This window comes from Columba livia, chromosome 5 (assembly GCF_036013475.1).
Source record: "Columba livia isolate bColLiv1 breed racing homer chromosome 5, bColLiv1.pat.W.v2, whole genome shotgun sequence".
Classification (NCBI taxonomy): domain Eukaryota; kingdom Metazoa; phylum Chordata; class Aves; order Columbiformes; family Columbidae; genus Columba; species Columba livia.
Window position 1 is genome coordinate 6,988,406 of NC_088606.1, and position 288,358 is coordinate 7,276,763.

At 43.1% G+C, this 288,358-nt stretch overlaps 3 protein-coding genes and 1 long non-coding RNA gene across 20 annotated transcripts in view; all 4 read left to right on the plus strand.

Moving 5' to 3' along the window:
• LOC110361602 (uncharacterized) overlaps positions 1-13,579 on the plus strand; it is a 13,970-nt gene extending 391 nt beyond the window's left edge. Inside the window, exons 1-5 of the long non-coding RNA XR_010473238.1 lie at positions 1-7,682; positions 8,118-8,253; positions 8,594-10,628; positions 11,275-11,341; positions 12,018-13,579. The exon at positions 1-7,682 is cut by the window's left edge and continues 391 nt beyond it. This is a non-coding gene — a long non-coding RNA (uncharacterized LOC110361602). The remainder of the gene's footprint in view (positions 7,683-8,117; positions 8,254-8,593; positions 10,629-11,274; positions 11,342-12,017) is intronic.
• Positions 13,580-20,423: 6,844 nt separating this feature from the next.
• On the plus strand, positions 20,424-54,712 carry HIF1A (hypoxia inducible factor 1 subunit alpha). 6 transcript variants are annotated; one of them, XM_065065837.1, is made up of 15 exons: positions 20,424-20,668; positions 35,327-35,517; positions 36,469-36,614; positions 36,716-36,800; positions 39,483-39,595; positions 40,473-40,675; positions 42,071-42,177; positions 42,334-42,481; positions 43,357-43,577; positions 43,763-44,043; positions 44,573-44,695; positions 44,926-45,320; positions 46,153-46,261; positions 49,030-49,156; positions 49,319-54,712. In XM_065065837.1, exons 1-15 carry the CDS (start codon positions 20,634-20,636, stop codon positions 49,468-49,470), a joined length of 2,436 nt encoding a protein of 811 aa, XP_064921909.1. In that variant the 5' UTR covers positions 20,424-20,633; the 3' UTR covers positions 49,471-54,712. The 6 variants fall into 6 exon arrangements, 4 of the variants coding, with proteins under 4 accessions (XP_064921909.1, XP_064921911.1, XP_064921910.1 ...); XM_065065839.1 differs by lacking the exon at positions 20,424-20,668 and adding an exon at positions 20,943-21,067; XM_065065838.1 differs by lacking the exon at positions 20,424-20,668 and adding an exon at positions 21,206-21,284.
• A 3,604-nt stretch (positions 54,713-58,316) lies between these two features.
• On the plus strand, positions 58,317-70,464 carry SNAPC1 (small nuclear RNA activating complex polypeptide 1). Of its 2 annotated transcripts, none has more exons than XM_065065853.1 (10): positions 58,317-58,504; positions 59,125-59,284; positions 60,743-60,883; positions 61,341-61,445; positions 62,442-62,600; positions 63,044-63,118; positions 63,780-63,842; positions 64,801-64,936; positions 68,049-68,132; positions 69,951-70,464. In XM_065065853.1, the coding sequence occupies exons 1-10, from the start codon at positions 58,377-58,379 to the stop codon at positions 69,983-69,985; spliced, it is 1,086 nt and encodes a 361-aa protein (XP_064921925.1). In that variant the 5' UTR covers positions 58,317-58,376; the 3' UTR covers positions 69,986-70,464. The 2 variants fall into 2 exon arrangements, with proteins under 2 accessions (XP_064921925.1, XP_064921926.1); XM_065065854.1 differs by having other exon boundaries at positions 64,801-64,918.
• A 4,945-nt stretch (positions 70,465-75,409) lies between these two features.
• Positions 75,410-213,315, plus strand: SYT16 (synaptotagmin 16). Of its 11 annotated transcripts, XM_065065843.1 has the most exons (12): positions 75,487-75,553; positions 83,461-83,593; positions 132,921-133,100; positions 144,492-144,534; positions 144,784-145,410; positions 168,056-168,291; positions 172,232-172,675; positions 173,752-173,941; positions 185,637-201,283; positions 202,538-202,660; positions 207,983-208,099; positions 208,188-213,315. In XM_065065843.1, exons 5-9 carry the CDS (start codon positions 144,855-144,857, stop codon positions 185,948-185,950), a joined length of 1,740 nt encoding a protein of 579 aa, XP_064921915.1. In that variant the 5' UTR covers positions 75,487-75,553; positions 83,461-83,593; positions 132,921-133,100; positions 144,492-144,534; positions 144,784-144,854; the 3' UTR covers positions 185,951-201,283; positions 202,538-202,660; positions 207,983-208,099; positions 208,188-213,315. The 11 variants fall into 11 exon arrangements, with proteins under 11 accessions (XP_064921920.1, XP_064921921.1, XP_064921917.1 ...); XM_065065845.1 differs by lacking the exon at positions 83,461-83,593 and having other exon boundaries at positions 75,484-75,553; XM_065065842.1 differs by lacking the exons at positions 75,487-75,553; positions 83,461-83,593 and adding an exon at positions 120,103-120,327.
• The last annotated feature ends 75,043 nt before the right edge of the window (positions 213,316-288,358 follow it).

A 288,358-nucleotide genomic window follows, 5' to 3' on the forward strand; every position in this document is an offset into this window, starting at 1 on the left:
TTCTCAACATTTACAGCAGAAACATTTCCCTGGGATGTATGACTAGATTCACATGTGTGCACCTACTTCTACAGGACTTCTATGCATAACAGCAGAGGTAGATGAATTCAGGGGCACCCTTGTGCATAAGGAAAAGCCCCAAGCAGTGTGGTACATATTCATGCCAAATGAAGGATTTTGGGGGGTGGGTGGGAGGTGAGCTGGGGGCTATGAGAGGGAGGAGGTGGGAGCCCCATTGCAGGCAGGACCAGCCAGCCCTGGGAGCCACCCCTACAGAGATGTGAGCAAGAGATGGGGGAATCTGAATAAGGAACGGAGGGCACACTCCTGAGGAGGGGAGCAGCAAGGAAAAGTCTTTGAGCCACTGATTTTGGATCCTCTTCTAATTCAGGAACTGTAGCTTGGATTTATTGGATCAAACATGGGGGCAAGCAGCTCAGTTTCCCAGCTGAAAAGCAGGTTTCTCAGCTGAGTAAACAGCTGAGTTAACTACCTAATTTAACAATAATTTTAGCAGGTGATTAAAAGCTTTAACTCAGCCTTTACTATTGGCATCAAATGAATGAAAGGTTCTTCTCCAACCCATGATTCCCTAGTGCTGTAGCTGGGAGCCCCAATACAGGCAGGGGGGTGAGGTAGAGCTGCTGTGGTGGTGGAACCCAAGGTATGGCTCATGGTGGGGGGGTTGTCCTACAAAAAAAGGCTTTTGTGAGACATCAGGTTGGAAAAAGAAGAGGAAAACCCCATCTACCCTGGCCATGAGCTATGTGGCGGGCAAAACACAGAAATGGTTGTTTCAGATGCTGAGTGACTTTTCTCCAAGCAACAATTTCCATCTTCTTCTCAGCAGCCACAGCACAAAGCACTGAAAGTCGGGACTGGAGAGGCGCTTCAGAGGTGAGAACTGCCTGAAATCCAGCTCATCTAGAGCTTGTCGCTTCCTATCAGGGCACTGCACAAACAAATCCTATCTGATGTGACTGACCCCTCTCACCTCCGCTCGCTGCCACTCCAGCCTGCCAGGTGGTCAGGCACAGTTTTTCTGTGGTTTGCAAGAAAACTTTTTCCATTTGACAAAAATGAGCCCTGTGGTATTGTTCAGACGCATCTAGCAGTCAGCACAGGAACTGCCTGAGACCACAGGCTAATTAAGGAGCCTTTAAATAGTTTCCGCCACTGATATGATAAAGCGCTGACTCTTGAGATGAGGAAACCTGGAGAAAGGTGACAGGGTTTTCCATGCCACCACCCTCTCCTCTCCTACAACCAGCTGTTGGTGACTGCCTTCCCAGGAAAGCCACTTAATGCTGAGGCATTGCTGGAATATGCTCCTTCCCTATTCTAGAATCATAGAACAGTTTGGGTTGGAAGGGACCTTCAAACCCCACCCAGTGCCACCCCTGCCATGAGCAGGGACATCTTCACCAGCTCAGGTTGCTCAGAGCCCCGTCCAGCCTGGCCTGGGATGTCTCCAGGAATGGTTCATCCACCACCTCTCTGGCCAACCTGGGCCAGGCTCTCACTACCCTCAATGTAAAAATTTCTTCCTCATGTCTGGCCTGAATCTTCCCTCCTTTAGTTTAAAACTGTCACCCCTTGTCCTATGGTAACAGGCTCTGCTAAAAGTCTGTCCCCATCTTTCTTATCAGCCCCTTTTAAGTACAGAAAGGCCACAATAAGGTCTCCCTGGAGCCTTCTCCAGGCTGAACAACCCCTACTCTCTCAGCTTGTTCTCATAGGACAACTGTCCTATTCCTCTGATCATTTCTGTGGCCTCCTCTGGCCCCTCTCCAGTAGGTCCATGTCTTTCCTTGTGTTTTTCTCAATGGGGTTTATTCACATCTGACCTATGCCCGGCCAGCACAGACATCTCCAGGCTGCTCCCCTCCCTCCTGCCAGGTCTCAGCAGGCTGAGCCAGCTTGGACACCAACTCACTCTACACAGAAAGCCGAGGAAAGAGCTGGAGTTCGCAGATATCCTTAAAAACCCAGACCGTCCCTGGGCTGCAGTAGGGGGCCCAGCACTGAAATCGATTTTGGTTTGATCCTGATTAGAAGAAGGCGGGAGCCTGAGCCAGCGCAGCCCCCATTGCTCTTAACCTCAGATGACCCCATGTAAACGCTGAGCACTAAAGCTCTGCCAGCCGCAGGGACTGGCGGCTGCTGGCAGCGTTCCGCTGTACCGACCTGTATAAAACTCCTCTGCAAAGAGTCTGGGATCCCAGTGAGTAGTTTTCACGCCTGAGGATGGGAGTCTTTTTAAATAAGTCTTTTGCTGTAAAGCGAGACTTCATCTTTGCAGGTCCTTCGTCATCTTTCAGGCATCTGCTGAAGAACCGCCACCTAGATACCAATGCTGGGTCCTTTTGAAAGCAACACAGGTGTTGTATTTCCTATATAAAGTATATAGCCCTTAGAAAGCATTTAGTCTATACTGTTTTACATTAGCTAAAACCTGTGAGATAAATGTCTTTTGAATGGAGAACTTGAGCTGAATTCCAACATGGAATAAGCAGACTGAAATCCCCAAAACTTGTTTTTTACACAGTTTGAAATGTGTGATAAAAGGCGCATATTTCTGTGGCTGAGTCACCTCTTCAAACAGAGTGTCACATTAATGTTTGCCTAGAAACACCTTCCCTCAGAGTGGCCAGCCTTGACCCTTTCAGACAGCACAAAAACTTATATATATATATATAACTTCAGTAGCTTCTCATACTGTCTGACCAGCTGCCAGAAGCCGCTCAGGAGTTGCCTTCCTTTCGAGGCAAGGACACAAACAGGAATTTGAATTATGTCCTCAATTTCCTCTTAAAAGGTAAAATTGACTTTTTAACAAATTAGAGAGGTTGGCTGAACATGGCCTGTTCTGTGATGGATGCTGTGTACCTGCTGACTGATGAAGGCTGTAAATCTGTGGTTCACCCGATGGAGTAACACCGATTTACATGGGCTGGGGATTGAGACCATAGGATTTATGTTAGACAGCGTGACTTTTGACTCCTGGTTGTGTCCTGGGGAGTGAGGGAAAGGAAAAACTCACCCGAGCGAAGACGGCCACTTGCCTCCATGTCTGGGGAAGCACAATATTGGCCTCTTAATTTCCTACTGATTAAACTGTAGGAAAACAAAATCTGCTTTGCCTGGAGCAATTTGGCTTCTGCTCAAAAGCTTTCTCATCAAAATGAAATATCATTTGCTGTGAAACCGTTAGCAGGAGCATAAATGTAGTTGTAAAAGCTGCTGTTTGTAAAAAAACAAATGGGGAGAAGCAAAATGCTGTGATTTAGGGGGAAATCTCTGCAGGACATCTGGATGGCAAAACTTCTTACAAAGCCCGTGTCTCATCAGAATTGTCTGTTTACTGGTTTATTCAGATGCTGGTGTCTGTATGTGGACCATACAGGTACAGAAACCTTTGCTTTGCCAACATTTCTTGTCTAAGGGATGAGCTGGTTTGCCTGGGGCTGGTGGGACCTCCAGTTTAACACTGGTGTCCCCAAGCCCCGAGGTGAGGTTGGTGGCATCTCGTCGGGAAGCACAAGGCAAGAAAAGGTGGTGTAGCCTCTCCAACACCCACAAACTATCAGCAGCAGGACTTCAGGCTGGAAAACAAAGTGTTACAGAAAGAAGCAACCTAAATAATCCTTTATAATGACGAGTAAATAACAGGTTGTTTTAGTCCTGGGAAGTAGCCACAAGAGGGAGATGTGATTGGATACACCCAGTCTGTGTCTTTAATAGGCAGAAATATCGAGCAATTTAGTATTAATTCAGAGATCACTAGAAGCTCAGGAAGGAATTTCGTCACAGGACTCTGCAGTTTTGCAGTGACCAAGTAGCTGCGCTGAATTTAGGAAGTACTTTTACAATGGCAAAAATACGGTTATTTTTCTTCCCCTAAAATCTCCTTAGTCCTCATGAAAAATAGTGTTTTCTCGAATATTGCCTGAATTACATGAATCATTTTGAGTGAAAACAGGGGGAAAATGTTGACTTCCCCAAAACCCTATGAAAATGAGGAGTGAAATTTTCATTTCAAGTTGATTTAAAATAAGTGTTTGATCAGTGAACCAAAAAATCCCTCATTCAGACAGCACAGCATAATTATCTCACCCTCAAGGGCAGACTGACCAAGTGATGTTGAGGCATTTGGAGCGTGTTATGGAGATGACTTGAATCTGCTTCCTGCATTCTGTGCTTTATGTTTAAACAAAATGTTTCCCGAAAGCTATCAGTCTATCACCTTTCCCCTGTCTGAGAGTCACTCCTACTAAAAATAAATGTCCTTATTTCTCCTCTGTCTCTTTTTTTCCCCTCTATCCCCTACAAACCGAGAATCTAACATCAGGAGCTTTGCAGGGCTGAAGATTTAGGAAAGGACTTGTAAGCACAGCCAGTGCTGTGGATTCTCCCTTTAAAATCATCGCCATGTCCTTTAGATCGTCCAGCTCTGGACTCGTTGTAACAATGGGGAAAAAACAGCATTTTTTTTCCTCCTCTTAGTGCTGCTTCTGTTACGTAACTGCTAATACAGTATCTGGCTCATCCAGCCCGTCGGTCCTTGGGGCTTTTAGACCTATTTACACACAAACAGACTAACATCCATCTGAAAGTCATCTCAGGCACAGAGAAGCGATCCCTTTGCCTCCCTGAAATAACAATCCTTTCTTCTTTTTTGCGGGGCACTGAATAACTGTTTGGCAAAGCAAGTGCCATGTTGGTGCTTAGATTAATCTGCTTAGATCGACTAACACAGTTGTGCAAGAGTAGAAAATACCCAGTCAAGTAAATTACATCATCCAGGGAAAAGCTATTCTAAAGAAAGAACATTTTATAAGCCTGAGCAAAATCCTGTTCCGTTAAACATTTACATATATTTACAAGCAAGAGCAGAAGCTCATTCTTTTTCTTGTGGGAAAAAAGAAAATTAAAAAGATCTTTGAAGTTTTGGCTAATGAAAAATCATCTGACTAAATAAACCACTGGACAAGATCCAGAATGAATTAAAACCCCATTATAGTTTTTCTCACATGAGTAGTACCAAGGTGTTACATAGCGCCCTGTGTAAGAAATGGCAATTCCCTGGCTAAAATTGGGGCTGTCTTTGAAATGTCACGTTCTTCCTCCTGTCAGGTCATCTTGATGTTTCATTAAATTCTGTTGTTCTCTTTGCATTCTGAAATATGAGAGGAAAATAAAATGAACTTTGAGGGGATGAGGGAATTTAGAGGCCATGACCACATCTGGATTCAAATGCTTAACTCCTGCTGACTTGGTTTTTAGCGTCCCCACACAGAAATGTTTTTAGTGGAAGATCTGCTGTCGATGGTGAGACCTGAAAAAGGCTGATGCTGCAACGCCTGGCTGCGAGCAGCTCTCTGGTTCAGCTTTCTAGGCTGGTCCCTGAAAACATTTGCTAGAGGAACTCTTTAGGTTTTAGCAAAAAGAAAGATGGGATCAAAACTTAAAGTCTCTTCTTGCGATGGGGCCTGGGCTGTTGCCATCATACCCAGGTGCAGGACAGACGTGAGCTCTCGCTCACAACGTCCCACTCTGGTGTGCCCTCAGGAATTACAACCACAATTACAAGCACCTCAATGATCCCCAAAAAAAAGAGGAAAAAATGCCACCACGAATGTGTTGGAAGGGCGGCAGAGGGCACAGACCAGATCTTGGGGTTTCCATTACATTCCCTGGACCAGAGTCCATTCCAGCCACCTTACACCCCTTGCTGGCAAAACCCCATCAAAATAAAACATCATGCTGGAATGAAGCGGCGGTTGTGCAAAAACAGCTGAACACGACACAGCCAGGTCCACAGGGGTCACACTCCGTGCACAGGCCCCTGAACCCAGCCTTAGGTCGCACTGTGCCTCTGTTTTGGTTTTGCTTTTGCAGAAAGCTCTGTGTCGTACCAGGAGCTCTGCTTCAGCTTTCTGACGTTTTCCTGAAAGTTCTCTAGCAAAGCTCCTTGCCGTGGTTTGAGCCTAAGACAACACTTTGGGCCCAAATATGTAACTGTATCACATAGGAAATTCCCACAGAATGGAATAGATGTGTATAATGTGGTTGGACTAAGACCATATTTCAACTTTGTGTTGTTTTTTTTTTTCAAGCCCTGGTTGAACTTTGGCTTGGTAGAAAATAAGATATAAGTTCAAATTATTTTTTTTCTCTCTTCCTCCTAAATTCATCTTATCGAGCTCTCTTCAATTTTAGGACCTACATATTCAATTTATATTCATCTTATTTCGGAATGACCTTTGCTTGCTACCTTTCCCTCCCATCTCTTTTCATCTGCTTTCTCCTGTGCTCTTGATTCACTTTTGCTTGAACTCATATCACAGAGAATCACAAAATCGACTGGATTGGAAAAGACCTCAGAGATCATCGAGTCCAACCCTTGAAATAAGGGGTACAAGGAAATATGAAATAAGAACAGCCATATTAGTAACAAAAAAGGATCAAATCTCTGCAAGTGTAATTTAGCCTTGTAGGATTTTCTCTGCCCAATCATGTTAGCAGACTATTCAGCTAATGTGAATTTTAAAACCAGCTATTGTATATTATATATTAGCGTCTACAGTGTGTGCACGCGATCAGCTGGGAGCTGGGTGATTCATCTCTATAAGACTGAATATTGCTCAAGAGTTGGACTGAGCAGCATTAATCAGGTTCTTCGCCCTGATCACCTTGCCCTGGCCTGTGTCTCTCCAGCTTTCCTCCATCTCCTCCTTTCACCAGGTCGATCCCGCAGGTACTCTCAGTTGTAATTTCATACCAGCACTGCAGATAACCACATGTATGCAACGTGTAAATACAACCATACATATAGGTCTTTGCAGCGTCAGAGTCGTAATATCACATGCATTTTTATTATATGTATTACACAGAGTCTTTCTGTTCATAAGAATGAGGAAAGTCCTTAATAAGCATTATTACTATTATCAGTATTTAGCGACGGTCTTGCCACTGGCATAAGTGTTCCTATGTAAGCATATATTAAATGCATACGTAAAATCCCCAGACTATTTTTTTTAATGCTGCAAATGAGCTGATAAATGATTGCAGCCTGTTGGGATTATAATATGAATTGACATTCAGAAGAAAAAAATCTGACTCCATCTGTTTGGGTTACATAATTCGTGATCTCAAGCAATCTCAGAGGCAGGATTTTCTGCATAAATAGTACAATTTCCAGTAAGGAGATTAAAGCAGCTTTGCTGGAAAAGGAAAAAATTACCAGAAAAGCTGACGTTTCAATGAACACAAATCATGTTCCAAAATACACAGGAAGACAAATTCATGTCATTGAGTCCCTCTCCCCCAGATGCTCCTTCCCCACCTGTCACAGAGAGCAGTATTTTGCCACAAAATGCCATTCATCCTCCAAACAGTCATGAAATGGGGTCAGCTGTATTTTCTACGTACGTCGACTCTTTTAAAAACTAGCGCTGCTATTAATATTGTGCATTTATTACAGTTTTAATCCCAGTGAGTTTTTCTTTCTTAATATCCGGTGGCTTTCTGGAAGTGCCAGACTTCAGTAAATCCACGTATATTCCACGAGTGTAAGCAGAGGCACTCAGAGCAGCCTGGCAGCAGAACCCACTGCAAGTGATGGAGGGAAACTCTCCCTCAGCAGCTGACGGCGCCGTGTCCACGCTCTGCAAAACCATGTGAGTTTTTAAGTTAAAATACACCTTTTTTTTTTTTCTTTTTTGGTGTGTGAATGAGGAGAAAACTCCATGTTTGGCCTGTTTCTGCAGACAGACGGGCAAGTGTTTCTGCAGACAGACTGTTACCACACGTCACATCCTCCAGAGGCAAAAGATCCCATTAAAAAGCTGCTGGCAGAAAGTGTTTATTAAAGCAACCCACACCGCCAGCTCTCCTGATGGCAGCGCTGCTCCAAACCCAGCAGCTCCCAGAGCAGCTCCCGATACCTGCCCCGATGTAAATTCTCGTTCCTAGAGAGGAAAAACAAGTGCAGCCCACCTGGGAAAGCCCCAGCTCAGGCTCAGGTTCTGAGCAGGATTGGCCCCCAGCGCTGCCTGAACCTCTACCAGGCTGCCCACTTCTGCCCCCCATTTATTTTTTATTGCCTACTGCAGGTCTCGTGTGTACCCACGGGAGTTTCTCCTCTTTTACATCTAGAGTAACATTTTGGCACGGACTGAGACATGGCTCCTCAGCAGATGCTTCCTTCCTCTCTCTGCTGTCTTCTCCTCGGAAAGCCGAGCGAGTCTGGTATGTGGTTAGCAAGAAATGTTGTGCTGTTAGCTCCCATTTTATTGCTTGTGCATGACCAGCCCTCTGCTGAAACCACTTCATGCCTGAGTCATGTCTTTACTATCCCTGTGCTCTCCAACCACCTCCATCCTTTTACCCATCCCCTGTGTGGTTTAGGGGCCCAGAGACCTCCAAGCACAGCTCAGCGGGATGCCCTGGGAAAGCCTCCTTCTTCCCAGGATCACCTCTTTGCTTTTCTGCCTAAACAGTGTGTAAACAAGCGAGAAGGCCCTCACTCTGCTCTCACAGGAGTCTCCAGGACTTTAAAATAACTCTTTATCTCCTCATTTCACCACAGGGGAAATGAACTTGGCCATGCTGATATGCAGAAGAAATGGCTCAGCAAAGGGGAACAGCTTCCCTGGAAGCGTGCACCCAGCAGCATCGGCGAACAGTCAAACTCAACGTGCTTTGGCGAAGTGTCCCATTTGGTACCTGGGAAACTGCTGCTTATGACCTGCTACAGCAAAACGTCACAGAGGTGACCTGAGAGAGTGGAAATTATTTGTGGATGGGAGGGATTACAGAGTTGGCATCTTCTCGCTGCCCATCCTCCCTTCTTCCATGTGCATCCCTGCACCTTGGCAGTCCTTGCTATTTGTGGGATATCACACCTGGTATGTCCCCCCTGGGCACCACAGTCAAAGCTTTCTCATCAAAACCCCTGTGTCTCGGCTTCACAAAAACCCCACTCCAACATGCTGCCCACGGAGGTAAACACAGGTTTCCACAGCTGGGGATCTGTATTCCTGGAAATAAGCTGAATATTTAAGGGGAAAACCCTGGGTTTCCCTGCCTCACCAGGTTCTGCAGGCAGCATATTTAGAGTCTGCATGGGTGCCATAGCGAGTACTAACCCGAGAATTGCGATATGTCATCGCACGTATGATGGACTACAAATGCTTCCTCCCATCTGAAAGGAGAAAGGACAACTTCTGGCCTGGCCAAGCAGAGAAGCAGGGGGTAGCTGGGGCTGAAGGAAATGGAGACAGTCCCCTCAACCCAGGCCCATGTAACCCCACATGCCCCAAGAGTCTGCAGTCACTTTGTAAAGGTCAAAATCACATTATAACGGGACATGAACTCTGATGTCGTTTTGGAGTGACCGATCAATATTCCTGGCATGGGAGAGCGGCCAGTGATGAGGCAGAGTCCCACTGTCACGGCCAGGCTCGGCAGCACCGTGTGGCTTGACAGCGAGTTTATAATACAGAGTTGTTAATGTATTTACGCTTTAATTGCTATTTAGCAACGAGGCACTTGGGAGGAGTCACCTAGGCAGGAGAGATTACAGAGGGCCAACAGAAGAAGAGATATTAATCAATAGATTGACTTTCTCTGGTCAGATGTGTTAGCTAACTCCAGGAAATTATACTTTCCTCATACCCCTCCTATGAGCCTGCAAGAGCTTGGCCTGATTTCACTGACACCCAGGACTTCAAAGCTGGCCACATCCAGTCTCAGGAAGGACGCCTGGGTCTGACACAGGCCATAACCCTGTGACCAGCAGCTGCCTCTGCCTAGCAGCATTTTTAGGTGAGCGTGCATATGCACCAATTAAGTACTTGCACCTAGATGTGCAGTTCTATAATATATTTTAAAAAATAAACTGTTTTTTCTGTCTCAGACATGATAGATGGAACTTTACTACTCTTTCCGCAGGGCTGCAGTTGCAGTTTCTTTGCCATCGTATGCGGCAGAGGCTGCAGGACACTCACACATTCTACAGAAACTCTGAGGTCATACGGAAACTTTTCAAATTAATGAGGGCTCCTGGACATGAGATAACTGTTTTGCAAAATAAACATTGCTCCTGAGTAGTTTTCAGCTCGTTTAAGTCATTTTCAGCCCATTTTTTAAAGACAAGTTTGCTTTGCGGGGAAAAATAATAAAAGTTGTATGATGCAAGTTACTTGTCTTTTCTTGACGGGGTAAAAACATGTGAGGGACTTTTTGTCTGTAAAAAAGTCCCTGCCAGGAGGATTGGTGGTTACCGTGCAGGTCTGTGAATTTGGAAAGTTGGGATGTGTCCCTGAGGAGCTCACTGGCTGCCTACGTGATCTTGAAGAAGTCAGTGGACTGGCAACGAGCTGACCTTTGTGTTGAGCCAAGCCTGCGTGTCTGCACTTTGAGGGAGGAGAGGGTGTTTTCTCTTGGGTTTTATTATTGTGGCTACGTTTCTACGTTTCCAGTTTTCCACCGAGGAGCCGCACAGTCGGAGCAGCCCGTCTGTCCCTGCCTGTCCCTGCGGCCTGGGGCACCTGGCACGGGCTCTCCTCTGCCCCCTCCTCTGCACACACCTGCGGGGAAGCAAGATCACGCCAAGATGACACGTAAGAGCCATTGCTGGGTCAGCGAGGCTGGTTGCGGAGGAGCCTGAGATGTCATGGAGGTGTTTCTTTCCTAACTCTACCACTAGCAGGCCTTTTTTTTTTGTCTGAGCCTTAGGGATGGTTGGCAGATGGGTGAGGGTGTGGTGCTCTGGACATGTCAGACTCCGCGTTCCTGCCCAATAAATCAGTTATAGTGATACATATGCCTCTAACAAGCTATTGAGACTCTTTGGCTTGTGAATTCCTGGCCCACTTCACCTCGATGACTCCTCCTATGGATCTTGGTGCCTAATGGGTTGATTTTTGTCTGTTTGCTTTCAAGCTTAAATCAATTTTAAACCCTGCAAAAGCATTTTGGTTACACCAGAATGGATTCTTCCTTCTCCAGAAACCATGCTCTACTCTACCAACCAGATTTAATTTGCTGCTTCTTTAGGAGAAGGTGGTTTAATATTCAGCTGCTAGTCCTATCAATAATCCACAAGCTGCTGTACTCAGGCCTATGCTTGTTTTTCCCTGGGGGAGATTGTAGGCAGTACTGTCTTCTCTATTTTGTGTAACCATTCTAGTAATATAAATGAGTAGTAGAGATGCTATTGTTATACTCCTCTTGCATTATTCTTTTTATTTTTTTTTTTTAACAAAGGCAACAGCCATGAAATAATGATGAAATTAAACCAGTTTCTGACCTTGCTGTCTACTCTTTTGATGAGGTATGTTATTCATGATGAACTGAAGGCTTCTCAGCTGCCCAAAACCGAAAATCACATCCATGAAATAACTTTTTTTTCTCCTTTCCAAGACAATAGCAAAAAGAAAACTTGATTAGCTTGTGTGTGTATCTCGGTCTGTTGAATGCATGAATATGTATATGCACTAAAGGCTTGCACTGAGCAAAAGCTGTCAGCATAAACACATTTTCATTTGGTTCTGAAAGTGGTGAGGTCTGTGGCCATTCTTATCTAGATCCAGTTCCTATGAGATCTTTGTTTCCCACGCTCATGAGTTGCCTCTTATTGATAAACAGTTTCGTCACTTAACGTGATCTCAGATAGCAAAGAGAGGTTTGATGCACCAACTTTGTCATTATGGTTCTGAATTGTGCTTACTCAGTTCCTTGGCAAACTCCTTCCATCCTGTGTGGACATCTTTTGACATACAAACCCCTGGTTTTCCTGGTGTCTGAAATGCTGTGCTCTTACCACAACCTGCCAGGGCTACTGAATTCTTCATTCAAAATATAAGAATGCCCCCAGCCCATTCTATGCTCAACTAGGTGTTGGTTTTGTTTTGTTGTGCCTTTTTTTTTTTTGCCTTTTGTTCGGGTTTTTTTGGTGTGTGTTTTGTGTTTTGTTTTGGTTTGTTTTTTAATTTTCTCACCTCCCAAAGGGCCCTGACAACCCAGCACTGATGGTCCTTGTTTCACTGCCCCATACTTCACCCCTGCTGCACTCCATGGTGTCTCCAGCTAAAGTCCTTGTGGATGAAGAATTTGAATGAAGAAACAGCTGGAAGACGATCACAGGGATGTTGGCCTCTGCTGCTGCTGGCCGAGTTGGGCAGCACTAAGGAGGAGACATGGGACAGAGGGCTCAGATGTTGCTTTGGAGTCAAATACCCGGAGCTGTTCAGTCACTGCTCTTCCTTGGCCTTTTTTTGTCTTCCATAACAGGAGTTGCTGCAGTTCTGCTGGAAAGTACCTGTTATCCCACTCTTAAGTGGAGAACTCAGTCTCTCTTCCAAAGGACCAGATCCACAAACTAGTTATGCGTCTAAGTCCAACTGATTTCTGTCTCAGTTGCCTGAGTATCTTTGCGTATCTGGACCTAAGTGTTTCATCTGTGGTCATTCAGGAAGTCTATGGTAAGCAGAGAAGTGAAAATACATCCCAAGCTAAAGCTCTAACTACTGTGCCACTCTTCACTGGGATTTTTTGGGGGCAGGAGGAGATCTCAATTTGCTGTGAATAACAGCAGTATTTTGCATCTGCATTTTGACATCTGGCTTTAAAATAAAAACCTGTATCATTGCTGCAAATGGATTGATTAGCCTTTCATAAACTGGAGAACTCACTTCATCTGGCATTGCCATGGCTGAAAGCCAATACTGCAATTGATCATCTAATTAACTGGAAGAAAATTAAAGGAACTGTAATCTGTGTCTCAGCTCTGTTGTTATCAAGCTGGCAAAGTCCTTATTTCTGCCTAGAGCAACAATTGGTTCCTTGACCCTGCAATTTAGAAATGCTGGTTTAGGCATCCCCCCCCTCACCTACCCACCTGGCTTTCTGCAAAGCAGGAAGAAACGCGACCTGATCCTTCCTTCATCAGCTTGTGGATCCCAGACTTTGGGGTACCCGATACCTCTCACAGCTGGCTGGATCAGCTAAATTCGCATCTTCTCACCACATCTGGGAAGGCTGTGGTTCTAGCTTCATAAAACTGAACCCGGAAGAGAAATGGATATACTATAAAAGTCATTTTTTAGAGGCTGAAATGAGAACATGGGAGATTTTTAGTTTATTTGAACACCAAAGTCTCCTTAAAGGGATTGCAATACTGATTTTCATATTGCTACTTCAAATACATAAGAGAGAACAATGCGTTTGAGAGAGAAATTACCAGTCCTGAAAACTTGGTGAGCCCTTAAAGCTTTAACTTAAACAAGCAACTTGAGTGGTCTGTGAACAGAGAGAGAGAAAAAAAAATGAGGTAAGAAGCCATTGTTTTAATGATTGTGTTGCCATATCAAGAGAAGAAAGACAGCTGCTTCTAACTTGTCTTTGCATGCCTAAGTAATTTATTAATTACCTCATTCCCCCATAAATGCCTACAGTCCTCCAAAAGGCATGCTAAAACAGACATAGTCATTAAAGCTTGCACTGCATTTTCTAATGTGTTGTGGGAAAACAAACAAACAAATAAAACCTCAAGCCCTTTGTGTTTTAGCTAGATCCAAGTTGGGGAAATGTTAAATAGAAACACTTAAGAAACTGTACCATCATTGAAAAGAAAGCGTGTTTTAATGCCAAAGCAGGGAAAAAGACTGAATGTTAAACAGTTCCCAGTTTTGGATAATATTAAATAGTTTGGTCCCCTTTACATTTTAATTACAATTGAAGCCCGTTTAACTTCATTTTTCGATTTATTTCCAAATCTTTTTTCCTCTGTGTGAGAAACTTGTGGTCCAGGCTGTAAAGTAACAAAGGGCTTTGTAGAAGGGATGAAAAGGATCAAAAAAAGGAAAAAGAGACCTCTTTCAGAACGTTCCTGTGGATGATAACTAGCTGTAGGAGTCAGAAATCTGCATGAAATTGAAACCACGTCTCCTGAGAAATGCATTTTCCCTCTGCTCTAGGTTGGAACTTATGCAAAGATTGTCACACAGTTCTTGCTGCATCTGCTGACTGCTCGTCTTGTTTCCCTTGTGCATCCTCAAAGCATTTCGCTTGTGTTTATGGTACCTTCAAAAGGGAAGCTGGGCAAAGAAGAAAGTAAAACTTGCCTGGTAGGTATGAGGTGTTACAGGCTTATTGGCATATTGGGAGTGTCTTCCTGGCTCTGGAGATGTAGGTTAAGAACATTTTGTTGGTCACGAGGAAAACCAGCCGGTGCTCTGCTCACCGGTGTGATGACAGACCGGGCTGGGCTGGTCACCGCAGCCTCGCGAGAAAGTTGTGCTGGGAATGTCGTATGAGAAGAGGCGAGGGGACTATGAGGGGTTTGTGTCTCCATCTTACATAGTAAGACCGATGGCCATGAAAATGTGCTCCAGAGTACTCAGGACCGAGCTGAGGAACACCAAACCCGCTGTCTAAGCACACCTGCACCCTTCAAATACCAACTGGGTGAACTTGTGCTCAAATCTCTGTTTTGCCTGGTTTGGAGCAAAGATTTAAACCCAGCTCCACATGTCTCCAAGTGCCTTTCTGTAAAAAATCAGTTTAGGGGCCAAAGTGAAACAGGTTCCAGAGAGGAGAAGAAGCGAGGCTTTACCCATGTGGGTACCAAACCCTGTGTGAGCTGAACAGGACAGAGATTGAATCACATAATCACAGAGAATCACCGAATGTCAGGACTGGAAGGGACCTCGAAAGATCATCCAGTGCAATCCCCCCATGGAGCAGGAACACCCAGATGAGGTTACACAGGAAGGTGTCCAGGTGGGTTTGAACGTCTGCAGAGAAGGAGACTCCACAGCCTCCCTGGGCAGCCTGGTCCAGTGTCTGTTACCCTCACTGAGAAGACGTTTCTTCTCATGTTTAAGTGGAACTTCTTGTGTTCCAGTTTGAACCCATTACTCCTTGTCCTACCATTGGTTGTCACCGAGAAGAGCCTGGCTCCATCCTCCTGACACTCACCCTTTACATATTTATAAACATTAATGAGGCCACCCCTCAGTCTCCTCTTCTCCAGGCTAAAGAGCCCCAGCTCCCTCAGCCTTTCCTCACATGGGAGATGCTCCACTCCATCATCTTCGTTGCTCTGCGCTGGCCTCTCTCCAGCAGTTCCCCGTCTTTCTTGAACTGAGGGGCCCAGAACTGGACACAATGTCCAGTGTGGTGTCACCTGGGCTGAGTAGAGGGGAAGGAGAACCTCCCTCGACCTAGCAAGCATCTCTGACCTCCAAGAGAGTGCTTTACCTCCCAGACTTTGGTTAATCTTTCCAAGTCACATTGCTGTGCCCAGCTGCGGGGCAGAGTTACCAGCTGAGGATGTGGAGCAGACAGAAGTATCTTGAAGGCCAAAAACTGGACCTGGCCTTGGCAAGGCCGTAGGTGCAAGCAGCACTCCTTTTTACAATGTTCCCACTGTGGATTCCTCAGTCGTTCCCTCCTCAGCTGGTTTCTGAGGCTCCTGCTCAGGTCCCCACGTCTGCTGGTGCACCCGGCATGCAGGGAACTTGCTGCCCAGCACTGTGCCAAAAGACTGCGGCACTGAAATCCAAAATCCTTTCTCTAAGTGATTTGTGTAACATCCCACAGGAAGCCCGGAACCAAACCTCGGCTCCCTGAGTCTTTGTTCGGGGCTTCGACCACAAACCCATCTTTTCTGTAAGGATGATTTTAAAATTCCATCATGCTTTTTGTCCACATCAGGAAAACCACCGTACAATTGGCAATATCTGCTCATGGTGGCCTGGGGTTGGCAGGGTCCAGGCAACTAGTAAAACTGTATGGCATTGCCTGCTGAGTGCCTGCTTGCCTTATGCTTTCATCTGGTAAATTCCTTTCATGGGTAGAAAAAGTTTCCCCTAAGCTAATTACACTGAATTGGACATAGAACTTCTGTTATACTGCAGAATTTTTAAACCACATTGGTGTACGTCTCTGTGCAGGAATCACAATCAAGAAAGTATTTCCAAATGCCTAAATGTGCGCTGAGTCAAGCAGGCTCTAAGAGGTGGTCATAGTTTAAAGAATGTGGATTGTGAAAATGCAAAAAGAAAAATAAATAAGGTCCTGGCACAAGAAGGAGAGGAGAAGCACTGAGGTTAGAAAAGACCAGTGGAAATAACAGTTGCCAAAGAGAGATTGTGTCTCCCATCACGTACTCTTGTTTTAGACAATATTTTGTCTTTGAGAAACAGCAGCATTAGGCTTGCACTACCTATGGTTTGGCTTGAATTTGATTTGAATTTCAATTCACTTTTCTACTGTGGAATGAGTTGGCCACGAGAGATCTCAGATTCTTGCACTGTTAGGCACAGTAAGTCATAGTAACAAGCATTAGATCATTGGCAGCCTGTGTAGCAGAGCCACAGGGCTGCACAGCCTCAGAGACCTTGTGGCACTTCTGGAAATACTTGCAGAGCAGTGCTGTGGATAAGGGAAGTTTTCTAGTCACATATCCATAGACTAGTATGTGCCATTCCTTATAGGATGGTGCCTATTAATACCATTAGTATTCATTCCCTATACCATTAATTCCCTATATGTAGGGGACTGTACTACAAAGCAAAAGCCCAGGAAAGCCAGTGTTGCAGACGGGTTGTTACAGTGAAAGCCCATGTGATGTGAGTTATCAACTCAAGTGAGATAAATACAGTCCTTACTTCTCTTTACCACCACCTAGTAAGTCCATGCTCAGGAATTATAAGTGTTCTTCGGAGAGAAGATGCCTAAGAAAATTAAACCCCTGTTCTTCTTTGCACTGAAGTCAGTGTAGGTTTTGCCAGTCGTTATCAACAGGGATGCGTTAATGCAGGCAGAGCCCACTGACTGAGATTTGAGCCATCAGCAGACAGACCTGAAGCCACAGACAGGAGTGTATCTCCCATCTTCACGTTGATTTGTCCTGCTGCTGAATCCCTGCTGCTGTCCTCACCATGCCGTTTGCTGACTCATCAGCTTGTGCATTTGCCCTAATTAGTCATATGCAAACACTGTTTTATTCAGGAAGTTCTCTTAACGTAAGTCGGAGTATGAACTTAGCACAGCAATAAAGGTCAAGAAAAGTGACTGAGGCATTATGTACTGTAACAAGTTTCTCTTATCAGCCACTAGCAAAGTGGGAAAGAACATGTATATGCAGAATTTTAGTGGAGTGACACGAAAGTTTAATAAAGGGGGGGATGTGAAGGGGAGAGCATTTGCTTAACATCTCTCTAGAGCTGCTACAGTATGAAATGCTTAATTGTTGAACAAGTTTCCACTAACATCCTCCTGAAACACAGTCGGTTTTTGATGCAGTATTCTTTATTATGAGCTTGTGGTAAGCATGTTTGGCATGAGAGAAATGTGTCTGGTAAAGAGACCACAACACTTACTCACAGTTCCTCAGCCAGTTCATGCTGGGAAGTCTGACATCTTTCAACAATTAACTTGAGCAGTGTTAGTAATTTGTATACTGAGATTTTTCTACAGTGTCTTTTACTCAGGGATTTCTAACATATCTCGAGCCCTTGTGCCTGAACGATTTAAAAAGATCAGAACGTAGCAAGAGAACTCTCAATGAGGAACCATTTTGATGTGTTGCACAGTATGTGAATTTGGATAATGCTAATAAAGGTGCCCAAGTGGCTCCTAAGGTTTCAAAGCTTATGGGCACCAAAACTGTCATTGAAAGGACTGACAGCTGTAGGATGGAAAATAAGAGCCCGCTGGGAAGGGTAAGGTGGGTTCTATAACATTACAGCTAGGCAGTACCTGGTCTTGAACACATTGGTGCTACTTGGTCTTTAAAGGGGGTGTGAGCATCAAAATTGCTGTTGAAATGAGGCTTTCAGTTCTGAGTGTGGCAAGCTCACCAGGAACCACTTAATCCCCACACTCAGATTAGAGAAGCTGCAATGGCTGCTTCGAGTTGCACCCGCCTCCTCCAAGGCACGGGAAATACCTCTGGTAGCACCACTTCGCTATCGAAACTCCCCTGACGCATTCCCTGTGGTGGGAGCTCTGATGGAGAAGGTGGCACTGAGCTCCGTATGTCATTTCTGCACCTGCCAGGAGATCCCCCCATTTCACTGGGGAAATTCCTTAGGGGCTGTTAGGGTGAACCTGTGACTTTATTGAAATAATGCATGGCTGCCACACATGAGTGAATTTGTTCCTATGTTTAAACTGCCTGTACCTCATTTTGAAAGACGAAGTTGTCCGCAAGCTCTTGTGTGGGGTTTCTTGGGACTTATGCAAGAGACCTGAGTTTGAGTCTTGCTTTGATTATTTCTTTTCTTGAGGCTCCAGTGAGGACAGAACAACTGAAATATCAGTAATCCACAGCCATGGGCTATCGTGTTGTCACATCTCATAAGCTAAGTAAAGCTGGGCTTTGTCAGCATTTGGATGAAAAACCTTAAAGCGATAAAAGGAGTCTACAGCACCTCTGCCTCTTCTGCATATCTGACTGTTGTGAGCAGATGCAGTTCATGTCATACAGAAACTCCTCGTGGTTTCTATTGAATGTCATGGTCACTGATTTTCTTCAAAATTTAAAAACACGACACCCACCGTTGTATGCAAAAATGACTGTTGATACTTGGAAGTTCTGAACCCACCGCAGAAGTGTCAGGAAGGTGCAGTACTGAAACGACATCCATTTGCCCCGCAGGTGTTACTTACAACATCACGTGCACACAGCAGCACAAGGATGTTACTTCTGCCTGTCAAAGATGCTTTTTTTTTAAGGGTATCATTACCTCTGAGCTGTGAATCGAGTAGTCTCGTGAGGTTCAGCTCCATATGATCACTTCAAGTCCTTGCTGGATGAAGCCTACAAGACGTAAAGGAACCTCTGAGCTCTGTGGGGTCCCACCACCTGGAGCTGTATCCCACAGCACTCAGACATGCACGACTAAGGGTACATAGATAGGCCACTGTGGAGCCTTTAATTTTAAATGCGTGGGCTTTGCACCCGATTTTCCTTCCTCTCTGACTCCACAGCTGTGGCCTGACTTCTGATAAGGAAGACCTTATTGTGGCCTTTCTGTACTTAAAAGGGGCCGATAAGAAAGACGGGGACAGACTTTTTAGCACGGCCTGTTGCAATAGGACAAGGGGTGATGGTTTTAAAGTAAAGAAGGGGAGATTCAGGCTGGAAATGAGGAAGAAATTTTTGACACTGAGGGTGGTGAAATCCTGGCCCAGGTTGGCCAGAGAGGTGGTGGATGAGCCATCCCTGGAGACATCCCAGGCCAGGCTGGATGGGGCTTTGAGCAACCTGAGCTGAGTGAAGATGTCCCTGCTCATGGCAGGGGTGGGACTGTATGAGCTTTGAAGGTCCCTTCCAATCCAAACCATTCTGTGATCCAAGGGACCACTCGTGAGCATCTGCATGACCATGCCTATGCCAGGCCTGCTGGTTAGGCCTGGGCCAGCACAGATCTTGTCATTTGTACAGCTGTTCATGATGAACCTCCCAGGGCCAGCCGAGGTTTGTAGGAGACCCCGGGACCTCCAGGTGACCCCGGTCACGCTGGGAGAGGACCGGACTCCCCCGCCCCTGGGGCGGCTGCTCTATGGCGCCCCCTGGCAGCGGCGGGTGGCGATGGGGCAGCGCGGGGCAACACCGCCGCGGGGCCGCGCCGGTCCTAGCGCCGCCCGCCGCCCCCGGAGCACGGCAAGAGACCGGGACGTTGCCCCCCCCGCGCCCCGGTGGAGACCGCAGGGCTGCGGTAGAGACCCCGCGTCCCGCCGGCCCGAACAGGGGCTGGACAGGCGGGGTTCGGGCCTGCCCGGATGGGAGGGAAGGCAGCGGGAGAGCGGTGCCTCCGCGCAGCCCCCATCCAGGCTCCTGGCTCTGCCTTTAGGCGTCGGGGTTTTCGAAGTTGTAAGACTTGCTCGAAATGGGCTTAATTATCTGTGCGTTATCCTTCTGGCCCGCCCGGCGATGCAGTTGCCTGTTTCCTTTAATTAATGTGAGGTTTTGAACTCTTTAACTGGAAATGTCCTGGCTTTAGGACTACGAAACCTTTGGGAAAGAGGAGTCGAGAATCGGGGAAAAAAAAGTTCCTTAGGAAAAAGATAGTAATAAAAATACGCGATATGTTCATAAATGTGAGGGCTCTAGGGGGCGGCGGTCTCATTTTTGGCGATTTTTTAACTATCAGCCCCGGCGCTGCTTGGCGTGATACCAGGGCACCCCGGCTCCGGCGAGCCCCCCGCCGCTGCCCGCTCCCCGGGGTGCCCGGTTCGGGGCCCGGTGCCGGCGGTCCCGCCCCGCACACAGCGCCACACGTGAGGCGCCGGCCCCCTCCCAGCTGAGCGCTCAGCTGACCCCGCCGGCCGAGGGGCTGGGCCGCGCCGCCGCTCCTCACTGGCGCAGCGCGGGGCCCGGGCCGGCCGCGCCCGCCCCCGCCTCCTCCTCCGCGCCCAGCCCCGCGCCGCCCACCGCCGCCGCTGTGCCCTTCGCCGCCCGCACCTCCCCGCAGCCTGCCCTGATGCTCTGAGCCCGCGCGGCCCCAGACCCGGCCCCTTCCCGGCCGCGCCGCCATCTCCCCGCGCCGGCCATTGGAACCGCCCGCCTCGCATCCAGGGAGCCGGCGGGAGGAGTGAGCCAGCCCGCCGCCATGGAGAGCCCCGGCGGCGTCACCGACAAGAAGAGGTACCGCCGGCCGGCACCGCGCCCTCCCGAGCTGCCCGCCCGCGGCACGGGGGCTCGGCCCGCGCCGGCAGCGCGCTGCCCGCCCCCCCGCTCACCGCCCGGCCTGGGGACCGCCTCCCCACAACGCCGGAGCTGCCGTCCCCCGGGCACCCCCCGCGCTTTGTTACCGCCGCCCTCTCCCTGTCCTCCGTGTCCCCGCTTCCCTCCCCGCGCTCTCCCAGCCCGCGGAGCGCTTCGCTCTTTCATTCCGCCTCCTCCTCCCCGCCGTCCACGTCGCCATTTTGTCGGCGGGGGGAGCGGGCGGGCGCTCCGCCGCTGGGGGCCTCCGTGTGGCGCGGCGCCTCTCTCTGCCGCGGCGGGAGCTGTCCCGCCGGTCCGGCGCGGCTCTCGGGTCCGCGGGTGGGAGCTCCCAGCGTGTTTTCCCCCCTTGGGGTCTGTGTGGGCCCTCAGCCGGGGCGCCGGGGCGGCCTGCGCGCCGAAAGCGAGACAAGCGGGGCGGGCCGCGGGGTGTCCGTGAGGGGAGCCCGGGCCGGGGGAAGCGGTGCCGGGGTGAGCCCTGCGCGGCCGCGGGCGGGGAGCGACCTGGGGGCTGCCTTTTGCTTCTGAAAATGAGCGGGTAGGAATTGATTGTGCGTTATTCCAGGCGGCCACCGAGCCTGTGGTGTTCAGGGTTTTTTTTTTTTTTGTGCTGAAAAGGGCCGTTTTGGAATCTGGAAATATTAAGCTTAAAAAAACCCAACCCAAACAAACACCAAACCCACACGAGATGGGGTGCGGTGGGGGGGCGGCTGGACAATGTGAGTTGAGGAGTATGAATAATTTACTCAGGGATTGTTGGCTCAAATTAGGAGGGGGAAATAAAAGCCTTAAAAGCCTTTGTTACCCGGTGAAGTTAGGGAATTTGAGTATTCGGGTGACCAGATTTCTGCGTTTGTGCCCCACCGGCGCGCTTTGTGGAGGGATTAATTGCCGTAATCGACATGTCTAGAAGACGCCGTTTGTTTATATTGATATCGATACCTTTTTCTTATTGTTTTTTTTTTTTTTTTTTGATATGGGTTTTCTCTGCTCTCGTATCAAAGGGTCATCTGAGCAGGTTAAACGCAATAAGTATTAAAGCTCGTAAGTCGCGTTGGAAAGGAGACTGGCCCGCTTTTAAAATGGATGGTGAGCTTTGTGCTGAGCTGGGAGCGCAGTGCTGGGCTTGTGAACAGGGAGCCCTTCTCCTCTAGGACAGTCTCACCTCGGGGATGATTTGGCGTTGTTATGGGGCAGGAGGTGAGGTGGGAGAGAAGCAGCTCTTAGTCTAATGAAATCCGTACAGTGGGGCCACCTGAGAGTGGCACTGATTCCCTCACCTTTGTTTTTTCTCCTCAAAGATAAGAGCTATTGAGAAGCCTGGGAGAAAATGTTGCAGCAGAAATGATTGTTCTGAGCTTTGCTCTGCTGCCTTAATTTAATAGCAGGTCTGGAAAGGGGTTTTGAGACTTGAGTTGTTCTCTTGCCTTTTTTTGTTTGTTTTAAATTTGTATTACCCTTTGTTATTTTTTACTTACCATTCTGTCCCACTTGGGTACTTATTTTTTTTGCAATTTCCTTATCCTGGATGTAATCTACTTTCTTCAGAATGTAAGAATCAGTATGCAAAGCTTATCCTTCCTTCCTAAAGGCAGGGCTTAAGAAAGAGAATTTGTTGGTTTTTTGTTTCCTGTAGACAGAGTTCAAAGTTAGGAATGTTTCCTATAAAAACAGTGAGGAATATTCAGATTACTTCTGTTGTAGGGCACATTTTAATGGAAAACATAAAGCTGTATCTGGGGGCTGTCAATGTGCAGTTGAGTAAAGATGGCTAAGCAAAAAGGGAAGGATATGAACTCACCGGAGAACTTATTGAAAATCTCAAGTGTTTCTCAAGAGCCTGCATTGTTTTAGAAAGGTTTAGGTTTGATGGTGTCCATGTTCAGAATAACTTTAAGGGAGGAGACTTTCCAGTCCTGTTCTTTGATGATAAAAGTTTGGCTGATTGTATAAATAGTGCACCTCAATTTTGGCATGTGTTAAGGTCCTTTTATTCCTTGTCCCTCCCTGTGCTTGAATTTGGGTAATGCTTAGCGCTTGGTAGTTAAAGTGAAACTTGTTTTGCTTAATTATGTGCTGTGAGATGCAGAAATTATGGAATTTGACTGTGTATCTCAGTCTCACATAAGTGAAATTAAGTTGTAATAGTAACTGGAAGTGTGGATTTATTTACTGGTTTGTTGAATCCATTCTTTGATGTAGTCCTGAGCTGCTCCTACACATACAGGGGTCATGATTCCGTATGAAACCAAGTACCAGCAACATGATTAGGTATGGAGTTTGGGTTTTAGCTGTTCTTTGGTAGTTGTACCATTTTCATGTACTCCTGGGTTTTCCCCCCTGTGGTACAAGGAGCAAGTTTATCTCAGTGCATCCAGTGGGTAAAGCACTGTTTTTGGGAGCTTTGTCTGCTTATTGACTTAAACTGCATTCAAATTTAAGGCTTTTGTTGAGAAGTACGCTGATTTTTCTCCATATTCTTTTAACAGCAGATGGCTGATGCTGTGAAAACTTTACCTTGGCCTGTGGTGTGACACTGCGCTATTAGCAGAGTTATTCTTGCACCATTTTAAGTAAATGAGACATTTAGGGTTACTGGTTACTTTAGTAGTGGCTTGCAGCTGGTAGAAGCACTAAAAAAAATGAATCTTGCATTGTTTTAAGACATTACTTGTAGCATAAAATATGTGTATTTTAATGGTATGGGTGCTGAAAAAAAAAAAGAGAAGTGGAAGGATTTTAAAAAAGTGATTTCTGGAGTTGTCAGTCTGAGTCTTAAGATGGTATAACCGGTGGAATTTAACATCCTGACATGCGTGCCTTGGAGAAAAACTGAAGCTTTTCAGTTTTTCAGAGTTGGGACTTGAAACTTAACATCTAGTGTCTAAGGGGATGATCTGAAAGATCCGGGTTTTGCTCCTGGTTCTCAGCCACTGAGATCCAGCCTCAAAACCTGTTGGAGAAGCCCAGGTCCTGTGTGAGGTCTTTAGGACTGTATGTGCCATCGCTTTTTGTCTGTGAATTTCTTTCAACGCTGGTGGAACTGAGCCACCATTACTAGAGTTGAAAGTGAGTACAAAACCCTTTTGTATATGCTCGAACTGTACTTCCCTGCATGTTGTAAGACAAGGAGAAATCTTTCAGTAAATCTCTGTAGTCTCCCCACAGGTGTGGGGAGGGCAGAGTGGTTTCTGGCTTATAGAAAAGTGGTTTTATTGCTTTCTGGATTTTTCTGGATTGTTTGCTTTGCCATAGGGCTTACCTTCTGGTAGTGCCTGTGTTGTCTGTTCTTTGCTATTTCCTCAAACATAAACCAGTTTTGAATTCCTTCAGTAAAAGTGATCAGAAACTACTTGCCAGTGCACACAAAAAATGAAGGCAACAGCATCATGCTACCACCCTTCCTCGTTGTTATCAAGGCCCTGAAAATAAGGGAAGAATAGCTGTGGAGGATTTGCCTACTGCAGATATTTTGCATAATTTTGCTCTGCTGGTGCTTTGGTTTCCTTTTATCGGTGAAGGGCTGAGTGTTTGGCAGTATGTTGACAGAAGCAGCAGGAGAGTTTTCTGGTTTATGTTTACAGTCATGTTTGCTTTGCCCTTTTAAAACAGTGTCTTTCTTCCCTCTGCAGTCAGGGTCTCTTGGTTGGTGTGCTTGGAATGCCAGCAACTGGCCCACACATAGTGGGGAGAAGTCTAGTGTAGATGTGATCAGATGGTCCAGGTTGTCAGGTGGTCTCTAAGTTTTTCTTTCAAGTACTTTCGAGCTTTTATAGCAACTGTGCCTTCTGAATGCTTCTCCTTTCTGTGGTCTCTGGAGGCACATCCTGGACCATTTTTGTGAGGAGGAAAATGAATGTAGCTTCATACAGTTTTCTGCAACTTAAATCTGGCAATTAAGTCAACTATTGGTTTAAAGGGGGAGGTGTGGATAATCCATTTTATTCCCTCTTTTAATTGCCAGCCTCGTTTTCTGGTTAGTTTCTCTTTTCTCAGAAATGTCCATCAAGGGCTTATTTAGGTTCATCTAAGGTCACACTAAAGTATGTCCTGTGTAAGCCTGGAGAAGCTGAGCAGCGTGGTTGTATGCTGTGTTTTTACTGCCACTAGAAGAGAGGCCAGAGAAGACCATCCTGCTATCATGTGTAAGGCGATGCAACAGCAAGTATTGACGTATAGGCACTTGCTTTCCCCTCTGCACATCGTGAAAGCAACGTAGACCTTTGTTCCTCCCTATCATTGAACTATAATGCATGGAGTTTATAAGACTGTTTCCAGGACTCTGATTGCTGATGGTGAAGGGAGGAAAGAAAGAAAAAAAAATCAATAAATGATAATAACACTAGCAAATGTCAGCAGCGTTGTGGTATAAGCCCAAACTCTTCTGAGGTTCCGAAGAGTGCACGTTTGCTTTGGTGGCTTCTGACCTGAAAGCCTTGAAGACTCTTGCTGAGCCTATGTAACACAATGGATTCTTGTCTGTATTCATGCTGTTCAACAGTAGTATCGCACCGATTTATGTTAGAAGGCTGGATTTCAAGTAGGATTGTGTGAAATTTTTGGTATTAAATGACAGAAACTGCTGAGTTTGAGATTATTTTTTTTTTTTGTACTGCAAGAAGAGAATTTGGCAGTATTTCTCCACTTATTCTTGAAAAGCTTGGTGTTACAATATGCCAACAGAATAATTCTAGTGTGATTGTAGAGTACACATTGTTAAGTAAACCCGGGGGGAAGTCCCATGGTGGTTTATGAGAGAATCTTGATTTTCCTGATGATACTGCTCTTTCAAGGAGATGCAAATACTGATCCGATTACAATATGTGTTCTTTAAGAAAACAAACAGCTTCAAAACAAAAACAAATCTCAAAAGAACCCTAGCAAGGAGGTGCAGTAACCCATTTCTAGCAAGGTGATGTCCAAAAGGAAGGAATGTTCCAGATTACAAGTCATCAGCTCAAATGCTGCTTTTATCTTCATATACACAGTTATACAGGCAGGTGTTTACATGTCTCAAAAAAACCACCTCGGTAATGCATGTAAAGAACTTGGACCTTAATCATCTTTTCATGTTATAACAGCCCTTTCTCTTTTGAATTCGAGAAAGTTTGAGCGTTTTCCTCCTCTCTTGAGAAACCTCCTTTGTATTAGAGCAAGTAGAAGAGTATGCAGGAGATTCTGAGTTTTCCACTGAGAACTGCCCCAAAATGGGAGACGCTTGGGGGTTTTATGACATTGGGAACTACAGAAATGACCCAGGAGGGAAGGTGAGCCTTTTTACTTTAGCTAATGACTGAAAATTCAGGAAGATACAGGTTTCCAAATTACCATTGGATATGATGGCTGCTAAGGTCTTCCTCTATTGAGATTTCTGTTTAGCTCAGAATAGAAGTCTCTGAAAATTAAGTTCCTAAATTATTAGAAACATGAAATCAGGTGAATACCTGCCAGCATATATATATATATATATATATATATTTTTTTTTTTAAATACAGTTTATGTAGGTGACGAACACTTCAGGGTTCTTTGATGTGGAGCCATAGCCTCAGTTGATGTAAATTAGCACAGGTTCATTGAAGCTGCGCCTGTTTGTACCAGCCTGGGGGTTTGGTCTGGGGTCTCAGAGTAATTGCATCAATAAAGAGGAGCTTCATCATATGCATAATCTGTCATTTCTTTCTGCTGAAGCCCAATAATAGTGGGGCTTGTACAAAAATGTAGCCTTTTAAAACGCTGATATATTTTAGTGGCAAGACGTTTGAAATGGCTCTGCTGGCCCTGAAGAACTGGTGCTTCAAGAAGATCCATTAGCAGTTCCTTAAAGATATTCAGTACATAATAAACTTTGTGTGTGTTAGGAGAGACACTGTGCAGCTTCTGTTTAATTTGGTGTGGTGTGAATGAATGCTTGTTAAGCATTTCGAGGAAAAATGTTACAGCATTGAGGAAACTGAAATGGCATCACTGAACTGTGGTATCATATTTACAACAGTGAAAGGTTTTACCAAGTAACTTACTTAATATCCTTTTCAACTCAATTTGTAATAATTCTTGGAAGTGTTACCTGGAAAAGATGACCGATTTTATTTACCAGAATGAGTCGTTTCACCGTCGTCAATCCTAAACCAAAACCAGATTGGTGTTACTTTGTGAAAATTCCTGCATTTCAAGAAGCAAAAGAATTTTATGCTAGTGCTCCCATTTTTGTGAAGTTATTTCACGCTGCTCAGAAGTGAGAATAATAAATGTTACACTAGAGAGTTACTAGAGGTTTCCCTCAAGTTTGCCTTGTGCTCAAACCCATTGGAAGAGATGGGAATACGCTCCAAGGAACAGAAAACTTGAAGTAATACACATCAGATATAAAAACTGCATCCTCTACTAGCTAAGCTAAAGAAATGAGAATATTTTTGTGATTTAGCTGGTGGTGGGAGTCTTCAGTACTCAGTCCTTTCGAAAGGACTTTGTCCTTGCATCCTATTGGATCTACTGGATGTTGAGCTGACATTGGTGCAAGTTTTTTGTCTGTTATAAGCATTTTTCTTGGCTCCAGTCAGGGAATGTGAAGCGAAGGGATGAGAACTTGAATGGCAGCAGTGAGGGCAAAATGCACCATCTCCAGTCTAGAAAACCTGAATGCAATGACATAAAAGAAATGGCGTATTTTAAAGCCATTTAGACTAAAATCAGTTACATTATGAAGAGTCTGCATCTGTTTGAAGATAGACCAGTTAATAGCTAAAGTGTTACCTGAGAGACTGACTTTTTGGCATCTTTCTTTGTGAGCCTGGTAGAAGCAAAAGCAGGAGGGCTGAAGGGAGGGAGCACTTAGTGGCTACTTCTGTCAAACCCATGTCCAGATATCTCTTGAATAGCTGTGTTTTTTCAGTAATAATAAACACATTTTAACTACCATGTCTCTTTCATCCTGAAGGGCACAGCACAGCTAATTAAAAGGAAAAAAAAAAAAAAAGAAATAGCTGTATTCTAGGAAAAATCCAAATAACCAATTTGAAAAAAAAAATACCATTTTTGTTACAACCAACCACTGTGTGCCATGGGGTAATTTTAAAACAGTAAATTACTATGTAAAGGTGAAATATCAGTGGGTTGTGTTGTAGTAAGACACAGTAAGATCACTTCACTGTGTTCTGAATTAGAAATACTAATTTTGGAAGCTTTTACCTTCTTACTCACGCTTTCTAAGTGGGGAGGTAGTTGGGGTTTCAGGTCAGCTCAAGGCCGAATCCAGATGACGGATAATCTCGGCGGTGTGGTCCTGTGCTGGCTTCGGGAGTTTCAGGCTTGGCTGCCGGGTCTTTATGTGCCATAATTTGCTTGTTTGTAAAATACCTGTTTATATAGACTTCATGGTCTTGAAAGTAAGACTTTGTAAGTTAAGGCACAGCCCAGCACAGGGGCTCTTCTCACTATTTCTCCCCACTATCATTTTGCAAACAGCAACGGGTTTTGGTTTTTTGCTCCGAATGTTTGCGCTGCTGTAGGTGATTCAGTCTGAACTGCTTGTTTGCTCTCTTAATCTGTGAGGGTTTTCTTTCAGTTAGGGGTTATTTTTGTTGTTGATCAAGTTTCGGTAAATGTCAGTAACTATTCTCACGTGAAGAAAATAGTTTTAAATTTTCATAGTTTACATACAGAGGTATTTTCTTTGTGCTTGTTTATTATGCTAGTTTCTCCAGTTAAATCTCTCTTTAAATCATTGTTACTGTAAGGAATTTCTGATTTCTTTTCCTGCATTGAATTACTGGGCTGTAATGTTCATTAATTCATAATGAGCAAGACTTTCTTCTAGCAGATCACATGCTTGTGATTACACATGAGATTCTTGTGTGTAGGCTTTTTGTTTGGTTGGGTTTTTCCTCACAAAATCTTTCTACACAGACTGTAAAATAAGGGTAATTGGTAAATAAAATTGGCCATAATGGTAAAAGCAATATTACTTAAAAAGAAAATTATGTCAAAGGAAGAAGAGGGGAAAGCTGTAGCCCAGAGCTCGTTGTGAATTGGTAGCTAAGATAGATTGCACTAATTCTGTCATGCAGCGATAGGAGGAAGATGTACCCCCTTCATGGATTTGGAAAAAGTAAAATTTGTGGAGAATTTGCAGATAACTGCAGTTCCCAGAAGGCCTGCCTGCTGAACTGAGAATTGAGGCTTTGCAGTAGGCGTTCGAGTGCAGTCTGAAGTGCTTTTTTCCTTCCATCAGGACCGCCTGGTCACCTCCAATGCGTAGCCTGGGAAGCCGGCACATGAGGTGAAGCTGCTCCTCTGGCCCCTTTCCTCCTCACCACATTGCCTGCCTTTTCGGGTGTTTAAACAGCAAAGATTGGGGCTCCCTCGCAAAACCAGCTCTAGTGCACCCAGGTGCCCCTGCCCTTCGCTCACAACCTGCTTTATCGTTTGCCTGCTGAGGGATGAACAGCCTGAGCTGCTGTGTCTCGGCTGCTGCTCAGACGAGATCAGTACGTTACTGCAGGGCTGGGAAGCGAGAGGGAATGGGGCTTTTGGGGCTGTCTGCAGCGCTGGGTGATGTTTTGTGCTGATCTGTCCCAGGGCTTCGTAGCATTAACACTGCGGCTCTGTGACTCCCAGCTGAAGTTGATCAACTCAAATTAAAAAGTATTTTTGAAGACATAAGCGAACTAATTGGCATATTCTCTGTCTATGCCAGGTGGACAACGAGGAGATTTTGATTTTGCAGCGTTTATTTTTTTAAGAATACTTGCATCATTAACTCACCATATATTTAAATAACTGGATTATAATTATAAACTCATTTTTTTGTATAAAGTAGTCTTTAGGGAGTTGAGCTATACTGTTTTAGTTTCTCTGTGGTAAGGGCTGGGCTCGCCTGGGACTTCTTTCCATGGAAGAATAATTTAGTAAGTATTGCGGCTAGCAGCTCTGGATAAAATAAAGATCTAACAAGCAGTGGAGAAAATTGAACGGCTGCATATTCAGCACAGTAGAGCTGTTGTAATATGCTCTTTGGCATCTGCATCTTTTAAGTGAGTTTGTGTCTAGCTGGTGATTTACTGGCTGGGATGTGCTGTTGTGTCGTAGGCGAGAGCGGTCGGCATGGACCTGCCCGGGGTTGAGCTCTTGAGATGGTCTCGGTGAACACAACTGGTTGCACTGGTGTAGCGATACCTGCCTTGGGCTGTTCTGCTGGGCTACGGCTGCAAAGCGTAGGAAGAGATTGCGTCTCTGTCCTGTCCAGCTGTGCTGGCAGAGGCAGCTGGTTTAGCTGTGCAGGAAGAGATGACCAAGTTTTGTACCAGCTGCAAGAATTAATTCAAACTTAAAAGCTAAATATGAGGCCACTTGCAGGTCTACTTTTAAGTTTTAGTACCATCATGATGACATATACTGCTAGTGTATTATTTTGTTGTAACAGCTGGATCTTGTCCTTTTGGTTTTGCGTATTGAAGAAAACTTGAAGCTGTGTTTTAGCAGATACAGTCTGTGTGACTCCATTTCCAAGCCAGGTATTTCCAGTACTAGTTTTACAGTCTCGAGAGAGGTTATATCTAACATGGAGGTATTGTGTATGCAGTCTTGAACTGGCAAATGATGGGAATTGGTGTCCAAGATAAACTATTTAAAGTTCAATAATGAGATGTTATCAGATTTGAGGCTCGGTATTCATTTGGATAGTATTGCTTACACATGGTGTGCTTCTGTGAAACTGTTTAAGAACAGATACTGTGATAAATACAAAGCAAATTGATTGTAGGAAACAATTATAAAGAGAAAAATGTGAATTGCTGTAAGAAGATGCTTATTTTCTTAAAATTTGCTCAAAACCTGGATAAAGAAAGATGAGCCTCGATTAGTGAATACATGCACAATAGCTGTTTTTCATGGGAATTGAAAACATGTCAAGGGAGAAATCTACCTGATTAGAGAAACATTAAGTTAGAATGCGAGTAAGGCTAGAAAATAGATAACAGCAGTAAAGCAACATACAGGAGAAAACCCACCCTGATTACTTGTGTTAATATAATACTGTGTACACAATGTAAAATTTTCCTCGACACTGGGTGGTGATTTAAGAAACAAAGAGATGAAGTTGGAATGCTACATATCTTAAGATCTGTCCATTGACCATTTTTAATCTAGTTAGTAATTTTTAATTGAAATGTATCAGTTACAGATGGCATTTTCTGGGGTTCTTTTTGGTCTTGTTTTTGCTTATTTACCACCAGTAACTAAGTCGGGTTTACATGTGACCACTGGTCAGTGTTACACTTGAGGAGGTGAAAACTGTGGGCTGAATGTTGGATGGAGAATCACTTGTAGAAATGTTGTGTGGCGAACGGAGGGGTCTCTGGGGTGGCGGGGGAACAATTCCTTGTCTGGGAGACGTTCTGACCCATAATGACAGGAATTGCACCTTCCAGTACAGAGGCCATGTTAACATCTGTAACTGGTGCACATGGGACTGCTGGTGGGGTGTTCTGGTCTGAAGGGCTGTTGGGCCAATTTTTGCTGTAAAACTTTGCTTATATTTACCTTGCAATATTTTAAAGGCCTTTTTGCTTTGAGGCAGTGAGTGAGAGCCTGGGTAGTATCCTCCAGCTGAGCTCTTGGTTCAGCTGCAGTGAATCCTGGTTGTAAAATGCCTCTTTTGCTCTGGGTTTCTAGCTCAGATGTCTTTTGGAACTCAGATGTTTATTGAGCTATTGCGTGTGAACCTCTTTTAGATATAAAATGTGCTAGGTGTTGGGCTTAAAACTCATTTAAGCACTGCTTTCTGTGAGCTGCGGTGTGTAACCTGCTTTGGATTGCTCTTTGCTTCTGTGTTCCGGTGGCAGAAAAACAAAATGGAAATGAATGTCTGGGACTGAAGTTGTTCAGGAAACACCAGACCTGAAAACACATGCAATTTCCCGTCCTGCACCGGCATTTCTGGTATTTTCATTGCACATATAATCCCCTCTCCAGCTGAGATATTCTTCGGGGTCTTCAGGTGTTTTTCTGTCATGCGAGACTGAGAGCAGAAGGTTGCAATACAGCTCTTGAGTCTGGTGGTTATTTTAAATGCAGCTCAGGTTCCTCTTGTCTCTGTAGAATAGGTATTTCTGTTGTGAAGACCATGACTTTTACACATGGCAACTTCTGAAAATTGCTCTTAAATTATATGGCTTATTTAAACTGATTTTGTGCCAGTTGCCATTTCAGTGTTTAAAGTCCTCTTCCTTGAGCTCACCTTTTTTTTTTTTTTTTTCCCTATCCTGTTTCCCTGAAAATAAGACCTACCCTGAAAATAAGCCCTAGCATGATTTTTCAGGAATTTTAAGGATGCTCAAAATATAAGCCCTACTCCAAAAATAAGCCCTAGCTACAGTTAATTAAAAAAAAGCCAATGTAAAGGTACGTGTAAAAAGTTAAGCCGGTTTTGGAGAAAAAAATTGTATAAGACCCTATCTTACTTTGGGGAACCAGGGTAGTTGAGAGCTCACTTAAGAAATACATTTTCTTTATAGGAGTTGAACATCCTTTAATTGACTACAAATAAATTTGTGGGCACGCAGTGATTGTGTCCTTTTCCATTTATTGTGTGCACCTGAAGTAACAAAGCTTAGACTAGTTGCAACAGCAAAGGACTTTTTGTTTTTCTTTTTTTTTTTTTTTATTATTTGGTGACATCCCTTGTTGAGGCAACTCTGACTTCATAATTAAACCTCATTTGTGAAAGATGTTTTCGCTATTAATTTGATCTATTAAAGAAACACTCTTTGAAGCTGGTGGTTAATCTTCCTATTTAAATGGCTGGGTTTTACTCAGATTGGTTACAGCTTAGTTTTAAACAGCTCCTAAAAATAGCAAACTGTTGTGCTGTACAGTTTAAATATCTATCTATAGTAGGAACCTCTCTAGAAAGGAAACTCGTAGTAAGAGGCAGAGGAGACTTAGCCGCTGGTACTGTTGGTACCACCGTTGCACTTGGGTTTTGCCCATCACAAAGCCAGGCAGCACTTGCTTCTCTTACTCCAGGATTAATTTTTAACAGAAGCTCTATGAGCTTGATTTGAGCAGCATTTCAGTCGGTAATTAATAATTCAGTGGTTGTGGGAAGGTTTGGCTGTGTTGAAGTCTGCTGCTAAGCATGCTAAAACCAGGCAAAAATCTAGAAAGTGGCTGGGGTATTTTCATGAACATTAAAAGCTTTCAGAAAGGAAATACAGGGGAGAGGGCTGAAATCGCAACTTGTATGGTTAGCGTCTGTTTTAATCTCTTGCTTGAAGACTTGAAGGGCACACAGCATTAGTGCCAAAGCTTGGGGTTTTTAACTGGAGTGTCTGTAGTTGAAAAGGAATCTGTGACAAAACTGCAGGCATTTGGGCAGATGGAAACCAATTATTTCCAGTAATCCCCCCTTTGAGTTTCTGTAAGAGCAAATTTCTGCAAGTGAAGGGATCTTGAATGAGTAGCTAACAAAGAAAAATCAAAGGTATAAAGGTGAATATGTCTAAGGCAATGTAATTCCTTGCTTTACCTTTGCCAGTGAAATCTGTGGTCCAAGGAAGACAAAGGGAATCCAGATGGTTTTCCACCTTCTCTTGGTTTTCCACCAAGAGAAAAGGTACTTGAGGCCTGTCTTCAGCAAGAAATGTTTAATCAATCAGATTATATAGGTAAAGGTTGTTGTTAAAGGTCAGACATGTCGTAATGGCTATTTTGGATATACCTGGATGTCAGGAGCCTCACACTTCCCGCACCAAGTTATCCATGACTAGATCAGGAACATCTGTTGTCACAGGGAAACCATCATATATTTTAGGCTACCCTTGTAAGGAACACGAGCTTATATTCACAGAAACCAATAGAACTATTGCATGCACAGAAATTTTTACTACTGTAATACCCATACGTTAGTTTTCAGAATATCTCTGTTATGTTGATTTATTAATGTTTCTCATTACATAGAAATAGTATTTCTGTGATCTAGTAGCCTGATTTTGCCACCAAAGGAGAAAACGTAATCCTATTCTTAGCTCTTATAAAATGATTCTGATAATCAAGCTTCTAGTGCTTCCTTCTGCAGGCAGTGGCAGAGGGTGGGAGGGGGATGGATGGGGATGCTGCAGTTTCATTAAGTTGGAAAAACTGAAGGTGATCAGAGTTCTGATGGCTTACCTCATCTTTATCAGAGCTTATTAAACATATTTTGTGCTTCAAGTCTTCCAAAAGTCAGTCATAATAGTATTGTTGCTTGCATGTTTCTACACAAACTAGGTGTTTGGCTATTGTGGGTATGGGTAAAGAACTGAAAAATGCGTTCGCTTGGGTGTGTGTTTGTCGGTGTACTTTCCATTTGGTTGGTTATTTCCCAGGCAATATCAGCTTGTGAACAGCTTTCCTCTGTTATGTGTGATACCTCTCACAAGATGTGGGCTCATTAAAAAGTGGTTTTGCACAGATCCACAGACTTAGCAATGTGAATTTGGCAGGAGTAGTACTTAACTTTTAAGTCGAGTGAAGTTTGAAAAAAATAATTCTTAAACAGGTGGTGGTAAATAATGCAGTAGTTTACTTTCTGTCTTTTTCAACTAGTGACACTAAACATCTTTATGATAACATTAAAAGGCATGGAACTTTGAATTACAAAAAGTGTTTATAGGCATATGCTTATCTTGCAATTTTCCCCAAAGTCAATGGAAGGGGATCTTACAGATTATGCAGCTGCTTTTTTACCTCAGGTGTATGCAAAATGAAGATAGGGTGCCTTTAGGAGACCTAAATGTATATAAAGAAAAATGGACAGTAATACTTCGGTATTGTGTGTCTAAAAATAAAAACAGATTTAACTGCAGTGGCATAATTTCCTCGGGGACCACAGCAACACTGAGTTCTTGTTCAAATGTAAGATTGACTTGGAGCTCCCACCTCAAAATACGTAGTTTACAACTCATGTGACAGATGTATGAGACAAACATGAACTGCTGTGGGTACTGTCAAAGGGAGAATTATCTGCGTTGCTGACTGGTGGAGAGTTTCGGTTGTTTCGGTGTTTGCTTTTTGTGAGCTGACCTTTAATTCTTGTGTCCTGTGGGGGGGAGAGTCTGACAGAGGTGACGGAAGGAGAATGGGGCAACTTCTTTACAGCTGGAGTTTTCCATCATTGGGGAGGCTACTCTGGAGAAAGAGCTGCGAAAAGGGACTTTTTGAATCGCTTGAAAATCAGGATGCCTCATACTATATCAATAGCCTTGCTTATCTGACCTATTAAGTGGGTTCTGAAAGGACGGTAAAAGGGAAGAACTTGGAGAGTATATATGATACTACTGGATGGAACATCGAGATGGACTGAAGGGGTTAGGAAAGAGGAAGGAAACAGGATTTGGAGGCTAGAGAGGCAGCAGTCAAGGTATGAGATAAGGATATCGGGAGCGATTCTGAGTACGTAGATGTCTGTTTGAAGAAATAATCTTGTTGGAAGACTTTGTGGGTTTGAATTTAGTCCTGGCAGAGCCCAACCACAGCAGAACTCTATAACAGAATTTCACTTACACTTTCAATTTTCTATATTAACCCAAACTTTGTTTGTATAGGATTAGCTCAGAACGTAGAAAAGAGAAGTCAAGAGATGCAGCGCGGTGCCGCCGGAGCAAGGAATCGGAAGTGTTCTACGAGCTTGCTCATCAGCTGCCCCTGCCCCACACCGTGAGCGCACACCTGGACAAGGCGTCCATCATGAGACTGACCATCAGCTACTTGCGCATGAGGAAGCTCCTAGATGCTGGTAAGCGAATAACGTAGCAGACTCTGGAAAAGAGGCTGGAGGTATACTGAGGAAGAAGCTATCTCATGAACCTATCAGCAGTTAAAAATAAAGACATTCATAATTGCATCCTTTCTATGGAAAGGCCTTACAGTAGAAATAGGCTGTTCCCAATGGCACGGGGAAAATGGTCACTGTTCAATAGACTTGTTTTTCCCTTTCTGTTCTGATGATTCTGGTTGGTTTATCCCAGCCGTGCTGCCATTTTCAGTCTCAATTATTTGATACTTGTCCCAAAGTTAATTTCTGTCGTTCAGCCCTCTTTTTTTCCCCCCAGAGTTGGTTGCTCCAGCTGTACTTTGCTAAACTGTAGGTGGTTGGTGTAAGTCTGGCTTACCTAAATATAGATGTTTCTCCTTAATAAACTGCAAGAAATTGTTTTGTAGTTGTACTCCACTGAACGTGAAGTTAGCTGAGGATATATCCATTTCTTTGCAGCTACAACTACACATAAAATTACAGGAGTATCTGACTTAGCTTATGAACCAGTATGTGTATAGCATGACATAGGTGCTGTACTGGTTGTCTGTACTCGTGCATGCCTGCCTAGGCTGTATGGAGGAGTAACTTTGATAGCCATACTCTGAAATGTTCCCTAGGAAGCCCGTGAGAAAAGCTTATAATGCCTTTTTGAGATAAATGGTAATATTTTTGCCATGTAGACTTTTTCCTGAAGGTGGAAAGTCTGTTTATGCATAAAAGCACAGAGGTTTAACCCCACTCTGATTTTCTGTGGTTTGTAATACCATTGCTTGAGCTTGAAGAATTCAATTGATCACTTACCTCAGTGAATTACACTGGTTTTGAACAGTCCTGCAAGATTGGCTCCTGTCACACTGGTGCCAGAATTCATTCCTGATGGTGAAGTGAAGAATGATGTTTCCTTGAACTAAAATGTGTGGCTGCTTGTAGGTGAGCTGGAGACAGAAGCCAAAATGGAGAAGGAACTCAACTGTTTCTACTTGAAAGCTCTTGATGGATTTGTCATGGTTCTGTCTGAAGATGGGGACATGATTTACATGTCTGAAAACGTGAACAAGTGTATGGGACTCACTCAGGTGAAATACTGACGTTTCCTAAGACTGTTTAAAATCTGTAAGATTTGTTACGTTTTTCTATATGTAAGGTTAGACACCTATATGCCCCTTATTTTTTGCAGTTTGAGCTGACGGGGCACAGCGTATTTGATTTCACTCATCCATGTGACCATGAGGAGCTGAGAGAAATGCTTACACACAGAAATGGTGAGAAGAAATTAAAAATTGATTTAATTTACTGATGGATAATTCCTGTTGGCATTAGTACAGTTGGCTGTCTGCCAGAAAAAGAGAACAAACTAATATGTTTTTCTGCTTAAATCTCAAAATAAACCTTGTTCAGAGATACTAACAACAGAAATAACCAGAATGTTCTGGCAATAGCCTAACTGCAGGAGAGATTCATTAGTACTTCATTAGTACTCTTTTATCTGAAACAAAATTAATGACTAAAATGGAGTTATTGAGGGTGGAAAGAATTAGCGTGCCTACAGTAATAAAATTAGAGGTAGGCTGAATGAGAATGATCTTAAGCAATTGCCGTAGAAGGATACAGAGAAGTTAAGTCGGTGCATTTGTCTTGGTCTGGGCTTGCCTTTAAGCAACAACATAAAAGCAAATGCTTTCTTCAGAAATCTGTAGTGGTATACTTAAGACAAGAAAGATACTATATTTAGGATGGCATAAACTTAATCAGGGAGTACTTGGACAGTCCCAAAAAGTGCTTTAGGATGGATGCTTCTCTGCACCTTTTAACTGGTGCATGAAATTGGTATCTTTTCAAATTTCTGACTGTTCTTCGTCCGATGGAGTAGAACACTGTGTTAACCTGTTCTCTATGCTTTCCAATTTAACAAATGCCCATGAATTACTGCTTTTATGCCTTCTAAAGTTTTGCTAATGACTATAAAGACTTGGCAGTCTTTGTGCCTCGAAACAAATCTGCTTTACTCAGCTGTTAGAAGTCTAAAATCCAGCCTCTCTTAATTCCTGTTCCAGCAAACAAGGGTTATATGGACTCTGAATCTAGATAGTGATAAATTACCAAGCCTGACCTCGGCTTCCCTGTAGCACTGTAAATCAGAAGTCTAATGTGGTTCTACTTAATTCAGTGGGAGAGACCTGATAAAATATCTTAGTGCTAAGGGCCCGACTTTGATTTTGTAAGCGTTTTCTAGACTTGTCTGCCCTTAGTAATGATGTACATTTCCAAGGCTAGATTAGACCCTCCTGGCTTTGGAATAAAGCATCATGGGGGGTGTGGGGAAACAACTGCAATAAGGCAGTGTAAAAAATGGTCTTGTTGCAAAAGCTTATTCTTAAAAATGTCATATTTACTGTGTTTCATGCAAACCAACTCTGGTGTGTCTAAATTGACCAGACTGGAGGAAGATGTCTGAAAAGCATTATTACAAAATCTGTTTCGCAAATGAAGTTGGCAGACAAAATTCTAAATTACAGTAATAATAGCACTTTTTTACATTTATTAGGATTCCCAGGTTGCATTCTACTGCAGTTCTTACATCAGTGGAATTATTTCGCTTTTGAATTGAGTATTAAGCACTCCCCTTTGGGATTATACAGGTGCAAACAAATACAAATGTGACTGGCAGAAGCTGAACTGCATTCTGTGTTGACGAAGTTGCTTTTTAAGCTTTGAAAGCTGGCAATTTTAAAAATAATATCCAGTGCTGAATCAGCCATGAGAAGGTTGCTCCATCTCTTACGGCCGCTTCTCAAGGCAGAGCCTTAAGCATCAGGAGTTGGTACCAATAATGCTATGTGATCTTCAACTATGAATTTCTAGACTGGCTGCTTCTCTGAACCCTGCTGTGTTTTTTATTTTGTTTTTTATTTTTCCCACCCTCCTCCTTTATTGAGGATATTTTGATGTGACATAAAGCAGGCTTGTCCCTGTTAGTCTGTGCCTCTTCTAGAAGCGCTAGACAAGGTGGCATAGGGGCCATAACATATTTCTAATGAGTTTTGTCAAGCTAATAGCTGCAGCACAAGCCATTTTGTAGCTGTGATTTGGTCCTCGCTCCTTTGTGTGTCCTGGCAAACTGGCTCTTCCAGTGCTCCTTGTCCGAGGTGCTTTTATTTCCTCCCTCCGTGCCCAGCGAGCCGCTCGCAGCTCTCCCCATAGGATCAGTTTGCACCTTCTCTGCCCAGAATAGCCTCGCTAGCAATCGACTCGGAAAGTTCTCCCCTCTAAAGGCAAAACTTAACTAAAAGCTTGTGGTTAGCAAATAAGGCTAAAAAGTTAGTGCTGTTAATATCAATTTGTATTAGGATTTCTTGAGTTTTTTTCCCAAGAATGCTAATAATATGTTTAAACGCTTGGTCCCTGGTTGCTCTAAGAAAACAAGTCACTGTGGGAATATTTGGATGCATGTAAACAGCAGAGCTGTTAATTCTGAATTTAAAACCTGAAAATATTGCTGTCCTGAAGAGCTACAAGCCCCAAATGTATGTGATTTGAACCTCTCTGCAGTGAGTTACCGATGCATTTCGGTGGAAACCAACTCAACAGTAATTCTCACTCAGCATAGGCTTTTGTTGTCCTCTGACACAATATTTATACATATTAAATTTTCAATCAGTGTTTTTCTCTCCACCCCTTTTTCCTGAAATTCATGAGTGTAGAGTTGGCTGCAAATACAATACTGATTGTAAGACACTGAAATATCATTTTTTGCCTACCTCACAGTAAAACTTATTCTGAAAAGTGTTACTGTTGAAAGCACTGTTAGCTTTATCAATCTTTTTAACTTATTTTGGGGGTTTTCCCCTAGTCTTAGGAGTTCAGTAAGGTGTTGGGTTTTTCTAAATGCCTTTGGAAGATGATCCAAGAGCTTAAGAATTGGTTTTACTGTTTGCTTTTGCTAGGTCCTGTGAAAAAGGGCAAAGAGCAAAACACGGAGCGCAGCTTTTTTCTCAGAATGAAGTGTACACTGACTAGCAGGGGACGAACAGTGAATATAAAGTCTGCTACGTGGAAGGTAACTAATGCCAAGGAATATTTATGTAGGTTGGCAGCTGCTTCTTCAGATGTCATAACTCACCATATTTCAACATTTTTACTTCATGTACCGAGCTTGATTTTTCATTAAGTACTTAGCTAATTTAATGATTGTGCTTCAATATGCTGAATTTTAATGCTGAACACATCACAGGGGTAACTGAAACAATGTTTTTAAATTAGCTTTTCAAAAGTCTTTTAATGAATTCTCCATTTTAAATTAGAGGTCATTTACATATTGGAAATGAAAATTACTGAAGATGTTTGCGTAAAGCCGCCTCCTCTGGGAAAAAATACTCAACACCACTTATACCTGATTCCTTTTGATTTGACCCTGTAAATGTGACAGTCGAGGTCTCTCCGAAGGACTTCAATACTGTTCTTTCTGCAGCCGCTGGCTGTCCCTTTTGTAAGAGTTGGAACAAAAAGAGCCCACTAACTTTCTGCAGCGAATGCATTTTCTCCTCTGGACAATAAGTAACCTTTTACTGTAGCAAGTGGTGTTCCAGCTCACAGTTCTCTTTTATAACTTAAATTTAGTTACTCTGGATCAAACGACTTTTCTTCTTTGCTGCTGTCTCTGAACAATTTCTACTTCAGAATGGTTAAAAAAAAAAAAAAAAAAAACAACAAAAGGAAACCACAAAATGCAAAACTTGTGTTTTGAAGAATACATTTGATCTCTAAGATCTCTTCTGCAGCAGATCTGAAATGGAGGTTGCTACTGTTACCATAACTTTGAAATTGAAATAGTAAGATACCTCCTGCTGAGGAAATGGAATATGGAAATGGGAATACAGTTGTGTTGTCTGACAGACAAGACCCTGGTCTCTCTTTAAAATATACCTTTCCCATAGGTACTCCACTGCACTGGACATATTCGCGTATACGACACGTGCGGTAATCAAACTCACTGTGGCTACAAAAAGCCTCCCATGACGTGTCTGGTGTTGATCTGTGAACCTATTCCTCATCCGTCAAACATTGAGGTCCCCTTGGACAGTAAAACGTTCCTCAGTCGTCACAGTCTTGATATGAAATTTTCCTATTGTGATGAAAGGTAATATATATATATTCATATATATATATATATATAAATGATTAATTCACTTGAAGGATTTGCAGGGATTGTACACCTTGGCTAATGTTGGCCTTGTACATTTACAGAGTCGTACTTGTTAACTTGATTATTGCGTGGATGCTTTGGCTTTTACGAACTGATCAGCATATCTTATTTGAAAGACAGATTTTTGAATCTGAGGAGGCTGCAGGGTTCTTCCTTTGGAATAAATCCTTTGCCTACAGTTAACTACCTGCTCAAACTGGTCTTTAGTGTAGTGGCAGTGGTTAAATTGATATGAGAAGATTCTTTTAGACACTGAAAAAACAGGAAGGATTTTAGTTTTGTCAAAGCTGGTGGCGCATTTTGGGGACTGCAGAGAGTGGGTGTGTAACACTTGTCAGATGCATTTTATTGTTACCACTTCCCCCCTCTCCCTTCCTCAGTAGATCAGTGTTTGCTTTCTCCAGTCCAAAATAACCTCCAAAACTTCAGCTGTATTTTTGATGCGACCCATCTGCTGTTCCAAATGAAATGTTGTGTTCTGGTACAAATCATGCATATAGTCAAATACATAAGATTGCTCTTGCTATGCTTCAGAAGCTTAGCTTGACAAATTTGAAAAACAAGTGACGGAAATTATTGACCTGAGGTTTTTGGTTTGTGTTCTTTTGTTCAAGTGGGTATTATTTGTTCCTGCCTTCTCGGAGTTTAGTTTTCCTTATCACAGAAATGAACTTCTAATTACTTGCTGCGGTTTAGATGCAAAGACATGTTAGTGCAGGTCACTTTCTGTCCTCTGCAGTAACGTCATATTTCTAGGACTGATGTTGTCCCATAAAAAGTACTTATTTGGTCACATTCTGCAGGTAGAATAGGGCAAAATGAAGGTATTCCGCTGGTTAGCATTGCCCTCTAGGGGCTGAAGAAAATACTGTTGTCTTTAAAAGTTGGTTGTGATTGACAGTGGGAAGAATAAATCTGATTCCTAATTTATTTCAGGTGCAGGTTTAAAACCGTTGAAGCATGTCTCTGTTATTTTATTGAATTCTCATATTTGCCTAAGCTGGATTTTCTAGTCTGTAAGTAGCTGGTCTACCTTTCAGGGAAAAAAAATAACAACTCTGGAAAGCAGGGATTTACATAATCCTGTCCACCACAGGACATGATTTATACATATTCAATGAGAAGTAAAATCCTCTGCCTGCTGATATTTCTCTCTGAAAGAAGCATAAAAAAGTAGTAATTTATTTCTAAATGAAAACTCCAAGTAAACCCAAATTGCTGCTAATGTGTATGGAAGTGAGACCTGGGATGTCCAAGCATCCCAGTGCTCTGGTATTTGCGCTACTCCTTGCCTGCTTTTACCTAACAATTTTTTCCCTTGTTTTAAAGAATTACAGAGTTGATGGGGTATGAGCCAGAGGAACTCCTGGGTCGCTCTATCTACGAGTATTATCATGCATTGGACTCTGATCATCTGACCAAAACACACCATGACAGTAAGTGAGAAACCCTCTGACTACAAGAGATGACGTACAGCAGCAGCACCAGGGCTTGCTTTAAATTGCAGATAGGAATCTGAAGTGAATATTTCTCTTAAATGGTTTCATTTTGTTTCTGCCTGGAATTAAAGCTGGTGTCCTTTCTGCTTTCAGTGTTCACAAAAGGGCAGGTGACAACAGGGCAGTACAGAATGCTTGCGAAACAAGGTGGCTACGTTTGGGTTGAAACTCAAGCGACTGTTATCTACAACACTAAGAATTCTCAGCCGCAGTGCATAGTGTGTGTAAATTATGTGTTGAGGTAAGTTGAGTGGACATCACTATTCTTTGTCATAGTTTTTATTGAATACGAATTCAGATACTGATGGAGCTGTCTATGTCTCTTCAACTGAGAATGTGGTCCTGTGTTGAATACGTTATGTTACTATTTTTCCTACCAGGGAAATTTTTGTTGCCAGTTCTAGGATTAGGAATTGTACTTGAAAACAAACCATTTTTTTGATCTAGTGATGTCAGTGGGAAGGTCTCTTATTGCAAATGAGTGTAGGGCCAACCTCTTCTGGACTGTTGTGATGCAAGCACTTGAGAATTTGTGTGTGTTCTGGACAACTCCTTAACCTTTGTCTGCAGTCTGGAGCAGTTAATTTCACTAATAACTTTTAGTCATGGAGTCAAAGCAGCCATAATGGTGCCTTTCTTAAGCCCATTTATCTTTTTCTTCCTTAAAATTCCTCCTTTAATTGAAAGCTTCAACTGAAGGCAGACTTTATGACTGTTTGTCTGTAGAATAGTCTTGCAGTTTTTTCAGAACTTTGACAAATGTGCCAGTGTCAATCTATCAACATATTGTACATTTGTTTAAAATGAAGAAAAGTGTTTTAGGAAATATCTAACATTTTATCTTTACCTTTGGAAAAGCAAGTGTGGTTTTGTCGCTTTTTTGATGGCACCACAGTTAGTGCTTGCTCTATCTGTTACATTTGAAGAAAGAATGAGGGGGGAGAAAAAGCTTAAATCTCCTATCTTGGTAATTTTGTGGTATGTGTGGTGGTTGTGCTGGGGGTTTTTGTCTGTTGTGGGGTGCGTGTGTGTGTGTTTCTTCCAATTTAGACCATTAAGCCTGAATTTATTCCTTTTAGCTGTTCTTTAACAGTCATTTCCCTCTCTGTCTGACAGTGGAATTGTTCAGAAGGACTTAATTTTTTCCCTGGGACAAACTGAGTGTATGCTGAAACCAGTGGAGTCTCCTGATATGAAAATGACCAAAATATTCAGCAAAGATGACCTGGATGATACCAACAGCCTTTTTGAAAAACTTAAGCAGGAACCAGATGCTTTAACTGTGCTGGCCCCAGCTGCTGGAGACACAATTATCTCTCTAGATTTCAGCAGTAATGGTGGGTGTGTGTTTAATTTGGAGAGCATGCTAATTAGTAAAGTTAGTATTTTACAGTAAACTTTGAAACATCACCTCCCAATATCACTTGCCTGGTGGTATTTCAGGTGCAGTTTAAATGTAGTGAGGTCCGTAGACACGCTCAGTATTGTTACTTAGGTTGATGGTTTCTTTTAATTTTTGTAGAGTCTGATGAACAACAATGTGATGAAGTTCCTTTGTATAATGATGTAATGCTCCCCTCATCCAGTGAGAAATTGCAGAATATAAATATGGCAATGTCCCCACTACCTGCCTCTGAAACTACGAAGCCACTTCGTAGCAACGCTGATCCTGCACTCAATAGAGAAGTTGTATCAAAGCTGGAGCCAAACACAGAGCCGCTCGAACTTTCTTTTACCATACCGCAGGCGCAAGAGCGACCGACCAGCCCTTCTGATGCGAGTACCACCCAAAGTTCACCCGAGGTTAGTTCCGACATTTGGATGTGCTCTTATTAAAATGGATGTGCTGTTGGGGCTTGTGGAGCAAATCTGGTTAAGGATGCAGCCAAGACAGGAATTGAAAATTATTTCCAAGCTGTGACTTTGTCAAGTCACGCCATGTTGAGGAGAAAGATAAATTTTCATACTGAGAATTACCTTTTCTTTAAAGTGAGTCTTGCAAATGCACACGTTACCACCTGATAGAAATAAAAAGAGCTTGGGATTTGTTGTTCTATAAAAGAATGGTTGAGAGAGAACTTCTGTAAACAGCAAATTAGTTGTAATAAATTACTGCAAAGGCTCCTTCCAGGTTCCAACTAATCATGTGCTTCCCAGGTGTGGTAAATTTGAATGTATACTGATAAATGTTTTCCTTTCCCATTTTAATTTTGTGGCGCTATAGCTTGGAATTGGATTTTACATTAGAACATTTTTTTCAGAGGATCTGTAGATTCAATGTGAAATGATGTAATGACAGAAACTTAAAACTGTGCTCAAAATGTTTTCACAGCCCAGTAGTCCCAACGACTACTGCTTTGATGTGGATAATGAGATGGCTAATGAGTTCAAACTGGAATTAGTGGAGAAACTCTTTGCAATAGATACAGAGGCAAAAAATCCATTCTCTACTCAGGTAATGTACATTAACTGAAAGTTCTGTATCATCTTGATACTTAGTGTGCTTCTCTTTCTTTTAGAATGTCTTCAGGAACCTTTTTCCTCTTTTATGTAACATTTTTACTAGAATTAATTACAAAAAGAGTATTGTAAGAATTTGGTAAAAGGAAGAGCCTTAATGAAGCCATGAAGTCATAGCTGAGATGTTCTTACATATTTATAATTTTTACCTCTCGTCTTTCCCAGGAAACTGATTTAGACTTGGAGATGTTGGCTCCTTACATCCCAATGGATGATGACTTCCAGTTGCGCTCCTTTGATCAGCTGTCTCCGCTGGAAAGCAGTTCTTCTGGCTCTCAAAACACGGCCACCATTACCATATTCCAGCAGACTCAAACACCATCAAGTACTGCTGATGAAATAAAACCAGTGACAGAACGTGTGGATGATGTGAAGACGCTAATTGTTCCTTCATCTCCTGTCCACATAATCAGCGAAACGAGTAGTGCCCCAGCATCACCGTACAGTGGGAACAGGAGTCGGACCGCGTCTCCGATCCGAGCGGGAAAGGGAACAGTGGATCAGACGGAAAAATCGTGTCCGGGAGCGCCCAGCTTGCTAACGGTCACGCTGAACAAAAGGTATTTTAAAAGCAAAGCTTGAGCACTAGTATCTGTTCAAGAAATTAGATGGAATCCATTTTTAAATACTGCCAACTGTTGTATGTTGTCTTCGGCATTCTATGTGAAAGCAGAAATTGATATATTTAAATCTGGACATTTACAACAAGTTTCTTTTGTTTGTGTAGCAAGCTTCCCTAAAGCTAATTTCACAGTAGCTTTTACATAAATATCTTGTGTCACAGGCAGCTACTACATGCAAACTCTGTTCATAACTTTGTTCTGCTCTTGTATCTGATATGCAGCCTTTTTAAAAGAATGCAGTAGGCAACATACAAGTAGTTGTACCCACACAGTATTTCTGGTCCACTTTGTTATGAGGTAAGAGGTGACAGCAGTTTGTGTGCTGCATTTATTGCTTTTAAAGCGAGACCTATTTCATAATGATGGACTGTGGCATTTGTAGTAGATATTTATCATGATAGAAAATCCTGCGAACATCAGACCTTCGATACATAGAAGTTTTATCTGTACGTAGAAATATTCAGAATAGACTTTTTCTCATCCTTCCCTCCCTTCTTTCTGTTGAAAGTGAATTGCTGAACTTTTATGCTTTGTTATTTTTCTGCAAAGAATTAAAATTTTGCTATAACTCATTCTGAACTTCAGAGCAAGATTAAAAGCTAACATTTTTCTATGCTCATAGACAATGATTGTTGAAATGAGTCAATTATGAAACAAAGTAGTATAGTTCATGAATTCAGTTCTGTGATATTGTGTATAAGTGACCACAAAAGAAGAATGGCTTGAGGATAGTAGCAACGTCTTAACAGCCTGAATCAATTTTTCTTAGATCTACTGCAATGGATGAAGAACTAAATCCAAAGATGCTAGCTTTGCATAATGCTCAGAGAAAACGAAAAATGGAACATGATGGTTCACTTTTTCAGGCAGTTGGAATTGTGAGTTTTATTTTACCATTTTAAAATATTCACTTTTAACCTTGCAATTTCTGAAATGAGGCATCAGTGCAGACTCCTGAGTTTAGCTGTTGGTGTGTAGTGGAATCTTGGGATCAGAGATAATTATTGTTCTATAGCGAAATGCCCAACATATGCAGATACTCTGATTTCAGTTCTTTTACTGTCAGCCGTTTCAAAAGTGTCCTCTATACCCAAGCACATTTCTTGATTAGAGAGAAGATATTAGATATTCTGTGAAAATACATGTTCTTCAGTTGAATAGGCACAAATGTGTAAGACATCACATGTAAATTTACAATTGCCGTATTTATTTCACTTTTAAATTCAAACTCAATTTTCAGCTATGTCGGTGCTGGAGATAGTGTTCTTATGCTGCTTTCTACGCTTTCATTTTTCCATCGAGTTTGAGATATTTGATCAGATAACAAGACCGTCTGAACCATAAAGGAATAGAATTCGTATAACCTAGCAAATGTATATTACTGCCGCTTTCATTTCATGCACCCTCTCTCTAGTATTAGTGTGTGCGGTTGTGTGTAGCTCATCATCTGTTTTCACTATTTAAAAGAATCTTTTTAGGTATTCTTACATTTGTGTCACTGAAACGGGGCTATCTAGCTTGTTATTTTCTGCAAGAGTGTTCCGTTTCCATGATCTTTGTCTCTTGCTGTCAGTTCTTAATATTTTGAAATCTTGAACTTTGCTATATTACATAGTTCTCTCTCTTCTTGCCTTCATTACAAGTTCTCACTTCTCTCAAGTGTTCGCACAGTTAATTCTTGGTTCCTCTAGTGCAGTGTAACAACTGAGATTCTTTCTCTAGCGGTCCATCTCCTGGGTGCAGTCATCCATCACGTCTCACAGTGCAGGATTATTTTTCTCCTGAACTGGGAATTATTCCTGTATTACTATTCTGGTTTGGGCACGAGACAAATCACTATATACTGTCTTTATCATTCCTTTCTTCTAGAAGAGCAGAGAAAGCTATTACATCCTTTTTTTTTTTCCCCTTTCTCTATGAGGCAAGCAGACTGTATTACAAAAAAAAAATCATACTTATGCCATTGTTTTCACTTGGTAAATGCTTTGCACTTTCATGCATGTTGTTCCGTTGCTTCCAGTAGCTCTGTAAGTATTCACAGCTCTGCAAGAAACTTTATTGCCTTTCATTGCCCCTTTCTCATGTGACGGTGCTGCCGCTGTCATACGGTGTTGGTCGTAAAACATTCAAAATAGCATGGGCTGGCATTAAATACACAGAACACAGCGGTTCTGTATTAACTGCTATAATAGTGTTCAGGCTTCTTATTAATGCTTATAGGTTCAAACTTCATCCTTTGCTAAACTTTTTTCTGTATCTGACAAAAATGTTCTAAATATTTCGATAGTTTCTGTACAGACAGAAGCTGAGTTTTCCATGTAGCTGGGTCTTACTGACGTTATTTCAAGCAAGTGCTTCTCATTTTCAGCTTCTTTCTCCACAATGCATTTCTGAGTGGATGAGCTAGGCCTTGCACACACACACTTATGATAAATCCAGGCTTATAATACATGGTATTCTAGGATTATGCAAAAACTTGCCACAATTTCTTAGCTGTAAGGAAGTGGAACTTTGCAAAGACTGGAAATAAGTGAAGACAAAAGTGAAATACTACTTTAGTTTTCTAGCAAATGGGAGAATGAGACAAGAGCAAGATGTGTTATAGTAAGGTTATGAAACTGATGATCCGAATCATTGTGCTGAAAAGGATGAGCTGTATCTTTTTTAATATGAAGGGCTGTATTGCATTCCTAATAAAAGCAAAAACACCCACCAAATAAACAAAGAAAAATGAGTAACAATGTAGGTGACTGACCTTACTATGAAATGCAGCTTATAAGTCTGAGTTGTTTAGCTGTAACTTCTATTATACAACTGTCCTTTTGACTTGCATGGGTGTTCCAGAACCTGAAAACATACGGTTTTTACAATTCAGGATAATGGCAGCGTTCTGAAATACCTTTTCCTCTCTGTGCAGCAGTCAGTACTACTAACAAGACAAAACTTCGCAGATTCAACTACTTTTGCCATCAGACTTGATACTAGGACGGCGTGTTTTCTTTCCATCCCATCTGTTTCAGTGGCAGCTTCTTACTTATCCTAATTATATGGAGCTCTTAGAAGTTTTCTGATCTCTGTATCTTTTGTACTGCTGTCAACATGCTAAGAGCTGTATCTGCAATGAGTGGCTTAGGACTGCGTTCCCTACGATGGGTCAGGTGGCTGGATGGCAATAACTGGAGTGCCAGCAGAACTTACATCTTAAATTTAGATAGAATTGACCTACTGAGGTTCCTGAATCTCCTGTCTACACTATTAATTCCAGTGCAGAAAACCATTAGGGACTGGAGTGAAAAGCTGATGCTTACTCACACAAGAGCAGTGGTAATTAAATGGGGGGTGGGGGGGGTGTACACGTACATGCTAATCTTGAGCGTGTAACTAAAGATAACCAGCATTTAGTAATTGTTTGCTGTAGGGGAAATAAGGTCTTGAAATCTGATTAGGTTTTCTTGTAAATAATTTTCAAAGCCAGTGTATTTGGAAATATATTCCCCCTGCCCCGAGTTCTGCCTGAAGTGCCCGTTCAATTGTAACAATGTCTACATTAGTAATTAGTGACAGGAGCTGTTAGTTTGGAAGAGGGATGTGGAGGCCTAGAAAGATACAGTATTCAATAAAGCAGATTTATTGTATTTCTTTCTAGGGGTCTTTATTCCAGCAGACAGGTGACCGTGGAGGAAATGCAACACTTGCTTGGAAACGTGTAAAGGGATGTAAAACAAACAGTCATAACGGAGTGGAGCAAAAGACAATCATTCTATTATCAACTGGTTAGTATTGGCTTTTTTTCATGTGTAGAGGAGGGTGGATGGCGGCTGTGTGTGAACTGAGTGACAAAAGCATCCAAACTCGCCTCCTTTGTAAGCAGTTTTGGAGGAAAGGTTAAGCCTGGCGAATAAAGTGCACTGTTTTTCCTTCCCCTCCCTCTATAGACATAGCAAGTAAACTTCTAGGGCAGTCGATGGATGAGAGTGGACTCCCCCAACTCACGAGTTACGACTGCGAGGTAAATGCTCCCATACAAGGCAACAGAAACCTGCTACAGGGGGAAGAACTGCTCAAAGCTCTGGATCAAGTTAATTGAGCTTTCACAATACTTGTTCCTTTTTTGGACACTGGTGAATCATCACCTAAAGCAGTCTATTTATATTTTCTATATCTGATTTTAGAAGCCTGGCTACAGTACTGCACTAATTCAGTTAGTTCAGTTTTGATCCCCTTTCTACTTATTTTGACAGTCTTTTTAATATGTTCTTTATGTAACAATAACTCAAAACTGTAGTGCATTTTTATAATTCTTTGGTACATACACTTTTATGTCCATTACATTTAAAACACACTTGCAATAGCAGCTTTGAAATATGCACCTGATATTAAAAAAAAAAACCTATTTATTTTTTGGCTGGGGAGTTGGTCACCAAAACTTATCATTAGTGAAACGTCAACACAGGTAAAACTGGCAATACTTCCATCCTGCTCTTCACAGGTGGTTGGAAGACTTGTGCTCTCTTACTCTTTATGTTCAAGTAAGTTTTTTTTATTTTAATAGTTTTTATAAGAAACAACAACGCTTTGCAGCAGTGCATTGTAGCCACAATCGCACAATATATTTTCTTAAAAAATACCAGCAGTTCCTCATGCAATATATTCTGCATTTATAAAAACTAGTTTTTAAGAAGAATCTTTTTTTGTTTGCCTACGAAATCATGTTTAAACCAGGATTATGTCATTATTTTAGTCACGTTGTAATATAAATTGTTCTTAAATGCTGTCTGATGCTTTTGACTTAAGTGAGTGTGGTTAGGCAAAGGAAAGGCTTTATCTGGAAAGGGCTAGCAGCATTTTATTTGAATACGTTCTCAATTTAGAGAGAGTTTGATGTTCTTAAAGTAGTCACTTTGCCAGCTTAAAAAAAAATCCCTGCCTGTAGTTGTTGAAGTTAATGCTAATATTGTGTATGATCTTAAATCTAAATGTTCAGCTTACCCTGTGTGGTATAGGTGATATTTCAAGCAGATTGTAAAACATCTTGCATTGTTAGCCAAGTTTTATCTAGTACTTCATTGAGTTGCTCAATATTTTGATGTTTTGGTTTTACGCACCTTGTTGCTATTAACATCCATATGTTTTCATGTAGATTTCAATAACTTGAATATATTTAGAAGCCTTTTTATTTAGAAATATATAGTTGTCACAAACATCTTATTTTCCTATATGTACTGTACAAAACCTCCATTCATTCACTCGTTCTTTTGCTCTTTGTGGTTGGATCTAACACTAACTGTATTATTTTCTTACATCAATAAACTATATGTGGACCAGGCCCCCTTGGGGAGTGTGTTATCTGAGAGAAATGAGATAATTTATATTTTTGTTAGTGGTTATTGTTCATCAATGTTCCCCTTTTAAAACTTAGAGCCGATTGGGAATCACTGCTTCCTTATTTTGATTGTAACATCTCCGCGTTAATTATTGAGCCTATTCAGTACTGAAGTCTCCTAGACAGTGTTGTACTACCGCTCGCCAAAGATGTTAAATTTTGAAATCTGTTATCACACCAGTTAGCAAACTTGAAAGCGAGGAGATGGCATGTTTGGGTTGTGTTACAGTGGGAAGATTTTTCCTAATGAACATCTTAAAGGCTTGTCTCTGGAAGCTCTATCAAGGTAACACTGGAAAGCAGGACAAAGTAAAAATTATGGGAGTGATCAATTAAAGATGGATTTTTATCACAAAACTGCATGATTAAATAGTGAAGCTGGCACTTAATGATAAAGCGTGTTCTGCATTCTTGTGCTGTTCACTCAGTAACTTTGACCAGGTGACTTTTCTCCTTTCCCTGTCTTAAAACACGATGCTACTGATACAACCTTGTAATGTGTAAATAGGGTGAAAACAGTCTGTGTGTTCTTCCAACTATTTTAATGAAACTTAGCTCAGTGTAAGATGTGGAGCGTCATGAGAATTGTTTTGGCTTGTTTTGGAAACTTTGATTTCATTGGACTCTTTTGAAACCAATAGAATAGTAGATTATATTGAGGGTGCTGAGGCATTGGAACAGGTTGGCCAGAGAGGTGGTGGATGAGCCATCCCTGGAGACATCCCAGGCCAGGCTGGACGGGGCTCTGAGCAACCTGAGCTGGTGAAGATGTCCCTGCTCATGGCAGGGGTGGCACTGGGTGAGCTGTGAAGGTCACAGAATCACAGAATCACAGAATCGACTGGGTTGGAAAAGACCTCAGAGATCATCGAGTCCAACCCTTGGTCCAACTCCAGTCCATTTACTAGATCATGGCACTAAGTGCCATGTCCAATCTCAGTTTAAAAACCTCTAGGGACGGCGAGTCCACCACCTCCCTGGGCAGCCATTCCAATGCCCGACCACTCTCTCTGTAAAGAATTTCTTTCTAATATCCAGTCCTTCCAACACAAACTGCATTCTATAATAAGCTTAAGCTGTTTTCTAAAATTACTGTTTCACCGAAAGGAGCACTTCTCAATATGACACAATTGTATTAATTATACTTAATTGGTAGCTAATAGTCTCCATTAAAAAAAGAAGATAAGGCACTAGTAGTGGAGGATAATTGCACATTTCTTATGGTTTGAGTAGAAGTTGCATGAAGAAGTACAGTACCGGCTGTTTAGTCATCCCTTGTGCTCAGCTCTGCATGGAGTGACCTGATGCTTCTGTGAGATGGTGAGGAGAGTCCTGTAGACATGGGGAAGGTACCAGAGGGTTCTGCTTTGCTTCCTGCTCTGGCAAGCTTTGAGCTGCCTGGTGGGTTGTCCTTCTCCCCCAAGAGAAACTCCACACCTTCCTGCTTGGTGGTGGTTTGCTACTCTCTTGACCTCATTTTGGAGGAGCCTGACCTGTTTGGATCTGTCAGTTCCTCTTCAGTATACTTAAATTGAAGAGGGCTGCACTTTTTTTGTAGAGAAAAACCCATTTTAAAAAGAGGAGGAATATTTAAGTGACCTGTGTGATCTATGACCCTGGTGTTAATGACAGCAGCTGTGGATTTCAATGAGCCACGTTTCATGTAAGAATCTTCCCAATTCTCACATGTTTTATTATATGTAATAACACAGAGTAGCATTTTGTTAACTGTCCTGGTAAAAGTGACTGAAAGCAGCATTTAATGGAATGAACTGCAGTAGCTGTGTTGGTTTACTCTAGGAAAAAAAAGAAAATGAACACAATGCCAAACCAAAAAAAGAAGTGAATCTCCTAGAGACACTGAAGAAAAAATGGAAAGTAGCAATTCCTCTGGCATTGTAAGAGCTTTGCTAAATGCAGATGTGAGTTCACAAAATCTGGAAGTGCACCTTTTAGCTGCTTTTTTGTTGTTTTGTTTTTTTGGGGGTGTTTTTAGACTCTAGGAATACACAGCCTGATTATAAACCTACTTTGGAGTACAAACTTCTAGAATACATTCATTTCGAAATTTTTTTTAGCGATTTTGAATAATTTTTGCTGGCTTGTTACCTTTTTAAAATGTTGAGGTGCTAAATTATTGTGTTTATTTTTCACCAGTAGTAAAGAAGAAACTGCAGGTAAATACAGTGTTTCCTTCTGCATAGGAAACATGGTGCATTATGTGGAAATTGATAAACTGGGGAGAATAACAAAGTTACCTCCCACAAAGTTATTGTGACCACAGCAGTCATCAAGCCATGCTTTCTTCATGGCATAGCACAATTATTTTTACAAATGGATTCTTAATTTGTTTTTACCATTAAAAATGCTTGTTAAAAGGTAAAGGAATTTTTAAACTAGTATTGATGATGGTGTCGTATGTTCCTTTACCTGAAAAGGAAGTCCAAGAAGTCACTTCAATCTGCTGTCCAGTAATTCAGAATCATAAGAGTTGTCCTGAGTTGAAAGGGACCCACAAGGATCATTGAGTCCAGCTCCTGTCCCTGCACAGGACACCCCACAGTTCACACCATGTGTCTGAGGGTGTTGTCCAGTCTCTTCTTGAACACTGTCAGGCTTGGGGCTGTGACACCTCCCTGGGGAGCCTGTTCCAGTGTCCAGCACCCTCTGGGTGAAGAACCTTTTGCTGATGTCCAACCTGAACCTCCCCTGGCACATCTTCCTGCCATTCCCTCAGATTCTGTTGGTGGTCACTGAAGAGAAGAGTTCGGCACCTGCCCCTGCTCCTTTTCTTGTGAGGAAGCTGTAACCATGATGAGCTCTCCCCTCAGTCTCCTCCAGGCTCAAGAAACCACCTTGCTCTCAGGTGTAACATACTGAGTAAATTAAGATAGCCTGGAGTCCAAAGTACACCATCCTGACATACCTTCCTGCCCTCGATGGAGACAGGCTTGGACTGTGTGTTGATCTTTGAAAAGCTTGGGCTGAAATGGAAGCATTTAGCTATTAAATTTTCTCTCCTGTTGTGTCTGTGTACACACACTAAACTCCCCCCAAGTAATTACGAGTTACAGATTAAGGCCAGAAAGAACAATTAAAACTTTATATTTAGCATTGGTTGCAATTTCAAGACTTTAAAGCTTATTTTGAATGAATTAGTCAACTTGGCTTCCACTGAAATAAAAGTGTAGGCATTGATAATATCTGATGATTACAGGTTAAAGTGCTGCATATTTAAACACCTCAACAGTGTAGCTAAAGGCAGAAATGTTGGCTGTGTCACCAGTATTGTCCACTGTCACAGTGCTGAATGAACCGTTGTGTGGAAATTGTGAGTAAATGACCCTGGTGAACCAGGGCTGGATGCGCCCCAGGTAACCCATCTGTTCCTGTCCCCTCCCATAGCTGCTACTGCAAACAATATACGTGTTGCTCAAACCTCACTGTGCTTACGTGCATTATTCAGTCTGTAATTGCCCAGCATGAAAACCAACATTTTGCAGGCCAGGAGGACTTTTTAGAAAGACCATTTTCCTAGAAATTCCTGTGAGTTGCCTATCCAGCTTTCATTAAAAATACCATTAGCAATTAGGCACTTGACTCCCTAGAAAGCTCCACTCTGGGGAACTGTTGAGTTTTGATCCAAATTCTAAAAATGAGTTGTCATTTTCCTTCTGCTTCCCTGTTTACCTTGAGCAAGGCTTCCCAAGTTACCAAAAAGTTAAAGAGTTTGCTACTGGATTTATACAGTATGGTAGATTTTGTGAATAATAGCAGTATTCTCTCATGAAGAAGTGGTATATTTTAATGGAATTCTTTTTTTGGAACCAAGTACAACGTCTTGCAATTGATATTTCTCTTGAGACATTTTGACATCCTTGTGACTGTATTTCTTTTTGATTGTGTAACAGTATAAAATTCAATAAAATAGAGGGTTTGTTTCTAATTTGTGACCTCTGTGATCTTTCTGTTCATCTGTTATCCCTGTTCTAAAAGATGAAGGATGGCAAAACTGCTTTTTAAAGTGAACTAATTAATCATTATGCAGTGTAACTAAAAGTCCCTTTGCATGCTGAAGTCAGAAGTTTGACACCAGGCATTCATGCGTCCGATAGCATCTATAAATTGTCTTGCCCTTACAGCTGAATCCTGTTCACCTTCGACACAATAGTTATCCCACCTGTATTAAGACAACTACATGCATGGACAAAAGAGTTTAAGCACACAGTTTACCAAGTTGGACATTAGGGATGGTGTAAACTTCTCTATGGGAAGATGGAGAAGGGAGAAACAACTACAGAGGCAGAGGGACAGAAATTTGATGAAATCTCTCAGTAATCACATCAAGAATGGCCTTAGTAACCAAACAGAAACCAGCTTGATGCCCACATGGCACCTCGAGGTGATTTCAGTTGCTCTCAGTACACACAAGTAACTTGACAAGAATTTGTGACTCTTGCTGTCTTGTTAAATCGATAGCATTTCCTGCTGCACAGATTAAGAATTTCTTGCCATGTTCTTGCTTTGTTGGGAAGTCTGAAAGCAGAAGGCTTGTGCTGCCACAGTAGGATATGAGCTGCTTGTTTGGTATCAGTGATACATTTGTACATACAGAAGTTTTAATACACTATTTAATAAAATATATCCTTCATTTAATTCCATAAAAATCCTTGAAAAGATTATTTATGGATTTATGTTCATATCTTCAATTTGAAAGTGTGTTCTAATACAATTGCACAAGGTTTTAAAACAATTTATGCCATATGCAACTGGAAAAAGACCCCGATATTAATATCTGTGCAGGATAAATGGCTTTCTAACTTGCAATTTGTAAGCTAGAAATTAATAGGGTAAACAGGACCTTCATCTTTTTGTTTAAGAGTTAAGAATACAAAGAAGATACAGTAACCAGCACACTCCTCCTTACTTTTTTCTTTTTTAGTTTGGAAGGCCATCTAATGAAAAATCTGAAGGAGTACTACATTATCAAGAAAAGTAGATTATAATTAACCTAAGACTTGACACTATTTCATTGTATATACCACAGAAAGGGGGATTCTACACAGACGCCTTGTTGCTTTGTTTTATTCCTTTGCATTTTTGTTATTTACACTGTAGCCAAACTTTCTGCAAGGAAAAACTTAACACATGAACACAACAGCTTCATCCTCACTGCATCTTATGTAATCTTAAAGTGTCATGATATGCAGCCCCATTTGCCTTATAAAGAAACAAATCCATGTAGCATTTCTTGAAACACCACCTCTGAGAAATCACAGCACTCACCACTTAGAATATAAAAATCATAAAACACACTTAAGCTCTACAAATTCGGCATCACTCCAGAAACAAACTCCTCCATCCCTTTTAAATGAAGGGATAACTGCTGTAACTCAGGAGGGCTTGGCTTGACCTGTAAGTAATAACGAACTAGCTCCATAATGTGTCAATTATTAACTTGCTTGTGCTTTGAGTGCTTCAGCCCATTGGGGGGAAGTACATTATGACTGATTTCCCAATATCGTTGGCATTCTGTTTCAAAATCAGTGCAATGTGTTGAAGGCAGAAGCACTTACCAGATGAACGGGGTCGCTGCCCTATATCTCTAAACGTGGCTAAAATTACAGATGAAAATGTCTTCTCAAAATCAAAGAAGAAAAGAAAAAAGCGGCAAACCAAACTCAGCAGGTGCAGCTCTTGCCCTGCAGCTGCTAAAACCTGTCCAGTTCACATGTAATAGCTCCGCTAATGGTTCTGTTCTACAATCAATGGAAGCGGCAATCGGTGGTGCTTAAAGCCAACAGCTGTTTGATGGCCATTCATTTCCTGCTCATCTACAAAGGCGGCTGAAGGTTGGATTCCAGCAACCTTTTGGGAAATATAATAAATGATGAAAGATGCTTTTGTGCCTAAAGCAGTGTGCAAGCGATTGTGATGGTAGAAGCTGATAGCCTGAAGTGCCTGGCTATAAGGAGCGACCTTCGGATCAATTAGTTACTGTTAATGGTGAGCTGGAAAACATCACAGCGCCAGAGCCAGCAAATTTAAAATTCATTTTCCAGCACATGATTATTTAACAACGCGAAACGCGAATCTTTAATCTGATCATGGTGCGAGACTCCCACAGGTTTAAATATCCTCCTAAAGAATATTTTAAAGGCACGTAGAGAAATTAGCGAATACACACGGGATGGTAGGTTTAAATATCCTCTTAAAGGACCCATTCTGTGTGTATTCGCCACTTTCTCTACGTGCCTTTTTTCACCCGTTAAGGTTCCCCTCAGAGCAAGGTCAATCTCCCACAAGCCGAGTCCACAACCCACGGGTGCAGCAGCATCCCAGCGCTCTCCTGCCCGGCCCGGGACCTGCCTCCTGCCCAGCGCAGGTGCCTCTGCCCAGCCCCGCTCCCACACACCGCAGCCTGCCCGCAGCCCAGCCCTGGCCACAGAGGCGATTCGGACGACGCCCTGACACCTGAACCCTCCTGGGAGCTACGGAGAGCTGCGCGGCTCCCCGTGGAAGACAGAACCAAACTCGACCCTCCACCAGAAAACACCTAGCGACCGCCCCGAGCCGGCGCTCGCTGCTCGCCCGCCTTCCCCCGCACCGCGGGTCTGTACTCACTGGGGGCACAGGGACTCTCCGGCGCCAGCGCTTCTCTCCCCAGCCGCCTCGGGAGCCGCTCGCCCCTACGTGCGCGGCGGAGCGCGGGGCAGAGGAGCCCCCGCCGCCCGGCGAGGCCGCGCCCACCCACCCTACGTGCGGCTCGGCAGCCGCGGCCCCCTCCCCGCCCGCCCGGCTCGCCCCGGCCGCCTACGTGTGGCCGTGCATGCGGGGAGCGGGCGGCCCACGCCGCGCCTGGGCTCACAGCGGGTGGCCGCCAGGGAAACCCCTGTCCGCCGCGCTCGCTCAGGCGGAAACGGCGCTTCCCGCAGCCGCCGAGCCCCGCGGGCCGGCTCGCTCCGCGCCGCTGGGAGGGGAGCAGCCACCGAAGCGCAACCCAGAGCTGCGGGAGGACCGGCGGGAGCCCTTCGCGGGGCACGTGGCGGCGCGGCACGTCCGCACGGCCGCGGAGCGCGGGCGCAGCCGCGGTGCTGCCTGGTCCCCCTTCCCTCGGCAGACCCCGCCGCTCCCGGGCATGCCAGGTCGGAGGGCTCGCTGTGGGGGCTTCTGCGAGGACAGTGCTGGGGAACGCCGAAGCCCCACGGGCATCCCCAGACTCCCTGGGGCTCTCGTACGAAGGGCACTCCCTCCCTGGCAGAACCTGCTCCTTCCCGCCCAAACCCCCTCCTCCCTCGGGCTGCACCCCGGGGCTGTCCGAGGGGCGCACTGTCTGAAGTGGCCGCTGTGCCTGCGGACCGGGCTCGCCCGTCACGGCGTGCGGCAGCAGGGAGAGCCGCTTCCCCGGTAGACAGAACGAAACCTAGCTACCACATGGGCCGTTCTCTGGCAGGGAGACCAGGTCTACCCCGGTCCCGAACGGAGGAACCCGGGCTGCATCTCCCGGCAGCGAGCAACGCGCATGCGCGGGGAGCCGCGCAGATGCCCCTCGGGCTGCTGCGGGGCAGCTGCGCGTGCGCGCAGCAGAGCGGGACGGGCATGGCGGCGGGATGACCGAGGTGCCGGGCCTGCAGGCGGACTGCGAGGAGCTGCTCGGCGCGTTCCGGGAGGCCGACACCGTCCGCTTCGAGCGCTTCGCCGAGCTGTGGCGGGAGCGCCGCTTCCACACCGTCTTCTAGTGAGTGAGGGGCCCCCGGCCCGCCCGCCTCCGGGCCGCCTCTTCAGCGGCACCGGGTCCGCCCGTCCCTTCGCGCCCCTTCCCCAGTTCTCCGCCTCAGGGAGCCCATCTTCCCCCTTCCAAAGGCCGCAGGTCCCCGGTGCTGAGCTCGCACCGTGGTGGCACAAGGGGAAATCGAAGGGGGTGTCGGTGTGAGCCGGCCTGTGCTACAGGCACAGGCTTGGGGAACGAAAGGTTCGCCTGGCTGGCGTGTAGGTAAATGGCAGTGAAGCATCGGCCCCTGTGTAATGCTGGAAAATAGTGATTCTGTTCAGTTTGTGCGTTAGTAACGCTTGTGATTTGAACACTGACGCCTCAGGGAGCTTGATACAATCCCAGTTAAATAAAAACCATGATTTGTAGGACATCGCATTTTTCACTTTAGATCTGGTTTAATACAGATAATTTAATGCAGTACTGTGAGAACTGAAGGTCTGGCCGTCCTTGAAGACTTCTCAGGACTTGGGCCCTATGATAACATGTTTTAAAATACCTAAAGCTTGTTTCTGCATTACAGATTTTCTAAAGCCTGCATTTTTATATTTACTTGCTTTAATGTTCTTCCTTTCTGTTTACTCTAGTGGTAGAATAAGAGCTTTGGAGAGGAATAAGCTCACAAAGAAGACTTTAGAAGTGGCACAGCAGTACTTCTTGCCCCCGTACACTTTCCAGATTCGAGTTGGTGCTCTGTACCTTTTGTACGGGCTCTATAATACACAGCTTTGCCAGCCAAAACAAAAGGTAATTGTTCTTGAGGTTTAATTCTCAGGAGATACTAGATGTTAGATTTATTTTATATGTCTGTCTATTTTGTCATCATAAATGGGTAGAGCATATCTTCTCACATTTTTAAAATCAAAAGATTTATAACCAGAGGGTCGCTTTGGAAAAGGCATCCTTCTAAACACCTTTGGGTTTGAGAACTTATGTGGTGGTGATGAAAATATTGCTTATGCCTCCTAAAATATTGCTGTGGCCTCAGAAATCTTGTTTGCCAGATAGTAAGCTCTTCTCTGGTCAGAGGTGAAGCAGACTAGCTTTCAAAATGTGATCAGAGAACGTGCTCAGCCGCTGTGTGGAGAACTGCATTACAGCCCCTTGTTAAGCAGAAGTGAAGGTGGAAACTGTAAGTAGGTTGAGAGGCTGAATGCCTACGTGATGTGCCTCCTTGCTGCTTTTGGGATGGGAAACCAGTATATAAAGGAGTGGGAAACTCAGTGTAAGAAGTGGATTACTTGGAAACCCTGTGTTGCTTGCATATATATGCACAGAGTCCAAATTCTTTAAATAAGAACCCGAAGTTTAAGTAGTCTACAATGATGCTATTGCGTCTCTTAACTTCGGAGAAGTCCGTACCTTTTTATGGAGAAGAATTTAGGCAGTTTAAAACCACTGCTCTATAGCAGCTGTTGGAGAGTACAGGAGTTATCAAAGAAGCTAGCTCAGGTAGAGAAAATGAAATGGACAAAGTAAATGTGAGAATAGGGAAAGCAAGAAATAAGGGAGAGATACTTTTATGAGCATTTTGCTGGCAGCAAATCCTGATACAAGCATTGTTTAACTAATCACTTAGTGAATGAGAGTCTCCTAGTGCGTATTGTTTTTCAGACATTTCAGAATGTGAAGAATTAACTTTTTCAAATGTCAAAGAGGACTTGTGCTCCTTCTTACTGTCAAAGAAACCTGCAGTGAGAGTATTAGTAGCATGGAGGGTGTTGATCTCTTCTCACAAGTAGGAAGTGAGGAAATGGCCTCAAGTGGTGCCAGGGGAGGTTTAGATTGGCTATTAGGAAAAAATTCTTCCTAGAAAGGGCTGTCAGGCATTGGAACAGGCTGCCCAGGGAAGTGGTGGAGTCACCATCCCTGGAGGGGTTTAAAAGGCTTTTAGACGAGGTTCTTAGGGACACGGTTTAGTGCTAAAGATAAGTTGTGGTTGGACTCCATGATCCTGAGGGTCTCTTGCAAATGAAACGATTCTATGATTTAACAGTATAATAAACTTATCTGTGTACAATTTTGATAGTAATAACAAATGTTACAGTACGAACCTTTCTGTAGTTCTGTGATGGTATGATATGTTACATCCTAGATATCCAAATATTGTGTATAGTGTAACATGATCCCAGTAGTCAGCTGAATTAATTTTTATTTGTTGAAATATGCAGATTGGTATAGCAATATGTAACTGTTTTTTTGCAGATCAGAGTTGCACTCAAGGATTGGCCTGAAATTCATAAATTTCAACAGGATCTGATAGACTCTCAGCATTATGACGCAGCGTACATCTTTAGGACACTGCGGCTTGCCAGAGCATTCCATTTCACAGCAATGCCAAAGCTTGTGAGTTATTACATTAATGACTTACTGTTTTTAGTAAAATACCTTAAGCTTTCAGTGACTTTCAGTTCAGCAGCACTCGTGTTTACATTTCAACACTGCCTCAAAGCTAAACTATGTCTTGCTTTCTGTAGCTAGGTAGGCGACGTAAAGCTCAGAGGATGTTTGCATGTAGCATGCTTCTCACCTGAAAGTATTTTTTTTCAGTATCTAATGTTCTTATTAGAGTTGAGCTGTGTCTTAATTTATGGAAGTGTCAAACTCTTGAGTCTGGGTGCTGGATTAAATTATTGATTAAGCAATAATTTTTCAGAAGTCCTGACCCTGAGCATTTAACAATAAAGCTGCATGCTATCAGTGATGAGGTGGTTCTGTGCATCTCTTGATTGTTGGATATGCAGCAAGAATTTTCAAAAGGGGAGGTGCTGTTTAAGTTACAAAACATTATCTCTTGCTTTAGTTGAACTACAGAACTAAGAAGAAGTTTCAGGAAAGTGAATGCAAAGAAGAATTTAAGGACCCCAGTAACAGAGTAAACAGCCTCATCACCAACGATGTTTTGGAGGTACAGTAATTTTTAAACTACAAATTGATCGCTAAAGGTTTTTTTGTTTTGTGTTCTTTTTCTTCCTCTGTTGTCCAAGAGCTATAACTTATCTAATTAGCACAAGCTTGTAGTTTGTAAGTCTTCTTATGGAATGCAGACTAGGGTAATAATTGGTAATTTTATTGAACTCAGGAATGCAGAATTTACTTCGGAAGAACCGTTAGTACTTTTTTCAATGCTGAAATATGCTTTAATATTTTGTGGGTTTGTCTCAGTAAGATGTAAAAGGAGAAGAGTATAAATGGCTGTCACTTAGGCAGGGAAAAATGGAAAATATGGGTGAGGGGAAGCATGTTTGTTTTGATGGGTCTGCAGATTACAGCTGGAGGCTTGATACTTATGATAATGTGAAATTACTTGTCTGCAAACTTATGGCCTTCTCTAAGCTTTATTTCTCCTTTTAAATCTCTGTTTTTTTAATATGTAGTATGCTTTATAGAAAATGGAGTAATTTAAGCTGGGTATAGGTCCGTATATGACTCATTATGACTCAATAGTAGATCTTCATTTACAGGTTTTTCCATTTGCTGCTAGCAAATATATATTGTCAGTAAGGTTGACTACAGTGGTACAAAAATTGGTCATCTATGAAACGACAGGGTGAAAAGACTTGCTACCTCAGAAGGAAGAAGTAAAATGCTTCCTCCAAAGAGGTGAAAATAGGCCACTAAATCAGAATGAAACCTCTGCGAACACTGATCTCAGCGTCACTGAGATTTTCTTCTTAGTTTAATGCGAGATACTCTTTCTACTTTTGTTGATTTGGTGGGCTGATGGGACAGTGCTGGGTAGCAGTACTGCTAGGCTCCCCGAAACTGAACTGATCTAAACAGATTCTCTTTCTAACACTCCTCCTAGTTCCATAGTCTCCTTAGAATGGCTTGTATAACCCTGGTTTGTTCGTTAAGGACTAAATTGCTTTACTGCTGGATTTTTTTTTTCCTTTTATTTTAGGAACTAATGAATATTCATGACCACTATCAGAAAATGAAGTGTGTCATTTCAGCTGACAAATCCCAGCCAGACAAGGCGCTGAGCTTGATAAAAGATGATTTTGTAGTTACTCTCAAAGACATAACTTTGGAACATCAGGAATGGCAGCAGAAGAGAATGGTAGGTAATATCAACCTTTGTGCTGTGTGACCATGCAAGAACTGTCTTTCTTGTTGTGATTATCTCCAAACTTTGTAAATCTCAGACTTAAGTAAAAGGATCTGTAACACTAAAGACATGGAATGAATAAAACCTCAGGCAGATTTATAGTGTGAGGAGAAGGACATGGACTTCTGTGTGGTGGTGCCTCTCTGATAATAGAAGTGACTGCTGAGAGGTGGGCCCTGGAGGGTGTGACTTAGAGGCAGTATCAGAATGACCATAAGAAATACATCTGTAACACTTATTTGTAGGTCAAGGAAAGGCTGTAGTGTAAAATCGATGGAGAAAACGTGTATATGTGTAAATGTTGGTTTGTTTTTCACCATTCTTGGATTTTAGCTGCCTTGTATATGGCAGACACTTGAAAAAATTATTTTATGTGGATTTTTTTTTTTTTGCAGAAATTGTTCATAAATGCTAAAGAAACTGATGAAATAACAAACAAAAAGGAAGAAAGGACTTTCTTAGAATCAGAGGTAAGAAAAATGAACTAGTTTTCTATGTTGCACCAGCCAAATCCCATTAGTTTATTGACTTCAGATCACAGGCTAAGCAGCATCGGTCAAGGCTTGATAGTGTCAAAGTAGGTTCCAGGAATAGCTAGTGGGGCTGGTTTGCTTTGTTTGTTTTAGTTTGCTTTGTTTTGGTTTTAAATCACGTTGTTTTCTGTTAAGCTCAGAGCATTCACTGCTGTGATAACTCTTCGATGCTTGTAATAAAAAGTCTCTTTCAGTTAAGGAAGGGAAACAACTGTATTTTCTTGGCCAAACATTTATGGTTCCTCTTTGTGTTCCAACTAAATACAATATTCTTTTTTATACTACAAAACTATTTCATCTTGTACTTATCTGCTTATTTCAACTTTGAATTTGAGTAAGATGTGAGGTTTCCCATTTGATTTTCTCCTCCTGGGCTTTGTGAGAGTGAAGGCAACCAAAATTATGGTCTGACTTTTAAATGAAATTTTCACATCTTTTCTTTATGTAACAGTTTGGCGGCATTCTAATTATAGAACTAATTAAAATTATAGAATTACAGCTGTGTGATATTGCTCAGATGGTTGATGTGATATATCATTTCAGTACTGCTATAATAGGATATGAAAACTGTTTCTGACTGATCTCTGTTTCTTTGCAGGGTTCTGAAAGAGCCAATGCACTGGCTAGAATCAAATACAGGTCTTACTCTGCAGTTGTTGAGGTAGGTATAAAATACGGTGATAGGGATGCATTTATTTTTAAAGAATACTTTTAAGTACCATTTTAATGTAAATGCCAGGTCAGAAAGGAATGAGTTAAAATTGCACTCTATAATTCAACCTTTGCATGGTCTCTGTTTTCTGACACATTGGGGAAACCTGAAGCTCTTATTTTCTTGTTAGATATATGGAAACAGCATACATATGGTCTGTGCTTGCGGGGTTTTAATTTACAAGGTATTTTTGAATGTCTGTGCTCCATTTAAGTAGATGGAATTCTAAGTAGATGGAATAAAAATACTTGTGAGGTTAATTGCTCAAATTCCTTGAAGCTTAGGGATTGGAATCTCTGAGGATGCTTGCAAAAATGGAACTGAGGGGTTTAAAGTTACTTGGAAGATCTTGGAAACACTGTTTCAATAAGTACTACTTTAAAAATACTGTTCATTTATGGCAGGCCTGTGAGTAACATCACAACTTTCCTTGTTTATTAAAATCTCCTATTTGAAAAATGCATTGTTAAATGAAACAGAACCCTGGTATGTCCAACAGTTCAGACTTGTGAATACGCAGTGATATAATTTTCTAGGCACAGAAGCAAAATATGACAGTGAGAAGGCTTTATGGTGCAGCAGTTTTCATAAGTGTTCCTTTTGCTTATGTACCTCAGTGTGCAAGACAGTGTAGGTTGATGCCAACAGAGAATGGTTTGAAAATAAATGAATGTTTCATTACCTGATTTTTATGTGGAACACTTCTTAAATCATACAAGCGCATTGTCCTGTTAAAACTGAAGAGCAGTAACCAGTGGGAATCCTCCTTCCCCTTCCATCCCCTTTCAACTCTGACATGGAAGTTGATGCCAAGGTCTTTGCTCATTTGTGAAGTGCAGGGTGCAGTAATATCTGGCTGTAGAAGTTTAGTTTTTTTGTATCATTTGTATGTATGTTTGGGTTCTAGGCTTCCAAATCCAGAAGGCATCGTCAAGTAAAGTTAGAATCATCTGAATCAGGATCCTGTTATGGGAAATCTCCAAGTAAAAAAAACAGTAGGAGACCACAGCCAGCAAGGAGAAGAGGTTCGTTGGAAAGGAAAGGTATTTCTTCATTGCATTCATGAACCTGGAGATGCTGTAAAAGTTTATCCATTGCTTTGCTAGATGAGGCAGCTGGGTTAAGTTTTACTGTTGATCAGGGGAGGTAGAAGATTCAATAAATGTGTCATAATTTAACCTTTCTGTCTGTTTTCCACTGTCTGGTCAGGTAGAAAGACAACATGAGTGCATACAGTTTATAATAATCTGAAGTCTCATACGCAGTCCTGCTTTTTTCTCTGGAAAGGTGTGACCTTGGAAAAGCACATTCTGGTGGCAGTGTCTTAATTTTTCCTATTGTCATATAGCAAACATACTGGAGATTAAGATATGAGTCTATTTCTTCTTCTGACAGATAGATTCTGCTTTTGGAGCTGTATCTTTCTGATGAAATTCAGCCTGATAATTTTAGTAGTTCGTACTATCTTAATGAGATCCAAAGTAAACCTTGCCTGCTTCTATTCTGGTCCTGAGCTCTTGAAGGAATATCCTCCAGTATTTCTGAAGTGAAAACGCTATGGATATCTTAATGGCAATGATTGCTCTGTAAGACATAGTACCTGCACTATCACATCAGTCACTCTCCTTCCATCTGATATTTGTTATTTATTTTGTGCTTTTGTTATTTAAATTTTTAGTACTTCCGTGTGAATACAAATACGTTGTCAACAACTCAGGTAGTTTCAAAACTCTTTTCAAATTGTTTCCTTAATCTTGGTATTGCTATTATTCCATTATAACAGTTCTAGATTTGTTTAGTTTATAGCTAGACTTTTCCTGTCTTAACAGAAGGGGTTTTTTATACAATTGTGGTTTTTTTTGTGGTTCTGTTCTGTAATTCTGCTTTATTTCTCCTGAGCATTATAAATTTAGCTAGCAATAAAAACAATTTTAAGGAGCAAACTTTTTTAAAGCAGGTACAGAGTACTTATGCCCAGACTTTGGTACCTTTTTTCATACTTTGTAATGCACCCTGGAAGGAAATACCTTTAACTGTTTGTAATTGATATTGTTCTGCTTTATCTACACTGATATAAGAAGCATTGGGATATCCCTGTATGTGCTTTGTGAAGGCCATTGCTTCATGTGGTCAGAAAGAGACATCAAACTTTTAACAAGAAATATCACGGAATATTATATCTCCCTTTGAATGCTGTGGAGAGGATAGAATTTTGTGGGTGATAAAAACAGCTGCCTATAGAGCAAAAATGCATATAGAGAGAACAAGCACAGAACGTAACAGAGTGAGGAGATGGTGAATGTCTTGAAAAGTAAGAAAGTTGAACAGAGAACTCCTTTCTCCCTCAGACCAGAAGTTTTTCCAAAAAATTGACTTACCTGATCCAAAGCTGCTTTTTCACTTCTTTTATTTGTAAAGTTTGCTGAAAGCATGATGCTGAGACCAAGAACTTGAAGGATTAGCCTTTTCTATGGATTCTTGTTGTATGGTGTCATCACTTCTGTTAATATATTCTGAAGGAGATCAAGTCTCAGAACTTGAGGACTGACTCATTTCAGTGTGGGATAAGTGTGAGACCTGGTGTGAGATCAAAAGAGGAGGTGAGGAAGGTGAGGGAGATCAGGCGTTTCATGGCTCTGGAGAGATCCTGTCTGGCCTTGCTGATCTTTGGCATAGTTACTTGGTATAGTTAATTATTTTACTGTCACAGCATTTATGTCCTCTGGCTTGGTGCAGTTTTACTTTCTAGGTATTTGCACATCCCTGCTTATGCATCTTTTTTTTTTTTTTTGTCTTCCAAGACTTTCTTTAGTTCTCTTTGTTTCCCAGTTCTGAAAACATGGGAAATTACTTTGCTGAAGGACATTGTCTTTCTGATATTCAGCTTTTAAACTGATAGGAGTTGCTCTGCCATTTAAGTTTTTTATTTACTAATTATTTCACAGAATCACAGAATCGACTGGGTTGGAAAAGACCTCAGAGATCATCAAGTCCAACCCTTGGTCCAACTCCAGTCCATTTACTAGATCATGGCACTAAGTGCCATGTCCAATCTCAGTTTAAAAACCTCCAGGGATGGCGAGTCCAGCACCTCCCTGGGCAGCCATTCCAATGCCTGATCACTCTCTCTGTAAAGAATTTCTTTCTAATATCCAGCCTAAATTTCCCCTGGCAGAGTTTAAGCCCATGCCCTCTTGTCCTATTGCTGACTGCCTGGGAGAAGAGACCAATCCCCACCTGGCTATAACTTCCCTTCAGGTAGTTATAGAGAGTGATGAGCTCACCTCTAAGCCTCCTCTTCTCTAGACTAAACAACCCCAGCTCCCTCAGCCTCTCCCCATAGGTCTTATGTTCAAGTCCCTTCCCCAGTCGTGTTGCTCTTCTCTGGACCCGCTCCAGCACTTCAATCTCTTTCCTGAACTGAGGGGCCCAGAACTGAACACAATACTCCAGGTGTGGCCTCCCCAATGGGAAGGGGAAGGATCACTTCCCTTGTCCTGCTGACCACGCTGTTTTTGATACAGGACAGGATACCGTTGGCCTTCTTGGCCACCTGGGCACACTGTTGGCTCATGTTGAGCTTCCTGTCAATTAGTACCCCCAGGTCCCTTTCTGTCTGACTGCTCTCCAGCCACTCTGTGCCCAGCCTGGAGCGCTGCAGGGGGTTGTTGTGACTAAAGGTTTACTAAAGGTTAAATGAAATTGATCAGGAAAATAGTTTTGAATGAACTTTGTTTTGAAGACAAGGATTTGTTTCAAAGTTCCAAACTCTGTTTTCTAATTTACTCAGCTGCTGCTGGAAAAAAGCTTACTGAGAAAATTCCTCCCTCTCAAGCGGTGAGCGTGAGGCAATGTTGCTTTTGCTTCACTTAAAAACAGTAGATGAAGAGTTGAAGAGGAATAAGGACATTTTGAATTATCGCTGGACTGAGTTGCTGTTTAGTGCGCTTTAAACTTGCCGTGTTAATTGCTTGTGATTTGAAGGTATCTTTAGTGAGCCGTATGAAGGCACTGTGAAACAGGTGTTTCTACACAGCTTTTGACTAGAAAATGAAGAGCAGGAGATGAATAATCTTTTAACTGATGGACCTGAGATGTAGAAGCAAAAAGAAAAAAAAGCTGACATTTTTTCCTAAAAAAACCATCTATCTGCAGATGAAGTGCAAGTGGCAAGGGAAACTGTTACTCGGCACATCGGTATGCCTGTAATCATGGAAGAAGATAATTCCGATGAAGAAGGTACAGTGTTTGACATTCTAACAAACCGGTGAATTGTTGTTCTGCTATGCTGTGTTTTTCTGAAACTAAAGCTGGTATTTTAGACCATATGTTACTGCCTTGCAAAAGCTGGGTTACTTTATAGCCTGTGAATCCTTGCATGAAAATTGAAGCTTTGCTCTGAGACTTTGTTATGAGCACACACGTGGTGGCAGAATCCTGCGAGTCATGTTTTTTCTACATAGATTTGATTATAGTGTGTTCAGAGTTAAAACTGGTCTAGTGAAAAGGAGACTTAACTCTTCTGTAATACAAATCTGGCTTGAAGAGCTTCAATGTATAGGGAAAAGTGATTTTTTCAGTTATTCTTCTGCTTACAGAAGCTTGTACCTCTGAGAACTTAACGTAACCTGTGCTTGGACAGCCCTTGCTGCCTTCACCTTTGTGGAAGTGAGGGGACACAGAGGTTTCCCTCCAGCCTTAGTTTCAGCTGGGCAGTGCTTCAAGGACTAATTTCCAGTAGATATGGACAGTCATAGTGTCCTCTGCTGTATTAGAAGTTGTCTGGTATAGTTGGGGTAGGATTCTGGGATCCACAGCAGAAGAGCGGATGACTTTGCTATCGCTTATTACTGGAAATAATGTAATTGTAATTTGGAAACAATGGTGAAGCAGGTTTCTCAAATGAAATTGTTCTACAGCAGCATCAAATGTATTAATATATATATATATAGTATGAATATATATATATATAGTAGGAATTGAGATGTTAGATGATATTGAACTGCTCTGCAACTCAGAAGCTTCATGGAACAGGCATTGTACAAAGAAAATTGCATCATTTGAACCTTCTTTAGCTGTGCTCTGAGAGGACCTGCTTTGCTGCCATGTCCCAAACACAGGAGAGTAGTTGGCCAGGTGAAGGTGTGATTGCCACCAGCACTTCCTAGCTGGTCTAATTCCAACAGGTCTGGCTTAAGTAGTGGAAGGCAGACTTGATAAACCAGAGGTCCTGGTTTTTAGCCTGAAAATCAGGATTTAATTAGGTTGCTTAAAAGGAGGAGCAAAGGGTTAAGTGCAACTTCTGGAAAGCTTTAATGACATAGATGTGTGTGAGGAATATATATCTATCTCGGAGTTAATTTACTATCCAAAACTGTATGTAATGGAAGTATATTTCATACAAGGGAGCATAATAACTACTAAAATACACTTGTAGTGAGGTAGCATATTTGCTCTCTTTAAAAGCGAAAGTGCACCTTGTAGTACTGAAATGACATTACATTCTCTGATCACCTTAGTTGTAGACAATGGGAATTCATTTGATTTTAAATAGTTAGATTGAAGCCACAATGGTGCATTTAATATTGTACTTTATTTACTCACTGCAAGCTGTTGTGGACAGAAAAAATTCTTTCTAAATTGGGAACATTCTCCATTTCTCAGAATTTACCAGCAAATTCTGAAGCATTAAAAATACTCCTAAGCAATCTGTTCTTGTATTTTTTGCTTAATTTTGTGAGCATTCCATTTTTCAAATTCACAATAAAATCTTAAAAGTGTTCATGAGAAGCGGAAAGCTCTCGAGATTTAGTAAGTTTTGAAGCACAGTATTTTGATCACCAATGGAATTTTAATTAATATTTTGAATTATAGTGTCTTATAGAATCTAGAAAGGTTTTTTCATATTTTAAACCATGTGGAGAGGGATTGGGAGGGGATCTCAAGAGCTCATCTGATTCATTTCCTTTGCTGGCAGAATTAATTCTACTTTGATCATTCCTATGAGGGAAGATAGATTGAAAAGCTTGTCAGAAAAATCTCTTTATTTCCTTTCAGGAGTATCTCTCCCCAAGAGGAAAAGAAGATGTTAGTGGCTCCAGTTGGAGAAATACTAATGTGAATTTTAAGGACAAAATGTACGTGACAGATGTGACACAAAGTGCTTGTTCTGGATGCCTTTGAACGTACAACAAGAAGTGGCCGGGAGCAGAACTACAGGTGACACTGGGATACTGGTAGTGACTGGTTACCTGACCTGTCGCATGGTGCAGCACCTGCTGCCTTTATTCAGCTGGCGGATGCTTCCTGTGGGACACACAGTTGCTGTGCCCTGTCTGAGATGGAAAGAAGATGGTTGCTTGTTGTGTTTAGTTTGCACAGCGTGAGTTATCACTTGCAACTCATGCTGGTCAGCAACAATGCTTTTAACTGAGACTCTTAAGAGAACAGCTCACAAAATATTTGCCTGTATGAGACACATTTGGAATATTTTACCTCTGAACGTAAAGTAAGGGTTACTAACTGTTTAAAATTAGTACAATAAATTATTTTTCACAGTTTACGTACTCCATTTTCTAGTGTGCAATGTCAGCAGTGTTTATCATGGTTTCATCCCACAGGTGTGGGAAATGAATGTGGTGACAAGCCTTTTATTGTACTCTCGCCAGCAGATCTGGTATCATTGTATATTCAAATGAAGACATATAATGTGCATTAAATTCTCCAGATGACCCTAAGCTGTTCAAGGACAAGACTAGAATTCAAAATGATCCTTATAAACTGGGGAGGTGATGTGGAAGAAGTGGGTGTGGAAATAAATGTGAAGCTCAGCCCTAAGTCCAGGTACAAAATGCAGAAATCATTGCTAGGCAACGGTGCTGCAGGAAAAGCAAACAGAGCGAGAATGTAAGCTGGACTATTTTCTGTAAACAATAACAAGCACCAGAATTGATGTCATTGCTCAGCCCTGTGAGGCTGTAGCCTTGAACAGCCCCTTCTGACCACAACTCCGCAATGAAACTGTGGATAGGATAGTTGTTCTCCTGGGTGTTTTCTCCAGTTGATTGTAGTTGCACTACCAAGAAAGGCCAAAGGAGTGGAGATGTTTTCTCCTACAAACTAGAAATTTGAAAGTTTTTTGAATCCAAAAGGGGCCTAAAGTGAGTGAATTAGTTTGGCAGTGTGACTGTCGAAGGCCAAAGAAATTGAAGTGCCCTTACCTGAAGAAGAAACACTAAGTGGAAATATAAATGATTTGTATATAAAATAGGCCTGTATTAAGCACGTTAGTTGTTAAGTAGGAATGGGCCCAAATGACAAACAGGTAAGTTGTCATTTGCAAAAATTAATAAGCACCAGCGTTTCACTCAAAACCTTGTTAACGGGAAAAGAGGAAACACTATAATGTAGCGTAAACATCATTGTATAGTAGATTGAACAACTGAATATTGTTACCAGCACAAACTCATTCTGCACATTTCTGCTCCTTGTTCTTTGATAAGCTGATACAAGAGACAGAGAGACTGCGTAACGAAAACTTAACCAGAATTTTGGTCAGTATTGTCTGCTCATTTTAATACAGGGAGGATCCTGTTGGTGATACTGCACTTGCCAGTGCTGTCAGTCCCGCTGCTGCTGTGGGTCTGCAGGCTGACACAGCAGCTGTCCCGTGTGGTGGACAGCAGTGCAGGTGCAACAGGGGAGCGATTTGGGGTGCAGTGGAGTACTTCAGTCTCTTCTTGGGAAAGCCCTGGATGGCGAAGAAAGAGATGGAGAGTTCTTTATAGCAGATATTGGGAATACAGCTTCAAAGTAATCATTTCTTATGTGTGCCTGCACTTCAGAATTTGCTTAAGGATGAACTTCACAGCCCCATCCTCTTCTGCTGTTTGCAGGCACCGAAGTTAAGCTACATCTTCCAGTTACATGGTATTGGGTTCTTCTCTTGAAGATAAACTTGAAAGAGATTTCTCTGTTTCTGTTTCTCTCTGACTTGCAGGTATGTTTCTCAAGGAAGTGGAAGATTTAACCCAGCTACAAAAGCTCATTTTTCACCTCTTTGACAGGCTGTTTTCAACTAAATAGTTATTCCATATGTATGGCATAAGTTTAACGTATTTAAGGAGTATGTTTAATACTGTTCCCTGCAGTGGCACTTTTTCATAACGTGATGGTTTTGTTTGCCTCTCCTTGCATCTTGGAACCATCCCACGAGCCGAGTAGGAGAACTTTTCAGAATTTTCAGTATTCAGTGACGTTTTTTCCTGCACACGCTTCTGAAAATTATTTGCAAATCAACATCAGAAGCATGCGAAGGCTTGACTAGGGACAAAGGTGGGTGCATTCAACTAGCAGCTATTTTAGTATTTGAATTATGAAAGCAAGTGTTCTTTGTTTATAAAATTGCATAGATGTGAAATTAAATTTATGCTTAAGCGTAGACTTAGAACTGCTGACTACGTCCAGTGGTAACATTTCAAAGTGGTAATCCTGAGAATTTAGAGGCAGCTGTAAGCAAAGTTTCACAATGCTGGTATAATCTTTATATTTTTTTCAATCTCTTGCTGCAGTCTGATGGGCAATTACAGGCTCTGAAACACAGGACAGGGACTTCCTGAAATGCTTCATTGAAGTAAGCAGCTGTCATAAAACAAAACAAAACCAAACAACAAAATGCAAACCCACCAAAAACCAAAACATACAACCCACCACCCCAACAACGGTAAATTTAAACTTCCAAGAATATTGTTTTCTAGTATCTGACTGGTTATAGCCTTGTCGAGGGTTAAGATTGCGGGGTGACAATAAAACCCTGGCAGATGTATTGTTAACCCCCTCTCTCCCTCCCACACTTCCCCCTCCCTCTCCCCCCTTTTCACTAAGAAGAGGCGATGGGGAGGAAAAGAAGCACAGAGTGAAGAGAGTTGGAAAAAATTAAAGATGTTTTACTAATGCTACTAATAAGAATAGAGAAAATAATACAAAATATACAAAACCAATCTTGAAAGTCTCAGCAACTGCAGAGCTGCCAACCAAAGTCCTGGACTGGACTCTGCAGCCAACCGGAGCTGGATTCAGTCTGTCACTGGCCTCAGTTCGCAGGGGCGACTAGCAAGGTCCTCTTCTAATGTCGGCCATAAGCAGAAGGGAAAAAGGCAAAAGGGGAAAGCAAGCCGAGATCCTCGTGATCTCCCACTTTTATATGAAGTATTCACGTGAATGGAATGTTATACACCATTGGTCAGTTTCTTGGTCTCTTGTTTCTCGTCGCCCCTCTCGCGAGATGTCCATCCATGCTTATCAATAACTTCGCATTCCATTGCTAGGTTTACCAAAACATGTGTCTGGTTCTCCAGGAAAATGCAGTTAATATGAAGGCTTTAGCTGACAGGAAAATTCCCTGAAAGAGATACTTGTTTTTAACAAAACCAGGACAAGCCTCTAATACAGTAGTCAAAGGCTACAAGAAAACTTCATCTCTTTAACTTCCAGCTGGCTGAGGAGTGAGGCAACATGACAGTGTGTATCTGGATTGTCACAGTTTCTGCAGATAAATTAGAGAAACAGAGTTTGGCTGAACTTCTCCAAGATTGGTGTACGACTGACTGAAGAGCAACATTCATCCAATAGTCCTCACCATTTCTTCAGCAAAGCTAAACCTCAAAGCGGACTTTGAACTAGTGCAACGTGATGTTTACCAGTACAGCGTGGGTGATGAGAACCAGAATAAGCTTTAAACACTTAGAGGTAACATCAGTTTAGAAACTGTTTAAGTGGAAGACATTTTCCAGTATAATTTTTATTCTAATAATGGGAGAAATCAACAAGGTGTAATTAAGTGAAGGTAGGTGCAAAAGGCTGTACTTGGAAGAATGAATTAAATGCAAATAGCAGCTTGGAGATGCTGGTCTAAGCAGCTGGTGTCCGTCTGGAGGGATGGAATCAGATGGATCAGCAATGGGGGGGTGATGTGAAAAGATCCCAGTGCCGTGGGTGGCAGTGGTGATCTGTGCTGTGTACAAGATGTAGACATCACTAGAATAATTAAAGAATCCTAAAAAATGGGCAACAAAAGACTGCAGGAGAGTTTAGTTTGGAAAAGAAAGGGTTTGATAATGGTCTTTATGGCTTTGTAATCATGTGTTTACGGAAATGGTGATTAATTGCTCTCCATTGTGACAGAGCTGTACAATTTACAGCAACACAAATTTACTTGGTAAGATTTTGTTTTTCTGTTAAATAAACAGTTTGGCCTTAAACAGCAGAGTCTGTTTCACTGTAGGAGTTCAAAACAGTGTTGGAAAAACATTATCATAGTTGCCTGAGGTGGACCTAATCCTGCTTTGGAGACAGGAGATGGACTAGAGGACACCTTGAGGTTTCTTCTAGTCCCATATGTATCAGGACCCTATATTCTCTCATCACATATGCTCAGCAAGTTCTTCAAATGACACAAATATTTGATCCTGTCTTTTCTGGAATGTTTTTATTTTCAAGTTCATTCTACTTCTGGAGTTGCCTGTTCGTATTTTACAAAGCTTGCTGCGGGGACCTGGCTACCTCACCACATTTTCGTCTTCGTCCTCAAATCTGGGCATCTGATTAAGCCTGGTGATTTCAATACTTCTCCATCTGTATGCAACCCAACACTCGGAAAGCGACTGCAAGAACTTCATGAGCTACAAGGGGTTGAGAAATGTGCTAAACCCGTGTCTTGCTCCTGGCATTGCAGTGCTTGCCTGAGTCTTCTCTGCTGTGCTGTAGTTTGGCTGCAACAGAAACATTCAAACATAATTATATTGCAAGGGCTTGATCCTTCTGTAACAGATACCAAACTGCTTCCTCTGTGTTTAAAAGGCATTTAGATGAGGTTCTTAGGGACAGGGTTTAGTGCTAGAGTTAGGTTATGGTTGGACTTTATGATCCTGAGGGTCTCTTCCAACTGAAAGGATACTATGATTCTCTTCAGTCGTAGAAACGAACACCTGGATGTGGAAAATAATGGAGGACGCAAGGGTTATCAGAGATGGGGAGTAACTTGTTTCTTTAGAAGAGTTTTGTATGTGTGATGAGAAGTGAAGTAGCATTTAAATCTTAGGGATCAGCTCAGTGCAATCTGCTGTGTCTCCAGATCAGTTTTGGCCCAGGGCTGCACGTTGGCAATGTCCATCCAAGTGAGGGTGGAGTTAGCCGATCCATTTTATGCACGCTACTAACAGGCCAGTGCGGTCCTGAGGACCCGTGAAAAGACTCGGCACAAAATTTTGGAAGGTCAGACGAAGCTGCCTACTCTCCCAAGTTGGCTTTTTCTGCAAAAAACCCACGGAGTCCCGCCCGTGCTGTGCACAAACCCGGCTGATGCGGCTGCGAGCCGCGACGTGCCGCCTCGCCCGCTCTCCCCCCGCAGCCCCCGTGCGGCCGGTGCTGCCCCGGGGGCGGCAGCGCTGCTCGTTCCCGCAGCCCCGGGGGATCCCGCCGCCGCGCCCGGCTCCCCCTTCTCTCCCGCCCTCCCCGCGCCGAGGCGGCGCCGTGCGGGTCAGCGCGCCCCCTCCCCGCTGCCGGCGGCGGCCCGGGCCGCCTCCCCCCGCCCGCCGGGCTCCGCCGCCATCGGGCAGCCAGCGCGGGAGGCCGGGCCGGCGCCACGGCCATGGAGACGGACGGTGAGTGCGGGCGGCGCCCGGGGCGGGGGCGGCCTCCCCGGGGAGGCGGCTCAGGCACCTGCCGCGGGGGAGCCGCGGGGAGCGGGCACGGCGGGGTGAAACCGGGCCCCGCTGCGGCGGCCCTGCCCATGGGAGCGGCGGGGAGGATCCGCAGCGGGGCCCGGGGCTGCGGTGACCGGCTGGGCGGGAGAAGGGGGTTTGGGCGCTGTGTGTCCCCTCCCGAAGGAAGCCCGGCGGTGCCCGCTCCTCCCGCCGCCGGGTTCTCCCAGGGGATGATGGTGGTGATGAAGATGGTGATGATGGTGTGTGCGTCTGTGCCTTCCACACGGGAAGCGATGGCAGGTGGATGCACATGGACAGGAATTTTAGTGAGAATAAAGGAACAGGAAAGCCTGCTTTTAAGATACTAATGAAGAACAGGTGTTCTTGTAATTACGGGAGACTTGCCTGTGCCTGAGAGACTGATTTTTTGGGTTGTCTGACCACACTGTAATATGAATAATTTTAGGGATATTCACCTTCTGTTTTTTGATCGATTAGGCTGTTGCTTGATAACATGTATCACCCTGGCTTAGGTCTTGGCTTCAGCATTGATGCTGCTGCATGGAGGGCAGGTATTTCTCTTAATATTTCAGGTCACAGCACCAGCAAGTTAAAAAACCTGAATTGCTACTGTTAGCCACAGCCCTGGCAGTCTTCTTATTTACCGTAGAAACACCAACACCAATGCTTACTGAAAACTGCTAGGTGGATTTCGCTGTATCTTTTGCCAGGTTGGGGGAAAATAATTATGTGAGCCATTAAGAGATGTCAGGATGGCGTGTGGCAGTTTATAAGCTCTCAGGAACAAAAACTTAGGCTTGAGTTTTTCCAAAAGATTTGACTTAATGAGGAGTCTAATTTCTCGCTTCCTTTCGTCACTTGGTGATGTTCACTCGTGTTTGCTGTTCCTTCTTTTCTTTTGAGGCTGTGTTGCTAAGGAAGGGTCATCTTGGGCAAGGCCCAGGCTGATGTGATGTGGAGTTGTTCAGTGCTTCAAGATGGTCTTAGGAGAACTAGAAACTGACCTGGTTTGTTCAGAGTAATAATACACTTTAACCTAGCAGAATCTGTTGTTTTATTAGGTAGATCCTCAAAGCAGAGATCCAAAGGCATTGATAGTGCTCAGTACATAATTATAATTACTTACATGTTATAGCATTTTACAAACTAATAAAAATATCGTGGGATGGTTTTTCAGGTCTGTTCCTGCTGCACAAATACAAAGTGGATAATTGTACAGTATTTAGTTAATTAGACGTCCTTCGACCCAAAAGTCAGGAGAACTATTGCTTTGTTTCTTAAACAAGAGCAACTCTGTCTCCTCCAAATACTTACAAGAGGCATCATTTAGTTAATTAAGGTCTTCTTCTGGTAGTGAGCTCAGTCTTTGGGCTGAGGTGGTTGGTGGGTGACTGGTTAAGGTGTGGGAACAGCTGAGCTCCTGGATCCTGGGCTGTCGGTCTCAGGTGTTCAGGACCATGAGGACAGGCTCTCCCAGCCTGGCATTGTAACAGGGGCGAGAAGAACACCAAGTGATACTTCCTTTTGTAGGTTGTAGCTCTGAGATCAGACCTGAGCACCCAGAAGGTCAGTGTTCTTTCTAGTGAGGGGAAATTAGCGTTTATTTTTTTTTCTAGAATTTTAACTTCATCATGTTATGCTCTTGTTTTATTGTGTGAGAAGATTGAACCTAGAAAGCAGCAAACAGAACATTAAGCAGTTTTATGATGCTGTAAGGTAACTTCTCATAAGCCCAACAAATGCAAGGGATGGGATTCACCATGATCCGTGCATTGATCACTGCGATGGTGAAGAGCTGATACAGTGATTTTAAGTGTAAGAAGGCAGCTTGGAGATGTATGCATCATCTCATGGTTCAGGTGTTGAAGCTCTGGTGTGGATCGTCATTTCCCAACGTGTTTTTAGCTGAGCTTTACTTCAGAAAATTGGGAATGTTGGTGCTGTGTTAGTTGCTGTTTCTTGAGATTCCTTCCATGTGTTGCTGTCCTGGGGCCACCACCTCCTCTTGCTGGTGCCACCACCTCCTCTTGCTGGTGCTGCAGCAAGTCCCAAGCTAATAAGCCCTACTAAACCCGTCTGACTTGGTCCAGAGCCACTCAAGTATCTTCCACTGCCCAATGTTTTGTGTGCCACTCCAGACCTGGTAAACTTAATTTTTTTCCACCCTGCTCTTAGTCGTCCTTTAAACTTGAGATACTTGCTCTGGGGTGTCCTGCTTTCAAGGCTACTCATGTGCTTTGCATTCATTAAGTTACTTGGTGGCTTGCAATGTCTTATCTTGGTAAGCATATCTAACACTTAATTACTCATCTGTTTGAAAATCATTAAATGTTTTGACTGAGAAAGAATAATCTGAAGTAAAAAAGACCAGAGGGAATCCTAGCCTTAACATGAATAATCTGGTGTTCCTTGGACTTGGTGTACTTGTATTAAATTCCACTCAGATATAAACTATGATTTTTATTAAAGTGGGCAAATTTATATCTAACAGATGCCAACCCTGCCTGTTCTTGCCTGCAGCAGTGGCATCATCAGCAGAACTGGGGGTTTTCTTTGGGAGCATCCTGATAGCTCAGCTAGTGTTGACTTCTGTCCTTGTGTCAGAGCTGGTCCTCAGAGAAGGGAATAATAGCCAGAGGGTCTCTATTCTTCTGTGATTCTGCGCTGCCAGAAGAGGTGGTAGTGATGACAACTTGAGGTGATCAGAGATATGTGTTACAGCAGTCTGCTCAGATTTTGATTGTTAAATAATTCATTGTTCCTACTGGCTGAAGGATCAGAAGCGAGGAAGGTTTGTTCTCCAGTAACTTTGGCTGCAACTCAATTTGAGATGAGTATAGCTTGGACACAGTTCAGATCAGTGCTAGAGAAGAATCTGGACAGGGTGGATCTTTGGACTGAGGCCAACTGCATGAAGTTCAACAAGACCAAGTGCTGGGTTCCGCACTTGGGTCACAACAACCCCAGGCAGCGCTGCAGGCTCGGGGAACAGTGGCTGGAAAGTGCCTGGCAGAGAGGGCTCTGGGGATGTTGATTGACAGCAGTTGAATATAAGCCAGCAGTGTGCCCAGGTGGCCGAAAAGGCCAACAGCATCCTGGCTTGTATCAGGAATAGTGTGGCCAGCTGGACCAGGGCAGTGACTGTTCCACTGTACTTGGCACTGGTGAGGGTGCACCTCAAACATTGTGCTCAGTTTTGGGCCCCTCACTATAGGGAAGACATTGAGGTGTTGGAGTGTGTCCGAAGAAGGGTGAAGGGTCTGGAACACAAGTCTGTTGAGGAGCAGCTGAGGGCTGTTCAGCCTGGAGAAGAGGAGGATGAGGAGAGACCTTATCACCGTCTACAACTACCTGAAAGGAGGTTGTAGCATGGAGGGTGTTGGTCTCTTCTCCCTAGTAGCAAGTAACAGGATGAGATGAAATGGCCTCAGGTTGAACCAAGGAAGGCTCAGATTGGACATTAAGAAGAATTTCTTCACAGAAAGGGTTGTGAAGCACTGGAACAAGCTGCCCAGGGCAGTGGTGGAGTCATCATCCCTGGAGGTGTTTAAAAGACATGTAGATATGGTGCTTAGGTTTAGTTGTGGGCTTGGCAGTGCTACATTAATGGTTGGACTTAATGCTCTTAAAGGTCATTTCCAACCTAAATGATTCTATGGTTCTATGGTATCCTCACAGTATTAAGTACATTCTGTACATTTTTAAATTAAAAACATCTTAAGAGAATATATTTAAAAGAAGGGATATACACGTGACTGTTCAGAGTAGTTTTTAATACTGGCAATATATTTGCTTTCATTTGAAAGTTCATGTCATTGCATCTGGGTTTTCTTTTTCCTGGCTTAGGATGTGTGGAGAAACCAGCAGCGTTATGGGGACGCCCAAGTTCTGTACCACAGGTCTGTGGCATTGGGGCTTAACCACATTTCACATTCGCAGCCCTGTTTGTGGTGTCAATGAGTGTGCTGGCTCTGTTTCACCCCAAGTACACTTCACTCTGCTAAAGGTCTGTTGGTCATTTGAACAAGCTCTTAATTAAACAATCTATACCTATGTATTTGTATCATTTCACGTACATGGGTATCACGGTGACATAATGTGGCATTAATTCTTATTAGAGCAGTCGTAAGATCCCAGGCACGGTAACTGAATCCTGAGTGAATTATTCCCCTTAAAGAAGATGCCAGGAAGGGGATGCAGGTCTGGTATTGCAACCCAAGGAGGATACTCTTATTCTTTTGGCTCTTAAAATCTTTGTTAATATGAAAATACAGGCAAGACTGGTGGATGCTTCTCAAAAAAACAAAAATTGCAATCCAGAGTCTTATTGATTAGCTTCTTGTGTCTTTCTGGATGGCATGAAGATGTGGGTCTTGTGAGCTGGTTGCCCTAAGAAATGATAAAACCTCTTGCACCTGTATGCTTGATGCCTGACTGTAAAATCACACGTAAGTGTGGAAGGCTTTCTTGAGTACTGCCACATCAATGCAAATGAAAAACCTGATACTGGAAATTAATAAATAATCAGAGCTGCTAGATTAGTTTTTGTGGTGGTGGGTTTTTGTGTGTGTGGTGGTTTTTTTTTGTTGTTGTTGTGTTACCTGTTTTATTTCATTTTGATGTAGAGTTGCTTAAATTCCTGCTAATCACAACCTACGTCACATCTGGCTGTGTTGAAAGCAAATCTTGCAAAATGCCTGCTTTGTGGAAAATATTGATTGCAATTGTCTGTTCTTTTCTGAATACAGGAAACACAGTTACTTTTATAAAGAGCTTGTATTTGTGCTTATGCACCTGTCCCCATGAGAAAACATTCAAAACCATACCCAGATTTCGAAACAGCTTGCAAAATAAATTGGACAACATTTCAAATCTCTTCCCTTCCTGTTTTGATTCAAGTGGGGTGTGTTCTCCAGGGATGCTGCCTCTGAGAAGAGTTTGTTTTGGGCATTATTATTTGCAAAGATAGGCAACTTTATATGCCTAGGAGGAGAGAATGGGGAGTGCTGCAGCTGCAGAACTGGAATGCAGTTGCAAAATAAAAGCTTAAGGGCCGCTGTGCTTGTGGACCCTAGAGCCAGGCTTTTAAAAAATATTTTTAGAGGTTTGAAGACACAAGCGAGCTACCAAACTGAACATTTTTGAGCATGTGGGACACCTTAAATCAAATCTGGCCCCAGAGCCTTGCTGATAATGGCTGTTGCACTGATTTACTCTGCGTAGGTCACTGTGAGATGGGTCCCATTCAGTGCAGACAAGCAATTCAGGAGGAGTTCTTGCGAGCGTGGTGGTGCGGCTGTGGGTGCCCTGGGAGGTGGCACTGGAAGCTCTGCGGCAGCAGGAGCGCCGTGAGCTGTGCCAGGGCTTGCAAAACAACACGCCGTGGCTCGTCTTTGCTCTAAGTAATGATGCCAGCGCCTCCCCACAGACCCATCTGCAGTAGTCTGAATCATTTATTGCCTGTTACTTTCTCAAAGTGTTGTTTTGGTTACCATGCACGTGGAAAACAAGTGTGTACCATCTGGGTTGGTGGAGTCCTTCCATGGTGCTGCTCAGCTCTGGAGATGATTCTTATGTAAATAGGAGTAGTCATAACTATCAGGGAAAGTTATCCAAATGTATCAGGCGGCTTTACTTTGAAGAACAGCCTCTTATGTGCCTTAGGTTGTCATCATGATTGACGGGGTTAAGTAGTCATTAAGGAGACCTCGTGTTCGCTTTCCATTTGTATGATCTATTGCTGATTGTTCTGATGGTGCAGTGAGAAAGTTTGATCAATTATCCAGCCAGGGCTCAAGTTTAGTCTGTTCTGGGGCTGGGAAGACACCAACTCTACAAACTGGGATTGTTACTTGCTATCTAGGCACTCGGACTTTGCAGTGCCTGTTCTTCATGTGCTTTTGGGAGATGAATTCCCACTCACAGGAGGATGTAGTGATCAACCATTTATCTGATGTGCATGTCTTCAACCTGTTACAGTGGCTGTAAACATAAAATCAGACATACTTTAATGAGTCATGGATGCTATGGACATGGATCTGTAAGTCAGACTGGTTTTGTGTCGACGCATTAAATGAGCGGGTAAACAGTCGGTTAAAACTGCCAACAGCAATGTTGTGTATCAGCAGTGTGACCAGCTGCAGGACGCGGTTAATGCAATGAAAAGTGACCTTTGTGGCAGCCTTCTCAGTGGGTATGAGGAAGACAAGATGCCATTTGTGAAGTCCCAAGAAGATCATCTCACAGGAAGGAAAATGGAAAAGACTAGGGAGCTGAAAGACTATGGTTAGATTGCAAAGAGCATATCCATAAATTGTATAAAAACTAGGATGCTTCCTCTGTGTGAAACCCCAGAGTAAGTTCTGAGACAAGAAAATGTCCTGATTTTAGGCCAAACAAAATTAGGACTGATGCTTTTAGCTATGTTGAAGTTTCAGCTGATTCCCAAGATGTGCAGCAAGAGCACTGAAAGGGCATGCCAAGATCTAGTGTGGACAAAAGGTAAACCTGGAGTGCAGGCAGAGCTGTGGGTGATGAGCAACAAATAGGGACTGAGCCTGGAAGGTGAAAAGGAGCAAAAGAAAGAACAGGAAGCTCCTAGGAAGCTCAGGGAGGTGAGGAAGGTGTAGATGAGGATGGGAAGATGCCACAAAGGAAGAGCTTGAGCTGTGAAAGGAGGGATGCGTGAGCCGAGAGATGATTTGAAGAACTGACAGGTTGAGGAGGATATAGAGTTGGCCAAAGTGAGGGTGTTGGAAGGGCATCACAGAGCCCCTCTTCATATACAAACAAATTACACTTATTCCTTTCTCTGCTTGTGGCATCACAGCTGCATTGCATGTGTGGAACAGCTGCATGGCATATTTTCATTAACACAGTCCTGATTTCTGGCTTGAAATCAATTGTATGATGCTCTCTGGTGAAAGCTCCTAGTGAGAGGAGTGCAGGGGGAAAGGCGAAGATGCAATGGGACTGGTTTATTTTCTTTTGTAGGGTACTCTCACCATTCTGGCCCCTCCATTGGTACCTTTCATACCTCTTTTGCCCCTAGGCAAGAGGTTTGGCTGGGGCTTGTGTTGAGCATCAGTCCTTGTTCTGCTGCCGACTTCTTCAGAGATGGTGGCACTTTGCTTCCCCTCCCTGAACCTGTTTCCATTTGCCGTTTCTGTAGTGTTCTGTAATGAAGTGTGTTATATATAAGCAAGGCATTATTATTACCTGTATTATTATTATTATTGAGGTTTTGTGACTCAAATGTACAAGATACTGGGTGCCTCCAAGGAGTGGGGGTCAGCCTTAATTAGCCCTCATTGGCTTTGAGAGCATCTGGGAACTTGCAGATAGTGCTTATCCCTCAGCTGGCAGACATGCTTTCAGATGGCTGTTATGTTAAAAAAAATACAGTTTTGCAGTTACACAAACTACTTATTTTGGTCAAAAAGAAAAATTTGAAACACTTAAGCATTTCTTGTGAAAATGTGGATGCTGTCCAGAGAACCAGGTGCTTGCACAGCTGAAACAAAAATCTTTGGTGGCTGAACTAAAACCCAGTAGCTTTTAGACAGATCTACTCAGCCCTTTGTGTTCTCTCACTGTGATTGAAGGAAAAGAGCTTTCTAAAAGAATTTAATGCTCTTCGGTGTGGTACTTTATTTCTAAGCATTAGCTCTTCAAGCGGAGGGCACGTTCTACAGACAGAGGGCACCTGCACACTGCAGATTCCTGCTGGTATTGTGAAATTGGTCTGAAGATAAGCATTTGAGCCACTTTTAAAAGGTAATTCTCAGGATCCTGCAGTTGTTACCCGCAGCAAGCAATTTGTAATAGATTTTTCTCTTTTTCAGCATTTAATTTTGCTCTGAAGGAGACAAGGAAGTGAGACTTGCAGCAAAGAGTAAATCTCAGGAGCGGCTAATGGAGGCCACAAGCCCTGCCAACAAACACGGACCTGCGAGGAGGTGGCATCACCCTGGCCTGGTACACAAAGCTCTGTGGCTACCTTGAGGGCGCTCCCTTTCTGCAGCTTTTACCTGGTTTGCTTATTGCAGCCTGTTCCAGCACTTTGTGCTGTTTAAACTGCTAAGGGGAATTATAAATTAACTAATTAACCCACAGCCCTGATTCATAGACAGTCACATGCTAAGATATGGCTATCCTTCCTTTTTAATGGACTATTTAAGGATCAAAAGCATGGTTAAGATACCTTGTTATCTGCCGTGTTGGTGTGTTGGCTGCAGATACGATCTATCTGCTTCCTTAGACCTGTGTCTTGAAGACTTTAGTGGTGCTTTAGTGGTTCTAGACCAGGTGTTTTAGTGGTTTTGCAGCCAGTTGACACTGAAGTTATTTGGTCAGTGTTGCATTCCCCATCTCTTGAGAGCCAACAGTGAACTACACGTGGTCTCTCTCAGTTGTCAGTATAAGTTGGTGGTTGTGCATGGGATGTTCAGATGAGGTGTGCTTGGCAGTGTGGATGAAAGTCAGATATTGATGTTGCTGGTCTGATGGTCAAAGATGAAAGGTTTTTTTTTGCAATAGGTTAACAAAATATCAGTAATTAAGAGCCAGGATGGTCATTGATAGAAGAATGGCTAGTCACGCTCAAGAAACACAGGTTTTAATAAAATTACGTGTGGGCAGAGAGTTCCTCTCTAGGACAGAATTGTAACGGATTTCTCAAGTTCAGCAGTTACAAATTGGAGAAAAGCATGGGAAGGAGTGTGAAGAAAAGATGACAGACACCAAGATTAAGAGAGGCCTTTGGACAAGACAGGTACTTGCTTCTGCTAGCAAAGATCTCCTTCAGTGAAATTAAGGTGAGGGTCCTGCCTATAGGCTGGAGTAAGATATATGTGGTTATAAAAGTGGTTTTCCACAATATGTTTACATGCATCTCCAAACCAAGTAGCTGTGTCGTTTAATGTTTGAGTTGTAGTAGGTGAAAAAATTCACTTGGCCCAGTTTCAGAGAATTATTTCAGATGACTCGCAGTCCTGAGATGTTCTATCCCCAAGGACAGGGCAAGCCTTAAAATTGAGGAGTTGGATTCTCTGCAACATTAAACATCCCAGGAAAATTCAGAAATACCCACATAGTAGCGAAGCCACTGCTTGTGTCAGTGCGAGAGATGTCAATGCAGGACTTCTGTTTGAAGAAGGCTTGTCTTTCTATGAGAAATGCTAGTGGGAGTGTTTTTGGCACTTTTCAGAACTGTGGGTTAGAGTATCTGGATCTCAGGAGTTTCCAATGAATTTCTGAGATGTAGTGGTTTTCCTGTGTTGAGGTTTGTCATTGTTTGGTTGGGTTTGGATGGGGTTTTTTGGTGCTCTTTTGTACTGGACAAAATGCCTAAAACATATTATCAGACAATGGCAGAGAGCAATGAAACACTGCCTATTCTAGAGTGGGTATTTCCTTTCTGTTGTTTCCTAGTGATTGTTTGGAACCAACATTTCCTATCAATAACTTTTTTTGAAAATAAGCAGCTTTGCTGTTAGAAGCCAGTTTTGCATAACATGCTATGGTTATGCTTTATGCTTAAAAACTTTGAGTCAACGCTGAAGCACAACACAATCACCATAAAAATCACACACAAAATGTTTGATGTGTGGGAGGCTTTTGTCCTCTTACTTGTTTTGAGGCAGTTGAAATCCTCTGAGTTTCTTTCCAGAGGAGCAGATGAAAGGAAAGAAGGCAATTTTTCATTGCCACAAGGACTAGGAAGTTATTTGTAATAGCAGCTGAGATTCTCACCTCATCATTTGCTTCAGGATCTATACATTTAGATAAAATACCTATTGATGTTTGATGAAAGCTTAGAGTTTAGGTAGTGAAGTTGTGATAGGTGCATTTAAACAGTCCTTTAAAAAAACCTGTGTGCTCCATGAAGCATGGGTATAGTTACAAGTTATTTTATTTTCCAGTTTCAAAAATGACTTCAGATGTTCTGTAACTTTGACCCTGCAATTATATTCATTAGTCCACATGTGGGTGATACAGCGGAGCGGGAAGCCCTGCTGAGAAATGAGTCCAAGCAGTTCTGTCGCTGCACTTCAAAGTAAATGCTTGTTAAGGCTTTACTGAAGCTGTAATAGATGAGATGTAAAAATGCTCACAGCATTTTGGAGCAATGCTTTGGGTTTTGTTGTGCAGTTTGAGTTACTTGATTTGTTACCCGCATTTCAGTATAAAAATAATAAGCATTCTCCCCCTTAACTGGGATTTTATATGCTTGTATCATAGGCTTTTAAACAGAAGCAGAGTGCATTTCATGATGCAGAAGTCAGAAGACAGCCTGTAAACAAATTAAGGTGTATTTCTATTGCTGTAATTTATGTTGGGAAGTTCTGCCGTGTTTTTAAGGCAGTTCACAATGAGGGAACAGAGAGCCCGAAGGCTTTTTTGTCTGTGTTATTCACGATGCTGTGTATCAAGGGTGGTCAACCTACCTGGCTGCAAGAGCCACATGCCAACACTTTCATGCAGCTGAGGACCATATGATGTGGACCTAATATAATGGAGAACCATAGTAAGTGGTGCTTCATAGGTGGGAAAATGCAGTGATTCCACTGCTCAGTTACAGCATCTTGACTGTATCTGATGATCTTCTCATTTTAGCCTAAATACTGGCAACCTCCCACCTTTTCGATTAACCAGGAACCTTATGGCTGGCCACATGACCTTGTCTGTCCAAATTGACAAAGTGCTCCAAAATGATCAAAGGGTTGTAATATAGTAAAGACAAATGGAAAGTGCCATCCTGAAGGAGGAGTCCCCAAACTGATGGTTGTACTGGCTGCGCTGCTACAACTCAACACGTCCCAGTTTGGTGCTGCTTATGGGTTTTGTCTTCATTACTGGGACATGCTGTAGTGTGTGCTGCCATGGTCAAGAGGGACAGAGGAGGCAAGAGATGTGCTGTTCACTACCACTCTGAACATCGGTTTAGGTGTGTCTCAACAAAATCCCTCAGGACCTGTGAGGAGGTCAAGGTGGGAGTATTGCCACGTTGCTCCAAAATCGTGACCCAGGGCTCTCCAGCCTCCTAGCTAATATTGAAAAATCAGTAGTTTCAAGTCTCAAAAAGAACACACATTCTGTATGACTCTTTGACCTTTAGTCTGCCTACCTCTGGTTTTCAGATATTTTTTCTGCAAACATAGAATCATAGAATCATTTTGGTTGGAAGAGTCCCTTAAGATCATTGAGTCCAACCATAACCTAACTCTAGCATTAAACCATGTCCCTAAGAACCTCATCAATATGTCTCTTTACCACCTCCAGGGATGGTGAACATGTGAACTAGGAAAAAAAAATATAAACCAAAGCTGAATTTCTCTTTTGTAATGACATGATTCCAAGAATTACAGATTTAAGAAAAACAACAGATAACTTAAATTTGATATCAACTCTGCCAACAGAGCTGCAGGTCCCCCTTTTAGGGAAAAAGGAGTGGATTAAAGGTCTGCCAATAAGCCGTATCTTACAAGGGGTGACTGATTCTTGCAAGATGGTCGGTTCTCAGTGCTTCCTCAGCAAGAACCGAGCAGGACATATTTGTGTGCTGAAGGCACAAGGACAGACCTCCAGAGCTATTCTTCTTCTCCTCATTTGCTTTCCTATTGCATTTTTGCCTGTTTCCGGTTCAGTTCTTTCCTCTGAACTTTTCCCATCTCCTGCCTGTCAGAGTTACACCATCAGAGCTTCTGCTGTTGCTTTGGTTTGTGTTTTCTTCTCCCTCGAGACCAGGGGAAGGAGAGTCAAGTAGAGCCGGCCCCTTGGGATGGAGAAGGAGCACTTGCTCACGTGGTGTTGCTCAGCAGCCCTTGTCTGCTGGGAGTCACCGAGCACCATTCCTAAGTGTCCCTTGCTGAAACCACTAGATAAGTCATGGGCAGTCTGGGACTTCTCAAGTTTATTTGAAATATTAAGTCCATGATTAGATGGTTCCAGAGCCAGGGCAATGGAAAATTAGGAGTTGTGCTTGGTGTGCTCACTCATGAATTGGAAACACTGAAGGAATGTTTCCTTTCTAGGCACTGCAGCAAGATCCATGATGAGCTTTTGTGAGGCCAGAAGCAGAATAGTCACACAGATCCAGTGGTCAGCCAGGTGTCTCCATGGGAAACCCTACAGGCAAGAGCCTGAGTGGGATCACTTCCAGTCAGTCAATATGAGACACGGAGCAGCACAGTGTGGAGATGTGTCCCTTTCTGAGACTGGAAAGAGGAGCCTTCAGGCTCCTGAGCTGTTGCCCATGTTCTCAGTGGTTAACACCAGCAACCACTGTAGCGGAAACAAGAAGTTAGGAGTGTCTTGTGCCAGGTAACCCTCTCATTAGTGCACGATGGAGTCACGTTCCTTTGGCATCTCTCTCTTGGGTCCATTGAGCTTTTAAATGGAGCAGCTCCAGCAGGTTTACTGAGAGATCCTGTGCTCCAGGAGGGCTCCACAGGCCAGGGCAGTGTGGCTGCCGGGCTTCAGACCCTTCTAGGCAAACCCAGAACTTCCATGCAGAGCTGTCCTGTGTTCTGACTGTAGCCACGCAGCTGCTGGAGAGAAGGTGCTGCCACTTGATCTCCTACAGTGCTTCATGTCTTTGGTAATAGATGAGCTTATTGGAAAATGTAGGCAGAAGTTTCTGTGTTATGGGTTCAGGGAAGGATTAGGTATGAGCGAGTTCTGCTGATTTGGTTGGTGCTGTCACAGTTTCTGTGAGCAGGTGAGTGCCTGGGGAATTGTAATGCAAAACATGTCAGATCCCCTAGGATTAGGTGTCAACTGATGATTTTGAGTACTGCAGTTTCGAATTTGGCACCTAAAAATAGCGATTGTGTGGGACTTTGCCACTGATTTCCTTCGAGAATAAACCCTTTTCTGAGAACTTTGGGATTTGGCATTCAATTCTAGTATGTAAATATTCATTCACCCGATCTCACTCATTTGCACTCTAACCCTGATGCCTCCCTGTAGCATCTACTGTGTAGCTTCAGCTCATGTGATGACAATAGGTTGCATGATGTGTAGCAGGGTGAGGAGTGTATGGCCTAAACTCTGCTTGGTTAGCAACATGTTTGTACTGTGATCATCACAAGGCAGCAGCTGTCTTGCCCCTTTTTTATTTCGCTTCCCCTTTCCCCTTTTCCCTTTCCTTTTTCCTTCCTACAGCACTTATTTTATAATTACTTGGGCTCATCATGAAGGTAAAAATAGCTTCTCTATTTAAAGAAGACAGATGGTTTTTCTATTATTTTTTTTTAGCATTGAATGAATTATGGTTGAGTCAGAAACTGCCAGGCCAGAAACGTATGTTTTCATTAGAGAAATACTTGATTAGGTTAATTGAGTGTGATTCAATGTGATGTACATTTGGCCAGCCTAAAAGCTTTCCAACTTTCTCTTGGACAGAGATAACAGTATCTCAGTGTTTGCAGTTTGCTCAGCAGTTTCCACAACCATTCCCTAAGGAGTAACAAAACATTGAGCGGACACTACTGAATTAACAAAGGGAATACAAACTTTTATTGAAAAAAAAAAAAGCAAGGTGTGTGTCTTCCCAACATATGTATGTCATTGTGATGGGTCTGAGAACAGAGGTGAGATTCGGTGTGAGAATAAAGCACTGTGAAGGTGTGTGGTGGGCATCTGAGCTCCCATTATGGTTAATGGAGATCTCTGAGCTCGCGAGCTGTGCTGGGTGATGATCCAGTGACAGTGGTGGGAGCTGGGATGCCCAGTGCACACCTACCTGCAGGGCTCTGGGTTTTGGTGCCTTCATTTTGAACGGAGGCTCACCCTCGTTGTTACATCCACATGGCAGCTGCATGCATGTAGCTCCTCATCTGCGGGAAATAAAAGATTGAGAATGTCTAAATATCCCTGAGGACAGAGGATCAGGAGATAGTGTGCAGGTGAAGATGGAAAAAAGAGAATATAACACTTTCAGAAGGATTGGGAAGCATTTTAAACACCAGGACCTGTTCGTCCATTCACATCTTGTTCCTGACAGTGGGGTCTTTGCCATCATTACTGAACAGCGAGTTGCTTCCCTTTTCCACCTGAGACGCTTCAGAAGAATGAGCTGAGATCAAACCCAAACCAAGAGAGAGCCAAAGTCAGTCATGGGGACCCAGCCTGGAGGGAAGGGACAGATTAATTATAGAGTGAATTAATTACAAAGTAAATTACAGATTAATTATAGAGTAAATTATAGGGTAAGTTTGCCTTTGGGAAGTCCCTGTGTCATAAGATGGAGCAGGAATTTGGTTACGCTGAGCCTTGCAAAGCTAAAGACTTCAAGGTTGTGATATCCTGGATGGTGTGTCTTGTATCAGACAAGTCATATTTTCTGTTGCCTTTTCTGTTGAAGTCTGAAGATCCCCTGGGCAGCCCCAGTTGTCATACAAGATTCTTTAGTTAGGCCATGGCCTGAGTTTAACGTGCTGTTGTTTCAATGCAATCTCAAGCCTCATGGGAGAGATGATTTGTAGCTTGGAAAACAGGGAAAAACCTTAAAACCCTCTTTTGTGATGTTTGCTGCAGACTAAAGGATCTTGATATCTCCTGGAGACCTCAGTCCTCTTCCAGACTCTGGCATATAGCCAGAGAAACTCTAAGAGCTATGTTCTATGCCCCTGTCCTCTGTGCCTAGAAATGGCATGCACAATACAGAACCCTCGATGTTCCCACTGCCACCCAGCAGTTGTTCTGGGCAGTGTCCAGGACCAACTTCTAGTGATGCTTCATTTCCCATGGCTGCATAAGTCTTAATATAAACTCCAAGTTCTTTGAGAGGAGTCCTGACAGTCCTGGTTTTGTAATTTGCAGCGTGCCTTTTAGCAACTGGACAGCCTTTCTTTTCCTTTTCCCCAGTGATCCTTACTGCTGCTCCCTTTCTCCCATCTGGTTTCTGAGGCTGAGACCTTCTTCTCCACAGCTGAGTTCGCTATTACTGCTGTGATGCTGAGGAGGTCAGCTGAGGAGGCTGGCTCGGCCGTGTCACTGTGTTCTTTCAAGGGTACTTTGTGTCTGTGTGACTTCAGGTGTGTATCTATTACATATTTGAAATGAATAATCTCTCACAGCATTTGTGCAGTTTGATACAGACAAAGAGAAATCAAACAGAATGAGTTCTGTCCTTATTTCATCCCCTTTTGTTCCTTCATTAGGCTCCAAATGATTTTTAGGGTATAAGATAACTCTTTCTGGGAGCTTATTGAAGAATCCTGAAATAATAGAACCATTTTGGTGGGAAGAGACCCTTAAGATCATCGACTCCAACCATAACCTAAATCTAGCACTAAACCGTGTCCTTAAGAGCCTCATCTATACGTCTTTTAAACACCTCCAGGGATGGTGACTCCACCAATGCCCTGGGCAGCCTGTTCCAGTGCTTCACAACCCTTTCTGTGAAGAAATGCTTCTTAATGTCCAATCTGAACATTCCCTGGTGCAACCTGAGGCCATTTCCTCTCATCCTATCACTTGTTACTTGGGAGAAGAGACCAACACGCTCCATGCTACAACCTCCTTTCAGGTAGTTGTTGAGAGCAAGGTCTCCCCTCACCCTCCTCTTCTTCAGGCTAATCAGCTAAAGCCTGTGAGCACCATTCAAGTACAAGGAATATATTTGTGTATTTGAAAGTAGGAAGGCAGATGTCACCTGTTGGGACAGCATTGGGGCTGCTCAGATGCAGAACTAGTAGGGGTGAAGCAAGAGATCTGAAATGATGTGTAGAAGATGCTCTGCCAATCCCAGTGCAGAGGATGAAATGTCTGTAGACCCCCTCTTGCTCCAGGGGTGATGCGAATGTGCGCATGTGGTTGTTAGGAGGTTGTATCAGTGGAGGATACTTGATGTAGGATTAAGGTATATTTTGTTTTCTCCTTGCCAGCTTATGAATGGAAAAAAAGGATGGTGGTTAGCTGCAGGCAGGTGGGTATGCATGTATAGTAGTGAGCTGTGTTGGGGAATCTTTCGCTACAAATTTGAGAGAAAGGAACTAAAACTAGTTTAAAATCAAAACACAGCTCTCATGGGAGCAATATTGATCTTTCTGTAGCACTGCACAGAGTTTGAATGCAGCAGGTCTGGGTGCAGCAGTTTTCTATTCTGGAAGAAGTCTGGTAGATGCTTTGTCCTATGATCTGAGTTAGTGGAACAGTTGTGGCTTCTGGGAAGGGAGCAAGTAAGAAAAAAATACAATATTTGTTTTTACATTTGTTAGCAGCTTCATTTCTGTAGCATATAGAGATATTGAAAGTGCTTCCTAAAATGCAATGCCTTATTTTATAGATATGCCTTTCTGAATTGAGGTGGGGGAAGGAAGGGTTGGCAGAGGGGGAGTTATTGTCCAAAATAACACTGAGAATCATTTGGAAGAGTCTCAGTCTGAACTTTTGTCTTCATTATTGGCCATGCTTCATATCTGGTAGAAAGCACTCCCCCCTGTGATGTCTTTATAGCCATTTTTTATAGAAACTGCATCCAGATGCTGGAATGAGAAAGTGATGGAGACTCTAGAGGGCAGTGCAGCCTCCCTGCGATGTGAGTATGGCCAGGGTTTTTCATAACAATCTTACTCTGCAGGATGGTTGCTTAAAATAGTTAAAAATTATATAGAATTAAATACAAGATTTTGTTATTAATACTTCACAGAAAATTTTGATTCGTGAAAATTTTTCTACCAAGAAGACATGACTCTTTTTTTAGAGGAGCTTTGAGCATTAGGCAGGCTGTACTAATTTTTAAAAGGTTTTAATTGCTTTAAAGAAATTGTAGGATATTCATGTATGATTTAGGGAGACAAACAAACCAAAACTCATCCTTCCTGTGCATCTAGCAGAGTCCACAGAAGAACTACTTGTTTTCACATTGTTTTCCCCCTCCTCCAGGAGAGCCTCATAATGTAGCATATCCTTTGACTGGAAGTGCTCTCTGTTTTCCTTGTAGACAGATAAATCGATAAATCATCATGTCAGCAGAGCACAGCTTGAAGTGAAGTTTCCTTTTGCTGGAAGGTTTTGAATTAATTTTAGGTGGGAGCTCAGATGTGCCATACACACATGACTACAGATAATATTACAGGGCTGCATCCAGAATGACAGGGTGTTGATTCAGTATGTCAAGTTGCTCTACAGGATGTTGAGCCACAACCTAGAGGCTGCTGATGCTGTCAGAAGGGGTCGGTAGCTTCTTGCTACCCATTAAGCAGTTTGTGTGCAGCTGGCTGATGATCTAGTGAGCTTTTGGCATGGATTTTTGCTTTATGAGAGAGTTCACATCTCCAGCCTGTGACCTTATATGTTTCTGCAAAGTGAACCGAAATCGTGATCTCGCAGCACACGAGAGCTGCGAAGCCTGTTGTCCCCTGAGCAGCTGCTGCGAGTTAAATCATACTCAGATGCCTCCGCTTCTCTTTGCAAAGGTGCACGTGCAGGTGCATCTGTGCACACGTGCGCACACCTCGAAGGATGTTTTGGAGAGCACGCTTGGCTTGCGTGACCCTCTTCTGCTGATAGCTCTGAAGCAAAGAACAGGCGCATACAACAACATCTGCTGCTTTCTAAACCAGCAGTCAGGGTTGTTGCTTTGTCTTTGCTGTATTTCCAGAGGTGCCGCAGGCTGCCTTTTGCTGCAGGGCTGTACAGCACCTGCACAATGCTCACACATGCACGAGGCAGTGCACAGGGTCAGGGCTCGTTCACGTTGCAGGTACTTCCAGTGATGAGCATTGAGGTATCGGGGCTGAAATCCAAAAGGCAGGTGCTTGAGCAGGGATTGTGCTACCAGTGTTGCTCTGTAAGTCAGTGGGATTTTTATTAACTTTCACAGTAGCAATGCTTCTTCCACATTAAAACTGCCTGCCTTTCACAGCAGGAAAGAGAAGAGTATCCCATGTAGTTGCTCTGGGTGTGCACAAAAATCTGTATGTGGACTCAGCATTAAACAACTGACTTTCCTTTGCATATGTTGTTTCTGTTTAGGGACTCTTTCTTCCAATAATGTAATGAAATACAGCTGCTATCTTATATATGTTGTGGAAATTACATAGTGCTTTTCCCTGTGCAAAGTGCTTTTAACTCTCTTTGATACTTTTGAAATACATGTTTGTTTGTTTTCTAAGTAGAGTGCACCTTGTCCATCTGTGCAAATCAGAGATTGTTATAGGAAAAGGAGAGCTGTGGATAACAGAGACAGAACTTTACATGACTGAGCTGAAAAATAAGATGCAATATGCTCTCATTTCAACCTGAGTAGATGAAAATTGTTTATACATACTTCCATAACAATAATTTTGAAAAGTAGTATTTTTCCTCTCACTTCTATCTGCTTTCTTTATTTTCTTTAGTTCTGCCTTTAAAGAAAAGGTCTACGAGACCTACAAATGCCATGCTTCTGCCATGTCTTATTTTTCTTGTTGCAGCAATAATTATTCGCCTTCTTTCCAGTCTTTGGAAACCACTAGTGTCCTAAAGCTGGAGACAATGTCTTGTTGCAGAAGCGGCCTGTCAGAGTGGAGGGATCACAGACTATTTAAGGGGACTGTCCTGCTCATCTGCCCTCCCCAGGGCCATGCAGTGACAACAGTGAGTGGTCAGAGCAGAAGACTCAGCTCCAGCCACTGTGGGCAAGGAATTACTGAGGAGAATCATGTAAAGGGCTACAAAGGTGTTGAGGGGTCTGGAACATCTTTCTTATGAGGAGAGACTGAGAGAGCTGGGGCTGTTCAGCCCGGAGAAGAAAAGCTGAGAGGGGATCTTATTGATGTTTATAAATATCTCAAGGGTGTGTGTGAAGAGGATGGACCAGACTCTTTTCAGTGGTGCCCAACAACAGGATGAGGGACAACGGGCACAGACTGAAGCACAGGAGGTTCCATCTGAACATGAGGAGAAACTTCTTTGCTTGGAGGGTGCCAGAGCCCTCGAACAGGCTGCCCAGAGAGACTGTGGAGTCTCCTTCTCTGGAGACATTCAAACCCACCTGGACACGATCCTGTGCAATCTACTCCAGATGAACCTGCATTAGCAGGTGGGTTGGACTGGATCATCTCCAGAGGTGCTTTCCAACCCAACCACTCTGTGATTCTGTGAGTCAGTGATTTTTCTTCCCCTGAGATGCTGACCTTGGCTTTCTCTGAGCCCAGCGGACTTTCCCTGTTAGGTTTTCTTCCTTCAGGTTCCAGGTCTGCCTGAGCCTGAACCAGGGGCAGGTATTGCAACAGAGCAGTTATTGTGGCAGAGCGTGTATGCATCACTCTGATTGATTTTCCCCTTAGGAAGTGCAGAGCATTTTTCAGGGCTGGTGGTGGGGTGGGTTTGTTCAGCTGGCCAGGTGCATTGAACAAGCTGCCTGTCGGACCACCCTGGTTTTCAGACACTGAAATGTAGCGTTGTCAAGTAGGAGACCTACTGGTAAGAGTCTTTTTGGTTCTGATTGACTGTTGCCTGATGAATGTTACATAGGTATTACACAGAGATCACTGTTAATTTATGTTTGTACCCATTAATTTCACTATGTGTTTTCTAATTAGCTAAGGTGTGACTGTAAGTGGATTAACAGACTAATGCCAAATCCCTGTCTACTCAGTCTCCTTCTGAATGAAGGTTGTTATTTCCTCCGTGGTTTAAAACTGAGCCACATGTGCTGTCTTACTTGATTTAGGTTAAAGAGTATGAATTCAGCTTAATTTTATACTGTTATTGTTTAAGACTGCTTTGATTTTTGAAGAAGAGAGATATCCAAAGGGCTTAATGCCATTGAACTGTTATGCTGCAAGTTCTTGTCTTTAGCATTTCTTTTGTGTGCATGTCTCTGCCAACTCCTTTAATAAAAGGGATCTCTTCTCTGCTCCCGCTTCTACCCTCAGTATCTGCTTGGCATTCTCACATGTTCCTTTGACTGCCTGATGCTCCACGTGTTCAGAAGTGGATCAATAATGGGGGGGGGAGGGAAAATAATTTAAATATTTTTTTCTTAAAATTTGAGATTCAAAGTGCAGTCGTCAGTTTTTAAACACAATAGGGCTTTTTATTGTCCCCCCCTTTTTTTTTTCCTGAGTGATTTGGTCTCCTGTTAATGGGGATGATCTGCAATGAACTTTGCTGAGATCTGACTGTTTTGACAACAAGAGATAAAAACCCCAACTCCCTCTAAGGAAAAGTTAAAAAACTTAAAATAGGTTAAACTTTAAATAGTATAAGCAGTTTGGCTATAAATGAATAAGTCTACAATGCGGTGCCTGGAACTTGTATCTACCAGATACATAAAAAGTTAATTGCTCTACTAGCAAGAAATACTTCTGCCTCCCTCGGCTGGGTCAGTTGGGGTCTGAGAATTAAGCATGGTGACTCTGGGCCCTAAAGCTTCTGCTGGTGTCACTGCTTTTGTAATTCTTGCTCTTGCAACCAGCAGAGAGAATGATGACTGTTGAGTGTTTAATATTCTTTGTCTTTATATGCTTTTATTAAAGGTGTGCTCGTTGTTTACAGGCTCGATCTGATGTAATCAACGTAGCTCCCTGACTTCACTGGAATTAGCCTTCTACACTGGAAGATCTTACCAAGGTTTTAAGATGTAGTTGTAAAGGCTCTTTCTCACCTGTTGGTGCTACAGATGTGTTTCAGCTTTAAGTAAAATCTGGACAGACACCTGAAATGTCAAGGCTAAGCTGACAGCAGTGCTGGGGAAAGTACAGCACTCTTCTGCTTGGTCTTGTTCAACACACTTTTTCCTCAAATACTGCTCCCTGTTTTAGTGCCGAGTGAAACACTTTCCTGCCTAGTGTCAAGTCGTGTGACGGTGGGACACATCCATGTGTCATAGCATGGCAGGAAACCTCCTTTTCATTGCTGAGCTGGTGACATGGGAAAGAGAATATGTGATGCTGAGTCTGGGGAGACGGCACCTCCTGGGAGGTCCTTTAGTGGTGGGTCCTTTCCAGGGAGCGCAGATTCATTGGTGGTTTGCTAGGAAGGTGTGAATTGCTGCTGCAAGAAGAAGAAAGTGCAAGACAGGGACTGGTGGGCGTCATGAACATAAACCACTCAGAGACTTGACAAGTCTGTGGCAGTTTTGCCAAGATAAAAAGGCTGGTTCCTGGCTCATCCCATGAACCTGTCTTGCCAGTAGCATGGAATGGGGGAGCCCTCCAAGCATGCTCTGTATTTTTGTACCCGATGTCCTAGTTGCATCCAGGAAGGATGCAGCATTATTCAAGAGAAGGAAACGAGGGTGGCCAAGCGAAAAGGGATCATGTTGTGCTCTACACCATTACTGTAACAGGAGCTTGCAGCTGCTTCAGTCTGTGTCTGCCCTGGAGTTTAAATATAGTTGTTGCTATAATATAGGAGTGGGAAGAGACAGAAGGACCAGCCTGGCACACTGGCAGAGGATGGATGCCAGGGCTCATCCTTGAAGCACTGGCAAACACGGAGAGATAATAAAGTTTTCCAGCCCACCCCTGGGGCTGTGGAGAGAAGCATGACTGCACTGGTTAGAAGAAAGATCCATCTAGCCAGCATCTTGTGTCTGACAGCGAGCAACGTCTGCTAGAAGCACAGGAGCGGAACTGACATGAGAGCTGCTTCTGCTTTCATGATTTCCCTCAGCTTTCACGGTTTGCAGGTCAGGTACTCCCTGAGCGAGGGACGGTTCTCTCTGCTGCAAGCTCCTGCCGTGTTGCTTCACCGGGTTGCAGAGATGCAAACTCCAGGCGGGCAAGGTCAGGCTGCTTTCCTGTAAATGGCAGGCATGTGCAAAGTGTAATGGATAATTCCATGATGTCAACGACCAAAAGCAAACGTCTCGCAGGGTGTAATTGGTTTTTCTATAGTGTCAAGAGCTTTTATGTGTTCAGCATAAATATCTTTGCATTGATTGGGAGAAGGAGATAAAAATCGATGATTTACAATGCAGAAGTGCTTAGAACATGACATTAAAATGACTCTGGAAGACTTAGTTCATAGGAGACATAGTAAATACTCAAGTAATACAGGAAATGAAGAGACACTTCCCAAGTCCTGAAACCAAGCAATGAATTTAATAGAGTCTGTGTTTCTCTGACTAATGGATTTTAATACTGACTTTCCTTTTGTAGAATTACTCTCTTTTTCATTGCTGAGTTTTGGTTATTTTTAGCTCTCTTCTGTTTGGATGTTATGCTGGTTTTGCTGGGATCGAGTTAATTTTCTTCTTAGTAATTAGAATCTTTTTAGGAACTAGCACAGTCTTTTTTGGATTTAGTATGGGAATAATGTGATAACATGAACTTTCCATGGGAAAGAGTTAATCTTCCCTGGGGAAGAGTTAATTTTTTTCTTTCCAGTAGAAAAAGCTGTGTTTTGGAGTTGGTATGAAAAGACTCTGAGAACTCACTGATGTTTGGCTGTTGCCAAAGAGACCAAGGACTTTTTCAACTTTCCAGCTACACAGGTGCACATAGAAGCTGGGAGGGCGCACAGACAGGACAGCACATAGATTGGCATTCAGTCTGGCCAATGAGATACTCCCTAACATTAGCGTCATGCTCCATATGTAGCTGCAGCCAGCTTTTCTGGCTTGTTAGTTTTTGCCTTTTACCTTTTTCCTCTCTTTTTGTCTGTGATTGGCTGTTTGGCATAATCAATTGTGTTTGAGCATGAGCTGCTGTCTGGATCTTCGTTTTTCTGGGATCAGCTGTATGGGACCAGAGTTTGTGTTTGCTGCTCAGGGACAGGCTGGTTATTGCTCACCAGTTGGCAGGAACAGTTGCATTGAGTATCACTCATTTTGTATACATATATATATATTTTTCTCTTCCTTTGCTGTCTTACTAAACTGTTCTTATCTCAACCCATGAGTTTTTCCCTTTCAAGTCTCTCCTCCATCCCACTTGTGTGGGGAGGATGAGTGAGTGGCTGCGTGGTCCTAGTTGCCCACTGTGGTTAAACTACAACATACATTTAGGACCCGAGGTTAAACAGAGACATTGTTTTGTGAGGAAATTCTCTAGCTTGAACAAAATGGAAACCAATTCCTATTTCGGCTGGCTTTGTACACTAATCGGCAGGAGGTTGTCTTAACCCATGAGTACTGACGAACACAGATAATCATAGAAAATAAAGCTGAAAAGGACCACAGGTCCGTTAGCTTACCCCACAACCAGATGAACCGTATCTAACCCCTAACAGGTTTTCTTGATGCAATTTAAGCATTGTATCTAACAAATACAGAGATTACATGATCCCACTTGTATCCATAGTGATTTTTTACTTATGCCCTCCCTCTTTTCAGCCTAAATGGTCCCCCTTTCTTTTTATCTCTTGATGTGTCATGTTTTCCAGAACCTTCATTTTTTGTATATTATTAATGGGTATGTAAATTGTCCTTTTCTTTATTCCCAGTATACTACCAGACAGTAGATGCAGTATGCAGCAGTAGTGAGAAAAGAGAAAGACCTGCTTCTTGTGCCTCATGCAGGAATGGTCACAGCTCCATACTGCCAAAGACAAAGGCAACTAGCCATGTGAGATGCCCCCATATTAAATTTCACCTCAGTGGAAAAGCAAGAATATGCAGCCCGATGGTGTCAGCTGGAGGTGTTGCTGGTATCTCTTGGCTGTAAATGCACCATAGTTGTAGGGGACCCTTTACAGGTGAAAGGTCTAGATCCCAGAGAAGCTCACAGGCTTTTCTGTGTCTATCCTGCAAACTAATCCTTGGCAAGATTAATTAGCTGTGCATTTCTGCCAGGGCTAGATTGTCTCCACTACTTGTGCAAACTAGCTTGAAGCCAGCTGAGATCTCTGCTGCATCACCTAATGCAATGCCTTGTATGAAGCAGACAGACAGCAAGTCAATCTCTTGGTCATCTTTCGCAGAGGTTGTTCCATGTCAGGCCAGAGGTGTCTTGCTAGAGCTCTGCCACAGCTGAAGGCTTTTACAGAGAACAGCATTTGATTCTTCATCCATCTTCTCCATATCCTGGGTAAATGGGAGACCTGGTTACCCTGGGATGTGGAGAAGGCTGAGATAATCAATGACTTTTTTGCCTTAGCTCTCACCAGCGAGTGCTCTAGCCACTCTGCCAAAGTCACAGAAGTCAAAGTCAGGGACTGGGAGAATGAGGAACCACCCACTTGTAGGAGAAGATCAAGTTCGAGACCAGCTAAGGCACCTGAAAGCACATGAGTCTATGGGACCTGATGAGATGCATCTGTGGATCCTGAGGGAACTGCTGGATGAAGTTGCTAAGCGAACACCCATCGTATTTGAGAAGCCATGGCAGTTGGGTGAAGTTCTTATTGACTGGAAAAGGGCAAACATAATCCCCATTTTTAAAAAGGGAAAAAAGGAAGACCCAGGGAACCACAGCCCCATCAGTCTCAACTCTGTGTCTGGCAAGATCATGGAGCAGGTCCTCTTGGAAACTACGCTAGGGCATGCAGGAAGTAAGGAGGTGACTGATGACAGCCAACATGGCTTCACTAAGGGCATATTGTACCTGACAAATCTGGTGGCCTTCTATGATGAGGTTACAGCATTGGTGGATAAGGGAAGAGCAACTGATGTCATCTACCTGGGCTTGTGCAAAGCATTTGACACTATCCCACATGACGTCCTTGTCTGTACATTGGAGAGACATGGATTTGACAGATGGACCACTTCCTGGATAAGGGACTGTCTGGATGGTCACACTCAAAGAGTTGCAGTCAAAGTCTTGATGTCCAAGTGGAGACCAGTGACGAGTGACATTCCTCAGGGTTCAGCATTGGGACCAGCACTGTTTAACATCTTTTTTGGTGACATGGACACTGAGATCAAGTGCATCCACAGAGAGTTTGCAAATGACACCATGCTGTGTGTTGTGGTTGACACGCTGGAGGGAAGGGATGCCATCCAGAGGGACTTTGACAGGCTGGAGAGGTGGGCCCATGTGAACCTCGTAAAGTTCAACACGGCAAACTTTTATACTGATCAGGAAAATCCTAACTGCCTTTCATTGCCGGCAGCAACTTGTGTGATGAGCTGTTCCCTGGAGAGGATAAATGCTCTGAGCTTCCTGAGGACTTGCAACCTCTTGTCTGAGAATCTCAGCTTGAGTTTGGGCTTTAAAGTAGAATAAAAATTGAAAACTTAGGGATGAAGGATCCTGGATTTGACTGATGCAGGAGCTCATGTGATGAAGTATGTAAGTGAGTTGCTGGTCTGTTTAGCTGAAAGTCAGATGGTGTGCACTTGCATTTATGTGAGGGGTAGAAAGCAGAATGTCCCTGAAGTACTGTGCTGGCGTTGTGCATCAATATTAGCAAAAGACAGCATAAAGCTTTACTCTGTTCTTGAAATATCTGGAAATAACAAGGGCAGGAAATCATCTGAAGAGATTTGTCAATGCGATTTTCACGAGTTTGCACTATGATTCTATGCGGCTACCTGCAGACACAAGGTAAAACATCACCTAGATTTAGTGTCTCTTTTTGTCTTCCTCAGATCTACACTGGGGAAGGAAAAACTGTTTGCTCAGGACTTTTTACCTCTTCACTGCACAGCTCTAGTTTGACTTTGGCTGCCTGCTTTAATTGGTGTTTAATGAAAAAGCTGTAAAAAGCCCTTGGAGCAACCAATAAATCATTAATATACACAGAAAAATAAGAAAGCATGTGTGTTCCCAAAGAGACGCGATAACAACAGGGGATGTGATCTTCTGAGATCTTCTGACCTTTTTTCCCCAAAAAACTCTGCAGGAGCTCTGGTTTTTCCACCTGGCTGTTGTCAGAACTGATGGTTTGTGTCTCACCGTCTCCCCAGCCGCGAGCTGCCTTTGAATCCAGTCCAGCCCAGCTCCTCTGCCAGGCAGACTGGTGTGGGTGGTGCTGACTGTACGCTTTATCTAGCGCTGCCAGGAAACTGCTGCCCTAGGGTGAGGCCAGGAATACTTTTATTGTTAAGTTTTTAAGGAACAAGTCGAGGCTACTGCTGGACTGAGATTAGAAACGTGCTGTGAGCTGAAATAATTAACGCTGCTTTGATCACAGAAATATGGATTGTTTTGTGTACGGCTATGTAAGTATTACAGAGTTTACGGGTAAGAGTCCCAGTCTTGGTTGATATTTTGAAAGTGCTAACGCAATGCAAGTTATCATTTTATCACAGTTGCATTTATTAAAGTATTTATATTAATTTGTCACAGGACTCCAGATAAATGGAGTCTGTCCATGAGAAGGGAGACTGGCTGCTCTGTTCCTGCTCTTTGACTACCTGTTTCTCACCATGGGCTGGCTGTACTGCTGTGGGAGCTCTGGTTTCTCGATTACTCCTGCAGACAAGATGAGTGGATTAGCTATGTTGACTTGTTTATACCTGCAAAACCATGAAAGGTGCGATGTTTCCTTCTATTTAGTTCTTCATCAAAAGCAATTCTGAACAAAGAGTTGATGATGCCTTTTGTTAAGTGATTAAATCTATTTTTCTCCCTCCTTAGTGCTGTTCCTTTTCCTGTGTCTTTCCCATTGCTCTCACTACCTTGTGGTTTGATGAACTGGGTGGAATAAAAGTATGGCAGTTTGAAGCACAGTTTAGGTGGTCCGACCATTTGATTGCAGCTGGTGGAGTAAAATCAGGCAATAGTGCCCTCGTGCTGCATGAACATTTGGTGTGCCGCGTGTTATCCCAGCCTGCTCTGTCTACTCATTGCTTGTTTTCCTCTTGGATTGCCAAATGCCAGCCCAGCTCATGCATCTCTGTGCTGAGTCCTCATGCTAATTATCATGCCAAGGGATGATCAGACAAGTCTATGGAGGGAATAGGTTTGCAGGTATTATCTGAAAGCAGCCAAACCCCCCATACTAGCCAGTTCAAGACTGTGAAGGTGACGGCTGTGCACACAGCTGGAAGGTCACACCGGCTGTTGGAAAGATGTACATGTGTGATGCTGCCGAGGGATGAGCAGACCTTGTACCTACTGTCCAGGCACAGATCCTCAGCAGAAGGAGCGTGGTCTCAGCAGTGCTCCAGGCTGGAGCAGGCTCCTCTGGGAAGGTGCAGGGCTGCTGGTCCTTGTGCAGGGGCTGCTGGTGTTACCAGAGCTGCTGTGTGTGTCACCCTGTCCCCTTGGGAAGCCTCCGCTCCTGGGGAGCAATTCATGCCTGATCAGAGCAGTAACCTGGGCTGTGGCTGCTGCAGCACCTCCTGGGTGCCAGTGGGGAATTGTGTTTTGGACATAATGGTTCCCCCTTCTCTGCCCCTGAAGTGAGCTGGAAGGCCCATTCCTGGTGGATGCTTTGGCCATTTTTTGGAGTGGTACATTGTGTGCGTTGGGTTGGCTTGTGTGTATTTGATTTCCTTTGTAGAGAAGAAGAAATCCTTGTTTATTCTGTACTCCAGTTTTATTCTTGCTTGGCCATTACCGCCTGCTGCCCACTCCTGTCTGTTGGAAGCTGTGCGTGGCCAGGCTAGGACAAACTGCAAGCCCTGTAGTGCTTTCCATTCTCCCTCTCCTGTGTGTCCTTGGAAGAGCCCTAGAGAGGGCAGATTGTTCAGCGAGCACACAGCAGTGACTGAGAACATCTGTTCAAGCCACAGAATACGCAGAAGTAGTAATTTTTGCAAAGCTGGGTGTCATTGCTCCAGGCAGAGCATCCCCAGCAGGCAGGACAGGCAGTGGTCCCTGCCAGGGCAGCTCTCCTGGCTCTTCTTGCAGACCTGTCAGTGGTGAGTGGGAGAGGGGAAACAGAATCGGCATCTGTCCCAGTTGCCTGCCAGCACAGACATCATAGAATCGTAGAATAGTTTGGTTTGGAAGGGACCTTCAAAGTTCATCCAGTGCCACCCCTGCCATGAGCAGGGACATCTTCACCCAGCTCAGGTTGCTCAGAGCCCCGTCCAGCCTGGCCTGGGATGTCTCCAGGGATGAGGCATCCACCACCTCTCTGGGCAACCTGGACCAGTGTTTCAGCACCCTCAGTGTAAGAAATTTCTTCCTCATGTATAAACTAAATCTCCCCTCTTCTAGTTTAAAACCATTACCCCTTGTCCTATCATAAAACACCATTCCAAAAAGTCTGTCCCCATCCTTCTCATGGGCCCCTTTTAAGTCCTGAAAGGCCATGTTAAGGTCTCTCCAGAGCTTTCTTTTCTCCAAGCTGAAGATCCTGCTGGTCCATGGTGTCTGCCTTGGAAGGGCACAGAGATCCTGTGCAGGGAGCCAGCATTCACTGAGCCTGTCTGGAAGGCTTGGCTGCTTGAGTTTAGCAGAAGCAGAAGTTTCTACAGCATGCCTACCAAGTGGCAGCTCAAGTTGGCCCAGGATGCTGGAAACCGCTTTGTAGCCTGGGTATGTCTCCATCTCTATCCAATCTGTGCAGCAGCCAGCCACGATAAAGAGCAGGGATCTGACTCTGCCGGGGCCTGTCTCCTGCAAGATAAAGCACCATATGGAAGCCGATGGCTCAGCCTGTGTCAGGTATCTAAAGAGAGAGAGGAAACCCCGGGCTCACACCTTTAAAGATAAAGAAGGGTGTGTGGGTGCCATTCCTCAGCAAATTAAACCCTTGCAGTGTCTGATCTATCTGTGGTTTAAATCTCTCTTCAATAGCACTTCTGCTAAGGGGACAGTTGGGAAGAACTTTTGCTCCATAATAAACTTTAAGGGGAGATCAGTTTTGAGTTCAGAATATGATTTTTCTTGTTTCATTCATAATTTCTCAGCAAATTGTGGCTTTTTTGGATTTGATACTTTTGTGTATGTCCACGAGATTTCTGCTTTGAACTCTGATGACAGTGTATTTCTGATATATCCTTGTTGGGTTTTATTTGTTTGGTTGCTTTTTTGTTTGTTTTTTTATTTGTAATTTTCATCGCTCTCTCTTATTTTCTGCCTATTGTTGTTTCACAATCCCCCTTCCTATTTTATGTCCCCTCCTTATTCTCTCAGAAGTTAAGCACTGGAATTTTTCACTGCTGAACCCAAGCATCATTTGTGCTACAGTGCCTTTTAAAAATACCCTGGTAGTTGCTTAGTCCCAGATTTCTAGACATCTGTCCTATTTACGGTACCTACTTTTGATGTTCTTTAGACTCAGGTGCTTTACAGGTAGAAACTCATGGAAAGTGTGGGCACTTAAGAGATGGAATACCTTGTGTCTCAGGGTGGACAAGCAGAAATTAAAGTGCTTGCAAGTCTGGAGAACTTTTGGAAAATGTTTCCTCCCTCCCTAACTACTTCTTATTTACAAGATTGTGGTAATTCTGCTGTGGGAGGTAGCTGTGAACATAGTGAATTAGTTGGCCGGTTTATAGGGTGGTCCTTTTTTGTACTCTTGCAATTCAGACTGACAATCCGCATCATTAAAACTCAGTGCATGTGTACTTGATATTAAACAAATTGGATAGCTCTGAGATTGCTTATTTCTTCCAGAGATACAAGGATGAATTGAACCAAGGCGGTTTGCAGCCTGGCGTGTTTCAGCTCAAGGCTGCTAATGACGCATCCTAGAAACACAGAGCATCAGCAAGTCCTTTGTACTTTGCTAATATTTTTCCTGCAGTAACATGAGAGCAATTACAGCTTGGAAGGATGGGAACTGAAAGACTGGAGGAGATGAAAAAATTCAAAGAGTAAAACAGGATTTGATGAAGCGAAGGCAGGGTCTGTGTGTGGGTGGGTGAGGGAGCAAGCATCTGTAAATAGTTGGCACTGACAGCTGCTTTTGAAATATATGGGAATTTGGAAAGAGAGGTGGAACAGCTGCATGTGTGTGTGTTTTAGGGAAAAAGGAGAGCAATGTGCTTGTGAGGGAAGGAGCAAAACAGAAGAGCTAGGCAGGAATCCACAGAAGGGGTGAGAGTAAGTGGAACACTGACAGAGTGAAGTAGGGGAAGAGATTAATTCAATGAGATTTTCAGGAATGGGTATAAACTACAGTGCAGCCAATATAAAATTCACTGTCATGCTAGTGGCTGCCAGGGAGGGGAATATTACTGTTGCCGCCTGCTTGCTGTTCCAGTCTGTCCTCCTTCCCCCTGTTTTATCTTTTGATTTATAGTAATAAGAAATTGGCCTTCCGAAGAGCAGGTCATGGGACTCGGCTGAGGGATTAAAGCCGAGTCTGTGACCTCTGAGCGTACTGTAATGCTTGTGACTCATTGACTCATCCTCTGTATTGGCAGGTTGATGGATTCCTAACGAGGTTGTTAGTGGCATCTCAGCATTGCTGCCCAAGAGGTGCCTTTTGTGTTTCAACTCCAACTTGGAGAAACAAGTTCATTTCAGGCTCTTTGTGTTTCTTTCCTCCTACTTTCCTCTGCTTTTACTTCTTTAAATGTAGACTTCTTTTGACAGATCATCTCCATGGTAACTAACAGGACCGGGCTGCCTACAGAAATTGTAGTAATAAAGTGGCTGGTTTTTACACATGATGAAAAGATGATGAAGCACAATGATAGGTGATAAAGACACAGGTAATTGCTCTAGAATAATATTGCTGCCAAGAAGATGACTGAACTCCCACACAGAAGATGAACAGATGGTATATTTATTGAAATTCATAGGCTGAGAGAAGAAAAATGTAATTGATGGCTGTGTAGGTTTTGTTTCAGTTTACTATATACTGAGCAGAGCCGGGAGAGCAGCGTGCCGGCAGATGGAGCCCGTATGCAGAGCCACCGTATTTCCTCACTGGAGAACTGGCTTTTTGCTTGAGATCAGAATTCTAATCAGGGTCATAAAAGCAGCAGAACCACTAATTGCTCTGATGCATTTTGCATTTTAGATCTGTCACATAGCTCTGTTTTATTTTAGAAAGGGTGTAACGCTTTTGTAAGAACAGTGGTGGTAAATTATGCTAGCAAAGCGGGAACGCCGAAGTAGAAAGTGGAAAAGCGAACACTTGCAAAACTTGTGCTCGATACAGGTTTTCCAAGACCAGGTGTGTGTTTGTGTCAGTAAATGGCAGCTGTAGTTTATTTGCTAACCTGGTTGCTGGAGAGACTTCTCTGGCAGGGCAGCCTGTTGTGCAGAACCCCTGGGAAGGCAAAGGCAGAGTGTTTGGCTGCTCTCCCTGCATTTACAAGTGTAAGATAAAACCCATCACTTTGATGATGAGGCTCTTGTCAAAATGTTGTCTGCCTGTGTGGGGCAGTGCTATGGATCTGGTTGGAATGGCCACATTGCTGCTTTGTGTTGTGGTGCACTGGTCCTAAGAATGCAGTGCTGGGGCATCCGCTGCCACAGGGCTTGGTGCCTTCAGGTTCCCAAAAAGATTACTTCAGCGCAGCCACAAGAAGATGAAGTCTGCGGGAATCATTATCTGAAGAGCCTTTCTTTGAGAGGTGCAACTAACCTTACTTAGGACAGAAGTGCCAGCTCTGGAGCGTAAAGATTTTTTCCCACGTGTAGCAAATACTAACTATTGGGAGAAATACTGTGGGAGGAATGGATTGAGCTGAAGTACTATGGGAGACTGCTGCCTTCCCTGGGGTGCTTGTGGCTCCTCTGTTCTCAGCAGCTTTAGCACCCCTGTTGCGCCTCTGTTAACTCCCATAATATCATGATTTATTGGTGATAATGTTGGGTGCTGTTTAGTATATGGTTCTCTCTTCCTCTACAGTCTGGTGCTACTTTATTGATTGTATAACTCATTTTCTCATTGCGTTCAGTAAGGAAACCACTTCCCACTTGCGTTTACATCCAGCTGCACCTACTCACATATTGACTACATTTGTAGGACTTGCATGCAAGGGGCTTTGAGTAGCATATAAATAAAAGAAGAAACAGGTTATTTGTCTTACAATGATAGTGTCAATGAGAATGAAAATAAATGTGTAGGTAGTACGGAAGAGACTCTCTCCAGGACACTTTGCCCTAGGGAAGAAATGAGAAGTTGTGGGTTAGTCACTTGCAATGTTTGTGTCAAATTCACCCTTCTTCTTATTTCTTCCCTCCAGATTGGCAGAGCCCCCACATCTTCTGTGGCACCTGAAAAATCTGATTTCCATGCAAATTGCTCCCGTTTAGGTTGAAACGTTACTGTCATTTTTTCAAACTTCTTCCCTTTTTCCTGCAGAAAAGGAGGGGGAGAAAAAGTTACTTAAGTGGTACACCTTCTCCATACAAGATTAAAGAGAATTGCGCTGGCAGTGGAAAGATGTGGTTTTTTTGAGACCTGTCAGCCAGCCAACAAGTGGAGCGTTAAGTTAGAGATGCCAAAGAGATGTACTATATTAATAAAAGCAAGAAGAGGAAGGGAGAGGAGAGGGAAGGGAAAGGAAGGGAAGGGAAAGTGTGAATCTGAGCATCACAAGGAGACTGGCCTACCAGCTGTACTTGAGCAGTTATTCAAGTTCATGAAGCATGATTGGAGTCATGTTAATCCAGCTTGATGACTGTCTCATTGTGGTGATCAGTTCCTAATGAGCCTCCTGATGTATTTTCAGCACCAGCCATTCCCCTTGCCAGACCCAGGCACCTGAGGGGCCCTGCAGACCTTACTGGGGGAGCTGGAAGGGTCTGAGGGACCTGGGCAGCCTGGGGGGGTTCTCTGGAGAAGATGATACAAGGCATCCTGTAAAGGATGAGCTTTGCTTGAGATAAAGGGTTGTATGTGTCAGCTTGACTGCAGATTAATCAGATGCTTGGTGGTGTGGGTGCTGCCAGCTTCTCTCCATCAGGCTGGCTTTGTTTGCTGCCCAGCTAATGGCCTCTTTTCTTCTCCCACCCTATTCCTGTTCTGCCCTTCACCACTAATTGAGTGTTTCAGGCAAAGCTGGGCAAAACATCTTTATTCAAAACTTATTTTCCTGGCAGCCAAGCTTGGCAGCATCAAAGAAAGAGGTGAATAAAAAGATACTGTCATTTTTTTCTGGGAGAGCTTCTCATTTTCAAAGTTGGAAGCTGAACCATTTTCATGCAGTTGGGTGGGGACCCTTGCTATTGCTTTTTCCTTTTCTACTTTACTTTCTCTCTCTTCTTCCTTCCATCTCTGTTTCTCCATCCCCATCTCTTTTTTTCCCCTACTTGGCTGTATAAAAACTGCCAGAAAGGTCAAGGGAATCTAACTCGATGTGAAGATTTCCTCTCCAAGCTGAGTATTTTTTATTCAAAAAATAACTGGATGTTTTTCAATCTCCCTTCCCCAAAAAAGGAACAGTTATTCTTGGATATGTTTCTGCCTCAGATGGGCTAAGGCTTCTCTGGTTTCCTTGCTCATCGGGGCAGAGCTGGGCTGATGCTCTGTGCAATGTTCCTGGACCTCTCCATTAGGCAGCAAAGCTCATCTGTGAAACCATCTGTGTCTCTTGAGCATCCCACTGATGCACATGGCTGAGGCTGAAAGAAGATTTTGCCATCGCTGGGATGACATTACCTGACCAAGACAGCTACAGCTTCTAAGTCTTTATCCTTGTGGTAGAGGAGACTCTAGGCTGGAGGATATAATGGCTTGGTAGAAGATTCATTACCAGAGCAGTCACCTTTCCCTGTGCTGCTTGGCATGAATTGAGATCACTTTAGGCAATACGAACATGAATAAAGATAAGGCTCCAGATTAATGCCTTGCCCTAGTTTAGGAGAGATCTTGGATTATGCAATATCTGCAATAATTTTGTGCAATTGGGCTGCAGGACTAGGGGACTGGTATTGACTGGTGTGCCCATAGCACGCCAGTTGGGCTGGAGGGGTGTGCTGTTAGTTGCTGGGTGATTAGCAGCGTGAACTGCTTTTAGATACCATTTCTGCTGGGACTGCTGCCCCTGACCTTAAAGCATATGATCAGAAAGGTTTATTTGACAGGTAAAGCTACTGGAGCAGGTTATTTGTTTGATCTACTGAGTGAAAGCTGCAAACCAAGCACTTAATTTTTCATCTTCTGTTAACAGCTTGCAATCTTATGGGTTCAGATTGTTTTTAAATTTAAACATAATTTAAAAAGTTAAACAAAAAAAGCAAGCTGTGGTGCACTGCCAGAAGAATGGTTGTGCTGTCTCAAAGCAAAGATCCCTCATGCTGGCTGGCCGCAAGTACCTGAGGAGAGCGTTTAAGAACAGAGTTTGGCTTGTGTTCCCAGGTCCTGACAATAAGCAGTTTGGGACTTTCTAACCCATGTTTGATAGCCCATAATGAACTCATACTCCAGTTATCTGTTTGCTTTTTGAAACCATTTATGCCTCCAGCCGCTGCAACATCCTGCAGCCCTGAGTTCCATAGTCTTGTATTGCGTTGAGCGTTATTTTTGTGCATTGTGTTTTGTACCTTATACCTACTGATTTTGTTGTGTGCCCTCTAGTGGTTTTCTAGAAAGGAGTAGTTACCATTTACTCCTCATTTGCCACTTCCATATTACCATTTTATTACCCCTACACCCCTGCCCTGATCCCATAATTACCTTTTTCTCTCTTTGAAAAAGTCAAGCTTTTGCTTGAGAAGCTATCTCAGACCCCTCATTATCCAAGTTGCCTGTCTCACTGTCTCACCTTTTCAAGACTTCTGCACTGTACTGAAGAAAGGGGGTGCAGTATGGATTTGTAGTGGCAATACTGGTTTTGTGGTCTTATTCACTGGTTTTCATAATATTTCTTTATTTGCCTTGTAAATGAACACTGAGCTATTTTCAAAGAATTATTTGGACAGCCACTGAGATTCCTTTCTGAGGAAAATAGCTGAATTACATCCTTTAGCTTCTCTGCAGGTAACACTGGTAGAAAATTTGGCTTTCCCACTCCAGCCCTGTCATCATGAGGGTTCCTTGTACACCTTCACCATCTCTGACCAACCAGCTCTCTGGAAGGCATCCTATTTCTGCAACACTTGAAAAAGAGTTGTAATTAAATTTTTATGCCGCTAGGAAGTTGCTTACCACAGTTATTTTTTTTGGTCTGCCCTTATGTAATTCCACATTTAACTTGCCAGATGTTCATGATCTTTTTTGCTTTTCCTCCTTCTGAATGCGATATTCACATTCTGAGGACTATTATTTTCCCCCTGTTTACTGCCAGTAATTGCCTTATTCTGCTGTTCAGCCCCAAACAACAAATTTATTTTTCTAGTCCTTTTAAAGTATTTTGAATTGATGATACATGTATCCTGATGCTTTCCTGTAGTAGCTGTACATGGTCTCCTGGAAGTATTTCTACCTTTCTGTCTATTTCTTTTTACTGTTACACTAATTTTATGTAGCTCTCCTTTTTCAAATCCAAGTTTATTGCTTAAATTTCTTTGTGCTTTTAGTTTTTTTTCTTAATAGGGTGTTGAAGAATAGCCATTCTCGTATGTTGCTGGAGACTAGCTGCTTTTCTATTACAGGTTTCTAACTAGTTATTTGTAATGTCTAAAAATGTAGTGTTTTCATCACCCTGTCAAGATAGTTTCCCAGTCTGTGTGGGGTAGCTGTAATTTCACATAATTCCTGCCTACATACCCAGTCTTCTGTAGCCCTGTGGACAGTGTCACAATCTGGTTGGTTTTAATATAATCTTAATCTGTGCTTTTTTAACACATCGCACCATTTCCCCACTGGCCTCGCTTACTCTGATGCTCTCCTGCTTCTCGTATTGGGAGAATTACAGCTTCCCACTGGGTTTTGTGTCCTCTCTGGAGCCTTATCTTGCTGTGTCCCCTGGATGTGGGTCGCTCATGGGGCTTGGTCATTGGGAGGTGGGACCATGGTGGATGCAGCCCACCCCTCTGCGATCCTTGGCACAGCGCTTCTTGTCTCTGACGATGGGGAACTGCATCTTGTAAGCAAGCTGTTGTGTAAACCTAGCATTCACCTTGAGGGCTGTGTGAAGTTTTGTCCCCCTTGTTTCCAAGAAGATAGAGCAGAAGTGGAAGAGGTCCTGCACGGGCAGCTGGGTCAACAGTGGGGACATGTCTGGTACTGGGTGTGACTGATGGACTAAGACTCATAAGCTGGGAAAAGAGATTGGGGGGATCATCAGAAAGGATAGAGTAGTTTGGGTTAGAATGGACCTTCAAAGCTCATCCAGTGCCACCCCTGCCATGAGCACATCTTCACCCAGCTCAGGTTGCTCAGAGCGCCGTCCAGCCTGGCCTGGGATGTCTCCAGGGATGGGGCATCCACCACCTCTCTGGGCAACCTGGGCCAGTGTTTCACCACCCCTCCTTTAGTTTAAAACCATCACCCTTTCTCCTGTGGTAACAGGACCTGCTAAAAGTCTGTCCCCATCTTTCCCATAGCGTCTAGGTGTTCCTGCTCCGTCAGGGGGATCAGACTAGATGATCTTTTGAGGTCCCTTCCGATGCCTGACATTCTGTGATTGTGTCCTTTTAAGTACTGAGTACAGACTTAATGTGAGTAGTAATGGAGAGGTGCTCAGAAGGTGCTTGTTCACTGCCTCACAAGACCTGAGGGGCGTCAAAGGGAGCTGGCTTCAGGAGGAGCAGAAGGAGCTGGACCTTCACGCAGTGGGTGGTAGATCTTCAGAGATCTCTGCTCAAGGGTGCGTTGGGTGCAGAAAGTTCACCTGGCTTCAATGTCTGGAAGAAAACAAGCCATGCCAGGCTCAAACCATCCTTACAAATGAACCTGGTTGGAGGTGGGACAGCTACTCAGGAGAAGGTGTCCTGCTCTTGTTCTTTGCTTGGCATCCACTTGTGGCTGTGTTTGGAGAGCAGACTGTCCCGCCAGAGAGAGGTCCTTGCAGGGAAGAAAGGCTGCTGGTATGTTCTCATCTTGAGCTGAAGCTTTTGGTACAGGTTTTGATTTACATCTCTGATCTCCACCAGACCTTCACCTAATTGAGTAGATTGACCTTGGCTCTTACACAGCAGGCAGTTAATCAAAGACTGACTAATCAGCTCTCTCCATGGCTGGCACCATGCAGAAAGGCTGGGAATCACTTATGTGCTACCTCGGCAAACCAGTTTTATGCTGAGATTTATAACCAGTTAATTCTATTGAATTTTGTGGATTTACTGTAAACTTTAATTATTATAAGCTCTGAAACATAATAAAAATTACTTGACTTAGCTACCTTAAGTGGGAATTTAAAAACTAAGCTCTGTAGATGCTGTAACTAATTACACTCAGTAGTTTAAGCACACTATTAAAATTTAGCTGAAATCTGTCATCTCTCCCTGAAATAAAATAACTTGAAAACTGGCTGAGCAATGGAGTCTGAACTTATTCTTTAGGGTTTAAAAGCAGTTTTACTCAAAAGTCTGAATTTTCATCTAGATAACTTCCAAAGTTAGCATTTGACACTGCTGACATCTAGAACTTGACTTTTGAGCTAGGGTTCTCATTTACCGAGCTGCAGGACTTAATAATCACTCAGTGATGTTAACTGCCATCTATTAGGAGTTTTAAATTGAATACGCTCTGTGAAATAAAATAAAATTAAATAAGGCAGAATAAATGTGTACAAACAAGCTCAGCACGGCCAAAATCGTTTATGTTAGTGCAGTCTGTGCCGGGGCTGAAGCAAAGGACTGCGAAAGGATCCAGTTCAAGGCTGTGGCACCATCCGAGGGGAACAAACCACTGTTGACATCCTTGTTATTGTTGTTGTTGTTTTTTGTTTGTGTGTTTTGGGGTTTTTCTTGAGCCAGGCCTATGAACCAGCTCCTGTGTTGTCCTCTGAGCCCCCTTCTGACTTCATTTTTCTGCTGCAAGGCGGTAAGCATACTGTACCTTACTTGTTCTGTCAATGCGAGTTTTGCTATCATGGTCCAGAAAATCACATCTATTCTCTTTCTGGTAACAAATGTTCAAATCTCTGATTTATCAGCATTAACACACTTAATTAAACAAACTGAATTGTAATGAACAATTATATAGGCTGTCTCTTAATGTACCACAACTTTTTTGGTTCAGCACCCTGAACCATGGAGGTCCTACATTGACTTTTTCCATTGCTTTCCACAACGGATTGACAAGTGGAGCCCAGACACCCTCATCTCTGCCATGTCGTTTATGGTCCTTGGTGCCTGTGCTGGAGAAACGGTCTGCTTCACTTGGCTTTCTCGTGATGACTTTTGTGTCCTTTTTCTCACTTCTGTGACCTAAAGTATGTTGCTATCACTGAGAGCACAATATTTTTGTTTTCCCTGGCTGGACTACCCTTGCAAGCATGTCTTTACTGATAGTGAATCACCCCTGTATATTTTGCCTGCACTGTTAGTCTCGTGGTTGTCTTCACTGTTTGATTTTCTTTTCATTGCTGGTAGATAACTATATTGCGTTCAAGTGGAGTTGCACAGACTCTGGAAGCAATAGTTGCTCTGTTTAAATTACGGATTCCCTGTGCATTCCGAGGCGTGGGCATTTCCCCAATGCATTTGAATTTCCCTTCACAGTTACTGGAAGTTTTTAAGGACCATTGTTCTGATATCTGTTGTTAAAGTATTGTTTTTTTCCCTGGTCCTATCTGTATTCAGACAAATCTTTGTGTCAGAGCATGGCTGGGTTGGTGTCCTTTCTCCCATGTGTGATGGAGCACTCCAGGCAGATCCCTGCCTGTCATTCACATCTGCTGAGTATGGACAGATGACAGTGCCACTCTGTGTCAAGTACTGTGAAGGTTTTGCGATAACATTCCTGGTGCTTTGGGCTCCTTTTTGGCCGCCTGCATTTGCTCATGCATGTCCAGATGGTTTTACTGTGTGTCACGAGCAGCTGGTCCTTTTCCTTTAGTCTGATACTGCTGCTTGTCAGTGTCACTGGGATTAGATTGTTGTGTTTGCACATGGTAAGTGTTTGAATTAGCTAAAGCCTCTCTGGAGGCATCTTCCTCTTCTTTGCTAGTGTTCTTCATCAGTGCATGTGTTGCTGTTTGCTGGGTTTTTTTCTTTTTTCTTCTTTTTCCTTCTAGGGTATTCAGTTCTGTCTCCTCCATCCCTGTCAAGATCACTCATAGAGTCAAGCACTGGAACATGCTGCCCACAGAAGTGATTGAGTCACCAGCCCTGGAGCTGTTTAAAAGATATGTGGATGAGGTTCTTAGGGAAATGGTTTAGTGCCAGAGTTAGGGTATGGTTGGATTTGGTCTGGAAGGTCTCTTCCAACCAAAAAGATTCTGTGATTCTATGCTTCTATATTTTCCTCTCTGCCTCCCATATCTTTTTCCATGGTAGACTGGTTCCTGTTTCCTGTTATTCCGGGTCTGTTTGGCTTGTCTGTCCAGCTGCACTGCTGTTGTAGGAGCCTATGTGCTGACTTGGCACTTATGTTCTTGTTTTGGTTCATTCCCTGGACAGAGCTGTTTTTGTGGCTCTTTGCTCATATTTTTTGAGCTTTAGATCTACTCTTCTCCATGCTCTTCCTTGCAAGCTGTACTCATGTAATCTACAAGCTCTGCAATTAGTTTGATGTTTCCAAAGTAGTATGTGGACTCAGTAGCAAGGTGAAGAACCCTGATATCTGTTTCTTGATTTCTGATAAAAACTGCCATTTTTCTGGGGAATTCCATCCTCCCCTTATCTCGCCTGCAACTGTAATGTTTTTGGTTTAATTTCTGGCAATGCTGGAATAGTATTTAAAAGAACCCTCACCTTTAATTAGAAAAAGAAAATTCTTGCTGTTGAGTTTCAAGTCGCTAAATAGACTTGAAACATCTTTGTGTACATGAGCTGCTTCTTTGGAAATCTACTTCTTGTGGAGTTTGAGTTGTCCTGTCTACTTGCTTTGTTTCTAGGTGCTGATTTGTCTGCCAGCTTGTCTTTGCTGGGCATCCCACTAGACTGAGTGCTGCTCCTGGCTTTCCTTCCTCCCACCTTCACTGTCACAGTAGAATAGACGTAGGTTCCAACAGAGAACAGAGACTCTTCAGTTCCCTGGAAACTTCTGCAAATTTCTGTAAATTGGACCACTCAGATCCACTTCATATTAATGGGAATTCCACTTAAATTAATGGGAAGTTTTTTCACTGGAATAAGTGAGCCCTGGACTCCAAGTTTGGGGTAGAAGTCAGGATTGGATCTGAAAACCCATCTGTGCATTGTGTAGGTAGGCGGGATTGTAGCCAGCCCAGCCATCAGGCAGCACGTGCTTGCACAGCCACAGGGAAACTGTTTGATCAAATTACTGCTGATTTAATAATCTAAACAGACACATTTCTCTCTTTGCATACTTCTGTAAACCACGTCAGGTTTCTTTACTACAGTCTCAGTGAGCACGTGGATTTTATTGCTATTTCGGACTATTGGTGAAGCTAACCTTCTTGTTTGTGGGCAATGGCTTATAGTTTCATTTCAGTTAGTTTTCAAGTGTGGTTTCAGGTGAACAAGGTCATGCATTCGGTCTGTGCCACTTCATAGAGATTTTGTGAGGAAATGCCGTGGAGCCAGACTCACGTTTAATTGAACCACTTGTCCTGCTGAGACGGTTTCTTCCTCTTGAGTCTGGGATCTTGTCGTCTATACCTGTTAGCTGACAGGGGTGAACATGACCTAGGCAGAACTATGTTGTGTAAATATTTCTGATTTCACACTTATCTAGCCCAGGCATCTTCCTCCCAGTATACCCAGCTGCTGTACTCTGTTAGCCCGGAGGAGTGGTGTACTAGGTGCTACTGGGTGAGCACAGCAGGATGTGCCATAGATGTTTTACCCCTATATTCATTCCTTAGTGGGAGGAGTGAGAAGTGCACTGACCTGAAGTCCCTTTCATAGGTTTTTCTAGTTTGTGGGCTCTTGACTCAGAGGCCTGGCTCTGTTGTACACAGTTTTCTCTTTTGTGTTATATTTATTTTGAATAAGGCTCGGGGCAGAGGGGGAAGAGTAATTTTACTTTGAGCCCAAGAAGTAGGAGATGTATTTGTTTTTGTAAGCCTAGAGCATGCTGAGGAAGGCTTAATGTAGTGAACAAAGTGAAAGTGTGAGTCACTGCTTGTATGCAGTTTTACTGCTATCCTGCTTTTCCTGCAGATTAATGGCTTGGTTCAGCCAAGTTTATCTCTAGCAAATACTGTGTTCATTGATAATGGTTTTGCAAAGGAATTAAAGAGACAGTGGTGCATGTTGCCGCTATGTTAAATAGTGGTGGAGTGTCATGGCAGGTATCCCATGGCTGCTGCTCTGTCAAGGAATGAACCAGCCACACCAGAGCAAAAACCTCCTTTTCTTGGCATTGGTCTGTGCCAGGGTTGATCCCTCACCCAGGCTTGGGGCATTCATGCTTTTGGGGTCACCCTTAGTCCTCTGCTCTCCAGCAAGGTGTGCAGGGATGTGGGAGCTCAGGGATGGATGAGGGGCCCTGGTGTGGTGGGGGCAGCAGAAATTGCCCACTAGGTTCCCCTATGACCCCCTCCTCTTCCTCCCAGCCTTTGCAGTGCCTCTTCTCTCCCCTTCTCCCACCACTTGATAATGGGTCTGGGTCAGTGCAGGTGTAGCCCTGTGGGGTGGATTTGCCCCAGGTGGGCCTCATTCATTAATTAGAGGAGAACATTCCCTGGTGGGGAGGTGACTGTAGGGAATGTGCTGGTCTAATTTTACTGTAGGTTCATTACAGGGTGATGTGCCTGATTATCCACATCAGGGGAGGTCTAGACCACACTCAGTTCATCTCAGGGTGGGGAGGAAGAGTGCGGTGTGTGAAGACGTCAGGGACTTTGGGTGGCTTTACACTAAAAAGGTGAATTCAGATCAATGAAAAAGCTCAGGTAAAATACCCTCTCTGGTGCACCCTGAAAAAGAAGAATTAGAAATCAATTTATGAGGGGTTTCCTCAGAGGTGTCTGGGCAAATGGCTTTCGTTGGAGGAGCCAGTTTGGTGGCAGATGCCTGAAAAGGATCTCGCTGAGCAGCTGAGCTGGAAACATGTTGCTGGGGGAACCAGCCACGCTGTGGCTACGAGGTGAAAGGATGGTTGATCTTTAAAATAATGGTGTAAAGGCTTACGTGAAATACGTTGTCCGGGTTTTAAAAATACCAGCTTGACATTTAGCGGGACATCAAAAGGAATATTTCTAGAGTTCAGATGGTAGTTGACAAATAATAACAGAAACTGGCTACATCTGAAAATGTATTTGAATTTCTGCTGATTGTTCTCTAGCTCTTTTTTCACAGTGGTTCTGAAAAACAACAACAACAAAAACCAAATAAAAACACAGAAAAAGGTCATTGTTGAGTTGAAAAGGGTGAGAGTTTATTCTCTTAACATTATCGCAGTATTATTTCTGGATTACTTTTTCCATTGCAACTTTACAAGTGATGGATTCAAGAGTAAAGTTTAGGGTAAGAACTTAAAATGTGGGAGAGCAAGGAAAGCAACTGAGTGCATGGGAATCAGAGTGGAAGACTTAAATGGGCTCCCATTTTCTGTCATAAATATTACAGTCCTGATGAGCTCTGGAGAAATTTGAATAAAAGTGAATAAATATCACATTGACATGTCAGGGGCTACAGTGCAAGTCATAGATTTCAAAAGTAAGGGAATGACAGAATAGTCAATGGGAAGAAGTTTGGAGTAAGTGACTTGTTTGGTGCAGCATTAGCTCTGTGGCAGCATGGCTGTCCTGGGTAAGCTGTGTTGAAGCTGAGACCTTCTTCTCTCCTTTTGGTGACCTCATTTCACTTTCTCCCTCTGGAGCTGCTACTCAGACGTTTATTTTTCAATCGTGCAGCTTTGGAGCTAAGCGTGTGTACAGGGAATGTGGCCACCACAGACCTCCATGCTGAACTGGCCTAGCCTGTGTTTGGTAGCCCATCTCTCCAAGTCTCCAAGGGGTTGGTACTTGCTTCTAAATGAGCAGGAAAATTTCCCACTGGTTTGGCAGATGAGGCAAGTCTCCTTGGCAATGGATAGAATTTGCTCAATCAGTTGGCTTTAGTGACTAGTCTGGAATAACCAGACTTTGTTTCCCTTGTTGCTCTGCTGCACTCTTGTGTATTTTTAGCACAGTGCCACAACTGTCACCTCCTGCTCTGAGACCTCATATGGCTGATCAGCCTGATCACCCAGCTGTGCCTGATGTTGGCATCGTGGAGACAGGGGAGAGGCTGGAAAAAGCCTCTGCCCATCCTGTGCGCCTGCAGCCATCACCCAGCCCAGGGACCCAGATGCCCGCTTCAGTTCCTGATCCATGGGGAATCTGGTGCGGCAAGATTCATGTAAGTCAAGGGTCTTGGTGTCTGCTTAATGAGGACTTTTCTTCCCCCTCTTGAGCTCTTTCTGAGCAGCCTTTATTTTGAAGATGCCAGTCTGGACTTCAGGGATCTGCCAGGCAGCAGCTTTTATAAACAAGATCATCAGAATGTCTTTTTGGGAGGGGAAAAAGGAGTTGCATTAGGAGACCCTTCCACGTGTGCAGGTCTCTGCAACCATTTGCCAATCATGTAGAATCATAGAATAGCTTGGGTTGGAATGGACGTTCAAAGCTCATCCAGTCCAAACCCCCTGCAATGAGCAGGGACATCTTCACCCTGCTCAGGTTGCTCAGAGCCTTCCCCACACTCTCCCATGTTTTGAGTCTTCTGAGTTCAGATATGTCATTTTATTTTACAGCCTTTCCATGCTGTTTTTGGGGACCACCAAACATTCTAGAAGTTGGAAGCAAAGTTTTGCACTAATTAGTAAGTTGCTGGGAAGAGTTCCAGTTTCACTGCAGAGAGACCTTTTGCAGGCAGAGACAGTGGGGATGGATTTACGCTGAATCCTGGGGAAAAATAACCCTTCTTCTACCGGGAATCAAGTCTGCATTCAAAACACATATTCAAAGCAGCAGTTGTGTGGATAGAGAAAATAGGATGTGATCTCACAGTAAGTCTTACCGAGCCTTCCTTAAAACAGACAATAAACAACAGGAGTTGAAGTTCATTCTCTACCTTTTTTTTTTTTGGCAGTGAATTGTGACTTTGTAAGAGAGTCCTCAAGATGAAATCTCCAACTACTCATGGGTGTGTAGTAGGTGTATGACCTGGTATATGTTAGAATCAGTGCTGAGCTTCCACCTTTTGCTCTAAGAGCAGTTTTTACCTCGGTGTGTACAAACCCCATCAACAAGTACAGAGCTGCTGGTGTGGCTTTGCTCTTCCAACTGGGGAGCCCCCAAGGATGGAACTGGGTTGGACGGAGGGTGGGCAGGGAAATAATGACAGTCTGAGGGCTGGCAAGTGCAAGGGGTAGGTTGCTCCCTGGGGAGGAAACACTTTGTTTTAGACTGAATACCTGCTGTGATCCTCACTTTACTTTTTTTTCAGTGCAAATCTGTGGGAATCCAGGCTGTAAAATGTACATTTCTAAAGTGGGTCCAAAATATTTGTTTAAGCTGAGTAATAAATTACATCTCTGTACAGGAGAGAAAAATCACTCACAGTTTCATGATAAATGAATGACTTTTTTTTTTTTTAGGGCAAATTTGTCAGCAATTGTTTGAATAAAGACCTCTTAAGAGCAGTAGGAAAGCTACAGGTGAGGTGGTAGTTTTTAAACAAACCCTGTCCAAAAGCTGCATAGGCTGCTTTATCTCTTGTTTCTCTGGCGAGCATTCCTTTGGTACCTGTCACATGTTTACCAACCAGCAGCCTTCCTTCTTCCTTGGGACATTAAGTCAACAAGCGCATGCACAGAAAAGAGCACGGGCACCAGTCTTGGTTTTGAAACTCAGGACTGTGCTTCTCTTCAGCTTTGCCCAGCATGTGTGAACTCCGCAGGCCTCAAGGATTTAGCAGCCTGTCCCAGGAAGAACGCTTTGAAATGTGTTATTTGTGAGAAAATTGTTCTTGGGAGGCTTCATTTCTGGTTTGACTTGTTTTGCCGCTTTATGTAAGTGTGATGAGGTAAGTCTCGTGTTTTGAATGATTTGTGGCTCTTTCTCGGTGAGAAGATAGCTTCCTAGTTTGTTACTTTGGTGACAATTACAGTTTGAAAAGCAAATCCTGTGTTACCAACACTTGTTACTTTGGATTTGCATGCATCTTTGGTTTTCATGAAATACAAAGGTCTTGGAAATTGCAAGTAATGAAATAGCGTTTAGCCTTTTCTTCTGTTTTGTGCTTTGACATTTTGCTGTTTCCTGCTGTCATTTCAGATTTTACTGTAAAGCAGTGGTAAGACCATGATTTTAGATCCATAATGAGTAACACAAGTGCAGAGTATTTGCATTCTTGATAAGCAGAGGGCACATATGATCACTTTGCAAGTGAGGCCATGGATACTTGCAGGTATTTGTGACTGAGGTAGGCTAAAAACGGACCTAAATGTAGCATGATGGCTGTGGGATAATATAGCTGAGGAGATCCAGATGAAGTTGTAAGCAGACCCCATAGCTTGGCTCAGTGTGTCTGAAAACATCCAAGGAACATGCTGCACTTTATTCTTGGGGTCCTTATGTCAAGTGTTTTGCAAAATGTGTGCGTGGATGTTTGCTCTTGAGGGCTCAACTGGAGCATCAGAACTGCAGAAGCCCTTGAAGTACGTGCAATCTATTTTAGTCTGTCTCCATTGCATCTGTTTTGGCTAACAGTTGCCTCTATCTGCCTCCCTGCTTCTCACTATTCTCTTGGCTCTGAAGTGGCGTGGCTCTCCATTTATCCCTGAGAACAGTCCAACGTCACAGCTTTTGCTTGAAAGAAACTCCAGGCAGATGCTTTGAAACTTGTTAACGCAAATGAATCCTCCGAGGCAGCGTTGTGGTCGCTTTCATCTGGAGTGGGCCATTCTCACAGGTTTTTGTAGTGCTGGGATCCTGCTCTGCACGTTGCTTTTACAAAGGAAGTACTAGGGGTGTCTTGCATCATCAACATTTGTTTTCTCTGAGATCATTCCTGCTCCCCATTAGATCAATGACAACTCTGCTTTTGATTTGCATGCTTTTGATTTTCCATGCCCTGTAGAGGCAGATATTTTGGGCATGAGTCCCTGGGTCCATCATTGATTCATTTTGGCTGAGCTGAGATTAAGCGAGGCTGAAGAGTGCCTGGAATAGAAACAAGGCATGATACAGGAAAGAAGAAGGTGGAAAAGCACATGTGGAGAGCCAGCTATTCTCCTGGCCATTAAAACCAACTCTGGTTCCCTCTTCCTTATGCCTGCAGGACTTCATTGCCTTTCCCATACCACAGAGCGTTTGGTTAGCTGAGCAATCACTTCAGTTCACTCTCTGTGCAGCCCTAGTAACAGGTTACCTGGTTTGTTAAACTAATGTGGATAGAGAAGTGTTCACAGTGACATGGTAGAAGGTGGCAGTGCTTGCTAAGCTCTTCCCTCTATTAAACACATTATTCTAGAAACCACTGGCATTTTTTCCCCAAGCATTTGTTTTAATGGCTTTTGTTATTGTTAGAACATATTTTCCCAGGGCGTAGGTCACTTGGTCGATACCAGAGGCCTAGAAATCTTCCACAATACACTCTTTCTTTGAAACCACACCCTGCTTTATGAGTAGCCTTCTTCCGCTTCAGGGCTGCCTTTTAAATACCAACAATTCTTCCACCCTGTTCCTCAAGAGCTGGAGCCTGATCTTGGTAGCCAGCCCAGGTCCCAGGGAGCTACGTGGTGGGGCAGCATCTCCTGTGCAGACGTCCTTCATATCGGGACAAAAAAAACATCTAAGGGATCCCCACACCAATTGTGGCGATACCATGAGTTACTCTGGCAGCGAACAACGTGTGTGAAATGAAACTCAGTGTAGGGCCTGTGGCTTTTAAGTTCCAAGAGTGGTGGATTAGTGTCCTTTGAGGTGCAGTAAAGAACGACCCGGGAGCAGAAGGAGAGTCTGAGGGCCAGGGTTGAGTCTGCTATTCCAACACCCTGATTCCCTTTGGCAGTTATGTGGAAAGGTCATAGTCAGGCCCACCTTAAGTGATGTAGAGCTGAGGGTTGTTAGGTGGTAACTGGTGGCTTTTCGTGGATGTGAATGCGTCATCACCAAACAGAATTTCTTGTCTCAGCAGCAGCACGAGTGTAGAAAATGTCTCTCCTGTCTGCTGTCTGTGCCTCTTTTTGTGACCCCTTGGTTGTGCTAAATGTCACACTGATCATCTCTCTTTGTGGCTGGGCTTAAATGCTGGGGCTGGAAACCTTTAGTGGAGCTGTAGGAAGGTTGGTCTTATTTCTACTTTAAAAAAGAAAATCAATTACTGGTTGTGCTTTCAAGGCAAAATTACCCACCAAAGCTGCCCTTTTAGCATTGCCAATTGGAAGTTTTAGAATAAAGCAGGTGTTCTGTGCTGCAGTTTGATAGTAATCCCTGGTCTAGGAAAGCAGAGAGATACGTGGTTGTCCCACTTCTTTCTTTTTGGTCAGCAGTTTGCCACAGCTCTTACCTGGATGTGTTTAAAGGGAGTTGAAAAAGGGACAGAATGGATTGGCGCTACATGTTTTCACCCTTCTCAGGCCCATAGGGGGTGTATGCTACCAATATTGGAAAGTTTATTTTTCTTTCAGAGGGCAGGGGCTGAGACATGGACCCTGTGAGGGTTCTGCTGTCCGTGGGCAGCTGGACCCGTCACCACCTGCTCCCTCTACAGCTTGCCGTTCGTGTGCTGAGGGCAGGGATGGAGCTGCCGTGCAGATAGCAAGTGTGTTGTGGCCTCTTGCCACCCCTCATCTCCTTCAGTAGCTGTCGGGAGATGTCCATGTCCTACAAGAAGCAAATAAATAACAGGCCAAAGAGGAGCCAGGGCTGTGTTCAGAGGGTGCCCTGCTTTTGGCGGGCACATGGCTTGCTCTCCGCAGATGGGGAAATTGTCTAAGTATTAAGAGATTTGGTTTGATTAGCTGAAATCTCCTGTTGGCAGCACATTTCCAGTCCCTGGAGCAATGGAGATCAGCGGGGTTGCCAAGGCAACGCACAGCCCTCAGCGAGACGTTTACTGCTGCATCGTCCTTGGTCAATTGATGCAGTAGGGTTTATTTAGGTCTTTGAAAAAAAAAAAAGCGGCCGTCCGGCTTTTTGCTGTGGTGAGTCATTCTGCCTTGGGTCAAATTGATGGAACTCAGAACAAGGTTTTGTGGATTAGAAAAATAAATACATGAGAGCATAAAGATCCCAATGAGACGAGAGCACTTCAGTTCTGAGTGGAGACAACTTATTCCTTGTTATCCCCCCATGTAAGAAAGAAGCAGCCACTGAGATCCCCTTTTCTCTTCCCTCTCCTCCTCTTTCTTCTTTCTCTCCCAAATGTAAAATACTTATTTTGTTTGCTAGAGGACTGTGTGCTCACTGTTAAATTCTTGACGTATTCTAGGGATCTTTCACTACTTTGCACGTTGCTCTCTGGTCCCTCCTCTGTTGCAGAAGCCTTGATGTAGTCAACTTATGTAAGTTTTCATTTCATTCCATTATTCCTCCTTTTGCACCACCTGGGAGATGAAAAGCTCATCACGTCACTGCTCTGAATGCTGTTGCAGCAGTGGTGGCGAGTTGAAAGTCATCAAGTCTGTCGTTGCGTGTTCTTTCATCTGGACTCAAAGTTGGGGAGTGTGCTGGGACATGGGCATCTCTCTCTGTTCCTTGGTTTTACTGAGATAATGGGGTTGTGCCAGCAGTGTGCAGAGCTTTCTCTGAAATTTTGGAAGGGTTGCAGTCTCCTCATATGCACAGTCAAGGAGGGAAGTGCCATTGTGTTGAGTGCAAAGCCTTGATTTGGTAAGTTAGTAAAGGTTTCTTTAAAGTAATTCTGGCAGTGATAGGAAAGACATGCTACAAGGCTAACAAGAACACCTGGTGTGTTGAAGGTGGTATATGGAAGACACAATCAGAGTGCCCTTTTTAGTTTCTCTCACCGTTGAGATAAATGTGAGCTGTGCTCAGCAGTAGATACCTTGTTAATTCAGGAAGAAATCATTGCACAAGCAAGAATTACGAAGCAGTCACCACATGGTTTAATATGGGGAGCCAGACTGGCATTTTCTGAATGTGCAGGTGCTTCTGTTCTCTTGTGAGTTTGTACCTCAGCTGGTGTCGGGTAGCATGGGGAGAAGAGAAGGAATTAATAAATAAACTGAGACAATGCTTGCTGAGAGACAAATTCTGACCTTCTCTGCCATAAACCCAAGGCTAGACCTTTGTGGAAAACAACCTGTATGCAAGAGGGAGAAATTAAAAAGTGTGGAGGAGCCTTTAAAAGTCTACATTGGCATCCTTACTTATTTACCCTTTTTGAGAGGATGTCAGTTGAAAGATGTGTCACTGTGATGATGCCCAGTTATCTTCTTTCCCTTTCTCAAAATACTGCATTAGTGATACCATGGCAACAAAGAACTTGTCTTTAAGGAAAAGGGAAAAAAAAAAAGCGTGACTTCAGTGTTCAAGAAAGGTGGCAGACTGACAGCCCATGTCTTCCCTTTCTCCCAGTAAGGCAGTGGTGGTGTCAGCTGTGATGAAATGCATCTGATTATGAACGCTGTGTTGTCCTGTGACTGAAAACAAGCCTGGGACATGATCAAAGACAAACCTACTACCGTAAGAGCGGGTTCAGAATCTTCTGAGAAAGCATGCTCTTGTCTGACAATTAAATTCTTTTTAAAATATAACTTTTTCAAAGAAATACATCATCTTGAAAAAACTTTGCTAGACTCAAGTTGTGTCCTTATTCAGGATGGAATTCCTCTCTGAGCAGACTGTGGTGATGGTGAGAGAAACCAGCTGTCCCTTGCCACTGTGGTAGGTTTTCGGGAGGTCAGACAGTCAAAGGACACGTAGACAGGGCAAGTTCAAGTGTCTGTCCTGCTTGATTCAGACTTGCATTTGAGTACTGGTCTCATCCCTAAGCAGCAGGAGATTGACTTTTAGGGACTAGCATCTTTCGTTCATTTGATCTAATCCAGATTGCATAGATAGTTATCACTGCAGCCTTTTTCTTGCTTTCCTCCATTTTAGGTGAAAGCTTTGACCACCAAGTTAGTCCCCTCATTGCTTTGCGTGATTACTGTTTTGACAAAGGAAAATAGTTCCAGCATGCAAAGCTGAGAATTTGAGCACAGCTCAGAGATTAGAGTCAATATTGAGACAGAGCAGAAATGACAGAGCAAAGACTTGAGTGTAAGGGTTTCTCGTAGGTTGTAGACTAGCAAAGTAATTTTCTACTCAGTTTAAATTTTAGTTCAGTGATCTGGAGAAGGACTGACACAAAGAGTTGTGGAGGCTGTGCTTTTCACTTTGATTATCTCTGCTGTTGGCCTGACTCTGAGAACAGCCCTGGCACCGGGACTGGTGGTGGTAAAGGAGGACCAAGTCCTGTGTGGGTTCCTCATTCTGTCCCCATTAAACCTCTTCAGCCCTGAGACAGGGGGAACCAGCTTTCAGTTTGTGAATGGCAATTCAAGTGCTGTGCTGCTCAAATTCTCAGTCTCTCTGGCCCTGTTAACATCAACGGCTTTTAAATACCTTGCTGAATTGGAGCCTTTACTAAGATTATTAATAAGATCGACAATTAATCTCTGAATCACCCTTTAGAGGCCTTGGATGTTACTTGAGTCACCTTCATTAGAAAGTGTCAATGCTTCCCTGTCTGTTAGGACACATTTCTGTTCCCTTGTTTCATCCGTATTTGTGATGTGTGTGCTTACAGACGGAGGAATGGGGTGAGAGCCAGGACTCTTCTGGATGCAGAACATCAGGCATCATCATTTGCAAACACCATGTACTTGCTGTTGACTTGAACTCGTGCTCACAGTCATTTGAAACACATCCAGCAAAACTAATACCTTGTCTTCTCTAATTGGAGAATGCCTTTTGTTGGAGGCAGAATATTTCACAGAATTGTATCTGCTTGCTTGCAAACGTCACCAAGAACATTTCTCAAGGCCAGAGTGGGATTTCTGCTGCTGGGAAAACAGTGCTGTCACAGGGTAATGTATAGCAAGATGTATAGCAGCCTTTGTAAGGTGGAAAATCTGGCCTGAGGGAAGCTGCCTTGACCTTGGGCCTCCTCATTGCTGGCTTATGGCTCTCACAGGTGAGCTGCTGGGTCCTCTGAGGTCTGCCCTCCCAGTGTTTATGGTCACTGATTTATAGCAGGTTCTCAGTGGAGTCCAGACTGCATCCTGAAAACTCATGTCTCGCTTTGTCCTTTTTGAACCTCAGTGAGCAGGTTTATAAAAACCAAACAGGTGCACCAGTTCTGGTCCCAAAACGGGCTGCACACTGAGCCAAGCTAAAGGGTGGAGGGTGCCCTCCTCTAGTTGTGCACCTGGGACATGGTGCTGGGAAAAGGAAAATGTGGGTTTAAGGAAGAACTTATTTCAGGCCTTCCATTTCTTAGGTGAGTGCCCTTGCTTAATGCCACTGCCTCTGTGTCCCCTGTTGTGTCTGATGTGCCTTCCCTTGAACTCAGTGTTGCCAGGAGATGTCAGGCACCTCTTCTGGATTGTGTCCCTTAGAAGAATCAGGCTTTGGGAGAAGAAATGACAGTCTCATGGCTTTCAGGTGACCTAAGGAGATGCCTAGAGGCCTGTGGCTGTCGCTGTGATGTCACCTCTAGGAAGGTGCTGTAGATATTCTATTTGGGAGCCTCACTCAGCCTTGGGGTAAAAAGTGAGGTATTTTTAGACACTTAAGTATCTGCATAGATGGAATTTTTCTTGATTCTTCTTTTGGGTCTAACTTCCACCATTTCGGGGTTGTGTCTGTGCCATGGCTCCCCTTCTGTGGAGCAGCTGTGTTGGCGTTGCCCTGCATCACAGAGTTGCTGAGGGGATAAACACATTGAAACCTGAAGGTTGTTTAGGTGCTGTGGTTATGTGGGTCATAGCAGAAAGGGAGATGAAGTTGCTGTACTCTCTCTGAGAACTTCGAAATTGCCTACCTATGTCATAGGCCATAAGGCAGCTTAAATCTTTAAAGGTGACCTCATTGTCAGCTACGAATGGGCCCATTCTTCCACGCTTTGATCAGTCAAATTTTGCAGTCGAAGTTAGTAGAAGTATAGACAGGTCAAAAGTACATTTCAGTCCTTCATTTTTCTTATATAAAAGGACTGCCAAACATCCTCATTCTTGCTATCTGTAAATCAGCACATAAAAATAAAGTGTGTGAAACTGAGCCTCGATGCAGGGCAAGTCCTCCTGCCTTGGGTGGGAATTTCACCCTTCTGCTATAGTGTTGAATGTGGTCTGATTGCACTTCTGATAATGTATTTGTGGATCACCTTGAGGAGAAGAGGAGGAGTTATACAACTGTTTCCTCACAGTGCTGTTAGGAAGGGTCGGGCTTTGTCTCCTTTGAAATAGATATCAGGAGAGACCTGCAATCCTGTGAAAACACACAGTTATTTCTGGAGTGGTTGTGTATTGTGTGTGTGGTGCACATGAATAGAATTGCCACCTGTCCGAGGCTGATAACGATGATCTGGGGAGAAGTGGTCATGCACTCCTTATTCTAGCAGTTTGTGGTATGAAGAATGGGCTCCTACAGCTGAATTGGTCTGAATTTATGAAATGCTACATGCAATGAGTTGCTTTACCCTTTGTGGCACTTTCTGAGCTTACATAGATATCTCATAGATAGCTCATTAGAGCTTTTGCTATAATGGAAGCAGTGCTATCTATGGCTTGTGAAAACCCTTTACCTTTTTGCTGTCTTGCTCTTTCAGAAAGATCCCATTAGTTATCCTGTTCCTTTAGTAATCCACATGTGGCACTATTCTCCTTTATAACCTTGACCTCAGCTTTGATTGGCCAAGGTGATGACATTCTGATGCCCACGTGCTTTGGGCACCAAGCAGAGGAAGCAACTGAGAAACCTTCTTGGTGTTTCCATTGCACGCAGACAGAGAGCTTGTCCTTGCAGTGGGGATGCTGCCATTGTTTCACCCTGCACAAGTCTCCTTCAGTAGCTGCTGAGCCTTGCTAAGCATGAGGCTTGTTACAGACAGATCCCTGTGCCTCATTGTGCTGTGACCCTGCTGATAGGGATGAGGATATGTAGGTATGCAAGTAGGTGGAAACTTTCTAATACATCATAATAGTAATAATAATAACGTGTACTTCAACTGCCTTGCAGCTTTCACTAGAACTTCTGCCCACGCATCAGCCTACTTGGTTCACAATGCAGTGTGCATGCTAGACAATTAGTGGTTGATAATGAAAAATGTCATGGGAACCAGCAGGAAAATCATAGCTTACTCCAGATATATAATGAAATGTAATTAGCACAGACAGTAAAACAGACAATTTATGGCTTTTTTCGTAATTAAAAAGTACCAGTAAACATTCCTTTTGCAGGAAGCTTGGTATCAAATGGTATTAAAGAGCTATTGTCTGGAATAGGATTTTATGCAAAATTTAACCCTTGCAAAGCTGAAGGGATTAAGGTTTTGTTAATTGCAACTCTCTTGTAGCACTTCATCCATTCATTCTTGTGGTCTTTCTAGAGAGGCCAAGTCTTCTAGTAGAATTGCTGTGAAACCTTCTATAATCTGAAAACCTAGCCATATTCAATGCGTATAATGGTGTGGCCAATACTTCCCTTCTGCTCTTCCAGACAGACCCTCCCTTGAAGTCATCTTGTAGTGTGGAGGTAGCTGTTGGAGCAGGAACAGCATTGTAGTGTCTTGTGCAACCTGTGTCCTCTGCCAGGTTTCCCTTCCATCTCTGATGTGTTTATTCCTAGCTCGGGCCCCTCACGCTGTACCTCTTGTTTGTTCTTCAGCAGCATGTGCAGTTATTCATGCTCTCAACTGGCCAGGAGCACAGACAGCGTTTCTTGGCTTGTGCTCTCACCTGGGACAACAGGATGTGTGGATCACTGTGGCATTGCCAAAGGCATCTATGGCATTAATTTCTTAGCCAAAAAATAGGTGGGAGAGAGTGAATGGCTGAATGGACTGCTCATGTCCCAAAGCACGTGGTGGACAGCTCCTTCCCTGGACTTGGGTGCCCAGGGTTTGAATGAACAGTTGAATGCCTTGCTAAAACTCCTCTTCTTGCCCTCAGATACAGTCTGTCATCTATTGCTGTAAGGCTGGACATTTTACTTGTGTGAGAAAGTCTGACATGCTCCAGCAGTGCTGTAACATAAGTGGCGTGCATGCATTTCTGCTGCTCTTCCTCCTCAACACCCTTCCAGGCCCAGACATCCCACCACAAACAAGAACACAGCTCTACTCCAAATAATTTTTACAATAATTTCTCAGGCATAGTCTTAGCCTGGAGTTTCATGTCTGCAGAGAAAGCTCTTCAGCTGAAGGTTGAGAGCAGCGCTGGGCCAACGTGCTCAGGACCGTATGCAGGTGCAGTGTTTTCCTCTCCGTGCGGGAGGAGTAGAGAAGCAGCATGCCTCCCATTGCAGGGGGATATGAGCTTCCAGCTGGAGCCAGGTGCACAGACTGTAACGCTTCTACCCACGTATGTGAGACAGTGCTCAGGTGCAAAATCACAGCTCTCCCTCAGAGATGCTGTGGCACAAACCTCTAGTATCTGGCACAGATAACATGGGGGAGACAAGAGGAAACTTCTGCTCAGATCTGTGGGACAGGCTGCACGAACTCCTTTGTCTTGTGCTGCAGAAGTCCCAGCCACCTTCTTGCAGTTGGGCAGACTCTCTCTAGGACAGGGGCTCTGTGCTTTGCTGCAGGAGGGGTCAACTCCTGTCAGAGTTGTGGGGGTCCTTCTGGAGAACTTTTCCTCTTTGCTTGGTGTCTACAGTGGTGCAGGTATCTCAGCCCTTGTTGGTAGCTGGATGATGGTCTTTGCTGTTCAGGATGGATGGGGAGGGGTCTGTGCCGTTCCCTTCTTACCCCTGCTCTCCAAACCTCTGTGTGGACACAGTTGTTAGTGTTCGGCTTTGAAAGCTTCTTCCTAGAAGTTGCAGCTGGACCTTTTGTGAGCTCTGACAGGAGGTGTCTTTTTCATCTGTGCCCCAAGGAGTAGGGGAAGCCTGAAGGATTGTCCCAAGGCCTACACCACTCAGTTACTACTTCCTTGTTCCTCTGTAGCTGACCAGAGAACAAGAATAGATGGGCAATAATGCTGTTGTGCCAGCCTGAGATCCTTTAGAGCAAGTGGAAAGCAGCTGATAATTTGTCTCCAAACTTTCTTTCTGGATGCCTGGTCTAGTCAAGGATCTGTGTGTTCCTCTGTTTTTTTTGCAAGGTACCACGCAGGTCTGCTGGAGAAAGGGGCACTGGGAGGATTTCTGCATCTGCAAGTCATGTGGCATATTGGAACATACGCTGGACAATTTGGGTTTAAAAATATTGTTGGCTTGCTTGTGCCCTCTCTGAAAAGGGAAAACATCTCCTTGGGCTTGAGGCTGAGATTTTATAAAAGGGCTTAATAAATAGTAACAGGGGTGCCCTTGCCACCCCTCTACATTGCACCCTCTGCAATGAAATCACTCCCATAGAGCCTTCAAAACATGATTGTCAGTTTGCTACATACCTGCTCCAACTTCATACAGACACATGCATGTGAGCTTGTGCACACATACACACACACTTGCGTACCAAGATGTGGTGATCCCAAGTGTTTTATATGTAAGGTAGACTGTAATCCTTTTTCCTGCCTGTGCTATGCTCAGGAAAAGGAGTCATCAGTGATGGGACCCAGCAAGGCTGTCATCTATATTCTGGGGTTGTGGTTACTTTGATTTATACTCTTTTGATTTATACTTGGCTCCGGCAGCCATTTAATGGTGACTTCAGCAGCTGAAAATAGCCAGAGTGGATGTATCGCTCAGCCACTGTCACGTCCCCAGGCCTGCTCCCTGGCTTGGTGGGGAAGATAGGGCTGGTGTGTGCCTGCCAAATTATCCAGGCAAACTGTGGCACCACATTTCAGTGCTGGCAGGGAGACCCACTGTCCTCACAGATCCTGCTTAGTGCTGGTGTGGCACAAGGGAGACACAGAAGTAATCGCCAGGGAAGTGACTGTGCCCGTGCAGAAGAGAGCAATGGAAATATAGACTTGATCTTTTTGTCATTTAAGCTGCCGTAATTCAGTGCGTATTTCTGTTCCTTCCTTAGGCTGGTCAGAGACACCTCCAGAGGTTGTGTAACCTCTGGGTTCAGACACAAACACTGCCCTGTTTTGCATTTGGGCTGCTGCTATGCACTGCAGATTTTTTTCCCAATTGAGCCACATTGGCTTGTATTAATTTAGGTTTTTAAATCCCCTAGGTCGTACCCCTGCTGTGCACTATCAAGGCTGTAACTGGAGACAGGGTAGCTCTTCTAGCCTAAGTCTTTCGCTGAGTCAAGTCTTGCAGACTCCCAGTGGGATGTTTCGCAGGCAGGGCTGGCTCTGTTTACATCCTTTCCTCCTGCTCGTCTCATCTGTGAGCTGCAGCTTTGCAATCACAGGCATCCCTGGTGTGTCACTGATGCTGCTGATGGTTCATTTTTTGGGGTCTTTGACTTGAACATCCGAACTTCACCCCTTCCCGGTGAAGTAATTATCAGAATAACAAGCCTTTTTTTTTTTTTTCTTTTTTATTTAGGTGGCACTTACAGTTTTTGACATGTGTGCCCTTGCCATCCACATTGGATGATATATGTAGTATTTATCCCTTGTTTTGGCATTTTGATATGTGTGAGAGAGGTGAAATGGCTTTAAAAGCTTTTTGCTGGCGCCTGTGGTTTGTTGCAGACCCAGTGGTACAGGCAGAACATGATAAATGGAAATAAGACTTTTTCTCTACAGTTTGACATAGGAATGTTGACATATAGGACTAGATCGTCAGCTGGTGCACTGTCATTGTGCTCGTTACATTTGGCCAAACCTGACACCAAGGCAGCTAAACTGAATTACCTGAGCTGGAGGCTGGTCTTTTGCAGCAAAGAATGGTAATTTTGTAGTACAGTAATATCCATCTTACTTAAGAGTAAAGTGACAGTTGAACGAGGATCATAGGCTATACGTTAACCTGGCTCTTAGTAAATGCAATTAAGTTAGTGAGTACTATTATGGTGTAATCTCATGGTTTCAGAGAAAATACACAAATTGCAAAGGAGGTGTTGGGTCCTTTCGCCCCCTGAGCTAATCCTCCCCACAGCCTCCCCTGAGAATTTACCGCAAACTGTGCGAAATGGTTTATGACTAATTGCCCTTTCTTGGCTGGATCCTTGTTGCAATACAGATTGAGAGTGTCTGTCTTGAAGCTGGAGGAATTCTGCATTGATACAAAAGTCTATTAAAACCAGTTAGAGTATTTTCTTTGTTGGAGTTCACCATATGACAGAAATGAAGACCTTAATCGGAACCAAGACAACTGTGTAATGTTCCCTGTTGTCGATATCTTCAGTAGACCTTCAGTCAAATGTGGATGTTGTATCCATTCAAATCAAGCCCAAGTTCTGCTGAATTTCATTGCTATTTCTTCTGGGGAGAGGATGGTGAAGCAGAGGCATGGATACAGATGTGGTTAAACCACATCTTGGCAGTTTTTCACACTGGCACTGACCTTTTCTTTCTGACTTTCTGTTCCTAGTTACTCCTGAGGCCGTTGGGTTTTTGTCTGCAGCTGGAGTCTTCATTATCCTCCCTGCAGTCCTCTTCCACTTCATCAACAAGAAGCTCTGCTTTGAAAAGAGAGGTGGACCCCCATGTGTGGAACAACAAGGGAGAAGAAAGCACTACAGAGAAACGTCCAGAGATCACGAGAGTCTTGGTAAATATCACAGTATTATACCACCTTTGATGTACAGAATCTTCTCAAGGCTTTCATTGCTGGGAGGACAAAGATAGATGCATTTGCTGTGTCTTGGGTTATTTGTGTGGAAAACAGCAGGTTTTTGGATAGACTATAGCAACCTCCCAAACTTGATCAAATGGACGTGCAGTCGCTGCCAGGCTCCCATTAGCATTGTTTGGAGTAATCTCTTGAAAAATGGAGGGCAACACTGGGGAAAAAGCATACTCCCCACTCTGTGTGTTGTGGGAGTGTGTTGTTAATCTAGTGAAGAGCAGAATATGAACAATTCCGAGTAACGACACTGCCTTTCTGCTCTCAAAGGATATGCCTGTCCTGGTTTTCTTGTAGTAGCTATTACACGCTCTTTCATGCGTTTGTTCTTGTCTGGAAACATTATGTCTTGGGTAAACCCATGAGTCCTGGAGTCAAAATAACTGGTAATTTTATTGTGTTACAAAAATAACATTTTAATGTTTCTCAGCCATCAAAAATAAATCCATTCTGATAATGGTGGTAACTGAGAATCTGGTAAATTCATCATACGTTTGTTTGTAAATTTTCGTGTCATAAGTAGATAATAATTGAAATAATCAGCCAAGAAGAGGGTACAGAAGCCTCCCAATTAAAAGGTTTGCTTCTCAGTGGTTCAGTCTTAATGCTAATTGTAGAAAGGCACAATTGCAGAGTGTGGAGCACCTGGAGGTTTTTCTTTTGGTGCACATTTTTCCTTGTACATGGAGTTCATCATGGCTATTGCAAAGGACATGATCTGGTCATACCTTGAGAGTCCATGATTAATGGACAGTCGAAGGCTTGGATGCCACATGTGATAGGAAGGCAGTGCCACTGACTGCTTCTTGCTGAATGCATTAGTGAACCAGGAACAGGCACCAAAAAGTTAAAAGTACAAATTTTATTCCCTCCTACCCCCCTATCCATTGAAAGTCCTAACTTTATTGCTTCTAAACAAGGGCTATGTTGTTTTTTTTTTAATAAGTTTCCTTCATCTATATTATTTTTAAGTCTTTTTTCCCTTCTCTTTGCTTCCCATCAAGTGGTGTAAAAATGTGGCTTTTATTTCGGATTTTAAGATGACACATCTCCCAGGAGCGTGTGGGCGTTGACATTCTACGGAGCTGTCACAGGCTATCATGTAAACATGTATTTGCAATGCTTTTTAAATTGTGAATTATTAATAAACAGGGTGGCTTGCTTTTTTGTGTTTTGTTCCTTCCAAATTTTGAAGGACAAAAAATTGCTTCCCAGCTGACACACTCAATGGCAATTTTCGTTTCAGAATAAATCTTATGTGTCTGAGTAATAAACCTTTGAAAACATGGGTTTATAATGGAAACACTAATTCAACTTTAACTACAGCTGTGCCATACAAGCAAAATACCACACACATTAATGAGGTGCTAAATCTGATACGGCAGAGGAATGTGTTGTAATCATTAATTACAATGGAAGCTTAAAGTTGGAGCCTGCTCTTTCCGTTCAAACAAAATCAGCTTGGTGAGCTGGAGCTAAGAGCTATTTAAAAATATCACCTCTATATTTAGTTTAAATTTCACCATAGCATTTTGCTACTTGTAAGGCCAATATGGAATATGTGTGTAGGAAATGCTAATGCTTTTAAAGGACAGCAGCATGAAAGAATAAATTAAACCCTGGGCTAACATAGCGTGTCATATGGTGAATGGAGAAACCTGGAGCCTGAGCCTGGGCTGGGAAGCCAGGACAGGTTGTTCCTTGCACGGCAGTTGCCTGGTGAGGAGCTCTCCCGAGAGGAGTGTTGACAAGCAGGAGTTGGTTTCAAATTCAGAATCTGACTTTGCTGGGTAGAAAGGAGCAGGATGGGAGTGTTTGTAACGTGTAACGTATTGCTTAGAATTCACTTTTCCTCTTCTCACCTTCCTCTAGTGAGCTGTGTTTGTTATGAGGAGATCCTGATTTTAAAGGCTCTGCTGTTCTTTAACATGGAATACATTAATGATTGTTCTTCCCGTTCTAAGCTCACAAATTGGGGAAAATTTTTTTCTTCTTCATATCTGGAATTAAGGGTGATCAGTATGTATCTGTCTGCTTTGACTCTCAGCTTTATAACTCTCTAAATAGGAGACATTTTGCATTTTGATCCTTCTGGCATGACTCTAAAATTTGCAGTAGGATAACCCCCAATCTGCAACAGCATCAGGAAATGAAGGCTGCAGCCTGAGAAGGTGTGGATGGGTTCAGTGCATGAGATGTTTCTCTTGTCCTTGGATGTCGTTGAGTTTTGAGTTATCTACTGATTAAAAAAAAGAGAGTTAATATAGAAACATAAGAAATCCATCTGCTTTGCACTTTACAGGTGCACAGGCTGACATTCAGAAAATATACTGTAAAGTGTCAAAGTTGTTGGATTTTTTTGCATATTTTTTTGTTGTTTGTTTGTTTTCTGTTTTTTTTTTTGTGTGTGTGTGTTTTTTTGCTGTAGTATTCGTGGTGGCATTTTTGTTTGTTTATTTGTTATTTTTGCTTTTCTGTAAAGAGCCTGATCTCAGAATGAGGCAAGTGACAGAATTAAGTAGATGTTTCCATCGTCATGTCTCTAGGATACATCTGGCCAGTTTGTTCCTAATTTAATTTTAATTGCACAGTTTGTGTCCTTATGAAAGGAGCAAGATCAGGGAAAGATCTTAATGAAAATGAAGAATTAATTGAAAACCTTTCGGGAGACTAAAGGACAAAGCCGCTTAATTACTGGGACACAATGGATAACGTTTTTAATACTTGAGGCTTTTGTGGTTCCTGTTCATGACTTCTTCATTGACCTTAGTGATGAGCCCGTCTCTTGAGCAAGGACGTGCTGCCCCGATTGCCTCTTCCTCAACTGCAAGGTCCGTTCACTGCGGGGTGGAGCTCATCTGGACACAGCCAGCCTGTGTTTAGGATGGACTTGGGACTGCAAGGAAGAGCTCAGAGCAGGCTGCAAAGCTTGATAGGGAAGCTGGTAGACATGTAACTGATGGAAGGGTAGCATGGAGTTAACTTCATGTGTGTCAAGCTTGCTAGGCCATGCACAAGCATGTGCAGAAGGAAGCAGTGGTGGCATGAAGCAGTTCTGAGCTGACTGGAGTGATGTAAGAGCCTTGATGTAGGTCATGTGCAGAATTCCTTAGCGAGGGAAGGGTTAAGCATCAGAACTTTGGCCTTAATGGAGTCAGCTGGAGTGGTTCCTCACAGCACTGGTGATCCTTCAGGTGGTGGGTGTGTGTGTGTGTGTGTGTGTGAAATTTCCCCTTGGAGCATACCCCACGCAAGAAAGGAGGTTCTTCCCTCCAACAGAGGCCTGACAGGTGTCAGTGGGGTCTCAGCTGAGACTTTTTGGTGTTGTGATGTTTCAGTGTCTCTTCCTGTAGTGTGAATTTCTGGACCAAGAAGTGGTGATGGTGTTCTTACGTATGGTGTTTATAGTGTTGCTGAGCCCTTGGCTTCGAAAGTTCATGACTGAAATGAACTTCACAGAAACATGCGACAGTGCTGGGCAAGCCCTTGTGTAAAGAGTTGTGTATAACCATGTGCTTCAGTGCTGTGGCTCAGAAAGGGCCCTCTTTGTTCTATATCATAATTTTTCTATAACTATGTGATCTGAGACAGGGAAAGAAATTGTAGACCGTGCTTTATGCAAAAATATTCCAGTCGTGCCTTGCCTTGAGCACTTGTCCTGATGGTAAGCGTGTACTCCTGATATGTGAAATCAGCTTAAACATCATGAGGTTTGAAGAAACATTTTTTTCCATTTTTCCCTTCTGTCTTATCAGCCTCAAGAGTGCTTTCAGTTCATGTTCTCGAGCTGTTCTGCACAGCCGTGGCTCTAACCTCTGGGGCTAGCAGCACACTTAAAATAAATAAACGGAGATGCAGTTCTTATATAAACAACTCGTCTCCTGTAGCTGAGGCTGTAAGGAAAGCATCAAGGCCTATAACGCTCAGCAAAGGCAGAAATGTTTGCAGCACTGCTTGGATATAGACCCTGCTTTGTTAGTTGAGCCCTGGGCCCAGCCAGGCACTTGGGACCCATCGTGTGTAACGTGTGGGACCATCATTTGCCAGCAGAGGTTTAACTTCATGTTTAGAAACAAGTGATGTGGGTGAGCATGACAGCACCAGACTGGGTTCCTTCAACAGCATGGTAAATCATGGGAAACCTGGAACTGTCCTCCAAAGAAATACAATTGTGGTTGGTCTTTGCAACCCTGGTGCTGTATACCCAGTAGTTCCCTTGTCCTTGGCAAGGTGCAGGTTGAAAATGAGTCCAGTGTTATTCATGTCACCTAATTGAGGTATGTAGCTCAGACACGGTGTTGGGTTACTTGACCAAGCAGTGCAGGAGGGAGAGGAGCTCTTGAAGTTTCTCCATGCCCAAGTGAAGCCTCTTCTAAATTGCTTTCTCAGTTGCCTTTGTAGAAGCTCAGAGGATGAGTGGTTGGACATGGGACAGCATTAGTGTTGCCACTGATGCCAGCCCTGGATATCAGAGAGCCTGGTTCATAACGAGAGGGAATTAAATTGAAGGATAAGTGTAGGTGAAGGAGCAGTTCCTCAGTTGCTAGGGCCAGCTGCCTGCTCAGATCTATGGCCCTCAAGTCTTGTAATTAATTTGAAACTAGGTCTGTTTTTCCCAGTGACCCCTTGGCCTCCTCAGCATGTCCGGCTGGACTGGTGGTTGACTTGACCGAAGAGAAAGGAGATGGGAGCTCCAGACTTAGCCATGTGCTCACACAAAGATGAATAATCAGGAATGGATGATCATCTGCTGCAGTTACCATTCGGGACTATGGTTCCCCAAAAACACTGTCTGCGCTGCTTGATGGTCTGTACAGAGCAATTTCCATAGGCTCTGTAATGATGGAACCTGCGTGGGGGAAGAAGGAGTAACAGTATCTGGGTGACTCCTCAAAATGTTTCTAAAATATCTTCATTGTGTTAAACAGCTAGACATGCTCTCCCACTGCTAATTTCCATGCAAGTAATTGCTCTGATTGACCCTGGCTCATTCAGTTGCTGCAGACTGGGGAGCGTGATCGCAGGCAGGGTGGGGACTGGGTCTATTGGGTCTGCGCTACCCAACAGCTTGACAACACTGGTGGGTGGGTTGGGGTGGTGGTGTAAATTGGTGTTTCTCCAGCCTTTTGAACTTGTGATTTCCTTTTGGCTCTTCTGTCTTCAGGCAAATCAATGAACGACAGCAGCTCATTTACGAAATGTGCTGTAATTTCTGACTGCAGGTTTCTTCTTTCATTCCCCTAATCCAGTAATTACAGATGTTTCTCTCTCCTTTACCGTGAAAGAGCACAGTTGCCACTGCTAGCACCATTTCTCTAATACTCCAATGATCTGTGACTTTCTTTATGCCCCTTTTGTAACCCTCAGTTTGAGAAGTATAAATAATTAAAGTTATTCCTTGCTGCTTTTTGTACTACCGCTTGGCACAGAACTGCTAATTTTTTGTGCCTGTGGTGACAAATGGCTCTTTAAATGCAAAAGACCTTCTTTTGATTTGGAGGATGTGACTGGTTTCAATGGAGAGACTCTGAACTTAACACCAGTGCACCAAGGCAGAATCTGGGTCTCTGGTATACCCAGGCCAAATATTATGGTCAAGGAAGTTGTTTCCATTTTCTCCCTTCTGAAAATTCCCTCAAATTTTGTATTAATATTTTGGTGGCAATAGTATCTATCCATGCAGTCACAGACTCCCTATTTTTGTGGGTGCACGGGACTTAACATGAAACAAACACACTGTCCTGGTTTTGTTAAAAACAAGACCAGTTTTCTTTTAGTGATTTTTTTTTTTTCTGATCTAGTGTGAGTGTGAGTGCCACAGGAGAAACCGTGACGCACACTTCTCAGTTCAGGAGCTCTTATAGTCTAAGCAAAATCAACGGTGTGCAGTGGTCAGCATAGGAAATCACAGCTCCTTAACCCCATTGTTGATGGAGCTTCTGAGCATATTATTTGGAGTTGTGCCAGGGGCGGTTTAGGTTGGATATTGGGAAAATATTCTCCATGGAAAGGGTTGTCGGGCATTGGAACAGGCTGCCCAGGGCAGTGGTGGAGTCACCATCCCCGGAGGGGTTTAAAAGGCATTTAGACAGGGTTCTTCGGGACATGATTTAGTGCTAGAGTTAGGTTATGGTTGGACTAAATGATCCTAAGGGTCTCTTCCAACCAAAATGATTCTATGATTCTATGCTGGTGTTCTAGGAGCATATTTTTTTTGCCTGAATTTATCACCATATACTCTGTATGGTGGAGACACCTGTTTTGTTTTTTTTAGTGCTTCACAGTTTTGAACAATTAAAGTCACATTTTCATAATTCCTTTTTTCTTCTATCCCTTTTCTCTTCTCCTCATCCCACTGAAACAGCAATTCTTGCCGTTATTTTTGACAAAAGGAGAGCCTGCAACAAAGGAACGGGGAGAAATGAGGTAACACCATGGGGCTAAAGATCCTGATCAAAACCACTTCTGTCATTTGGATATCAGTTTTTACAAGTAATTTGGCACAGCATCACTAGTAGTGAGCTGCCTGCAAAGACACAAGATGATTTGGGAGTGAGGATTAAGTCTGCAGGCTTCTGTAGGTTAAACCCCCAGCAGCAGGGTGCATTGCTGTCTGTCTGTCTGATCTCATTTTTCTTTTCACTTCACCCTTTTGAGGCTTGCAGGACCAATGCGTTGCAGCAGTGGGTTTATTGCCTTGTTGATTTGAAACCCATGAATGTGTTCGTTGAGATGTGTGTAATTTATTGGCATAAACATTAGATCTTGAATAACCTGGAGTTCCTGAATCACCAGCTGAAAACCATTATTACAGAGCACATAATCACTTGAAAAGTGCCTCTGTCTTTTTTTTTGCGTTAAATTCAACTACATAAATAGCATTTTTATAGCACGTACGCCAAAAACGTACCAAGATGTTCTGTATTTCTGTTTTGTTTTACCTTAGGGAGACTTGGTCAGCAGTGACGCTCACAGTTGATGTGAACATTGGGCACTGTCTGTGAACTTTCCTTGTAATGCTTCTGCAAGAGGCTTCCATCAACTGAACAGCTTCAAGTGCACAGGCTGCTTTTGGCACTGTTACAGTTTTAACTGGAAATACAGCTTCATTGTGGCAATGTTTGGTTTTCCTTCACTGGGAGGCTGGAAGGGCTTTGCTAGCTTCTTGTTAAATATGATTCTGGCAACTACAGAAGGAGTGAAGAGCCCAGATTGTTCCCAGAACTAGGACAGAGGATTTCTTGGCCCTTTGCTGCTGCTGCCTGTCTTCAGGGGACTACATTTCTAATCTCTCCTCTGCTATTTTGCATATGTGATAACTGGGCTCCAGCCCAAAAGGAGGATCAGGCTCATTATAGTTTTAAACAGCCTGAAAAGTGTTATTAAATCATCTTACCCCTCCAAGGCTCCTTAACTTCCTTCTTTCATGAACAGCAAAATGGCCTTGCCATTTGCACAGAACTTTGATGTTCTGGGTATTATCTTAGGTTCACACCTTGGTTTAGCTGTTTCCTCCTAAGTGCGGAGCAGGGCTTCACGGTGGGTCTGTAGTACCGCTTTTCCTAGGTGTCCACACAAATAAAGCGCCTGTCTATGGATATGATCCATGGTATGCCAGCTAGGCATGAGAGGCCGACGGTCTCTGTATGAGATCGGGAAATAAAGGTCAATCATTATCAATGCCTTAGTTCATATTTCTGAGAAGTGAGGGAGGCAGGAATCGTTCCTCTGGGTACATGTAGTGCAATTGTCTGAACAGGTGATCCAGCACAGTGCTCAGGGGTTTGGTTGTAGACAGATGGATTCAGCAACTTGCCCAGACCGCTAAAACAGCTTCTTGGTACAATTTTCTTGGCGGTAGCAAAGGAGGTGCATCTTTCTAAAACAGGGATGTGACAAAGATGTCTTCTGATCTTTGGAAACTGGGAACTGATTTTCTCTTCTCATCTCTCTGCACGGGACAGTACATTCCCAGGCAGAGAGGTGAGGCTGTGAATTTCTTCCTCATATAGTGTTTCAGAATAAGCACTTACTTGAAAATTGTTCAGTTATTATATGCTGGGACACTATTTTCAACTTGTGGTCCACAAGCCTCCATACAAGGGAGGAGTTTGGTAGAAAACTTTTGCAACGGCCACACAAAAAGTAACTGAGGAGAAGGAAGTTTGTGCCTAAACGCTACAGCAGCCTGAATAAGAGAGATCATTGTAAGAAATGCACATCTGATGGCAATTTTTAGGAGCCTTCATATCAAGGAGATTGAAAGACACTTTCCTAATATTACAAACCTCTGCATTGTGGTAGTGTTTGAAATTCTGCTAATAGTCTTCTTTTTTTAGCCATACAGTAATTGCAGCTCTCAATGGGAACGCTACTCAGGAATAATGATCCTATCAAGACAAGGGAATATAGATCGTAGTAAAGGTTATGATGGTTTTTCTGAGAGGCTTAACATTGATCCTGTTAGCTATCTGATTTTCCAAGAGGAAAACAATAAACCAACCAAACAAAACCAACACACTTTGAGTTAAGCAGGCGATTCAATGTGAAAATTCTTGTGGTTACTTTTACAAGATGGAACTTGAAGTGAATTTGTTAAACTGTTTTTTTTCTCTCTCTTTTTTCTTTTTTTTTTTTTAAATGAATGCTTTCAAAAAGAAGTGGATTTTTCTTTCCCACACATTTTAAATGCTCTTCTCAGTTCTTTTTTTTTCCTCTAATGCAAGTCAAAATTGCTAAAGAATTCAAAAGTAAAAACCCGTTATGTTGAAAAGGCCATGCTGTGAAATGTATCATAAACATCACGTTAGAGCAGCGTCTGCTAATTAGGGGAGAGAGCTCCTGGGAAACAGCAAACCTATAACAGAGCTGAGCCCCCTTTGATCCTCTGTTGAGATTGCAAAAACGTTGCGTTGCCCGCCTAAACTTGTCTGCAGCTTGTTACACATTTTATCCATCTGCTGCAAGACCAAAAATAAGCAATTTATAACTCCCTTGAACTCCAGTTGTTCAGTACATCACTGGCTATGGAGTCTTAAGTACGTGAGATAACAGAAGGAAAAGCCAAAAAAAAGGCTACACAGAGTCAGGCGCCCTGGAAACTGCGTTGCCAAAATTGTAGGGATTGTGTAGGCTCTGGATTAAAAGATGTTCAGGTGTGTTGCAGTTGTTAATAAAACAGTTCAGATTTTTTGGGTGAAAGATACTCCAGTGTCTATCCGTTGTCTATAAACTGAAATCAAACCATCTGTTGGGGTTGTTCAGCTTTAATGCAGCCAAATTTCCAGGTTTTGGGTAGAATTGTAGATGTGTATATATGTGTGAAGTTTCCCTCCAACCTACTTCTAGCAAGATGATGGGGGCAACTACTTGTTATATGAAAGATGCATGTTCAAGTCGTATCTGCGTCTTCAGATGACTGAGTGACCATATCCAAGCCCTGCAGGTGACTGTAGATGACTGCTTTAATTCCATGACTAAAGTAAAATCTCACTTTGAACAAGTCCCTCTGTCTTTCTAGCTGATACCAACCTCCCTAACACGGAGTCTCTGATGCAGGATCGCGGTGTTTGCCCGAGCCGTGGTGCAGTCAGCTGCAGCATCCAGGAGAAGCGGGATGGCTCTGTTGGACCAATTGAGTGTTAGCTCTGAAATCTAATAAGAAGAGGAGCTAATTATTCCCTGTGCAAATATCACAAGTCTGTGTTCTGTTGATTTTTAGAACAGATCAGTGCTTCATTTTAGCACCCATATGTTTTATCTGCCTTGGTTAGCGATCACTCCTGGATGCCTACATCCCTCCAGGGGCTGCTGCTGTTATGTATCTTGCTGCTGAGATGAAGGCAGAGAGTTATTAAGTTCTCCTTTCATCAGAAATCAGAGATTCATCTGCTGTTGCTTGTAAATAAATGACAGGTTAAAATTCCAGTACTTACCCACCCGAATTCATCTCCTTTCATACCTGGGACAATTTCACTGTTGCAGGTACCTTCTCCTCCTAGTGACTTCCCTGTCACTGGGACTTACCAGCAGCAAATGTGCATTATGCTGAATAATTGTTTGGAGTGTGTAATCACTTTAGGTCAATGAGAAAATCAGGTGCACAAAGCAGAGAGGCTTCACGCAAGGATAGGCTTGGAAAGATGAGAGTCCACGAAGGGAACAGCTCACCCAGGAGGTTACACCATGATGTTGTTTGTTCTTTGCCAAAGATTTAATGTGTGGCAGGGAGCATTACCTGGGTCCCAGCCAGAGGCCAGTGGTTGACAGGAGGCCACTGGAACAGTGTGTGTCCTGAGCCCGGAAAGTTCCTAACAGCCATCAGCTTTTAAAATGGCTTCAGTAACCTACATTCATGTACTGCCCTTGTTAGGACTGTAATTCTGAGTACACACCAGAGCTGATAATAAATTTGTTGGAAAAATTATTCAGCACAGGTGTTTCAAAAGGTAAAGACCTCTTTAAGTCACTGATTTCATCTGTAGAAAAGCTGCCCAGCAAGCGAGGTGGGATCTCCTTAGTCCATGCTCCATTTAAAAAGCCAAACCACTGGGATTCCCACTATGTGTCTCTGGAGACCATTGCACAAGGTAATACACATTGCTTGCTGAGCTTATTTTTTTTGCTGCTTATATGGTATTTACCCCTTTATAGTCTGATTACTCCTAGACCTCTAAATTCAGCAAGACACTGATATTAATTTTTGAAACTTCTTTTTGCTTGTTTTCAGTTGTCTTTTAGCCTAAAATCTGCAAATATTTCACTCTTTATTCCTAAGCCCATCATCCTATTTGTAGGTTTCTTCTTCTCAGAGTTCCTAAACGGATATGTCTTGTGATAATGTGGGAAGATATATATTGGGCAAAAAGGCAGCTTAACTTTTTGCAAGTTATGTTCTTATTTAGGGTTTTGATGAGTTTTGAGAAAACATATCATATTGACATTATACCCATGCTTTGTTAACTTGCTTCTGTTCCCAGTAATTTCATTCCTATAATATTCCACCTCCTATGTTTTGTTTTGTTTTGTTTTTTTCTCATTTCTGTGAAGGGCAAAGCAACTCTGGGTTGTGTTACTCTGTGGGCAGAGAGGGCTTCTTGAAAGTCTTTCTGGAGCAAAGCATTTGACATAGTTATCTGTCATGGGTTGGTTCTGCATGATTTAGGCCTGTTAATCAACCAAAACATAATTCTCCCCAGATTCTCGACCCTTCCATTTTCCCATCTGGACATGCTAACGCTAAGGATGTGGTGCAAGTCAAGGCCAGGGGATTATTTGAGATTTTTGACTGCAGGTTGTTTTGTACTTTTTTACCAGGTCTGTTGACAGCTGTAACCAGAATGCGTGCGCTTCAGAAAAGGTACTTCTGTTCCAATGTTCTATGTTTTTATTTTTATATAAGTTTTAGCAACTGAATGAAAGCTTTCCAGATCTCTGCAGGAATATGTGTAATTTGTCCATCATTTCTGGATTTCTAGGGGTATTCTCAATGGGTAAAAGTGCCTTTTCCGTTTCTCCTCTCAGTTCTAGACATTTATGTAGATAGTGTGTCGACAGGTGTTGATGGACAAGCAATTTAAAGTAATCTCTTATGGTGCTTATTCTGTAGCTCCCTGAATTATAAGTGACATGCTGGCAAAGCTGAACAACTGATCACCAGATACTGGCATAGTGTTAAACATGGCTTCTGAGGCTGCTCAGAATTTCCTTCAGCCACTGTCTTCTTGGATGTCTCAAATATATGAAGCTCTCCAACAAGCAGGAGACTCTATATCTGCTTCACTGCTGAATTTGAGTGGAGTGGGTCGTAAATCAGAAGAAGAGAGGAACCGGGACTTGGAGAATAATGGAGGAGTTTATGAGGGTTATGCTGAGGAATCAGATGATGAACGACACCTGGACCTCTGGGATGAGGAATACTTATATCCTAGAGAAGATAGTCACGTTGGGGATCTGGATCTTGCTTCACAAGACCTCTCTCATGGCTCTGACATGGGTGCACAGATGCAAAAACGGGTTAAAAATACCAGCAGCTTACCAGAGCAGTGTGTTGAAAGCACCATGTCTTTGACAGCCAATGGATCCTACTGGACAAATGAAGATCTCCAGCCCCTTGATCAGCTTCCTCCCATCGCTGAGGAAGAAGGTGAGCGCTCTGTGAGGATAGAAGGTCACGAGCACAACCTTGACTTGAGTGGCTCCTTAAAACATCATAATGGCAAGGCAAGTTTTGCAGGTAAGCAGCAAGCACACACCCTGACAGTATTATCCAGACCTTTATTTTCTGTATTGATTTGATTTAGTTGCTAATCTGCTCATTGTGTTCTGTGTTATCTTTGTTTCCCACAGCTAAAACAAAACTCCCCAGATCCCAAAGAAAATCTAACCTTTCCTTTTCTGTTTCCAATTCATCTCTTGTTCATGAGACTAATTTCATTGAAATAAGTGGAAATCTCCATGGTGAAATACTGTGTATTAGATGACAATTGGGCCCTGTTGCTGTAGCAAGGAGTATTTTGCTCCCCCCATGTTTTGTTTCTGATAGCAGGACCCTTCAAAGGGAGTGTTTAGCCTTAAGCCTTTGCTTTGAGAACCATCTGCCTTTGCGTCATTGCTATTAAAGATATATATAATCTCAAACCTTGTTTCTTTGTGCCAGGAATCTCAAGATGTTACTGTGCCATGTGCTGTGAAATGCTGTACTAAAAAGCCAGCCATATCTCATGATTTTATGGATGAAAGTCTCCCAAATCGCTTTCCTCCCTTCCCACCCACCTCCACAGCTTTCCAAATAAGACTGAAGAGGACAGCAGGCAGGAGAGTATGGGAAGGAGAACTGAATTTGATATTTTCAGTTTTAAATAGACTTAGCTATGACTTCTGATCATTAAGTGAAATGAACAGCTTTTCAGGGCGTAGTGTTCAGAACTGAATTTCAGCCGTGTGACTTGTACTCACTGAATATTACCGTAAATGTGGCTGGAAGTTACCTGGGTCACAGAGAACTGATGGAGACTTATGTCCCAACCAGAAGCAGGAAGGCTGCAGTCCTGCTGACACCATCCTTGGGTCTTGCTGGGTTAAAGCTGTTCTTTACGAACATCCTAGGAAAGGGGTTAAGGGGAGGAGAGGGGAAGGAGTGGGTCTACAATGTGGAGCTGATAAAGAAGTTGAGGCTCACTGAAGGTCTTCAAAATTTGGCTTCAAATATCTAAATTCCTTTTTTTTTTTTAAACAGGCAGTAGATGCTCTTGAAAATGTTTGTTTTATAATGACCAAGAGCTTTTCACCACTCTTGGCTTCTAAGGAAATCTTACATATTTAGCCTTTTCTATGCAGACTGAGGAAGATCAGCCTGTTTGTTTTCGTATTTAATAGGAATATCAGACTGAGAGGGTATAAACCTTGACGGTGTTCTTTAATGAATGTTAAAATTAGCTCTCTTCTTTATTACTATTCCTCACACTGTTACGGCCAGGGAGTAAATAATTAAAAAGAGCTTTTGGTCTAGCTGTTCTGTCTCCAAAACCAGGACTGCTTGTTTCATATTCCAAATGAATGATTGCCAGTTCTCAGGTTAAGCGCCCCAGAGCTGTATCTCTTGGAGCCCAACCTCTAACCTGTACAGATCCTCTAACTTCTGGTACCCCTATACATTGCCCGTGCGATATCTTGCCCACAGGGTTTGTTTGTAGGCACCAAGTCAATGCTGTAGGGTTGGATTTACTATGTGTGTGTGGATCAAGTGTCCATCATGTGCACAGACACCACGGAGCGGGGTATGTAGTGTCCTTTTGGGGGCCATGGATCCTGCTGGACAAGTACTATCCAGGACACAACCTTGTCTCCTGCAGAGCATGCGTCCCCAAGAAGGGCTGTTAGAGTGATTCATGGCAAATCCTGTGGCTCCTTGGAGTAGACTGGGGAGCAGCCACATACCAAATGCATTATTCTGATTGTGGCCTCCAGATTTTTGTCCTGTCTCTGGGACAGGAGAAAAGGTGGCAAGCTCTCAGGGAAATGGGGGCCAGGAACAGGCTGCTCTCAATACCAGAGAAGTTTCTCACCTAAAGTCTTTTCTGCAGGGACAACTGAGAAAGAGGGTCCTCAGGAGCATGTGATGGACCAGATGAACTTTACTGGTGAGAGATACGTAGCGTGACAGACAGATGCCAGAGTAGCTCATCACCACAGCTAAAGGGCAGGGTCACTCTGAACCTCTCTCCCAGCTGCGAGCAGGTACTGATCAAGTTGCTGTTGGAGTCTCTCTTAGTATTTACTGTCTTTCCTTCTCAGTAAACTGTCTGGAGCCATTGTGGACTGGAAGGCTGGCCTTGAAGTGCTCCCCAGCACCTACCTTGATGCTCCCTAGAGCTCACTTACTTCCACATGAAGCACTTCAGGGGGCATTGCATGGCTTTTTGCACTAGAGGGAATGTCACTGCAAATGCTCTCAAATAGTCTTCTTTTTATCTCTGCAATGCACTGCACAGAGGACCATCCAGTTGTCTCGAGACTTTACAGTTATGAAGTTGGCTGTTTGAGGGTTGGAGGGCTGGGAGGTGATGCCCTTTTTCTCAGAACTATCTAGGTCGTATAATAGGAGAGAAAGTGCTGAACTGTGATTTGAAAATGTCTTCCACAAGATCTTTGATGTGGAAGAACACGTTTTGCTCTTCTAAGTGACCCTTCACTTCCAAAACACACACATGCTCTTTGTATTTCGTTTTTCAACTCTTTATTTCCTTTTTCCTTTAGATTCATTCTCTATCATCAAGAGTATGAACTCTTCTGAAGGTAACCGAGACAAGCAGAGAGGCTGTAATACCCTGGCAACTTAAAATTTCAGTCATGGATTAAAATGATCAAGAAAATATGTTTGAGGTATCCTTGTTTCTGTTAGCTTTGTTATCTAACCCTAAGAGACGATGTAAGTGAGCATATGGACTTGCTGACATTCAGCAAAGGCATCCAGTAGCATCAATATTAGCTTTGAAAATTTTTCCTTCCATTTGGCTTTTTTTTTTCACAATTTCTGCAAAATACCTGTTTCCTGTTTATCCTTACATTCTTTTCAGAACATTGCATCTTGACTTTATTTCACTTAGTGTACCATATTTCTCTCCACAATAGAATATTTTAAAGCTAAATTGGCACAAAACAGTAGCAAAGCTGAATGCTTTTTGTTGCCATGGAAATATTTCTGGGCACTTACTAAAGACCTGGTTGCCAATAGTAATGTAACAGAGAAAATAGATATGCTTCATTTAGCAGCCACTGGTGATTAAAGAGCCACAGAAACCTGTTACAAGGTCATTCCAATATATAGTTGATTGAGTTTAGGGGGAAAATAAACCCACCAATCACATATGAGAATAATTTTGTTTTAAAAAAAATGCAAAATATAATCCAATAGATGTTCATCTCTCTTAAGCCTGCAGCATGCTTCTGAGATAAGTAACATTGCGGTTGAAAACTATCATTACCCCTTCTCCTTTTTATCAAATATGTTTTTGATCAAATTTTTGCCTCCTGGGAAATGTTTCCTAACTCCCAGAGTAGTTTTTCTGAGGCCTCAAAGCAGTACACACATTATTGAAAACTGGTTTTAGGTTTAGGAATCTAATAAAGTGTTTGAGCAATGAAATTCTTGGGTTCTTAAGTAAAACATCCGTTAGGCACCGTGAGGCATGCTAATCAGCAGGGTGCAGGTTTGGCTGCCGCCGAGACCCAGTCTGTGCTTAAATGATGCTGGAATGTGGTGCCAAGGTTTCAAACAAATTCAGGGAAAACTTTTTCACTTTGGATGCTTTTTATCTGCAGATGAAAAATAAGGAGGTGGTGCAGCAGAGAATATTGCAGTGCCAGGTCTTTGGTTTAAAAGGTTAGTGATGGGAAGGAAGACCCTTCCATATGTGCAGATCTCTGCAACCTTTTGCCAGTCATGTAGAATCACAGAATAGTTTGGGTTGGAAGGGACCTTCCAAGCTCATCCAGTGCCACCCCTGCCATGAGCAGGGACATCTTCACCCAGCTCAGGTTGCTCAGAGCTCTGTCCAGCCTGGCCTGGGATGTCTCCAGGGATGGGGCATCCACCACCTCTCTGGCCAACCTGGGCCAGTGTTTCACCACCCTTAGTGTAAAAATTTCTTCCTCATGTTTAGTCTGAATCTCCCCTCCGTCAGTTTAAAACTATCACCCCTCGTACTATTGTAACAGGTCCTGCTAAAAAGTCTTTGTAGTAAGTTTCGCAAATACAGGTGAACTTGCTCTTGGAGCTTCCTCAAGACCCTCCTTCAATATCCAGCCTCAGTGTTTCTGGTAGAGAAACTGTCTCCCATCACAGAACATGGAGTGATCAGCCTCCTGAAGATGCTGCTACTCAGCTGACTGGGGGTGGCTGCCGAATCCATCATTGTACATTTGGCTTAAGAATTGAAAAATAAGCGGTGGAGCAATAAGACTTCTAAAAGCAGTACACTTGAAACAGAGGGCCAGTCTGTCTGCTTTCCAACCTGAATCTACAGAGAAAAAAAAAGTAATAACGAAAAAGATGAAGAGCGGCGATAATTGTTTCATGAGTTGCTTTAGCCCACTTCTTCCTCAGGGCCCCTGTCCTTTGCAAACAAAAAGTCCAAGTGGCCATTAAGCTAACAGTTTTGGAAGATACTGCTCTGAAAAGGCATGGGGACAGACACAGCAGCAGAGCCGAGACTTCCAAATTGGAGCTGAACTATTTTTGCACAGCGAGTTCTGTGACTGAAGAGTCTCCTGAGCTGTCTGACGCTTTGTTCGTAACACTAGTGTAATATATAGGTGATCACTACACTTAAACTGCGTGAAGTCCTTGGAGATTTTCTTCCCATCAATTAGACCATCTACGTGCCAGCTAAAGATTGCATTTCAGTTGCACTAAAATAATTTTTTTGACCTTGTCATGCTTAGAAGTTTGGCATTCTAATAGGAATCTTGTCCAGATGGCTGGATAGTTATCTTCCATACATGTGTAAGGGGAGGCAAGCCTCTGAAGCTCTGGGGGTTTTAAAAACTAGAAAGGACTATTGCATTTACTTACCTTGGCCTTCAGCTTAACAGGGGTCATTGATTTTTGCCAGTAATTGCTGTAGTAGAGGAAATTATTCTTTCTGCTCTATATGAGCACTCCTGACCTCAGTAAATGACCTTTCATACAGCCAGGAATTCCTGGGCAAGAAGTGAGTTTTCATTAAGTCCTATAAACCTGTGTAGCAAAATATACCCCTAACAAAAAGATGCTGCTTGTGCAATAAATACAACTTCTCCTTGAACCTGAGACTGAAATAGATAGATGGCCAGTTTCCATGTAAAGATCCTAAGTGTTCATGAATTTTATCACCTGTCTGGCTATGGAGCCAGCCAGTGCTTTAGCCAGAATGTATCCCTATAAAAAAATCAGTGCCTGTACTCAAAGTAGGATGTTTAAAGAGGCTACACTGAATCAATAGCACCACTAGGACTGAGTGAAGGAAAGCAAAGACAGACAGTAGACAAAAGCACTTCATAGCAAATACTCTTGGCTGCTCGAGTGGGAGAAAGCACTAACGTGACTGGGGATATGCATCTGGTCCCTGAAGGATGCAGTACCAGTACACAGCTTTCTGAAATGAAGTGAATGCTTTCTCTCTGGGAAATTCAGAACCACTCAAAGTGTTTGTGCACAGACTTTTGTCCTTGTAAAGGTGGTGCCATGTTCCTTTTTATATTTAAAGTACTCCTTTGCAGTTCTGTCCTTCCAAAGTTTCAAATTATAAGGGATCTTTGTCAATGATGCCAAAAGTAAGTAGTGATGAGAGTATGCGGTAGCCCTGAAAGGAGCGTGGCTTGCAGTCTGTCAGCTTTACAGCTGGGGGAGTGAAGCCAAAGAGTGGTTCAAAACACAAGTTTTCAAAGATGTTACCGTTGTGGGCTCTGACTTAGGCCTGTCAACATTGCTGTTTGTCCTCCTTTTGTGATTTTTAGACACAGTATCTTTGTAAGCCCACAGTGAAGCACTGGTCTGGGTTTTCAACAAGTTCCTTGTCTGGTGGCCAGAGCTTCCTTGTGCCTGGCTCCCTAGGGAATGTGCTGAAGGATGCTTGTTCAGGAGCACTTGTCACCTGCTCTGGCCATCTAGAAGATTGCATAAGCTTTATGGAGAAGGATGCATTTGAGAGGAAAAAATGGATTTTGCCATTCAGTGCAGTTACAGAACAAATTGTGTGTGAGTGTCTGTTTGTGCATGTATTTTCTGATCCGCTTTTGCTAAGTGGCGTCCTCTTCCCACTACCCATATGGTAGTTGTGACTCTATCTTCCTCTGGGAAGGTTGTTTAGGACTCAAGAGGCTTAATTTACCAATAAACAGCATCTTGGCAGCATCTGGGAAGTGCTGCCTCTCTCCTAGAAACCCTGCCTCCTCACCTCCCATCTCCTACTACAGGCAAGGCAGGTGTGAATGATCTCATTGCGTTGTGGTGGAGGTTACATGCAGGAATACTAGCAGTACTGTGCAGAGCTGGGACATAGTAGTTCTGCGTGCTGATTCAAACAGTAGTACTTTTTGTCCTTTTTCTTTTTTTCAGTTGTTGCTAGCTTATCCCACTTTGTAGATGGCTACTTATGAAAACCCATGATGGCAGGTAAATGCTTGAAAAGGGAGATGACTGTTAGGACTTTTGCTGGCATGGGGGGTGTTGGTCTCTTCTCCCATGTAGCAAGTGGTAGGACAAGAGGAAGTGGCCTCAAGTTGCACCAGAGGAGGTTTAGATTAGATATTAGGAAAACCTTCTTCATGGAAGGGGTTGTCAGGCACTGGAACAGGCTGCCCAGCGAAGTGGTGGAGTCACCATCCCTGGAGGTGTTTAAAAGGTGTTTAGATGAGGTTCTTAGAGACATGATTTAGTGCTAGAGTTAGGTTATGGTTGGACTTGATGATCCTGAGTGTCTCTTCCAACTGAAATGATTCTATGATTTCTATGATAATCCATCCATTTCCTCCTAGCCTCTTTGCATTGCTTAACAGCAAAAAACACTGATGTAAGCTTATATGATATGGGATAGCTCTGCCAAAATGTGAGCTGGTGTTGGTCCTCACCTCTTTCCAGATAAGGGTGTGGACCTTGTGCCTGTTCATTTTTGGCTGTTGTAATGACCTGTTGACAGCAGTGGCCTCATAGACTCCTGAAAGAGTTCCAATAACCAAGGGACAAGACTGAAATGAAAGAAAAGAGGGAGGTTACAGTCATGGAGGAAAAAATGTGCAGTTTTTTGGAGAGTGAATGGCATTCTTGGGCTGTGTGGGTCTTCCAGGTAATGAGAAATGTGTGGTTGGGCTGTATCTTTGTAGATGCTGTTTGTCTGATTCTCATGCAGTTTCCTCAGATTGAGTTAGGGAGGCTTCATCAGTATCTATTTGTAGACCAACATGAATGGCTTAGGTTGAATCTAAAACCAGTCCATAGGAAAATCTGTAGAAAGACCCTGCGAATAACCATCAAAATAGCTGATGCTCTCAAGTTCCCTGATATTCAGGTGAGTGCTCCCCTGTGTCAAGGGCTCAGTATCCATGTGAGATGAAGCATCCCTGGAGGGACACATTGCTCTGGGCATGGGTGCCCACGCACGCTGGGCACTTGGAGGCACGGAGGCATATCTCTCTTCAGGCTGAGAGAGATTCAAGCCCATACGGTCTATACGTAGCAGCATAATCTGTGTGGGAGTATTTTCCAGCAAATACTGAGAGTGGTGCTGCTGAAGAGAAAGCCCTGAATTTGGATTAATGAGAGCACTGAGGTTTGCTGAAGCTCTGTGTCGCAGGGTCAGTTTTGGGGTCTAGACTTATTGCCATAAATAATGCAGCTATAAAACCATTGGGCCCGAGGGTACAGTCTTGCAGTTGTCAGTAGCTGATGTAAAACTGCAGCTGGGATATTGTCCTTCTCCGGTCACACAGCTATGCTACTTTCCATGTCTGGCTCACGAGCATGCTGCTCTGTGATGAACCAGATCAGCTTATTGCGTCAGCTGAGAGTTACCAGCCCCTTCCCTATTACTTCTCAATCAGGTGAGTTGGCCAGACGATTCAAAAACTGAACTGGGGGAAGGAGGGACAGGATTGCCCCTTTTGGGTGACAGCTTTGGTCCTGAACGCATGTGAGTCTTGTTGCACCACATCCTCACCCGCTGCTGCCAAGTCTGTGATTTTCCCAGGAGTGCCATGGGAACGGTAGCGTTACAGCGGCGGTAAAGGGGGGGGGCTGTGGTGAATCAACCCTCTGGTAGCAAACAGAAAGTTTCAATTAGAAAAATCAGTGGGGAAAATAAATAACTGCCTTGTTGTAATGCAGTTGTTATCCATAGCAACCCCAAACAAATATCTTTGTGAGGGAGTTGATTTCTACCCCGTTAATCAGCAAACAAAGACTTGTGGGTGTGAAGCTAATGGTTACAGCGTTGGGTGCTACAAATGGTATGTAATCGGAATGTGTATGCTGGGTCTAGCAGGTTGTGAGTGTGGCATAGTAAAACTGTGCTTTAAGGAGGAGAAACAGTCAGTGTCCTGGGTTTCTTGGGCATTTCCTTGGCCAGTATGATTACTCCCAGGTGGAAGGCCATTTTCTAATTCAGGGAAACTTTCTTAGATATAGAGAACTTTCTCTGGGGTAGAGAGCTTACAAAGTGCTTGTGTTAGAAGGAGAATAGAGTATCCAGACCAAACATGCAAGTAAAAGAGATGGTTGATGGGGAACTTGAAGGAATTTAACCTTTTGTGATGTGAAAGGTACCAGGAAAACAGTCACAGAATCACAGGGTTGGGGTTGGAAGGGACTTCTGGAGATCATTCAGTCCAACCCACCTGCCGAAGCAGGTTCACCAGAGCAGATTGCACAGGAATGTGTCCAGGTGGCTCTGAATGTCTCCAGAGGAGATGCCACAACCTCTCTGGGCAGCCTGTTGCAGGGCTCTGGCACCTCGAAGTAAAGAAGTTTCTCCTCATATTCAGATGGAACCTCCTCTTCAATCTGTGCCCATTGCCCCTTGTCCTATCATTGGGCACCACTGAATGGAGTCTGGTCCATCCTCTTGACACCCACTCTGGAGATATTTATCACATTTATGAGATCCCCTCCCAGCCTTTTCTTTTCCAGGCTGAACAGCCCCAGCTCTCTCAGTCTCTCCTCATAAGAAAGGTGCTCTAGGCCCCTAAAAATAATGAAAATAATGATTATAAAGTGAAAGTTATTATTTGTTGGAAGGAAAGGACAGTGTTTCCTAACTCATTGGCCATAGGGATCCAGCAGTTTAATTTCCAAGTCCACGAGCATTTGCAGTCCCATGCCCTGAGCATACACCTGTGCCCTGTGGTGTCCCCAGTGCAGACACAGCATCTGCTGCTGACAGAAGGTGCTTTTCTGCCTCTGCACTTCCAGGTTTTCTTCAAGCAACCCAACCTGGGCCGGCAAAGGGGTGCAGCCTGACTCATGGAAGTAACTGCATCCACACCAGGGGTTTTCCTGGCTTAGCAGTGTCTCCTGCAGTGTGTAATCTCTTTTTTTTCTTTCACTTCTCCACAAATCCTGGGCCTGTGCTAATGAAACCCTGTAGCATAAATGAAGCCTGACTCATACTTACTCCACATGTAGCACGTAAAGTAGGTGATTGGGAAAATCAGGGATGGTTGTGCATCTGCTGCTTGGCTGCCATTTCTTTTAGCTGTAGAAGAACCTTAGGCAGCAAAGTGAGTCAGTTTTAAGCTGAGTCCCATGTGCCTATTTTTAAAACCCAAATTTGGGAATAGAAAAAAAGCAACAGGAAGAGACGGTGATTTTCACGCTGTTTTCTGTGGGCAGTTCTCTATTTCTTTGCACAGCAGTGTGCAGAATTGGAGTTTATTGCTCTGATGGATGTATTTTTTAGCTATGGAGGTGCTTGATGGTCAGAGCCAAATAATTACTTGTTTTTGATTACTTTCTAACTTTTTTTGGTTGCTTTTTTTTTTTTTCCTTTTTGTTGGCAATGTCCCCTGGTGTGAAAGCTGCCAAGTTGTGATTCTCTCTGTCTGCCATCACATGCAGACACCCAAATGCATTTGCCTTGGAGAGCTCCCAGTTGGTTTGGTCATGGGGTGAGGACTGATGAAGAGGCAGAGACTGACATGTTGCAAAAGGAGGATGCTGTCACTTGTCGCTCAGCAAAAAGACCTTGTGTTACCACTGGGCACTAAATGGCTCTCTGGTTGGTACACCTACCAGAAAAGGGCAGAACCACGTCAGCCTGGGTGCAAGGAGAAATTTCAGGTGAAGGTGGCCTTTGGTTCATTAGTAAATGACCAATTGGTGTTAGTCAATGGTGCATGGTCACTGTGCACAGAGTCCATGTCCATAATGCTGTGAGTGGAAACATGGGTTTCCACTGCACGTTCTCTGTCAATTTGAAGTACATTTGAGGTCTAGGTGGTTGTTTTGGATTTTGTTTCTGTTTTATAAAAATAAGGGGTTTTGATGATTGGATTGTAATCTCCAAATAATTTTGAACATAAATGAAGGCATGGGGTATTCTGCCCCCTAGTCAAACCCTTAAATCAAGTAATTGCATTGCTTTATACTTTTGTTTGAACTCCCAGTTCAAACGGTTGACAACAAAAGTGAGAATATGGCTCCAGACTGAAGACACTGTAAATCAGAACTGTAGTTGCGTGGGAATTGGTAGCAGCAACTCCACATGTGTTCCCTTTACAAAATGATCTTCCATTTTCTTTTCTGAGAAGCTTTAACACATCCATTGTTTGCAGCAGGTCTTCCCAACTTCCCAGAAGAAATGCCCTTTTCTTTCTGTGTGCAGTTCTGGGATTTGCTGATTTAGGAGCCATTGCAGATCGTGGTTTCCCTATGTCATCTGGATCATGAAAACTTTAAGGCTTCTATAATAGCAAAGAACACAGCACAGAGCGCTCCTGGGATCCTCCGAGTATATGCATTATGCATAGATGTACTGATATTGTCTTTGGTTATATGATCAAATACATTATTTTGTGTAGTACTTCTGCTTCCTTCAGGGCTTGGTGATGCTCCCATTGAAGCTTTCGCTGACTTCTGTAAAGCAGAATCAAAATGTTTCAGAAGAAAGTGGATACACAAGGGCAGCATTAAATGTACAGGAAAGCAGAAAGTTGGCATTTGTGAACTTATCACTGTTCAGCCAAAATGACTGTTGTTTCTTGTTTATTTTTTTTTAGTTTTAAAATGCAGACAGCCAGCGTGCATGCAGTATACCTATATTTTACACCTACATTATGTATTTTATTTGGTATTTCTTTATAAGCTTTGGGCAAATGATAAGTTATTCTTGATACTCGGTAACACTGCAGAGAATTCTTGAATTATTTATTTCATGCGTTTTAGCTTAGCGTATTTGGATGCGTGTAAGCTGACTTCGTAACTGATTGGCTGTTTGAAATTTCTGAATAAATAGTGGTGGTTTGAAATACCTTGCCAGAAAAAGGGGTCGCCCTCCTTCCTCCCCCACTGTTTCCTCTGTGAGGAAAAACAAAATATAACCAAAAAATCCCACGTGCCTCCCTATGAGTGGTGGGAAGTTGATTTGTAAAACAGATGCTGCAGTGAAGTCATTGAGTTGAAGTTGCTAGAAATATGTATATGCTACCCAACATCTGCAGATCTCAAGATGTATTCATTATCTTTCCAGAATTTAGATTGTAATTATGGGTCCTTTATTTAAGTTTCCATGGTGATATAGAAATTGTTTCCCCCTTGTCCTTTCCTAATCAGGACACTTGTATATTTGAATGGCGAACATTTTTCTCTCCCCTGGGTAAAGTTAGTTTTATTAATACAGAGATATTAAGTTGACACAGAGCTGTCTGCTGCTCAGGCAGAGATTCAGCAGCAGACGTATGAAGCATTTGCTACAGATTCCCCAGTGCCACCTTTTAATTAGCCTGTATGCTTCCAAATGCTAGTAGGAAATAGCAGCCAGTGTCATAACAAGTGATGCAGTCGTGCTTTGGGGATTTGTAAAGTTGAAGTCCAAGTCAAGCAGCCAATAATACACCAAAGAGGGCTGAACTCCTCCCTTCCATCCCATCATCCTCCCCTTCTGTCCTAGGAAAAGGGCTTTGATCTGGTTTGCAGGTCACCCAGGGAGTGCTGCATCCATGTGACCTTTGCGAAATTTCTTGTAACAACCAAAATTGTACACTATGTTAATGTGTATTTAAGTACACAGCCTTGTGCCCACAGAACTAGGATTTTAATGTTAGAGTTGTTTTAAGAAACGGTGAAAGATGGGGGTTAATTACCAAAGATTATATTTTACTTAGGATTTTGGCAAGCTCTTTGAGTGAAAAGTGGACTTATGTTTAAACTGGAATAATTTTATTTTTTTTATCTTAAACACTCAAAAGATATACACATATAAACAGGACTTACTAGTATTTGCTGGGCATTTAAATTAATTTTGCAGAGATTGCGTGAGCTGCAGGTGGTGAGTTGACGACACAGTTGGCTGAAAAGGAATATTTAGTTTTATGTGTTTCGATTATTTGAACAGATCGTAGCACATTTAAGCCATAGGGCTGTTACAGCTTGAAATAACTTTTAAGTAAAAGTACTTTCAAATAAACTTATTTTTAACAGCTTATATAAAACCAATCAATTTTTATGACAGCTGGTCACTGGCCATTTACAAACTAATGTCTAAACCTATTTTCATTTTTATCAGAATAGGAACACTTAGCTTTTTCCTCCAATTGACAACAATTTTCTAGAAGGAGCAGCAGGCTTATTGTCAAACTGTGGCAAATCAGACCAGAGGGTCAAATCTCCCAGCGTGGTGGTGAGGAAGGAGACAGCTCCTGCTGGGCTGCTGGTGGGAGCAGTTTGCTTGGTGCTACCAGCATCCCTGCTCCGTCCTCTCTGCCTGAGGGGCTGAGCATCATCCTCTGTGCAGCGGCAGCTGAATTTATGGAGCAGTGGCAGAAGTTGTCATTAAGTTTATACTGCAGATTTTTAGTAGACCTAACACAGGGTGTAAAAGCAGGATCCAGTTTCCCCACCTGTAGCTGTGTGGTGTGCTTTTTTTTGTTTGTTTGTTTGATTTTTTGGTTTTTAAGGTTGTTTCTCGTGATTTTAATTTAGCAAGTCCAGAGGAGACCACAAGGATGATCAGAGGGTTGGAACAGCTCTGCTGTGAGGACAGGCTGAGAGAGTTGGATTGTTCAGCCTGGAGAAGGCTCCAGGGAGACCTTATTCCAGCCTGTCAGTACTTAAAAGGGGACCTACAGGAGATCTGGAGAGGGACTTTTTACAAGGGCATGTAGTGACAGGACAAGGGGAAATGGCTTTAAACTGAAAGAGGATAGATTTTGATTAGATATAAGGAAGAAATTCTTCACCATGAGGCTGATGAGACACTAGAACAGGCTGCCCAGAGAAGCTTGGGATGCCCCATCCCTGAAAGTGTTCAAGGCCAGACTGGATGGGGCTCTGAGCTTCCTGGTCTAGTGGAAAATGCCTCTGCCCATGGCAGGGAGGTTGGACTAGATGATTTTTAAGGTCCTTTACAACCCATCTGTGAGTCTGTGGTTGATGTGAAATTTGAGGTGGAAAAAGGTGCTTTGACTCCCAAGCAAGGCAATGTCACTGAGAAAGCCGCCCTGCACCTGTTTGCCTGCGATGCTCGTTTGTTCAGCTGCTCGGGTTTGCCATAGTGATTATCAAAGCGAGTCTTGGCAACCATATCATGTAATTCGTGCTCAGGAGCAAGCAGCAGAGTGGCCACACTCGACAGCTGGCTTGTTCACACGTGTGTACCCAGACAGGCACGTACACACTGACTGCCCATCATCCCCACCGCTCCCTTCTCCACGGGTCAAATCATCCTGCTGTTGTGCATCCTTGGTGCTGATGGCAGGGAGATCAGCAAAGTGTCCCTGCCTTTTCATCCTCACAAAGTAATACCAAGTATATATAGCATGTATTGAATCCTCCTTCCCCATCTGGCAGATATTCACGCACTAATGAGGGTGCAGTCATCTCATATTCAAAGCACGTGTTGGTCATGGAAGGGGAAAGGCACTCACAGGGACGTGCTCAAATGCGTATCTTCACTTTTAAAGGTTAGAATTTACATTGGTCTCCTGAGTTCCTCTGCTCCTGACAGATGGAGTCAGCAGTGCCTGTTAACCACGTGCCATACTTACGTTTTCATGGTATTACTTGAAACGGGTTACATCGGAGTTGCTTTTTCTGCACAAAATAACTTCCATTTCCACCTTAGCAGGAACTGAAGGGGGATGGAAGCATGATCAAGTTTTCAAGTCCTTTGCTTACTACTTTGTCTTTACACATGCTAATCGTTTGACAAATGGTTCTCCCAGGCAGTTAGCAATAGGACAAGTTAGCAATAGGACAAGGGGGCATGGGCTTAAACTCTGCCAGGGGAAATTTAGGCTGGATATTAGAAAGAAATTCTTTACAGAGAGAGTGGTCAGGCATTGGAATGGCTGCCCAGGGAGGTGCTGGACTCACTGTCCCTGGAGGTTTTTAAATTGAGATTGGACATGGCACTTAGTGCCATGATCTAGTAAACGGACTAGAGCTGGACCAAGGGTTGGACTTGATGATCTCTGAGGTCTTTTCAACCCAGTCGATTCTGTGATTCTGTGATTCTATGTGTGCTGTGTTTTACTGTGTGTTCTTCTCTGTTGAATATCTTCATTAAAAAAAAATAAATATAGGGTACCGTGCAAAGTTGAGCAAGGTCTAATACTATGTAAATGTTGCTGATATAATATGATGTTCACAGGCTTTCTAGAGGTTGAAGAAGCAGGTGATTCTCAAGTTCCTTCCCCAGTCCTCCCTAAACCCTGAGCCCCCTTTTGTTCCCCAGAAGGTCCATCTGAGAGCTAGAAGTGTGTCATGTTATCTGGCTTCTTGGCCAAGGGCAGCAGACTGTCTAAAGCCCAAGTTGTGTTTTTCTCCCAGCGAACAGTTACAGGGAGGATGAAGAACAGACAGCATCTTCAGGCAGCAATGATGAGGTGATTAATGAGTTTGAGATCTCTGTGCTGTGCTCACAAAGTTTTCTATCAGAAGTATCTGAAAAAGTAACACCAGCAGGCATGGAGCGCAGACCCAAATTCAGCCGTTTGCTCTCCAGCCATGAGGAGTACAGTGCAGAGATATCTGAATGTGAATGCAAAGGTACTGTTTGCTTGAAATAAGGTTAAAAAAGTTGGAAGCTTCAAGATCTGAGCCTCAACATGGAGAAGTTATTTTGTTGTAGAGAGCATGTCCTGAATCTTGCTTTCTCTCTTACTAAACTTGGTTTCCTTACTAGTTCCCTGCAGCTCATTTCTAAAATACTTAGGTGGAAGAGTCTGGATCCAAGCCCTGCTGAAGTCCATGAAGATCATTCCATTAACTGTATATGGCTTTTTGAATTCTGGTTCCTAATCCACAGGGATTTTCATGGATTTTATTGCCGTTTTTGCCACAGTAAGGCTGCAGGCCTTTGTTCTAATGATTTTTTGTCTGTGCCACTGAAGTAATTTCTTCAGCAAGCCTTTTAGCAGGAGTTGAATGTCTCCTTTTGTAACAGCTTTGCAAACACAAGGTGAACAGTGAATCAATTATGCTGTATAGTTTGCCAGCGCATATGCCAAATGTCAGGCAATGACAGAAACTAAAAATTTATGGCACAGAAGGAAAGAATTTTATGATCTTCTGTGGACTAATGTAATGACTCTTTTATACAAACAGATGAAATGCATTTTAAAATGTAGCTACTAAGAAAATTGGCCTGAACACATTCTAAAATCTGGAGAAGTTCATTAGAGGGAAGAGCTGTGAAAATGCCCTTTGTTTTTTTTTTTTTTTTTCAGTAGAATGTTTTAATTCTGAAATACAATTGCTAGATTTTGATGCACGCTCTGATTAGAGCGATCATTTCAAGATATGGCTCTCCATTGAACTCTTCTTCTGACACAACATGGTGCAGAGTTGCTCTTTCTTTTCAGAGGTAATATTAATATTGTTTAAATAGCTATTCAGAAATTAGATCAAACCAGATGTTAAAGCCTACTTTCACTAAGACATTTGGTTCTCTGCCCCATTCCCCACTCAAGATTAGACCCTTTGTTAAAAACAAATGCCTATAAACTAATCCTTGGTTATGTCACATCTCTTTCAAACCCAGAGAGGCTTCTGAGGCACATAGGGCTGCTGTTACTTGGGTGTATGGCGATAGTTACACACACCCACAGCTCCCAATATGACCCATTTATGTGGGAGAAAAGCTGAGTGGTTGGGCTAAATCCTAGATAACCCCACACCCTGCTACCCTCAGTTGCTGATCCAAGAAATCCGTGTGAGTCCAGTTTGGCCCATAGTTGGTGCCGTGATCACAAAACACAGATTTGTGTGTGTAAAGCCATCATTGTGCCCTGATGGTGCATCAAACACAGTTCCAGCTGAGCAGATCCACTGGACCTTTCTGGGTGGGAGGGATGAAGGATCTTTTGAAAGTCCAGGTGGGATCATGGCACTTTCATACCTTCTTTAGACTCTACCTGAGACTTACTGTGTTCTCTTAACAGACCTTTTATTCATATAGCCAGTAGTTTTCTCTTTTTACAGAATCAGAAATCTATAGCAATCTGAGACATACAGCAAAGCTGGGCATCTCAGAGAGCCCTGAATAGCTTTTCTCCCACTCAGCCGTGACATATGGCAAAGTCTTCTCACATCCTGTTCTTACATGAGGTGTTCCTTGACCCTCTGTTTCTGTTATCGGTGTCACGGCAGTCTGCACTTTGGACTCGTCTAGCTGGAAGTTTTCAGTTGTTAAAAATCTTTGTAGTAACCTGAATAGAGCTTGGAAAGAGGAGTGCACACCGCAGGAAGGAAGCATTGGAAGGACGCTCTGGGGAGCTGAATGGCTTGAATGCCAGCTCTGCCCATAACCTCTCTGCAAATCACCCTGTTAATAGAGAGCCTGTTTTAGTTCTGGAAGCATGGAGTCTTCTCAGACTATTACCCAGCATGTGGTAAATTAAACAATTTTGGCCTGATTGCATAATGTCACTTAAAATTTAAGATCCTTTTTCTCTTTAACCCCTAAAATTTACAAGCCATTTTTGTTTAGATTTGTTGTAATTAGATAATGATTCCGCTCCTTTGGGGCTATTTGAGGAAGTTTTTTAGCACTTTTTGGTGGCTGGTCTCAAAACAACCAAGGGCAGAAGCACTGCTTGATCTCCCTGTATCTGTTTTGGGTCAGTGCGAGGGAGCCTGTGGTGCCGGGGTGCTGCAGAGTGGATTGGAACTGGGGCTGTAGCAAGGGCCAGGCAAGAGGTTTGCTGCTGTATGAGGACAAATATGCCTCAGTCCCACTAACTCATATCTCTGCTGCTGTTACTGTCTTTCAGGAAGAGGGTTTGAAAATCAGTCCTAGTAGCTAGGAGGATTTCAAGTCCAGAAGCACCTAGATCCATCCTGAAATCCTTTCCTCCTCTGGATCATATTTAAACAGGTTCTTAACTTTCAGCATATACAGTCTAGAAGAAGGGATCAAATTCCTTTCATTTTTGGAAAATCACAAAGAAAAGACATACTTATTTCTTGTAAAAGCACAGTGATTCATTACAGTCTGTGGAGCAGGCATCACCTTGGTCAGCACGGGTAACAGGCACACATTAAACTCTTCATCTCAGTGTTTCTTGCTGGTCAATGAACTGTGTAGTGTTAATTTAGCAAGACCTACCAGGCTTCATCTTTTAACTCTGGCAGCATGGTTTAGGAACTGATGAAGCCTCTCAGGACATTTCTTTAGCACATTGTAATGCTTCATAAAACTGAGAGATTGAAAAAGAAGAAATATACTGTAGGTTAACCAGGCCGTTTACCTGCCAAAGTGAGGGGGCACTACACAGAATTTTCCAGCCTGATTTTTGGTATTTCATGTGCTGAGTTTTTCTTTTATCTTTGGAGAGATGCTTCCATATCTCAGTACGTGTTAGAGTTCTATTTGAAGGTGATACTCATCCTTTCATCTGACAAAAGTCTCGTTTTCTTCATAGCCAGTTCTCCAACCTTGAATACAGACTTTACCCATTTGTTTCTGTTCCCCAGTATTTGCCGTGTCTCCTTCTCAGCTTGTGGGTACATATGACACAACAGGGAAAGGTTGGGGACAGGACTGAAAAAAAAATAGCACTCTTTTAGTGTACAGTGCTATCTGCCCTTAATTTTAGAATTGGTTGCTATTGCTCTGCAGGGACTCCTGTCTAATTAAAGTTCAGATAGTTAGATAATGCTGTCTCAACATATATCCCTGATGCTGTACTGTTTATTCACATCAGGTATTCATAAGACAGTTGACATTTTCTTCCTTAAAGATCTCTCAGATAAATTACAGGCATTTTACTGCTCTGACCTTTTCCTTTACATGAAAACTTCTGTTTTGACCATTTTTTTGGTGAATGTAGTGTTAGAATGGATGTAATTGAAGAGGTATCGTTGTTCTAGTCTGTATATTTGGGCTATTACCTGTAATGATCCTCTAACACTGGTATTTATAAGTTATTATCTCTTACCAAACTACTTGAAATTTAAAGAAAAAGCCAGACTGTTTCACTAAATGGCTTTGGTGAATCATCTTTTCCTTTCCTTCCCCTGAATACTACATTTGCTTTCCTAACACATTCATTTTGTGCCTGAGTCTTAGAGAGATGGCTTGCTCTGTTAATATATTTCTGGAGTTCTCCTGTTATGAATAGCTTTTTATGGCTTTAATGTAGTTTTTGAAAATTCCTCTATTATTGATCTAGATATTATCCCAGCAGGAGTCAAAACCACAAGACAATTGTGTGAGGATAATTCCTTACTACAGTAGCATTTTATTCTGAAAGCCTGCTGTGTGGTGTGTGCTTTGATGGATGACCCACTGTTTAAAATGTGGATTAGACATTGGCTTGCTAATTAAATGCCTTAAGGAGTGCCTGTACCCATTCAGTCTCAGTAAATTTGTGAAATTTCTATTTTATTTCTTGCTTACATTATTATGTTTACTTCTTTCTGTTTTCTGACGTCGTAGAGAAGAGTGGGAGTAATGTCAAAAAATCAAATTGCTTTCTACCCTCATTCAAGAGTTTCAGCTCAGGTCAGAGGTCAGACAATGAGGGCTCTTGATTTCAGGACTAGGTCTGCCAGATGGAAGGATGAGAAGTAGTGGTGGGTTTTGCATTTCAGAATGCAAAGGGAGTGAGAAGAGCACTTACCTGGAATTTGAGAGATCTGAATTTGGATCCCTCTTTTCTCCTGAAGGACCATCTCCCATGTTTCAGAAGAGAACCATAATTATGAATCTGTGAGGTGCTCTCAGACTTTTTTGTTGAAGTGCCTGTACTTGAAGCATTTTACTGGGAGGGAAAATGTGAGACTATTCATAGTTGAAAAAAGGGGATGAAGTTATTTTACTAATGTCTGAGCTGTTAAATTGAAAGAGTAGCAAAGGAGAGGGGCAAGGACTTCTGCACACCTCCAGGAAATGTTTCCTGACTATAATCTCCATTCCTCTTGTTGGGTTGTTTTTGTTTGCTTGTGTGTTTTTGTTTGTGGTTTTGTTGTTGTGTTTGTTTGTGGTTTTTTGTTTGGTTGGTTAGGGTTTTTTTAGTGAAGCAGGTATGAATCAGAAACAGCATATTTACTGCTAAGGCCAAATGTAGAATTTCTTCTACTGAGAAAGATCTGGGCTTTTTGCTCTAGACAGAGGAATGTGTAGAGAATCACAGAATGTCTTAAGCTGCAAGGGACCTTTAAAGATCATCTAATCCAAGCCTACTGCCATGATCAGGTTGCTCAAAGCCTCATCGAACCTGACTTTGAACACTTCCAATGATGCGGCATCCGCAACTTCTATAGGAAACCTGTTCCAGTATCTCACCACCTCATAGTAAAGAGTATCTTCCTTATATCCAATCTGAATCTACTCTCTTTCAGTTTAAAACCATTACCCCCTTGCCCTATCACTACAGGCCTTGGTAAAAAGTCTCTCTTCATATTTCATAAGAAAGCCCTCTGTTAGGTATCGAAAAGTAGCAATAAGGTCTTCCCAACAACTTTTTCTTCTACTGGCTGGACAATCCCAACACTTTCAGCCTTTTTTCACAGATGAGTTGTTCCAGCTCTCTGACCATTTTCATGGCCCTTCTTTGGACCTGCTCTAATAGGTCTTTGTCTGTCTTGTGCTGGAGGCCTCAGAGCTGGATACAGGACTCCAGGTGGTGTCTCACAAGAGCAGCATAGAGGGGCAGAATCACCTCCCTTGACCCGTTGGCCACGCTTCTTTTAGTGAAGCCCGGGATGTGGTTGGCTTTCTGGGCTGTTCGCACAAATTGCTGGCTCCTGTGCACTTTTTAATCCACTAATACCCCGAAGTCCTTCTCTGCAGGGCTGCTCTCAAACAATTCATCCCCATGTCTGTACTGATATTGGAGTTGCCCTGACCCAGGTGCAGGACCTCGCACTTGGCCTTGTTGAACTTCAGGAGGTTCACATTGACCCGCTTCTCAGGCCAGTCAAAGTCCTTCTGGATGGCATCCCTTTCCTCAAGTGTATCAACTGCACCACTCAGCTTGATGTCATCTGTGAACTTGCTGAGGGTGCACTCAATCCCACTGTCTGTGTCATTAATAAAGATATTGAATGATACTGGTCCCAATATGGACCCCTGAGGGACACCACTTGTTACTGATCTCCATTTGGACATTGAGCCGTTGACTGCAACTCTTTCTGTGAGACCTTGCAGCCACCTCCTTATCCATCGCATAGTCCATCCATATCCATACCTCTGTAATTTAGAGACCAGGATGTTGTGTGAGGCCATGTCAAAGGCCTTACAGAAGCCAAGTTAGAGGACATCTGTTGCTCTTCCCTTATCCACCAATGCAGTCAATCCATCATAGGTAGCCACCAGAGTAGGACTTGCCCTTGGTGACGCCATATTGCCTGTGTCTAATCACCTTGCTGTCATCCGTATGCCTTCATATATCTTCCAGGAAGATCTGTTCCATGACATTACTGGGAACAGTGGTGAGGCTGAACAGTAGTTCCCAGGTTCCTCCTTTTTACACTTTTAAAGAATGGGTGTGAAGTTCCCCTTTTTCCAGTCTCTGGGGCCTTTGTCTAATGGCCATGACTTTTCAAGTATGATGGAGGGTGGCTTAGCAACTACTTGAGCCAGTTCTTTCAGGACCCTGGAGTGCAGCTCATCAGGTCCCATGGACTTACGTATATTCAGGTCCATCAGAGGGTCTCAAGCCTTATCATCTCCTACAATGGGTGTGACTTCATTCCTCCATTCTCTGCCCTGAGATTCAGGGACCTGAGAGATGTGGGACAAAAAATTGCCAGTGAAAAAGGAGGCAAAAAAGTTGTTGGGTACCTCAGCCTTCTCCATGTCATTTGTCACCAGGTTCTCTGTCTCATCAGATGGGCAATGAAAATATTGATTCATCTAAATAAAGCAAACTAATAATTTTCTATTAAACACAGTAAATACTTTTTTTAAAAAGATTTGAGTTTGAAATCAGATTTGAAGAAAAAGTTTGTTCTATAATAATGACCTTGTTGAGAACAAACCTGCAGGTTTGAGAACAAACAAGCAGGTGGCCCTGCTTGGGTAGGGGGATGTTGACAAGATGATCTGCAGAGGTCCCTTCCAATCTCAAGTATTCTGTGAAGCCTTTAAAGCCCAAATAGCTGTGTTTGCAAAGGAGGTCATTCTGTTTTCATTACTGTCGCAAGCTGTCTGGAAGTGCAACTTTCTTTCACTGTAACTGCTCCTTGCTTACTTGAAGGAGATGGAGGCAGAATCTAGCTCTTTGTGTTCCTCAAGCAAGGCCTGACATCAGGTGAATTAGAAGGAGGAAGGTCCATGGTTTTCTTCTAAAAGTGCTTGCAGAACACATTGAAGGCCAAATTGTGATGTTATTTTCCTCTCTGTCCCCGCACATGTAATTATCTGTGTCGCTCCACCCAGAGAGCTCTCAGCGATGCCTTCAAGTAGAGAAATGTGCCTTGAGTTCAAAATAGAGACTTCAGGAGCGTAGAGGGGAATCTGTGGTCTGAAACAGTGATGATCATTTTATTCTCATTAATGAACTTTACTTTAGGCACAGAGTGTGTAGGATCGGATGAATTAAAACTAATAAAAGCAGGCATGAAATGAGGGAACACATATCCCCTCAGTTGCCTTTGAGACAATTTAGCCCAAACATGGGCTTTGGAGATTCCTAGTTGGCTTGTGGGGCTGGTCATGCACACTCAAGCTCTCAGGAATGGGTGGTAGGGTTGGTGACAGTTCATTATCTCCGTGAAACTCCTTTCCTCACCAGCACCATCACTTGTCCTTTCCTCCTCCTTCTCCTGCATAGAAGGAAATCGATGATACCGGTTCATCAGGCCTAAGATGTACTTTTCTGTACTTTGCCTGACTTGTGTTTTCATGGGAGCAGTTGCTTTGGGGCCTCAAAGCAGCACAGAGGCACTTGAATATCCCAAATGCTCCATTGATAATTGCATTTGGTGGTTAACTTCTTCAAGTAAAGGCAAACGCTTTCTCAGTTCAGGATGGGATGAGAAACAGCCATGTCTGCTCCATCAAATGCTGATTTATACAGGATTTGCTATTTTATAAATTCAGTGCTGCAGTACTCAGAAGTGGAAACAATCTCTTGCATACATGGGAAAAAAAAAAAAGGAGAGAAAGGCACATTTTGGGAGGTAGAGGGGGAGCAATTTATCCTAATCCCTCTGAAATTATTTTCTTGCTGAAAATTGTTAGATCTGGATGGACTAAGCCAACTGAGTTACCAAGACAACCTATCCTGTCATGAAGATGACCATATATCTGTTGATTCAAGAACAACAATTGATATTAGGCGTGCTGGGCAGCATAAAGGGCCTAGGATGGAGACCAGCATTGCCGATGGCGTTAGCCAGCAAGCCACAGAAGGACATTTGGAGATGGCATTTGAAGTCAATGATGCTACTGACAGCTCATCAGCTTGGAGCCCTGAGGTATGGTGAATTGTCATTTATTACACACGGTGCAAGCTTTTGAAGGATATTAGGGGCCAAAAAAATGTCAGGGGAGAAATGAAGTGAAAAATTGATTAGCATAGTCCAAGATAATGGTATTGCTGTGTGCAAGAACATACACCCCTCTCTATGTGTTTCCCCTTTATGTTGTTTTTTAGCTCTTGCTACTAACACTCATTCAGAGAAACTCTTTTATTGCTTGATTTCCGACTGCAATCTTTGAACTGAAATTAGAGCCATTAGCTGCCTGACAGCATTTACTATCATTTTGCAGTGGCCCAGGGCTTTGTTACTGGCTGTATGTGCAGGCTGTGTGTCTAGGGACATGGTGCGTGGTCACTGGGTCAGATCTGTGCCTCGTTTTCTGAGTAGTTTTTGTGGCTTAGACAATGGGAAGCATCTGGAAAGCTGGAGGCAACTGGTGCGGGCGGCCCGTGACTTGACCAAGTGACCATCACTCTGATCCCCATTGATACCAGGCATCCTTCCAGGGAAGGAAGAGAGCCTGAGAGCTCCTCTGCTTTTCCTTACTTCTGTACTTTTATTCTGAAGCCTCAAGAAAAAATTACAGATTTTTAAATGATGTAAGCACCTGATGACTTAGCACCCTCCTTTTCTCTTATAATCATTCTACGTGATGTGTTGATTTTCATTATTATTTTACCACAAGATTAAATTTCTGAAAAAAATATCAGCCTGCTTCAGACTTATTAAAAGAATGGCACAAAGGTCACATCTTCTGCCTGAGTTAAAGAGACTATTCTTCAGCTGTGAAATGAATACCTCCTTCACGCTCTGAGCAACAAGACTTTGAGTGAAAGGTTCCTTTCCTCAGCACACGATGCTTGCAGACAGTTAAAGAGATGGAAATCAGCTTCTCAGTGCATATGCTCCAGCCCTGAGGAGTGTTTTGATCAACATTTTGTTTTGCTGCACAATCAGGTCCCATAAAATACTCCACAACACGTGAGCACTCTGTGTGGCAGCAGCTCTGCCCTCTCTTTGCCGTGCACCTCTGACACGCCGTTTGTCTGCCTATCTGAGGGTCATTTATCTTTTTCCACAGTTGATGTACATTGCCATGGTTCACATGTGCCGCAATGTCTCCAGTGTCCTCTTGTATTTCTTTGGAATACATCTCTCATTTTGCTCCTAGGATCTACATTTTAAAACTGCAAAGAATGGTTATAGCATCAGGGGGCGGGTATGTCCAAGTCCCAGATTACTGTAAGCAGCTTCTCATCCAAAGGTATTGTGTGGATTAATGAAAGACTTTTTATTGCAGGAACTAAATGTTCTGACATGCCAGAAATGTCCAGGCATGATTATGCTTCACTCAAAGGACCTCTTTAGAGAAAAAAATGGTAATTTTATGCCCCTGCAGTGGAACCACAAGTACCATTTCAAGCCTTGTCCATAATTAGCTGCTCTTTCAGGTTTCTCTGGCAGAAATGGACTTATTTTGCCTAGTGAAGTGGATATTGCCTGTCCTGAATGACCGGGTTAGACATACTGTATCAGTCTTGGCTTCACATCTCAACAACTGTGCTGGGAAGAAGGAAAGAAAGAAATTCAGATTAAGTATCTAAACCCCACACTTTCCTTGGATTCCAGTTTAAGTGTCTGTATAACCAGTGCATTCATAAAGGGCTCACAGCCATGGCTGAGCTCTGAAAGCCAAGGGGAAGTCCATCAATGATTTCCATAGAAAGAAGGTTGAGTGTCTGCAAGCTTTGTGTACTGAAAACCTGCACAGAGCTGTGTCCTAAGTAGCACAGTGCTCTCTGAAAGGGCCAGCCCATGAGGGCTCTCAAGCTGGGTTGCCCACGAGAAAGTCACTTCCACAGTGTTTGGCACTTCTCTTTCCCTCTCTGCCTCCAGTTCATGCAGTTTTCTCTGCAGTGGATGTAGCCACATCTATAGTAGCACAATTTTAGATTGTCTGAAATCTCTGTCCTTTCTAGGATCTAGCTGTTCGGTCAAAAAAAAAACCCAAACCAAAACGCTGACCTTCAGTCTGCTTTACACACTGCCAGGAGATGAGATACTCAGAGCTATTGGGGCAGAAAAGTGCCTCTTGGATCTTCATCCAATGGGTCTGTGATGATGCACAGGAGTTTGCACTCTCCAGCTCAGGCATGGAGGTGAAAGCAAAGTTTTGCTGCAAGCACTGTTGTCTCCACACTTTAGCAACAGTTCTCCTATGTGCCTTGATTCCATCTCCACAATAGCAAATACGCAGATGGAAGTGGGGAGGGATGAACATGTGGAGGGAAACATGAATCGAGCACAACCCCATTACGTTTCCTTCTTAAATATTATTCCATCAGCCAGACAGAAATAACTTGACAGCTACACAGCAGCACTTACCATTTGCATAACATCACATTCCCTCCAGGCAACCTGGCCTGCCTTGTGTTTTTGTCTTTGCAGCCTGCTGTTCCTACAGACGGGCATTTTTATGGGCAACCAAGTCATTTGGTGTGCTGTCCAAGTGGAGATTTGTCTCTCTTTGCCATTATTTCTGCAAGACGGATGACAGCATGTCTCCCTTGCTAGCGTGCACACATGGACTTTTGTATTCATGTGCATGGGTCCCTTAAACACCTGTGAAAATACAAAAAGCTGGAGCTACGCGTATTGTGGCAGACGAATCTGAGCACTTGAAAAGTATATTGACAGGAAGTAGGGATAAATTTTGAGGCTTGTCCAAGGTCTTGTATGAGACATACGCTGCCCTAGACACTTCTGAAAGGAATAACATCAGAAGTCCTGTGGCCCATCATCTGTAATCTAAACAATAAGATTCCTGTATTGAAAAGAAGTGTTACTTGAAGTGTGAAAGAAGATAAATGTTTGAGGAGGAGGGTGACTCAGACTGCTAGTGACAGGCCTTAATTCACCTTCTGGCTATTAACTGGAAATCTTTCCTGAGTACAGTGTATACTCTTGTTTAAATACAAATCATTGATCACTATAGCAACCCTCCCTTTATCACATGAAGCACATTCTAGCTCTAAGATAAAAAATGCTTTTGAACAGAAACGCACACGCCCACTCATCAAAAGGTAAGGTGAGCATCTATGGTTTTTCTGTTGTTTATCAAGATGATTTTTGTTTTAAAAGTAGGTAAAAGACTGTGTATGAATTGGTCTGTGCATGTTTTGATTCTTTATTTTGAATTTTTATTCTGAGTGTATTAGTATCCAAACTGAACAGAAGGAACAGATGCTTCTCTTGGGAGATTTCAAAAAGGAATAAAGAATCAATATGTATTTTTAATCACCTGTTTTTCTCTAGCCGTAGGAAAACCATTGAATTACAGGGTAGCATCTAGAAATGGAATTTGCATTCTGCAAGGTATTCTGACATGGTGATTTCCCCTCACATCAAATTGAACAGAGTGCTTATTTTTAAAAAGTTTCAACAGAATGAAAGATCCAAAAATTTAGCAAGTTTGACTAAATTGTTTGATTTCAGTAATGTGAAAATATCCATTTTGAAAAAATTCCAGTTTATCTTCAAACTAATAGGTTGTTTTGGTTTGGTTTTCAAATGAATGAAGGCCAAAAGTTTTATAATGCCTCAAAACTGACATGAATGAGGTTTAAAAAATATCCTTTGTTTAGTTTTCCTCTGTGTAGAATTTTGCCAAATTACCAGTCCTACAAAACACTTAAATATTGATGAAACTTTTTTTTGGAAATGTTTCAACAAGTGCTGTTGCTTGCTATATATTACATAAAATCAAGCAGTTAACTAGCACTCGCCTTTCAAGAAACAGTGGGATCCTTATTTTGCAGAGCAAGTGCTTACACTTGCAAGCACAAATGAGAACGTTATTTTTCTTTAAACACGGTTGGGATCACAGAGGCACTTGAACTCCAATGGAGGTTTTACTTCTTCCTTCTCTTTGCAGGAACATGATGAAGTGAACAGTGTACCAGCTCATCATGGTGCTCACGAGCCCATCTGTAAATGTGGTGATCTAGATGTCATTTTCAACTATAAAGCCTCAAGTCAAAAGCTTGCAGTTACTATCTTGGAGGCCAGGGACATCCCAGACAAAGACCGCAGTGGTGTGAACACCTGGCAAGTGCACACGGTCCTGATGCCTAGCAAGAAACAGAGGGGTAAGACAAGTGTTCAGAGAGGACCCATCCCCATGTTCAAGGACAAAATTACCTTCAGTAAGCTGGAGCCAGAGGAGTTAAGCAGCCACGCCATTCGTTTCCGCCTCTACGCGGTGCAGAAGGTGATTGGAGAGAAGATGATGGGAGAGCAGTTGTTCTACCTGAGCAACATCAGCCAGGAAGGGGAAGCGAAGGTGACATTGGTCTTGGAGCCAAGGAGTAATTTGAGTGTAAGTTTGATGAAAGAAATACGGAGTCTGTAAAATTGTTCATCTAGTGAATGGAGACCAGCTGTACCTCATATCTTTCATTCAGGGCTGTTAGGATGGAACTGGTGCATCTGTCCTACTGTCACTTACGAAGTTATGAGTAAGGGTAAACACAGGGCATGTCTTACCTACACAAAGCTTTGCCTTATTGACAATGGCTCAGCTAGCAAGCTTACACAAAATCGTGTAGATGTCCTACATCTACACAAGTCAACAAATGTTGTGCTATGCAGAAAAATAGCTTGCTCCCAGAACCGTCAAAGCTAATTACACCTTAATTTCAACAAGGATAGTAGTTCTTGTGCGCTGTTGTGTTGGTGGACCTGTATACACTACTGCCAGTGCAGGAGCTACCTCATTTAGCACTAACTACTATCTTGGGGATCTCTGCATTGTGCAATTTCCATGTTACCAGATATGCTTAGTTATGTTCCTTTTCATGACAGATGGAAGTGGAGAGATGGGTTGTGTCAGGAGGAACTGGCTGTGCTGCTTCGTAGTCTTCCATGCACATCACAGTTGTAGCGAGCTCTGGCTATGTCAGTCAATTTGGGTAGATGAGCTCTATCATGATTCATTGTCTACAAAAAGCTCAATGAGAGGTTGTGCACATGAAATGAATAAAGCATCACAGTCCAGGTGAAAAAGGGGTAGAGAGAGCATCATGTTAGCAAAGAAAGAAAGAAAGAAGATACACAGTACATGGCCAAAACCCCCAAACTGCAAAATGCATTCCATTCAAAGGTCATTGTCAAGATTTACTGTGCATTTGAAGTAACAGAATGTATTCTTATCTCAGAGGCTTTGATTTACGCTAGTGAGAATACATTACGCAGAGTTCCTCATCTTTAAAGAGAAAGTTCAGAGAAATATTTTGGTAAAAGTGATGCCCTGATTCTTCTGGTGCCCCAACATAATTCATTCTTAGTCACTGTCATTTCTAGAGAGAGATCCTACTAAACAGATCTACAAGATATAGGTTAAGGGAGGATGGTGGTGAATGTTCTGGTGAGACTTTCGGTGTTCTTTCCCCACAGAGTGCAGACTCTCAGCTTAGTCTGTCAGCAATCTCTCACAGCGACAGCGCTTCTTCAACACAGTCCCTGTCGCATGGAGGGGTGCCAGAGCTGCTTGTGGGATTGTTGTACAATGCCACTACGGGTCGGCTGTCAGTGGAGATGATCAAAGGCAGTCATTTCCGAAACCTCGCAATTAATAGGCCACCTGGTAAGTACTTTTACTGCTATTAAATAACACTATTGAGTCAAAATTTGCTTTTTATTTTCTTCCTCAAGATATTCAATTATGTCATTTCTGAGCTGGGTTTCCTTGTGGACTATCTGATTGAAAATTAAAAGCATTATTTCAAATACGTGTGCTGGTAAATTTTACAGTGTAATTGGAGGCAATTGTGTGAAGACACAGCTCATGGGACAGTGATACCTGAATGTCTCTTTTATTGCATATACCTTTACAACATCTGATTATGGCAAAAATGCTATTATACCCAAAGCACAGAGTAATTCTCAGCAGATCCATAAAAAGAAAGAAGCGCTTTTCAAGTGATAATATGCTACCATGTGACCTACAGAGGCGCTGCCTAGTGCCATTAAGCGTTTCCCAAGGCTACACTTTGTTTAGTCCCCTTGCCGTGCTGCTGAGCACTAGGTGACCTGGTGCTTTGGGCCCTTTGGGGATCCTGCTGTTGTGAATTCTCTGCTGCCGCACAAGAAAATCTTCTGCAGAAAGAAGATTTGAAAGCTGTTCTTCTGGATTGCAACAGTTCAGTTCCCTGCATTTGATACCTAAAGGAAAAAATTGTCTTACAGTTGTCCTACAGTGAGTTTAGTTAGTGCTTGAGCTATAGCTAGTCCTTGAGAAGGAAAGTGGATGGATGGTGCTGATGTCCATAGTGGAGATGGGGTCATGCAGCCATAGTGCCCCATGTTCTCTGCTTTGCTGCTGGGATGCCTCACTCAGGGGTTGAATGTCAGCACTGTACTGATCTCATATTGTCCTTTTGCCTCCTGTCTGAAACCAGCAGCTAATGACAATGTGAAATAACGTTTGTTGGTGTGTTTGCTTTTTGTGATGGGGTTGCCGGCATGTCAGAGGTAATAACCTTTGACAGTTCCTTGCACTCGCTGGAGTTGGCATACTATCTCCACCTTGCAAAATGCTAAGATTGCTTTTGCAAGATGCTGTGCTCTTTGGCCTAGAGCTAGCAAAATATTTATATAATATTTCAGTATATGGACATGAAAACTTCAGTTTCCACTAAGCTATACTTCATAATATTACAGAAATAATCTCTATCATCAGTCCCTTGAGAACTAAGGGCAAGTCTAGGCAACAGTAAAACACATGAAACCTGGTCTGTGTAGCCCTAGGTAGTCTTGCCTTACCTGTGACAAGATATGTCTCCATGTGAGTTACATGTTCTTGTAACTCACAGGTTCATCTGAAGCCCTACCAATACAGAAATGGAAAATTCAGGCAGAAGTTAAAACGAAAGGTCCCTCAAGGAACAGCTTTTTTTTTTTTCCCATATCCTGCTGCTGTTCTCATCCCATCATCAACAAACACAAAAAGCTGATCAGGTTTAAAGATGCTTCCAACCACACTACTGCACTCCCGTGCAGCTAAAAAGCTGAATGAGATGTCTAATCAAGGTAGCTAAACTTTTCTGTGCTGAGAGACAGCCTGTGCACACACAGCTAAACTGTCGAACCCTGTCCCACCAGAGGCCCAGGACACACACACGATGAGTTACAGGGTTGCTTAGCTTACTGCAACACACAGAACTATTACAACATGTACCCAGAAAGACACCTGTTAGAAGAATACCAACATTGTCGATAGTTTGCTCATGGCAGTGCAGGTAGTAAGCTGGAAGGCAATTATTTGAGTTCTATGTAGTGAAGACATTTCATTTATGGAAAAAGAGGGGGCATTACAGATGCCTGACCTAGCCTAGCCAAGACAACTTTATGCAAGGCCTGATTTAAGAACAGAAGTGCTGCATAATCCACAGGCAGGTAACAGACAAAACTCCAGTACCACAGAGGTATATACTTGGACACATGCCATAAAATCTGCAAAAAAATGGACCTATATTGGAACTACTTTAATTTCTGAGAATAAAACTTTAGGATGTATCTACAGTGCAGCATATACAAACACAGGCGAGCTTGCTTGCTAGAGCATGTGTTAAGACTCTTGTCTTAGTGTATTCTTGCTTATAATTACTAAAAGATCCCAAATTGAAACCTTTTAATAAAACATGTACATGCAAACAAACATGAGAAAAGGAAAACCCCAGTGAAGCAGAAACTGAAAGAAGTTGAAAACAAGGAAGAAACCCAGCATCTCCCTGAGATGCTGGAGTAGCATTTCACCGATAACTCCTGCAGGCACTGCAGAGGAGTGCTGTGAGGTCCAGTCGTTACTGTCTGAAACATGCTGGTGGCTGAATGAGATGCTCGATAAGCCCTTCAGTAGGTGAAAACTAAAACTGCTGTGTTGCTTTCTGAGGGTGAGCAAATAGCCCTTGTGTTTTCTCAGATGCGTCCTATCTGCAGTTCTGTTGTCTGAGGCTCAGAGGGAGTGATTTATTTCTTTAAAGTATCATGGGGATTTCAGACATAATAGTGCTCTGGGACACTTAAATGCCAAGCCTAAACTGCTTTTCAGGGCAGCTGTTTATGGTAAGAATGAGAGAAGTCAATGTGCAGAATCCATCTTCATTTCCAGCCCTGCATGCACAGAGCCTATACGGTACCCATATCCGGTCCTGTTGCAGCCCAGTGGGTTTATTCTTGTCTGCTGCTGACAGCTGCAGCTATGGGGGATGACAGCAAATTCTCCAGCTGTGCTTTTTGCCCACCTTGACCCTCTTCTCTGCCACCTGTGATCCTGCACAGGTGAGCTCAGCATCACCTGCAGCGTGCATGCTGTCTTCTTGGCATCCTTGCATAGATATTTCACTGTGTGCGGAAGAAACAATTGGACTGGGGCACTGGTGATTTTAGGTGTTAAAGACTGCAGAGGCTAAACCAGATGGTTTTCTGGAGAAGGAGAGGAAGATTGTGTACATCTCAGTTTTTCCTGGGCACATCCTCTCCTTCACTGAAACCTTTGAACTGAGTCAGGTAAGTATCAAAGTCATGAGTGCTTACACGGGTAATAACTGGGTTGGAAAACAGCTGGACAGCTTACAGAGACTTAAGTCTTGCAGGCAGTGTCTTCTCTTCAGGTCACATATGTGGGATTTAAGGATAGTTTGATCAAGGATAAGTGTCCAGGTATTGTTCTGGGGAACATGCTGAATTATAGGCCTGAGTCCACAATCCCTGATCACACAAATAGATCCATTATCACTCAGAGCACTTAAGAACACTCAAGAGTATGGCTGCAGCATTGGACCATAAATTATCAGTGTGTGCCAAAAAAACCTCATGCAGAAAAGCATCTGCAGTTTTGCCAGACATGGACACCCTCAGTATTTTAGTGCTAATGGCTTGTGTGCTGTGCACCTCATTCTCTTTAGTTCTTGTAAAAATCATTAACCTGTGCTAGCATTTTGTAGGGGTTCCTATTTTAGTCTGTGACATTGTGTGTTCTTAAAACAAAATTCAGTGTGTTTGTTTAAAGGATGTTTATTATTAAAAACAAAAAAGTAACAAAAGAAGCCTAAACCACTGGCAGACATGTCTTTAAAAATTTATAAGCAGTTACATTCTATGTATGGTTGTAGTGCCTCGGGATTGTAGTGATGGACCAGGAATCATCTGTGCTGGTCAGTGTATAAACATGCAACAGAGAGATGGTCTCTGCTCGCACGATGCTCTGCTGGGTGCAGCTCTTTCCCCTCTAATCCAGCCTTCCTTCTTTCCCCTTCTGCGTTTCTTTTGGGGTTTACCTCTGTGTGTAATGCGATTTGAGAAGGATGGTTGCAAAGATATTCCCTTGCCTAAGAAAAGTCTTCCAAGCTTTTCAGGAGCTGCAGAATTAATCACACATAATAATTACATCCTTACATGATCATTATTATACCAGCAGCTTATTAACCCCATTAAACAAATACAATAGCATTAATTCTGGAAAAGACAGGAGGGAGAGAACAAGCTCTCAGAATCCCTATTGGGAACAGGAGAAATTACTGAAGTAAAGACTTGTCGGAAAACAAACATCTACTTGAGCCACTGATAACAGCTCCAAGAAGTATAGAAGATGGTCCCATAGAAGAATTAGGATCCTTACATGGTATTTCTTGCTCTGGTATCAGAGTACTTGAAAGCCATTAGTGGCTTTTATTTTATCAGCTTGTTTGTGAGGGAAAGAAAGTTATTATCCCTGCTTCATTCCTGTAGAACTAAGGCACAGGTTAATTTATTTAATTGCTCCCAGTCAGACCAGGAAGCTGAATTTAAAAAAATGAACTTTTAACCTGCATGTCTTGCCCTGAACAGGGAACTTGCTTAAGCTCCTAAAGCTTTGTAATTCATACTTTCATCTCAAGAGCAATAGAAGGGGGCTGTGTACCAGGACGAGCTGGGGCAGATTTGGTCTGGAGAGCTTGGTTAACAGCAGCAGAGGTGCTGGGCAGCTACTTGCTGCCAAGTACTTGCCAGTCAGTCACAGTAAGCTTGTACAAGACCACCTCTCCTTTTGCATCTTTTTCTTGCCCATCCTTAAATATAGCTTGAGTGAACCTACAGTAAGATCAGCTGAGAAAGTTTTGTTCAGGGTAGTAAAGAGGAGACCAGCTGCAAGAGGTCCCAGAGGATGTCTCAGGAATGAGCAGCTGGGCAGTGAGGTGGAAGATGAAGTGTGGATGAACATAAGGTATTGCATGGGGGTAGGGTTGGGATTCAAAGTTAATCTGGATGGACTCAGAGCCACTTGGGAGTGAAATATTAGGCTTATAGTAAATAGCTCCAGGAAAATGTCCACTCAAGGATCAGCAGTAGTAGTGGGGAACAAAATAAACAATCAAACAAAAAATTAAAGGTTAGACGTATACAAAGGAAAAAATGAAAACTTGATGTTTGACTCTAAATATGCAGTCACCAGTGCAATGAATACCACATACAGTTCTAGCTCCCTCCTTTCCAATACAATATGGCAGAACTGGAAAGATGTGGTGAGGAATGTTGGAGACAATCAGGGGGATGGGAACAGCTTCCAGCAAGCTGCAGCTGCATAGACTGTGCTCCTACGATGCTATAGCAAGGAGAGATGGGGAAGATTTCATGGGGGGCTGTGAAATCAGAAGTGTCATTGAGAAAGTGAATTGGCAACAGTTATTCATTCTTTTTCCTGATACAAACCCAAAGGATTATAAAATGAAGCAAGGAGGTAGTAGGTCCTGAAGAGGAGACAGCTTTTCACTTACACTGTTGAGTTTCTCACTGCAGAACATTGTGGATGCTGAAAGTCCACTCGAGTTCGGTACAGGACACGACAAGTTCACAAATAAAGATCCACTGAGAACCATTAAATACAAAGGCACTGCCTTTAACTGAGGAAGTTCTAGAGTCACAAGTTGCTGGAGATTAGGAGAATATTTAGGAGAGAATCAGCACGTGGCATGTTTGCCATATTTTTATAGACTTACGAAGGCATGAGGTATTGGGTACTGTTGGGTCGATGTACTGGCTTGGTGCAGCTCTTCCCACCATGTGAGAGACCTGGGACTGATTAGGCTCAGAAAAGTGAGTCTCAGAATACTGGATTTAAGGAGTGATTGAGAGACTTCTGTGGGGGATGTTCCGTGATAATGAGACGTGCAGCGATGGCATATGGTTTTTCAGTAATATTTTCAATAGTTTTATATTTCTAAAAGGCCTGTGAAAAGTATAATCCATGTTACACTTGCTGAGTATAAAAATGAAGGTATTTCTGACTCAAAGGAGTGCATTTGAAGTGGAATGTATGCTGATGCCTCTCCCATCCAGCGTGAGCAAGAAATATTTTCTTTTCCCCCTCCCAAAGCAAGCAGAAGACAAAGCCATTGCTTCAGGGTAGAACCCTCCTAATCCCAAATTTCAGTGGGAATTGAGTGTTTAGTGCACATCTGCAGTGACTCTACAAAGCAGTGTTTTCAGGAGATCTGATGGCAGGCTATATAAAGCCATGCCCGTGGGCACCACTGCTGGAGGTGAGAAAAGTCAGGCTTAAGCACCTTTACCTGTTCTGTTGCTGAGAAGCTGTGCATTCATGGTTTCTGATATGCTCTCAGTTGAAGTTCCCACCCCCTCTCTGAGGCAGCAGCAATACATAAAGCCCAATGTGTGTTGTGAGAAGTGTTGAAATGCCCTTGTTAGAGGATAATCATCTTGTACATCTGGAGAAATGTCTGTGTTGTGCTTTAACTGTGTAAGCCCAGACTAAAGCTGCACCTCCTCAGGGCTGGAGCGTGCAGGGAGATAGTAATCTGGCTCTGCAGCCCGACGCATGTCCCAGGTGAGGGCTGGCACTGTTAAATGGGGTGGATGTGTGGTGTCGTGGCAGCAGAGTGGGATCACCAAGGAGTTGAGCTCGGAGTCTCTCTGGAAGCAGCCTTCCTTCCAAAGAGACCAGGACATCACTTCCAGGGAGCCCTTGCTCCTCCGCAGCCCATCTCCTTGCACAAAACAAGTCATAGATGCTGGCAACTCCCTCCACTCAGGCCAAACAGTGCTTCCAGGGAGCAGCAAGCTCCTCTCTGCCGCATTTTAAACTAAAGGTGCTGCTGGTCTGTTCTCCAATGACTCACAGGTGGTGAAGGCTGCCAGATCCCAACCTCTCCCTTGCGTGATCACTGCCAGCCACGGGAGAGGGGACCTGAGCAACAGAGACTCGGTGGAGTAGGGGAAGGAAAGTTGGCTCCTCAGCAACATAGTAGGCAGCTCTCAGCTCTTGTAGAGTGGACCACAAGCTGCCTCTGGACTAATCCAGACTTTCACCATGTGAGTTTGGGAACAAAAACTTGGGTTTAATTTCCCTCCCTGCTCTTTTCCCAATCCAGCTGCAGTGAGCCAGGCTCAGAGCATTCCTGCCCCACTTCTGGTTTGATGGGGCGGTGAAGCCAGGACTAATGGAGCAGTGGTCTTCTGGGTCTCCAGCTGACACCTCGCGATGAGCTGCGCTGTACAGAGTAGCAGAGAGTTGAGCTCTGGGGCTGCTTTGCCACTCAGTACTGCCGTTTGTTATGTCAGCCGGGAGTGTGGGCATGCCATCTGGGTGAAATTAAACTCTAGGCCCAAGGCTTTGTTTTACTGTGGGTGTTATTAGTCTGGATTGCAGCATGCTGACATGGTTATACTGCTTTTGGAAATGAGCTAGCTTGCCTGGAGCGCGGGTGGGAAAAGTCTGTACAGTGCTGTGTTGTACTCTGCAGTCCACAGACCCAAGGGGTCAGGAGTCTCTGGTTGTTTATTTCCTTTCTAAATATAATTTCAAGCAGGGGGTTGGACACTTGTATTGCAGTGTTTTTGCTCAGGGGTCAGCTTTATTAATAATGGTGGAGCTTAGGGTTAATGAAAGCAGAATGCGTGCCATAGTCCCTGCTCCAGAATTGGGAATGTATAAATTACGGTTGATTATTCCCCTGAGTTGTCATTATCAGTTATTTCCCTTAGAAGGATGATGACAGAAATAGGTCATTAGAAGAATCACAGATAAACTGATTGCCTTTGCAGATGAGCTCTCAGGAGGTGTTTTATGGTTGTGGCAGTGTTGATGGAGACAGAGCAGTCTGCACAATGAGAGGTTTGGCCAAACCTCTGGAGTAAAATTATGCAGTGCCAGCCCAAAATGTGTCTGGCTTCTTGCAGCATTCCTTGATTTAGTGCTTTTCACTCTGGTATTAAATGCAGAGGTGTTGATATTTTATATATACGTGAACATTGTCCAATCCACTCATACCAGAGATGAAAGATGAGTTTAGAGTAAAAATTATCTGTAGGAAGAACTTCTGTTCCAAAGCCTATATGGAGAAGAGAGCCTGGTGGATATGATGCTAAAATTGATCTTGGCAAAATTAGACTTTTTGTTCCTGCTTCTTCACAGACTTTTGTGTAACTGTGGGCAATTTGCAGTCTCAGACACTCCCAGATATTAAGAGGTCTTGCCATTCTTCATATCCGTGAGATAGGCGCCTAAATAGGAGGTGAGCATTTAGCTATTTTAAAGAATGTAAGCCTTAGTGTCTCTTCTCCTTTTGTGCTTGACAGAGGTGGCATGAAAGTAAATACACTGAAGAGCGTAAAGTGCTGAGATGCCACGGTAATGAGGCCATTACTGAATCTGAGCATGTAATTAGATTGAGAATGTTTGCCTTCATAATGAATAGATGCTCTCACACACACATTCCTCAGTAAATTTTCAAGTTCATCCTTGCTGTAGTTCACTAATTTCACCATGTATCTGGAAGTGGATTTTCTTTGGGAAGGCCAACCGAAAGGGAGAGCTTTCCCATCTCAGAGGATTAGGCTGGACCACAAGGAGAACTAGGAAGTGTTTCCTGATGAGACACCTGTTATAAAAAGATGCTGCAAGGAGCACAATGCAGTAAGGGCAAACCACAACCTTAAAATGTAGTTAGTGAAGCAGAATAACAGCTCAGCCTCGTATGTACCAGCTCTGCAAAGCAAATTTCAGATGCTAAATATATTATGCACACCTACTCTTTTATTTCTATTCGGGCAAGCTTGATTCTTTTGGCTGGTAAAATGCACCCAGTGGAATAAATTTGAGAAGAATTAGCAGCCTGATTTAGTTGAAACCTGCACTGGTTTTGGGCCTGTGTTTACACAAGAATGATTTGGGCTCCTGGTATCAGCTCTGCTCTGAGTGTAGTCTCCTTACACCTGGAATATTGTGTCCAGTTCTGGGCCCCTGAGTTCCAGAAGAACATGGAACTGCTGGAGAGAGTCCAGCACAGGGCAGCAAAGATGATTGGGTTCGAACTGGAACACAAGAGATTCCACTTAAACGTGAGAAGAAGATTCTTCTCAGTGAAGGTGCCAGAGCCTGGCCCAGGCTGCCCAGGGAGGTTGTGGAGTCTCCTTCTCTGGAGACATTCAAACCTGCCTGGACACCTTCCTGTGTAACCTCATCTGGGTGTTCCTGCTCCAGCACAGGGATTGGACTGGATGATCTTTTGAGGTCCCTTCCAATCCCTTATATTCTGTGATTCTGTGATTCCTTCCAGCCTGCACATTCTTGCCTGATCCAGATGATACCTGCAGAATCTCCATTGACCTTGGAAGTGTATAGACAGGGCCTTGGTGCAGACTTATGTAGCAGATCTGATGTGTATTAAAGAAAAAGCCTGATTTTTTGACATATATCTCTGTTGGATTTATGTCATTGGTCATATAATGCTTGTTTTTCTCCAAAGCCAGCTATATTACTCCTTGTTTGCAAAAGTTGAGACCTCAGTCAGGGCTATGACATCCTAGAGTTTATGACTGCAAGAAACTCATCCATTCATTGCCTGGAAAATTAACTGGGGCAGAGCCAAACCAGGACTTAATCTGGCTACTGCTGTAAAAGACAATAAAAATGTTTCTATAAATACCTTAGCAACAAAAGGAGGGCTAAGAAGAACCTCCATTTATTGGATGTGGGGGGAAACATAGTGACAAAGGGTGAGGAAAAGGCTGAGGTACTTAGTGCCTTCTCTGCCACAGGCTTTAATAGTAAGACCAGTTGTGCTTCAGGTACACAGCCCCCTGAGCTGAAGACAGGGATGGGAAGGAGAATGAAGTGCAAATATCCAATGAGAAATGGTTGGTCATCTGTTACACCACTCAGACATGAACAAGTCTATGGGGCCAGATGGGATCCATCCAACGGTACTGAAGGAGCTATCGGAGGTGATCACCAAGCCACTTCCCATCATTTGTCAGCAGTCCTGGCTAACTGGGGAGGTCCCATTTGACTGGAAGTTGGATAACGTGATGCCCGTCTACAAGAAGGGCCAGAAGGAGGATCCGGGGAGTTACAGACCTGTCAGTCTGACCTTGGTGCCGAGGAAGGTCATGGAACAGATCGTCCTGAGTGCAATCATGCTGCACACACATAACAACCAGGTGACGAGGCCCAGTCAGCATGGGTTTATGAAAGGCAGGTCCTGCTTGACCAACCTCATCTCATTCTATGACAAGGTGACCCACTTAATATATGAGGGAAAGGCTGTGAATGTTGTGTACTTAGACTTCAGTAAAGCCTTTGACACTGTTTCCCACAGCATTCTCCTGGAGAAACTGGCAGCTTATGGTTTGGACAGGTATACTCTTTGCTGAGTAAAGAACTGGCTGGGCCTCAAGAGTTGTGGGGAATGGAGTCAAATCCAGTTGGCGGCCAGTCGCGAGTGGCGTTCCCCAGGGCTCAGTATTGGGGCCAGTTCTGTTTAATATCTTTATTAATGATCTGGACAAGGGGATCGAGTGCACCATCAGTAAGTTCGCCGACGACACCAAGTTGGGTGCGAGTGTTGATCTGCTGGAGGGTAGGAGGTCTTTCAGCACCACCAGCATTGACTATTACTGTGGGAATGAATCCACACCTTGATAAAGCAGTTTTTTCCTTCCCAAATACAATCAGGAAAATATTTCATGTCAGAGCTCTGCTTTTCTGTCTAACAAGTAGGTCTTTGTTGGCAAGATTTACTTCATCTCCAGTGTTACGCCAGGAGCCAAGCTGGCACCCCCAGGTAACGATTGGACTGAACTTTCCCTGCAGTAACATGATAGCTGTACAGCTGTGCAGGCTCACAATTTGCTCCTCGATTGTCAGCCTCCTGACAGCTTTTTCAGTGGAACAGTTTGAGATGAGCGGAGAGCTCTGCTTTGGAGACACAGAAGTGTTTTCACACCTGAAGTGTAATTTCACACCTTGTATTGCTCAGCAGATAAGTGCGTAAAATAGCACATCAAACGGGAACAGAAGAGGATAGACATGCTGTAGACAAGAGAACGAAGGCTTGTTATTTATTTCCTATCTTCAGCACACTCTGAAATAATATTCACTTGCAGAAACACAGGCACAGATTATGAGGAGGTTAGGAGGGGACTTTTCTAGCCAAGTGGTCTTTTACCATCACATGCAGAGCAAGGTGAAAGCTGGGTCTGTGGAGCATTGGGACCACAGAGCTCTGCCTGAGACCACAGTATTAGTGACCATGTAGCAGAGATGAACTGATTAATGCAGGAGGCAGCAAGAGTTTTAAGTGTGAATTTATGGGAACACTGACTTGAACCATCCCTTCCCTGTATCTACTAAGCCTTTTAACTCCTTGTATGGATGTAAATAGTGAACATAATTGACCTGGAGTCCATGAAAAAAGCAATATGGGAATCTGGAAAAAGCTTTGAAACTATCATGCAAGATCAAATAATTTCACTGTGTGTGCATTTTTCCTTTCCCTCTTCTTCAGGACCCTTTTAGTTTGCTATCTCAAACAGTAGGTCACAGAAGCATTCTTCCAAAGGAAAGTGTTGGAGAGGCAAGTGCAGCTGAGGGAAGCCCTGTTAAGACAGCTCCAATGAAGCTTGGTTGTGAGGGAGACAGAGGGAAGGTGCAAATACACCGTCTGATATGGAGAATCCCTAGAGATTCTCATAGTTTCTGTTAGTCTTAGACAGGCTTGCTAGGCTTAAGAAGAATTCCTGCTCTTTCCAAGAGCGCAGGACTGAAACACTTATCTGTTTCCTTCCTTTCTTCTCTCCAGCTGAATATGAGGAAATCCAAGAGGCGCTTTCACCTCCTGCTTCTCATCCCATGGATTTATTGAGAGCTGTCCAGCTTTCATCTATTATTCACTGCAGACAAAGCTGCTCTGCTTGGAGTTCTTTGGGTGTTTTTTGACTACTTAGGGCTTTAATTTAATCTTTCACCGGTGCCAAACACAATTTCCTCTTCTTTGTCCTAGATACCTATGGAAAGCTCTGCCTGCTCAACTCTGTAGGCCAGGAGATGTCTCGCTGCAAGACCTCCATCCGTCGAGGGCAGCCCAACCCTGTCTACAAGGAAACTTTCATCTTCCAGGTTGCCCTCTTCCAGCTCTCCGATGTCACTCTAATGATCTCCATATACAACAGGCGCAGCATGAAGCGCAAAGAGATGATCGGCTGGATCTCCATGGGTCAAAACAGCAGTGGGGAGGAAGAGCAAAGTCATTGGCAGGAGATGAAGGAATCGAAGGGGACACAGGTCTGCAGGTGGCACACACTACTGGAGTCCTAGGGGTTACCAGGGCAGCCTGCAGGTCCTGGGACCATGAGCTGTGTCTTCCCTTGTTCGCAGTCAACAGAAAACAGTTATCCCATGGCAAGCACTGTGGACTGGCAGGTCACGTACCGTACACTTTAACTTGACTTCTCAATGTTAGCAGTCGTGGGTATTAAAGGTGGCAAGGTCTGGAAAGCAAGTTTAGTTCTTGTCTTTCCAGGTTGTCTTGCATTTCCTACATCCAAATAAATAACCCTAGGGAACACCAATGGGAAAATCTACAAAATCCTCTCCTTGGTAATTGTCTTGCTCATTTTGTCATAGGCTTAAATCACCACGGACTGATTTTGATGATATTTTCTTCTGGAGTAAACTCTCTATTCCCTCACGCCCCTTATTTATATTAATGAAGTTTGCAAATATTCTTGACACACAGATAGGCTAACCTGCATGCAGATCACATTCTCTCTCTTTTATTATTGTGTTTCTAAGTCCTAGAAATAAGCATTTGATACCAATGTAGACTGGATTATATATTTTTCAGGCAGCATGGGAAAGCACTTTTGAATTTTCTGTCAAATTTTAAGTGCCTCGACATTACTACTGTTCTCCTGTACTAACAATTGTTATTAGGACTAAACACCACTAGTATTTTTAATTAGGCATCCCATGCACTTGTTAGCCTGTGTTGCCATAGATTTGCACGAGAGAAAATTAGCATCAGTTTTATATTGCAATTATACAGTGCATGTTTAGATGCTTACTTGAAGTTCATGGCTTCTGTCATCATGAATACCAAAAAAAGCCAGAACAATCTGCACATCCACCTTTGTGCCTGAATCACTCGTTTCTGCATCGTTGTTTTGCCAACATGTTACTTTGTTTTTCAAAAGTGAGATTCATTCAGAAAAGCATTTCTGTGCACATTACACAGGAAGGCTTTGGACCCGTGATTTCTCTGCGGTTCAGTTAAGCACAAATCAGTTTGCTGAGGGCTCTTCTTCAATTATGCTGTCCTGTAATATATTCTCGGGATCTGAAAGGGGACGGTTTTTGGCATGTGGAGCAGTAGAGGATGCCAGACCATGTCACCTCATCTTCAGGGCGAGCTCTCCTGCAGGCCAGGAATAGGACCTGGGGGACCCCTCCTTGAGGGGCTGCTGGCTCTGCTGGACTAGCGCCAGAGAGAAGTATTATGCTTCCTGCCTCTAAGTGAAAGCAATGCAAGGAGCAGGCTTACTGGATGAGGTGATGACACTTTTATGTAGTTACTTTGAAGACTATATTGTCATTTTCCATTTTAATACTTTTTTCCTGTCTCTCTAAGTTGAAGCTGTGGAGACGAGATGTGGAGCTGTGGATAGGGGACACATCTTAGTCTGCTACTTATTGAAAGTTTAGTGGTTGTTAGCTGTTGCAATGCCACGTGCAGCACAGCAGAGGATGTTAATCATCTAGTGTAGTGACGGTACGTGGGCAGTAAGGTGCTGAGATCTTCAAATACTACCAGCTGCCCAGTCTCCTGTTCCCCACGCTATCCAAGGGAGGACTGGCATTTCCCCGTTCCTGCTGATGACAGCAAGACACGGGAAATATTTTGCTGAAAAGATTTGTCTGTACTGAATCACTTCATGTTTTGTTTTTGTCGTTTACTGAGACCTGGCACCAAATTCTGCCTCCTACTGCATCACAGCCGTCTCCTTCCCTTCAATGGTGCTTTGCAAATCTAACCAGTGTGAACTTTGGCACTGGCTGTTTGACCAAAATTGAGCCTTGGTGCTGGTTTGCATCACATGCAGGCTAGGCAGAGCCTGCGGGCAGTGCTGTGATAGACACAGGTTATCATCACTTGGTGTGATACACACAGGCTTTGTCTGTCCTCATGCAGACAGAATAACCTGCATGTAGAAGGAATTCTGATATAGGTGGTACAAACTACAGGCTGTGGTTTTATCTATTCTTATCACTTACCTGTCTGAGCATCATTTTTCTGGTGAGACTGGTGGGTATCCTATGCAGGAGGGTTGTCCTCCACTGCCTAGATAAGTTGGCATAATATCTGCTTTGCACTACTGGGGCTTTGTATCACAAAGCAGGATCTAACCCAAATACAGCGCAGCGAACAAATACGTGTTTGACTGCACTTTTAATGCTGCTGTATTACCAGTGTGAGAGAAAATGAGCAGTTGAATGGTAACCAGCAGAACAGAAATGTGGTTTTATCATGTACTTTTATTCTGGAAAAAAGTAGAGGCAACAGCCTGGTTCAAAACGTGCATTTGCTGGTTTCAGTTGTTTTCCAATCTCTGCATCTCTTTTCCTGAGTTGTGTAAAATGTATATACAAGTGTTTATAAGTAATTGTATCATCTGGAATGTGTATGTATAATAAACTTACTGAGATTCTCTTCATAACTTTTTGAACTTGCAAAGTGTTGCTTATGCTTAATGATGACCTAAGGGAAAAGTATAAGTTGATAATATGTTCCAGCAGTGAACTGTAGATAACCCAGATTTATAACAGTGTGATTAAAACAAAATCATTGGAAAAGATCATTTTAAAAAGCAATGAAGTAAACTGGTTTTGGACTTCCATGCTTTTTTCACATCAAGATCTTTTCTGAAGATACAGCATTAAGGGAACTGAATTTTCATATATGATTTCAGTGTAGAATATTGGGAGTCACAGGAAAGCAGGTGAAAATAGCTTACTTAGAATAAGTTAATATCCGAGCCCATGCTAAAACTTTGCTCTCCAATGGAAGCAGGTTACTGCATCCTTGCAACATTTTGGCCTGATGTTTTACCAGATAAATCTGGAGAGAAGGGAAAAGGGATGAGGCAAGGGAAGCACTGGGGTTTTGGAGCTGCTGCTAAACCTGTTGGTACACCTGTGTCTTGAGCAGTGTATTTATGGGGTTCATCAAATTCCTGCTGAAACAACGGAGGAATTTAGGAATCTTGGGATGAACAGAATGTTGCACGTGCCCATGCTTGCTAGCTGTACTTTGGGATTTGTGTTGCTTTTGTGGTTTATTTTTCTTTTCAGTATTGACTGTCTGTGAAATGAAGGCTTGGCAGCAGCTGCCCTGTATTCCACAGCTCCCCTAATTCTTCCCGTTCACAGATTGAATTAGTCATTGCTAATATTGATACAGGCTGGGCTTGTGCTCATGGTCTTTCTTATGTACTTATGCCCTTTCAGTCACTGCTTTAACCCGTTGTTTCCTTTGGAAGTGGCTGACAAGACTGAATTCCAGAAATATTTCAATTCCTTAGGAATTTTGGCTCGCAGTTGGCAATGGTCAGGGGACCTGATGCCCTGTGCTCTATTGGCCTCCATCCATGTGTATGCCGATGTTGATGCCTGGTCTCTGCTTCTGAGGGGTTCCAGAAGGAGCAGGAAAACAACATCTGACCTGGTTCTGGGAGTGCTTGGGTGCTTGCAGGTCCAAATTATGGAGGTTTCCTAATGCATTCGTGTTTTCTAAGATAATTCATCCCTTTTTGACACCACTTTCTGAAATCCCCTTATAGCATATTTGAGTTTTCTTCTCTTCAGGAAAAACAAACAAACAAACAAACAAACTGTAAACCCACAAAACCATTGTGTGGGAAGGAACAAACTGCACTGGCATAAACCCAGAATATTGTGGGCAAGTGCCCTGGATGCATCTCTGTATCTTGAACAGCATCGTTCAGCTAGTTGCAGTCTGGTTCTTCCTTGGTCCCTCTCCAGCAAGCACGCCCCTGTCCTGCTAGTCTCTCTGCTGTTGTTTTATATTTTTTTTAGTTTTAATGTGTATTGACAACAGAGCAGAATGATCTCACCACATTTATATTCCCTGTAATAATGCTGACTTTCAACTGATGCCCACAGAAATGAGTACCTCTTTTAGCCCACTGAGCTCCAGCTTGAGCTTACTGAAGTGTCCGTTTGTAAAGGCTTTGTCTGGATGCTCTGCTACATCGTCTGATTTGTCTGAGTTTCCTTTTTACCAGTGTCTTTAATTACCTGGACCCTGCTGTGTCCTGCTCGCTCCTGTCACTCTGGCTTGTCTGTATTTCCCTTGTGGGGTAATGTGGGTTGTGCAGCTCCTGGGGCACATGGACAATACTTGGATATATTTTTAGCGGCTGCAGATCCCGAGAAGTTATTTGCTGCTTTACATAGTTGACTGATCTTCAGTCATGAATGTCTTTAGATGTTCTTGAACGCACAGAACCAAAGGCTGCCAGCTGCTATTGATCATTTCTCCAGCATAAAGCCTAAGGTGGCAGCCTGGCAAAGGAGCAGGCATTTCCTCTGGTGGCAGTTCATTTTCTCCTTCAGCTGAAACTGGCGATGACCTTGGAGCTAGCGTGCCTGCAGAGCTTGCTTTCCACTCCCATATTTGTCATCATCTTTGATCTGTATGATCACTGCACTTCATCTCTCGACCTCTCAGCTGCCTCTGCCCTTCAGCACAAAAGGGGGACAGAAAGGCTGAGCAAAGAATATGGCCTTTCCTATCACGTTATCCCCGGGCTCAAGGGGAGCTGACTCCTGGAGGGGTCATCTTAAAGTTATGATGCTCATTATCAAGACCTTGCCTCCCTGCTCTCTAGTCTGCTTGTGGAGTTAGAAGCTTGTTGGTCGGTCTGTGATACTTTAATAATTATAAAGTAGTGACATCCATTCCCCACAGTGTAGACCGAGTTAATGACAGAGGAAATAACCTGTTCTGTATTTACGTTCCTTTTTTTTTTTTAACCTCCTGTAAGCATCGTGTTCTGTAAAAGGACGAGAGAGCCTGAAGGAATTAGTATGCAGGCGCATCCGCTTTCCATTTGAAATGTACTAAGTGTGATGTTTGTAACTATGGTTTAAGAGAAAAAAAAAAGCAGCCAGGGTTTGTAGAAGATCTCACACTTTGAATGAGGTAGGTTTTTCCCTTCAGCGTGCGCTACCCCAGCAAATCCATTCTCGTACCCCCGGCAGTGATTCTGGCTCCCAGCTGGCCTGTTTCTGTGATAAAAGCAGCCAGCAGCTGACAGATCCTAAAGCTTGGAAAGACATACAGGATAATTCAGCAGAGCTGGTTTGGGTGTTTATTTGGAATCTAGTGCAGATTTAACAAGCTGTCGTGCAAAAAATGAAAAGCCAGAGCAGTGACGGCGAGGGCGGTGGGGACGGGGGTGTCTCAGGGGGGTTGAGATGCTGTAGAGCTGGGAATCTGCTCACTCTCTATTCTAGAGAGCAGCACAGCCAGGCTGCAGTGGCATCAGGCCTGGGCTGAAACCTGGTTTCTCTGTATGATTCCCTAGCTCCAGATCTGCTGAAGGCATACGGCTTTTAAAAATTATTTATTTATTATTGCTTTTTTTCAGCTCAGAGTGAGCTTGTGTTTTCCTGCAGCCTACGCTGTAGGCCTTAAGAAATGAATGTGTAAATATTTTGTCTGTCACAGCAGCCCAAGGTCATCTTTCTGGAACAGCAAACAGGCACAGAATCCAAAGAAGATCAGTCTGTCATGTGAGTAAGGTTAGCATCTGCACTTACAAATGACAAAGGCTATTAATCCTCATGCTGTAATCCCCAAGCTGTTTGCCAGCTGGCAGCAGGAAGATGTTCCCGCTCAACCCACACAGCTATCCATGTTTTTTTCACCTTTATGAAGCAGATATAGGTCAATACTGCAGCCTGGATAAAGAACTTGGTAGATACCATTCATCCCTTCTAGCTCATTACAATCCCTCTCTTCTCCACACAAGCCATCTCTACAAACGAGGGTGTAAGAGGAGAGCTGCAGGCTGTGTTCTCCCTGTGCTTATTCCCCAAAATAGAAGGCTGAAGGTCAGATTTTTCCCTGCTTTACTACTAAGTTTCTCATGGGAGGATAAATTTTGAGATCTTGCTGGAGAGCTGAGCAGCCAGAGCAAAGCTCTGTCACTCAGCAGGTCTTTACACACAGAGCAGGGAAAACCCAGTGCTTGGGTGAGGCAGATAGAAGTCCAGTGTTGAGACATTTTCGATCCTAATTTGGGAACCTGCATGGGATTTGGGTATAGCCCATCACAGGGGAATAAAATCTGAATCCAATGAGGTACCAGTGATGAAGGAAGCCTGTGCTGCTTGACAGTGATACAGGTGGGCTGTGATGGTCTGATCTTGCAGAACAAAACCCGTACAGTCACCATGCTGTACCCTGTGAGGATTTGACATCTGAGGCTGGAAAAAGTAGAAGAAGAGACCCAAAAGCCAGATGGGAGCTGTGGAGCTCCACTCAGATATATTAGTTGCTCATCTCTTCAGAAAACTGGAAAGCAAATTGTTTGGTTTCAATTAACAAAAGCAGTTTAACAGAAATCACAGATCCTTGAGCAGCTGCAGGTGTGAGGAAGAGAGGACATTACCTCCTGGCTCTTCTGTTTCCTCCAGGCTGTAATACATGACCATCTAATAGATACCAAATACTCTGGAGGTATGTCTCTGCTGTAACATCATACCCAGCATGGGATAATATTGTTGAGTAACAAGAGACAAAAAGCTGATCTGGGTCATGGGTGAAGAGTGAGAAAGATTCAGGATTCAGACAAAAGCTAAATTCTTTCCTGAATCTCCCAGCAATTAATTAGCCTTGACCTCCAGGGACGGCATTTTATTCTGCAAAATATTTCCTCCTCCCTTTATTTCTCAGACCTAGGAGAAGGTTGCAAATTTCTCTCTTCATTAGCAGCTGGGAAAAATCATACAATTTTACCAGCTTTCCTCATCCTAGTTGTGTCTTGTTAACACTTTCCACTTGCTTTTCCTTCATGCTCTATCCATCATGGCATCTCCTTTACTCTCATTTATATCTGTAGAGATCTGCTCCAAGTCAGGTCTGTGCCCAGTAGCAATATCTTATGTTTATGGTGCTCAGGATAAAACCTATCCTCCAATCTCTTGCCATCACTATGTGGCACCTCAAGCACAAGTTTTCCAATTAAACTGATACCACATCTCTCCCGTAGTCCTCTGCTGGCACTGCTGTGGTTTTTGTCTTGCTAGGCTGTATTCTCAGCTGTAACTTCATTGACTTTTTCCCAGCAGAGAGTTTTGTTTGTCAAGAAGAGGAAATGAAGTAATCATTTGGTAGACTTAGCATTTAAATGCTGCATGGCATTTATATATGTATATATATATATATATATATCTATAAATGTGTTTTTTTTCTATGGTAGAATGCCAGTAGGCATTTGCATGAAACACATCTCAATGTGTATTTGACTGTTGATTTAAGTATACTGTATATAATAAGTTATTTTTAGTGTGTGTTGGCTTCTTTCTATATTGGAACAATATAGAAAGGGCATTGCCACGGGATAGTACTGTAAGCCCACTTACTGCATTGCCCTCCTGGTATGTAGTAGAATAATCTATTTTTTAAGAGGTTTTTTCTATCATTGCTGTCATATACTCAGCACAGATCAGGGAAAGGTAGTGAGCCAGTTGGTATTCAGAGTAATTCAGTCCTGTGGCTGAGGGTTCGTCAAGAGTAATAGAAATCTCAGCTCTGCTTTTCCAACCTGAGATGGACAAACACAAAATTTATCCATAAATCAATCACTTTAGATAATAACAATACAGACAAATTAATAAAAATGCCAGCTTCCTAACTTCTGTCAGTTGCAAAAGCAAGTCTTCTAGACCTTCAATGTATTGCTGAATTATTTTTATGATAAATAAATCTATAAAAGGAGAAGTGTTCATACCGTGAAGGTTGTAAGAAACAAATTCATATACCTTTTCCACTTTTATGAAGTTCAAAGATTTGCACTGAAAATTGTACCTTGAATCTACTTAATAAATGGCTGGTATTAACTGGTGGGGTCACTGGAATGTTATGAGCATTATTTCACTTGCTGTGTGTGTGATTGAAAGAGATATCTGAAGTGCAAAACTGTGATAAAAAAGATGAGAAATACGATGAAAAGATGTTTCGATATTCGACAGGAAGAGTGGTACGGGTTTATTCTTAGCTTTTCATGTACTTGACAATGAAACATTTTTATTCTACTTAAGTGCTAACGTGCATGATCATACAATATATTGCCTCTCGCTAATTATATGCTGCGTTAGGAATACTAATGTCTAGATGATATCTGACTGGAAAAAAAAAAGGCATTAAATCCAGTTTCTGCAGAATTTTGGGCTGAAATTATCTACACATGCATAAAGCCATCCACACCTTAGAAACATTCTTATTTTGTTATTGTGAACACTGTAGTTATAGGTTTTTATCAATAAAATAGAAGCAGATGGCTCATGTAGACATGCAAAACCGACGTCTCTTCCTTTTTTGTTTGTATTGTGGCAGAAGCGAGTGAATATGAATATAGGAGAGGTGGACGTGTTTTGTTCAGAACAAAGATGCAGGTGTCCGGTGCATAATGTATAACTGGGAGGAATGGGAAATAGCCCCCTCCCTTGGTCCCCCTGTCTGTCCACACTGACAGAGGGGCCCTGTGGCTGCAGGTGGAGGCTGCTGAGGACTTTGGGGAACTGAAGATGTTCCAATATCCTGCTGTGTCTTTACCTCCTCCCTCCATACACCGCCTTTCCGCCAGCTCTATGTGGGGAAGTGCTGGTTATCTGTTTGATGTCTGGTGTTCCCCCATCTCTCACCCAGCCCTTGGCAAGACTTGGAGCAGCCCCTCTCACTCAACTCAATGGTGGTTCTCCAGCCGTCCTTTCTCCTATATGTCCACGGGTGTGCCACCTGCACCAGAGCACGTCAAGATCAATGTGTCTCATCTATGTAGACACCAGCTTCATTGACAACCCGGCCATGTGTGTGGGACACTGAGGGATGCTCATCACTCATCACTCTCTATAACTACCTGAAGGGAAGTTCTAGCCAGGTGGGGATCGGTCTCTTCTCCCAGGCAGTTAGCAATAGGACAAGGGGGCATGGGCTTAAACTCTACCAGGGGAAATTTAGGCTGGATATTAGAAAGAAATTCTTTACAGAGAGAGTGATCAGGCATTGGAATGGCTGCCCAGGGAGGTAGTGGACTCGCCGTCCCTAGAGGTTTTTAAACTGAGATTGGACATGGCACTTAGTGCCATGATCTAGTAAACGGACTAGAGTTGGACCAAGGGTTGGACTCGATGATCTCCGAGGTCTTTTCCAACCCAGTCGATTCTGTGATTCTGTGATTCTGTGATATGCTCCCCATAGCGGTTGGATTTGTCTTGCTTTGGAAACAGAGGTAAGAGCTCAAGCCTTGGGCTGGAGAGCTGAAATTGGGCTGACATGAGGCCAGGAACATCACCTCAGCAATTACAGATATGTCTTTGTCTGGTGGCCACTTATGCTTGCATGTACTTTTAGTCAAGATATATTTGTGTGTGTTACACTTCTGCCAGGTCACAGTTGTAATCCATGCCTACATTAAGACAGAGAAAGACAGAAGCTAAAAAAATTTCCAAATCAGTGATTTTGGACTGGGAATAATGTGTTTCTCTCAGAATAGCAATGCTGTCTTTGAGGGAGACTTGAGAAACCATGATTCCTGAATCCCTGCTGGCATCCGCAGGGCTGGCTTTCCAGGACCGGCCCACAAATAGAGTTTCTTTTTCTAGCGATGGTTGGTAGCTTCTGAAAGACTCAGCAGCCCAGAAGTGGCTGGTACAAGCCATGTCTGGGTACATGGAAAACCCAGCCCAAAGCTCCTCACCTGAAAGATGGCAGGGAAATGGGGTACACTGGGAGACTCAGAGAGACATGAGGGAGTTCAGCAAAACTTACCCTACTTGGTGCAAACTGGTGATGAAAAACGTTTTCCTAAGTACTAACATCTGTGGGATGACCAAGGTCAGCTGAGAGGGGTGAGGATGGGAAAGAGCTGGAGACATTTTGCATTTTTGGAGACCTTGACAGCAGGGCTGGCTGCAGAGGGGAGGTTGGGGGTTTGCTCTGGGCTGCAATCAGCGCCCCAGCAGCTCCTCTGGGCACAGAAGGGGATCTGCAGAACCAGGCACTGGCTGTGAGTTGCTCTGGGGTTTGGGAGCTCAGGTGAGTGCTGCTGCCGAGGTGGTGACATGGCCTGAGTGAGTACTACAGCAGCACTTTCCTGGCCTGATTATTCATAACACTGTTTCACCCCATGCGTTTTTCTGAAAACCGCTTAAAATTCACCCTGCCCATCTCTTGGCCTCAGTTCCCCCACCCACTCCATGATATTTCTCCTGTGTAAAACAAATCCTGAGGGGTACAGGCAATTACTCAAAAAGATTTGGGCACTGCTGGGGACACTGCACTTATTTGACTGTTCCCACAGCCTCACCATGTCCTTGTGGGGATGTCCTCAGCCACCACGTGGTGACAAAGGAGCTGATGGTGCTGTCAAAGTGGGTGGGTTTTCTCTGATCATCAGCACAGGATCAAACAAAGTGGGTTTTGGTTTATTCCTCTGGGCAGACTTGCCTTTGTCCCTGTTCAAGCTCAGCAGATGCTACAGTGAAGCTGCTGGCATTGAACTCAGGGAATGGACCATACATATTGATGCCGATGTTTGGGCAGCTTGGCATAAATGACTGGTCTGAGGCCACCCATAAAAATCAGTATTAAGTACTTGGGCAAATACCATGGTGGGCTTAGCAATCCCCTTGTTGCTGCTCTTACTGGGACACTCACTGTTCAGCATGAGCATGTGTGGATATTGCTGGGCTCCCTGAGGGCTCTCAGCTGTGTTTCATTTTATTGTTCTGGTTATCCTGTTCTTCCTCCAGCTGCATTTTAATTCCTTGCTCAGAGTGGCTTCATTCCTTGGCAGAGCGCCAACGATTGTTTTGCCAAGACATCCCTGATGTCATCCTAATTTTGACCAGTTGGAAAAGTCACATTTGTAATGTCGGGAAACTAAGTTTTGAATTTCAACGAAAGTGTGATATCATTTTTCATGAGAGGGTGAGAGCATTCCCACTTCTCAATCAGCTCAGTTGAGGCTAAAGAAGCTGAGTTGTTTGCCATCTGTCTCCTCGCCAGTCTCTCCCCCACCATCATAGTTTTTGAACAGGTTGGCCAATTTCAATCACAATTGAGAGAAGGGTAACTGTCTCAAAGACAATTAGACTTCTACAGAATTTATCACCTGGCAGAGAATCATTTACGGAGAAGCAGAAAGGAGTAGGTTTGATGGCCAGGGGTCAGTCAGCTGGCCCATCATGATGGTATGCAGCTCCAGAGTAGTGACAGCATCTGCTGCCTCTTGTGCTGTCTCTACTTGAACTGGAAGTGTTCAAGGGGATGTGGTGGAATTTGACTGGTGATGGTGGGGAGGATGGGGCGGATAAAGAGGAAAAATGTGTAGGAAAATGGGCTTCATTAGTTCTGCTTTTCCCCAGCTTGTTTCTGAAGTTTTTTGAAGGCTTTAAATGTAAAAAGGTCCAAAAAATATCCCCATATTTTCAGATATCAACAAATTTTCTTGTCAAATGTATTGGAAGATAGAGCAGAAAAAAAAAGAGATCTAGCATAGGAAAAACAAAAGGAGAAATAACTGGTCTTTTAGGATGAAGTGCAAAGGCTGCATTTTAAACACAGGCAGGATTAGCCTCCCAAGTCATCTGGTCTCTCTGAGGTTGCCCAAGTGTTGGGAGGCATGAACGGGGTCCAGAAACTGGAGCCATTTGTCTCCATTTGCTGTGACAAGCCAACGGTCTTTGTCTGTCAGAGGCAGCTGAATGGGCCAGGCCAGGGATAAAAACTGGTCCAGGGTGTAACTCCTCACATCTGAAACTGCTCAGCATTTCAGGTACAAAAGCTAAACATTTCAGGTATGTTTTATCTTTTGAAAATACCTTCTGCATACTGTGTTTAGAAATATGGCATGTGTGTAGGTATATGCTGCCTGGGAGGGCTGTTGCTTTTATACACGCATTTTCTGAATGTTTGCTGCTTAACTTCAAAAGGGCACATTAATTTAATTCATTTTTCTTTAACAGTTGGCTTGAGGAGATGTTAACTGCTTTGAAATGGAGGAACTGATTTTTTCTAATTCTGAGAGGCAGTTAAAGTAAAGTAAATGCTAATGTTCTGGGGGTTTATATTCCCAATTGCTCTAAACCATTTAAAACATATATTTATTGTAGCACTGACTACGCTAGGCAATCTTGCTTTCAAAAGACTGGGAAAAAAAAAAGAAGAGACAAGAAATAGCTACTCTTCTATTTTCTGCCTGTCCAGGTTTTATCTTGGGCAGTATGCATTTAAAGTCTTATCTTTTCACATAATATCACTGTCAATAGAGACTTTGGTTCCAGTTCACAGTTCTGTTTAATTTCCATTGCATTAAAACATTCCGCGCTTCAGATGGGCAGCGATTCCTGACCAGGCATCCCTGGCAGAGGGGAAAGCTCCTCTTCAGACAGGGAAGGGACCTGATCTCTTGTGTTTCCATGGCAGGAGAAAAGGGATGACATGGGATGGCATGGGGCATCTGCTGCTTATCTTGATAGAGGTCACTTTCAGCCAGCAGAGCAATGCTGGTTTATACGGGCAGGGGATCTGTTTCCTTGCACTCTCTGCCCCCTCAGAGAGTGGACAAAGAAAAGCTGCCAGACTTGGATTGCAGAAGAATTTTCTTCAGGCTGATCTGGGCATGGAAATGCTTCTTGGAGCCAGCTGGGGAAAGATTAGCCGACCTTTTGACTGTAAATTGTTGCCAGCTAATAAGTCTTGCTTGCGTTCTGACAGGAGAGGGGAAGATGTGTCTTTGCAGCAGAAATTGTGTTGAATGTTAAAAAAAAATACAATCAATTTCAGGAAGACTGGAGTAACTGAACCTGTCATTCATTCAGCTCTTAGACGCAGAGTAGGTGCTTCTGTGTCTTCCTTTTCTATCTCCGCTTACAGAAGTTATATTACTGAAGTAATTATGACATCTTTGTGAAGAGCTGAAGAATCGCTCAAGTCCTCTATTCAGCAGCAGAGAAATGTCAGATTCATCTCACAGTAAATTTAAAATTACACCAACCTGAACTATCTCTACTGGCAGCATAATAATAAGGCGGGTAATCAAAATCAATTAAATTCCAGTGCCTTCCTATTGTCCTAGAAAATTCATTTGAAATTAGTTTGAGTTCATTTGACTTCTCAATAAAAGAAGCAGAGCTTTAGAGATAATTTGAAATAAGTATATGGCCGTGACTGATCTTTTATCAAGCTGCAAGGACCAGAGGAGCTGTGTGTGTGCACGTGCATGTCAGTGCATACTGGGTAGCAAATACAGTCAGATACTCGAAGTCAGTGGAGTGACTGGTTTGCGGCTGCTGTGTTGACATATGTTAGTTGGGACTCAGGCTTGCCAGGTCTCATTTTGTTAAAATTTGGATGAGCTATTGGTCAGGTGAATGTCAAAAAAAAATGTGCCTCCTTTCCCACCGTGCAAGACGGAGGAGGACTAAGCCTGCTGCGTGCTGCTCTGCAGAACCTTCATGAAGACTGTGGAGCAACCAGAGCTCTGTGTGTTCTACCAGCCGTGACATGCCCAGATATGATGCCTGTGGGGCACTCATCTTCCAGATCACCAGATCTTCAGATGCTCCTGGGCAATGAATGTATTCCCATAGCACCTTGCCTTTTTTGTGGCACTGGCTGAGCCTTTGAATCACCTTCAGTAGATGAATGGGGCATGAGTTGGAGTGAATGACTGCTCAGATAGGGCTATGGCATGAGCAGTGGTTGTGTGGACATAGACACAGTTGGGAGGCACAGAAAGAAAATTTGTTGTCTAAGGAACTTTTCTCTTAGAGAAAGGTGCTGACCGAAGTCCAAGATGGGAGCTGAGGCTGATCTAAGCCACAGTTGAGCTGGTAACTTCAGTGCAGCCATTGGCACCACTCTGGCTTGCCAGAAAAGCTCATCTTGTATAACCCCTTTTCCAAGCCTGGGAGTGGCACACTTCTTCCAGCTAAGAACCCTATACATAGCCCACTGAAGAAATTGTGTTATTTTTAAAAATTATTATTTTTTTTTTTTAAATATACTTCCAGATCTGCCCATATCTACCTATAGTGTTAGAAACTTTGGGAAAGGGATTTCCCCTCTTTGTGCACACTGCCTTACACAGGTCAGGTTTTATTTACCTCCTTTAAACTTTTTCTGAGCCTTGCTTGCTGGACCCTTGGTTTTGAGGGCAAGCTGAGTCTGATATCCCACCTATTGTCGTCAGGAGGGTGCTCAGCATTAAAAAAATCCCCCAGTCTGGTTGAGATGCTGGAGTTGCCCCATCCCCAGTGACCTGCTGTTCAGTTTGGCAGAAGAGGAGGTTTGGGATGTTTTGCTGTGTGGTTTTTATTCCTGCAGTAATCCCATTTTCTTCCCATGGGATTTTGGAGTGCTGTGGTGCCTCTTTGGGGTCATGAGTGTATGTGCCACAGCCAGAGAGCCCCAGGGTGCCGTTGGGGCACCCCAAAGGCTCAGAGAAAAGCCTGTGTGCCAGGATGTGGTGGTGGGCATGGGAGAAGGAGGGAGCAACCTGAGTCAGGAGGGAAGAAGGGTGCGACCCAGAGAGAAAACAGAAGAGCTCGGCTCTCAGCTCTTACTGACAGCAGTCTCAAAGTGAACTCACTGCTCCCTCCAGCCTTCCCAGGCACCAGCTGATGTTTCTCACAATCTCGCCCTGAAGCAGGCATAGCTCTCGCTCCATTCCTTGTCCTGCAGCGGGGGCACCCGGCACCTCTGCGGCCACTGATCCGCTCCTTACATCCTTCAGCCTGCCCCGAGGGGAGGTTTTATGCGTGTCCTCCTCAGAGGCTCCGAGCAGGACTGCCCCCACCCTAGCTCGGGCGTTTCACATCCCATCCCCTGCTCTGCCGCGACGCCCCTGGCAGCTCCTCACTGCCTTTCCACCTCTGAACCACGGCATCTGCTCCATACTCCGTCTCCCCGGGCAGCCCGGCGTTCCGTCCGCCCTGTCCCGTCCCGCTGTGGAGCATCCCGGTGGCAGGACCTCCCTCTCCCTTCTTTTCTCCCTCTCTTCCTCCCTCTCCGCGGCCTCGAGTCGCGACGGTGATGGGGAGAGCGTCACCGTCTCCTAGCAACACCCCTAGCAACGCTCCTAGCAACCGGGCAACATCTGCTCCCGCTGGACCAATCCGCGCCGGGAACATCTGGGCACCCACCTCCGCGGGCTGAGGCCGGGAGGTGATGCGCTCCTCAGTGGCTGCAAGGACCCGGAGGAGCTGCCACAACTACCTTCACTGCCACCACTGCCACCACCTTCTCCATTGTCACCACCTCCTCCAGGAGCAGCAGGCAGCCCGGACAGCAAGAGAAGCACCGGGAGCATCACTCCCTCCAGAGCCGGGGCTCGCTGGGTGAGTGCTGCGGAGCTGGTGATGTCCAGGAACAGAGAGCCGTGGAGTTGTCTGTGGCAGTGAACTGGTGTGGGGTTTTGCTGGTGGGATCTGCTCAAAGGGCTTTAGCAGGTGGCTGTTGGCGTGGAGGAAGTTTTGTGTGTGTTTGTGAGCTCTCAGCTTTGCTGCAGCATGGAAGAGGGCACAGAGCTGAGAGGGAGGCTGGCTGCTCATCCTGCAGTGCTACGGGCTGTGGGCAGAGCTGCCTGCTGCTCTGCTGGACTGTAGCATGCTCTATGAAAGGTAATTTTAATCAGAATCATCTTTTTGTGGTCAGAGCTGAACTCTGAAAAGTAACCGTAGCTACGCTTTCATTGCCCGTTAGCAAAGTATCATCCTCTGGAATGAGACAACTATCTAAATATAGATGTCTTATAGTTATGAGGCACGAATATGCACCCGCGCTGTTTCTTGCAGGATTTAGAGCTGTTTATTTTCATGGATGTACATAAAAATTGTGAGTCTGTCTGCATAATCATGTAAAAGTGCAGAGTTTTGGTATGCACATGCATATCTGTGATCATTTTTTGCCCAGACTGGGAAATATTCTTATTCCAGCATGCTAAATACTCCCCCCAGAAGGGAAGGCATCAGCTGGATACTGCTGCATCTACTTGCAGCCTAGAAACTGTACTGTATGTAAGGCAAACACTGAAACATGCATGCTGCAATAATTTTGTTAAAATCATAATCTGACTTTCCCCAGACCTGTATTACTCTGCAGGCAGTGTGGGTGTGCATGTGTGTGTGATAGGAAATTACTGCTACTACTCAAAATAATGGTGTGGTTTTAATAGAACCTCTTTAGCGTTCCTCCGAGGCTGACAAGAATTAATGGAGAAAATAATGTGCCATTTTAAGAGGTGGTGTTCAGGGCAGTAATCATGTTCTAGCTCAGGAAACTTCCGGATATTTAGAGGATCAAGCTGTATTTTTTCAGCATTTGCTCTGAGAGGATTGCAGCTATACCCCTGAGACACTGCAAAGATCTTTCTCAACATTTTATTTTACTTTCCTGATGTTTAAAAGGGAGTCCAGGAAGCAAGGTCAAGGTTAGAGCATTGGATGTGACATCAGAACTCTTATTTTTCATGTTATTGAGCCCTGCGGGCTGCTGAAATAGCACTCCCGTCTCTTGCAGTCCAGCTACTTATCCTGCATGTCCTGACTTTGCCACCTGAACCATGTGTGTTTCTCCTTGATCCACCACGGCAGGTAACCCTTCAGCAGTGCTCTGCTGCCAGAAATGCTCGCTGAGCCTGTACGAGGAGGAAATTTTACCAGAACTGCTGAGATTAACCCAGAAAGACCCTTTGCAGATTGACTCCGCATCCTCAGGTAACTAACAAGTTTGCAGAATTCAGCTGGTTGGGTTTGCCTTCAGAGTGAGAGAAATTACTTGGATTAGTGTTGAAAGGGGGGTTAAGTTGGAAATACGATTTTATTCTATTGATAAAAGCAGTGGGACTACACAGAGTGAGACAAGAATAGTCACTTAGTCATTAAGTCTCGTGTCTTCATGCACTCATGAGAGTTAGTCAAATGCTTGTGCCTTGCACACATGTGTGCCCAGGGAGAGTCTGCAATTAGGGAGATCTGCAAAGCAATTAGCAAACAAAAAGAAAGGCAGTTTTGAAGTGCAAAGCCAGCAGCTCCAGCCAGCAGACGGCTGTGGGTCCCCACCTCTCCGCGGGTCAATTAAAGGGGCGTCTCTGCCTGAGCCAGGAGTAAGAGCCGATACTCTGGAAGGACGGCGATCGATCGGCAGTCTGTGTGAAATCCTGGGGCTGGCCTGTGTTTTCGATCCACATGTTCATCTGCCTGTGGTCTGGTAGCTTTGCATTATCAACCGGGAATCCCACAGTGGGACCAGCTGTTTTTCCTGCCCCTGAAGAGGGGAAATGCAGCAGCAGAGCATGTGAAATCAGGGGAGGGTTTCAGCTGAGCACTCCCTAATTGTGAGCGCTGCTAAGGTTAGAGACAAGGGATTTATCACCGCGGTTTGACAGCCGTCACAAGGACAAGATGATATTTCCTGCCATGTCAAAGTCACGTCTCCTGCTGATAATAAATGCCAATTTCTGTGTGCTCAGAAGCCTCAGGCTTTCTGTTTGTGCATGCAAGAGATGCTCAGAGATTATTTCCATCTCAGCCAGCTTTCGCTTGCATATTGATTGTCTTCCCTTACATTGCGAGAGGAAAACCTGCATGGCACCGGCACATTTGACTCACCAGGGTCTGTGCGCAGCATCGGCAGGTCTGGCTTGGCCAGGGAGCCTCTCTGCTCACCCCCTGCAGACATCTGCATCAACAAGCCAATAGCACCTGCTGTACAACCCCTTTCACTGCAGCACCCAGCAGGCAGGGATGAATTTTCTTCCTGAGGAAAGGTAGGAGAGGTAGAGGCACAGGCAGGTGTGGGAACGCTCCCAAGGTCTCACGTGCGAGCTCTGGGGCAGAGCTGCTGTGCAGACCTGGGGCTTGTGGATCCCTCTCTGTTGCCTGAAATGCAAAAGCACAAGTTTTTTTTTTCCTTTTTTCCTGGCTGTTCAATCATTTGTTAAGCTCTGTCTTGCCTCCCTTCTGGGCTAGCTTGCAGCCCTGTGGAAACCACCCAGCACTAATTCGTGCCAAAGAGGGGCTCGTGTCACTGGGGTGATGCAGGAGTGCAGGACCCAGATGAAGACAATTTCTTGCCATTTGCAGGTCAACTGTGAAGTTGCCGTGTTATAAATCTATTTCCAATCCAATTTAGATAAGATAACTCTCTGACCAAACATACCTAATAACTCTGTGGGTACCGAGCCATAGAGCACTTTAATTATTGCTGGAGAAATAAATAGGAACAGACACATTTTGCTCTTTTGAAAGTACAATTAAAGCCCTCGCGAAGCTGTGTTTGAAAGATCCAGGCTTGAGACAGAGGCATCTATTCCCTCACTGCCGCGTCTGGGATTTATGCTTCAAACTTCCATTAACGTTAATGGCAGCTCCAGCCGCCCTGCTCCGATGTGCTGCGCATTCCGAGCAGGCACGCACCGGCGGGGTGTAAACACTGCCTGGTGTGAGCATCAGCCCCTGCCCTGGGGCTGCCGAGCCCTGGCAGTGCTGCCCGCTCTTGCAAATTTTACTGAGTCCTTGGTGACGAGCAAGCTGAACGCTGGCGGGATGCTGAACGTGCTTTTCTGAGGTTCATCCAGGCTGGAAGGACAAACATCACACTCAGGAGCCAGCACTGTACTGGTTATTCCCTGTGGGGAAATTTGGCCCCGTGCCTTGGCTTGTGGTGTAGTGCTGAAAAAAAATGTAATATGATTAAGATGTATCTGTCTCTGAGCTTGACTGAGGCAGAGGCAGTGACTCATACCACCTTGCTGTAACTGTCAAAACACTTGGCTCGCAAGAATAGCCTTCTACACAAAAAGCACTGATTCAATATGTTTATATTTAAACAAAACACTAAAGGTCTGATTCACTGCGGCATTACTACAGCCTTGTATGCCTGTAACCCCAGCCAAGCAGCCCTTAGGCACGCACAGAGCCAGTCTGCTCTGACTTTCAAGTTAAGTGTTAGGGAGAGGCTTAGTACTTTCAAGCCTCCAACAGGCAGAGGTGCCCTTCATAGGCTTTAGCATCGGTCCTGGTGTTAGAGGGTGCAATGCATGGGCACGGGTCATGCTCTTGTTCCCCTGCACCTGCAGACAGGTGTGTGGCCATCACCAGCAGCCGCAAAAGATGATAGTGACAATGAGAAGGGTGGTGGTGGGATGGCAGCTATGCTAAGCACAAGAATGGTCCTCAAGCTTCTGTGGAGCAGCCCTGCAATGGGACTTGCCTTCGGTTCACTTTTTCATCTTGTTTCTGCAAGCAGCACCCTGTTCTCCCAGGGAGATGAGGTAGATGTTGAGCCTCCCATGGCAAGCCATGGGAGCTGCTGGCCTGAGGATGTGGGTGCCCTGGGCTCTGCAGGTTTGGAATTGCTGAATTTGCTAACAGCTAGTGTAGTTTTGAGCACCTTGTAGCTACTTTGCTCCTAGAGTGCAGCCTCCCAACCTTAAAGCCCAGAGGTACTCTTGGTGTTCATTTGTTGGTTGTTTCTCTTCCTTGCTACTAAAGGAAATTGTGGAGGTTGTTATAACTCTATGGCTTTGTCTGATGTTGTGAGGTCTTTAGGAATTTAAATACAGCGAACCAACTGGCACCCAAGGGTATGTCCCAGGCTGGTGTTGGATGTAACCCCCAGAAAGGGGATGCCAGTTGGATGCTTGATGAACCCACTGCTAGGATGGCCATATGTGTCCTTCTGCAAAATATGATTTTTCTGTCTGCTTCTGCCAGCCAGCATCAGCCCCCAGACCTTCCTCTCCTCTCCTCTCCTCTCCTCTCCTCTCCTCTCCTCTCCTCTCCTCTCCTCTCCTCTCCTCTCCTCTCCTCTCCTCTCCTCTCCTCTCCTCTCCTCTCCTCTCCTCTCCTCTCCTCTCCTCTCCTCTCCTCTCCTCTCCTCTCCTCTCCTCTCCTCTCCTCTCCTCTCCTCTCCTCTCCTCTCCTCTCCTCTCCTCTCCTCTCCTCTCCTCTCCTCTCCTCTCCTCTCCTCTCCTCTCCTCTCTCTCCTCTCCTCTCCTCCCAGGGCCAGGGTGCCATTGCTCTTGCAGTTTCTTGCCTTGTCCTGGCTCCCTGATGTTTGCTGGTGTTTCTAGGGCAACCCAGGCTCAGATACCTTTGAACGTTCCACAGTCACCTTCCATCTCTGGGGCAGGAAGAGGAATTCCTGTGGCCAGGAACAGCAAAGGAGAGATTTGTCCAGAGCTGGTGGAGCTGCAGGATGGAGTTGTGATGCTCTGGGGTTGTCTTGTCTTGTCCCTGCACTTGGGCTGATTTTCTGCTTGCACTGCACACAGGTGGTGCTAACTCTGTGCTTCCAGCCTTCACACTGAAAACCACCAGGGAGCAAGTTTTAGTGTTTAGAGGCTTGGTTTGAAGGGGAGCCTATGGTTGGCTCACCAACATGTACACTGGGCTTGGCTCCTTTCCCAGCCCTGACAGCCTGGGTGGCTGCAGGAATGTCGCTTCATCTTTCCATACCTTTGTCATCCTCTGAGTAGTGTGGGGAAAACTGTAACGTTTTCCCATCCCACGGCACTGCGAGGATAAATGCACTTGTGATTGCACTCAGATAACACAGCAGTGGGGTTTTCACCAAGGAGAACCGGATATTGGAGTAATTAAATGTCCAGGATGTCCAGGCTCTGGTGTAATTCAAACACTAGAATTAAACCTGCAGGCAGTGAAGGCTGCTGCATATGAATTTAAAGCAGCGTTTGCAGCCGCTCAGTGCTAACAGAGCTGTGAAGACTGCAGCTGTACCCTTGCCCTTGAGAGCTGAGGCTGGTGCAGGGAGCATCTCTGGTGTGTCCGATGGTCCAGGTCAACTAAAACACAGCATTGTCCCACTGCAGGACAGATGGTCCCTCTCCTGGGGAAATGCTGCTGTTTCATATGATCCATGTCAAGCCAGGTCCCAGAGAAGGACTTGGGGTCTTGGCTCCCCATGAGGTGCTAACCCATCAGTCAAGAGTTTTCTGCCCAGATTTGTGACATCCTTTATGGGAAACCTCCATCTTCACAGACTTGAAATTCAAGGAGAAAACACAGAAAGACTATCTTATGAGGGGATTTCTTCTTTGGCCCCTTCTTGTGGGTTTTTGATGTAGAGGAAGGAGGGAGAGCACATTACTCGTTCCTGCTAGTGAAGGAGAGATGCCACCAGTCCCTGAAATAGTTGTGTGGGTATCTTTTCACTCCCTCCTTTACCCAAGACTCAAGGAGACCCCATGCCCCATGACAGGATCCTTCCAGTGACATGAGGTTTGTATTTTGGCTGTGCGATATCTTTTGGCTTTTTTATTGTGACAGAGAAGCAGTCCAGAACTGAAGCCTTTATTTCCTCAGAAATCCTAGTTTTCAAATGCCCCCATTAGGAGATCTCAGTTTGTGGAATAAAATATATCTCATAGGACCTGACTTTGAGTTATTCTAAAAAGTGCTTTTTTTCCCTGGACTGCCTCTAAACATCAGCATGAGTTTTTTGAAAACGTTGCTTTCAAAAGTGAACAACAGAAAATTTTTACAAAAGAGAGGGTTTGGGAGGTGATGGTGCCACCTGTATTGTCTAGTGAATGGAAAAGCAAAACCCAATCCTGGCTCTCACAGGGACCCCGTGTTCACCAGACCAAATACCACCGAAGGTACAGATGTCATTAAGATGCTGAATTAGCACCCTGTCACCTTTCTATAGAGACTGAAGCAAACCAAACCAGCTCCGTCACCCTCCCACCGAGCCGGGGCTCTTCTGCTTCTCTGGGATGACACTACCATCTAGTGAATACTCTCCGTATTGGTTTTCCAGGGAAGCCACGGAGCTCTGTGCGTGGTGTGTTGGAATTAAAACTTATCCCTTGTCCCACATACAGGTGCAGGGACCTCTCTTTTGCCTCTCAGTAATTTTTCCAGTGGGTTGAGGGCTGTAGGTTGAGGCTGAGTGTCATCCCAGTCACAACCCACCTCTGCACCTTCCCACCTTCCCCTACACATCCCAGACTGTGATGCTTTGTCCGGCATGGCAGCAAACATTACCAAGCCTCTTTTTCTTGTTTTGTGCAGAGCTGATCTGATCGGGGCCTACCAAAGACACTAACGACGTCGAAAGTAGCCTACTTTAAGAGAAAATATGCAGAAGAAGAACATTTACATCAAGATTACCATGAGTATTGTCCAAAAGTGAGTAGCTCTCTCATTCCAGGGCCTTTCCTTCCCTGTTTTCATTCCTCGATGCTAAAGACCCATTTTCTTACTCTTTCCTCCCCAGAACCTGATACTACCTGAGGACCGGACTTGTATTCTAAAACTTTCTCTCCAGAAACTCCGATTCCTGGATGACCCTGAAGCCTATCTCCGTAGGTCTGTATTAATTAACAATCTGTTGAGGAAGATTCACCTAGAGACAGAGAGGGAGAGCTATGAATACTTTAAGGGGGCTCCGTGTTATAGGACTGCTTACTCTGACACACGAAAACGGTTGAAGTTTATGGTCCAGGAGTGCTGTTCCCAGTCGCTCTATTATGAAGAGCTGCATTCGTATCGCATCGTGCCTTACTCTGCAGAGAACGCCGTTTATGGAATGGGCTACACGAGCAACTTGGAGCAAAATTCTCAATTGCTTATTTATAAAATGAATTAAAGTAGCTGTTAGATACACCGATGTTTGTTTCTGAATGCTTGAACTGCTTATTGATATGTTAAGATGAGGCACTAATTGCAGATATACTTGCGATCAAAGGCAGATGCGTTCAGAGCTGAGTGGAAGGTACTTTGAATAATTCTTTGCAGTCCCTGCTGTTATCCCCTGGTTATGGAGAACCTTGACATACACACAGAGCTGGTGCAATATGGAGGTCCTTATCTGCAGAGATTGCGTGCAATGTGTTTTGTAGAAACAAAGCTGCGTTTAAGTTATCTGTGTGTAGACAGAGACATTCAAAATCACTTTGCAGTTAAATTATGCCATCCCCAGTGGGAGTCCCCAAAGTAGTGGAGTAGTCTAACAATGAGGAGTAAAATGCAAGTTATTTATTGTAAAGGTATAGATAGAACCTTTATTTGAGAAATGCTTTGACCATGAAGGAGTCAGTGCCAAAAGAAACAGCCTTTTGCTTAGGATTTTCAGAGACTTAACTTACTTGCTACTTACAAGACACTCTATACTGATATTTACAAGGGTTTATTTCTTTTTTTTCTTTTCTTTAATAATTGCATTCACCTTTTACTTATCTCTTAGCTGGTATCTACTTTGCTATTTTAAAACAAACCAGAATGACTCACAGGAAAGATAATTTCTTCAGCCCGTCGTCAGCACTTCCTTAACTTCATTTGATTCTTTCCCTAGTTGTTTCCATGATACTTCTTTGCATGCTAATTTGTTGTTAGGCCAGAGGTTCACATTGGTGCTAGGGAGTAGACAGTAATTTCATTTGCGTGTAATACAAAAGGCAGAAAAACAGTTGCAGCTCTCATAGCTAGAGAATGAATGTATCTGACAGATGTTAGTAAAACCTCAGAGGTTCTCTTGATGAAACTGCTCAGCATTGGTAATAGTGCTTCAGGTTAAGTGAAATGTCTGATTTAAATCTGAGAATTAACCTTAGAATATGTAAATATGTATTTCACAAGCTATGTCATAAGAGATATTCAGCAAATTGATGACTACAAGTGGAAAGTTTTACAGCTGCCAAAGCTATGTCATGAAAATACCAAAGAGTAATGTAAGGGAAAAGACAATGCTCCAGCAATGGGGTCAAAAGCAAAGATTGCACTATAACCTGGGGAAATGTGATTAACGAGCCTGTAAACTTGCTGTTACCCAGACACCTGCAGTTCACCTGTGGGTGACTCACATCCCAGAATTGCTGAACAAATGTACGAGATGATCCAAAGCCTGTCAAAGTCCTACAGGTCTTTTGGCTTACAGTGAAGAAACCGGCATTGCCTCGCTGGCTGTCACGACTTGAAAGCTTTAAAGCAAAGTAAATAGTAGCGCACGCTCAGCTGGAGGCAGATATGTATCTAAGTACATAATTTTTTTAATTTTGAAAGCCTTTGCTCATGCAGATGTGGCTGATGCTATTTCCGAAGCATTATACAGTACGAACAAATACCATTGCTCGCCAGGGCTGTGATTCATGTAGGATTCCTCCTGTCACCCTGCTTCGAGCGTCCTAGTTGTGTGTGTTGCACATGTCATCGCAGCTCTCAGGCGCGTGTTAGTAGAGCAGGAGAAAGGCAGGAAGGCAAGAGCAGGAGGTGCAAAGTTAATTCCAACATCAGTAATTAGAAGCCAGTACGGGTTTAAGAGACAGAAGGAAACAGGGAAATCCAAGAGGTTTTTTTATTAAAAAAAAGGCAACAGTCCAAATTGAAACAAGGATAACCTGCAAACTGGAGAACATAAACAGTGCAGATATTGTGGGAAGGCTGGAAAAACAGGGCAGTGCTGTTTGGGAAGTATTGTTAGTCACAATGAATGTTCAGATCTTTGTTTTTATCTTGAGACAAGGCATATTTACTTTTACAAAAGAGTGTCTTTAAACCTGGGATCAGTGTTATTTGGTGTCAGAATTTGGTGCTTGGCTATCTGTGATTATATTCCTGCTGCCTCTGGGCTTGCAGCAGCCCAAAATCATGTGAGCCCCATTTGCCATAGTTTGGGGAATCTACAGCTAAAAGTGGCCATGCCCATGGCCATCTCAACAGGGGCCGGATGAGAAAGGCCAGGCTGTTTATCAGGTGTGTAGAACAGCCCTAATACCACCAGTAAAAGCTGGCAGCAAAACCCATCTGGGATGTGGGCTGGAGATATGATGGACGTCATGAGAGATGCCATTATCCACCAAGAGCTCTCTGGCCTATGCTGGCACCTCACACGCCTCGTGCAGACTTAGGGGCTGGACAAGGGCATTAGGAGATTGCTACGTGGCAAAGGAAAATTACTTCTGTCTTCTGATTTTTTTGAACTATGTAATTTTCCGTTCTGAAATGATCTGTTTTTTTTCCTTTGTGTCCACTTTTGCCTGAATTCGTGATGGTCTAGCAGCTACATGAAATGCTAAAATGCTTTATTTTTCCTCTCACAGACCTACTTTATTATATTTAGAGGATGGTTCTGGCCTGAGAACCCAAAACTTTTAATGTAAAATAAGCAACATTTCAAAGGAATGAAAAGTAGGCTTAAAGCCTCTAGTCTCATCTGAAAAAATAAACAAAAAACAAACTAAAACCATTGTCCCTGTTGGATTAATCTTTGAAGAGTAACTTCCTTGCCTGCTGGAAGGGGCAGATACTTTCTTGCCCATTGAAAGCTTCTCTAATAAGTTGTTATGATAACTGAACAGATAGAACAGACAGAAATCTGGATCAGACAACAAAACTCCTTGGGCTACCTGTGAAAGAGGATATTTTACTCATGTTTTTCTCACATGTTGCTTTCTTGAACAAAAAAACATAGTGTGATTTTTTTTTATTATTATTATTTTTACTTGCTATAGGAGCTGTTAAAATTAATTCTTTCTAGAAAACTTTTTATTTTAATGGTTGACTTTTTGATATGAAATTGAATCAAAGGTCCACAATTATAAATATCTAAGTCTGACCAAGTTTTCAATGCCTTCTGCTTTGTGCAGCAATTTGTGCTGTTGAAAAGTGGGTCTGGAATATTCTATTTGATGCTTAAAACCCATAATTTATTGGGTGATAAAGAAGTACAAAGGTGCAATAACGTTGCAAGTTACTCCTGAAATATGTAATTTGACACTTTTAAAATTATATACTTATTTTAACATTTAGTTACAAGGTACTAGAATTTTAATACAGCTACATACCATGATTTTTCTTTTTTGGGGTTGTAGCTACGACTCAGCTCTTCTGGCTTCTGACGTGTGAATCTGTCTGTAGGTGGTCAACTTTCAGTGATTATATATATATATATATATATTATATTATGACTGCAGTAGGAACTCCCACATATGGGCTATGTTTGCACTGGATGTAAAGAAAGTCCTTCCTTCCCTTTGACTCAGTTGCCTTGGAGATAGGATATTCATCAAAGAGAATATAGATGAGCTGGGTGACAAGGACAGACTTGGAAATGATTTTGAAAATGACTGACTTGAGACAATTCATTTTCGTCTTATAATGGCAGCACACTTGGCTGTAATTAGTGTTTCAATGAGTTAAGTTTTCTTTTTATGCCACTTTTCCCTACCTGGCTGTAAATGTTGGGCCTGATCCTAGATGCCAAAGGAGCGGAGGTGGCTCCGTGGGAGGCACGGGGTGGGCACAGGGGTGCGTGGGGGGTGCATGGGGTCACCTGAAGCTGCGGGAGCTGTGTCTGAAGGCCAGAAGGGTGCAGACCCCAGGGGCAACATCTCTGCCTGTACAGCCTTGGTGCAGACACCCCAAAATATGAGGGTCCTGATCCTGTAAACACTTTGGTTATGATCTAAGTTTCTTTGCATGGGTCCTCTCACTGAAGCCCGGGAGGTTCCTCGTGTACGTGACGCTCAGCATGTGTTATGAACATGTGCAGGGCCGGGGTTGCTGTGCACCTCAGAGGTTCTCCTCAACTGCCTAATTATCAGTGAAAGTGATTATCGAGCTGCCGCTTGAGTTCTTGAATACGTTTATACTGCACTGTAAATTGAACTTTTGTTTTTCTTTCAATGAATGTGTTGAGTATATGGACTATTGTGCCTTAAAGTCCCATCCTCATATGAGCCTTTGTATATGTTCTGTAAATCTGCAAACCGTGTATAGCTGATAACTCTGTGCGCTCTCTACAGATGTGGTTTGGTACTTGGCAGGGCCGTGGGAAACAGCGCCCTGACCTCAGTTTGCAATGAGAACAGAGGGGATATGGCAATTCACTCTTCTCTTTTTAAGATTGCTTTCCTCTTGGCTGTTCATGAACTCTCTTTTCCTGGTTTCTGTCATATCTGGGTTCTGGGTTACCCACAACACCAGGCACCCTTCAAAGGAACTCAGAAAGTTGTAAAAAAGTTGTCTCCAGCTTTTAAACGTCATCTGTACAGTGCTCTCTCAGCAGGGAATCACAATTGCATATAATAACTGTGGCAGGTGTTGTCAAGTATATCATCGTATATTTGACATGGTTAACAAAGCTGAAAAGGGAACACCTATTTCTATTGAAATGCATGAGCCTGCATTATGTGAAATACATGGTGATTATACACCACCTAATTGGAATAATACCTACTGGTTCTATAATAAAAAAATGGCTTTTTAATGTTTAAAATTACTTGGGACCTGATGAAAGGTTTTTATGAAATTGTTTTCTAAAGTGAATAGTAGAAAAATGTACATGTATTTTAAATATACATATGATGTGCATGTTATTAATAAAGATCTATTTCTATTGAACCAGATGGACTCTTGTTGAATATATGCTGTTTTGTTCACAAATTAACATATAAAGTTATTAAAGAAAGGTTTCTGACACCATCAATCCCCTGAAAAATGTATAAAGCACAGATTCTTTGAGGGACCTGGATCCCGAGGGTGAGCCTGGACCCATCTGATATGTCTGATGTGCGGAGCTGGGTCAACTCCTCTGGATGCTATGCAAAATCTGACATTCACTTGTCCTGTCCAGATCCCATCATTTGCATCCCAACTTGCTTATGGATTTGCAAGACTCATCTCCTTTTCCTTTTTTATTTATGTTATTTAAAAGTCTGCAAGGTACCATTTTTATAAATTAAGTTCTGTAGGGCACCTTCCAGATGGTGCAGTAGAGTCCAAGATAAAATAGGTAACTTTTGGAGCAGTTCAGGAAAATGGGAATTTTTACTAAAAATCCTGGTTATAATAGAAAGATCCCCCTCTCATGCGTCCTCAAGGCTTTTCTTTATGATTCTTTTTGCCTGAAGAAACTAAAAAGAAAACCTCAAAATATTGAAGTGATATTGAAGAAGAGAAATATTTACAAAGGGATGAGCTTCCCCCTGCAGGCAGGAGCCTTTTGAAACAGCCACAGGGAAACATCTCCCAGGGCCAGGTGCTTCAGCACCCACCTCCAGCCAGGGCTCAGGAAACACGTGGGAGCTTCTGACCCAGGTTTTTTAAGGCAGAGCAGTAAATCAGTCACCTTCTCTGACTATGCTGCCTTAGGAGAGAACAGCTGCATGTTGTCAACCTGAGGATGCCTAGACACAGCCCTTCATCCTGAACCACTCTTCTTTTTAAGCAAAAAGCAAGACCTAGAACCTTGGCATGGGAATATGCATGACTTTGAGGAATGGGCTGTTTAAAAGAGGTAAGCTTCATGTCTGCAGGTTTGTCCTGTCTGCTCTCTGTATTACATGCAAATGACCAAGGGTCTCTGGAGTGGCATCTTCCTGACACAGGGAGATGTATTCAGATGGGCAAAATTCATCCTATATTCTAGGTGGCAGCTGCTATGTCTGAGAATATACCACACTGGTCGGAGATGCTGAGCCTTGGGCTTAGTCAAATCTTGGAGAAAACAGCTTTAGTGTGGAAATAAAAGGCAGTGCAGCATTTTTCCACCTCCAAGTGCAGCCACACTATGTTTTCCAACCCCTGCAATTACTTTCCCATCATGGATGTTTTCAAAGCTGTGGCAACCATCCTGCCACAAGGCAAATTCTGCTGCAGACTGAGGGTGGGGTCCTCTATGCCAGTTCCTCTGCTCTAAAGGCAGTGTTGAAGCACCGTGGCCAGGCCACTGTGGATTTGCTTGCTCTCAGCTGTATACATATATATATATATATATTCTTTGGCTTTATGGCCATTTGCAGCCAGTTTGAATTAAAGCAACTGCTGGGCTGCCCTACCTTGGCATTGCCAGCCCAAACCCACAAAGTAGTTGGCACAGGACCCAGGAAATCCAGATGAAAGCAGTAATTCACCATTACATCCCACATGCCATGCATTTTAGGGCTTAATTAATTCAGGCCCTCAGATTAGCAGCGCTGTTTGCCGAACTAGGGGATGCTTTGATGTCCTGGCTGCAGTGTTCTGCAGAGCATTGCAACCTCCTGGCTTTTCTAGCACAGCGGGACAGTCTGCACTGCCTTGCTGCCTGCAGGCTTATGTGCCACTGATGGTAAATTATCCCCAACTGGGCCGAATGGTGCCAAATTGTAGCTCTTACCAGTGGAAAGCGGCTTTTCCTGAAACAAACTGCTTAGTGGAAATTGTTGTCATTTTTGCAGCAAGACGGGTTGTATGTAACATCTTCTGTCAGAGAGGAGGAAGGATGACTGGGAAGTTGAAGGTTTTTCTCCCTGTAAGGTGCCAGTATCTCCTTTTCACAGTGGGGAGATGATATTGCTCTCCTACATTATCCTTTGAGGCTCAGGACCACACAGACATTTAATGTGTGCTGAGACTATCCCATCACACCATTCCCTATGGGGCCCTCCAACACCAGTGTCCAGTGCTTGCAGCAGTCTGGGCATCCTGTGAGCCCCCAGCCCTCACTGAGATGCTGCGAGGGAGTCATGGGAGTGTCACAGCATGTCCCCTCACACAGCTGGGATCATCTGTACCTTACCCAGAGAGCATTCCCGAAGGCTGGTTGCACCTTGCCCTGGGCAGACAGGGTCTCTCCCAAAGCTCTGCAAGTGCAGGCAGGGCTTGCAGCTTGAGGTATTGTCATCCAGGGACTCCTTGGGATTTGATAGGTGCATGGAGCTGCACGGTGGGACTGTGCAAACATACCCATCATGACAGTTCTATAAGGACTTAGGCGTCCTGTGTTGCAGTAGCATGTATTAATCCAAGTCCTGTAAGGCTGAATCTACAAAGTGACACCCTCCCACATCTGCAGCCCTTGTGTCATGGAATCAGAGCACAACTGCTGATGAGGCCCTTATAGATATATATATTTATACATATATCTAGAGTAAATAGCTATTTTTTCTGCAAAATTTTGTGTATAAGTCCAACGGGCATATCAGTACCTGCTGGGGGTACAGGCCCATATGTAGATAGCTGAGGTGAGGACATATCTGCTCTGGAGGAGAGACAGGGTCTGGCTTTGGCTGCTGCTCAGGCACTCACCCTGCAGAATAAAATGCACTGGGAATTGAAAAGCTTTTGTGGGAGGACCTGAATCAGGACAAAAGTCTGGGCTGGAAGAAGGAGAAGGTCTCAGTGCTCAGGAGCCTTGCACTGTTCTACCAAGTAGTTACTCTTTGCATGTGATTGTTTTATGTGGTAATTTGTATCTTGAGACACAGGTCTGAGTGAAGTAGTGACCTGGGGCTGAGGGACAGGCTCGGTGGTGTTTGCTCTGGTTCCACTTTGGATAAAAACAGTCGATGACATGTTGGGTGGAAGACTTGTCAGGATGCTAAAAAAGCTCACATGGATCTGTCATTTGCAATTTTCAAGGCTGGGGTTCAGCTGGAAAGCGAGGGCAAGCTGCAGCTAACAAGGGGCAACAGTAAGTTAGATACCAACACCTCTGGGGACTGGAGTCTGCCCTGGAGCTTGCCTTGTCCTGGCTCCCTGACAGGAGGAGTGCATGGCACGCTTTTTGCCTGAAGATGGCACTGCTATATTGAAGGATTACTGGAAAATTGCTGTAACAGAGCCGTGTGTAAAATCAGTCCAGGAGAGCTGTTGGTGTGAGCTCAGGGATGGGTGCTGTCTGGGTCAGGACTCGAAGGACCCCGTTTCCCACAGACAGGCAGCCCCAAGCCAAGACTCCCTCTGTATCTGTTTTGCAACATAATTTTGAGTTTTCCTCAGCATTTGGATCCAGACTGTATTCAAACCGTGCTGGTTTGATGTAAACTTTCTCCTCTGCTCTCTTAAGAAGCAGAATGGCGTGTGCTGGTTGCTGAGTGCTGCGGAGGTCTGGTGTGAGCATAACAAAATGCAAAAAACTGCTCCGACTTATTCACAAGAGAGCCTGCTCATGTGCTGCTGGCAAAAGGATGGACAGGAATGTGACACAGGCTTTGTCCAGATGCTCACATCAAGTAGAACAGTGGTGGCCAGGGTCACAAGGAGTGAATGAAGTTGTCTGTGCTGGGTCCATGTCCTGCCCCCACTCTCCTCCTTTCTCTTCTTGAAGGACCTGAAGTAGCTGTTAATAATCCCTGTGCTGTGCAGGTAAGAATTACTCCGTCTGTTACCTGAGCGTCAGTACTGGCTCTGTTTCAATGCAAAGGTGACGGGAAACCAACTGCAATTATGGTATGTGAAACGGTACAGTTGTCCTCTAGGGATCATGACTGAGCATGAAGTAGCCCAGTGTCCAACCTGAGCTTTGTGGTTTGGGCTTTACCTGGATGCCAAGAGACTGAACAGGCAGCACTGGGACTGAATTAGGATGAGTGGTGCCCTGATTGACAGGGTATGGCACATCCTGCATCTGGTTTGAGGGCTTCTTGGCAGAAAGACACCCTGTTGGGTCAGATAAGGTTGCGCACAGAGAAGCCTTGCTCCTCTGAAAGCTTCATGTGTCTCAGCTTTGTACCTTGTCTGTCCTGAGCCACTGAGCTGTGGTCCTTGTGAGATGGAGCCTGTGTGCCCACTCAGAGCCGGGGCTGCATTTAATGTCTTCTGTGTGCTGGCACCCCCAAACGCCATCAGGAGGAAGAAAAAGAAGAAGCAATCATCGCCTATAATGATAATTCTGTCTCCTGTGCACACACAAATAAAATGCACAGCTGAACGTCTCTATTTTCACCACTGGAGGGCTACATCTACCTGCAGACTTTTAAACCCAGAGCACCTGCCACCTTGATAAATGTGTTGTGCCAATGTAATTGGGGAAGGCTGAAAAGCAGAAACTGTTTTCTTTGGGGAAAAACTTGGCTGTGAACTTTACTGGTTTGAAGTGAAAGAGCTTTTTTTTCCCCCGTTGGAAGCTTTGTGGTTAGTTTTAATATAGGCAGTGGGTTGGGAGGGAAGGGGGAAAATTGCTTCAGGATAGTGGGTCTGTGAAAATAGGAGCTTTAGTTTGTTTTGAGCCGTGTTCCCCTTTTCATGAATAATCTAAGCACTGAGGCCATGTGCCATCAGAGGCAAAGAGGTCCTTGATCTGCTGAAGATGCTGCCAGCCATTTATTTAATGTATCGTGTCTGTGCTGGCTGGTGGGATCCTTGGGCGCAGCCCCTCTCTTCTCCAAACCTCAGCCCTCCTTGGTCCCCATGAGCTTGGCAGGTTTTGGATGATGGGCTGAGCTCCCATTTTCTGGTTAATTCACTGGAGAGAAACGCGGCGAGTGAGGAGCTCAAGCTTGACAAAGGAAATATCATATCTGCAGATGCGTTAAATTATGCTGAAGAGTTGTGTCTCTCCAGGGGTCTCTACTCAGGCTGTTGTGGTTTTTTTTTCAGCTTCACAGAGACTTAGCAGATTTCTATTCCAGCTTTGAATCCCTACAGTTTACAGACACAGCAGAGCTGTTAGAAACACGAGCAGCAAGTCAGGTATCGCCCCAAACCATGTTTGTCCCCCTTTTAACTGCAGGGTGGTTCCTGTGAAGTTTTAGGATTGATTTTTGGGGTGTGCTTCCTTGGCAATGCTAAGTGTTTGGGATGACGTCCCGAAGGATGATATGCACTTGTCAGGGTGACTTTGTTCCTTTCCCAGCTGAACCTGTCACCACTGCCTTTTTCTTACAGTGCCTTGGGCCCACGCTTCTAAGGGACCATGGAGGGATTCAGTTAAAAGCAGTGATGTTCCTGCCATGGATTGAATAAAGCTCTGCTTGGACTACAGAGGGCAGCAAACTGTTCAGAATAGAGTAGACTTTATCCCATGCTATTTTTAGCAGCTGCAGTGATGTTGGAGAAGTTCGCTGCAGCTGAGAAGAGGAATGGGGCTCTGGTGGAAGGACTGAACACGAGCCAGCTTGGACAGAGCAGGTAGGTCCGCCCTGCACACTGCTGGTGGCTGGTGTAGCATGTTGTTCTTCTCCACAAACTCCTGTGGAAATGTGTTTGCCAGCTCAAGCACCAGTTAGAAGCTACCTGGGATGGAAACATTCTTATGTTTTCCAGGCTACGGTGTGATATGTATTCTTTTTTCCCCACGTAGGTGTATGTGTTCTGTCTACAACTACCTGAAAGGAGGTTGGAGCATGGAGGGTGTTGGTCTCTTCTCCCAAGTAACAAGTGACAGGATGAGAGGAAATGGCCTCAAGTTGCACCAGGGAAGGCTCAGTTTGGATATTAGTAAAAACTTCTTCATGGAGAGGGTTGTCAAGTGTTGGAACAGGCTGCCCGGGGAAGTGGTGGAGTCACCATCCCTGGAGGGGTTTAAAAGACACAGAGATGAGGCTCTTAGGGACATGGTTAATGCTAGATTTAGGTTATTGTTTGATCTGATGATCTTGAGGGTCTCTTCCAACAAAAATGATTCTGTGATTCTATGACAGGGCAGAGGAGCAAGCAAGGAAGGGCTGCTGGGTTAAACCCAAAGGCAAATGCTCCATGGTTAAAGTCTTCTGCATTGCTCGCAGCAAGTTGCATACGCATACAAATCCCTCTGCACCTGTGTGTTTGGTGCTCCTTACGGGGTGTTGGGCAGGGAAATGTGTAATTGTTTCAATAAAAGCTTTTGGAGAGTTCTTAAAGAAATCTTTCATGGAACTTCAACTTTTTGAAAAGGCCATTCCAGACGAGAGCTTTTTGTGCTGCACCTCTCTGACACTCTCTCCCTCCCCTCCCAGATGACCATGTTTCCTTTAAACTCCTTTGAAAACATCAGCTTTGATAAATAAATCAAACAGCATTGTACTTCAGAATCACTAATGGGATCTGATGCTTGTCAGTGAGCAAACCATTTCCTTTGACACTCTTGCAAAGATGGAACCAGTTGTATTAGGTATCTCGTGTCCCCATGGCATATATGTTTTTGGAGCAAGACATTTCATTTTTCTGGGAACTCACTGTATTATTTTCTTGCCAGTATGCAGAAGCTGGCTACGAGTGCCAGAAGAAACAACTACGCAGCCCTGTTGGCTCCTGCTGAACCACTTCTGGATCACCTAGAGCTTTTATAGCCCTGTAATTGGTGGTAACATCTCTCCATATAACAAGTAATGACAGATGCTGGTGTGGGGAAGGCCAGTAGTGTCTGCTGCAATAGGCATGAATTTGCATAAATGGGGTGAAATGTAGGTCTGTCCATTGTGTGCACTTCTAGTCAACCCACTTTTGCTTTTCCTGCTGATGGGTGCAGGAGAGTATTATGGATGTCTGTAAATGTATTGTTTTCCCAATGCAAGGCAGCTTCTGTTCCCATTCAAACATACGCATGGAAAGATGACAGCAGACAAGACCCAGCTGGGGTAATGTATCAGTGCAGTGAAACAGGCATTGGACTAGCTGTTTTGGGTGGTCTCTTCATTTCAATGATAGTTTGATAGGGTGGTTCAAGGCACAAACTCTGCTAAAGCCCAGGTAGATGTGGATCAAAATAGCACTGCACTGTCATTACCAGGAAGGGATATTTCATCTTTTTTATGAAACTATTCTGGGGGTTCGGCTAAGCTTAGGAGGAGCCACTGGGGGAGATTTTTGGTAAATTCCAGCTGGATTTCCCTCTTGGGCTCTATAAGGGGTGACTGCAGGACACCTCCCAGAAAGCATCCAGTCTTGGTCTGGAGACTCTGTCCTTTCAAAGTAGGCTGTCCCAGTGCTCACAACCACATAAATAAGTGTTTGTTTTTTTTTTTTTTTTTTTTAATTAATCCTGTTTGTAAGTGTCTCATTTCTAATTGGAACTGGTCTGGACTCAGCTTGTAGCCATGAGCATTTTGTTAAGCTTCTCTCCTAGATTAAGAATCCCTTTTAAGTGTCCGTTATCTTCACTGTGTGAAGACAGTGTAATCAAGTTGCCTCCCACTCTCTCCCTTTTGAGACTAAACAGATTGATCTCCCTGTCTGTAGCTAAAAGGCCTTTTCTAAACCTTCCATCAAAGCTTCATTTGGGTATCTGGGGCTGAAATGGGAGTGTAATCACTAAGTGAGTCTTAGGCTAAAGTGATTTCCTAAGGCATGACGTGGAGCATTAAGGATTTCTTGGCCAATACAGACTGAAGTCTTTTTTATCCAGCTTCTCCAGTCTTGCCTTTTTATGTTCGTTTCAGTGGTTTGGACAGTAAGATGCACAATTGATTCTGGATATATCACCCATTAAAGCCAGGAGACAGTTGTGTTGGCTGGGGGTACAGATCCCTTTGTGAAGACCAGAATATGAACTGCTCTCATTAATTTCAGGTCCCAATAGAGAAAGAAGATGAAGACAGACACGCCTGCTGGCAGGGCCCAGGGAGGCTGCACATTCGGCTTTGAACTCAGGACAGCCTAATGCTCAGTCTAACTGCTGCCAGTGCCAGCGTGACAGCTATAGGGCAGGAGGTATTAGACAGCAGGTTATATTGGTTCCCTACTGTGGATAGTAACAGTTTCTCATTGTCTTAGTGGTGCTAGGAAAACAGTATCTTGAACTCCAACATGAAATTCTCCATAAGTATCTGGTTTTCCTCCTACTCCAAGGGTATAAAAAATGATACATAGTAACAGAAAAAGGGGAGTAAAAAAAAAAGGTGGACGACTCAGCAAACAGGCAGGAGAAATAGCCCACATTTTGCCCTTGAGTATTGCTCAAGCTGTTGTCTGTAATCCACCCTCCTGCATCTTGAGAGTGCTGGAACTCAGCAGATCATGATACAAGTCCCGAATGCCCCAGTTCTCACAGCCAGTGCAGGGCTCTCTGAGACAGCTGAGGTGTTAGGGATCAGGAAACAACAAGCCTGTGACATTTTTATGCTATCTCTGTAGTATGAACTCCAGAAACTCTGAGTGTTTCTGTCTTCTATGCTAGAAGCTGCTGCTGCAGAGTGAGAGCAGGAAAAATGGCCATTAAATCAACATTTGATTAATATTTATGGAGCTATAACTGACGAGGAGATGATCTGCCTTCACAATGATACTTAAAATCCATCTTGATCCCCATTGCAGGAGCTGGATCTGTTCCCCCTGCAATACCCTGTGTTACACGAATGCTGTCTGGTCATGCCTGTGTTAGAAAATCACGTTGTAAACCCCCTGTGTACAAAACTCAGGTCACTTCAAGCAGCCATTGAGGCACATTGGCTCCTTTTTTCGAAGCAAATTTCCACTGATGCAGTGCAGACTTGAAGTGTGTTTGGTGGGATGGGGATTGGGACTGGCAGTGGGGAATGCGGGAGCAAGTAAAGACCAGAAACTGGTTTAATGGTGACTTTTTGCACAGGTGAGTTTGTGCAGATGGCTTTGCTACTGGCTGACTCATTCCTAGGGATGACGGAGAAATGCAGGGAGGAAGCACAACCAAAATATCACTCTGTGCAGAAAGAATTATGGTGGTACATAACATACAGACTCACATGGTGTATATCTATGTTCCTGACAGTATCTAAGAGTACAAGGAAGCATATCACATATCCTCTTACTACCACTAGTTTCTTTTCCATCCCAGTTAGTTACTCATTTATATTCCTTTTTATACTTTATGAAACACAGTAGGAATAAAGCTCCAAGATTTTTAATAACTATGTCGAGAACATAACAGGCAAAACTTGTTATTTTCCGTAGTAGTGCCTCTGCCTTCCACTGAAAAAAAGAATATAAACTCTCAAACTTTCCTTGTGTGAGAGAGAAAAACCATCAAACCATCTATGGTTGCAAACTTGTTATTCAAGGTCCAAACTAAGGAGAGGTCAAGGACTGAATGTCAAAACCTAGAATGTGAAGACTACAGATGAAGCCAAGAGTAGAGTTGTGGGTCTGGGGGAAGTAAGCATGTGCAGTTGCAGATTTACTAGTATAAAGTCAAGCATACTTCACCTCTCTGAAAGGATCAATAAAATAGAGTTTTCTTTCTGGAGACTATAGTCATAGTAGTAGAATGTAAATGATGAGGTAAAAGAGGGCATTTCAGAATTAAATGTGTAAATGTCCCTCTACATTACTAACTTATTCTCTGTTTTGGTGAGTTATATTAATTAACAAGCTTTGATTTCCTAGCAACAGCCCTTCTCATGAGAAAACCTTGCATCTTCCTTATGAACAACTGAAGTCAAACATTCATAACAAGCAAATGTGTTGGCTGTGACACGTCATGGTTAGCATGTGGCCATGAATGTTTTGCAAAACAAAAAGTCCCCTAACAACTCATTAAGTATTGTTTTATCTTTCTGTCTCATACATTCTCATTAATTTGTCAGCTCAAGGCTTTTTTTTAATTTAGATTCTTCTCTTTCAGTGAACTTTTTCACTGCCTGTTCAATCTCAACCTGTAGGAAAAACCAAACCAAACCAAACCAAAACACTTTGTCAGAAAGTTGTGCCATGGAATCTTCCTGCAACAGCAAAAGGATGACCTGGTTACTCATCTCCCAGCTGAAATCACTAGAGGTGAATTTCCAGGTGTGAAAATTGGTTTTATCCTGATGATTCTGAATGCTCCTGGTACTTTCTGCTCTGATCTCACACAGATAAGACTGTGGCAGCAGCTGTGCTGTGGAACTGCTAAGTGGGACTGTCCAAGAGCCCACAGTATCCAGGACACAAAGAGAAAACTACTCATCTGGAAAGTGAAAACTTCATCCTCTTTGGAGAAGGTAGGAGAAAACATAGATGGACTATGTGAAAGATTGGCTTCTGTCACTCACGGGAGTAATTTCTTCTTCAAGGTGACAAGTGTGTAACAGTGAAAAAGGCAATCTTCATCTTAATATGCAATATTTAAAGTTTGATTTATTTTTTAAGATTAGTTTAATACTTGCCTATTTTTTGGAGCACTTCATGGTTCTACATTTCTGGTTCTCAGTGCTGCTGTTGGACCTGAGGAACCACTGTGGTAATACATTCATCAGAAAACTTCTTCTTGGAGCCAAGTGAACTTTTTGGGAAAAAATGAAACAAGACAGAGAATTTGGTGGTACAAACCTATAGGGTCTGTTTATGGTATTATTGGTGAAGGAATTAAGTGCATAAAAGTGCTCCTTGCTTTGGGATGTGTGTCTGTTGCTGTGTCATACACAAGATCCCTAGAACTGCAATTTGCTATTTGCTTATAGTTTGTGTGTGGTCCAGTTTTAATCCTCCTTGTCCTACAGCCTGTAATGAATTACAGTTAGATCCAGTTCCAGATATGAATAAGCCTACACTCTCCCAGTAAGCTGGTTCTGCAAACAAACTAAGTGCATAGGCTGTGTTTGGTTAGGAGAAAATAATTCCTGTGGGCTAAATTGAAGGGTTTTGGTGCTGGTGAGGCTGTACCTTGAATACTGTGTTCAGTTTTGGGCTCCTTACCACAGGAAACACATTGGGGTGTTGGAGAGAGTTCAGAGAAGGGCAATGATGCTCCTGAAGGGTCTGGAGCACAAGTGTGATGAGGAGCAACTGAGGGACCTGGGGCTGTTCAGCCTGAAGAACAGGAGGCTGAGGAGAGACCTTATCACTGTCTACAACTACCTGAAAGGAGGTTGTAGCATGGAGGGTGCTGGTCTCTTCTCCCAGGTAGCAAGTGATAGGATAAGAGGAAATAGTCTCAAGTTGCACCAGGGGAGGTTCAGATTGGATATGAGGAAAAAAAATCTCTTCATGGAGAGGCTTGTCAGGCATTGGAACAGGCTGCCCAGGGAAGTAGTGGAGTCACCATCCCTGGAGGTGTTTAAAAGATGTGTAGTCGAGGTTCTTAGGGACATGGTTTAGTTCCAGAGTTAGTTTATTGTTGGACTTGATGAGCTTGAGGGTCTCTTCCAATAAAAATGATTCTGTCATTGATTCTATGATAAGGTTGGATTGTAGAATAGAGATTATACTGCCATCTTTGTTTTTAAATGAAGGTATCAGAATTAAAATGTGTTACTTCTCCTCTTTATTCTTCCTTTTGCTCCCTTCTCTCTTCCCAGGCAGCCATGTGCAGGTTGGTTTGTATTTTCAAGCCATGGTCTGGTTCTTCTGGTCTGGGTTCAGGGTGCTGTGCTGCCCCTCATCCCCACACCAGCCTGGACCAGTCCCACCCCTCTGATGGACTCTTGGCCCTTCTATACGATGGGGACTGAGCCATCCCCTGCCTGGTGGCAGGATGTGGATGGTGGATTGCACATTCCTGCAAGCAGCAGCAGTACGAGCCATTGATCTGAAACAGCAACCCCCAGATGCACATGCAAAATGTGATGCTTTCTGCCACAGGAGAGAAACCACTTGCACAAAGTGGCTGTGGAACAGCATTAAACTCGGGTAAAGAGCTGAATTAATCACAGGCTCTATCAGTGCGCTGGGGAGGGTGGCACAGATGAAGGAAAATGAACCGCCGCTGAGAGCTGAGCCAGCACCTGGCTGGTGAGGTCTTCTCCTCTCTTCCAAGAGAGTTGCAAAAGGATTTTTCTCCCCTTGGAAGTAAGGTGGCTTTTCAAATGTGGGAATAAAGATGACAGTAAACATATGTTCTGCTTCTCCTTAGCTGCTGTCTGAGATTTTGGTCCTCCTGCGTATGACTGATTCTTGATTTTTTTTTTTTCCACACTTCTCTTGCTCTGCCCAAAATCAGGAACAAAAGGGCAGAGAAACAACAGAAATGTGAAGACCAAGAATAGCATTCACCACCCACAGACCTCTCTTTTGGCTTTTTGGTAATATTTTTATGCTGGGCAGGTCTGCGTATGATGAGAGGATTTTTTGATCTAATTCCTTGTTCCTACTTAGCCACCTTATACTTTGGTCTCCTGCTTCTCCACAACATTTCAGCCATCAGCTGGAATTTTTCAGTGTCAGTGTCTGAAGTATTTCTGCTTGTGCTCCATGATAACCCCCACATCTCCAACAGCATTTATTCATAAAAAGATATATTTCTGGACCAGACACCAAGCTTCTTTCAGAGCTTTGGTGCAACATATCTTCCTGGACTCTGTCCTTTCTCTGGGTACAAGAGAAGTGGTGGATGCTCCATCCCTGGAAACATTCAAGGCCAGGCTGGACAGGACTCTGAGCAACCTGATCTGGGTGAAGATGTCCCTGCTCATGGCAGGTGGGTTGGACTGGATGAGCTTTGAAGGTCCCTTCCAACCCAAACTGTTCTATGATTCTATAAAATGGTACCAACTGCAATGAAAGTCTTAGAGATTTGCAAAGCCTTGGTAGTCATGGATTCTTCACAGCCAGATCTGGACTTCGGGCACTGGTTTTACATAGGGTCTGTGAGAGGCACAAGGGAAGAGCAAGCAGTGACCTTGTTTTATAATCCTCTCTTTACAGGTGTCAGTCACAGTCTTCTTGATGCTTTAGTATGACTTAGGAGCAGTTCCAGTGGGTTGTAAACGCCCTTATGCAGGATAGTAGACACTGCTGAAATGTGGCTTTGGGCTGTTGAGAAATATGGCTCTTGAAAGGGCTGTATGGGATGATATGTATCTAATTTAATCCCTTATCTTGTGTTTAATCCCTCATCTTGTGTTTGACATCGTTTGACTCCTTGTTTATAGCATTTTGCAGGAAGTGGAAGTTCTGCTGCCTTCTTCAGGTGGTGTATGCCAGTGTTTCATTCTCTGTAGCATTTGAGAGCTGTTCCTAAGGGAGATCTGAATTAGGCCTTACAGCATTTTAAGTCTATTGGTTCATCCCCAATAGATAGAAGAGTTTTACAGCCTTTGTTTGTGTATTATCTTTCACATGTTGGCAGGCTCTTCCTTCCCCATCTCTTCTTATCCTCTCTAGACTGCAGAAACTGCAGCTGTAAAAATCTGTTTCTCAGCAGGCTGGCCGTGGATCTTGGAACAGCGTTCTTTGCTCTCTCTGGCTCACACAGAGTGCCTGCTCTGGGGAAAATGCAGGCTAACTGGCATTTACCTACTTTTAATTGGATTGAATTACCACTTGCACTGGAGAAGCTCCAGCACTACTTTTTGGCATCTTGACAGGGTGCTGAAGCTCTCCTCTGGTGGCACTGCCACTTGTAGGGACAACAGCAGGGACACAGAGGTGCCTGGGCAGATTAGACTGGGCACATTTCCCACTTGTCAAGGGCTCAGTGTTTTACCTCCTGGATCTCTGGCACCTGGAGAGGCTGATCCACCCTGGAGGAGTCCCTTGTTGCTACAGGTGGAGACCAATTCCTTGATCTTTTTTCATTGCATCTCTTGTCATGAGCTTGAATGGTTCCCCAAGGAGCCATGGTGCAGCTACCCTGCAAAGAAAGTGTCAGAACACAGTTTGATTGATCTTTCTCCCTCCTCTGTGTTAACCAACCATAGAGAAAACAAAAAATCCTGGAACCTTGGGACACCTGAAGTCTTCACCTTACCACAACCCCGGCTGTGATAACAGCCTTAGTCATCCCTCTTCTCAAGGTAAATGGGAGGCAGACTCCAATCGTGTTTGCTTATACTCTGCAAGCTCCTCCATCACATGCACAGGCCAGACAATTTACCTTGGTGGATACCAAGGCTGTGCCTTTTCCAATATGCACCCATGCTACGTGTAACAGCTCTCGTCTTCAGTTTGGTCCTGGTCTAGGCAGTGCTGGATCAATGCTGACGTTGCTTCATGTGTCTCTTGGATGTCTCTTTCCTAAAGATCCCTCCAGTAAGCTTCTCATTTTTGAGTCAAACAAGCAGTGTCACTGTGTGTCACTTCTGCAAGACGCTGCAGGACCCAAGTCCTCTTTGGCAGAAATGTTGCTTACTTTCTCCCAGCTTAATTTTGCAAAACCATCCAGTTTGCCTTCTTGTCTCATGTTTTAACTTCTTTGGACTGCTTCTCCAACTCATCCTATGTTCCTCTGTGGCATCTGTGTAGCAGAGCTCCAGAGCTGCCGTAGATAGAAGTACTGGTGCGCTGCAGCAAGGCTAAACGGGAAAGCAGTCAGATGTATTTATTTTCTCTGACTGTAACATTTGCCTTCTGGGCAAGCACTGCGGACCTGCCATGTAAGCAGTTACCAGCTGAATTCAAGCGCCAAAGTTCTGCAGTTGGAGTTATAAACAGCCTCGTGTCTCTGCGCTGGACACAGAGAGTGACCTATTTAACGCATTTACCACCCTGTTTTAAAATAGTTTTTAAAATTGCAAGTGTATGATGAAAAGATGTGCAAGAACAGTTCAAACAAATTTTGCTTCTACAGTTTCTGCTAAAATCAGCCTTTCCCCTCCTGCAAAAAAACCCGCAGTTTTCTTGGCTTGTTACTTGCCTGCAGGGTTAGTGCCAAATGGAGCTTAATAGCAGGTACATAATATCCTGCTTTTAAGGGGATTTAATTTTTATTTAAACAAAACCCCACCTATTCTCCCTTTTCTCACTTTTTAGAAGGGTCACATCTATGAATAGGCAGAAGCCTGAGTTTTTCTATGTTCTGCTAATTTGTAGTGTTTAAAAAGGGTCTTACCCTTTTCTAGGATGCTGGTTTTTGTTGAATGAGCTTCACTTTTATTTGAAATAACAAAAGATAAAGCCTCAATTCTACCTGAAAATTTTACAATTATTTCCCTACCATTGCAGCTAAGTCAGCAGGGTTGTAACTATAGACAATGGCCAAAAATCAGCTCGGTACTAAAGGACAAGAACTACATTCACCCATCCCAGCAGGAATAAAACTGTAATATAGAAGAGAAATTAATTTGAGAGAAAAATGTGAGCCATTAAATTGCTGACTCCCAACATTAATTCTCTAATTCTAAGCATCTTTTTCATGTGTAACTTTATATTAATTTACAGAGTGTGTATATCTATTGAGGGGATAAGAGTCAAGGAGGGATGGAAAACCTTTTAGGATACAGAGGAATCTGATACAGAGGTCTGGTATCCTGTCCCTGGTGAAGTTAAAAGTTAGTCAGGGCCTTTCTTAACTAAGACTTCAGGAAGGCTGGCTTTTGCTACCTACAGGACTGCCTTATGGACAACCAGGGCACCCTTAGGTGAGGAACTGCTCTGAGGTGTGATAGGAGTGCACAAAACTGAGCACCTTGCAGCTAAAGCCTGTTTTGTGCTCAGTTTCCCCCTTGTTGTCACTCCAAACCAGAGAATAACCATGCTAAGGACAGCTGAACCACCAACGAGCCTCATCTGAATTCATTTTCCTGTAAAGCTTTCTTTGCAGAGACATGCAGGCCAGTTTATTTCAGAGATGCAACGATCAAAGGAGCAGCACAAAGATTCGGTGTTGCTGTGCGCTGCAGAGGAAGGCTGGAAGTAATTTGGGTCAACTAAAGTTAGAAACTGTCCTGCACCTCACGAGACAGATGTGAGCTTTGAAGTCAGGGAGATTATGAGCAAGACAATCCAGTACAGCCGATTTTTTTTTTCCCCAATCCAGTTTCTAATTTTCTGACTAGATGCCTGTGCTGGATGAGAAGGAGAGTCTGTCCAGTCCTGTGACCTGCCTGTGACAGAGGTCAAAAACCAACATCAGAAAATGTAAAACACTTGCATGAGCGATGCTGCAGCATATTCCTGGAAGACAGTCCTTCCTGACCAAAGCAGTTTGTGATCAATTTAGGCTGAAGATCAAAGGAATTTAAGGTCTTTATATTTGCCTTCTGTGTCTGATGTGGACTTCAGAAATAGTCACAGGTCTAACATATATTAATTTCAGTACTTTGACTTGTGCCTTTTGGGGCTGGTGGCAGGATGTTGACTCAATATAACCATCCCCTACAGCTGAAGGAATCGTGTTCACAGAATAAATGGTCTTCTGTAGCAAGACCTTTATGTCTGCTTTGCACAGTAGATGATTGATGGCTTATTAGGAATAAGACACTGGTCAGTCTCCTGGATGACCTCCCCCCATCTCCCTTAGCTCTTACCCAGTTTCTCCAAAAATAAAACAGGGTCTTATATTAATTTTTGTTCAAAAACTTATTACTTCTTTGCATGTATAGCTGCCTGGATGCTATTCAAATTGACTTTTTAAATGAACTGTACATAGGGCTTATTTTTGGAGTTGGTCTTAAATTTCGAGCATCCTCAAAAATCCTGAAAAGCCATGCTAGGGCTTATTTTCAGGGTAGGGCTTATTTCTGGGGAAACAGGGTAAGAGCTGGCAGCTGTGGTTAAAGAGCACAGTGGAGGTTTGGTGGAATTCACATTCACCAGAAACTTGAAAGAGCAGCTTTGATGAAGATACAGTTCTGTACCTATACGTTTTCACTACCTCTTTGTCACTTTTTCTTTTTTCCTGCCTGGGAGAAGATATTCAGCTCAGTTCTTTTGTGCTGTTTTGATGAGTAACTCTATTATTGGGGAAATCCCTGACGTATATGTCTGGCTTTCCAGACTGCTCCCTACTGCAGACTCATAACTTCTAAGTGACAGATGACTGCAACACTGTCTGTAATCCACATTATCAGTGGAACAGGCTCTGTGCTAGAGATGCTATCTTACCTTTCCAAATAGTTTCATGGCAACACGTGCTTACAAGTTTCGGCCTAATGGATTGCTGTAACAGCCTGGGCTTTTCTCTCTTTGCAAGTATTTTATGCACCAATTTGTGGACCTAACCCAGGCATGACCTTAACCAGAAACCACTGGGCAGAGTGGACCCCTTCTGCCATGCCCAAATATCTGTTACAAAACAGCAAATATCTTCATTCCGCTCCTTGTGTATCGACCCAATTAAGTCTAGTCAGGAAATTAAACTCCCTCAGAGTCTCCAATGAAGGTTCTTACAGTGGTTTACGCATCCAGAAGCCAGCTTGTGTAGAGGAGGCTTATTGCTCCAGGTCATCTCCCTGCATTCATTCCTTCCACTTCTCTGTGACACCAGTTGGCATTGACTTGCTGAGTTACCTTGGCCTTCATGGGCAACTTTGCCTTCTTTCCTGTCACACCATGCAGGCAGAAGGATGGTATGTGTGGGGCACGGATACAAGCACAAACCATCTGCTTGTCTGTCTTCTGTTAAAGATCCTCACTACTGTTCCATAGGTGGAAGATGACAACAGCCAACAAAATAAGACTTTTTCTGAATAGAGAGATTGGAAGAAAGGACTATGAGGCACACACAGGGAACCTAGCTCTTTTGCACAACAAAATGAAGGGAGATATTTGGATTTCTGGATTCTTTCTTTAAAGATGTCAAGTATGAGTTCCCTCATACACCCATTTGATCAGCCACGTGTCTCTCCAATTTATTCCTCATCTTCTCTGCCTCCTAGTTTCACTCTTCCTATTTCCAAACCAGTTTATATCCCTCTCTGTAACTTGACCTTTTACATGTTAATCCCTCACTTTTTCCCACCCACCTCTTGCCACTTCTGCATCTGAAAGAGAACAAGGTGCTTCCTCTTCCTCCAGCACACCCAGGACCAGTAGGACTGTTACCAATGAGAGGTCCATCCCTCCTGTTCAGTCCCGGAACCAGCCGCAGTGATGTCCAGTTGAAATTGCAGGGAAAATATCGTCTTCCATGGGAGCTGAGAACAGGGTCCTTGGGAATTTTAGATGCTGAGATGCCAAAAATCACAAACGTGAATCTTCATGTGGTGAAGGAAAGACGCAGTGTTGGTAAATGCTAACCCTTTCTACTTGCTGATGTCCCACAACTTAAGTGTGCTAGAGGTTTTCAGATAAAAGCTTAAAAATCCCTTCTTCCCTCACAGATCTGGCACCAAGGACCAAGCTAATATCTTCCTGTGTTGTGTGCTTTTTTTTTTTTTTTTCCCCGTTTTTCCTTGAAAACCACTAACCTGTTTGGCTTTAAATGCTCTCCAAAAATACTCCCTGAACCAGCTATATTAACACTTCAGCACAAACACTTAATGTTAAACTGAATAACAGAAAGAGTTGGGCAAGCTTAACACCAAACGGTGTTGTAAATCAAGCCTATAATCTGAGCAGGTCTGGCACATAATTAATCTTTGGGGAGTCTCTGGGTAGCAACTTGCAGGTTGTTAGGCAGTAAACTCCCACAGGTCTCTGTGTGTTTGGGATTAATCTTTCCATGTGAATAATCATCTAATTAATCACCTCAGGCAGGAGTTTTAGAGACCTTCAGTCCCTGCTCTTGGAACAAGTGTAAGGTTTAAAGAGGCTATGCTAAAGTTTAATTATATAGTTCACTGCCAGCTCCAGATGTGCCTGCTCAGACCATGTCCTGCTGATACTGGGAAATGCAAAACTGACCACCACTAGCCAAGAACAATGCATTTTCCCCATGCTTTGTGTTGCTGTCCTGTACAGAGAGGGTGGCAGTGCCTGGACGAGTAAATCCCAGTTCCCTGTTGTCAATGCATGCTGCTGCCACAGCAAGCTACCAGGAGTCAAGAGAAGATCAGAGAGGAGGCAGTTTTCACCTTAGGTGATGCAGGAGGGTACAAACGTCTCTGTTATTACAGACGTAGACTCGTCTCAACCATGAAATGAAGCCAGACAGGTTTATCTTGAGATGATTCTTGAAAACGATAAAATATTAGAGTCTTTTTCTAGGTTAACTTACACAAATATTTATGACAAAGGCTACAGCAATCCACCTGTGGTCTATTACTCTTTCTGATTGAAATTATCTGTATTTGAAAACTCTTTTGCTTCACCGAATGTTGCCTTCTCAGGACCAAGTACAGCCCTGAGCTGAACATGTGCTTCAGTCCCATTTTTGAGCACTTTTGCATCTTGCTAAGGAGAAGCAGCCTGTGGGTTAAGGGTGGGAAGGCAATGAGTGATTTCTCCTCTGGGTTGTCTGCTGAACGCAGGCTATAAGGTGTCACCCAGAGTTGTGATTCTTTGACTTGAACTTCAGCTCATCTTCTCAGTGGGTTCTCCCCCCTCACCCACATGAGCAGAGGTCACTTCTGCTCATCCCACCATGATGAGGATGATGCTCAGCAGCACAGCTGAGCTCTGCACCTGCTGCCCACAGCAAGGCCAAGGTTTGATGTCATTTGGGAAAGCCAGTTTTTCCTCCATCATCACAGAAAGCCCTCCAATAGCAATGTTCACCTAGAATGTAGTTAAGCTTTTCAATGTGGTTGCATTCTGCAGGGCACTCAGGGAAGTCCCTGTTTTCTTGGTAAACAACAAAGACAGAACTGAAGTTAGAGCTGTGGAGATATATTCTGTATTCTGTAATTTTGACTGTTGTCTTAAGAAGCTGGGAAAGATTTGTGATGCAATTCTTTTAATACAAGTTTTCTAGGCAAAGGATCAAAAATATGTATTTGAAACTCTTTGGTAGATAAACTTCAGAAAAAAGTGTCTTCTAATATTGTTCACTGGAAGGAAACTGTTGCACGGTTTCTGCTCTTTTACTCTGCTGCAGCTTGCTAAAGGCATTCTTAATGCCCCTACAATTATATCAGTAAGAAGAAAACTAGCATTAATATTCGTAATAGAAGCAAATATCTGTTTTAAAAGTACTATTCTCCACAACAAGGCCATGGATTTAATAGGCTTTTACCGTATTATCAATAACACAATGCTGCAGCATTGATCCACAGCTATAGCGAGCAATCCAATTACTATTCAATTGAGTCAAAGCGATTAGTTGGCTTAGGCCAGGGTGATGGGGTAATGCAATCAGCTGAAAATATTCAGCAGTCAGATTTGCTGAGAGCTGAAACTCACATTGTCTTTCTTAGCTGACTCAGAGATCTCATCTTAACTAATGAACTTGGACAAAGCAATGACTCAAAATGTGGTGGAAACCCCAGAAGTCCCTTTGAAGTCAGTAATCAAGGTAATGATAGTTTGTAAATGGTTACGTTATTTCTGAGATGCACAGACTCATGGGCCTCTCTGTACTCGGTCCTCCTTTAGTGGGTGCTTAACTGCTAAAATACATCCAGATTAGTGTTCAGACTATGATGTTTATTTTCCCTATTCAGTTCTTGAAAATTAAAGTGGTTCTTTAAATGGTGGCGGATGTCGATGTGGATGTAAACTTGGAATCTTTTGGGGACTGGCTAAGCAATAAAACTCTTTGATCAAAGCTTTTCTATGAATTTTTCTATAAATTGTATATGGTTGTGCTGATGTCACTAACTTTTTCTGGAATGGTTGGGGTGTTCTGTGGGTTTTTTTGTTTTGTTTTTGTTTTGTGTGTGCATGTGTGTGTTTTTGGCATGTCACTGTATTTTGGTGATTATGTTGCCTGTGTTAGGAAAGAGATTAAAAGATTCCAGCTGCAACATCATGACTGAGTATCCTGTGTTCTTCCTTGTAGCTTAATGATCTTTTGAAGGCAGGCTTAATATAACCAAAACACCAAAGACCCAAATAATTTCATCTTGTGTTGAATGAGTAGCTTATAAATTATGATTTCAGTTTCACTAATATAATCCTCCCTTTGACTTCTTTTGGGAATGTTGCTAGCCAGACTAATGGCATACAGCATCCAAATGATCTTGTTTCTAGTTGAAAGTATTGGAAGGGTGTGCTTCATAATTCAACAGTTGTTGCTTTAGCCGACAAAAACTGAACACAGTGCAACTGTTCCTGTATGATGATGATCTGCTTGCCTATACTTTCTGTTATCCTGCTTTATTACCCTGAAATAATTGACTGAATGGTGCTGTTGTGTTTTGTGATGGAAAAGAGCTGACACGTTGCTACTACGTAAGAACTGCTAAAACATTATTTGAATAGTTTAACTCTGGAGATCCTAATCTGATAAACATGTTCTTTAGGCATAGTCTGCTGAAAATCTCTGGGGAATTACATTGAGGAAAGTTAGAAGACATTTTACCAAAGGTTGAATGTCATCTGGGTTTGAGCAGAACAGGCCCAGGAGAATTTGTAGGTTTCTAGACTTGATTCCTTCTGCAGTCAGCCAAAGGAAAGACTGCCATAAAGCTAATGCCTGGTGAAATCAGCTCATCACCTGATAGGGAGATTATATTGTAGTACCTTCTGGGATGATGCTGGAACCTGAAACTGCCCTGGTCTCTAAGCTTGGGTTGGAAAGGAAGTGTTGGACTTCTCTTAATAAAGTAATAATGTAGAAGTAAAGCACATCGGGTTTTCTTGAAGGCAGGTAAAACTGGGTCATAGCAGCTCTTTTGGAATTCAGCATTTTGCTCATATCTTTGTCAAAGATGCTGTCTGGACCACATACTGGGGGCTGGTCTTGAGATAGATAGGAAGCCTCTCTTGGAACAGTCTTTTTTACAAGTCTTTAAAGTTAGCTCGGGTATCCATCAAAGTGAGAGCTTGTCTGGGTAAAGAAGCATACTTTGGATTTTTCCTGTCTAATTAACAGATTGAAGGCACTGATGTGGAATGGAATAGCTTGGGCTAAATTCCAAGCTAATATACTGCTGTATGTGAAAATACTTCCGCATTAATAATGAAATGATGGGATTTACAGACTCTCTCTTGCCTATAGTGTTGGCAAAAAAGCTTAATAAGCCCTTATCTTGCATCTTCACACCAGAATAAATTTACAGGATGGGGACGGGGGGGAGACCTCAAGGTGTTTCCTTCAGAACATCCCACTGCAACGTCAGCCATTTTGGTTTATACCACCTCTGCAGCTGGATCTGGCCATTGTGTTCTGTTGAAGGGGAAAAAACATCATTATCCATTGAAATTCTGAGTGAATACAAAGTATTTAAGTGTGAAAAAGGCTTTTTCTTGCTTCTTAGGTTATCTCGAGGCTGTTTTTGAGTTCTGCCCACTTGTGTTCATGCATTCGAAAAAATTTGGCTCCAGAGTTGTCAGCAACTGTTGTAATGCTAAGTGAGAAATATTTGGGGAAGACATTAAAATAGTATTCTAGAGGTTTTATGACATGCTGTGCCATTATGTAGTACTGTATAAAAGTTGAATAAGAAATCAACTGAATGAGCTACACTATTCATGTAAGACTTGCTAACCTATGAATAATGTGATCACCCCAGACACAGCATTGTAAAGGTTTTATAAGCATCATTAGAGTATTTTAAACTGTATTTGCATGTCTCAAAAGGAGAAAAAAAGCTCTTAAGGTTGTAGAGTCAAACTTTCAGTGCGAAAGAACTTGGCATTTCTTTAACTTTTGCATTTCTTTAAGAAGAAAGTAAAGAGATTCCATATCTCTTCTGTGGATGAGTCTTCCTGTGTTGCATGGAGCCACAAAACACTTATATTATTTGAGAACCATGGAAGGAACTTTTATTTACTCAAGGCAATGCCCACATGTCTGGCTACCTCTGTCCTTTCCAGTTATGCTGTGTGTTGCTTAAAGTCTTTCTGCTCTTCACCCAGGGAGAAAGAGGGTGATTTCATGACTTAACACCACTGGAGAGTGCCTTGATGGCACAGACTTTCTGTCTGCCTGGTGAATTCCTATTTGATGCTGAGCAAACCCAGCTTTTCTTGAGTAGCCACCGGCTGTCCTCAGCTTTCAGGACCACTCAGAAAACTGCAGTGTGGGAGGGTGTGTCACAGCTTTCTCTTTTTGAGTGAGAAATCTCTACTACTGTCCCTGATCACCCTGATTATGCTGCTCTGAAGTCATTTTGTTGCTCAGCTCTTGAATTGTTGTAAGCGGTAGCAGGACCAGGTTGTCACTCACTGTGGGTAAAAGCTGGAGGGAGATGAGCTGTACCTATTCAGCTAGCCCCTCGAAATTTCTAATGCCTGGGGATGGGGAAAACTGGAGGACTCAGGACTCTACTCCAGGGAGGGAAAGAAGAAACCCCAAGCCTTCCTGCACATCCCCTGTAAGCCTGTCTCCTTCTGATATCCCCCTGTAATGTGTAGCCACCCTATTTCACCCATGCTTGCCCTCTCAGTAGATATCCTGGCCTACACTCTCCCAATACTGGCTCCAAACAACCCATTTGCTTTGCCCTCTGTGCAAATCTGTTGTCTGCAATTCACAGCAAAAGCAAGGGAAAAGCCCTTGACCCCTGCTCAGATGCTGTGAGCAGGTACTGGGAGAAGCAGGCTGACTTGTTGAGTCCATGTGCATCCCTTACACTACTGCAGGGCAAGTTCATCAGGCTGTGACATGTTTGAACCACCTTTACTGTTGAAAATTGTAGGGCTTGTTCCTTACCTGAAAGATGTTTCTGCCGTCTTCAGGACTTGTCTCTGGGAGGTCAGCTGGGTGCTCTGGGAGGTCAGACTGGTTCCTGAAGGACATGTGCAGAGGAGGGGAACACGAGACTGATGCTGAAACAGACTTTCTGACTGTGTCCTGTCTCTGCCTGTTGCTACTTGCCCATGAGGACTGGGAGGGCTGGCGGAAGGATGTACACAGAGCAGGTACCAGAGCAGCTGGGAGCATGGCTTATGGGGATCCAAACAAAGAATTCCTTAGCAGGATGTCCATCAGAGTTAACTTCTTGACTATGCTTCTCCTGCTGTGTTTGCTGATGGCCACAGTCACTAGATATCATTTATTGCAGTTCCAGTTTTGACTGCATCTTTCCAATCCACTTTGAAACACGTACAAGCAGAATATTTTCACAGCAGAGAGTACATCAGTTTTCTGTGGTAGCAAAATTGACTTGGCCCTGCTGTTGGTCACACAGTTACCCTGCTAGTACATCTGCAGTGGGGAGGGAAGGAAGCTGAACTCTCACTGGATCCATGAACTGAAAAAATATCTTCACAGTGAACATTTCAACACAATTGAGGTAATGATGAATTTTGTGATAGGGGTAGCTTTGAGCGTCTGGGGTAGGAGAAAGGACAGGCTTTACCTCTAGGAAAGATAATAGAAACTACTGTGCATTAAAATAAAATTTAGTTGGCTTCCCCAGCCTCTGTTATACTTGTACAATTCCCTTCCTGTGATCTTCTGAAAGATTGTCTGGAGTCAGACAACTGTTGCAATAGGGGCTTTGCTTTGCTTTGCTTTGAAGTTATGTGGAGTGTCTGAAAACCTCTCCCTCTGATGCTCTTTGATCTGCACCTTTTAGATAAAACACCACGTGATACAATTGGCTTAGGCTCAGTAGCGCTCATTTAACTAAGTGAAAGGAAGCAGGAGTGTGGATCGTGTAGATGTGTAGCTGTGTATGCTACTCAGCCTCTGGACAAAGCTGCAGATGCTTATTCACCTTTGTGATTGATGGCTACTGTATTATGTTCTTTCATGTTTTGAGTCACTTACCAGATAGGACAACCCTTCTCTGTCTACTAAAAACCACATAAAGGTTGTTAATTGAGTGACTCACTGCAGTGTATCATTTTTAATGTCAGTTCATGTTTTCTCTTTTATGCAGGTCTCACTTTGGTGGGGTTATTGATGCTTAAGCATTTGAGTATAGTGAAAGTCTCCTTAAATGCATGAATCACCAAGCTTGTCTGCTAACAAAACCACAGGTATTCCTAACGTGAGAAAGGATTCCTTCTCTTGATCCTGAGAGCTGTATTGTTTTATATTAGATTGCTTTCTGCTTTGTCACATCTGACTAGACGTGTTATGTGATAACCTGATGTGCATTTGTGCTTTGCACATTGCCAAGATGGGTAGAACTCTGGAGTCCTTGAAGACACTGGAGCCAGCCCAACTCTGCTGTCCACAAGTGATTTGCATATCTCATGTTCTGGGGCTTTTTGTGTCCGTGTGCACGGAACAGTACAGTAAGGTGGCATTGAGAAAACAGGCAGCAAATGTATTAAATGAAGCTTCATTTTTTTTTATGTAGTTCCTCTGTTGTTTCCTGGGCTCAGAAAACTTTTTTTCTTCCATGGATAAAATCGTGCTTTATGATGTTGTGCTTGAGATGTAGTTTTTGATCATTACTCGAGGTGTCTCAGCCCTTGGTGCAGCATAGTGTGCAGACACAAGGGGAATTCAGAGACAGCTGATTCTATGTTGCAGAGCTTGAAGCTGGGCAAGCAAACAACTGAGGCCTGGAGACAGCAGAAATCTGTTAGGATGTTTATTTGCTGCTGCTAATATAATAGCGCTGGTGCATCTACATGCTGATCTGGAGCTCGCTCGGTTCCTCTCACATCCTGCATGTTATGGATAGACCTTTAGTGTCTCAGTGCTCTCTCTGCAAAATTAGGGAGTGCTGTTTATTCCTCCCTTCCTTATCCGTGTATTGGAGAAGTGTGACTCATTAAAGATGCTCAAGTCCTGAATACTATGGGGGAAAAGTGTAGAGCTGTGTAGAAATGGATTATGAGGGCACAGAAATAGTATCTGTTTTGCAGTGTCTGTGCTGTCACTGCATCTCTTGGGGATTCTCTTTGCCATCCATGGTTCACTACGTTTATGCCATCTGCTAGGAGATGTTCTTGGGAAGCTTTTAGTGCCTAAGGCTGTGTTGTGTTCCCACAATATGGTGGGAGTTGGTATCTTTAGTTTCATTGTTTGGTTGAGAAATTGCTGACAGGAAGAATCTGCACCAATTACAATACATGATGAAAAGTAAAGACTGGGGAAGATGTCAGATTGCTTAAGTTTATTCCGGTACAGTTTTGTTGGACATGCATTTCCTGAGGTCTCTGGATTCCTGGTCAGCATCTCTGAGATGGTCTTTGCCACCCCAGGTTTAGCATGACATCAGGCAGTGAAACAGAGCTCTTCAAGGCCCTTCTCTGTTGCCTGGGATTTAGGCTCTAGACACACTGAACTCCAGGAGGAGTTCCGTGCTCAAAGACTGTGTATGAGCAAAAAGACTACTCTGATCTTGAAGAGATCTCTTACATGTGCTTTAAGAGGAAAGCATGCAAAGGTCACATGAGTCCCAGGCTTGTTTTTAATCAGTTCCAGTGGATGTGTGTAAGATTAGTGACTTTTAGACCTGAACTATAAGGCACAAGGTCATGACATGAGAAGGAAATATTTTCTTACCCTTCTTCCCAGGTAGGTTCAGTTTGTGGTCCTCTGTTACAATGAGTTTGGAAAAACAACAATCTGCTCATGTCACTGCTGGTTCAGCTGTCACAAGAACCCACATACAGCCAAAACTGAGAGAGTTTCTGGCAAAGTTGGTGTAAGGAGTCAAAGCCCGTAGCCTTGCATATAAATTACTGGCACCATGGATAGAGGATACAGCCCTCCATATATATCCGCAGAATTCTGTAGACACTACTTGTATCTTCTGGTGTTTTGTTTTTGTTTTGTTTTTGTTTTGTTTTTGTTTCCATTATTAGCCAATAGTATCGCCTGATTTATTTAAAGTATCCCTGATTAAAGGTCAGCAAGGTCAGTGGCTCCTCAACAAACTTAAGATCCTCTAGAACATGGGCAGTAGCTGCCTGGAGGAATGAACAAATGACCTGAAAACCAAAATATTATTTAGTCACAATGTAGATGACTCTATATAACACAGGATTTTTTTCATTTTCTTCTATTATGTTTTGTTATGAGTTTTATTCGTATTTGAGTCACATGTAGGAGAAGTTTCAGATTCTTCATGTCAGAGTATAAAGAAATGTAAAAGCAATAACTTCTTCAAAATATTGTGTTCTAACCTTCAGGTGAATTGCCTGCTATTATCCTGCTGATGAGAAATGAGAATTCTTCTCCATGTATTTACATGATGCATCCTTTGAACTCACAGTGATCTGCAAGCATTTTAACTCTTCATAGGAAGAGTCGTTCACTTGCTGCCTTGCATACAAATTGAAGAATCAATTGCAAACTGAGAGAAAAGGGATATATTTTTTTTTTTCTTTTACAATCAATATTGTGGAGGAAAAGATAAAACACCCAACAGAAATGTGTCCCTACTTCAGTATTTGGCTCGGGAGTATTTCTCAATTTTTAATTAACCATGAGCGTTTTCCAAGTCCAGATTTGCCAGTCTTCATTGTTACAAAACTTGTGTGAGTGCCAGAATTTGGCTCTCTGTATGTGTGTTTTCAAGCACAGTGACACTGGCCAAAATCCTTCTTTCATGGTTTTGGACTACCAGGCTTGGCTGGACCCAACTGAGCTCCAGCTCCAGCAAGCCTGAATTTTCTTGACCACAGGAAATCCAAAGATGGAACGAGACCTTCACGTGGAAATCCCCCAGCCCACACAGGAGTCAAGAGAGAAGGCTGTCTTCTAGCACAGTCCAGACATATTACAAGTCTCAAAATAGTCCCATCTTCTGAAAATTCCAGCCTGATTTGGAGCCTGATGGCTCCCTGATGTAATGGTAGTGACAGTCACAAGCGACTGTGTGCTTGGATGTCCATTCACATCAAATGCAACAACTAGATTGCATTCTGGTAGAAAGTTTTTAGGAACACTGAGACAGGCAATGATGACAACACTTTACGAGACTTTCAGAACTGCTGCCTTATTCAGAACATCCAGATATTCTTAGAGTAAGTCAACTATTTCCTCTTCTATGATATTGTCTTCCTAGTCCTGTTATAGGACTCTCTACAGACCTATGGCCTGTGTACACCATGTTGCAGGTCTGATTTTTATTTGAGGGAAGGGGAAGGTTTCAACCAGCTATGTTCCATATCACAGGGCCTTCAAGGCATCTCCTTGATAAGCTCAGAAATATTTTTGTAAAGCTGTAGCCAGAGGACAGTGCTTGTCATCTGTTCGTGTTAACGTGCCAAGGACGTGGAGGCTGTGCACAGAGGATATTTCTTATCCTATGTAGGCAGTGTCTGCACTGTCTCTAGGCTCAAGATGATCTGAGAGACTTGTGTCCATCTCACATATTTTCCAGAGGGCTAACTGTGCTTACCCAGATTTCTGATGCCAGGAAAGGAGAGAATAACATTAAGCCTGTAGACAGGAATAAAGAAAATTTATGATACTTCTGAAACCCCATAAGGAGGAGGAGATGAGGGGAAGGAACAGTGATTAAAGTAAATTTGCAGTCTCATTTAGTGAGTTACAACTGGGCTGGGGAAAAGCTGGCAGAAGAATATTTCTGAAGCCTTTAAAAACAAAATAATCCCATATTGATGGGAAAATCTTTGAGCCTTCCAGGAATAACTTATATGCTAACAAGCATGCTACATTTTATTTCCTTCCAGTAATATCTATGGAGTCATTGTAGCACGTGCTATATAGAGATGTTAGGCTCTTGAGATGGTTCTGGAAAGCCCTGTGGGCAGGAGACACGGGGTGGGGGGGAGTGACATGAGACAGGGGAAGAAAGGACGTAGGAGACAATGAAGTAAAAGAGGAGCCTTGGTAACTCAAGATAAAATCTAAAGTCAGTTGAAGTTAAGGTTGTTTCTTGAACTCCCATCATCTACCTTGTCTATTTATTCTGGGTTTACGAATGCTCTTGTTAAAAATGATCTATTGCAAATAGTACAAATCCCCTTGTTTTGTGTAATTGGAAAGCTTTGAATGTTTCTCAGCTTCATATTGTCTAAGATCCTTGGACAAGAGGATTCTCATCTTGGAATGATCAAGTACTGTTGGTAAATACACACTTATCTAGCTTATCTAGCTCTCTTCATCAGTGTCCTCTTCCCAAAGAGTACTTCATCCTATCTAAGAGCAAACAGCCAGAGAAGTAAGGCAATTTGTAGGAAGGTGGTTTGCCCATGGAACAAGTCGGGTTCTCTTCATCGCCTGGTTCCAAAAGGTATGTATTTACAGAAAGGATGATGGTGGTCTGGGTGCTGATGGCTACCAAGTAAATCCTCTTTCCATTTTGTAGTACAGAATCTATCCCACCATACTACTGGTATTTCTTGCCAAAGGAAAACAAAGCTACCTGTGAATATAATAAATGGCAATATTCTTGCAGTGTGGCCATTCTGTTTCTAGGAATATTGTGGCAAATGTGTGGAGAAGGGTTTGCATGGCACAGAATTTAAACAGCCTTTTAAAAATCCACCTCGAACTGCAAGATAATCCAGTATTGCGCAGCCTTGAAAAAATTGTACAGATAGGAATTTAGCCAGGTGGTTCTCTTGCCAGGCTGTACTGTCCCTGGGAATAGGCCAGTAGGAATCATGTAGTCAAGAAGGGACTGTGAAAGGTTTCAGAGAATGATGGTGCAAGGGCAGATTGCAGTGCAGGGGCAGATTGCTTTGCAGGGCCAGCTCCTGGCTCTATATCAGGCCACCGTCTGCTTGGCAGAGGTTTGCATAGCACAACCTGGGTGGAATCCTCTGCAGTAGTTAGTTGTTAGGTTTCTTCACTTGGGCTCTCTAGCCTGAAATGTTCCAGCATCTGTATTTCCTAAAAATATGTGTGAGCAAATGTGAGGGAAATATTGGGTATAGTACACTTGCATGACTCTCACCTATGTTAAAATATGAATTGTTCTATGACTAATGAATTCTTTTAAATTTCTGTAGATAAAAGATGAGAACAGTTTTGCTAGTTGAAAGCACTCCAAGTCAGCAGTTTTTCTCAACTGTAGACAACTGCTATTTGGTTGTATTACTTTTATTGATTTGTAAATATTGCAAAACATGATGAGTCTGAATTTTCATGCTTTAATGCGAGGCTATGGCTGTGCTACAGGGGAGGATTAGGCTGGGAGCTTGAATATCGACTATAGTAATTGATGAAAACATACAGGAGGGATAGCAGAGGTGGCTTCATAGAATGTAATCGGAGTTCATCAGCTGCATAGCTGGCAATGTCCTTTCCAGGTAAGAAGGTAGAAAGAGAAACCTCTTGGCTAAAGCATAGGAGTGAAACTTCTCCTTCTTGAGCGGAGCAGTGAGAGGTGATGGGAACAGTTTGAGCCCCTTTTCTTGCTACGTCCAAAAAAATCCCAAAATAAAACAACCTCTAATGTGTCTTACTTGTTTTTCTTTCCCCTTTTATGTGATTTCCTATCGATAGTAAACACTTTGCTTACAAATCTCAGACACAGCAGAGAAATAGCCTTTGTTTGTTCTGGACAAGCCTCTCTCAGGAATGGAGTCCTAAGCCTCCAGAGAATGCAGGTGGCCTCTTCTTGTATTAAATGAGTTTAGAGCTGCCAGTGGCTGGTTGTGCTGGGCTGGCCAGCCCAATGCCCTTTCACGCTCATTTGTTTAAAAAACTTAGACAAACTCCTTGACTTGTAAGAGAATCCTTACATAGTTCATAGTTTTGCTGGGATGCTATAAACACAGTCCGAAGGAAGGATGCTTGCTTGATGCAGAAAATTTGCTGTGGTCAGATTAAGATAGCAGCCATGAGCACTTGGTTCTTTCAGTGTATGGTATTTGATCATGTGATGAGCCTTTTGTGAGCCAAGGGATAATTTCCACATTGACTGTCTTTTTGTGTAGTTTTTCTTTCCTAAATTGCCTGCACAGAGTGTATAAATCACACATCCAAACTGCATATAGAGCAGACTTGCTTTTTGGTTTGTGAAGATGTGAAATAGGTGGCCTGTATTTTGCATTCATAGCAATCCAAAAGAAAAAGTGAATGCTTCCAAAAAGCATCCTGAAGGTATTTTCAGCATCTTCATTTTTAGACGTCTGGCTTGAGAGCTTTTTAAAGAATTTCTGCTCTGAAAAATTTATTTGAATAAGCAACAGGATTTGGGTAAATTCAGGCAACTGCAGTCAGTACTGACTTCAGCAATTCTGAGGCCAGAGGCAAGGAGAGCTACAAGACCTGGTGCCTGGAGAAGGACTGACATATTGGAAGAAGGAATAGGAGGACTCTGCTACATCAACTCCTCCACCTCCATCATTTGGGATATTCGAGGTGCAAGATGAGTTTATCACCCTTAAGCCAGTCATCAAGATCTGTCTTACTCTGTATGGCAATGATGGCTGTGTCAGACGTAGGTCTCCCCAGGCAGTAGGGGTTGTTTACTGTCCTCAGGGGTGACTAAACAGGACACTTGTACCTCCCGCATGGTCCAAAATAATGCTTTTCCCCTTTGTATCCAGTAGTAGAAGGTGAACTGCTCTAATACCATTTTATTTGTCTCAGTGATGATAGGTGGGACTCTTGCACAGAAGAGGTGCTAGCAGAGAGTAAACCTACATCAACATGTCAGTAGATAATGTATTCACCCGTCAATGTATGTACCACACTTCTAGGCCTTTTAAAGAGTCATGCACAAGGGGATACAGCTTGTTTTTTTACAGTTGCACTCAATGACATGTCAAAACCCTGTAGCATCAATGCTGGCTCTCTACATTCATCTGTGAGTATTTTGGCACGGCACTTGCTAAGGGAATTCTCCAGGATTTGGCCTGTTATTAGCAGTTATAAGCCAATGACTGCCCACAAATCCTTTTTAATAGACATAGAGACTTCTGTGTGTTTAATCTAAAGCCTGATTACTTGGATTTTAGGCAGCGGGGATGAATTTCACTGAAAATGGTCTGGAATGCAAAAAGTGGTGCACTCTGATTGGTTCCTAGTATTATTGCATTGGAAATACATAGGGTTTGGCTGGTTGAGAGGTGTGTATTACACATACGGGTGCAATGATTACAGCTCTTGGGGGCTAAGACTGCTTTGCTCTGACCATTATACCTCGCCGCATATCTAAGCATGCAAAAAAAATCCCCTGGAAGTGTACTGCCTGTCATGTCTTGTTGCTTAATGATGTAGCCAGAGGCAGAACTGACATTAAGGCCATTCTTTCCTCCCAGTCAGGTGTGCATCTTTAATCCCTTCAGAGCAGATGCATTTAGAAACTGCTAAGGGAGCTTGCTTAAAGCTGTCACTTTGTTACGTTAATGAGCCCATTCTTCAACCAAGGTAGTTTATTCTGTGGGAGCTCAACGAGAGTGTGTGAATACTGGATATTTATAGTGTTAGTCCCAGGTTCTTAACAGTGTGATGACTGAAGGCACGCACCTCTGCTTTCTTGAGCTGGGTAAGGGGAGAGGTGGGTAGGATGGAGGGCATTGGCTGAGCTTTGCAATTCAGACTGTCCCAAAAAAAGGACTCCTAAAAAGCTGAAAACTCATTAATTTCCCTTCCTTCTGGGCAGCACACTCCTTAACAAATCATGCCAGCTGAGGAAGGGGAAAGGAAAATAGAGTGTAAAAATTAGTGCAAGATTAGCGCTTGCTCTTGAATCAAGGACTGCAGCACAGTATTGTGCTGACTGTGCCGGGATTCACCTGACTCTGTCAGCAATGCTGCCAGCTCCATTTGCTTTGCTTAACTTGGCTTTACTTGTCTTGTTTTGCCTGGACTGCTCCTTTAAAGTAACGGGATTCAGCTGTGGCACCAGACTTATTGGCATGTAGTGTTTGAGGAAACTCTCTTCTACTCTTACAATATATTATTTTTCCTCACTCCCCCTATCGCCTATACTCCTCAGTTTTCACAAATTAGTCAGGACTAGATAAGCTAGTGGAGGTGTGTGCTTACACTGAATGTTGATACCAAACTGAGCCTTTGTGTCAAGCCTTCATGTGTTTTCTATCAAGACTCAGCACCCAAAAATGTATGTTAGATCCCCAGATTCAGGCCCTACTAGCGACAGGTTGCTCTCAGGTCAACATGGAGAGGCAAGAGTTTTCTTATATCTGTAAGACATGACAATGCACTTGATCTGGCCACAGGGTTTCCATAGTCTCTTCCTGATATTGCTGAGGCTGCTTGAGGGAAAAGATGTCTTGCAGAGGGATCTAGATAGATTGAAGCCTTGGGCAATGAAATTTAACAAGTCCAAATGCCAGATTGTGCACCTAGGACAGAGTAAAGCAGGTCGCAGGTATAGACTGGGAGAGGAGTGGCTGGAAAACAGCCCTGCAGAAAGGGATCTGGTGTGCCGTGGCAGCCCAGAGGGCAAACCACATCCTGGGATGCATCAAATACAGCATAACCAACCGGTCAAAAGAGGTGATTATCCCTTTATGCTCAGCATTAGTGTGGCCTCACCTTGAATACTGTGTGCAATTCTGGGCCCCGCAATTTAAGAAGGTTGTGAAGGTCCTTGAAGGCATGCAGAGGAGAGCAACAAAGCTGGTGACACAGCTGGAAGGAGTGTCCTATGAGGAGCGACTGAGGACTTTAGGCTTGTCTAATTTGGAGAAAAGGAAGTGTGGGGTGAGCTCGTTGCTTTCTACAGCTTCCTGAGGAGATGAAGTGAAGAGGGAGGTGCTGAGCCCTTCTCTCTGTGATCCAGTGATAGGACACACAGGAATGGTTCAAAGCTGTGCCAGGGGAGGTTTAGGCTGGACGTTAGGAAGCATTTATTTACCAAGAGGGTGGTACAATGCTGGAACAAGCTTCCTTGAGAGGTGGTGGCTTGATGCCTCAAGCCTGTAAGTGTATAAAAGGCAGTTGGACAAAATGCTTGACAACATGCTTTAACTTCTGGTCAGCCCTGAGGTAGTCAGGCAGCTGGACTAGATGATTATTGTGTGTCCCTTCCAACCCCAACACTTCTGTGATTCCGTGAAACTTGTTTGCTGATTAACCTGGCTAAAGTTACTTTGTGTTGTACTAAAACTGAAAATTTTCTGTCTTTGTTTTACTGTTCAATGCACAAAAGCCAACAGTGGTGTCCTAGACATGTAGACAGTGTTTCCTGCTACTTGCTTTGGAGAAAGGCTCAGGGCATAGAAGTTTGTTTCTCCTTGTCGCAGCTATAACGACTTATCTATAAAATGGGGTTTGAGTGCCTAGCCTTGCATAACAGGTAGTTTGGAGGAGCCTGCCATCATCTCAGTTTAATCATCACATATTCATAACACAAATAACTTCGGGTGTTTTTGGAGGAAGGTCACTGGATCAGTAACAGTTTCCCCCCAGGAGCTCTGACATACTTGTGAGTGCATTAGAGAGATGTTTGTACAGCTTCTTTCTTCTTACACTTATTGCTTCTGTCATGAAAGTGCTTGGGTATTATTTTTTTTAAATAAATTTCCTTAGGCCTTGTTTTCTTAGAAAAAGAGGTAACACTCCATAATTGTGTTCAACAAAGTATCATATAAAAATTGTCTCCAGTCCACAGCCTTGTGCTTCAGTTGCTCTCCTCTTCCTGCCTTTAGAAATCTTTTCTCATGCTCCATTCATTTAAAGCCCCAAATACATGACTGAGAGGAAAAAAAAGAAAACAAATGTGTTTTTCACATAGATAACATGTGGAAGCTTGGCATTGCCACCAATATTACAGATGAATCTTGGAACCTGTTGATGTTTCTGTGCTAATAAAGGAAGCACTAAGGAAGACAGTACACAGCAAGAAGCACCTTTGTCTGCTCCTACCTGAGATAAGTTATTTTGGAGCCTAAAACAGTGTCTTGCACACTGTGGCTGCAGCTCTAAATTTTATTTCTCAAAGCGATCATACAAACGTGTCCTGCAGGTGATATTCTTCCTACTGTGGAGATCTGGGTAGGGTCTGGACTGGAGCTGTTTAGATCAGGCTCAAATGCTATTTATTTCAGGACTGCTCTCCTTCCATGGAGAGACTCAGGTCAATGCTGCCGAGGAAGAGCATCTGCCTGTTGCTGCCACTCTGTGTAGGAGAAAATAGCAGTGACCCTCACTTCTGCCTACCAGGGTTGTCTTTCTGGCTGACTCGTGCTCCAGGGTGGTGACACGAGAGCACTGGTGAACACAAAACTTGTCCCTCATAGGCCTGTGCTGGTTTGCTGTTCTGCAGCACAAGAGTGAAAGCAAACTCTGCTGAGGCTTTATTCTCTCCAGCCACTGGGTTTATGCATGATACACAGCAATTTGTTTCCCAGGAGAGGTGTGGGAGGAGGAAGGTAGGAAACAAAGCAAATATTTTGCTTCTTTCATCATCTTATTCCCAAATAAAAGCTTCAGGAACTATATAGAAATATACTTTATCTTCTTGAATATTTCGGTCAAAACCGTGACTGGGATTGCAGAGAACAAGAAGCTAAGATGGGTGGTTTTGGATCAGATGAAGATGTGTCTTCCCCCATCCTTTTGATGGGGTGAAAGAAGTGTGTAACTGCTGGAGATACTAAAGCAAGGTTTTCCCTGCCAGAGACAGGAGCTGACTTTGCTTTCTGTATGACTGCATTTGATGGTTCCTGATAAATACAGCACGAAGTGGTGCTAGGCTGAGAGGCCCTTCCTGCATCCCACAGGCAGAAAAACACAACCCTACACATGCACCACAGAACAAGTTTCCAGCAGAAACTCCAGGTAGGAGGTAACACACTGTCTCCAAGAGACTGGACTTTCCATCTGTGAATTTGTGGAATTGGCTGAGTGAAGGTCTTTCATTGAATACCTGCTATTGTCTTAGAAAAGATGGGAGATAATTACTCACTGTTGGGCATAGAGGAGGTAGTCCTGAGATTTCTGTAGATCCAGTATAAATTTTTCTTCCATTTCTACTTATCTCTCTTCCAGGCTTAAATCACCTGGCCTATTTAATCGCTCATCCTGCTGACTTGCTTGTTATTCTTTCATGGACTCAGTCTCATCCTGTGCTTTTTTTTTTTTTTGACAGTATGATCCTAATCGATGTTGTGGGTTTGTATGGAAATTGTTGATGGAGTTTGGGTTGTTTTAAATGGGAGCCCATGAACTGTGGGCTGGTTTCATGAGTGTTCCCACCACAGTGCTCACTTGGCTGCACAAACGTGAAACCCCTTGAGCTCATGCCCGTGCTTAGGGCCATTGTGTTCTGTGAGCTCTAGTGCTCTCCACAACCTCTTTGTTTTGAGGTTTCTAGCGCCAGATGCATTAAGCAGAATGTCAGATGGGGTGACCAACCTAGTCCAAAGTGCTTTATAAATCAGCGAGTATCAAGGCAGGAAAAAAGCTGAGTGGGAGCCCCCTTTGAGTGACTGAAAAGTTAATGGTTGTGTCATGTAAAAGACCACACATTTCAAGGCCTGGCCATGTGATTTGCCCCTTGCTAATTAGAGTCAAGGGAAGAGAAACCATTGCATCAACAGTTTAAGTCCAAGTCTTTATGCATTTATTTACTATTGTTTCACTGGCTCTTAAACTATTTGCTAGTACTCATCCCAAATTCATGAAGTACTATAAATACTCACAGAGAAAAACTTCATTATTTTTTCATAAAGGACAAGAAATACAGTTTGGAAATTCAGTTTAGTAATCATGCTTCCAGACAACTGAGAGCTCTCTGGGTTCCCATTAAAAGCTTGTCAAATGGTGCTTATGTTCTGAGCCCTGGGTGGGTTATTCTGACATAAGATGAAAAAGTTAAACATTTCTAATTAGACATGCTCCCATATGGGAGAGAGACGATCGTCCTCTGATGATGTTCTTCATAAATTCTCTAAAGACTGTGGGAAATGCTTTCTACCTATTACCACCTGCCAAGCTGCATGTTTGATTTTTTTTTTTTTTTTTTTTTAATCCCAGATCTTCCTTTAGGTTCCTTTATGAGTAGGAACTGAATTCTGCCCATTTGCTAATCATAGGAAGTGGCTGCTCAAGGTTCTTATCTCCTGTGATTAGCTAAAAGCTATCTAGGGCATCCTTCTCCTCCAAGACACAATCAATTCTACTTTTGCTGTTGCTAACATGCTAACTGCTTGATATCACACTGAAACTCCTTCTGAAAAGAGACCCCAAAATCTCCTCCTCGTCCCATCAGCTGCTTTACAGAGTGTTAGAAACATGGAAGTTATGCTGGCCTGAATTTTCATCTGTTATAATTTAAAATTACTGCTCTTTTCCCTCTCCACCCTGGATGTGGAGAAGAATTTATTTCCGCTGTCTTTTTACCTGCCTTCATATACATGAACGTGACTCTGTGTCCTCTTAGGTTTCTCTTTTCTAGGCTCAGCTTTCTCTGTATTTCTTCAGAGATCAGTTTTTCTAGATATCCGCCTCTTGTGGTCTCCTCCAGCCTCTCTCCAGTTAGCTGCCATCCTGACTGTAGTGTAGTGCTGCAGATGGGACAATTTCAGCTTGGGCTCATCACTGGTGAATGAGGTAGAAGAAACATTTTGCAGCCTACAGGCAGTGGTCCCATTTGTGCATACCAGTATACTGTCTGCCGCAGTGAAATGCAACTGGTCGAATTTCTTTTACAGTTGGAAGTGAAGTCTTCTGGCCTAAGAAATAATTTTTATTGACTCAAGCTCTCAAACTTGGTGCTGATGTGTCCTTAAAATTTTTGCATTGTGGCAATCTCCCTTTCAGACCATAACAAACTTAGGCTGATGGAAAACAGCTGCTTTTGTTTCTTGCTTGTGGTGACTTGGTACAAGACCTGTTGTGGTGATGCGGGTCACTGCTGTTACTGTTACACTCAGTAAGCTTTTATCTCAAACATATTTTTTTCATGACCAGCCCTTTTTTTGTTGTTGTTTTGTTACTATTACTGTACTCATACCCCCTTAAATGATATTTTAAACTTTGCTTTGAGTCATCAAGTAGGTTTTCTCCCCTCCCACTCATTTTTAATATTTTCTATCTATTCACTCATGTTAATGCTCATTAATTTAGGATCCAAAATTAATAATCCTCTGATAAAATACTCCAGTTTAAATTACTCCTTAGGCTTCAGGCATGTGTGAGTCATAATATATTCCCACCACTTTGAGAGGAATATTGTTCATAATGTCACATCCAGAAGCATCATATCATCTGCTGAATATTTAGACATGAGAGTATATTTGGTAACTAGAAAGAACAGATATAAATGAATGTTCCAAAATGCTATTATTGTAGTGATACTTGTTAGGTGTTTTTACTTGTTGGCTGCAGTGTAGTATTTTAAAGTATCTGAAATATTTTAAAAAGTCAAATGGGTAAGACACTCTTACAGACATGTTTTTAAACATTTTCTAAACTGAATTCATTGCAGGCTGGAAGAACATTGGTATATCCCCCAACCATTCCTTTTACAGATTGGTCTGTGCTAAGCATGTGCAGTCTGAGAGAAAAGAGGTAAATATGCTGCTTTGTCCTCTTACCAGTTTTAAGGATGGCTCTCAATGTCTTGGCTTTTCTAGGCTGCCTTTATTCCAAACTCTTATAAGTACTTCTTTCTGTATCAGGGTTAATGCCTAGCTTGTGCAGTGCTGGATATCAGGTCTGGCTTATGGAGCAGGTTCCATATTTTGTACATGCTGGTTTTGTGCATTCCTGGATTTAGAACTGAAAAGGCCCTTCCACCATCATCCGATTGCTCCTAGTAGACACGAGCCGCGCACAGCACCTGATGAGGTCAATCCTGATCTGGGCAGAGTGGAAGAAACTTCTTCACAGTGAGGGTGACAGAGCACTGGAACAGGCTGCCGGGGGGGTTGTGGAGTCTCCTTCTCTGGAGACATTGAAAACCTACCTGGACACATCCCTGTCTAACCTCATCTGGGTGTTCCTGCTCCAACAGGGAGATTGGACTGGATGATTTTTTGAGGTCCCTTCCAATCCCTGACATTCTGCGATTCTCTATGTGTGAAACACTTAGTATAGAATCATAGAATCATTTTGGTTGGAGGATACCCTTAAGATCATTGAGTCCAATCGTGGTGTAAATCTAGTATTAATCCATGTCCCTTAAGAGCCTCATCTATACGTCTTTTAAAAACCTCCAGGGATGGTGACTCCACCATTGCCCTGGTCAGCCTGTTCCAATGCCTGACAAGCCTTTCCTTGAATAAATGTTTCCTAATGCCAGTCTGAACCTTCCCTGGTGCAACTTGGGGCCCTAGAAGGCATTAAAGCCAAACATGTATAAAGCTAACTAAAAAAGCCTCACCAAAATAAACCCAGAGCTAGAGAACTTGGTGTTATTAGCCAGTGTAGTGAAGCAACAGGCTGTAATGACTCTGGAGCCTAGGGTGTAATCTTGATAGCTGCTTGTCTGTGGTACCAATAAATGAATGACAATAAACGCCCTTATGCTTTCAGCTTTCCTGCAAGAGCCTGTCACATTTCCTCTTTTGGAGAAAAGGGAACAAGGGATTGCTGGGATGTGCCCAGACCCTCAAGGAAGGTAGTTTTAGCTCCCTGCTTGCTCACCTCACATCCCACAGGCACAGAGAGAGAGGGAGACTGTGCTGCTGGATCGTGGCCAGCAGATCCCACTGTCAAGCTTCTGATATCTCAGCTTCTGCTTGTGGAAAACTCCATCTGCAGGTTTACAGGATGTGATGTCTAAAGACAGATTGGCACCAAAAGCCAAGTGATGCCCCTGCCAAAGTTCTGACAGTTGCAGAGCTTTAGCAGCATCTCCCAAGCATGCCAACATTTTGAAATTAAAACCTGTTTCACCTAAAGCAGCAATCCAGAGCCTGAAATGCTTCTGTCTTCTTCCCTGGGGATGTCACTCACCCAAGCTGGCACTGGAACCAAAGAGGTCATGTAACTCTGCTTGTCACTCAATTATCATAGAATAATTTGGGTTGAAAGGACCTTCAAAACTCATCCAGTCCAACCCACCTGCCATGAGCAGGGACATCTTCACCCAAATCAGGTTGCTCAGAGCTCTGTCCAGCCTGACCTGGCCACCCTCATAAGAAATGTCATGCTCATGTCTAACCTGAATGTCACTTCTTCTAGTTTAAAACCATTATCCCTTGCCCTGTCATAACACTCCCTTCTAAAAAGTCTGTCCCCAAATTAACATGTGAAGGAGTCACAGCAGTGTTCAAGGTGCATGTGCGTGGGTAATTGAAGAATATGAAAGATCTGTCAGGACTAGCGAGGTGTGTTGGCTTGGTGGGAAACACAGGCACTACCACCATGGTGCTGGTGACCCATGGGGTACATCAGCAGGAAGATTGGGCTCCAAGCCAAAGACTTGGATCAGGACCCTCTAGCTTTATGAATGTAAGCGAGGGAAGGCAGGTAGGATGCAGGGAAACCCTACAAACCTGTGAGAAAGCGAAATTCAAGAGGCATGTGATCAGTGAGACATGGTCTAGACATGAAGTGTGGTGCTGCTGATGGACTTAGAAAGTGAACTTGTTATATGGGAAGATGGGAAGAATGGGGTCTCTGTAAAACAGAGAAACCCAAAAGAGAAGGAAAACAGTCCTCAATTATATTAAGTGTGTAAGTGGCTTCAAAGAGCGGGGGAATAATCTGTGCAAGTATGTGGTGGGTAGAATCAGTAATAAAGAATTTAAATTAAAATAAGGGAGGTTTAAATTAGCATAAGAATTTTGGCTCTAAGAATAGCAAAAAACTGGAATAGGAGGTGGAGCCTCTGTTATTCAACCTGTCCTTAAATTCTTCAGAAAAAATCAGTTGAGGATGGCTCAGGCAGAGTTAGACTTTTCTTCTTTTTTTCTCTCTCTGGGGGCTGGGAGGGGAGCAACAAGGTATTTATATCTGTTTTTTCTTTCCTCTTTAAGAGCAGGGTTCAGCTTTGTTACCTTGTACTACTTCAAATCATCTCTATCTAGGTGGCATCATACTTGGAAATGACAGCCGTCAGTGGAGGAAAGGCTTTATTTATTTAGGATGAAACTGTAAATTTGGGAGATTTTCTTTGATTTTTGTCAACCAGTGTCTAAACCTTCCTTTATAAGAAGTGGAAAAAAAATTGCCTTGTATTTAATGGAGACTTGAATCTTGTTCTTGATTCTGCTACAGGCTTCCTGTATTACATCGGGTAGCTCTCTGATATATATTAGTACATCAAAGTGAGGACAGTAATCTTTATCGTGCAGAGAAAAGGACAGAAGGGACCCTGTGTGACTGTACTTTCTTAGTGGCAAGGTCTACTTCTTCTCTGTACCGCCCTAATACACGGAGACACAGTTACACTTGAAACCTTCGTGCAGCTGCAATAGGCATTAAACTTCCTTCGTCAAGATCTGAGATCACCGATGCCATACAAATACAAAAAGCTCCCAGACAATGCTTGCTAGACAAAATCCAGTAATGATGTGTTTAAAGAGCCCAGAAAAGAAATAGAACACCCTCTGGAAGCAACACAGATGGATGAACTCAGGTGAACCTAAGGCTTTGTGTCTTCAATGCAGGTGTTTGCTGGGGAGACCTTATCAGGCGTCTCCGAACTGCACAGTACAGCCCACTGGTCTCGCAGTGCAGTGGTTTCGAGTCATTAGCAGCTGCATGGCTTCACTTTAGGAAGCGATGTTCCCAGAATGGGACATGACACCTCTGCAGGGATTTTCACGCTGTAGCAGCTCTGCAATTCTGTGAAAGAGGGGCTTTATAAAGCTTGGGGTGGTTGTACATGAGAAAGTAGTTCTTCAGGGTCAGAAAATGAGACAGTCTTTCTCTTCATTGGCCTCCTAAAATTTTTGGCACCTCTTTCCTTGAGAAATTGTTTCAATCTAACTATCAGGATCCTGTAGAGCCTCCTGACTCAAGTCTCATGGCTCCTGGGTGCTCCAGAAATGTCACTGGTCATGTCCATGCTGTGTAATGGCACTGTTTGCTCTGCAGGCAGGATATCCATGGCGTGCTAGAGAGATGTGCAGGTGCCTGATGAATCTTTGCTGGCCAGGCAGTCTGACAGTTGGGCAGGGTTGTGCTGCTTTTTGTAACAAAAGACCCCCAGTCTTGCTCTTCTGGTGTGGTCCTTAGGGTTTTGTACCTTCTCATGTCGGCATTTTTTTTTGTGCTTGATTTACTGTTTTCATCTCAGTAACATCACTTCTGTGTCCCCTTCCTCTGCTTTCCCTGCATGGTATTAGTGTACAGACTACTGCAGCTCACCAACAGTTTACCAAGAAAAAAGAGCCAATTTTGCACAGCTGTGAACAAACACAGTCAACAGCTGAATCTTGGGCTGGAGCTAGAGTTATTAACTAGTGTAAACATCTACCAATACAGTCAGCCTTGCTAATCTGTTTTGAAGATGCTCATGATCATTTTTACTAGTGAAGTGCTGGATTGCACTTGAATTTCTGTCATTCTCTTCCTCACCACCTGATAGTCATTAGATTTCTTTGTCAGAGAATGGGAGTTCTAAGGGGTGACTTTTTTTCTTTAAAGCAAAGTACAATTGCTGAGCAAAAACAGTCCCAGGGACACAGTGTGCCAGGGGCTTTCAAATACCGCAATAGAAGGTATATTTTAAAACACACACTCATTAGCCTTGATTCAAAATTCTCCGTGTCTTGAAAAGTGGCAATAGGAACAGCTTTTTAGCCTGGAGAAGTGTTGTTCTGATTCTGACTTTGTAGTGTCAGTCTGTGCATGTTGTTAGCAGCTGTTTTCCCTGATGCTGAAGCCTGAGCAATGATGAAGCTGAGATGGGGAGAATGCAAAAAGCAGGATGGGCTGAGCCCCTGCAGCCGGGCAGTGAAGTATTTCTGTTCTTAGTTGGTCTGTTGTTGTGCAAATCCATTAATTCCTGTGACATTTCTATAAGCTTACGAACTCTTTTTTTCCTTTCAGAATTGGAAACCCTTTGACTCTCTTGCTCCAATTTATTTCCCATCACCAAGTAAATCCCAGGACTGGGCACTTTAGAAAGCAGCACTCATGTCTTTTACCTGTTTAAAGGAGAAAACATTAAAGAAAACTCCCCTGCTGCAGGGAAAAAAAACCCTGTCACTGACAGTAACAGAAAAGTGAGATTGTGCATGGAGGGTGGGCACGTTAGAGGTGAGATCTCTTTGGGGAATCATCCTATTTCAGTGGGAATGAGCTGAGACAAGGATGCATTCTGAGACAGGATTCAAAGAGGAGGAGGAGAGCGAGGGACTGAAGCACTCCCGGATTTGCCTATGGAAACTGCTTCAAAAAGAGAGCACCTGAGGCAGCGATATAATAACCAGGAGAGATGCTGCAGATTTTTTGATGTAAGGCTGTTCTGCTTGAATGGTACTGCTGTCAAGGGTACCGCTCCTTTTAGGCACTGAAATCTTTGCCAGGGATAAGGGAAAAAGGTACAAGCGACCCATACGAATTGTACAGTATTTTGACTGTCTAGTTCTTGGTACATGGAAAACTTTGGGATGCTGTGGTAGTGGTAAAAGCAAGAAACATGAAGGTGGATAACTTGGTGTCTTCTGCCTCTGATCCCTTTTTTCATGTACTGAGCAAGGGTCTAAGAGCACTTGTGGTTTCTCATGGTATCTGAACCCCCAGATTACACTCAACATGGTCCCTTTTTTCCGTTCCATGCAGAGTTCATTTCACGTCCTACTCTGCACATGAAAGAGGTGTCTGTCTGTCTGAAGGCGTAAGATCCCATCTTGTAACACTTGCAAAAATGCTTATCAAGCTGTGGGACAACACACAAGGAGCTGAAGTGAGAAGTGACCATCTGCTTTATGCAGCAGGGAAGCACTTGGCAAAGATGCAATTTATAAATGAAGGAGTTGCCAAGCTTTTTGTTATAATTAATTCTGCTGACTTCTGCAGAAACTAAACCTGGGAGATTGTAGGATGGCTCATCTGTAACAGATTTCTAGAGAAAAGGTGGCATGAAAGAACAAGATACGGTGGGACAAATTCCCAGCTTCTTAAAGGTCATTTTGCATCTTTCAAAGTAAAGAATGTCTGGAGTGAACATAATTGTGAATGATAGAGCTTGAGTAATTAACAAATTGTTTTACGTTCTTGATGTGGCAGAGGTAGCTTGAGACAGATCTGTAGGCATTTACTCTTGTAAACAGGGACTTTAAAAATAACCACACCAATACAAAAGATTGTGTGGACACTTTCAGTTTAGCCCTCATTTATGTGAACTCAGCTGGATTATAAGAAAGGTGGTCAGAAGACTTTCTCTGAGCTTTTTTTTTCTTCAAAGGAAAACTAAATTGCCATCAAACAGCAGAAAAATGCCTGTAAGGCTACAGGTTTAATTTTGTTTCTTTTAGTGGGGAATACAAAACAAAAATGCTTAGCTTCAGCTTAGATTTGACCTTGTCCAAAACACTTTAGGTTGTTTAAACTGACTTGCAGCTTAATGTTGAAATCATCAGGGCACAGCAAGGGCTGGGACCTCCCCAGGATGGTGGGATGGGGCATCATGGGCAGGACCTGTCGTTGGGCATTTTGGTGGGGATGGGAATACCCCACTGAGGCTGGGACATCCACCTATAGCGGTGTGTGGGTGTAGAATCAGCAGGGCCATGGTTGGGCATGGGCATGGCATGGTTGTGTGGGGCTGGAGTTCTGCTTTTCTAATGTATTAAGATCTGATTGCATTTTCTATGTTCACTTCAATACCAGACAAATTGTCTTGTACCACTCTATGCTTTTCATTAACTTTAGGATGGGGTGATCACACAACAAGGGAAATGTCACACACTGAGTGAAGGTTTTGCAGATGGACTTAACTATGAGAAGTTCTCACACCACCAGGCAGTGTGGACACCATGAGGAACTGATTTCTCTGACAAAGACATAAGGAAGAAAGTTGCTTGTTTTGCACAGGGAACAAGAGTCAAATATACTTTTATTTTTACTTTAAATGTGTATTTCCATCCACTTCGGAGTCTATATCTCCAGTTAGTCTTTCTGTCCGTGCTCATCTTCCACGTTTATGGAATATTTGAGATTCCAGTCTGGCTCAAAAGGTTTTTAGTTGCTCCTGGGTAGGCAGTTGCCTGTTTTACAGGCTGGTTGAATTATTTGATAATTAGTCCCATGCCACATGTATAAATGAAATAATCTTCTGACCAATTGGAAGTTCCTTGCAACAGCAAAGTAGCTAATTAGAAAACATTCATTTTCCAGTGCTCTGTTTGGTCTGCATACTTGCTTAATACACATTGCCTGGCTTTGCTGATTTGTTTTCCAACTGCAAATACCATTAGGGTCAACAGTGCAATAACAATCAGGTCGCTTCTTTCTTGATTTCAGACCTCAAGTTTAGGCAAGTCGCTATTCACTGCAACCCTGAACTTTCATGAAAGTCTGAATCCTTAGAGCCTGTGGCAGAGTTGCATGAGTCTGCTCATTGTAAGTAAGAGAACAGAGGGCAGTATCTGGAGATTAAGACGAGTAAAAAACACTGTTTGATGTGGGTTTCTGCATTTAGAAAAGTATAGAAAAATCCTTAATGTACATAGTTCTCTGTGCTGCAGCATGTTACCAGTAAAAAAAGTCTCAAGCATATCGTATGGCATCAGAAGCAAAGGAATAATGGCAAATGAGTTTCAGGGCAGAACATATAAAAGGAAAATAAGAGGAGAAACAAGATCCTTGATGAACAAATCCTCGGGAGTTGTTATGAGTCAAGCATGCAATACTTTTAACTGGCATTACCAGTCAAATCTGGGAATCATCTGGGACTCTCCACAAAGCCACCACCATTCCAAACATCAGACACTGTGGAAAAAAACCCCAAATATTTCAGCATTTAGGATTTCTTGTCATGTCTGCCTTAGACAGAAAAATTGGCTGTGCTTAACAAGGTGCTTAAGCATGAAAACAAGTTATTTGCATATCTGTTTTCAAAAGGCGATTCTGTGAGAGACAAATTCTATTCAAGTCCATTGAAACTGCAGGTTCTCAGCTGGCTGGAAGGTGAGGCTATTTGCTGGTTTGCATTGCTTGGGGAGGAGCTGACTGAAATGGCAAACCCCCTTCACATTCCCTTTTCTGAGGGATCCTAACGTGAGAGTGAAAAATACATGCCATACTGACTGTCAGGAATAGAGCAGTGATTGATACTTTTGTTTTTTCATTTCCATTCCTAGAGCTCTGTTCAACAAACAGTGCGTGGAATTAATTCCTCCCAGCAGTTTCTTTTTTTTTTCTTTTCTTTTTTTATTTTTCTTTTTAATGAATGATAATTTTATATACTAGTACATTAGCTGTCACTGCATCATTCTGAGCACCCAGACTGTGGAATTCCTACTGTGCTTGTCACAGGCTGTGCACTTGGAGTTGTCATACTCCATTCTTAATGGTTTTCAATTGTATGAAAAATTCTCTTGCAAAACTTGACCCAGGTTATTTTCTCCCCGTCATATCTCTGCTTCTTTACTCAGGGCAGATAGTCTGATAAATCCGTGTACTTTGATGTGTTTAACCACTTCACATGGCAGACTTAGCTGCTGTAGAAGTGTTAAAGGACTTACTTTTCAGTTAGCAGGTCCTGAGGTAGGGCTTGCTCTGGGCTACATGAGAGTTGTCATCAGCATTTCCCTTTCATGCCACAGCTTCATCAAGTCAGCTGAAGCTCTTTGTGATGGCAGTGATGCATACCCCAATTTAAAATAAGACACGTGCATAACACCAAGCATATGAGGGAAGCCTGTGAAAACTGCTGACCTACACATAGAAATTTTCTGCCCTGTCAAACTGCCAACAATGTCAGTGTTATTAATTTGTTATTGTTTTTGTTTGTCTAACAATTACACATTCTTCTTTCTCTTTAATAATAACACCATCCCTGAAGACATCCCAAGCCAGGCTGGTTGGGGCTCTGAGCAACCTGATCTGGGTGAAGATGTCCCTGCTCATGGAAGGGGTTGGGCTGGATGACCTTTGAAGGTCCCTTCCAATCCAAACCATTCTGTGGTTGATAAGCCAAATCCTCTTGGGTGCTTGGGGTGTACTTTGTATTGCCAGAGAAGACATGGTCTAGAGATGTCCCAGCCTTGCTGACATGTCTCAGCATAAGTCCTCAAGCAGGCTATGAAAATACAATCAAATAAAATGAAACAAAGCCACTTTTTAGCAGGAAAAAAAAATGCTTAAGAAGTTTATAGAAATAAAAGTTACATGCTTAGAAATTAGAGCAGACTACTTCAATTCCCTACCTTCATATGCATCTTTAGTATTAAATTCTAAAAGGCAAAAAGCCCAGACATAAGAAGTACAGAGAAATGAATACAATTGTGAGACAGCATGAATAACAAAAGTGTTGTTTGTTTTTTAACAACATCTCCAGTATACTCATTTACTATTTTGTTCTTAATTTGATTTTTAAGTGTAATAAATTATAGAAAATTTGTATGCCACTGTCTCAAAGCTAGGTTTCTGTTTAGTTTATGTGATGTTGCAAAGCAAAAGTGACTTGAATTAGATGATACCGTCATACTTTAATATGTGATGTCTCAAATAGGTTTGTGGAGACTGTTACCCACTGGATGTGAATGCTAGAACAATTACCTGGTTTTTAATTTTTGCAGTTGTATCAAAACCAAACCAGTTGTGTTTCAACTGCGTTTAAAACAAAACAACAAATGCAATCTTCAGTTGTATAATATGGAAATGTTTCTTCTTGAATAACTCCTACTGCCTACTTTTAAAAAAAATCCTCTGCTTGGAAGTCAGCTCAGTGGCTCCTAAAAGTAATCATTGACACAAACTCCATCTTGTTCATGAAAGTGTTTTGAACAAAGCAACGATTGTTTAGTGTTTGTAAAAAAAGATAGTACCTATAAACTGTTGGCGTCAGTACTATTCACAGCATGACAATGATATACATATAAATTGTAGCTTATTAGCATAGTCTTTCATACAATGCATGTAGATTTTCCTGAAAACTGAATTAATGTAGTGTGTTAATATTTCCTCTCTTTTAGAGTTAATCTGTAAACTGGAATGAAACCTGAAACAAACCTTAGGCCTAGACTGTAAGAGGAATCAAGGAGCACAACAAGTCTTTTTTGACCTGAAGTTAACCGCTGCAGAGGAGATAATTAATATACATGTAGGCAGAGTCTGGGGAAATTGGGATGGATGCAAGTGCTGCAGTGCAAAGCTTTGCATGCAATCTCCACTGTATCTGCATTAGTCCTGGAGGCAGGAGTCTGTTGCTCCATTTTGAAGGAAAGAGTCCTATGGGCTTTTGCAGGAGGATTCTTCTCCTTTCTACCAGCCATGAGGTGGGTAGAAGAGGCCTTTCATGCTGAAAAATTTGCCCTTCAACAGCACCAGACATACCTGGCAACATTTTGGCAAACCTTATCTACAGCTTCTCTAACAAGAGCCTGACAGCTCTTGGACAAGCATCTGAATCATGCTCGATCAATGGCTGGTGGAAAGCTAGAAACTTTTCCCCTGATCCTAGCTCAGATAAGATGTCAGAAGTCTCGAGTCTACCTATGTACATCCGTGCTGAAGAAGGCTTGGCAGTGTCATTTGCTGCTTTAAAAGGTCATCTCGATGGGAAGTCTCCAGGTCTCACTATGTAAAGTGATGAAATGTCTAATTCACTTGGGTTTTTTTAGTTGCCCAGGCTTTCTGGCAGCAAAATTTCAAAAGTGTTGGTCACCTAGTCATTCTGAATATTCTTTGCTTAAAGTATCTGGTTTAAAAAGTTTTAACCTGTCTTACAACATGTAGGATAGCAGCAGTGTCCCAAATTCAAAAGATGTGCCCCACTGGATGGTGAGATGAATCAACCACAAAGTACACAGGACCATCCAAGTCCTGAGAATGGTGCACGCCATACTTGCATTACTTCAGTTCTAGACAACTACAATATTGCTGAAGTTGCACCAGAGTAAAACAGCAGTGACTCAACCCAAGAATGCTCCAATCTAATTCTTTCCTTTTTCTTTTCCAGTTGCAAAACTAGTGCCAGCCACCAGGGATCAGTGGTGTAATTATCCTTGAAGTACTGCACTGAAAAGTAAATGCTTTAGCACTCCAAGCGGTGTTCTGAAACTTTCACAAAAGACTTGAAAGAAATTGAAAACAGCATTCCAACCCATGCAAAAAAGCACCCCGAAGTTGAAACAAGCATTAAAAACAACAAAGATGAGGAATCAACATCAAAGTTTACTGCTCCAGAAGTGCCAGCTGTAACAACACAGATATCAAAGCCCAGTTTAGAAACACCTGATCTGAAAGAAAGCCCAGCTAAACAAACACCACAGGCCTCATCAAACTCCCCCAAAAAGAAACAGAAATGAGCAACAGACAAGAGAGAAGGAGAAGATGGAATTTATATAGATGTAAAGGATCACGCAGCATAAGGATCCATACAGGTAAAAGGCACTACTAAAGAATTACACACACCACTGACTGGAAACATGAGAAAAACAAGCAGCAGATAACACATAGATGCTACTAATTCAGAAAACAAAATCTGGGATATTCAAAGTGGGGCTGGGTTGAAGTCTGTGCAACTATGAAAACTTTGGAAGAATCTCTAGGGGAAATTCCAGAAGATACGGAAACTTCTTACATATCACATGGTGGTTCTGCTAAGAAAACAGAAAAATACTACTAATTTTAGATTGCCCCAACATGATTTTTTGTCTCCTTCCAAGATAGCAAAGTGTAGGTTGGGAACTGAAGATTTTCAGTCAGAATCTCTTTCTTATTAAAACCAGCGGAAACTCCTGCTACTCTTTCAAGGAGTGTTTGATCTAAAATTCCTTCTGTCTGCAAGGTAGATAAAGCCCCTACAAATTCTATATTTCCAGTTTCTGGTTTGGGTTTGTCCAAAGTTAATATTGGTTCTTCTAAAATTGAACAGCATTCTGCATTACTAGAAGAGGATATAACTCTTACTAAGTATCAAATTAACCTTCCAGAATCTGAATAAAAAAATGTCATGTATTGCTGATATGAATCTTTCTGTAACAGATTTTGAATTTTTAAATGAAGATGGTTCTTTGAAGCAAAAGGGTCTGAAGCCGGGAAGGAAGACACCAGCTCATGAAAATATCTGTGAGTGACATAGAATGTACAGTTAAAAGACATAAATCCTGAAACCCAAAATCTAGAACTTCTTCTTGTAAGGGAAAACTATCAGAAAGTGACATTGGTTTTAAAGTGGAATCTTAAATTTCCTAGGGAAAAAAAAAAATCTGCTGATGAAGATATAATTCAAAATATAGATATTGAATTCCCCAAAGGAGAAGCTTCAACTGAAATGAGGAGCCCAGAAAAAAGACCTGAAGGATCATAATTTGTGAATGGAGGAAAGATGAAATTGGAAGGTCTTAAAAGAAAAACTAAAATGCCCAAATTCCAGGAGCCAAAGTTTGGAATTTCCCTAAGAAAAGGGAAAGGGCCAGACCCTGACATCATCTCTAGAGAAACAGAAACTGAGCTACCTCAGCTGAAAACGACAGCAGAAATTGCTGACATTTCTGTGCGAGTTCCAGCATCAGAACTTAAATTTGATTTGTCAGATCCTGGAGGAAAGACAACTGTTCAGAGCCCTGAGGAGAACAGAATCAAATTAAAAGAATATGAGCTAAAAGCTGAAGAAGTTGAGGCTGAGGAACATCAGGGATGTTTATAAATGCTAAAATACAGACTACTTATGTTGGGCTTGACATACCTGAAAAGGGTGGAGGGAACACAAAGGTGGGTCTGGTGTTGAAAGAAGTCTGGAAAAACCTCAGGTAGGCATTCCCTCTGACAAAATACAAATTAAAACAAATATTCCTGAAAATGCTTTCTATATTGCCCTCTGCAGCTGCTGAAATTATGACTGGAAAAAGAGGAATTCTAAAATTACGAGGTTATGTGAAGAGTTCTGATGTTAACTTGTTGGAGATGGAAAGATACAGTTCGTTACCTGCAAAAAGAACAGGGATTAGAGTGAAAAACTGAAACGTGTGCAGATATAGTTAAGCACAGTGCTGAAGGACAAAAATGTAAACTTCAGAATTCTCTGTGTCTTCAGCAGAATTGTCTGAAACAGAAATAAGTGCTTCAAAAGTCGACAAAGCCAGCATTTTGCCCAAAAATCTCCTTATGTGTGCCCTGACTCTTCAAGAGAACAAAGTCAAATCACAGGATACAGCAGACGTCCAAGTAGAAAGGTCTACTGGGTTAGACACTTCAAGAGTAAAATTTAAACAATTATCAGCTGAAATTACTGTGTGAGGAAAACAGGAAAAAATATATGTTAATCTTCCAAAGGAAGAGCTGGACAGTTAAGGTCAAGAGGCAGCAATTAAAATAGAAAAGATTGTCAATGAGACGAAAATTACAGAAGGCAGGAGACGAAGTTGATCAAAGTCTTCAGTGTGAACGGTCTACAACAAAGGGATCAGAAGATGCTGCTTATGTTGCAGCTAAGCTGGAATATGTAATGGTAGAAGTTTCAGGAGTGAAAATGGATGTGAAAAGTGCTAGGGCAGATCCTGAAATAGAATTTCAAGTGGAAAGTGTTGAAAAGGATGTGTCTGCAGGAGTGGAAGAGCGTGTAGCAAAGAGAGTGCAGGAAAACTTATCACCTAAAGAGACAACAACAGTGAAAATTTTGAAGTTGATGTGAGCCCAGCTAATGTTCCAGTTTCTCAAACTATCATTACAACTTCAGAAAGAACTGAACTGATCTTGTTGGAGGAAGAAAAGCCTAGCTAATCAAATATTCCTGGAGATATGACCAAATGAGGATTGTCTTATCTATCTCCAACAACAACAACAAAATAATAGCAAACCCACACAGAAAAAAACCCTCAGGTTATTAATTTTCTAGGGACTGAAAATGAAGCAAAACCTAAATCTGACATTTAGATAAATGTTGTTGTTACAGCATTTACCACATATAAATTTTCAAGTATAGGAATGTGTTATACCATGCATTAATAACTATATTGACTTGTTCATACCTGCACAAAAAGAAGCAAATCATCACTACTATCTGCTGAAATGTCCACATAATGACAGTACAGTTTCTAGATGCAGTGGGAATTATTACAAATAGATTTGAGCCTTTTCACCCATTACCATTCTGAGTTTTATGGATGTACATGTGCAGACGTGTCACTCTGCATCCTTTGTTGTCTTTCCCCATATTCTTCTACTTAATATAGGGAAAGCAGACACAGCAAAACATTTAGAAAATGGCTTTTAAAGGAAGTGTATTTGGTTGTCAGACCACCTCTATTTTGATGCATTCTTCATTCCTACCTCATCAAGGTAGGGTCAGATATTTTAATGAGAACCCCTGGCAGCCTGTGTTCTGCGTATTCTGTCTGAAGAGTTTATTTGCATAAGTATTAGGCATGTATCATTTATTTGGATCATGTAGCATTTTGTTGAAGTTTTTCTCTCTTTACATGTCGTTGTTCAATAGGCCCAAAATTACTGCGTCAGACAGCAATGGCATACACCAGAACTGAGGAAGAGAATCATGATCAAACCAGAAAAACAGAGGCCAGGGTAATTAAAGGTATGTAACAAGGGACATGCCATACTAGCAGCAGTTCATGCCTGCTCGCAAGACAGTCTCCATGTGAAGCTTGCCCAGAAACTCTGCCTCACCAAGCGATTTATTCAGCACTTGCAAATTTGAGAAATTTTCTTCTTAGCCTTATTCCTGTAAAATTTACTCCCTGATTTTTTTTTTCTGATTACAGTGAAAATGTACCTTTGGGTGCCATCTAGAGAACATATGAGGAAAATATGTCTGTTGGTCAAGCACAGAACTTCCCAAAAGGACTATTCAAACTGACCCTCTATTCACACGTACTTACTGCTGAGCACTAGGAAAAATCTGTCCAGAGGTTGTCCCTGCATGTGAGTATTAATACAGCACATGGTCAGTTGTGTTTGTTGGTAGAGGATTATAAACCTGTGAAACAGAACTAATGAAAATAAGTGGTGGTGGTGGGGGGCTGTTTCTACTTTGCAAGACATTTTAATTAGTGAATGGAAATCTCAAAATACTATGCAGGGTATAGAGAGGGAATGGGGAAGAAGGCACTAAAGGCAATTCCATCTCCTCGGTATGTTCACATGTATGTGAATACTCAAGAAATTTCAGTGTTATGTGTGGATATAAGTACATACCTTAAAAATCTGCATTAATAACAACAAATAGTGGTTTATAAAGATGAATATATAATCCCTGCACTGTCTCAGGGATGGAGACTGCTGGGGTTGATTGCAACAAGTGAAAGAACGCCAGGGCTTGGTGTAAGAGCATGATGGCAGGACAGTGGCTACTTCCCAGTGGCAAGATGCTTTCAAGGCCCTCACAGCAATGAGTTTATTCAGTAATGAGAAACGGACCCCTGGAAGCTGCTACCTGAGGAAAAAGATGAGTTCTGTATTTAGATAGTACAATGCAATGTGGTGCAGTGCTACCCAGTGAAGAGTCATTGAGGATTTGCATACCATAGAGATGGATTTGGATAGATGTAGTTTGTTGAGGTGAGTCTGCTGTGAAATGATATTGAGTGGTTTGAACATCGGCCCCCAACAGGCTGCTGGTACATGGTAGCGGTTGAAAGTGGAGGTTCAGCTGCATGTCTGAGCTGTGGTTTGGTCATTGAAAGTGCCTCACTTGGGGTAAACTCAGAGTTAAAGTACGCATTAAGATTCCAAATGGAAGAAATGAAAAAATAGTTTGATTTTTGAGGTCAGGTTTATAGATGAAGTGGGTCAGTTCCTCAGCTGATATTAAGTGGCATCCCCAATGAGATTAACGGAATATTTGCTAGCCTCAGGCTGATGTTATTGGGTCTTCATCTGTGGGGTTTCTTTCATCTTTGAGTGAATTTTACCTGGGAGGTGAAATTTTGTTTTAAGACCTCTGAGTAGTACAAGTTGGACTGATAATAGTTTTCCTGAAGCATGCCTACAGGCTCCTAAAAATCTTCCTGGAGATGATTTACAGTTCTGGAAAATAAATAAATAAAAGAGAAAAAAAAGGATTATTGGAGTGGTCCCTTCACTGTTGAGGAGAAATGTTCTTTTAAAGGAGAAGATGATCTGATCAGACAAGGGAAAAAAACATTTATCAGCTAAGGTGAAAATGTGTTTGTGATGTGCCTGTTTTCCGGTGCAACAGTGAATAAACCAAATATTCTGAACCTGAGCTTCTGAGCAATGTAAACTCACTCTTCTAAAGGCTGCTGAATGCAACTTGAAATCAAGAAGGAATGAGTTCAACAGGAGCCCTTTCTGGTTGACTTCCTCCACTGGGCTACACCAGAACTGGCACCCTTACCACAAATATTGTGGTGCCATGCACGAAGGACTAGGGGAAGGAGGAAGAAGTGAGTGTTGCTTTAGCTTGCAAATGAACATTGTGACTTAAATGCCACATCCCCAGCTGGTTTATGCCATTGTCAGCCTCAATGGGGATTGGAAAGCTTCACAAATCCTCTCCTGCTTGCTAAGAAAGATATTTTGTATTGAAAGGGCAGAGCAATTTCAGTCCCCTGTTGCCTCACATGGTTATGCAGCTTAAGCCGTTATCTGCCTCTCCCTTAAAGTTCAGTTTTAAGAGATTAATATTAGAATACTTAACATCAACATGAATAGGGACCTGTCTAGGTCTTGTTCTAATTTCCACTCCCCACTGCCCACAGCATAACTGATAAAAGTCTTTCCCCTGAAAATAATGGAAAGATCTGTGTGGGTCCTATCTCAGCTCCCGTTAATGTCAGTAGAAATGGTTAGAGGTCACAGTAGTCACTATCACTGTATTAAATATGAGTGCTGCAGCAATAAATATTAATATTTGTAATGCTACAGGTTGCGTGGCTTGTGAATTTTAATGTGCCCAGCAGAGCTCCCTAAAGGTGAATTACTCCACAGAATCCATAACAATCTAAAGCCTTTTCTTTCTGGTAATTTAGAAAAACAATCTTGCTCTGCTGCTGTAGCTGTTAGTTTTCAAGGCTTTCATTACCTACAGAGAAATCATGTTTGACACAATACTGTAGTTATTGAGAACACTGGTTATGTTACACAGTGCAACTAATATATCAAACTCCACATATCCCCGGATGCAGACAAGATAATTTCTTAATCTTTTCCTGAGTCATGCTGGACAGCTACATCATTGGTAGAGACCACCAGAATTACAGTGGACAGGGCAAAAATATAGTAGAATAGAACTGGTTTATATATCAAACAGCATTATTTTTTTGCTGTAGGTGGGTTTTTCTATGACATTAACACCATTATATCATTTGTTGAACAAGCTGCTACCTGCTGTTGGTAGTGACAGGATGCTGGAAAAAATAATCTGCTAGTTTTGATCCAATTTTCTCTCATTCCTAAAGGCACTCCCTACTCAGAAAGAAAACCGTGCTCCATTTTGGTCATTGTTTTCATATGTGAACCCTCTGTAGAAGTAGCTCTGTTCTTTAGGGGAAAAACACACTTCAGGTTACATGAAAATGTGTAAGAAAACAAACATGACAAGTGTTATTGGCGGCTACTTAACTCATGTTGACAACTCCATAATTCTAATTGCTCTGACTTTCCTTTTCTACCTCTTAGGAGACAGAGGAAGAGTGTGTAAGATAGTAAAGCAGCTTCATCCATGAGGAAATTATTTTCATCAGTGGTAGATTTTAACAAATAAGGCTGAAGCTGGAATGAAGAAATTCTGTTACCTGTGCCCCAGGTTATAATTCACATGTGAATTAGTTGGGATGAGGGTGGGCATGGGTGGGAGCAGTTCACGATCTGAATGAGGCTTAAAGGAGAGTAAGACCATCATTTTTTCCATGAGGGTCTGAGCGCCTCATTAAGAAATGTTATGTGTGCCTAATAAATTACAGATTTATTAAGGAACCCCCAAGAATGTCAGAATGAGCTGAAAAATAATTCCTTACTCATTAATAAAAGTGCTTAGATTGGGAAAGTGTTTGTGGTTTGGATTAATGTGCAAAGTTATCGAAACAGCACTCTCAGTTAAGCAATCTGCTAAGTTGCTGCAGTAAGGACATCGTCACCTGCCTGCATGCAGTTTTCTGCAGTTATCTGGAGGTAATTGCATCCCAGCTGCTTTGAGTTCTTTGCTGATATCTTATGTTTTAAATGGTCTGTAAGGTAGTTTTCTTCAAAGAACAAAGTTTCCTTTCTGCTTTACCGGTCATGTGCTCACACGAAGCAAACGCATCTGATACTGGTTAATTTTTAAGAGCTCAGGGCTTTGTTTTGTGTAGAGTTTTTAAGTGAGGAAGGCAACTCCTCCTTGCTGAGACTTTTATGCTGCTTAAGGCATCGCCTGTGGTGCTAGAAGCATCTGTTGTCTGGTTTTAATGATGTTCTTCATAACACCCCTGTATGCATCCTTATGCCGAGGGCCCTTCTTTCTCCCCAGTCCTCACTTTTGCTATGGCCTTTCTCTTGCTAAAGAAATATCGTCTGGTTGTCAAAGCTACACTGACCTAGACATTCTGAAGCAGGATTTGTGGTTTTGAAATCCCCTTGCAGGAGTTAGATGATCATCACTTGATGATTTTTGCTCACTATAGGTTCAGAGTCTTCTCTTTTTCCTTTTTTGAAGGAAAATTTTCTGATTTTCACCATCTGTGTCAATTTTCTTTGTATGCCATTACTGGAGGTTTGCCATGTCTGTAGCGAAGTCCTAGTTTCGCATCTAGCAAATCAGCTTATATATTTATTTTTTTTTCTTTTTCCAAAGTAAAAGGAGAAAAATGTTTCAGTTTTCTGGAAACCTTCGAAATCCTCCCATTGCCCTTGCTGTTTGTCAATGAAGAGAGATTATTAGATTATTTTGGCCCAACACTTGCTCATTTGGATTTCCAGCTCCTGTATTCCTAGGAATTTGTCATTGCCTCTGTGCAGTTCTGGTCTTTTCTGGTCTCCTGACTTTCCCTCAGGGCTTAATAAAACTTACAGCTCAATATTTTCTCAACTTCTTGGATGCCCTTAACAATCACTGTTAAGACATAAGGATATAACGGTAATTTTCAGTTCTATTTTGTTCCTTTTATATCCTTCCAGCAGTAAATGCATATGGTCTTGTAAGAAAGTTAATATGGAGTTGGTAAGTTTACTGAAACCTATTTTGACTAAGAAGTAGGATATCCTTTGCTGGATATGCTTCTCCCAGGCTATGTGAATGCTTGTTGTCTCTTAGACCTAAATATCCGCAAGCATTTATCCATGTGTTTAATTTTCCAAATTAATTTCACTGGGACTGTCCCTGCATAAGCTTTTGAGGAATCAAAGACTTTAACCAGCTTTCTGATGGTGTGTCCTTCCTTTCATGCAGATCCTCTCTAGTATGAGGTGATCTAGTCATGTCTTTAAGGAGAGACCCTGTTTAAAGTGTGGTACAGGACAGACATCTGAAGACTCTGTCTTGTGTTCCCTGAGGAGCAGAGATGGAGCTGTTTACTCTCTAGGTGACCCCCTAGGAGCATGGGGCTTTGTGTTGTGCTCCTGCAGTCCAGAGTAACTGGTAAATAAATGACAGGAGTAGCAGAAACATGTGAGGATTCTGTTGTGAGAAACCCCTGCTCTGTGCATTACACTTGACAGATGTGATGTGTAACAGAGGCATTCCCATTCCCTGAGAGAGCGTGAGGTTTATCCCTGGCACAAGGACAGGAATTTGGACCTGCAGGAGGTGAAGTCTTCCTGAAGCAGAAGAAATCATGTATGAGTGAAGCTAGGGGTCTCTGTTAACATCTAGGGAAGCATCTTGCGTAAGACTGGGGAGGTTCCTAAGATGGAGAGGTATCAGTTACAAGAGGTCATACAATCATAGAATCATTTTGTTTGGAAGAGACTCTCAAGATCATCGAGTCCAACCATAACCTAGTTCTAGCACTAAACCATGTCCTTAGGAATCTAATGTACATGTCTCTTAAACCCCTCCAGGGATGGTGACTCCACCACTTCCATGGGCAGCCTGTTCCAATGCCTGACAACCCTTTCAGTGAAGAAATTTTTCTGAATAGCCAATCTGATCCTCCTCTGGCACAACTTGAGGCCATTTCCTCTTGTTCTATCCCTTGTTCTTTGGGAGAAGGGACCAACACCCTCCATGCTACCCTCCTTTCAGGTATTGTAGTTGTAGAGAACAATAAAGTTTCTGCTCAACCTCCTTTTCTCCAGGCTAAACAGCCCCATTTCCCTCAGCTGTTCCTCATAAGTCTTGTTCTCTAGATCCTTCATCAGTTTCGTTGCCCTTCTCTGAACTCTCCAGCACCTCAGTGTCTTTTCTGTAGTGAAGGGCCTAAAACTGAACACAGTGTTTGAGGTGCAGCCTCACCAGTACCAAGTACAGGGGGATGATCAATTCCCTCGTCCTGCTGGCCACGCTGTTCTTGATGCACACCAGGATGCTGTTGGCCTTCTTGGCCAGCTGGGCACACTGCTGGCTCATGTTCAGCTGGCTGTTGGTCAACACCCCCAGATACTTTTCCACCAGGCAGCTTTCCAGCCACTCTTCCCCAAGCCTGTAGCATTGTGTGTGGTTGAATGAATCAGAAGACGTGAAGATGTTGTGATGAGGAAGGGCTTGTATATACCTTGGCTTGAAATCTGGCATAGTATGACCCATGGAGCACATGTAAAGCTTCATCTCCCTCCACTGAAAGTCTGAATTCAAGAGAAGAGAGACCAGACTAGGCTCCGGGCAGAGGGCCCTCTTCTTTTTAACCCAAACTGGGATGCAATCTTCTTGCTTGGAAAAGCTGAAAGGTATTTCTTTCCCTGCTTTACATGTGAAAGGGGATCTCAGTTGTTTTGTGGTTTACTATAGGAGTTAATAATGTCCCTTGATCACTTGGAGGGAGTTAGTATAACTCTCCATTCTTCAGAGATGTAGAGATGGGAACAATGAGTCTTGCACCTAGCCCATGTCTTTGTCATCTTCTGGCCTTAGGATAACTGTGTGTAGGTCTGCTTTCTTTTTTTTCCTTTCCTTTTTCTTTCTTTTTTAGTAAAGATGTGCATGATAAGGCAGAGGACAAAGAAAATGAACAATTTAAGTGCACTCTATACAATAAAAATAGTGTTTGGATTCTTCCCTCTCATCCTTTTGTAAGCTGTGGCTATGTACATGTGCATAGCTATTGCAACCTCAGTATCACTGTGCATCACTTTAAAGATGAAAATATTATTTTCTGAATTAAATCCGTCATTAAAATCTGGCATCTTCTGGGGGTGCTTTCAGCCACCCCTCTACATTAAAATCCAAATTTCAGCCATTTTTTTTCAAGTGTGAAAGTAATTCTGTTTCTTCTTTGGACGCTGTTTAAAGTGGGTGCTTAACTTCTGCAGCACGGGAGTAGTCTTGTCTCTTTAAATTTTAGCCCACTTCTACTTCACACACACAGAAAAAAAGGCCCAGAGAAAAGTGATGAATAGCTTGCTTTCTGAGAATACATCCTTTGAGTTTCTGGAGTTGTTCATTTCTGTACTAGTGATAGATCTTGAGCTCTTGATTTCCGTGTAAGAAGCAGGATTATTATTATGGGAAAATGACAGTAACTGATGACTAGGTAACTTTATCAAGATTGTTTTCATCATGCTGCTATGATGAAGAATAATCTATAGTTGGAAAGCTGTGTTGAAGTTTTAGGTTTGGAATCATTCCACATCTTCTCTGACAGGCAGTCTTATTAATGTCTTAATTCCGGTTTTGTGATTGCCCCTTGCTAAATCCATGTGCTGTGCAGTGGTTAGTATGATCATTTATTTTTGTTCTCCTTGTCAGTTAGGTGACCAAAGATAAGAGTGTGAATTCAGTAAACTTCAGAATTCTGAAAAGGTTAAAATCCTTTATCTCAATTTAGATACATTTTGAAATCCCTTTGGAACTTAAGTAATAGGAGATTTTTATTTTTTTTTTTCAATTTTAGAAATGCCTGAAAATTTATGAGTATTGTAAAAAAAAAAAAAAAAAAAGCCTAAAATTTACTACCTATTTAAGGTTTCATGTCATCAGCAGTGAAATATCTAAAAGTATTTCAGTATCTAAACTGTCACCATCAGCTATTCCCCTTAGAGACTTCAGATTTCCTTAAGTAATTATCTGAGGCTGCTTGCAAGATTAGGAAAGCAATGCTTTTGCTTGGCTTACATGCAAGTTTGTTCTTTATGATTTTCCTTTTTTTAAACAATGGCATCTAAATACTTGTTTTCCCAACAGATACTGTAGTAGAGCTTTAATGAAGACCACGACAATGCTGGGAAGGAAAGTTGCTGTGTAAGTCGCATTTGCTCCTCCACCCTTTTGGCACAGGGTCCTGGCAATCCTGCTGGGTGGCAGATTCCTCTTCTGCAGCTTGCTTCTTTGTGGGGATATGCTGCTCCCTTTCCGCTCTCCGACAGTAGATGGGGATGCTCTATTGGCAGAACAAAACCGCTGTACTGCCTCAAAATGTGATAAAGAATTAATTGTACAGTTATTTAGACTTCAGACTAAAATGTAAGCCCCCATCTCAAAGACTCTGATGCTTATCAAGTATCACCCCAGCTTATCTCATTTCAGCTGTGTGTGTACTTTGAGACAGAAATATGACAATTTAGAAATTACAGACTGAAGGAACCTTCACCTTTTTTTTAATTTAACTTCCATTATTCTGATTGAAGTAATTATGTGGTGGATAGTGGCTGCTGCAGCTGGCTAGAGGAGTCAGGAAGCTGCACTTATCCCAGGGAGTGTCACCATACATTTTTCAATGCCACCCTTCACATTTGTTGCAGGGATTGCTGTCTTGTTGACAGATATACTGGAGGATGGAGTGACTGGCATCACAGACTGAGTCCTTTCCTTACACTACACATAATGAACTCACATTGGGTGTGATGGGCAGTGCTAGGATTGTGATTACAGTGAGAAGCAGAGTTTAAATGGTCAAAAGTGGTAGAGAATGAGGACATGTACGTGACTACAGAGGGTACTGACCTTCAGAAACGCTGTTTGCAGACTAAGCTAAGAGGCTTCTTGGAGATGTTTCTAGTGAAGCTGGTGCTGATGCTGACAAGAACATCTATGGCTCTGAGGAACAGGTTAGTTGTGCAATAGCCAACCTGTTCATCAAGCAGAACTGGTGTTTAATAGACTAGAGACTGTCTTCTGTGTTGGGGTTCGCCCCAGCCCCCCCCAGCCCTTGGCTGCTCATTTGCTTTTCATATACACTGAAGCTTGAGCTTCTGCACCAGAACAGAAGCGTGTTTGGTCTTTGCTGATACAGAAAGTCGTTTATCTTCTTGTGACTTGCTGTGCAGAGCAATGAGGGTTTCAAGCAGACAGGGCTTCTGGTTTCTGGAAAAGAAGTTAACAAACTACACTTCGCAAGATTACCGTTTCCTCTTACTATTTTTGGAAGTGTTTATTTTAGAGCCCTGAAGTTAATCTCAGGAATGCCAAGCAACACTTTAAAGAAGGACGGGTGATGGGTCCTGAGGAGGAGGGAACTAGAGGAGAGCTTATGTCACCAAGTTTTCTTCATGTAATTGGGTTTGTTCTTTAATCATAAAAAACCAGTCATCTGGTTTTGAAATAACTGTCATTTCAGTGCACTCTCTTCTGATTTCTGCCATTTTTGGCAAATAGTGCACACAGTACAAAGGCCCTTGCAGAGTTATTAATCACGTTTGGCAGTCAGGCTGCACTAATTTACTGTCTAGAAGTACAGAAAAGTACTAACTTGTTTATTTTGAGATGTAGTGATTAAAGCTCTTGATACCTTTCTTGCTTCAATGAGAACTGCAGGAAAAACAATGGATGACCATGGAAAAAGCAGAACTCTTCAGTCCTTCCCTCCTGCCCCCAGCCCCAGTCTGTACTGTGCTGGGACCAAAGCTGGTGCCAAATTTATACTGGTTTGCGGAATACAGTTGGCAACAAAATGCTGGGGAAGTGACAGCTGTGATGGTGTAAAGTAACTTTTGCATAGCTGATGGATGAGATGGGCAAGACTTCCTACACCTTGTTTAAGAGACCTAGTGATTCAGGAACAGGGAAGTATTCAGAACTTTCCTTGCCTGAATCCCATCAGGAATTTCAAAACAAGGTTCCCAGATGAAGGAGGATAACTTGATGGTAAAGGAATGAAAGCCTTTTTCTTTCTCTCTAGCCACTGACAACACCCTTCATGCCTACAACTGTAATGCATCAAGCATGGAAAAATTGTGTTAATAATTCAGAACCTGCAGCCAGAATAAGGTGACTGCATGTGTGTACCTTACTCCCTCAGTCAGACCTTCACAAAGGCCAGGCTAACAGTTCACCTACAAATGAAGTCATTGGAACATCTTCAAGTTTCAGCTGTACTTGAAGTTCAAACACTGAGATACATTAACTCTTCTGTACTTGACAAATGACTCCTATCCATCCAGCAAGGAGAAGATGCCTGTCAGCTCTGAAAAGACCTGCAGCATCTCAAATTTGTTTGCAGAGTTTTGGTCTATTTGTATCACCCAGCATGCTGGGAGTAGAAGCCAGATCTGTGATTACAAAAGGTCAGATTAGTCGTGGTGGACAGACCTATATTGATTTTTCTCTTCGTTGATAGTCATAGATGTCATAGAATGTCCTGAGTTGGAAGAAACCCACAAGGATCATCAAGTCTCACTCTTGTCTCTGCACAGGACAGCTCCATGGTTCACAGTTGTCCAGTTGCTTCTGGAATACTGCCAGGCTTGGAGCCATGACTGTCTCCCTGAGGAGCCTGTTCCAGTGCCCCACCAACCTCTGGATAAAGAACCTTTTCCTCATGTCCAACCTAACCTTCTCTGGCATATCTTCCTGTCATTCTCTCGGGTCTTGTCGTTGGTTTCCAGAGAGAAGAGTTCGACATCTGCACCTCCTTCTCCCCTTGTGAGGAAGCTGTGACCTCAATGAGATCTCCCCTCAGTCTACTCTTCTCCAGACTGAACAAACCAAGTGACTTCAGCTGCTCCTCACATATCTTCCTCTCCAAAACCTTCACCAACATTGTATCCCTCTTCTGGACACTCTTCAGTAGCTTTATATCCTTTTTATCCTGTGGCGCCCAGAACCGGACGCAGTGCTTCAGGTGAGGCCACACCAGTGCAGAGAGGAGTGGGACAACCACCTTCCTGCCTAGCTGGCCATGCTGTGTTGGGTGCACCCAGGACACAGCTGGCCCTCTTGACTGCCAGGGCACATAAATGCTGTGTTGTTTACATGAAGCAGTATAGTGGTATAGGAAGCTCTTAGACAGGAATAATATGATTCTTCTTTCATCTCTGTTATTTTCAGTCACTACGTTTTTATTCATATACAGTGCTGCAGTCCTGTTAGGAACTTCCTGAGCAAGTGGATTTTGAAGGAAGGTTTCAGTTTGTCACGTAATTGAAATTAAAGCTAATGGCGTGTATCACTTCTTGTTTAGTGGAAAAAGTGGTCTAGGCAAAGGTACTTGAGAGAGTTTGGCTTCTTACCAATGGTAAAGAGTTTCTTAAAAAGTGTTAGCAATTTGTTCAAGGTCTGCCTGATACATTTCCAAGAGAGTTAATGCACTACTTTTTTTTAAAAAATCCAGAAGTTACTGTGAAAGTAATATGTCAATGTGAGCCTCTTATTTTACGTCACTAAGAGAAGCTGAGAGTTTTGGGAGAACAAGTAAGATATGAGCACAGTTTGTCTCAGAAGAAATATTCTTCTTTCTCCTGGCTGAGAATTCATGGATGCTAAAACTCGCCTTCCTACGGTTAAGGAAGGCCAGCACCAGCTATGGTTCAAGATGAAATTTTCTTCATGTGGTATGCACTGACAAGAGCATCTACTGTTGCAGAGAGAGCTCAATTCTGCAGTCCTCCTGGACACCAGACTCAGAACAGGTCCTGTGAAAGCAAAGTCCCATAGCAGGATAGGAAGGATTTCAGTGGTCAGTGATGAAGCCTTGCATGGCTAAATCTCAAGTAGAGATTTAAGAGTCCTGTGCTAAGATATCTTAATTATTCTAGAACAGTTTTAATTGTTTTGGTTTAAGATGGGCATAGGGACTTCCTGAAACTACAAAGAATACCTCAACAGGGCAACCTGCTTGAGCTGACCATGCTTGAGCAGAAGCATTGGATGAGATGCTCTCCAGGGGAGCCTTCTGGCCTCATCCTTCTGTGATCCTGTGGCTTTTTAGCAGCAGAGGACCTGAGCTACACTGTGCTAAGCAAACAACTTTATGCCAATGGTCTGTGGTGTTTTTTTTTTTTTTTTTTGTTTTTTTTCCCCAATCTGAGCTGGTCTTCAATTCAGTTACCTTATGAGATTTTTCAACACAGTAAGAAATGGCATAGGCAGCAGACTTGTTTTCATGGACTTGACCTATATTGGCTTTAAACTGTATTAATTTACTTCCCTGAAAACATAATAGGAGAGTAATGACTCAGTGATCTGCAGTGGAAATTGAGAGAGATTAAATTCCCTTCTTTGCTGTACAGGAAGACATTCCTTGTTGCATCATGCAACATAGAAATAGGTCTGAGATACCTCTTCAATTTCATGTCATGCACAGTGAAACTAGTATGTATGAGGTACAGAGAGGTCCAGTCATAATCTTAGTAACTGAAAAGCCTCCTCTGGAACAGTCAATTTTTAATAACAAATCCTTTTTAAGTAAGAAATGATTTAGTGAAAACCAGATTCATTCATGAAATCACATTATTTCATTTTCCTCCTCAAGATTCCTTAGAGTTTTGGCACATATTTTGTTAGTTTTTCAGGTATTTTTCTGGAATTAATTGATTATTTATTTTATTTTCCTGGAGTTTCTGTCTTATGCTTTTGTTCTCCAAGTACTCTTTTGTCATTGTTGCTGATGTTGTTGTTGTTGTTCTGTCCCATTAACCCTGAAGGAAGACTGATTTGAACCAAAACTGTATTTGCAATTTTTATCTATTCTCCCTATTTCTTTAGTAGTGGTCTATGCTCCATAGATCATGATTGAAAGAAATTTCCTAATTACGTTTTTTTCGGGCAGCATTGAATATTTTTTTCAGGTGTGTCTGCCTGTTATAGTGAGTGTCATGTGGTATCACTGGGGATTTGTATGCCAGCCACTGTATTTCAGTTTTCAATTGCGAAGCATTGGCCTTGGACTTATTGGTATTTTTTGACCAGACTGGATGCTATCCCTGATGAAATAATCTAGTCAACCACTGAGAAGGTGATGAACACACCAGCAAAGTGCATCATTGATTAGGGACCAAGCGAGGCTTTACAATTGCTTTTCTTGTCGATGCTATTCCATTCTCCATTCCCCAGAAGCCTTGGCCCACCTAGATGCACAAGTAGGTCCACAGTGATGCATAAGGCTTTGCTCTGCTTTATGCAGGAATCCACGCTGAATCCCAGTGTTTGTGTTTATTGGATGGGTTAATGCTAGTGGCAAATTTCCGAAGTTCCTGCATGATGACCTGGGGTGAGCTGTCTCCAGACAGTCTCACCACCTTGCTCTGAATTTTCAGATGGAATTGTGGGGTCATTTCTAAATGTTGAAGTGTGTCTTTCTGTTTAGAGGGACTAAAATGTCTTTCATGTGCCTTATTCTTCACTCTTTCTGGTGGTGACCTTCATGCCTTTCTATAAAGTTTAGGAAGAAAAATGTGGTTTGTTTGCCTCAGAACTATGTGCCCAGTGGGGTAAATGTTTGTGTCTGAGCGTGAGGAAGAGGGAAGCAACTTGTTCACAAAGTTCTCTATTAAAGCTCATCCAGCTGAACCTGTTAGAGTTCAAGAAGGTGTGAGTACCAGCTTAACAACAGTTCAAAGTTAAATTTTGTCTCTCTTTCCTTAATCAAACAAACCAGAGGAATTCCAGTGAATGGACAGAAAGCATAACTGATGCAGGAATCTCTCCCTCTCATGAGGGGCTGAGTTTCATGCTAAATCCTGTTTTTTACTGTCCTGAAGTTGTGCTATTAATTCAGTATTTTGCACTGCTCTCGCATTTTTATGACATTGTGTCTTAATCTGCAGCCATGAGCTGCTACATTCTTTTAGCCAATAGAATTTTTTCATTTTATAGAGTATTTTTATGACATTGAAGCAGCAGTAGCTTCACCTGTCTGAAAACTCTGAGCTCAAAAAGATGAAACTTGTAGTTGGGGTTCCCTGATGAGGAGCTTGCTTTGAAGGAAGGTGAAGTGAGACTGGAAGTATCAGGTGTGTGTAACATCTGTGTAACTTTATCTAGGTGTTCCTGCTACGGTGCGGGGATTGGACTAGATGATCTTTTAAGGTTTCTTCCAGTCCCTGACATTCTGTGATTCTGTGAAGGTCATGTCTGGAAATACAGCAGGATCCCAAAGCCAGTCTTTTCTGCTTTCCTGTGCGCAGTTGTGCAGAGAACAAAATATAGATCAGAGAAGTAGTGTTGGCGCTTCTGAGCCTAAAAGTGACAAACTAGCTTAGTAGTTGAAATAATAGAATTATTTACAATTGCTTTTGCTTATTTGAAGTCTACAAATATCTTTGGTCCTATGCCTTTATCTACAAACATTGGCTTTCACATGCAAATCAGATAACTGCCTGAGCAAATAATGACTAAGATTCCTAATTCTCTTGTTTGCACAAAAAACACTTGGCATGTGAAAAATTTAGAGTTGTACAATGTATACTGAGCCTTGTCTCCCCAGGCACTACGGTGGCTAAAGTCACTTTCTGTAGGCATCGTAATATAGAAAGTGATTTTTAGTTTCTAGTGACTCACTCTGATATCTTCCATGACAATCTTTCTTGTCTGCTAAATTAGCATATGGGTGATATGTGTTAAGTCCTGGAATCTCAATTATTCTGCAGCTGGCTTCCAAGAGAAACTAATTTTAGCTCAGACACTTGTGAAGACTGGGAAGAGGTCTTCCGGGTTGTCAGGTCTTTCTGGCTGTCTCCCAGAAGGCAACCAAAATCTGTCTTGGAAGATGTTAGAATTTCTCTTTGTCTGTTCTTGCTGGAAGACTGTCCAGAAGATCTCTGCTCTTTTTTATATACATTGAATACATCTTTATTTTAATGCAATCACAGAAAAGGGCTGGCAACTTCATTTTCAAGGTGTTGTATCAAATTGTCAGTTTATTTTGCATGTAAATTCCAGTATTTCAGAGAGTGCAATTAAATATTCTGACTATCATTTAAAATATTTACAATTCTCTTAGTCAGATAAGACATAATATTTTTAGTTGAAGATATTCCCTAGACATCTGCTTTTTTTTCTAGCCCATATGGTAGAATGTGTGCCACATCTCATCTGTACGTTATGCCATGTAATTGCTGCCAAACAGGATTCGAAGTTTTTATCTAAAGCAAAGCAATTCAGCAATCTGGCAAAAAACCTTTCCGGAGCTCTCATGCTTTTTGCAGTCTCTGAGCAATCAGACATCAGTACCATCTTCTGCCCTTTGTTTTGAAAAAGGTCCTGTGGAAACCAAGGAAATCCAGTATATACTTTTTAATGCAGAATTCAGTCCTGTAAGTGCTGTTCAGCTGGTTGGAATTATCTGTGGCTGATGCAACGGAGAGCAGTTGAATGTGAGGATCCACTGGCATGCTTTTTTTGAACAATGCACATCAATGAGGCAATTATATCATGAGTCTTCTATTGGATGGCAGAACAAGCACGCAGATACTCTTATTTAAAAAAGTATTTGGCTTACTATCCCTCATGTGAAAGGATAGTATGTCAGTATGGTGCCCTATACCTGATACTTCATAAGATGTTTATTATTGATCAACACCTCTCAGTAAAGTGGTTGTTGAGCCATAGCTTCAGCCAGGCACTTGCTGGACCTGACAAACATCTATGCATAATTTCTGTAGAAATTCTTCATGGATGCTTAAGCCTGACGTGAAAACTCTGAGCAGAAAGCTTGAAACATGAGGGAATCATTATTGGTAGCTTAGTTCTAGCTTAGTTCTAGCCATGAGTCTTTTGAACAAGAGCAAGGAACTTATGCAGAATCCTCCAGCTGACCTTTACCTGTCCTGCCAAGACCCCTTCATCTTTGTTTTTTTTTCTCTGTTCTTCCTGTTAGTATAAACCAAATTATGCAGTGAAACTCTCTTGGTTACTAACTGGAGCTTGACTAACAGCAGAAGCTTATACTGATGCCTTTTTGTTGCCAGAGCTAACAAGCTTCATTCTGGATTTAGAGTTTCTCTGCAGCATTTTGGGGAAATGAGGTTTGGTTTAGGTTATTTTCCAATTAGACTGTGATTTATAAGTGGTGTTTTGGTATTTCACCTAGATTTAAGTGGCTGGGCTCTTACTCTTTGTGTGTAGATGCAGCAAAAAGGAATAACGTAGTTATGATTCTGAACTTTGATTAGAGCCATGTGACATCCTGCGCTCATATCCTAGGTGCTGGTTGCCTTTTGCTCACACCAGAGATGTGTGTGTTTACGAGCGGATGAACATTTTAGCCAGAGCTTAAACTGTTCAAAGCATCATGCTTTAAGACTGCTGTAGTATATTGTCCCTGAGACTCATCCTGAGCTGAGTCACCTCTTCCTGCTCTGTGAAATGTTTTGAACAGCTGTGCACTGTTTGCATCAAATGAGGGGGTTCTACTTCTATACCAATGTATGTTATTCATGAGTTGAACCCAATGTAGGCATCTGGTTGAGTTTAAAATTACTGCTGAAATGTTTCTGTACCTGCTGCTCAAAAGATATCTTCTTATGACTTTTCTTTCTCCTTTCTTAATGATGTCTGCTTCTTCACTACCCCTATGGAGGCAGCTGTAGTTACTGGACAATTAACATAGAGAGGGATGTGTAGGATATCAGCTCAATAAACTTATTCTCACTGTGCTGCTTATCAGCTAGGGTCTACTTAGTTTCATGCATTTATGCTGGAGGCAAAAGATGTTTGTGTGCAATCCTCTTACTGTAAATGATATTATCCTGTTCTGATGCCTAGCTCAAATGTGATATTTGCTACAGAAATATTGCAGGGAGGATGTATTGTGCTTATTAACAAGATGGCGAATGTAGGGGATTCTCTCTATTTTCATATCCTGATCTTGAAAGATGTGAAATGCAAACATCACCAACCTGTTAAAAATCCATTCCACTTTTTGCTTACCTTAACCCTTTCCAATTATTTTTTAAGAGTTGCCTGTGATTTTCCACTGCTGAGGAAGAGAAGTGAGGTGCCCCTGAACTTGGACTGTCTGAGAGTAAATGCTGTTGCTGCATCCTCTCAGTTCAGCTGCTATCTATTGAGAAGACCTTACGAAGTGTTTCTGAGTTGCTGTCCCTCTTACCCATCTGTGACATTTACTTTCTCTTGCTGTGATTCTTGTCCCTTCCCACACTCAGCAGAGATGATTGGTGGGAAATAATTGCACCCCTTTTTCTTTAGGTTTTGGTGCCTTTCATCAGAATTTTTATAGGCCTCTTGATATTTTGAGGACCTGCCTTTGCCTTTCCCAACTGTATAATTATACTTGTTATCTTTAATTAATATGTGCACGTAGGCATGCCAAATTACTTCCTTTTCTTTCCTTACCTTATTATAGCTCTTGAATAGGGGCAGTTCTGTTATTCTTTCCCTGGTGAAGTTCCCAGGAGTAATTGTGTAGCTCTTATTGGAGGAGGACCATCATCATAAACCTAAAACTAACTTTCCTGAAAGGTGCATTAAAAAAACAAGGTGTTTTAGGAAGAGCACAGCGTATCTTTTACATTCATCTCACTTGTTGTTTTCCCATTGGCACACGGTGGAATGGGTCCCTGATGTGTTTAGGGCCTCCCTGTTCTTGCTTGAGAGCTTGTGCTGTGATGTGGGCTTCTTGCTTTTTGTAGGGTCATCATCCCTGCTAGACAGCTCTGGTCAGCACGGTTAGACAGTGTGTTGTAAGGACTCACTGTATGCTGAAAGCTGGCATAGAAAATAGAAGTGAAATAATGTATTTTCAACTCCTTCTTCTTTGTGCTTGAGAATGACATTCATTTACATGTGTTCTTGTCTGACCTGCAATCAGTGTAATATGGCAAGACCCTCTGTGGTCTTGGAGAAAGTTTTTATATGACAAAACACCTAAATATATATGTATGTATAAATATATATTAGATGTCAATTTATGGAGGCTTTTGCAGTTCTATGCTTTAAGGGGCAACTTATGGGAAATGTTGAAGTGTTCCGAGCATGCTCAGATGTGACAATAAATTGTTGAAGTCAGTGCCCATTAATAAGCACAACAAAATAATGCAGATTTCAGGAGTGCATGCTTTTTTGTTTTTTGCACCCTCTTAACAGAAAAGCTGGACTGCAGACTTTTGCTGTTGTATATGTTTTGTTTCCTTTTAAACTTCTTCCCAGAATGTCAGGGAAGCCACTGGTGATAGAGCTCAAAGTACTGCTGTTGCTGGGGGTTGGAATCTGCTTTCCTCTTCCTGGCATGACAGAGATGCAGCCAGCAATCACCTGTGGGCAAAAGGCCTGACCAGAGAGGAGTATCCACAGCTTGGCTAATGAGCACCAATTAAAAACCTGACCTGGTGCAACCTAGAGTGGGGAGGAAAGGTTGGAAATTACAGGTGAGGAGCAAAAGGAGGAAAACTTTAGAAGTAGCCTCTTATGCAAACAATGCAAAACCCTTTTACTTGCCGATATTAATCTTGAGAAATTAGCATTTAATTTCTGTAATTAGCCTTTCATGCACTCCAAGGAAGCAAGCGTACACTTACACACTCATTCTCATTTCTTTTAAATCTTGAAGGCTTGCCGTTCGGTTGCTAAGGGGAAGAGAAGATTTTAGTCAGAGATGAACAAAAATCAGAACTTGCTCCCAGGTGTTGGTGAATCATCAGGGAATGAAGCTTTTTAAATAATGTCTAGAGGAAGGGAAGGAGAAAGTGTGTGGGTGTAAATTTAGTTTTCCTGAAAGGTGCTGAGCCTGACTGCCCAGGGACCATGGTGCGGTGAGTGCAGAGGACCAGTGGAGACAGGGCTGGCTGCGGTGTCCACTCCCACATCACCTGAGTCATCACCTGGACAGGATGGTCTTGAGCATCACGCCAGCACCCTGGGTACTCATTTGGGAAATGGCTGGTGTGGCTTGTAACGTGGATGCTCATCTGCAGGCAGATGGACTCAGGCGCTAATGTGGTGCCCATGAATGATGCTGTCCTCTTCTGAAGTGTGGTTCAGCACAAAGGGTGAATTAAAGGAAATTAGAAGGGGTTCAGTGCAGAGCAATCAGTGTATTTTACAGACAAGGAAGCTTCTTGTGTCAGAGATGGCCTGGGGGGAGGCTGATTGGTACAGAGAAGAGGTTTTTTAAGAAAAGAGAACAGGGCAAAGAGGCATGAAGTCAAGAAAATTGACCAAGACTTTCTGTTTCCTTCCTAATTTCAAAACGAGTGCGATGCTAAGTGGAGCAGAAAGCTAATGAATAAAAAAAAAAATAGAGGTGGAATGAATTCTCCCACATAAGTTACTGATCCTTGATAACTGAGTCTGCAGAGTAAACTGAGTGACTTTTACACCACAATTTCCAAAGTTGTTACTATTTCTTGAATGTGTACTACAGCTTCAATATTTGCACCATAAATCTAATCCCGAGAGTTGCATTTTTACTCCACAGATCAACAGATCAAAGATTGTGTATGGAAATATTAGCAAATACACTTTGAGTAAAATGGAAAAAAAAAAATCTGTACTCTGCTTGTAGGTAGCTTGCAAGCAGGAAGAGTAGGGGGTGGAGAATGACTTGAACAATTTATTATGAAATATACACTGGGATGTAATATGTTATCTGTGGCTGAACATTATAAAGGTTTGCTGCAGCTTTGCCAATAAAATACAGATAGCTGAGTACAAATTGCCACCCAGCTGGAGCTTTCTCAGAAAACAGATATAATTATTTAGATCCTGTAGTCTTTGGTCCTTCATCAAGTCAACAAAGACATCCTGCAATTATTATGTGCCAGGTGATCTGTGTTACCTCTCTGTAAGAGATTCACACTTCTCTGCTGTTCTCTCAGCAGATTCTGCCATGAGACTGAGGTGTGTTGCATTGTTTTATTCCAGATCAGACCTAGTCCAACTTGCACACTTGCTGAGGGATGGATATTCCACCGTCCAGGCTGTGTTCAGCCACCATTGCAGCCTCCTACTCAATGCGTTATGCCATGCATGCTCCTTTCCCTAGGGAGGAGTTTTTCTTGTCAGTCCCTCTTGTGTGGATGCTATGGCCTGACCCAGCTGCGGGCAGCGCTGGTGGTGGCATCCAGCACACTTGTCCTCCTGGGAGTCGTTCTCTGCACCCATCTCCCCACAGCAAAGACTGAAGGAAGATGGGAATGGTTGTTTAGCAGAACTTGACCTCAGGTGTTGCTGAAATTCAACCAGTCAAGCAAGATAAAGGGCAATGGGTAAACAAGAAGTTTTAGGATGGTCTGTTCTTTCTCAACCCACTGAGGAAAAAAAAATGCTGATATTCTGTTGACTGTGCCAAGCCATCACTTGGAGATGGATGTGGTGTCCTTTCATCTAGCAGGAACTATAAGAATTAAATACTTCACTAGCCAAATGTCAGCTTGGTTAGTCAGTAATATTGCTTCTGACTATCTCCTGATGCTCAAATACTGCAAAACTTTGCCAAGGAGATTATTTCTACCTCTGTTTGTTTGGAGATTTTGGAGCCTCATTCTTTCACTTGCACACAGTGAATGACCTTCAGCTCTGTAGTGGATAAACTTCACAGATTTTAATACCTGTTAGGATTTTAGTGTGGTCTTCCATCTTGAAATGTCCTGTTAGATTGAGGTTTTAAAGACAGAAATACCATGTGTGTGTGTATGTTCTTTGGGATGACTTCCTCACCCCACCTAGTCAAGAATCCGCTGAATATGTTACTGCTATTTCATCTTGGTTCTGTGAATATCATTACTGGAAGTGAAGTACACTCCAGAAGGTTGTTGTTTATTGTTATTGCTGTCTTGAAGCTCATCAGTGGGCTGCCTAGCTCAGAGCTGGACCTGGAGCCATTCCCACGCTGATGAATACTTTTTAAGGGGTCTTGGAGCAGAGTCATTCCTACACATTCTAACACCAGAGATGAGAGGCAGCTTGTCTTGCTTGCTCCCGCTTCTAGCAGTCTTGCGTATTTAGGATAAGTAAGTAGTTTTGGACTAGAAACGTTACCTGTTAATTCCATGTGAATCAATGAGGTAGGTTAAAACTGTATAGTTCAGAAACACTGAAAATACAATGAAAGCAGAGAAAAGTTACCGGTGCTTGAAATTTTTTTGTTATTCCCTGCAAAAAACCACAAAGCTTGATGATTCATTGTGTCTGCAGTTTCAGAAAAATATATTGGAGATTAGAAAGGGAAAACAATATTATACTGTTATGTAAAGGCTGAAGAAGACAGGAATATATTCTCATACCTTCTGTGGCACATAAACTAGGAAAAAACTAAGCAAAACCTCATCACACTGGATGAATTTAATTTGTTCGAAACCAAAATGGGTCAATATAACAACAGGAAGGGCAAGTTCAAGATTTTTATGATAAAATTATAAAAAAAAGAAGGAGTTTATAACCAGTCATTTTACTCACTTCAGTCTAAGACTTCTATATTATCTGTGCCAAACAGAGAACGTGGCTGATATTTTGCTTCTTTCTTCCTTTGCCTTTTAAAAGCAGAGCATGTGGGAGCATAGGAAGAATAGCTTCCAGCTTCTGAAGCATTATTTCCCATAAGATTATTATGACAATACTCTGGCAGTATTTTTGTGTATGTATATATGCGCCTTGAAACAAAAATCCCAATAATAACAAAAGCCAAGAACTAAAAACAGAATCTAAACCTGCAGGCACTTGTTAAGTCTAAGCTAAATTCCCCGCAGGGCCAGTGCTAGGAAGTGACAGTGAAATGCTGCTTGGAGGGAAGCGTGGCAGTGAAATCAGTCTGAGCGGTCACCTCCACCTGCCCAGGGCTCAACAATGTGTCTGAATGGAAGAGACCAGGGTGCACTGAGTGTCTGCCACGGACTGGTGTGCTTGGTGCTCAGGGACAGAGTTACCACTAGAAATAGTTCAAACATGCTTCTTGCAGTAGTCTGTGCTTTTAAAAGCCCTGAGAAAGTAGCAATAACATGTGTAGCACAAGCAAGTTCTGTGCACTTGCTGGTTGTGTTCATGATGTTCTGTCACAAGTGCCCATCTGTGTCCTAAAAACTAAAATCTCAGGCCATCTGTGTCACAAATCCTTTGGCACCCTCCAAGGTGCTTCCCTTGGAACACTGGGGACAAGCTCAGGACACTTAGGGTATGTCAAAGGAGTCCCACTTAGGTTATGAAGGACTGGAGGTCCTGCAGTCTTGGTCTGTCAACAAGTATTGTAGCAAGCCGCATGGCATGGACCTTGCTGCCACACAGCACCACGCTAGTACGTCTTATAAAAAGCTCCTGGCCTTTGTATCCCATCTACCGGTAGAATTATTATTAGGTGGTGCCACCACATGCTCAGGCCCCAAGCTGGTAAGTGCAGTGCAGTGTGGTCATAGGATCTGCTGTTGCACCCTCTGTGTCATTTGAGGGAACTGCATGAGTTGGAAAAAAAGTTTAGCAGTGCCCACATCAACCCTGGCAGCCCCACAAGGTGAATCTGCAGACCAGCTTTGACCTGTGCCTGACAGCCATAACAAGGCCAGAGCTTAGGGGCTGGAGGGACATGTTGCTGTTGCAGCACTGTTTCAATATAGAGGACATCGCTCAATTTGTGGCCCTCCAACCCAGCAACTTGAGTGATTAGAGTTATTTGCTCTTTGGCAGGGGCTAACCACTTACTGCAAACACCGAGAATCTTCTTTAAAGGTGTCCCCAGGCAGAAGAGCTCTATAAGGACAAGATAAAAATCACCCAATGCTGCCCACAGCTGTGAGCTCTTGCTGTAGTCTGTAGCAGCTATGGAGTCAGATTGCATTAATATGGGTGAATTTATTGCCTTGGACTCCTTCACAAGGTAGCTGGCTGCCTTGCTTAGTTCTGTATAAGTCAGAACTCACAATAAAGACCTCTTGCAATGTTGCTCTGAGAGGAAATAAGCAATAGAGAAGTGAAAATATTGAGTAGGTGGCTATTGAGATGATTACTAAAAGTCCTCTCTACAGGCTTGGGTGGTCAGATATGCCAGCTGAAGTGCCCATCTTGGATCTTTGTCTCTCCCAATGATATACAC

Bases quoted from the DNA above. Each gene is read 5' to 3' on its own strand.
- HIF1A (XM_065065836.1), top strand. From the start codon at position 25,913: ATGCAGGAGATTCTGAGTTTTCCACTGAGAACTGCCCCAAAATGGGAG. The intron at 36,615-36,715 runs GTGAAATACTGA...TATTTTTTGCAG, and splicing joins AGTGTATGGGACTCACTCAG to TTTGAGCTGACGGGGCACAG. The intron at 44,044-44,572 runs GTTAGTTCCGAC...ATGTTTTCACAG, and splicing joins CCACCCAAAGTTCACCCGAG to CCCAGTAGTCCCAACGACTA.
- SNAPC1 (XM_065065853.1), top strand. From the start codon at position 58,377: ATGACCGAGGTGCCGGGCCTGCAGGCGGACTGCGAGGAGCTGCTCGGC. The intron at 60,884-61,340 runs GTGAGTTATTAC...CTCTTGCTTTAG, and splicing joins TCACAGCAATGCCAAAGCTT to TTGAACTACAGAACTAAGAA. The intron at 62,601-63,043 runs GTAGGTAATATC...TTTTTTTTGCAG, and splicing joins AATGGCAGCAGAAGAGAATG to AAATTGTTCATAAATGCTAA.
- SYT16 (XM_065065845.1), top strand. From the start codon at position 144,855: ATGGCTTCTGAGGCTGCTCAGAATTTCCTTCAGCCACTGTCTTCTTGG. The intron at 168,292-172,231 runs GTATGGTGAATT...TTCTCTTTGCAG, and splicing joins CATCAGCTTGGAGCCCTGAG to GAACATGATGAAGTGAACAG. The intron at 172,676-173,751 runs GTAAGTTTGATG...CTTTCCCCACAG, and splicing joins AGCCAAGGAGTAATTTGAGT to AGTGCAGACTCTCAGCTTAG.